Source organism: Tachyglossus aculeatus, chromosome X1 (genome assembly GCF_015852505.1).
Source record: "Tachyglossus aculeatus isolate mTacAcu1 chromosome X1, mTacAcu1.pri, whole genome shotgun sequence".
Classification (NCBI taxonomy): domain Eukaryota; kingdom Metazoa; phylum Chordata; class Mammalia; order Monotremata; family Tachyglossidae; genus Tachyglossus; species Tachyglossus aculeatus.
The window spans coordinates 51,501,132-51,789,489 of NC_052101.1; the positions used below are offsets into that span (position 1 = coordinate 51,501,132).

The 288,358-nt window shown below is 44.7% G+C and overlaps 1 protein-coding gene, 1 non-coding gene and 1 pseudogene across 2 annotated transcripts; 2 read left to right on the forward strand and 1 right to left on the reverse strand.

Moving 5' to 3' along the window:
• Positions 1–5,769: 5,769 nt before the first annotated feature.
• Positions 5,770–136,436, reverse strand: TRPC7 (transient receptor potential cation channel subfamily C member 7). Its single transcript, XM_038771694.1, has 11 exons — positions 135,684–136,436; positions 101,538–101,720; positions 60,500–60,664; positions 54,100–54,316; positions 43,775–44,008; positions 37,641–37,905; positions 27,061–27,256; positions 17,253–17,474; positions 16,892–16,972; positions 6,393–6,468; positions 5,770–5,939 (listed from the first exon to the last, which is right to left on the reverse strand). The coding sequence occupies exons 1-11, from the start codon at positions 136,434–136,436 to the stop codon at positions 5,770–5,772; spliced, it is 2,562 nt and encodes an 853-aa protein (XP_038627622.1).
• A 29,230-nt stretch (positions 136,437–165,666) lies between these two features.
• On the forward strand, positions 165,667–165,811 carry LOC119920535 (annotated as a pseudogene).
• Positions 165,812–199,653: 33,842 nt separating this feature from the next.
• Positions 199,654–199,791, forward strand: LOC119920377. The gene has a single exon (XR_005448127.1). It is a non-coding gene; the product is annotated as a small nucleolar RNA SNORA7 (small nucleolar RNA).
• The last annotated feature ends 88,567 nt before the right edge of the window (positions 199,792–288,358 follow it).

Below are 288,358 nucleotides of genomic sequence, written 5' to 3' on the forward strand. Positions count from 1 at the left end.
CCAGCACTTAGCCCAGTCCTTGACACATAGTAAATGCTTAGAAAATACTATGATCATCATTATTATTATTATTGTTAACAACTATCCTCATCCTCCACTCACCTTGAATTTTCAAAGACCCATGTTAGAGTTCTGAGTGTCAAGGGCAGTGATAAATACATTTGGAGTTTTTATTGACAGTATGGAGGGCCATAAATATTGTCTGCCTCCATCCCTGCCAAGAGCTTATCATCAATTCTATTTCTGAATTTCTCTTTACTCATCTTGACTGGGTTCTCATCCCACATATCTTCTGTCTTCTAATTAAAGCCGCCTTTGGCTCAGGGAAGGGGAATGTCCTAAGAACATGCATTTAAAATAAGATGGGCTCTGGAAGTTTTAAGTTTGGTGACATCTCATTCAGAAAATAGGGTGTATACTAATTCAGATTTAGGTTAATATTTATGTCAATCAATCAATAGTATTTATTGAGTGCTAACTTTGGGGAAGCAATGTACTATGCCCTTGGGAGAGTACAATACAACAGAGTTGATCGGTATGATCCCTGCTCACAAGGATCTTATAGTCTAAAGGGGGAGAGCAATCTCTCTGTTACTACCTTCTACCTTCTTGCTTATTTTAATATTCCTTCTGATCTGTAGCCATGGGAATACTACCTACCTGTTATTCTGTGTTCTTCCTCCTCCTTCCACTACTTGTAAACCATTACTGCCTATCTGTCTCCCCTGCTAGACTATTCATTCCTTGAAAGAAGGGAATCTGTGTGGCACTCCAGTTGTATCACTAAAATCTGTCAGTCCCACCTTCACAACATAGCTAAAATCCACCCTATACTCTCCATCCAAAGTGCTATCACGTTAATGCAGTCACACATCCTATCCTCCTTGCTGACCTCCCAGGATCCTGTCTCTCTCCACTCCAGTCCATTCTTCACTCTACTGTAGAAAAATGATCTACAAAAACGTTCAGGACATGACACCCAACTCCTCAAAAAACTCCAGTGGTTGCACATCAACCTCCGCATCAAACAAAAATTCCTCACTATTGGCTTTAAAAAACTCCACCACCTTGCCCCTCCTACCTCACCTCACTTCTCTCCTTCCACAACCCAGCCCACACACTTCATTCCTCTAGTGCTAACCTTCTCACTGTGGCTCCATCTGGCTTGTCTGGCTTGCCAACCCCTAGCCCATGTCCTGCCTCTGGCCTGGTACATCCTCCCTCCTCAAATCCAACAGACAATTTTACTTTCCCCACTTTCAAAGCACATCTCATCCAAGAGTCCTTCACAGACTAAACCCCACTTTTCCTCATCTTCCACCCCCTCTGCATTGCCCTAACTGGCTTCCTTTGTTCTCCCCACTCCCAGGCCCATAGAATTAATGTACAGATCTGTAATCTTATTTATTTGTATTGATGTCCGTCTCCCCCTCTCTAGACTGTAAGCCCATTGTAGGCAGGGAATGTGCCTGTTTATTGCTGTGTTGTACTCTGCCAAGCACTTAGCACAGTGTTCTACACACAGTAAGTGCTCAGTAAATACGATTGAATGAATGAATTCTCCCCAGGGTTTCTCACAGTTTTTTAGTTACAGTAGGTGTTCAGTGAATACCATGGATGAATAGGTTGGTTGGGCTGACAGTTTTCAATGAAGCTAAAGTTATATAAATATTTCTATATAATGTAATGCGTAATATATATTTATATTATAATGATAAGGAGGAGGATGGTGATTATGTTGATGATGATGAAGTTGGGGTTCAGAAGGAAACATATCAGCATAGCTCAGTGGAAAGAGCACAGGCTTGGGAGTCAGAGGTCATGGGTTCAAATCCAGGCTCGCCGCTTGTCAGCTGTGTGACTTTGGGCAAGTCACTTAACTTTTCTGTGCCTCAGTTACCTCATCTGTAATGGGGATTAATATTGTGAGCCCCACATGGGACAATCTGATCACCTTGTATCCTCCCCAGAGCTTAGAACAGTGCTTTGCACATAGTAAGTGCTTAACAAATACCAAAATTATTTATTATTATTATATGTGTCGTAATACTCAACTATGCATATATGAGGCATGATATCCTTTAGCTCCCCCTAGTGGCTATTCCTTTTACTCTTTGAGAGTTATTTTTTATGGTATATTTGTTAAGCGCTTACTATCATCAATTATATTTACTGAATGCTTACGATATGCAGAGTACTGTACTAAGCACTGTATGTGTCAAGCAGTGTTCTGAGGACTGGGATAGATACAAATGAATCAGGTCGAACACCGTCCCTATCCCACCTGAGGCTCACAGTCAAAGTAGGGGGCAGAAGACGTATTGAATCCTCATTTTACAGATGAAGAAACTGAGGCAAAGAGACGTTAAGTGACTTGCCCAAGGTCACACAGCAATCAAGTGGTAGAGCCGGTATTAGAACCCAGGTCCTCTGAACCCCAGGCCCATGCTCCTTCAACTTGGCCACACTGCTCTCAAATGAACGTCATCTCCACAACTTTCCACATAGATAAAATCCCAGTGTCAGAAGCCCCATTTTGAAACCCAAAGGCTCATAGAGACAGTAGCATGGGCAGTCCGAGGGAAATAAATGGATGAGACTCTGGGATCAGTTTGACTTTGCCTTGTAAGAGGAGAGAGAATATTTTAGATACATATCTAAACCTCCAATGGCTACCGATCAATCTGCGCATCAGGCAGAAACTCCTCACCCTGGGCTTCAAGGCTGTCCATCACCTCGCCCCCTCCTACCTCACCTCCCTTCTCTCCTTCTACTGCCCAGCCCGCACCCTCCGCTCATCCACCACTAATCTCCTCACTGTACCTCGCTCTCGCCTGTCCCGCCATCGACCCCCGGCCCACGTCATCCCCCGGGCCTGGAATGCCCTCCCTCTGCCCATCCGCCAAGCTAGCTCTCTTCCTCCCTTCAAGGCCCTGCTGAGAGCTCACCTCCTCCAGGAGGCCTTCCCAGACTGAGCCCCTTCTTTCCTCTCCCCCTCGTCCCCCTCTCCATCCCCCCGTCTTACCTCCTTCCCTTCCCCACAGCACCTGTATATATGTATATATGGTTGTACATATTTATTACTCTATTTATTTATTTATTTATTTATTTATTTTACTTGTACATTTCTATCCTACTTATTTTATTTTGTTGGTATGTTTGGTTCTGTTCTCTGTCTCCCCCTTTTAGACTGTGAGCCCACTGTTGGGTAGGGACTGTCTCTATGTGATGCCAATTTGTACTTCCCAAGCGCTTAGTACAGTGCTCTGCACATAGTAAGCGCTCAATAAATACGATTGATTGATTGATTGATTGATATCTTTATGCCCATTATTTCACTTAACTGTAACCTATTCTAATGCCCATCTCCCCTACTAGATTGCAAGCTCCTTGAGGGCAGGGATCATGTCCACTCTATCATACTCTCCCAAGCACTTAGTTCCATACAGAGTACTGAACTAAATGTTTGGGAGAGTATGATAGATACACTATATATGATTGATGGAAGGATTGAGTGAAAGACTGGTTCCCTCTCGCTGGACCAAGCTATCCGTTCTGGGATGAGCCACTTTCTCCAGAAGCTAAAAAAGAAAACAGTCCAGGGGGGATTTCACTGCTCTTGGCTTTCAGCTTTTGGGGGCCTAGAAAAGGTACATCTAGTGGGGGCCAGGAGGAATGGTGAGGAAGGGTGGGAGAGGGAACGACTCCAAAGATGGGAGCAGGAGTTCCCAAAAGACCTCCCCTTTTCCAAAGAGTCCTCTGCTATAGAAGCAGAAGGAGTTCCCCTGGCATCCCCATGTCTTTGATGGGCTTCCCGCTCTGCTGTGAACCTCCTCACCCCTGGTACATGCCTAAGGTCTTAACTCATAAGCCCCTGTGATCATGTTCATGCGACTCTGTCAGCAACATCCCATTCTCTGCAGCAGAGGGCTCACCAGCTCAGCCCAAAAGAGCCTTAGATTGTCCCCGGCATTCAACTATTCCCAAAGAGACCTCAGAAGCCAGGGAAGACCAACCTCTGTCCACCCCCATGGAATGCCCAAGGTGATTTTTTGGTCATAAACTTCCCTAGTGATGGTGTGGATCTGGAATGTGCAGATCCACGATTGGAACCCAGATTTTCTGATGCCCAGAACCAGCTCTTTCCCCCTGCTCCTCCTGTTTATGGGTGTGAATGGAGGTATGGGTGGGAGAGGGGAAGGGGAGGAGTAATCAGATGAGGGATGGATGGGATGAACAGGAAATTTCAGGTGAAACTGGAGACATCTGGGACGCAGCTTCTAGAAAAGTTGGAGCACCCCCATAGAGATAATTGTCACTCTCAAAAGACTTAGGTACAGTTCAGTCTTGAGGGAGGGGGGTAAGCCAAATGATCTCTCTGGGATTCTCTCAGGTCTGAATCTTGGGCATCATTCAATTATAAGCTCCTTGAGGACAGGGCTTGTGTGCACTGCACACAGTAAGTGCCCGGGCCAGAGCTGGCAGTAGATAGTGCAACACTGCATACATAGAGGCACAACAGGCAACAGAGGCAACAGCAGGTGCCCAGTACAGTGCTCTAACCATGGTAGGTGCACAGTTCAGTGGTCTGCCCACGTTGGGTGTCCAGTTCAATCTCTGCACACAGAAGGTGCCACGCATGACGTTCTGCATCCAGTTAGTATGCAGTACAGAGGCCTGGACACACTAGGCTCCCAGTACAATGCTCTGCACACCCCAGGTGTCCAATACAATGCTCTGCATCCTGAAAATGCTCATTACAGTGCTCTGCACGTAGAAGGGACCTTGTACAGTGCTCCTCAATAAACTCTATTGATTGATTCCATCCAGCCATCTGTCCTGCTCTACGCAATGAATCCAGAGATGATGAGACAGACAGGTACAGACTGATCTTGGCGCAGGTGTGTCCAGGCCCCACAAGCACCAGAAGCTCTGCCCGGAGGACCAGGCCAGAGTTCACTCAAGATGAGACAGAATATTCTGAGGTAAATCTTTTTTTGTTTCATTTTCAGTTAAAAATAGTACAGTATACAAGATGATCTTATTAAAGGTAAAAATACATGATCTTGATCCTTTATTTCTAAACAGATCTACCTACAGTACAATTTTGTATTTTGATTCTTTGTTTTTACAAATATAACTATTTTGCTATTAGGCTCTCTGTGTTCTCATCTGGCACTTAAGAATAGATCACAGGTCAGCTCCCGGTTCTGCTTGGTTCTTCCTTTTCCGTGGATAGCAAGAGGGGGCAGTCAGGCCACAGATCTGCTCAATTTGAACTCTCAGTGCCCGTGTCCGGTTCAGAAGCTGGAAGATGAGCTTTATAAAGCTCAGGCGGCCAACTTCTGCTCCCGGAGTAGGCAGGGGTCGGGGCCTAGGCCTAACTCGGGGGTATCTCGGGGAGGCTGTGCAATGGAGTCTTCGGCTTGAAGACAGCGTGGTCTCGAGACGTGACGAACGCAGCTCGGAAGCTGCCCCGGCCCCTCGGTTCCTACTCACCTGCTTTCCGGGAATGGGTCTGGGTGCAGAGGATGGGTCTCCCTTCCGGGGACAGGCTGCCCATCCACGTTCAGGTGTCGTGCCCCTGCTGGGATGTGAGGCGATCCTTTTTATATCCAAAAGGGATCGATCAGTGGTGCTACTGCACCTGGTTCGGCAGAGGAGCAGCTGGGGCCGGGCCCATCCTCGGCTGCTCCCACAGCCCCCTGCCGCCCCCTGCCGCCCCCTGTCCCCGGACACTGGTGGAAGCAGCCAGGGCCGTCGGCCGGGTCAGTCGTCCTTGGTCTTATTCATTGCAAAGTGCTCTCTGTTCAAATTTTTCCCAAATTTGTCGCTGAGCTGCTGGATCAGGCCGGCCAACTCCCCAGTCGCCTGGGACTTTTCCTCCAGAAGCTCGTAGCGGAGACTGGAGATATCCTGCTTGATCTCCTTCAGCTCCCCTACAAGAAAAAACATGGATGTTGGGAGACCAGAGCCACACCACTGGCATACTGGGTCAAATTGGGCAAGTCACTTTAGACCTCCGAGATTCAGCTTCCTCATATGGAAAATGGAAATAAGATCTCTACTCTCCCTCCCTCTTGGAGTGTGAGACCTGTGTGGAATGGGGACTGTGCCTGATCAGATTGTCTTCTATTTGCCCCGGGGCTGAACACAGTGCTTGGCACAGAGTAGGCCCTGAACAAATAATTTAGCTAACTCACTGGGTGGGCGGTTTTGTTCATGTGGGCTGGAAGCAGAAAGGAGGAAGAGCTGTGCTGTCTAATGAAGACAGTTGAGCTGATACAAGTCATTTCTTCTCTTCCAATTTGAATCCCATTAGCCTGAAAACCTGACCCTTCTGTTGGAAGAGAAAACCTGTCCTGGCCAAATTCAGCAGAAAGGCTACTTGCCTTCATTGACTTCGTCATTCTCTCTATCCACCTGGGCCTTCAGGACGTATCTTTTGATAAGCCGCTTCATGATTTTCTGAAAGGGGGATGAAAAAGGAGACATGATGCCGCTTTTAGGGGGTCATGTGATTGGAGGGGTGGTCAGCGCTGTGGTTTGACCTCATTTCTCTTACGGGCTTTGGAGCCAAACTCCCAGGGAAAAAGGGGGCCCTCCTGCCCTGTTTCCACCCCCGCCCCCACTCCTGAGCTTGGGTGGGCAAGGAAGTGGCTGAGGAGCCAGAAGAAGAGGATCACTGGGAACGCTCAAGGGCAAAGCCAAGGTGGGAGCTCAGGAAGGTGGCGGGTAAGGAGGGAGAAAGCCATGTGGAGCACACTCCCCCAAATCCCAGCAAGCAATAAGGGGGATGGTGCAATCCAATTAACTGACATGGAAAAATGGCTCTTAAAAGGGATTCCCCTTGGAGGGAACACGCAAACTAAGCCAAGGAAGGATGTCAAAATAGGGGAGCATAGTGTGGCCCAGGGGAAAGCACATGGCATTGGGAGTCGGGAGACCTGGATTTTAGTTCCAGCTCTGCCACTGTCCTGCTGTGTGACCTGGGGCAAGCCACCAGATTTCTCTCGGCCTTAGTTTCCTCATTTATAACATGGAGGCAAAGATCCCTGCTCAACCTGCCTCTTAGACTGTGAGCCCCAGATAGGGATAGAGACTGTTCACAATCTGATTTTCCTGTACTTACCCCCTTACTTAGGACAGTTCTTGGCTCCTAATAAGCACTTGACAAATACCATAATTATTGACTATAACATAGAAAGTATTAATGGGTAGCAGGAAAGGGAATGAAGATGCTAGGGGATATGGTGCCTAGGAAAATGATATTACTTGGCCCTGATTCTAAAGCCTACTTCCCTACAATCCCCAAATCCAAACAAGGAACATGGGTTCAACCACAGTGTGTGTGATGGCCTGGGCAAATCCTGGTTTCTTTGCTGCCAAGGAGACATTACTAAACAGTAAAAAAATTCCCCGATGAAGGGGCCAGGAAGTAAAATAGGGGTAGGGACAGCCTTTTGAAGATGGTCACTGTTGCTATGTTGCCACTGAGGGAACACTCAAAACCGTCAGGTATATGAGACTGGGGTTGACAATTCAGGATCATCCTGTGAGGTGTGAGGATTTGGACTGGGACCATTGGCTCTGGCATCTTCAAACCCCAAACCTCCTGTCCATAAATGTAATGGGAGGAACCGCTCTACACGGTCAACCTGGAGATGCGAATTCCGTTTCAGGCTGGACACTTGGCCGCATATCTGTGTCTCAGTCCTGCCTCAATCACTCTGTGCCCCGCTCCCTCAGGAGGGTTGGTTGGGGGAGTTCTTTGCAGACTGGAGAAGAGAATCACTAAAACATTGATGGTGATCATTTTTACTGGTCCTCCTCTCCCTTGTCATCAATTTATATTTTAACAGAATTTGCGCTCCCACGTCCTGGACTCTGGCCAGAGCAGCAGAGGCAATCCTAGAAGCAGACATTTTAAAGTGGCCTGGCTAATAGTTCCAGGAAGTGACCAGCCCCCCTCCCCCAAGAAGTGCCGGGTGGTCAGTGGAACTGATTTTTTTCAGGCTGTGATATGAATTGATCCATACCTTGGCCTAGTAGGTGATGGCCTAATTTTAGGGCCGTTCTAAAGCATTAACTCCAAGATCGTTTCAGTGAGGAGAATGCTTCAAGTAAACATTAATTTCTCAGGGCAAATAGCCTGGAAAACATGAATGAAATGATGACCCGAGTGCCCCACCTATTTTTTCTGGAAAATTGGATTCCTATTCTGGGGTGTAGGAGGAGTAAATTTGATATTTACATTCCCACCCTGAGGTTCTGACAAAATTAATTCTCATCAGAGGTACAAATATGAACCCTAAGGATCCCTTTAAATGCAAAATGGATTCTCCATACATCCTGTGCTGAAACAATGCCAGAGCAAACATGTTCACACTCAGCACAAACTCTGCATGAAACTAAGCTGAAGCAAGGGTGTTTTTGGTAGGGAAAAATAGCTTTTTTCCCCAATGGGATGAGAAGCGGATGAGATAAACAATGCAGACAGATGACCAGGAAGTTGATCTCTCTGCCCAGCACAGGGGTGATGAAGGGTATGCAGGTACTGGATAGGGAGAGGAGTCAGCGTCAGGGTCTGGGTCCCAGATGGGGTGATGGCCAGGATCAGGATCAGTGTCACGGTTGGCAGTTCTCACACACACAGGAGAAGGGAGAGTGGATGTGGCAGCTGAGGCTCAGGCAGAGCTGGGGACATTTTGGTGGAGAGCTGATGGTGGTCCCAACTCCATCCCTTAGCCAGGCTGTGTGCTTAAGGGGACACCCCAAAGACAAAAGAACTAGCAGAGATTGCTGATGGAGATGAAACACTTTGTTTCCTGAATCTTCCTAAGGAAGAAGCAGGAGGATCAGAACTGGACACATACAGGAGACTGAACACATACTGTATGGTGAAGATGGCCAAGGTAGCAGAATCCAGTGGGAAGCAATGTTGCCACCTGAGAAAACACAAATGGAGGAACATTTTGGGGCACGTGGAAAATCATTGGGATCTAAGCCAAATTATTTTTGGCAGTGGGTCTTAGCAGATATAAATGTTGAAGGAATGTATATGCTAAGTGGTGAAACCTAGCCACTTTGAAAATCTAGGATGAGAATTGGCAAGGATGGAAAGGGGGCTGTTCCTGTTGGGGCTCTGAGAAGGGAAGGGTCCAGGTAAAGTCTGTGGATGCTTGACCTGCAATGCTTTGGCTAAGACTCACCTGGTTTCCATGTTCTATTTACATTGGTCTTTTTATTACTGATGAAGGACTTGGTTTTATGAATGGAAGCAGGCTAGGGTGGCCAGCTATCCGGCTTCATACCAAGGGGCCAGTCTGGTTTTCATCCGGGCTGTCCCCGATCTGGCACAAATTTGGCATCAGGTGCCTCTATGTCCTGCATTTTGATTTTAAAAGCCCGACCTGCATCCCTTGGCTCCTATTTCTGAGTCTTGCAGCTCAGAAGTGTTGGCTGTGTTCACTTGGACCTGGGAAAGAATGCATCCACTCTGAAGTAAGAAAGGGGGCAGTGGTCCCTCCCAGAGAAAGGCTCTAGTTTCAGGGGGACACCTCGGATGGACTTCGGCAAAAAAGATTCAAGGATGTCATTATGTTTAACTGAGTGTTCAGTACAGTGCATATGATGTCACCTGCATCTTCTTGCCTGAAATCCAAAAGGACAGTCAGTGGCACTTTTAACACCAATCTACACCCAGTTGGTGGATTTAGAAAGAGTTCAAACTAAGCAAAGGATGCTGTCGCCTCACAATGAACTGCCTGCCCCTGGCTCTTTCCCAAGAAGGAAGAGGATCTCATTGGGTGGGGAAATGGAGCATTTCAGAGGTGAAGATAGCTTTGGGGCTCGATGCCTTATTGGGGAAGTAATGCCCAGGCTCTTTGTTCAAGGATAAATCAAGCCAAGAAACACCTCAACTATCTGGTGGCTGACCAGAAGTCAGTAAATGATGCTCCAGTTCTGACTGGAAGAGCCTTGAAATCCCAACCCTAGGGGCCATCAACCAATCAGTGCTATTAATCGAACACTTCCTGTGTGCACAGAACTATACTAAGCACTTGGGAGAGTATAATATTACTGTGTCGGTAGACACGTCATCTGCCCAATGTTGACCTCAACATTTTTATCCTTGGGAGGCAGTGCCATTTAGCAATAAAAGCACCCAGGACTAAGGAGACTGAATTCCGGGCCTAGCTTCAGCCCCGATGAAGTCGTGTGGCCTCTAGCAAGTCATTTATCCTCTCTGTGCCTCAGTGGCCTCGATCAATGATTTGGGTACCTACCTGTTGCAACTGGGGACATTGAGAGGAAAGTGAGATGAGGTGCTAACATATATCAGGGGACTGTGAAGTCTTTAGGAAGTGGCGTATGAACACAAGGGAGTATTTCCTTTCAATAATTATCCATTGCCTAGAGAGATGTTGTTCTGAAACTTTTATATTTACAATTGGATGGTGTACTCTTTCTAATCTAAAGCCTCCACACTTGGATCTTTTTATCTTCTGGCCTCAGTTTAGCTGATCGAATCAATAACTAACTCCTGGGGACAGACCATCTTCTCTAATAAAGAGGACTAAAGCGTATTACACTGATTAAAGGGGAAAAATGGTGATACAGCTATTGGAAGGAGTAAACAGAGGATGAAGAACCCAACAAGAAAGGTGATTAGCTGGTTGGCTTGGATCAGGCACTGGGACTCCAGACACAAATGACCCAGACGGTAGGATCGTGGGTAACCCAAGTGACCCTCCAGTCTCTGGCAGCAATCAATCAATCAATCAATCAATCAATCGTATTTATTGAGCGCTTACTGTGTGCAGAGCACTTTACTAAGCGCTTGGGAAGTGCAAGTTGGCAACATATAGAGACGGTCCCTACCCAACAGTGGGCTCACAGTCTAAAACTGTCTAAAAGACAGAGAACAAACCTAAACCAAAACAGATCACTGCCAGATTCTTATCACACCTCCCAAATGTAGTATCCTCCCATATCCTCTTTTCACCCCTGTATGGGGGGCAGGGACACCTTGGGACTATGGAGGTGGCTGGGGAATCCACTGGACTATAAGCTCTTTGAGGGCAGGATCTGTTGCAGTCTTTTAGACTGTGAGCCCACTGTTGGGTAGGGACTGTCTCTATATGTTGCCAACTTGTACTTCCCAAGCGCTTAGTACAGTGCTCTGCACACAGTAAGCGCTCAATAAATACGATTGATTGATTGATTGATTGATTGCAGCCACCCAAATGCTTAGGGCCATTCTCTGCCCACAGAAAATGCCTTATATAGTGTTCTGAACAGCACAGGTGCCCAATACAGTCCCCTCAAAAGGTAGACTCTCAATAAGTATTACTGATTAATGGACATTGAACACAAAGTTTGACTAGCAAGAGAGGATCAGGTGGACATGTGGCTGTTGAAAAGTAAAAGTACTTGGGAGATTTTTGAAAAAGAAAGGGAGAAAACAACATCCAAAGTTTTCAGTATGTTGAAGATTTGTACTTCCTAAGCACTTAGTACAGTGCTCTGCACACAGTAAGTGCTCAATAAATACGAATGAATGAATGAACTTGGAAATGAGATGCAGCTTGGCCTAGTGGATTGAACACAGGCCTGGGAGTCAGAAGGTCCTGGGTTATAATCCTGGCTCTGCCACTTGTCTGCTATGTGACCTTGGGCAAGTTAGTTGACTTCTCTGGGCCTCAGTTCCCTCATTTGTAAAATGGGGATTAAGTCTGTGAGCCCCATATGGGATACGGACTGTGCCCAACCTGATAACAAATACCATCATTATTATTAGCTTAGATACCCCAGCTCTTAATACAGGGTCTGGCACATAGTATGTGCTTAACAAATACCATATAAAAAAATGGGAGAGGAGATTGGGAGGCTGTTAACTCAGAGATGGATCTGAAATAAAACCTCCAGAAAGGATGAGAGAGGGAGCTACATGCTAGAGAGTCTGTGGTGTAAGGACAAAAATGAAGCCAGAGCACTGTGCATGCCCTCTAGAAAATACATGAGATTTTTCTGCACATCTTTCAGAGATCACACAACCCTTCATCTCCCTGTGCCAAGCCCCAGGGCTCCTTCCTTCCTGCTGCTGCAGTTAAGGTTGAACACCTAGCACAGTTCAGCTGACACTAAAGATGTTGATCTCTACTTCAAAGGTCCTAGGGTGAGAAAACCTAAAAGTCTCAGAATAGAAGCTGGAGAGTCCAGATCCCATGGCCCAATTTTGCTCATCTTTAACCCTTTAAATACTCTCTCCTGCCACTGTACCGAAGGGAAAAATCATATGCGGGGGAGGTGATGGGAACTAGCTAGAAGCCTTCACTGACCCAAATATTCCACCCATAATTTCTGGGGATCTTTGCATTCTATTTAAAACAATTTCTACCCAATGTCCCAAGGTGAGCAGAAAAGTAGTACTCTTTTTCTTTCTGATTTTCACTCAACTATTCCCTGGATCTTACATGATTAGAGAAAAGCCTAAGCTTTTGGAGGGATGGGTTTCTTAATCACAAAATTAAACCCTGAGAACTGCTCAGCTGGTTTGTGAAATAGGAGGGTTATTCGGTTATCACACCACAGACACAATGCAAGCCAAATCCATCATTGCTTTCCCTGAGAAGATCTCGTTTGGATAAAAGTCCTACAGTTTCAAATCTCTCTGGGTGCCTCCAGTCAAAGTTTCCAGCCTTTTGTAAATTCACAGCCTGTAAGGACAAGCTAAAGTTGGCGGAGTCTATAAGGCCTCCTCATTTAAGGTGAGGGGGGGCCGGGGGGGGGGTGTCAGGGGAGCCAACAGCCTAGAATGATCTTTATCAAGGGTTCTTCCTGAGCTCAGACTCTGCTTTCATGTGAGCAGTCACTGCCACCCCTCCCCCAAATGCCTGCTCCCAGGGGCTTTCGATTTGTCAGTTAAAAGGCTTTGAACATCAGTCATTTTTACCCATGCTGTTGGTAAAAAATAAGCTGCAGCAGTTGGCAACCCCACTTCCAGTTGATCCATAAGCATAACCAATATGGGGAATTATAATCATGGACTGTGGGGCAGAAGAGATGGGGAAAGTGGAAGAGCATGGCAAAGTGGATAGAGCACAGGCCTAGAAGTCAGAAGGGCATGGGTTCTAATCCTTGCTCCGCCACTTGTCCACTTGTCTGCTGTGTGACCTTGGGCAAGTCACTTCACTTCTCTGGGTCTCAGTTACTTCATCTGTAAAATGGGGATTTTAGCCTGTGAGCCCCACGTTGGACTGTGTCCAACCCAATTTGCTTGTATCCACCCCAGAGCATGCCTGGCACATAGTAAGCACTTAACAAATACCATTATTATTATTATTATTATTATTATTATTATTAATAAGAATGATTGCCTACTGGTGAATTTTTTTATGGCATTTGTTAAGCACTTACTATGTGCAAAGCACTGTTCTAAGCGCTGGAGGGGATCAGGTTGTCCCACGTGGAGCTCACAGTCTTAATCCCTATTTTACAGATGAGGTAACTGAGGCTCCAAGAAGTTAAGTGACTTGCCCAAGGTCATACAGCAGACATGTGGTGGAGCCAGGATTCAAACCCATGAACTCTGACTCCAAAACCCATGCTCTTTCCACTGAGCCACGCTGTGGATTGCCTACACTCAGTAATTTTCCGGGGACTTGTATTTAAACTTGAGGAAAAACTTGTGGGGAAAAAGTACAGTCCAGAGGACCTGAATTCTCATCCCCTCCCTGCCACTTGCCTACTGGATGACTTTAGGTAAGTCACTTAACTACTCTGGGCTTCAGTTTTCTCAACTGTAAAATGGGGTTTTAATACCTTTTTATTGATTTTTTTGATTGATTGATTCATTCATTCAATCATATTTATTGAGCACTTACTGTGTGCACAGCACTGTACTAAGCACTTGGGAAGTACAAGTTCAAGTACAAGTGATGTTATCTGTTAAGCAAAAGAAGCAGCGTGGCCTAGTGGACAGGGCCTGGGCCTGGGAATCAGAAAGACCTGCGTTCTAACCCCAGCTCCACCACTGGTCTGTTATGTGACCTTAGGCAAGTCACTTCACTTCTCTGTGCCTCCCTTAGGTCATCTGTAAAATGGGGATTAAGACTGTGAGCCCTTTGTGGGACAGTGACTGTGTCCAACCTGATTAACTTGAATTTACCCCAATGCTTAGTACAGGGCCTGACACATAGTAAACCCCTAACAAAAACCATAAAAAGCAAATGCTTACTATATGCTAGGGCCTGTACTAAATGCTGGGGTATCTGCAAGTTAATCAGGTTGGACACAGTTCCTGTCCTACAAAGGGCTCACAGTCTTAATCCCCATATTACAGATGAGGTAACTGAGGTCCAGAGAGGTTAAGCGATTTGCCTAAAGTCACACAGCAGACAAATGATGGAGCCGGTATTAGAACCCATGTCCTTCTGACTCCCAGGCCAATCTTCTCTCCATGCTGCTTCTCTAATACCTATACTCCCTCCTACCTTCGACTATCAGCCCCAGGTGGGGCAGGGATTGTGTCCAACTTGATTAACTCAAATCTGCCGCAGTTCTTAGAACCTTGCTTGACACATAGTAAACGTGTTGTGGGCAGGGAATGTGTCTGTTTATTGTTATATTGTACTCTCCCAAGTGCTTAGAACAGTGCTTTGAACACAGTAAGTGCTCAATAAATACTATTGAATGAATGAATAAATGCTTAACAAATGCCATAATGATAAACAGACACAGTAAATTGGGAGTTCATCTCCAAGACAAAGTTGTCCTCTTTTTTCCATTAGCAAAAAAAGTGTGTCCTTGAGCCTTATCCTGGCAGGAAACACTGATTTTTTTTACCTGGTCAGGTACCCAAAATGCTTAAATTGGGCAGTGAACCCAGCTCTCTCTGTTTTCAAGATTTAGGTTAGAATTTCTCCTAGTGGCAGGATATCTGCCTCTCGGATATACTGCTCAACAATCAGTTTCTTTTGTTCTGCCTTCAATCCTGGACATTTTAGTCATTTCCCTTTGCCCTTCCTTCTTTTTACCATGATGCTGAGCAACACTTTCTCTTTGTACTTTAAAGGATGGGAGAACAAGGATGGATAAAGTCAGAGGTCACGCTCCATTTCTCTGTATGCATTTGACTGTATCATAGAATCTGTCCATCCATGATCTTCTGACTCAAGGAATTATAACTAACTTGATATTTTCTCTAGATTTGCATTTCTCCTAAATTAGAAAGAAGCGCTTCATCATGCCTCCCGAGCTATTTGCAAAGCCACATGAGGATCTGAAGAAATGTCTGTCTGATTGTAGTTCACGGAGAAGGAAAATAGCTTCGACTCTGTTCCCACAACTGGCTAGGCCGTGTGGGCTGGAGACATTGTAATGATGTGGTCAGCGGTTGGTCTACTGGAACAGTATTCTGTTCTGACAAATGATGTGTTGCTGCTGGTTAATGTCCATGGTGCCAAGGCACCAAAAAGTGGTAGGGGGGTGCAGCAATGCTGGGGTCCTGATAAGACTCCAGGAGGCCACATGAGATGGAAGAGGGCGGCACTGTGGCCCAGTAACAAGAACAGGGCTTGGGAATCAGGACACCTGCATTCTGGTCCCGGTTCTATCTCTGGCCTGTTGTTTGATATTGGGTAAGTTGTTTAAGCAATTTGGGCCTCAGTTTCCTCCTCTGTAAAATGGGGGTAAAATATCCATTCTCGCCCTTAGACTGTGAACCCCATGTTGGGCAGGAACTGTGTCTGATCTGATTATCCTATATCTACCAGGGTATAGCACTGTATTTGGTATCTAGTAAGTGTTTAATAAGTGCTATTATTATTATTATTATTAATTAATGTCAAGCAAAGGTATCATGGAATCAGTCCAGCCATGATCTTCTGACTCAAGGAATTTTGTTAATAATAATAATAATAATTATAATAATGATAACATTTATTAAGCGCTTACTATGTGCCAAGCACTGTTCTAAGCACTGGGGAGGTTACAAGGTGATCAGGTGGTCCCATGGGGGGTTCACAGTCTTAATCCCCATTTTACAGATGAGGTTACTGAGGCCCAGAGAAGTTAAGTGACTTGCCCAAAGTCACACAGTTGTCAAGTGGCGGAGCCGGGATTTGAACCCATGACCTCTGACTCCAAAGTCCGGGCTCTTTCCACTGAGCCACGCTGCTTTAAGTTAACTAACTTGCTATTTACTCTAGATTTCCATCTAAAGCACTGTACTAAGCCCTTGGGAGAGTACAATACAATAGAGTTGGAAGACACATTCCCTGCCCACAACAAGTTTACGGTCTTTATGGGGAGACAGTAATATAAATGAATATGTTACAGGCATGGACATAAGTGCTGTGGGACTGAAGGTGGGGTGAATGTCAAGTGTTCAAAGGGGACAGATCCAAGTGCTATTATTATTACTATTATTATTATTGTATTCATTATGAGATGGACAAGACAGCATGAGGGTCAACTCCATGGGGAGATGAGGATTGTTTTCTCCACTGGTTTTCAACTAGAGGTAAGGGAGCCATGATTCTCCCTAAGGATTTTTGGACTAGTCACCCAGTTTCACCCAGATCTTTATTCACACCTGAGAGCTTCCAAGAAGGGCGAATGAAAGAACCAAAATTGGGATTTGCTGACCAGAGAGTTATAGGAAGTCTGCCCTTCCCCAAGATCTAGCTCCACCTCCATCCCCTCCCATGCTTGAATCTGAAAATCAGCACTCAAGTGAGAATATTTCCATCCATTCCATTCCCGCCTAAACCGTCCATCTGCAGTTCTATCAGCTGAGAGCTACATCTACTCTTACTGGGGAGCTGGGCTTTTGAAACCCTACATCTCTGGTGGTGTCTGCTTTGCAGCCCGATGGCTAAGTTACCTGGTATCTTGTGGGCTTGCTGAAAGTGTTTTTCACGGTAAAGTTTTCAGAATTTCGGGCACTGGCCTGATAACGAGACTTCTGCAATGACAGACACATTAGGATTTAGATGCAACCAGTCACCAGCCACACTTTGCCTGCCTCTGCCCAGTCAGAGCAAAGTGAAATTCATGCCCAAATAGCAGGTTGGCAGGCCTGCCCATCTGGAGTTTCAGTGATTTTGCAGCAATTCCCGACCTGGGTCGGGGAGGGGTGGGGGTCTCTTTTCTGGCCAGCCTCCCACCTCCACCCTCTGGGCATTGCTTGGGCACAATTTACCCCACAAAGCAAGGGGCATACATAAAGGCTCCATCACACTTACCCTAAGTTTGGAGTTCAGCATGCCCATTTCCAGGTCATTTTCACAGCTTTTGGCCTTAGATTTGCAGAGTTGTATGAGGCACATTTTGATTCTCATTGTGAGATAATAAAATGACTTGGGACTTGGCACTAGATTGAAGGGAGCTGGCAGCGTCCTTCCTTCATCAAAATAGGATAACCAGAGCTTGGCTCGTGCAAACTTCCATTCCACATCTGCATCCTCCTGGTGGGGGGGAGGAGGGAGAAACACACCGTCAGCTTTTGAAAGCAGCAAACCAACATGCTCACCCCACCCATGGATGGCAACAGTTGCAAGTGTGGAGTGGAAAAAACTCTAGCTGTAGAGGAGGGAACTAATTGTTCAGCTTGGGAAAGGGCTGAATTCTTTAAGATCAGAAGCTCCTCAAAGACAGAGGATGTGTCTTCTATATCAGATGTCTTCTTCCAAGTGCCTAGAATAATGCTGTGCATATAGATTGCTCCCAGGACAGTGCTCTGCAAACAGATTGCTCCCAGTCCAGTGCTCTGCACATAGAAGGAGCCACTCAGGTATACTACACAGGGTAGGAGCCCATTCTGGTGTTCTGTACACAATAGGCAACCAGTACAATGTTCTACACGCAGTAGGCATCCAGTACAGCACTCCATCCACAGTCAGCTCTCAGTAGGTGTAATTGAACACATTTTTGAAGCTTTTTTTTTTCTCACAGGCATTGAATCGAACCTTCTGGCTTGGAGAGAACAAATGATTTCATAAGTGAAATGAGGGGAGCGTATCCAATCCAAAGTTTGGGCTTGTGACAGATACCAACAGAACTGTACCAATAGCTATCTCTGCAGAAAAGTAATGTGGTCTATGGGTTCCTCACAAAGAACATTTTAAAAGGAGGTCCATCTCTCTGAATGGAATCTTTTGGAAGCAATGTGGCCTAGTGGCCTGGGTGTCGGAGAACCTGGGTTCTAATCCTGCCTATACCACTTGCCTGCTGTATGACCGTGGGCAAACTACTTAAATTATCTGGGCCTCAGTTTCTTTGTCTGTTTAAATGGGGACTAAGTACCTGTTGATGATGTTGATGGTATTTGTTAAGCGCTTGTTATGTGCCAAGCACTGTTCTAAGCACTGGGGTAGATACAAGGTAATCAGATTGTCCCATGTGGGGCTCACAGTCTTAATCCCCACTTTACAGATGAGGTAACTGAGGCACAGAGAAGCTAAGTGACTTGCCCAAAGTCACACGGAGCTGGGATTAGAACCCACGACCTCTGACTCCCAAGCCCAGGCTCTTTCCACTAAGCCATACTGCATCTCACCTATTCTCCCTCCCACTTAGACTGTGAGTCCCATGTGGGACAAGGACTGTGTCTTATCTGATTATCTTGTATTTACTCCAGTGCTTAGCACGGTGATTGCTATATAGTAAGCACTGAACAAATATAACAATTATTATTGTCATTATTATTATTGTTGATAATTCTCATGGGACACATCACGCTCTTGCATGGAGAGGACCCAAACACCACCCAGATGGAATTATACTTACATGAGTGACACTGCTGCTGGCCTTTGATACCCAAATTTTCCATTAACTCTGTTTTAATAATTATGGTATTTGTTTGGTATTTACAATGTACCAAACACTGTAATGACCACTGGGGTGGATACAAAATAATCAGTTCCCACATGGGGCTCACCATCTGAGTAGGAGGGTGAACATTTTGCAGATAAGGGAACTGAGGCACAGAGAAGTTAAGTGAATTGCCCAAGGTCACACAGCAGACAAGTGGCAGAGCAGGGATTAGAACCCAGATCCTCTGACTCCCACACGCATGTTCTTTCCACTAGGTCATGCTGCTTTACCTTTCTGAATAAAAGACAGCTATGTACCCTATATATGAATTCTTAAGCAGCATGGCTCAGTGGAAAAGAGCATGGGCTTTGGAGTCAGAGGCCATGGGTTCAAATCCCAGCTCCACCAATTGTCAGCTGTGTGACTTTGGGCCAGTCACTTAACTTCTCTGTGCCTCAGTTACCTCATCTGTAAAATGGAGATTAAGACTGTGAGCCCCTCATGGGACAACCTGATCACCTTGTAACCTCCCCAGCACTTAGAACAGTGTTTTGCACATAGTAAGTGCTTAATAAATGCCATTATCATTATTATTATTATTAAGCAATTAATCATCGGACCTAATCTTGCCAACAGAGTGCACTAGTCTGTAAGATCCTTGTGGACAAGGATTGTGTTTACTTACTTTATTTTATGACTGTACTTCTCCAAACACATTGTGCAGCTCTCTGCTCACATTAAGTACTCAATAAATGCCACTGCATTTGTTCTAAGATCTTGGGACGGTTTAACAGCAATAAGGTACAAATTCCTGTGTCCAAGTTAATTCCAATATAGTGGGGGCGACAGACAAAAAAGATATACAGATAGCGGGGGTGGAGATGTACATTTAAAATTTAACAGTAAGTAGTTCAAATAGAGTGGGATGAAATGGCAGAATAATTAATTGAATATACAAATGAAAATCCATATGAAAATATACCTATTTGCAGAATGCAGGTACCTGGAAAAAATGAAATGTGAAAGTGCTAAATATGTGTGTTGGGTTAATGAGTTCTTTGGGGAAGAGTTCCTGAAAGAGTTCCTTCTAGACTGTGAGCCCGTTATTGGGTAGGGACCATCTCTATATTTGCCAACTTGTACTTCCCAAGAGCTTAGTACAGTGCTCTGCACACGGTAAGTGCTCAATAAATACAATTGAATGAATGAAAGAATGAAAGGAGTGTGTTTTAGGCTGCCTTTAAAGATGGGAGCTGTGTTTAGGCACATTTGGTGGCAAGGGAACAGTGAGACTGAGGGAATGGAGAAGGGAGAGTACAAAAGGTGTATTTCTGAATTGTACTTCCCAAGCATTTAGTTCAGTGCTCTGCATACAGTAAGAGCTCAATAAATACGATCGAATGAATGAATGAATGAGAGTCGAGAGTGCAGTACAGTAATGCCAACCAAGTCTCTGTACCTCAATCTCGTCTGTCTCACCAGTGATCTCTTGCCCACATCCCTGGTTAGAACTCCCTCACTCTTCATATTCGACAGACCACTGCTCTCTCCATCTTCAAACCCTACTAAAAGCACGACTCCTCCAAGAGGCCTTGCTTGAATAAGCCCTCATTTTTCCATCCTATATGTCATCCAATCAATCAATCAATCAATCGGGTTATTGAGTGCTTACTGTTTGCAGAGCACTGTACTAGGTACTTCAGAGAGCACACTACAACAAGGTTGGTAGACACATTCCCTGCCTACAACAAGCTCACACTCTAGAGAGGGAGGCAGACATTAACATAAATAAATGAATTACGGATATGTACATAAGTGCTGTGGGGCTGTGGGAAGGGTGAATAAAGGGAGCAAGTCAGGGTGCCTCAGACAGGAATGGGAAAAGAAGAAATAAGGGCTTAGGGAAGGCCTCTTGGAGGAGATGTGCCTTCAATAAGTCTCTGAAGGAAGGGAGAGTAATTGCTGTGTGACTTTGAGCAAGTCACTTAACTTCTCTGGGCCTCAGTTATCTCAACTGTAAAATGGGGATTAAGACTGTGAGCCCCACGAGGGACAACCTGATTATCTTGTATCTACCTCAGTGCTTAGAACAGTGCTTGGCACATAGTAAGCACTTAATACCATCATTATTATCTGTCAGAAATGAAGAAGGAGGACATTCCAGACCAGAAGCAGGTCATGGGCAAGAGGTTGGTGGCGAAGCAGATGAGACTGAAATACAGACAGTAGGTTGGCAATAAAATAACAAAGTGTGTGGGCTGGGTTGTAGTAGGAGAGCAGTGATGTGAGGTAAGAGGGGGCAAGGTGACCTAGTGCTTTAAAGCTGATGGTGAGGGGTTTCTGTTTGATGCGGAGGTAGATGGGCTACCAATGGAGGTTCTTGAGGAGTGGGGAAACATGGACAGAATGTTTTTGTAGAAGAATGATCCGGGCAGTAGAGTGAAGTTTGGACTGGAGTGTGGAGACACAGGAGGCAGGGATGTCAGTAGGGAGGCTGATACAGTAATCTAGGAGGGATAGGATAAGTGCTGGCTTTAAGGTGGTAGCAGTTGAATGGAGAGGAAAGGGCAGATTTTAGCAATGTTATGAAGGATGAACCGACAGGATTTGGTGATAGATTGAATATGTCGGTTGAATAAGAGAGAGGGGTCAAGGATAATACCAAGATTATGGGCCTGTGAAACAGGAAGGATGGTAGTTTTGTCTACAGACAGGGGAAGACAGGGTTGGATGGGAAGATCAATGGGAAGAATCCCAGACTGAGCCCTCACTTTTCCCTATCCTCCTCCTCCTCCCCTCCCCGTCGCCCCACCTCCCTCTCTCTGTCCTACCCTCTTCCCCTCCCCAAAGCACTTGTATATATTTGTACATATTCATTACTCTATTCATTTTATTTGTACGTATTTATTACTCTATTTTATCAATGATGTGTATATAGCTATAATTCTATTTATTCCAATGGTATTGACACCTGTCTACTTATTTTGTTTTGTTGTCTGTCTCCCCCTTCTAGACTGTGAGCCTGCTGTTGGGTAGGGACCGTCTCTATATATTGCAAATTTGTACTTCCCAAGTGCTTAATACAGTGCTCTGCACACAGTAAGCGCTCAATAAATATGAATGAATGCATGAATGAATGAATGAAGATGAGGAGTTCTGTTTTGGACATGTTATGTTTGAGGTGAAGGCAGGGCATCCAAGTAGAGATGTCTTGAGGGCAGGAGGAAATGCAAGATTGCTGAGAGGGAAAAAGATCATGGCTGGAGATGTAGATTTGGGAATCATCCACACTGAAGTGGTAGTTGAAGAAATTAGAGCCAGTGAGTTCTCCAAGGGAGTGGGTGTAGTTAGAGAATAGAAGAGGACCCAGAACTGAGCCCTGAGGGACTCCCATGGTTAGAAGATGGGAGACAGAGGAGGAGCCCACGAAAGAGACTGACAATGAGTGACCAGAGAAATAGGAAGAGAACAAGGAGACGAGTGTCAGAGAAGCCGAGGCTGGATAATGTTTCCAGGAGAAGGGGGTGGTCAACAGTGTTGAAGGCAGCTGAGAGGTCAAAGGAAAAAGACCATTGGATCTGGCAAGAAGGAGATCATTTGTGACCTATGAGAGGGTGGTTTCTGTGGAGTGAAGGGGACAGAAACCAGATTGGAGGGGGTCAAGGAGGGAATTGGAGGAGTGGAACTTGAGACAGTGGGTGCAGACAACTTGCTTAAGGAGTTTGGAGAAGAATGGTAAGAGGGAGGTGGGGTGACAATTGGAGGGAGCCGTGGGGTCAAGGGAGGGTTTTTTAAGATTGGGGAGAGAAGGACATGTTTGAAAGCAGTGGGGAAGAATAATAATGATGGCATTTGTTAAGCGCTTACTATGTGCCAAGCACTGTTCTAAGTGCTGGGGGAGATACAAGGTAATTATGCTGTCCCAGGTGGGGCTCACAGTCTTAATCCCCATTTTACAGATGAGGTAACTGAGGCACAGAGAAGTTAAGTGACTTGCCCAAGGTCATGCAGCTGACAAGTGGTGGAGCCGGAATTAGAACCCATGACCTCTGTCTCCCAAGACTGGGCTCTTTCCACTGAGCCATGCTGCTTATGAAGAAGGTACCGGAGAGCAAGTAGTTGAAGATAGTGGTCCGGGAGGGAAGAAAGGAGGGGGCAAATGTTTTCATAAGTTGTGAATGAATGGGGTTAGATGCACAGGTGGAGGGGGGTTATTTTGAGAGAAGACAGGAGATCTCCTCTTGAGATACTACTGGGAAAGATGGGAGAGTTGAAGGAGGGGCAGGAGGAGGGAGGAACTGACGAAGAGCAAGGAAGATTTTAGGGAGATCATGGGAAGCAGCGTGGTTCAGTGGAAAGAGCATGGGCTTGGGAGTCAGAGGTCATGGGTTCCAATCCTGGCTCTGCCAATTGTCAGCTGTGTGACTTTGGGCAAGTTACGTAACTTCTCTGTGCCTCAGTTACCTCATCTGTAAAATGGGGACTGTGAGCCTCACGTGGGACAACCTGATCACCTTATATCCTCCCCAGCACTTAGAACAGTGCTTTGCACATAGTAAGCGCTTAACAAATGCTATTATTATTATAATTGTGGGGGAAGAGTTGAGTTCAGTAGAGAAGGTGGTGTTGAGGGTATCATTTTGGTCATCAAGGGAAGGTAGTTTGGCTTTGGAAGCTAAATGGAGCACGGTGACTTGAGAAAATTGGATGGGGTCAAAAGATCAGAGGTCCCTGTGTTGGAACAGCACAGATCTGTGGGGAGGAGGCATGTGAGAGAGAAGGAAGATGAGGAGGTTGTGGTCAGATACAGGGATTTCAGTGTTGGTGAGGGTAGAGATTGTACCATGACTAGAGATGATGAGAATGAGTGTGTGATCAAGTTGGTGAGTAGGCGAGCTGAGGTCGAGCAGGAGGTTGGTGGAATTGAGGAGTGATAGAAAGCGGACAGCGGAAGGGTCATTTGGAACATGTATGTGCCAAGGATCAACGTAGGGATGGAGAAAGAGAGAAGACATTGCCTGTGCACTCAGGTGCACTTAAGCACCCTTAAAGCACTTTGTTAATCACTCCATCCCCAGCCCCACATATCCTTATACTCTGCCATTTCCCCTGTCTGTAATTTATTTTATTCTCTACCAACTCTGTTGTATTGTACTCTCCCAAGTGCTTGGTTCAGTGCTCTGCACGTGGAAAGTGCTTAAAAATATCATTGATTAACTAATCAGTTAGAAAGTGAGCTTGGGAAGAATAAAGGATCTGAACTGGGGAGCAGTAGGACATAGAGAGCCACCACGTAGGATGGGGAATGTTGGTGCAGAGGCTTGTAGCCAATGATGAGGAGATTCTGCTTGGTGCGAAGGGAGATAGTTAACCACTGGAGGTTTTGGAGGAATGGAGAGATGTGTGCCAAATGACACGTCAGGAAGGAGATCTGTGTGTAGGATAGATTGGAAGAGGAGAGGGCGGAGGCAGGAAGATCAGGGAGCAAGCTGATAAAATAAGCCAACATCACATACACAGCCCATGCCTCAATTAGATTGATTCCCTGGTTATTAGGTTTTCAAAGTGAGATCCTGCAAAGTAAGCATTTGATGGTCATTTCAAGTATGATGCCATGTCTGCTGTCTTTCAGAGCCTGCCACTAAGCACAGGGAAAGCCAGGTGAGAGCATGGATGACTCAATGAAATCATCTCCAGTACTGCAAAAACAACTCATGTGCATGCCCTGCTGGCAATAGGATGCAATTCCTCTAGTGATCTGAGTGTCTCTTGGTTTTATGAGCAGCCAAAGGGCAGTGTTCCTTCCTAAAAAAAACCCTTAACTGCTTATGGTTTACAGAAGGGGTAAGCACTCTACTCTGTGGCATCCAGTGGCATCCTGGACTCATTAGAAATTTGTGACTGCCGAGATACATGCTAAAGATTTAACTGGCTGTTTGGCATATGATCCATTGGTCAGAAACACTAAGGCATTTATGAGGCTAGTTTCAGTTCCTGTATATCTCTACCTCAAGGGACTACTGATTCTATGCTTGGCACGGTAAGTGCAATTATTGATTTTGTGTTGTTTTGGTGACAACCACAAAATCAATAATCTTTTCACTGGTTATCTTCCAGGTCTTTATTCTGGGTTGGGTCCTTCTAGACTGTGAGCCCACTGTTGGGTAGGGACTGTCTCTATATGTTGCCAACTTGTACTTCCCAAGCGCTTAGTACAGTGCTCTGCACACAGTAAGCGCTCAATAAATATGATTGATTGATTGATTGGGTAGAATCAAAGAACCCCCAGTGGCCTGATTATCACAATAGATTCTGTGCAGGAATATTTCTGCTTTCTGTTTATAACAACGCCAAAAATACCTCATTCATTCATTTGTTCAATCGTATTTATTGAGTGCTTACTGTGTGCAGAGCACTGTACTAAGCACTTGGGAAGTACAAGTTGGCAACATATAGAGACGGTCCCTACCCAACAGTGGGCTCACAGTCTAGGAAGGGGAGACAAAGAACAAAACAAAACATATTAACAAAATAAAATAAATAGAATAAATATGTACTAATGAAATAAATAAATAGAGTAATAAATACGTACAAACATATATACATATATACAGGTGCTATGGGGAGGGGAAGGAGGTAAGGCGGGGGGGGATGGAAAGGGGGAGGAGGGGGAGAGGAAAGAGGGGGCTCAGTCTGGGAAGGCCTCCTGGAGGAGGTGAGCTCTCAGAAGGGCCTTGAAGGGAGGAAGAGAGCTAGCTTGGCCAATGTGCGGAGGGAGGGCATTCCAGGCCAGGGGGACGATATGACCTCACCATGTCAGTAGTACTGTAGTCATCATATAGGGATAGCTTTTTCTTGTTGGTCAGTAAATCATATTTATTGAGCACTTACTGTGTTCAGAGCACTGTACTAAGTGCTTGGGAGAGTACAACAATAAAACAAACACATTCCCTGCCCACAGTGATCTTACAGTCTAGAGGGGGAGAAAAACCTCACGAAGAACATAATTCAAGACCTACCTTGGAAGCCTTCCAATTGAACAGCAAGTTCAAAGTTCAGAGCAGGAAACTAGGCCTGATCAGATGTGGGGGTGAGCACAATAACCGTGTCCTGTATGTAGAATGGACCATGTCAACTGGTCTTCCACAGTGCTTTGTACCTTTCAGGGTACCTCCTTCAAAGTTGTAATTAGAGGAAGGTAGATCACGGGGTTCAGATCTCAGGACATCTTTCTCATCTGATAATTTGGGGCAAAATTTCTTTGGCCCAGGGTTTTAAAAAGCCACACTGTACAAAACTTCCACATCTCATGCCCCAGCACTTCCCTGGAATGGGATCTGATGTTACCACTCTAGGCCTCCTGACTAAGGATTAGTTGGGAGCCTGATACTGCACGGCAACTGATAAACTCAAGATAATGGGAACCAAGGCATTACTTAGGTGGCTACAAACACACTTATATGTGTGTGTGTGTTGTATATAGCAATACAAATAAATATAGAATATACATTTATCATATGTAGTATACATATATGTGAATATATATATGAATAATATAATTTTTGTTGTAGCTGTAACATTTAAAAGAAAAAAATTAGATTTAAAGGATTGACAGAGGTAATTTACCATAAAACATCACAACGTACAACATTCAGACAAGAAGGGAATGAATCAGCAATTATATTTTCCCATATTCAATGGTTCTTCCTGCTCCAATTATTGTTCTATGTCTGCCTTCCTATTAGAGTGTAAGTTTCTCTTGGGCAGCAAATGTACTCTTGATATACTCTCTAAATCAATCAATTAATTAGTGTTATTTACTGAGCACTTAATGGTACAGAGCAGTGTACTAAGAACTTGGGAGAGTACAATACAACAGAGTTAGTAGAAACATTCTCTGCCCACAAGGACTCTTAATATAGTGTGTCATACTCAGTAGGTGCTCAATAAATATAAATGATGTATTGATTTCCTTGACTTTAGTTAGAGCTGCAGAAAGCTCCCTCTAACCTTCCCCCTAAGGACAGGTGACATTCCACGTTCCTTGTTAGCAGGCAGGTTTGGCAAAGGAGTATTTAAAGTGCTGCCCATTTGTCAGGAGAAGAATTCTCATTGTTCTGTGTGGACTTGTAATGAAGCTAAACTGCTTAGACTTATCACATTGCCTGTCACACTTCAGGTGACATGAACAGAAATTAAACCCTGGGAGAGATTGAAAAATCAATTAGCAGACCTTACCTCAATTTCCTGATAGGAGTTGTTGATCATGGCTATTAACATATTGAGAAGCACAACCACCATGGTAACATTATAAACACCGTAGAGGACGTAGCCGATATTCTCAATGAACTTGTGATCATACTTCAGCACCACTGATATCACTTCAGACAAGCCAAATATTGACCAGAATAAGGTTTTAAAGCTCTCTTCTACCCTATAAATTAAACAAACAATCCTTTTATTACGGACATGGTCCAGAGTTAATCATAAAAAATGGGAGTTTTGCCAGGGCAAATAAATTGCATCTCTGCTCCTTCCCTTTGATTGTATCATTCATCCCAGGGGACTCTTGGTGCCTATGTCCTGATCCGATAAAGTACGTGACACCTTAAGAAAGTGATAAAACAGCTCTGGGTCATTTTAAGAGACAGCATCTGTTGTAATAATTTGTTATCTCTTTTCCTGGCTGCCATGCTATTTAATCTTGCCTTTTATTAAAACCACAATTCAAAATGAATATCTGGTCATATCATTGAGCTCATAACCCTTCTGAGTATATTTCCAGCAAGAAACATGATTCCTTTTGTTCAAGAATACCCTGCTGGCCTCTTTAGTATTAATTCAATATAGGTACTGTGACATCAAGAGGGGAAAGGAGAACCAACTCCAGGCACAGCAAAGAGCACCTATAGACAACATAGGACTAAGTCTCGGGATTCAGGCTAATCTGTCTTTCAATCAATCAATCATACTGACTGAGCATTTACCATTTGCCTAACACTGTACTAAGTACTTATCAACAGATGAATCCATTTATGTCCAACGGCCTTGCTTTTCTCCTGATGTGGACATGGCAATTGATCCCAGTTTTCAGCATTGTGTGAGGCTTTGTTTGACTGTATCCTTACAATGCTAACTCTGTTCTCCTGTCTTTCAGTTTCCCAATTTTGACTCACCATGCAGCAGCTGTTTGGGTAGCCTTCTGTTGTTATGTCTCACCAGGAGGAGTTATGTTGAAAAGAGCTTCAATCATAGAAGACTATCAATAAGCCAGTCAGAATTAAGGAGTGATATTGCAAAAGAGCATTCAAGAAGAGAATTATGACAGGGACTGGCTGTACTATGTTCTTATGGTGAAGAGGAATTAAATCTGCATGAGGAAACTGAAAAGCTTGTGAGAGTGTTCAAATTTCTAGGTTTAGAAGGTGGAGAAGGCAAGCTAAAATCAATAAGCCCCCTGTCAATCTTCCTTCCTCTACCCTCTGCTGAGCAACCCTACCTGAAGCCCTCTGTACTCTGCAGTGACTCACATTTTCAGTCTCAGGGTACAAACAGTCATTTAAAGTGACAGAAAGTGGAGGAGATAAGGACTAAGGTAAAGCCCTATGAGTGAAAGGGAAAGCAATTAATCCAATTAAACAGGATCTACATGGAGCTTGGATATGTCAGGTCTTTATAAAACCTGAGCAGAAATATGTTTGGTACCCAAAGCTGGATTTAGAGTAAGAGAAGAGAAATCATGTGGAAAACTGTGCTGAGAGGCTTGACTCCATTTCCCTTCCTCTATATATGTGGAATGTGGTGTGAGCCAGATTTTTCTGCCATCTGAGGGAAAGAGTGCATTTGTGTGCTATAAAGCGGAAGGAGTTTTACTATTTTCCTGCTAGAGATTTAATGCATATCTATAAAACTACATTAAAGTCTTCTCTCCAGAGCCACAATCAAATGGAGCCTCTCAATGAAGGAAAGGGCCTCTTTGCAGGCTCTGGGCTCCTTAACTTTTAGGGGTCTCTCTGGACTTCGTCTCCTCTTGTGAATCAGCATATATTTCCTATTAAATAATAAGTACTTTAAATCAACCTAGTCCTAGAACCTTGAGGGGCTTAATGGGAAAATAGCAAATTATTGATAATAATAATAATAATAATAATAATAATAATAATAATAATAATAATAAATAATATTATTTGTTAAGCACTTACTATGTCCAAAGCACAGTACTAAGCACTGGGGAGGTACAAAATAATCGGCTCCCACATGGGGTTCACAGTCTAAGTAGAAGGGAGAAAGGGTATTGACTCTCCATTTTGCAGATGAAGAAACTGAGGCACAGAAAAGTTAAGTGACTTGCCCAAGGTCATACAGCAAATAAATGGCAGAGCCAGGATTAGAACCCAGGTCATCTGACTCCCAGGCCCGTGTTCTTTCCACTAGGCCATATTACTTCTCATCTTTGATGAGGAATCTTTTAATTTTTCCTGATATCCTAAATTCCCCTTGCAATGAGGTTGTTTGACTTGTCAGCTTTCTGATGCTGACCCAAGAAAGAAGCTTGGCAAGATGCAATGTAGGGTTTTTATAGTCCCTTAGATTGTCAGCTTCCTGAAGGCAGGGGCATGTGTCTTCCTTCTGTTGTACTCCCCCAATCATTTAATGCAGAGCTGTAAATTTGGTGGCTCAGTAAATGCTATTATTTGATTAACTGCTTTTCATCACTTCACCCGAATTTATGGAGCCATAGGCTCTGCAGGTGCTCACTAAATAGAGAATGATAATGACGGAGATGAAGATGACAGATGTAGAGTAGAATGGGATCACCACCCCACCAGTTTCTCATCTTCCCTACCAAATGTTCCTTTCTCCTTAACTTTCTCATCATTGTAGACAACACTACCATCCTCCCCGTCTCTCAAGCCCACAACCTTGCCCTAATCCTTGGTCCCACCCTCTCTTCCAACTCCTATATTTGGCCTGTCTCCAAATCCTTTCCGTTTTTTCCTTCACAAAATCCACTCCCTCCTCTTCATCCAAACTGCCACCTCCCTGGTCCCTCTGGTCCAAACACTTATCACATCCCAAATTGACTCTTTATCTAGAAATGCTCTGGGCATGTTACTCCCCTCCTCAAAAATCTCCAGTGGCTACCAATCAATCTGCGCATCAGGCAGAAACTCCTCACCCTCGGCTTCAAGGCTCTCCATCACCTCGCCCCCTCCTACCTCACCTCCCTTCTTTCCTTCTACAGCCCAGCCCGCACCCTCCGCTCCCCTGCCTCTAATCTCCTCACTGTGCCTCGTTCTCGCCTGTCCCGCCATCAACCCCCGGCCCACGTCATTCCCCTGGCCTGGAATGCCCTCCCTCTGCACATCCGCCAAGCTAGCTCTCTTCCTCCCTTCAAGGCCCTACTGAGAGCTCACCTCCTCCAGGAGGCCTTCCCAGACTGAGCCCCCTCCTTCCTCTCCCCCTCGCCCCACCTTTCCATCTCCCCGTCTTACCTCCTTCCCTTCCCCACAGCACCTGCATATATGTATATATGTTTGTACATATTTATTACTCTATTTATTTTTTTATTTTACTTGTACATATCTATTTTATTTATTTTATTTTGTTAATATGTTTGGTTTTGTTCTCTGTCTCCCCCTTCTAGACTGTGAGCCCACTGTTGGGTAGGGACTGTCTCTATGTGTTGCCAACTTGTACTTCCCAAGTGCTTAGTACAGTGCTCTGCACACAGTAAGCGCTCAATAAATACAATTGATTGACTGATTGATTGACTACTGCATCCAGCCTCCTAATTGACCTTCCTGCCTTCAGTCTCTCCTCAGTCCAGTCCATATTTCACACTGTTGTCCAGATCACTGTCCTAAGATGTCATTCTGCATGCATCTCCCCAGTTCTTGAAAAATTTCACTGGTTTTCCTTCGATCTATGCATTAAAAAGAGATTCCTCACCATCGGCTTTAAGGCATGAAATTAGTTCTCACCACATTACCTATCCTCGCTCCTCTCCCAATACATCCCAGCCCACACTCTTTGGTCCTCTCCAGCCAATCTTCTCACTGTGATTCATTCTCATCTCTCTCACCAAAGACCTCTTGTTCGTTCCCTTCCTCCTGCTTGGAACTTCATCCCTGATCACATCTGACAGACCACCCCATCTTCAGGGCCCTTTTGAAATCATATCTCCTCCAGGAGGTCTTCCCTGATGACTCACTCACCTTCCCAAACCTATTTCCCTGCTGTCACTTCAGCACTTCTGCATCACTCAAGCACTTGGGTACTCATAGTACACAGTATATACTTATATACATATCTTTATAGTCTACTGCTTCCCCTTATGATTATTATGGTATTTGTTAAGCACTTGTTATGTGTCATGCACTGCTCTAAGTGCTGGGGTAGATAGAAGTTAATCAGTCCCTCTTCCACATGGGACTCACAGTTTAATTTACCTTAGTGCCTGTCTCCCCAACTGCATGGTAAGCTCCTTGGGGGCAGGGATCATATCTAACACCTCTATTGTACTCTCCCTACATCTCTATTATACTCCATGCATCAGCGCTCAGTAAATACTATTGATTGATTTCTCTCATTATATTGCTTCCTTCTCCCTTTTATCTCTGCCACCCCTAAACAGAGACAACCGTACTGTTCACATGCTACTTCCAGCCTCTCATGGGCTCTATCTTGCACCTACAAAATAGTTTGCGATTATCTAGTGAGTTGCAGCAAAGGCCTGAGGAGAGGAGACCATGTCTCATTGTTGCCCAGGGAAAGATAGTAGGACCAAGGTGAGGGGTCAGGAGGTCTGGGTTCTAATCCTGACTCTGATCGACTGGCTGTGTGGTCTTGGACCAGATGCTCAACTTCTCTGTGCCTCAATCTCTTCAGTAGAAAATGAGGAGTAGCAGTAGTAGTTATAGTAATATTTATTGAAGACCTATTTGGTGTGGGGAACTGCATTAGGCTCTTGGGAAGCACAGAATAATGAAATGGCACATCCTGCCCACAAGGAGCTTATACTCTATTGTGCGGTGATAGCAAATTAAAGGGACAGTGATTGAGGCCTAGATGAAAGACCTGACCTGCATCCACTGTAGTAGAAATAGTAATCACATTTACTAAGTGCTTACTGAATGTAGAACACTGTACTAAGCTCTGGGCGCACACAAATGGAACTTAAACACTGTCACTGTCCCTTGGGGGACTCACAATTTAAGAATATCAAGAGTAATAGCAGCAATAACTGGAGCAGTGTAATAATAGCATCTAAGCGCTTAGTATTTAGCTGCTCCACAGGGGCCCTTCTCTACTTGGGACAGGGAACTAGGAATGCGAAAGATAAGGAATAATTATTAGCCACTACAGCACCACACAATAAAGCATGGTCCAGTGACTGCCATTTTAAAAAGAGAGTTGCCTCAGCACATCACATCTAAGTTTTGCAGGTCCCACTGCAGAAAGCCCCTTGAGTGAGACCCTACTGGGGCAGGCTATATCCAGCAGAGCAGAGCCATTCTCAACCAGCAAGGATCTGCAAGGAGCTTAGGATGCTTTCCAGAGGATGGAACTGCAAGCAAACATCCTAGTGTAATGTGATGCAGGTAAACTTTTGTATCTAGGCATCTGTTAGTTTGGATGAGAATCTTAGGAGTGCAGTACTGCACTCTGCACACAGAAGTCAGCCATCCAGTGTTCCTGTAAGCTCCTGCTTACATACAGTAAGTGCCCAGCCGAGCAGTCTGTGCAAAGTCAGGGCTCAATAAATACAATGAAACGAGTGAGTGAAAATTTCCAAGGAGGACATTTCACGCTGTATTTTAGCTGCCAGCAAATAGGAATAAAATTATTTGACTCCTGTGTAACTCCTGAGTGTCAAAGGCAGTGTTTGTGATCTATCCTTTGAGCAATAATAAAGCCAGTCACAGCCTAGGGACTCAATTGCCTTCTACCTTGCTATGGAAAATAGGAAAATCTAATTGTGACAAATTCTGCACAGACCTCCATTAAAACACATCCCCAGGTGACACAAAATGTTAAGAGACGGATTTGCTCTGATTAGAAAATGTGAAATAAGCTTTATGAGGCAGACTCAGTTGGGGAGCACAGTGTCATTCTAGTTGCGTGGAGCAGACGGGCTTTTTCTCCCGGAGGAGAACAAAGTTGGGATGATGATGATGATGACGATGATGGTAATGATGATAATAATAACACTAATAATAGTAATATTAATATAAGTGTTGTATTTGTTAAGTGCTTACTATGTGCCAAGTACTGTGCTAAGCACTGGGGTAGATACAAGACAATGAGGCCCCACATGGGGCTCACAGTCTTAATAGGAGGGAGAACAGGTTCTGAATCCCCATTTTGCAGATGAGGGAACTGAGGCACAGAGAAGTTAAGTGACTTGCCCAAGGTCATGTAGCAAGTAAGTGGCAGATCTGGAATTAGAACCTAGGTCTTTTGACTCCCAGGCCTGTGCTCTTTTGGCTAGGCTGAGCCACTTCCCCACCCTGGCCAGGGCTGTTTGGGCAAAAACAATATTGATTTTCCCAAACCCTAGAACCCAGGGAGTTCTGCTTGGCAGCAAAGCATCCTGCTCCATTTCTGCCCACCATGAAAGGCACTTGTTGCATGAGGTCACAATCGTTCTGGATCACCTTGAGGTTCGGAGTCCACCCCATGGACCTCTGACCTTGTTCTTCCCAGGTTACTTCAGGCCTGACTGTCTGATTCGTCTTTGATGACCTCCTCTTACTGTTTCAAACCAGGAGAGGTATCAGGCCCCAACCTGATTTAGCAGAGGAAGCTAATAAAGGAGTAGAGAGGGGTGGAGGACACTTTCAAATCCCCTTAATGGAACAGCCGTTTTATAAAAGACTGTGCCAGAGACGTGCTAATTGGTAGTCTTGCCAACATTATTGTGGGCATTGGGGGTGGGTTGACATTTCCCACCTTGAAAGCTTCGGCCGTCTCTCCCTTTCTCCCTTCACTGCCCTCCCCTCAGTCCTCGGTACTGAGTGGCAGAGAGACAGAGGAATGCAAAGATCTAGGGACAGAAGAGCTGCCAATCTAGTCAGCAGCACTGAGCCCCAATATGAGGCCCAAAAGCCACGCAAGTGGCTTTGGTCTCAAAGTGTGGTAAGTGCAGCAGGTTGATCGAAAGCCATGCTGACACCTTGGTTCCTGCATCACTGCAGGGGCAAGACAAGGGGTTCCGGTGGTCTTGCAGCTTTGAGCCAAACTTGGTTTTATCCATGGGGCAATTTCCTAGCCCCCATTCCCTCAGGCCCCTGGCTTGTTGACTGACTATGATTCCTGTCTGTAAATAAAGTCTGTCCGCCTCCACCATTATACCATAAGCACCGTGAGGCCAGGGAATGTGTGTATCTTGCTTCCATTTGTCTCTCCCACGTGCTCATTACAGTGCTTCACCCTCAGTAGGGGCTCAATAAAAAAGGTATTCTCGGAGTTGCGATTTCCAGGACCATGTTGTGCTGGTGCAAACCCAGCCACAAACCGGCCCATCAGGGTGACTGCAAGGGCCACATGGAGGCAGCAGAGAAGAGTTCGAGTGTAGGTTACGTAAGGGACAGACACATCCCTCCAGTAGGGCTGAAGTCAGGTCTCTGCCTATCCTTACTGGAGCCCCAAACACACTGGAGAATATCATCTTCTTTATATCCATCGATTTTTTTAATTAGAGAAAAAGATTATTCTGGAGTGATGAGCAAACTCTAAAATCATGTCCACAAGGAAAATGACATTATTGGCCAAGATTCCTTCAATCCCCCTTGCATTCCTGGCCTATTGACCCTTTCCCTATTCGGTGAAATACCATTCATTCCTATCTATCACAGTTCAGAAGCTCCTAACAAAGATGGTAAGAACGAACATGCCTCTGTCCCTTCCTGTTTATGAACATGTCTTGAAACTCTGCTGCTTATCCCTCCCTGTAATTTATTTTCATGTCTGTCTCCTCAGCTATATCGTAATATCCTTGAGAGCAGGGATCAAGTCTCCTGACTTCAGGAATGCTCTCAGCTGCTTACTACAATGTTCTGCACAGAGTAAGTGCTCAATATAAATATTATTGATTGATTGTCAGCAAATATGGACTCTTTGGGAAAGGGCTCCCTATTCAAATGGCTCAGAAATTGGCATAAGGGGACAGAGATGGAATTTTTTGTTTGGTTTGATGGCACATTGCCTGTAGCCCTGCAGCTCCTCGGGGATGCAGAAGGGGATGATTGCGCTGATCTTGTTCCTGGGAGAGGGACCATGCACCTGTACAGGAGCAAAAGGCAGAAGGGAAGGAAATTTGCATGACAAATAGGACAGGGAAGAATCCCTGGGTGAGCCCCTCTCAGGACCCTCTCTTCTTTGTTTCCAGACTGGGGAACTCTGATTCTGTTTTTAATTGCTAAAATTCACTGATTTATCAAAGAGCAATAAAACTCCCAACTCCTGAGGCCTGAATAGAGGCCTGCTACCAACCAAATGCTGCTACCTTGGCAGCATATATTTAATGGTGCACTGATAGACAGAGAAGTAGAAAATATAATTAAGTGATTTGCAGAATTTGGGAGAATGTGACATCAGGTTTCTCACTGAATTGAAGATTGATAAAGATATACTAGTGTCCAATCTTGTATAAAGCAATGAGAACTGAACCCAGCAGAGAAGAAATATCCAGCTCCTTGACCTGTTTATCCAGGGTCAAATGCAAAAAAGAATAGCAACAAGAGGGTCCTGGAATGCAATCAGCTGGGCAGCATCGAGGCAATTCTCGTGGAAACACAGCTCCACTGGGTGGGTTGTGTGAGGAGAATGGCCTCTCCAGGCAGCTGCCAAGTGGCTGATTTAATGGCTCCATATACAAGCCAAAAGGTTCAGTGAAGAGACCCAGTGAAGCATGGCCTCAGGCAATGTAATGGAGCAGTGGACCATTGAGGCAGATGGCCTCCAGGAGAGGAATTGCTCTCCTCAAACAAAAGCTTGGGAAGATCAGAATGAGAAGAGGCTGCGATACCCATGTGGGACAGAGACTGATTATCTGCTCCAGTGCTTAGCACAGTGCCTGGCTCATAGTAAGCCCTGAACAAGTACCACTAAAAAAAAAGGCAGGCTAGGAAACAGACTGGCAATTCAGTCAGTCACTAAATCCTGTTGGATGTGTACTTGTCATATCTGGTTTCAACAACTGCATCCTTGCTGACCTCCCTGCCTCCAACATCTCCAGTTCATACTTCACTCTGCTACCCAGATCATTTTTCTAAAACATCATTTAGAATGTGAATGTCTCTCCATACCTCGAAAACTTCAATGGTTGCCTGTCTATGTCCACATCAAAGAGAAACTCCTTACCAGTGGTTTCAAGACACTCAATCAGCTCTCCCTTTCCTACCTAACCATACTCACCTCCTACTACAACCAAGTATGCACACTTGGCTCTTCTAATACCAACGTACTCACTGTACCTCTACCTCATTTCTCTCACTGAGTACTGTGTGCTCTCCCCTCCCCACTCCTTTTGGGCCTGAGGAGAGAGATGCTGCCAACAAGGTAGCTGCTGCTTCTGGTCCACACCCCTATGCAGCCTCCACACCCTGGGGCCAAAGCCCATTCTGGGGTTGGGGGTAGGGCAATGCCACATGTAAAGGAGGCATCCTGCTCCAAGAGGAACCTGGGAAGGGACAGCAGAGAGGGGATGAGCAATCCCCTCCACATCATGACTCTGGTTAATCTGTTGCTACTCCTCTGGACATCTTGGGCTGGAGAGTTGGGCTCTGTCAGTCTCACTGGGGTCACAGTTAAGTGGAGAGTTTATTCCAGATGTCTCCCAACATAACTCTCAGCTTACTTAAATGCAGGATGGGTTCTGGCATGGGCCCTTCCAGGGCCCCAAGCTGCCCAGATGGACTGTGGCACATTTAGGGTGGGCAAAGGGATGCAAGTGGAATCTTACTCCCTCTCCATCCTGTTCTAGCAAAGGTGCCATCCTGGGTACACTTACCCAGAGCTGGGCTAGCCCTAGGCTGCCATAGTCTGCTCATCACTGCTGACAAGAGTCCCACCTGGCATGTTTGACCAAGCTGGCACCATGATGGTCTCAAGCCCAAACAAGGGGACCTGATTCTGATCCCCGAGCTGGGGTTAAGAAGGCTAAAATCAGCTTCAAGCACTGGGATCAACAGTCAGAATTCTCAATTTTCCATCCAAGGTAAATCCAAGCCCAGGACCTTTTCTTGCTGTATAGGCATCCAAAGTTCTTCCCACAAGACCTTGCCAGCAGATAAGTTCTGAAAGAAAATGTCAGTGTGTCTACCAAGAAGAGGAAGTAATTCCTTTTTGGCAGCATGGCCTAGGGAAAGGGGCATGAGATTGGGAATGAGGAGCCCCAGGTTCTGGGTCTAACTCTGCATAGGCCTGTTCTGTGACCTTGTACAAGTCATGTCACCTCTCTAGGCCTTAGTTTTTTCATCTGTAAAGTGGAGATAAGACACCTGCTCTTCCTTCCTCTTAGACTGTGAGCCCAGTGTAAGGCAGAGATTGTGGGCGATCTGATAATTCTGTCTTTATCAATCAATAGAATTTATTGAGTGCTTCCTATGTGCAGGGCACTGTGCTGAGTGCTTGGGAAAGAACAACACAACAGAGTTGGTGTTTGGAGCTCAGGAAGTGCAGAATTGATAGTCCACTACTCAGAAGGGCCCAGGAGGCCAGAATCAGAGCAGAGTCCACACCAAACCCAACAGCATAATGCCATCTTGTGCGGTCCAGGGGAGTCCCCTTTGCGGCTCCCGGCAGGTACTCACGTTGTGAATGCCGGGTTGTATTTTGCACCAAGGTAGTAGGAATACAGGTTGAACATCCCAATCATGAAGGCAACAAACACCATGATAAAAATGACCATGAACTTGAAGATATCCTTCACCGTTCTTCCCAAAGAAATTTGCAGAGGTCCAAAGCTCTCGTTGGCTGGAAGAATGTAAGCAATGCGGGAGAAGCTGAGTACCACAGCTATGGCATATAGTCCTTCTGATATGATTTGAGGGTCAGAGGGTAACCACTTGTTCCTGGCTAGAAGAAAATTATATACATTGCCCGTTAGTGACAACGTCCTCGCCCCTGAGTTGGAAATTCATATTGACAAGATCAAGAAAGATTAGATCTGGCAGCACATGGACAGTTTCCTATGGCAAGAGCCTGGGGCCCTCAACACTTTCCCTTTAATATACCATAAAGCAAAGGCAGGGTAAGAAACACTCAGGAGAACAGGCAGGGGAGAAGAGCGGTGATAAACCCATGGAGGGACCCTCCTCCTCCCACCTAAGGAGAGAAAGCCCTTAACCTTAAACCCTTAAGAAAGCCTGCAGGGTCGTGTCATTCCACCAGAGGGCGCCTCTTCCCCCTCCAAGTCCAAGTCTGGAGTCTAATCATTCTCCAGGCGGAATCCACACTTCACGTCTTTTAATTTCCCCCCAAATTGATAAGTTGGAGGGAGGACTCAGAAATAGCAATCAGAGCAACCGGGAGATTCTAAAAATTCGACATTTTTCAAGGCGAGGAAAATGTGGATTCTTTGGCTTTGCCCTGTGGCTTTTTATTAAAGGAACCTAGGCTGTGGGAGTCTGGAGGTGTAAGGGAGTGAGTGGGTGGGGAGGGGAGAAAGAAGAGTTGGAAGCATCTTTAGGATGTTCAATCACTTCCACTTTAATGCCTGACCATCCTAAACGTGACCCATAGAGGAAGCCACTTTGGTTTTGAATTTCTGGGAGAGACATGATTTGTGCCCAGCTGGCTGAGAAGGCCGGGATGTTAGAAACTGGACATCCAAGGGTCCTTTCTGATTCCTGTCCCTGCCCCTGCATGCACCTCTGAACTTTCTGATTTCGGACACTCCAGGCCCAATTCTAGCCCTACCCACCTTTCTAGCTAACTCCTGACCTATCGTGATGTCTCCCCAAGTCTGCCAATGAACAGACTTGCCCTGACTCTAGCAGGGTGCTGGTTCCTCTGGGGGCTTATCTGCACCTCATCTTCCAACTTCCCTAAGAGCAAACCCCTAGGAGCCTGAGCAGCCCCTCTTCTGAGTAAAAGCCCTGGGTCCATCCAGCCCAGGTTTCTGCCTTCTAAAACATCAACGAGGGATGCCTGGAGGAAGCGTCTGACGGCTCACCTGTAGCCCAATTTACAGTTCCAGTCCAGAAATCTGGTTTGATTGAATCAATTTTGTGGGTGAGTTTCATTTTGTTTCAAAGACATCAAGTTTATAGTCTATTATCATATTAATCAAGGTTTCCAGCAAAAAGAGTAGCATCAAATTCCCTGCAATGTTCTGAATTATTTAGGCAAACATGCTGTTTCTTAGTGTAGAACTGATCTATTCACTTCTGTGCTACAGAAAAGAGTTTCTATGTTCACTTGGGAATAAAAAGTTCAGGAAACAGGTTAATACATTTTGTTTCCCTAGTAATGAATCTCGGTTATGTGGCTCTTTATCATGTCAAAGTCAATAGATATACGTGACCTTGCATCCGGCTAAGGGACCGATCACCCAATCGCATCTAGGACTCATAAATTTGATTTTTTTTCTTTGTTTTCGTATCCAGGCCCAAGAGTACAGCAAGACACACCTTAGCTTTAGATGCTATATACGTCTTTAATTGAAGGAAACAAGGAAACATTTTAAAGTGGTGTGGCCTATTGGATACGGCCCAGGCCTGGGAGTCAGAAGGACCTGGGTTCTAATCCTGGCTCCGCCACTTGCCTGCTGTGTGACCTTGGGCAAGTCACTTCACTTCTCTGGGTCCCAGTTACCTCATCTGTAAAATGGGGATAAAAACTGTGAGCCCCATCTGGGTCATGGACTGTGTCCAACCTGATTATCTTGTATTTACCTCAGCACTTAGTAAGTGCCTGGCACATAGTAAGCACTTAGCAAATACCATTAAAAAAATATTCCTTTCCGTTTTAGAGTTTCTGAGTCCTGGGCACATTAATGGTCAGCTAGGATGATTAAAGAAAGACTCCCAATCCAGAAGTTCAAAAAGAAAAGTCAAATGAAGGGAGTATTCTGTGCCCAATAAATTTATAAGCGTGGAAATTCTACATTGGAAAACCATTCAGGTCCATATGAAATACGGTAACTAAAACTTTGTACTGGCTTAGAAAAATCAGGCTTGTGCCCTCTGGGTTAGCCAACACCTTAAAATTTGCTTCTTGTCATAAAAGCCACTTTTAATGATCTGTCAGGCAATAAACCATTCCCGGGTCACCAGCTTCTTCGATGAAGCAGTCTCTAATAGGATTGTTAGGTAACGCTTCTAAGTCTGATAACAGAAACTGGGAATAGCTGAAAAACCACAGGGTGTCTTCCCATCCTCTCTAATCCTGGAAGGAGCAGCCCCTTAATGTGTTATCTGCCTCCCTTCTTTCTTTAAGTTAACCTTTCCTGGGACAAAAATCTCTCCCCGGGCACCACAGCCAAATTGGGCTGGGCTTGGGGTGGGGGCATCCCATCCCCTCCAAAGTTCACTCGATCATCACAGTTGGGCTCTGGTTGAGAGCAGAGGTGGGGCCCATTAGAGGGCAGACTTGACCAAACGTTAGAGTGGGAATCAAGCGCTTGCTCTAAACATTCCCCAGATGGACCTCGAACAAAGGAAACGAAGCCATAAGATGGCCTGCCTTCAGTGGGGGAGAAAATGTGATAATAGAGCCTTAAAAATACATGGCATCAATAAGCCATTTCAGAAGGCCAGCATTGCACTCCCAAGAGAGGCTATTCAGGGAGTTCAACTGTCAATCAATCATAAGGTCAGTTTGGCTGCCGCTGTGTGGGCTTCCCCTGAAGAACTCTGGATACTTCATGCTGCTGCCCGGATTATCTTTGTCCAGAAACGCTCTGGACATATTACTCCCCTCCTCAAAAACCTCCAATGGCTACCGATCAATCTGCGCATCAAGCAGAAACTCCTCACCCTGGGCTTCAAGGCTCTCCATCACCTCGCCCCCTCCTACCTCACCTCCCTTCTCTCCTTCTACTGCCCAGCCCGCACCCTCCGCTCCTCCACCACTAATCTCCTCACTGTACCTCGCTCTCGCCTGTCCCGCCATCGACCCCCAGCCCACGTCATCCCCCGGGCCTGGAATGCCCTCCCTCTGCCCATCCGCCAAGCTAGCTCTCTTCCTCCCTTCAAGGCCCTGCTGAGAGCTCACCTCCTCCAGGAGGCCTTCCCAGACTGAGCCCCTTCTTTCCTCTCCCCCTCGTCCCCCTCTCCATCCCCCCGTCTTACCTCCTTCCCTTCCCCACAGCACCTGTATATATGTATATATGGTTGTACATATTTATTACTCTATTTATTTATTTATTTATTTATTTTACTTGTACATTTCTATCCTACTTATTTTATTTTGTTGGTATGTTTGGTTCTGTTCTCTGTCTCCCCCTTTTAGACTGTGAGCCCACTGTTGGGTAGGGACTGTCTCTATGTGATGCCAATTTGTACTTCCCAAGCGCTTAGTACAGTGCTCTGCACATAGTAAGCGCTCAATAAATACGATTGATTGATTGATTGATTGATTGATTGATAATCCCTGTCCCTCCCCCAAACGCCCCCAAGGCCCTGACTGAGCCAAGTGGATTCCACAGCTGAAACTGCTGTGAGACATCCCTGAGGTGAGTACTGTAGACTGGGGCCCAGGTCTGGGCTTTCTGGGATCAGCCCTGAGGAACAAGAAGGGACATAAAATAGCCCTACCAGACTCACCAGATGGAACAAATCCCACTTTCCCCAGCTCAAAATCTGCCCAGTGGACAGGGAAACTGGCTGGGCAGGAATGGGGTGCAGGGCCTGGGCCTGGATGGAGAGGAGCGGGGAGTCTGATCCTCAAATATCCCCCTCCCCACCTGGAGACTTCCCAGCAGGGAAACCTTCCACTGGGAGAGGTGTGGGGATCCAGGGGCCCACCCTCTCCCAGGATCAGCTGTTCTCCACGGGAGGCTCTATCCTCACCCTGAAGCAGCGGGTGAGGCTAAACTGGCCCCACGGATCTTGGCTCAAGCCAAGTGTTCTCTCTCAGGTCAGGCAGGAAGACACTGGTTCTTCCACTTCTCCAGTTACTGGCCGAAAGTAAGATAACAGACTTCCCCTCCTATTAGAGTGTAGGCTTCTCCATGGCAGGGATACTGTCTTATACTTCTGTTGTACTTTCCCACTCTGTTGCTGTACCCTGTGCTGATCTAACCTCGGGCTGCATTGTTCTGAGGTTTGCACTGCTGCTGCAAGAAAGGCTGAAGTTGGTGGCTGTCTGCCTTGTTATTTTAAGAGGATAAACTATTTGATCAACTCCCAGCACAGCATCTGCTATTCTCTCGGTAGTGCACTCCAGCCCAGCGTCTGGCACCCCATGGGGGCCCAGTAGGTTGGTCTGCACACAGTGGGTGCCCCATCCAGTGCCTCCCACAGAAGGCCAACCTAGGACGGCACCATGCCCATAGCTGGGGGCCTAGTACAGTGCTCTGCAATCCATGGAGCACCCAGAATGGTGCCCTGCACACTGTGGGGAGTCAGTAAAGTGCTCTGTTCAATGGGTGCCCCCAGTATAGTGTTCTGTATACCATGGGAGCCCAAAACAGTGCTCTTAAACCCAGGGCACACCCAGTACAATGCCCTGCCCATAGCAGGGGCCTGGTGCAGTGTCCTGTAACACGGGAGACTCCCAGCCCAGGGCACAGTACACAGTGGGCACCCAATCCAGTACCCTGCACACCAAAGGGGCCCAGACAAGTGGTATGCACACCGTGGGTTCCTCCAATACAGTGCCCGGCCTACTGTGGCCACTGAGTCCAATGCTTTGCACATAGTGCATGCTTAATAAGAAGCAGCAGAGCAGCAGAGAAGCAGCGTGGCTGAGTGGAAAGAGCACAGGCTTTGGAGTCAGAGATCGTGGGTTCAAATCCCGACTCTGCCAATTTCCAGCTGTGTGACTTTGGGCAAGTCACTTAACTTCTCTGTGCCTCAGTTACCTCATCTGTAAAATGGGGATTAAAACTGTGAGCCCCTGGTGGGACAACCTGATCACCTTGTAATCTTCCCAGCGCTTAGAACAGTGTTTTGCACATAGTAAGTGCTTAACAAATACCATCATTATTATTAATATATGCTGTTGACTGACTAATTAGAAGCCCCATAAATTTTTTCTAGCCATCTGATACTCTTAGAAGTTTCTGCTCCAGTAGTATCCTCCAAAAATAACAATGTGGATACTAGGATTATAACGCAGCAGAATCCAGCTACAAAGACTTTCCTCATACTCACCAGCCTTTTCTAAGACAGTTTCTGCAGAGAAATTGCAAACTCAAGAACTGGCAGTTAAAATTGAATTTAGCCCATTGAGAGAGAATTATTCCAGCAGACTAATTTACAACCATTCACAACAGAAGGAAATTAGTTTCCTCTTCGGTTGTTGGTTTACAATTGGCTTGCCCAACTCTGTTGCTGTATCCTGGCCTTATCTAATCTCTGGAGGCATTGTTCTGAGGTTTGCACTGCTGCTGAAGTTGGTAGCAGTCACCCTTGTTATTTTAAAAGGGTAAACTCTTTGATCAGCTCCCAGCACAGCACCTGCTGCTGTCTGCAGTGCTGCTCCTGAGCAAGGCAGCACAGTCTAGTGGAATGAGCACTGGTCTGGGAAACTCGGGTTGTGGCCCACCTCTGCCCCTGGCTTTCTGTGTGACTTAGGCAAGTCATTTGACCCCTCTGGATCTCAGTGTCCTCATCCGTAAAATGGGGATGTTAATAATACCTGCCTCGCGGGGATGTTGCCTACGCTGAATGGGATCACAGACGGGGAAGTGCTTTGGGAAAGTGCTGTACAACTGCGACTTTGGGTTGTTACACTAATGTCCCAGAACGGAGACCCAGGTGAAACAGCGGTGCCTTACCGTAGGTGAAATAAGCCACTTCTGGGGGCAGTGAGGCATTATTGAGGTTGTCTCCATGGACGTGTTGATCAACATACAGCTGGGCTTCACTCGCTTTGAGAAAAGCCATAAAGCGAGCGGTGAACGAAGCCACGAAGATCGAGAGCATCCCAAAATCGAGAAGGTTCCACAGGTGCATGACGTATTCCCGAGGTCCTTCCTCCCAGATCTCCTTGCACTCGGACCAGATCATACCTGTGGGGAAAGTCCCTCTGAATAGCATCAAAAGGCTCAAATAGTAAACTCCTTTAGGGCTGTGCTGTGCCTCTTACGATTTTATGTTCCTAATTGCCTGATGGAGTGTTCTGTACAGTAGGCTTCCAAAAGAATGCTTTGCACACAGCAGGTGTCCAGTACATATAGTAAACACCCAGTATAGTTCTCAGTAAGACTGTGAGCCCGTTGTTGGGTAGGGACCGTCTCTATATGTTGCCAATTTGTACTTCCCAAGCACTTAGCACAGTGCTCTGCACACAGTAAGTGCTCAATAAATATGGTTGAATGAATGAATAGGTGCTCAATAAATGCCATTACTTAATATTGAAGACTAACCTTTTCCTGCTATAATGTGGAATGGAAAAGGAAATTCTGATGGCGAAAGACTAAGTCCACTTGCAAGTTCTCTCCCGGAAACTGTTGGCTCCTCGTGAACAGGGGGCATATCTGCTAACTCTATTGTATTGTACTTTCTCAAGCGCTTAGTACAGTGTTCTGTTCACTGTAAGGGCTAAATAAATACCAATAATTGATTAAAATGTTGTACCCATTCATTTTTCCACTAAGTATTCCCACTTCCCAGACCCCTTCCCTTACAGCCTTGATGTCACTCTTTTCTCTGCTGGTTAGTGCATCGCTGACATGTGAGGACACTGCTTTACACTGTTTAGGGTGTGAGTTTCTCCTGAAGGCAACTACATGAGGCAGCAGTCCACATTCTGCTAAATAATCTGTATTTTCATTGCTTTTCCCTACATTTCCAATTCCACTCATGTTCTTCAGGACACCCAGGTGGGCAGGGCACCGTTCCTCAACACGCCAAACTGCCCCTTACAAACACCCAAATGTGGCACAAGTCACTCTTTTGGGTCCAAAGATAGGGAAGAACCTAACCCAGAAGGTCTTTCAACTCACAGTTGCTTGGGGAAGCAGCATGGCCTAGTGGAAAAAGCATGGACCTGGGACACGGGTTCTAATCCCGGCTCCACCACTCATCTGCTGTGTGACCTTAGGCAAGTCACTTCACTTCTCTGTGCCTCAGTTTCCTCAACTGCAAAATGGAGACTCAATATCTGTTCTTCCTCCTCCTTCGACTGTGAGCCCCACATAGGGCAGACTGCCTGACCTGATTAACCTGTATCTGCCCCAGCGCTCAGAACAGTGCTTGACACAGTAAGTGCTTAAGAAACACCATAAAACAGTCTATTCTGGAGCTGTATAACAGAAGGACACTGTTTTTTGTAACTGGAAATCTGGATTTTAAGCCAGTTCTGCTAGTGGTCAAGGTTTCTGCCTGGACTACTCCATCAGCTTCCTTGCTGACTTTCCTGCCTCCTATCTCTCCCCATTCCAGTCCATATTTCACTGAGCTGCCCGGATCATTTTTCTACAAAAACATTCAGTCAATGTTTCCCTACTCCACAAGAACCTCCAGTTCTTGAGCCACCTCTGCATCAAGCAGAAATTTTACCATTGGCTTTAAAGCACTCATTCAACCTCGCCCCTTCATATTTTACCCCTGATTTCCTACTACAACCCAGTCCCCTCAATTCACTACTCTAACATCGACCTACTCATTTTGTACCTCCAACTCATCTATCTTGCTGCCAACTTTTTGCCCACATCCTACTTCTGGCATGAAACTCCCTCTCCCTCCATATCTGACAGGCTATCTCTCTCCCCACCTTTAAAACCTTATTAAAATCACATCTTCTCTAAGAGGTCTTCGCTGACTAAACCCTCATTTCCCCTATTCTCTCTCCCTTCTGTGTCACCCTCACACTTGGATTTGTACCCTTCCGTCACCCCATGCTCAATCATCATTTATTTTATTATCCATCTTTTAGACTGTGAGCCCACTGTTGGGTAGGGACTGTATCTATATGTTGCCAATTTGTACTTCCCAAGCACTTAGTACAGTGCTCTGCACATAGTAAGCGCTCAATAAATACGATTGATGATGATGATGATGATCCATCTCTCCCTCTAGATGGGGAGCTTCTTGTGGGCAGTGAACATGAATATACCAGCTCTGCACACAGGAAGCACTCAATAAATATGACTGATTGGCGGATTGACCGAAGAACTCCTTAGGGTGTTCTGCAAGGTAGATGGACTCAATGGGAATCCTGAAAAATTGCTGGCTAATGTCAGGTACTCCTCTCAGGGCTGCACTTGGAGAGTTTTAGTACTCTTCCAGTCTCGGCTATGGGAGAGAGAGTCAAGCGTGAGTGGTTCTGTGCAAGCCAAAGATCCAGAATCATTTCCTCTGTGCTGTTTCTTAGTCCTGTAGTCTCAGGACTGAGGCCCATCCCTTGTTCTCAATGGGAGACACCATCTACCAAAAGTACCATTTGTGAAATGGCTATCATTCTAAAGGTATTAATTAAGGGTAACTTCTTAGTGCCTCTGTTTTCCCCATCTGTAAAATGGGGATTAAATACCTGTTCCCCCTTAGATGGTGAGACCCAGGTTGGGCAGGGACTTTGTCTGACCTGATAGTTTTGTATCTACTCTAGGGTTTGGCACATAGTAGCACTTAATAAATATCACTGTTTTTCATTATTATTATTGTTGTCATGTTGACAACAACTGTTCTAAGCACTGGGATAGATACAAGTGAATCAGATTGGAGACAGTCCCTGTTCCACACAGGGCTCCAACATAAGAGTTATCTTAAGATAAGAGAAGTTATCTTATCTCCATTTCACAGATGAGGACAATGAGGCCCAGAGAGATTAAGTGGCATGCCTAAAGTCATGCAGCATGCCAGTGGCAGAGCTGGGGCTAGAACCCAGGTCTCCTGACTCTGAGGCTCAAAACTTTCTCCGCGGGGCAAGATGCCTCAGGTTGATTTAAAAAGTGATATTCAGTGATAGTGATACAGTGTTAAAGTAATACAATCAAACAGTGATATTCAGCTCCAGAAGACTGAGGATTTTGCTTGTGTGGTAAGAATGTTGGAGGAAGAAGTGATCGACATCACTCAATCAATGGCTTTTATTGAGCCTTTCCTCTTTGCAGAGTACTGTACTAAGTGCTTGGAAAAATACAACAGAGTTGGTAGATGTGATCCTTGTCCATAAGGAGCTTACAGTCTATTACAGTCTTACAGTCTTGCATATGGGCGAGGATCACAGCTACAGAATAGAAAGGAAGTGTAAAGGAACACTTGCCCAATTTCCTTCTTCCCTCCCTACCTGCTTTTGCCCACAGGCTCACAATGAAAAGCTGATACCATACTAAATGCCTCTTCTCAAAATCTGCCCCCTCTACCTGTACCACTGACCCCACCTTTTGTACCTTATCAAAACACTTGCCCCCTCCCTGACTGCCATCTTCAACAGTTCGCTCTCCAATAGCTTCTTCCCCACTGCTTTCAAACACTCTCATGTCTTCCCTATTCTAAAAACCCCTCCCTTGACCCCACTACTCCCTCCAGGTATTGCCCTCTCCCTCCAACCATACCTTTCCAAACTCCTTGAGCAAGTTTTCTACATCCACTTCTTTCACTTCCTCTCCTCCAATACCCCCTTGACCCCTTCCAGTCTGGATTCTGCCCCCTTCACTCCACAGAAATTGCCCTCACAAAGGTCAACAATTATCTTCTTGCCAAATCCAATGCCCTCTATTCCATCCTAATCCTCCTTGACCTCTCAGCTGCCTTTGACTCTGTCGACCAACCCCTTCTCCTGGAAACATTATCCAACCTTGGCTTCACTGACACTGTCCTCTCTTGGTTCTCCTCCTATCTCTCTGGCTGCTCATTCTCAGTCTCTTTCACAGGCTCCTCCTCTGCTTCCCACCCTGTAACTATGGGAATCCCTTAAGGCTCAGTTCTGGCTTCCCTTTTATTCTCCATCTACACCCACTCCCGTGGAGAATGCATGCACTCCCATGGCTTCAACTACCACCTCTTTGTGGATGATTTCCAAATCTACATCCCCAGCTCTGATCTTTCTCCTTCTCTGCAGTCTTGGATTTCCTCTTGACTTCAGAACATCTCTACCTGGATATCCCTCCAACACATCAAACCTATCTGCAACAGAACTGCTTATATTCCAACCCAAACCCTGTCCTCACCCTGTCTCTCCCTTCCCTGTAGACAACACCACCATTCTGCCTGTCTCACCCGTTTATTACCTAGGTGTTTTACTTGACTCATCTTTTTCATATAACCCTCCTATTCAATCTTGCACCAAATCCTGTCAGTTCAACCTTCTCAGCAGCACTAAAATCCACCCTTTCCTTGCCATTCATTCATTCATTCATTCAATCATATTTATTGAGCGCTTACTGTGTGCAGAGCACTATACTAAGTGCTTGGGAAGTACAAGTCTATCCAAACTCCTACTGTGCTGACCCAAATGCTTATCCTAACCCTCCTTGACTACCGCACCTGCCTCCTTGCCAACCTCCCTGCTTCCTGTCTCTCCCCACTCCAGTCCACACTTCAATCTGCTGCTCAGATCATTTTTCTTAAAAAAAGTTCAGTCTATATCTCCCCTTTCCTCCAGTGATTGCCCATCCACCTCCACATCAAACAGAAACGCCTCGCCCTCTGCTTTAAAGCACTCAATCAGCTTGGCTCCTCTTACTTCACTTATCACCTATTACACCTCAGCTGGCACATTTCACTCCTCTAGAGCCAGCTTGCTGTGTCCTGATCTTACCTACTGCTTGCAGATCCCTTTCCCACATCCTACCTCTGGCCTGGAATGTCCTCCAAATTCATATGCGACAATCACTTTCCCCACCTTCAAAGCCTTATTGGAGGCACAGCTCTTCCGAGAGATCTTCCCCAATTAGGCCCTCATTTCCTCTTCTCCCACTCCCTTTTGCATCACCCTTGCACTTGGATTTGTACCTTTTATTCACCCCTTCCTCAGCTCCACAGAATTTATTAACATACCCGAAATTTATTCATTTATATTAATGCTATCTCCCCCTCTAGACTGTAAGCTTGTTGTGGGCAGGGAACTTGTCTACTAACTCTGTTATGTTGTACACTCCAAAGCACTTAGCATAGTACTCTGCACATAATAAACACTCAATAAATATGATTAATTGGTTGATATATGCCAGATCACCACTCTCCCCACCTTCAAAGCATTACTGAGTGCTCATCTCCTGCAAGAGGCCTTCCCCAATTAAGCCCTCTTTTCCCTGGATCCTTCTCCCTTCTGCATCATCTATGCACTTGGATATGTATGCTTTTGAGCACTTGATAGTCATCCTACCCCTAGCCCTGTGGCACTTATATATGTATATGTAATTTAAATTTATTTATGTTAATGTCTGTCTCCCCTATAGACTGTAAGCTCTCTGTGGACAGGGAACTTGCCTATCAACTCTGTTGTATTTTGCTCTCCCAAGCATTTAAAACACTGCTCTTCACACAGTAAGTGTTCCATATATACCACTGATAGACAAATCCGCCAGACAATTACTCACCCCACCTTCAAAGCCTTAATGAAGACACATCTCCTCCAAGAGGCCTTCCCGGACTAAGCCCCACTTTTCCTCATCTCCCACTCCCTTCTGCGTCGACCTCTGCATCGACCTGACTTGCTCCCTTTGCTCTCCCCTCAGTCCCTCTCCCACAGCACTTATGTACATATCTGTAATTTTATTTATATATATTGATGTCTGTTTATTTGTATTGACGTCTGTCTCCCCTGCTGTAAACTGAGAGCTCATTGTGGGTAGGGATTGTCACTCTTTATTGCTGTATTGTACTTTCCCAAGTGCTTACTAGAGAAGCAGCATGGCTCAGTGGAAAGAGCCCGGGCTTGGGAGTCAGAGGTCATGGGTTCTAATCCCGGCTCTGCCCCTTGTCAGCTGTGTGACATTGGGCAAGTCACTTAACTTCTCTGGGCCTCAGTTACCTCATCTGTAAAATGGGGATAAAGACTGTGAGCCCCACATGGGATAACCTGATTCCCTTGTGTCTACCCCAGCCCTTAGAACACTGCTCAGCACCATAGTAAGCACTTAATAAATGCCATTATTATTATTACTACTATTATTAATAAATACGATTGAATGAATGAATGAATGAATGAATGAAAACCATTCAGTCCATGTTTCTCCACTCCTCAAGAACCTCCATTAGTTGTCCATCCACTTCTGCATTCAATCATATTTATTGAGCACTTACTGTGTGCAGAGCACTGTACTAAGTGCTTGGGAAGTACAAATAGGAACAGAAACTCCTTATCATTCACTGGCTTTGAAGCACTCCATCACCTTGCGCCCTCCTACCTTCCCTCTCCGATTGTCTACTACAACCCAGCCTGACCACTCTGGTCCTCTAATGCCAATCTACTCACAGAACCCCGATCTCATCTATCTCACCATCAACACTTCACTCACATCCTGCCTTTGGCCTGAAACTCCCTCCCCCTTCATATCCAATAAACGATCACTCTCTCCACCTTCAAAGCCTTATTTAAAGTCACATATTCTCCAAGAGGTTTTCCCCAACTAAGCTCTCATTTCTTCTTTTCCCTTCTGGATCTCCTTTCCACTTGGATTTGCATCCTTTATGCATTTATGTACATATGTGCATATTATGTACATGTTCATAATTTATTCATATATATTAATGTCTGTCTCCCTCTAGACTGTAAGCTCCTTGTGAGCAGGGAACATGGCTACCAACTCTGTTATACTGTATCTTCCCAAGCATTTAGTACAGTGCTCTGACGTAGTAAGCTCTCAATAAATACAATTGATTGCTTGATTGATTTATTGATTGGAATTGGATAGGAAGGCATCACAGAAGATCCTATCTGGAATTCAACTGCATTTGGGCTATTTTGTGTGTAATGTAACCAGTGGCTCCTCTACTTGTCTGCTGTGTGACCTTGGGCAAGCCACTTAACTTCTCTGGGCCTCAGTTACCCCATCTGTAAAATGGGGATTAAGACTGTGAGCCCCACATGGGACAACCTGCTTACGTTGTATCTACTCCAGTGCTTAGAACAGTGCTTGGAACATAGGAAGTGCTTAACAAATACCATAATAATAATAATAATGGCTGGAGATTCTCCCTGAAACTCTCAAGGATGCAGATGTTGAGAACATGGTTTCATCTCTGTACCTCTCATTAACGTTCTGTAATTAATTAATTAATGTACTGAAAGGGAAAAAATATTGAAAGTCACATTTAAACCCAAAATAGTGATTCTAGTTTGAATGAAGAATAATGAGTTTTACTAATTCAACTTAAATGAAATATAAATTTCTCAATACTGAAAGGAGAAGTCATTTCAACCAAGTTTTTGAAAAATGGCCTGGAATTAATTCCCTGAAATTCCCTGGCCTTAATTGATACTATAATTTATATTGTGAAATAGCTAAAATAGGGAGCATTGTATTCTGATGGAAAGACTATGTCGCTTGGAATCAGGAGACTGGGATTCTAGTCCTAGCTCTACCAGTGGCCTGCTGTGTGACTTTGGGCTAGAAATTTAGCCTCTCTGGGCCTCAGTTTCCTCCTCTGTAAAATGGGAATAAGATGTCTACTCTATCTCTTAAATTATGAGTCCTGTGTGGTACAGGGACTGTGTCCAGTCTGATTATCTTGTAACTAGCCTAATGATTTGGCACATAGTAAACACTTAATAGAAGTAGTAAATAGTATGTATTAAATGCTTACTATGGACCAATCAATGTACTAAACTCTGGAAAAGAATGTCAAGATGAGCTCAGTGATATCTTTGAACAAGGGAGTCAGAAAGTCAAGGCAAAAAGAAAAAGCTGTAGCAAAGAAATAGATCACTGATCTAGTTGCATTTTATGGGAAACTCAGTTAATTTTTAATGGTATTTGTTAAGCGTTTTCTATGTGCCAGGCAATGTTCTAAGTACTGAACCTAGCCATCACCTCCAATATAACATAACCATTGAGGATGTGTATTTATGTGCCTCATAGAGCTTTGTAAATTAACTATGCTTAGTGGTCATTGCAAGAGCAATAGTAGAAGCAGTAGAAGTAGTAGTAGTAGAAGAATTAAACACCTACTGGGCACAGTACACCATAGTGAGCACTTGGAAAGTACAAAGCAAGCAAGTGACATGTTTCTTATGTTTCTGGAAACATAAAAATATTTCCAGAGTAATCCAAGTATATAATTGAGGGTCATTCATTCATTAAATCAATCAATCAGTGATTTTTATTGAGCGCTTACTGTGTGCAGAGCACTTCACTAAGCATTTGGGAGAGTACAATATAATAAAGCTGATAGACTCCCTGCCCCCAAGGAGCCTACAATCCAGAGTGGGAGACAGACATTAAAATAAATTACGGATAGAGAAGCAGCTTGGCCTAGAGGATAGAGCACGGGTCTGGGAGTCAATCACAGCTCCACCGCTTGTCTGCTGGGTGACCTTGGGCAAGTCACTTTACTTGTCTGTGCCTCAGTTTCCTGGACTGTAAAATGGGGATTAAGCCTATGTGGGACAGGGACTGTGTCCAACCTGATTAGCTTGTATCTTCCTCAGTGCTTAGTACAGTGCCTGGCACATAGTAAGTGCTTAGAAAATACCATTAAAAATGGGAGTAAATAAGGACAGGTACCTCAGTGCTTTGGGGCTGAGGGTAGGGTGAGTATCAAGTGCTTAAGGATCTAAGTACATAGGCAACATAGATGGGTCAGCAGATAATGAAAATGAGGGCTTAACTGGGGAAGGCCTCTTGGAGGAGATGTGTTTTTAGGAGGGCTACCCTTAGCCCTCTTTTCCAAAATGGCCTGTGCCTGATGGGCTACAAATATTTTTAATTGGGGCAGCAAAATGCCTCTACAAATGCTAACATGTTCAACAGGCTTTGGTTATTCCTGGACTCTGGATGACCTGGGTGGTGGGCCCTTGAGGTCCCACCTGAGGCCTCCACTCTGAGGCCCCAACCTGAACCCTCCACCCTTAGGCCTCTACCCTTAGGCCTCCACCCTGAGGCCCCACCTTAAGGCTTCCACCCTGAGTCCTCCCTTTGCTACCAGATCTAGTGGACTCTGAGCTTTGCCTTTTATGTTATTTTTGTATTTGTCTTCATTTATGCTATTTTGTGTCTGCCATCAGGTTCCCCCCCCCCCCCACCCCACCCCGGCCTTATTCTTCGACTGGAAGCCCCTGGAGGGCCAGGGACTGGGTCTAATTCTCACCAGGTATTTTTTTCCCAGCACTTAGTTCAGTGCTCTGCACACAGTAGGTGCTTAATACAAACATTTACTACTACTACTACCACCACTAATACAACTATTACTACTACTACTACTACTACTACTACTACTACTACTACTATTAGGTAGCATGGGAAGCAGCATGGCATAGTGGATAGAGCATGGGCCTGGGATTCAGTAGGTCATGGGTTCTAAACCTGGCTCTGCCACTTGCCTGCTGTGTGACCTTGGACAAGTCACTTTATTTCTCTAGGCCTCAGTTATCTCATCTGGATAATGGGGACTGAGACTGTGAATCCCATGTGGGACAGGGACTGTGTCCAATCTGATTACCGTGTCTCTACTCCAGTGCTTAGAATAGTGCTGTGTACATAGTAAGCGCTTAACAAATACCTTAATTATTATTATTATTAGGTCTGCCTTGAATCCTGGTGCAGCATTGCTACTCAGAGATTTATTTGGTTTCATTGGCATTATTACCCAGGGTTCGGTTTTTCCAGATTCCTAATTCATCAGAAATCAAGAATGGCTCCCCCTTGCCCAATGTCCTGAACTGTAATGAGGGATGGGAAGGCGGGGCAAGAAATAAAATACTTTTTTAAATAATGGAATTGGGCTTTCTGCCCAACAGCAGGGATGGGTTAGGTATCATATGCTAGCCCGTTCCCCTGGAGAGGCTGGGACAAGCAGGACGGTGCCCATTTCAGCCCAGCTTACTCTAGTCTAACAGCAGGGTGGCTTCTCAGGGCAAGATGCTCCACTGAGGGGGAGCAGCAGGATGGACGAGAGACGCAGACCAGAAGGGGGAACTTTGCACATCCCTGCTCAGACTGCCTGGCCTCAGAGGAGGAAGGCTGGAGGAGAAGATCAAGAGCCTCATGCTTACCTAAAACCCACTTCATGATGAGCATCTCGGTCCATGAGAACTGGGTGGTTTTTACGCGAAAGATCTGCTTGGGGTAGTCGGTGATAGTCTCGTTGGGCAGGTTTTTGACGCCTTCAAATCGGTCTGATGCGTTCAGCACCAGGAGGCCCAGGAAGATGGTAAAAGAAACTGCGTGGGCCACAAACTTCATGAACGGGCTTCTGAGAGTCCGGCCTAGCTGGAAACAAAGCAGGAACGAGATGGAAGTTCAGCACAGGGCAGTAGTGCAGGGGCGACAGCAGGTGGCAGGCGGAAGGTGATGTTCTTTAATCAATCAGACAATCAGTCATATTTATTTTGTTTACTGTGTGCAGAGCACTGAACTAAGTGCTTGGTAGAGTACAATGCAGCAGTTGGTAGACACGTTCTCTGCCCACAATGAGCTTACAGTCTACGGTCTTAAAGAATGTGATGAGAGGAAAACCCGATCTAGACTATTTTCACAGATCACAGACCTGACTAAACCCCCCATTTTCCCTACCCTCTTTCCTTTTTGCATTGCCTATGCACTAGGATCTGTACTCTTTAAGCACTTTATATCCACCCCACTCCCAGCGCCACCCTCTCCAGTCTGTAAGCACCTTGTGGTCAAGGAATGTGTCTACCAGCTCTGTTGCATTATACCTTCCCAAGCTTACTGGACACAGTAAATGCTTAATAAATACCATCAATGGAATGATTGATTGAAAACAGCCTCCTCAAGAAAGTTGTCTTGCAGGGAGCCTGTTGGGTCAAAGACCACAACTTCAGTGGCTCTCACCATTCCCAGCATGTGAGGGGCAGGATGATCTAGTGAAAAGAGCATACACAGAGAGTTAGATGACCTGGGTTCTAATCCTGGTTCTGTCAGTTAATAATTGTGGCATTTGCTAAGTGTTTACCATATTTCAGGCACCATACTAAGCGCTGGGGTGGAGACAAGCAAATCAGGTTGGCCACAGTCCCTGTCCCACATGATGATGATGACGATATTTGCTAAGTGCTTACTAAGTGCCAAGCACTGTTCTAAGCACTGGGGTAGATACAAAGTATTCAGGTATTCAGGTTGTCCCACGTGGGGCTCACAGTCTCAATCCCCATTTTACAGATGAGGAAACTGAGGCACAGAGAAAAGCGACTTGTCCAAAGTCACACAGCTGACAAGTAGTGGAGCCAGAATTAGAACCCACAACCTCTGATTCCCAAGCCTGTGCTCTTTCCACTAAGCCATGCTGCTTCCCCATTTTATAGATGAGGTAACTGAGACATATAGTAGTGAAGTGACTTTCCTAAGGTCAAACAACAGATGAGTGGAGGAACCAGGATTAGAACCCATGACCGTCTCACTCCCAGGCCTGTGCTCAATCCACTATGCTATGTTGCTGCTTTCTGTGTGACCTTGGGCAAGTCACTTAACTTTTCTCTCCGTTAGTCTTCTCATCTGTAAAATAGGTATTTAATGCCTGTTCTCCCTCCTAGTTGAATTGGGACTGTGTCTGACCTGATTAACTTGTATCTACCCCAGTGCTTAGAACAGTGTGTGATACATGGCAGACGATTAACAAATACAATAATAACAATGTTGATAAAAGAACATTATAAAAGAATAATGTATGAAATTGGATTCTGAATGATCTTACGTTCAGTCATGCATACACAGCACTCAATGGGAGGCTGTGGAGACCATGGGAACTTGAGGAGGCTGCAGCTGGAAGGTCTTGATGGTGCTGGCATCCTCGGTTGCCCCTCTGGCTGCATGCCTTTCCCACCCTATCCCCACCCTTGAGACGGGCACCTGGGCTGCGGACTCTGCTTCCCACACTCTGGCATGGCTGGAGGGAGGGCTTCATCCGCACATGCCTTCTGGATCTCCTTGGAAACAGGGAAAAGTGTGCTTTCTTCTGCTGTACTCTCCAAAGTGCTTGGTTTACTGCTCTACACACAGCAGACAGCCAGCACGAAGGTAGACTTTCACTCAAATGGGAGATTATTCACTCAGGAAAGGAACAATACTAAAGGTTTATTTAAATTCAATCTCTCCAACTGAAAATATATCCAGCATAACATTTATAAAACAGATGGCTTGATAATGTTCTTTTAATAGGCTTCGGTGTGATAATTATGTACTTTAATTACTGCAGCTATTAGTGTAACATGATTGATTATAATCAGAGTGCTGGGAAACCAGCACTCTATGGGGTAGGGTGGTGTGGAAGGTTAGATTAATGAAGGGGCTAACAGGATTGCAGTATAGGGGTCCCGGGCTTATAGGACACCCTGGGTGGCACCCCAGAAATCGTGACCCCACTAGACCTTACCAACCCAGCAGTTGGTCGAGGCATTATGATGAAGGTGGCCTAAAACAGACCTTCCCAGAATGGCCACCATGCTTGCTTGGTGTCATAGAGGGATGGTGATGCTGGCATCGGTCTGCCATCCCCACTGCCTAACCTTTCTCTCTGTGCCCTCTGAAATGGCAGCCATTTCAAATTTCTCAACTCAGTGATTGGACAGTTGATGGAAGAGAGAGGGGGCCCCAGGCTCAGAGCTCAAACAAGGCCCCTAAAGCACCCCATTATCCAACCAGCCTAGCATAGTCTCTGTCTCCCCCGAGAGTATCATGGGGGGCACAAAACCCTGAGGAAAAGGCTTTCAAGTCAGAACTGTGGCACGGGTGGTGGGCATACACCCGAAGTCGGTGGCGCTTCAGAGAAGTGGCAGTGTCAAAATTAGCTCTTGCGAGCTGGCCCAGGTCTGAGTCCTTTTTCCATTTCCCAAGACTTCCCAGTGAATAGCTCAGCAAGGAAGTTAGGGGCACACCTGCTTGAAGTACACTTCGCTCTGTTCTTCAAAGCAGGAAACTTCTAAATGTCAGCGCACCCCCAGGGACACAGCCAGATTTGGGGCACACTTAACAGCAGTGCCTTGCGAGCATGGCTCTTCTCACCTCACACTCCTTTCCGCTGTCAGCATGGGAGTCTCTGATGCTGTTTGCTCCTTTACCTTAATGAGCTTTGTGACTAATTCGTAAGGATAATTGAACAGCAAAGGTCAACTTGAAATGCATGAACTCTACTTCTCCTGTTTCTTGTGCAATCAACATTATTGCTTGTACAATCCTAGATAGCTATAATATTGGCTTCTATTCCAAACCACAGGTCGGATTTGGGGCCAGGTTCATGTTAGCTAAGGACAAATTGTCACAGATTTTAGATAATGAAAAAAAAGCTAACAACCCTTAACTAGTGAATCAAATAATTAACGTACCACCTAACAAATCAAATGATATAACAGTTGAGGTTAAAATACACTGTCTTAATGTTAAAAGGATTCCTGCCTTTGAGGGCATTTTGATTCCATTCATGGAGCAATGTAATGAGGCCTTGCAGATAAGTTCCCAAAATGTGCAGCCCCGTCTTGTCCTAGACACCAGGCCTGTACCAGATTTAATGCCCCAAGCCCTAGCTAAACACTGTCCCCATCCCAACAGCTAAGGGCCTACAGCTTATCTGTACATATAGTTGATACTGATTGGCTCATATCTGTGTTCATGCCTAGGCAAATGCCAAACCATATAGGTACACACCATGCACTCAGTTTTGCCAGAACACACATTTTCCCAATATTCTGTTGGTAGAGCATGTTGGCATAATTAGGGAAAGTTGGTCTGAAAACACATGCCAATTTGGATACGGTGCAAGGCATTTTGGGAAGAAGAGGTTGTGTGCCTAGGCATGATGTTTGATAGAGCGAGGGTTCAACCCAGCTTGCAGCATCACCCTAACACTTCCTGTCAGAGGATTTTTAAGTGGCAGGAAGGAATGGTGAAATTATGAACATCCTGCCCTCCCTCAGCGGGGTGTTCCTGTGGCTGGTGCCAACACCCCTATGATGTGACAGACACCTATTTGCCTCTGAGAGCTAAGCTCTTCTATGCCATGGGACAAATTACTGGGGTGATTGAACCACGAGAATCAAAATGAGGAAACCTGTTGGGGCTTTAATGGCCAACAGCAGGTTGATTCTGGTGAGAGATTGTTTGGTTTCCCTCCCAGGCTCAAGAGCTCCTGTGGTGAATGGTGGAAGTATTTGGACACACAAATGTAAGACTCCAATACTGGACTCCCCCATCCCTGAACTGCATTTGTTTAAGTTCTCCCAGAAGACTGATGGGCTGCCACTGTTGCTGACGATCTCTAAAGCTCAGATGTCTGGGCAGGAGCATGCTGCTTGGGTTTCTTATTGTTCTGAGAATTCACAGTCATTATTGCTGCTCATGCCTCACCTTTTCCCATGACATTTTTCACAATAGAAACAAAGAATTTTCATTGCCAAAGGAAGAGAGAAAGAAATCCATCCCTGAATCTCCATCCCTTCCTCCAAGGCTCTTGAGCCAGAACGTGACACTAGCTAGCAGTCAGTAGGCACCCGATATTTACCACTAGTTGATTGACTGAATGATTTGCTGCTGTTGACTAGCTGTGTAGTGCTCTGTGTGGCCAAGAGACTTGGTTAAAATTTGGATGGACTCTTTGGACTCCTTCTGGACTCCCTCTGAACCCCCATGTCCTGTTTCTGGTCAAGCCATGACACTGGTTGATGATGAAGCTGAGAAGCCCAGTCTTGAGCCTACAATGAAACTCTCGGGTCAATACCTGGTTGTCCCACAGGCCATAGCTGCTGACCACAAGATAAGGCAGTCGACTGGCCTCTGTTTGAACTCTGGGATTCAGGTCCCCATAGTTCCATTTCATAAAAAGATGAAACTCATTCATAGCTGAGGTTTGGACATAGAAGCCTCCAACAGCACACTTCAGTCCAGCACCTGCTCCACCATCACTGGTTATCTCTGCTCACATCACACAGGGAGAACTGGGCAAAAAAACATGGGCAGATTCTCCTTGTTCTTTACACTTTGCCCAGGTGAATTCTTCTTTTTCTTCTAGTTTCATCCCAGGCATTTTAATCTAGAATGCGATCTCCTGCCCAGGAAACTAGATCCCTATGCAATGGAAAGATGAATGGACTAACCACACTTCTTCTTGCATGAATTTTCCCTGCCACATTTTCGTTTTAAAGGCCCCATTCTTCAAACACTAAAAATTGATGTGTAGTTCTGGTATCAGATCTTTCTGTGGACTCTCATTCCTATTAGACTGTGAGCCTATGTTTGACAAAAACTGTGTTTGACCCATCTTGTGCATAGTGCATAATGAGTGTTTAACAAACATTTGAGCTCTTTATTATTATTAATAATAATAACAACAATAATGATGATGATGTTAATAAAAACTGCTATTTTGTTCCTGGCACATAGGAAAAGGCCACTATTTACCCTGAAAATCATGTTCTCTTTATTATTGACTGGTCACTCAGTGAACTTACTTGAAATTACTGTTTATGTATTGTCAGACAGATTTGTTCAATATAGATGTTTTTGTAAATTTATTTTACAGTTGATCAAATTTTCCATGGGCTGATCTTGACCAATTGTTTTGAAAATGTTGCAGTGAATCCCAAGTGCCCTGATTAGCCAACCATTGAAAATATATCTAGACTCTGCAGTTTTTCAGTCTTGAAAAGACTTGGAAAATAAGATCTAAAAAACAATTCATGGTTCAGCCTCCAACTTCAACATCCCCTGCCTCGAGGAGAAATTTGAAGGATGATGAGGAAGCTCTATTTCGCGACATATATCTGGGAGGTCCACATTTTTTAGAGAGTTAAATATCAGATTGCAAGTGCAATTCAGATGGACCAGGGGGTGTCTACAGCTGTGGAGCATACATCTTCAAAGGCTGGTCTCAGCCAAGATCCTCCCCACTTTGAAATATCTTTCCTGTTTAGGACAAGTTCACACAAGTAAATTGAATCTATACCACGTCAGCCAGCTCTGACCCTCATGTGCGCGGTCTGCAATTGGCCACGTTTCTCATGCTTCCTCCACACCCACTTTCAAGCACCCTGGGAGTGACAGGATCAAGGCTCACCAGTCATTTTGGATGAGAAACAATCATCACCGAACTCTCAAATGGATCTGGGGCAGGGGGACAGAGAAGGATGGTGAATGTGCAATCCAGTTCATTAAAGGTTCCCTGTCTTCTGCTTCTGCTCTAGTTTATGCTTCTATTTTCCTCCTGGCTGTCTCTCCTTTTAATTCTGTACCATGCTCACCTCCCTTCTTTTAACTTTTCTTTTGCCCCAATTTCTTGAAAAATCAGATGTCAGAATTTTCCATCCTGTAATGTTTTTAATTGGTGGAAGGCACCTTAAGGCTCTTGGGGTGGTAGCATGTCAATTTTGAGTTATTAAGAGGGACCTTCATTTCCTGTAAAGATGAGAGAAGTCATGACAACTGGCATGCACCTCAACCTTTCCATACCTTGCTGCAGGGGGCAATCCAGTATGCGATGGCAAGGAAGGGAAGGCCTATCGAAACTCCAAAAACAGCCAAGAATTTCACAGCGATGGACTGTTGCCGTAAGCCTGACAGATTTTCATACCACAGGGTCAGCAATTGCTGTTGGCAGTTGGGGTGAGCCACAAACTATAAAAAATGAAGCAAATGGAAAAATTACATTGTGGTATTTGTTAACTGCTTAAGATGTGCTACACAGTAGAGTAGATACAAGATAATCAGGTCAGACACAGTCCCTGTCCGACATGGGGTCTGCAGTCTAAAGGGGAGGAAGAACAGTTATTGAATCCTTCTTCTATAGATGAGGAAACTGAGGCACAGAGAAGTTAAGTGATTTGCCCAAGTTTATACAACAGGCCAGTGGTGGAGCCGGTATTAGAACCCAGGTCCTCTGTTTGCAGGCCTGTGCTCTTTCCACTAGGCCACACTGCTTCTCATATTGAGTGAGAAGCTTTAACAATGTGACATCAGTGAATCAACTTTTTTTAATGGCATTTGTTAAGCACTTACTATGTGGCAGGGACTGTACTAAGCGCTTGGGTAGATACAAGTTAATCAGGTCAGACACAGTCCCTATCCCACATGAGGCTCACAGTCTAAGCAGCGTGGCTCAGTGGAAAGAGCCTGGGCTTGGGAGTCAGAGGTCATGGGTTCTAATCCCAGCTCCGCCATATGTCTGCTGTGTGGCTTTGGGCAAGTCACTTCACTTCTCTGTGCCTCAGTTACCTCATCTGTAAAATGGGGATGAAGACTGTGAGCCCCATGTGGGACAACCTGATCACCTTGTATTTCCCCAGTGCTTAGAACAGTGCTTTGCACATAGTACGCACTTAACAAATGCCATTATTTGTTTATTTATTTATTTAATACCCATTTGACAGATGAGGTAGCAGGCACAGATAAGTGAAGTGACTTGCCCAAGGTCCCACAGCAGACAAGTGGCAGAGTCAGGATTAGAACTCAGGTCCTTCTGATTCCCAGGCCCGTGTTCTATCCACTAGGCCACACCCCTGGTGTGACTGTAAATCAATCAGCACATTCTCTGGGTGTTGCCTTTCTGGAATGCGTTCCTATGCTTTGACTTCCAAAACAGTAGGGATCCAAGTTGCCAGAAAACCCAGATTGAGTAAATTGTTACCTTGGGTGTCATGTAGGGTATTATCAAGGGGCTGTCCTCTGGAGAATGAAATAGGACTCACATTTATCTGTTAAGGCTGGACCTCGGAAGACTGCCTGTTTTCATTTCAATAACCTAGAAAATGAATTCAGCTCAACGTTCTCCCTCTCACTTATCTGAGTTCACTTTCCCCAGAACAGTTCTATCACTCCTGGTCAAGTCATCCCAACAGCCACCTTTAATAGTAGCAGTAGAAGTAGTTGTACTAGTAGTAGTAGTAGTAGTAGCAGCAGTAGTAGTAGTAGCAGTAGTAATCAATCACTCAGTTGTATTTATTGTGTACTTACTGTATGCAAAACACTGTACTAAACACTTGGGAGAATATACTATAACAGTACAAAAGAGTTGGTAGACACATTCCCTGCCCACGGCAAGCTCACAGTCTAGAGGGGACTAGTAGTCTACAGTCTAGTAGTAGTATCAATCAATCAGTAGTATTTATTGAGCACTTACTCTGTGAAGAATGTTGGAAGAGTACAAATAGAGGTAATAGATGTGATCCGTGTTTTCAAGGAGCTTACAATCTGGCAGGGAAGACAGACACTAAAATAAATTACAGGTAGGGGAAGCAATTGGAAGAGTACAAATAGAGGTAATAGATGTGATCCCTGTTTTCAAGGAGCTTACAATCTGGCAGGGAAGACAGACACTAAAATAAATTACAGGTAGGGGAAGAAACAGAGTTAAAAGATTTATACATAAGTGTTGTGGTGGGGAAGGGGTTAGGTGAGTGCTTAAAGGCTAAGGGGGTGAGGACTCCAGTGGAGAGTTGCCACCCACCCCCAGCGTGTTTCGCGTATGCTGGACTGGGGAAAAAAACTGCTCCCATGTGGCTTCATATGCCTCCATCCCTGCCAAGAAAAGCACCATGGCACTGTATTCTGGCTCGTGGCCCCCTCAACCGTCCCTACCCTTTATAGCTCTTTGCCTAAAAGTCCAGGAGAATAGTTAAGAAACAAGAATGAGTATCCACTCTTGTGCATACAGCACCATGGTAACAGAAATCTGACAGATGCACCTGGATCTCTGAATAGCTAAAAGTCAGAAAGGCATGAGATTGCCACTTGAATTGTCAGCCTTTTGGAACAAGTCTGCTCTATGCAATTGCTGAGCAAATAATAGGACATTACCCTTCCAGGGCCAGCCCAGTAATGGACCAATAAGGATGCCCCAATCCTGAAGAGGCAGTTTTCAGAAAACTCTCTGTGGTACTTCTGGGCTTTTAAAACTAGCTTCCAAGGACAGTGAAAAAGAAGCCAAGCTCAAGTATGACCGTGAAGTTCTCCCTTGGAGAACTCATTCAATCCCATGGCTTCAACTGCCACCTCTATGGGGATGATTCCCCAGTCTACATCACTAGCCCTGATCTCTCTCCTTCTCTGCAGTCTCCCATTTCCTCCTGCCTTCAGGACATCTCTACTTGGATGTCCTATCATCACCTCAAACTTAACATGCCCAAAACAGAACTCCTTATACTGTGAGCCCGTTGTTGGGTAGGGACCATCTCTATATGTTGCCAACTTTTACTTCCCAAGCACTTAGTACAGTGCTCTGTACACAGTAAGTGCTCAATAAATACGATTGAATGAATGAATGAATAATAATAATAATGATAATAATGATGGTAGTTGTTAAGCGCTTACTATGTGCCAAGCATTATTCTTCTTCCCACCCAAACCATGTCCTCCCTCTGACTTACCCATCATTGTAGACAGCACCAATAAATAATTCAATCATATTTATTGAACACTTGCTATGTGCAGAGCACTGTACTAAGCTCTTGGGAGAGTACAATACAACAGAATTAACACCACCAACCTTCTTGTCTGTCTCACAAGCCCGGAATCTTGATTTAATCCTTAACTCCTCTCTCTCACTCAACCTACATATTCAATCTATCACTAAATCCTGTCGGTTCAACCTTCACAACATCACTAAAATATGCTCTTTCCTCTCCCTCCAAACTGCTACCATGTTAATCCAAGCACTTATCCTATCTCATCTTAATAATAATAATAACAGCATTTGTTAAGCACTTACTATGTGCCTAGGACTGTTCTAAGCGCTGGGGAGGATACAAGATAATTGGGTTGTCCCACGTGGGGCTCACAGTATTAATCCCCATTTTAAAGATGAGGTAACTGAGGCACAGAGAAGTTATCTTGATTACTGTATCAGCCTCTTTGCTGACCTCCCTGCCTCCTGTCTCTCCCCACTCCAGTCCATACTTCATTCTTCTGCCTGGATCATTTTTCTGGATCAAATCCACATTTCCCCACTTTTCAAGAACCTCCAGTGATTGTCCATCCACCTCCGCATCAAACAGAAACTCCTTACCATCGGCTTTAAAACACTCCATCACCTTGCCCCCCCCACCCCATCTCACTTTGCTACTCTCCTACTACAACCCAGCCCAAACACTTAGCTCTTCTAATGCCAAACTACTTACTGTACCTCAATCTTATCTACCTCGCCGCCAACCTCTCACTCACATCCTGCCTCTGGCCTGGAATGCCCTCCCTCTTCATATTCGACAGACGATTACTCTCCCTCCTTCAAAGCCTTACTGAAGGAACATCTCCTTCACGAGGCCTTCCCTGACTAAAGCCCTCATTTCCTCTTTTCCCACTCCCTTCTGTGCCACCCTAACTTGTTCCTTTTATTCACCTCCCCACCCAACCCCACAGCACTTATGTAAATATTCATATTAATATCTGTCTCCCCCTCTGTTATATTGTTGTGCTGTACTCTTCCAAGTTCTTAGTAGAGTGCTCTGCCCACTGTAAGTGCTCAATAAATAAGATTGATTGATTTATTGATGAAAGGAGAGTGTCTATGCCCGAACCCTCCCGGCTTTGCCAAAGAGCTATACCCAGACCAGCCAACTGTTCTGTCCTTTTCTATTGCCATCAGTAAAATGGATACAGTATCATAATCATCATCATCTTCATCAAATAGCATTTGCCAATAGGCTTACTATGTTAATTTTGTTAAAGGCTAATTCATGGGGTCACCAGCCCAAGGTTACAGAGGGAATGGGCTGGGTCATTCTGAGGCATCAAGTTCTGAGCCCCTCCTCTGGGGGAACTGCATTGAGAATGCTCTAGCCTGAAATTAGAACACTACGTGTTGACAGCGAGAGAGAGCAGATGGAGATTGCTGGAAATTTGCAAATTCATATATTTTTTTTGACATACCTGGCACAACGTAGAAAAATCCAGGTCTGTCCCCACTAAATGGGCCATATGGTCAGCCTGTTTCTAAAGTCTGCAGTCGCACAAAGCTAAGTGCTGCACCTGCAAGAGTGGGGTGGGGGTGGGGGGCATTACCAGACCTCCACAGGCTTTAGCATAACTGGAGCTGCCCAGTGCCTAGACCAAAGTGCAATGGAAACCCCATCCCAACAATTAGGACTTTTAGAAGGAGGGATGGGAAGCAGTGTGGCCTAGGGGAAAGAGCCCAGGCTAGGGAGTCAGGCTGGGTTCTCATCCTGGCTCCACTGCTTGTCTGCTGTGTGACCTTGTGCAAGTCAGTTAACTTCTCTGTGCCTCAGTTCCCTCATCAGCAAAATGGGGGTTCAATCAATCTATCGATGGTATTTATTGAGCACTTATTGCAGGCAGAGCATTGTACTAAGCATTTGGGAGAGTACAATATAACAGTTGGTAGAACTTATAGTCTAGCGAGCAGTCAATACTTGTTCTCCCTCCTACTTAATCTGTGAGTCCCATGTGGGACTTGATTATCTTGAATTTACCACAGTGCTTGGAGCATAGTAACAAATGCCACTATTAATATTATGAAACCAAGTACCACTGGAGCAATAAGGACCCTGAGCAAGTATACTGTTTTCAGCTCCTTCTGGTTACTGTTGTTTTGTAATTTTGCTACATTGTTATTTTGAATAGTTGAATTTTTAATTTATGGTTGTTTTGCATTTCGGTATTATTTGTCTATATGTCTGTCTTGGATTGTGAGCTCCATGTGGAACAGGGACTATAGCTGAACTTTTTATTTGGTATAATAATAATAATGATGGTATTTGCCAAGTGCTTACTATGTGTCAAGCACTGTTCTAAGCACTAAGGTAGTTACAAGGTAATCAGATTGTCCCATGTGGGGCTCACAGTCTCCATTTTACAAATGAGGTACCTGAGGCACAGAGAAGTTAAGTGACTTGCCCAAAGTCACACAGCTGACAAGTGGCAGAGCCGGGATTAGAACCCATGACCTCTGACTCCCAAGCCCTTGGTCTTTCCATTAAGCGACACTGCTTCTCCAAGGTTTAGTATTATGTTTAGCATATCCTGACTAGCTAACTAGTTAGCTAAATAGCTAGCTAACTAACTAGGCCTGATCAAGATCAAATTAACTAGACTTGATCTCTGCACACAGTAAGTGCTCAATAAATATGACTGATTGATTGATAGAGTCACCTCATGCCTATCCGAGCTACCTTCTGGCTAGTTGAAATTTTGAGCCTCAGAGATGCAAGCAATCAACTCCGGATTATCTCTGTACAGGAATGCTCTAGGCATATCACTCCCCTCCGCAAAAATCTCCAGTGGTTGCCTGTCAACCTTCGAATCAAGCAAAAACTCCTCACTCTCACCTTCAAGGCTCTCCGTCACTTTGCCCCCTCCTGCCTCACCTGCCTTCTCTCCTTCTACAGCCCAGCCCATACACTCCGCTCCTCTGCCACTAACCTCCTCACTGTGCCTCATTCTCGCCTGTCCCGTCGTTGACCCCTGGCCCACATCCTTCCCCTGGCCTGGAATGCCCTCCCTCCACACATCCACCAAACTAGCTCTCTTCCTCCCTTCAAAGCCCTACTGAGAGCTCACCTCCTCCAGGAGGCCTTCCCTGACTGGGCTCTCCCTTTTTTCCTCTCCTCCTCCTCCTCCCCTCCCCATCGCCCCTCCCTCCCTCTGCCCTATCCCCTTCCCATCCCCACAGCACTTATATATATTTGTACATATTTATTACTCTATTTATTTTATTTGTACATATTTACTATATTTTATTGATGATGTGTATATAGTTATAATTCTATTTATTCTGATAGCATTGACACCTATCTACCTGTTTTATTTTTTTTGTCTGTCTCCCCCCTTCTAGACTATGAGCCCATTGTTGGTTAGGGACTGTCACTATATGTTGCCAATTTGTACTTCCCAAGCGCTTAGTACTGTGCTCTGCACACAGTAAGCACTCAATAAATACGATTGAATGAACGTACGAATGACTTTACAAAAAACCAGGTAAGCACTTAAATTCAGTAAGCCACTAAATAAATACTATTACTTCAATATGAAAAGATTCAGAGTCAAAATTGGGAACAATGCCAGGCCTAGTAGATCGGCTTTAGAGGGAAAATCAATTTGCATTGTGGTCATGAGTGGAAAGGAAATCTGATACTGTTTTACACCAAACGGGTATATTTCAGATCATTTCAAAAGACAAACACATAGGAGCATAGGAAAGGAAATTAATATTTCCTACATATTAACATGAAGATGATATGCATGTTCCTTTCTATGCTCCCTGAAAAAACCCACTGGGAAAGTTTAGATTTGTTCTAACCAGCTTCAGAAAATCATTGCAATAGCCCCCAGATACAGCAGAATGGAATTCAAGGCTTCATCCTAGATCAGGCAAACCTGAGCCGATTTTATGCCTCAGCACCTACATGAAAGAGATTCACTCCCGTCTTGTTTACATATCCACCTTGCAAGTGGGAAACCTGTTCCCTTTGCTTTGCTCCTTCTCAGCATCAGGCTGGAGTTTTCTAATTAGCCTCCCCAAAAGCTCTGCCACATCTTTATCCAAATAAACAGAGGCTTGGCTTTCAAGGCACTGACAGAAGACTCAGTGAATTGAATGCCCAAAGCCAGAGGAATAGATCTGAGTTGCAGCAACCCAAGCAACCACAATAAGTGCTCAATAAATACGATTGACCAACTGACTGACAGACCTTTTGGGAGTTTTTGGTCTCTCTCTCAAACAATTGTATCTATTGAGTACTAACTGTATGCAGGAGCACTGTACACTGTACAGTGTACACAACAATATAATAGACACATTCCCTGTTTTACAGTCTAGAAGGGGAGACACATTAATATAAATGAATAAATTAAGGATACGTACATAAGTGCTGTGGAGCTGGTGGTGGTGGTGGTGGTGATTGAAGGGAGCAAGTCAGGGTGATGCAGAAGGGAGTGGGAAAAGAGGAATTGAGGGCTTAATCAGGGAAGGCCTCTTAGAGGAGATGTACCTTCAGTAAGGCTTTGATGAGGGGAGAGTAATTTTCTGTTGGATATAAAGAGGAAGGGCATTCTACGCCAGAGGTGGGACGAGGGTGAGCGGCCAGTGGTGAGACAGATGAGCCTGAAGTACAGTGAATAGGTTGGCATTAGATGAACAAGGTGTGTGGGCTGGGTTGTAGTAGGAGAGTAGTGAGGTGAGGTAGGAGGGGGCAAGGTGATTGCTTTAAAGCAGATGGTAAGGAGTTTCTGTTTGATGCAGAGGTGGATGGGCAATCACTGGAGGTTCTTGAGGACTGGGGAAACATGGACTGATCGTTTTTGTAAAAAAATGATCCGGGCCCCAGAGTGAAGTATGGACTGGAATGAGACCCTCACTGGAAAACTGGCTTCCACAGGTGAGCAGGCTCTTTCTGATAATGGTTTACAGTGGATGGGTCAGTTTGGGGAATGATGGCACATTCCTAGCAACAGCAGTAGTAGCAAAAGTATTTATCAAGCGCTTAATGTGTACAGAGCACGATGCTAAGCCTTGGGAAAAAATGCACAAGTGAGAATTTCGACATGGTCCCTGGCCTTCAAGGGACTCACAAACTTTATTGGCAGGGAATGGGTCTGGCGATGGCCATGTAAGGGAAAAATAAAGAAAATACGAACACAAAAGCAACATAAAAGATAGAGAACAGGGATGAATACAAAAGTAAAATAAAAGTCACAAGACACTGTGGCAAGAAGAGTAGGGTTTCAGACTTCTTGCGGCTCTGTCTAGGATTCACAGCCTCAGCCACGTCCTTCCTGACTTAAACAGCAGCTAACTATCAGAGAGATGGGTAATGGAAATGCCAAGCATCATCATCATGATCATCATCAATTTGTCTATCTGTAGAGGGTGATGGGGACAATGGCTTCCATGATTTCCTGAGCTGGTATCCCAGACTTGCTCATCCCGGTCTCTGACAAAACCTGAGATTCCCAACCAGGGCTGAAAATACCTAAACTAGTGACTTCCTGGCCTATTAGTCCTTGGAAGTCTGCTCTCTTGCATACGCAACTGCCTTAAAATCCCTGTCCCTTTTAGCCCTCAGGCTCACAATGAAAAGCTGATACCATACTAAATGCCTCTTCTTAAAATCTACCCACCTTCCTGCACCTCTGACTCCATCCCTTTGCATCTTATCAAAACACTTGGCCCCTCCCTTCTTCTCTCCCTTACTGCCTTCTTCAACTGTGCACTTTCCAATAGCTTGGCTTCACTGGCACTATCCTCTCCTGGCTCTCCTCCTATCCCCTCTGGCAACCCATTCTCAGTCTCCTTCATAGGCTCCTTCTCTGCCTTTTATCCCCTAACTGTGGAAGCCCCTCAAGGCTCAGTTCTGGGTCTCCTTCTATTCTCCATCTACACCCACTCCCTTGGAGAACTTATTCACTCCCATGGCTTCAACTACCATCTCTATTCAGAAGATTCCTAAAGCTATATCCCCAGACTTTATTTCTCTCCTTGTCTGTAGTCTCATATTTCCTCCTACCTTCAGGACAGATCTACTTGGATGTCCCACCAACAACTCAATCAATCAATCATATTTACTGAGTGTTTACTGTGTGTAGAGCACTGTTCAATACATTTGAGAGAGTATAATATTAACAGAGTAGGTAGACACATTCCTTGATTGTCAGGGATTCCCTGATTCCCTGACAATCCACATTCCCGGATTGTCTTTGTCCAGAAATGCTCTGGGCATGTTACTCCCCTCCTCAAAAATCTCCAGTGGCTACCAATCAATCTGCACATCAGGCAGAAACTCCTCACCCTGGGCTTCAAGGCTCTCCATCACCTCGCCCCCTCCTACCTCACCTCCCTTCTCTCCTTCTATAGCCCACCCCACACCCTCCGCTCCTCTGCCACTAATCTCCTCACCGTACCTCGTTCTCACCTGTCCCGCCATCGACCCCCGGCCCACGTCATCCCCCGGGCCTGGAATGCCCTCCCTCTGCCCATCCGCCAAGCTAGCTCTCTTCCTCCCTTCAAGGCCCTACTGAGAGCTCACCTCCTCCAGGAGGCCTTTCCAGACTGAGCCCCTTCCTTCCTCTCCCCCTCTTCTCCTTCTCCATCCCCCCCATCTTACCTCCTTCCCTTCCCTTCCCTTCCCCGGCCCATGTCATCCCCCGGGCCTGGAATGCCCTCCCTCTGCCCATCCACCAAGCTAGCTCTCTTCCTCCCTTCAAGGCCCTACTGATAGCTCACCTCCTCCAGGAGGCCTTCCCAGACTGAGCCCTTTCCTGCCTCTCCCCCTCTCCATCCCCTCATCTTACCTCCTTCCCTTCCCCACAGCACCTGTATATATGTATATATGTTTGCACATATTTATTACTCTATTTATTCATTTATTTATTTATTTTACTTGTACATATCTATCCTATTTATTTTATTTTGTTAGTATGTTTGGTTTTGTTCTCCATCTCCCCCTTTTAGACTGTGAGCCCACTGTTGGGTAGGGACTGTCTCTATATGTTGCCAACTTGTACTTCCCAAGCGCTTAGTACAGTGCTCTGCACACAGTAAGCACTCAATAAATACGATTGATTGATTGATTCCCTCCCCAAAGTGAGCTTACAGTCTAGAGGGGGAGACAGACATTAATATAAATGAATAAATTAGACACATGTACATAAGTCCTGTGGGGCTGAGGGAGGAGGTGAAAAAGGGAGCAAATCCAAGTGCAAGAGTAATGCAAAAGGGAGTGGGAGAGGAGGAAATGAGGGTTCACTTGGGGAAGGCCTCTTGGAGGATTTGTACCTTCAGTAAGGCTTTGAATGTGGGGAGAGTGTCTGTCCGTCAGATATTAAGAGGGAGGGTGTTCCATGCCAGCAGCAGAACATGGGCAAGAGGTCGGCAGCAAGACAGACATGATGGAGGTGTGTTAGCATTAGAGGGGTGAAATGTGTGGGCAGGGGTGTAGTCGGAGAGCAGTGAAGTAAGGCAGGAGGGGGCAAGGTGATTGAGTGCTTTAAAGCCGATGGTAAAGAGTTCCTGCTTGATGCTGAGGTGGATGGGCAACCACTGGAGGTTCTTGAGGAGTGGGGAAACATTGACTGAACGTTTTTATAGAAAAATGATCTGGAAAACAGAGTAAAATATGGAAAGACAGGAGGCAGGGAGGTCAGCAAGGAGGCTGATATAGTATCAAGGCAGGATAGGATAAGTGCTTCGATTAATGTATTAGCAGTTTGGATGGAGAGGAATTGCCTAAAATAAAACTCCCCAGCTTCCTACCCACACTCTCCGTGACTTTACCATCACTGTTAAACAATACCATGATCCTCCTTCTCTCACAAGCCCATAACCTTAATATTATCCTCAACTCATTTCTCTTATTCAAACCACATTTTCAATCTGTCACTAAATTCTATCGATTCTACCTTCACAACATTGCCAACATCTATCCTTTTCTCTCCATCCAAACTGCTTTTATGTTGATCCTATCCTGCCTTGATGACTGCAACAGCTTCCTTCCTGACCTCCCTGTTTCCTGTCTCACTCCACTCCAGTCTATTCTTCACTCTGCTGCCCTGTCCCGATCATTCTTTTTTAAGTTCAGTCAACGTTTCTCCACTCCTCAAAAACCTCCAGGGCTGCCTGTCTGTGACGGGTCACAGCTTGGACTAGCTAACAAGTTTAACTCACTAGCACTGGAGAGGTTGGCAGGGAGCAATAGGAAGCACAAGCACTTCCCCTACCTCCCAGCACTACTGACCCCAGAGAGACTAGGTGAACAATAAGGCTGAACAATTAGACCCAAAAGATCCTTTTTCACCTCAAATACAGCTAACGGAAGGAAAGAGGATCGGGAAGTAGCAAGGCTTATCTGGGGATGGGTCTCCATGAATTTTTGGTAGTAGATTGGAACTCTGTCACACCGATGTGGCAAGTTACCGCTATCCAGATTCAGGGACACTCATTCTGTCAGATCTTGCGTGGCTCTGATCGGACCTCCTCGTTGAGACTGTGAGCCCGTTGTTCGGTAGGGACTGTCTCTATTCTCTATCTGTTGCTGAATTGTACTTTCCAAGTGCTTAGTTCAGTGCTCTGCACACAGTAAGCACTCAATAAATACGATTGAATGAATGAATGAATGAGGAGCGAGTATTCTAGGAACTTGACCTGGGAACTTGAAAGGAAGCCCGTTTGGGATTACTTGTTTGAGAAGTAGCCCTATGGCATAACTTGTTTGAGAGGTAGCCCCTTAGGGGTGGTTTGAGAGATTGCCCATTTGGGGGTACTTGAAAGGAAGCCCATTAGGGGTGGTTTGTGAGTTGTATCCTTTCCAGTTTTGGCAGCTGCTCCAAGTGAGGTATCATGCTGACAAGTGTACTGATTGCTCCTGAGGGTTACCTATCATGTTTCTTCTTTGTGCAATCATCTTAAAAAACGTACTTTCATCACCCATAACCCTTGAGTCTGTGAATTTATTTTCAACCTTCCGATCTACGAGCTCATGAGTTACCTGGCAGCTGATTCCAGCTGGTGACACCATCTATCTCTGCATCAAACAGAAATTCCTTACCATTAGCTTTAAAGCACACAATCATCTTGCCACCTCCTATCTTACTTTGCAGATTTCCTACTACAACCCAGGCCATGTGCTTTGCTCATCTAATGCCGACCTACTCATTGTATTTTGATCTCATCTATCTTGATGCCGAGTCCTAACCCAAGTCACGCCTCTAGCCTGGGACTCCCTTCCTGTTCATATCCACCATGCTCCCCACCCTCTTGTCTTGTCTTATGCTGTCGAGTCATCTCTGACCCATAGCAACGCCATGGACACATATCTCCCAGAATGCCCCATCTCCATCCGCAATTGTTCTGGTAGTGTATCCATAGAGTTTTCTTGGTAAAAATATGGAAGTGGTTTACCACTGCTTCCTTCCTTGCAGTAAACTTGAGTCTTGAGTCTCTGCCCTTGACTCTCTCCCATGCTGCTGCTGCCCAGCACTGGTGAGTTTTGATTTGTAGCAGACTGCCTTCCACTCGCTAGCCACTGCCCTAGCTAGGAATGGAATGGGTATGCCTCTGATTGACTCTCCCTGCCGCGGTAGAGCCTGGTAGAGTACTGGAAACTCTCCAGGGGTCCTCAATGCCTTATTAAAATCAAATCATCATCAAGAGGCCATTCCTGACTAAGCTCTCATTTCCCCTACTTTCTTACCCTTCTGTTTCGCTCTTGCACTTGGATTTGCATCTTTTAAACACTTGATCCATTCATCCCCAGCCCCATAGCACTTTTGTGCATATCCACTATGGCGTAGTGGATAGAGCATGGGTCTGGGAGTCAGAAGGTCATGGGTTCTAATTCTGGCTCTGCCAAATGTCTGCTGTGTGCCCTTGGGCAAGTCACTTTACTTCTCTGGGCCTCAGTTACCTCATCTGTAAAATGGTGATTGAAATTGTGAGCCATATAGAACAGGGACTGTGTCCAACCCGATTTGCTTATATCCACCCCAGCGCTTAGTAGAGTGCCTGGAACATAGTAAGCACTTAACAAATACCACAGTTATTATTATATAGAATTTATTTTAATGTTCATCACCCCCTTCGGACTGTAAACTCATTGTGGGCAGGGAGCATGGCTACCAACTCTTTTATATTGTATTTTCCAAGCTTTTAACATTATACTGGCTGTTTCTTGAATGCCGCCTATATACAGAGCATTGTACTGTGCTCTTATTATGTGCAGAAGACTGTATCAGACACCCATTATGTGCAGAACATTGTCTGCCTTTTGTGTGTAGATCATTGTAAAAACCATCATCCTCATCATAATTGTAGCAAGTATTAAGTGCTTACTATGCTCCAAACACTACTAGATATAGGATAATCTAATCAAACACAACTCCTTTCTCACATGGGTCTCATGGTTTAAGGTGAGTGAGAACTGGTAATTAAATCCCATTTTTTAGATGAGGAAACTGAGGCACCAAGAAGTTAAGTGACTTGTCCAAAGTCACAAAGATGGCAGCTAGTAGAACCGTGATTAGAACCCCGTTCCCTCGATTCCTAGTCCTGCACTCTATCCATTAGACGACACTGCTTCTAGCCTTTGTAGAATATTGTTCTAGGCACTTATTGGATCGAGAGCACAGTATTGAGCACCACCTGTGTACAGAGCCCTGTACTGAGAGCTTTCTATGGGCAGAGGATTATACTGATTGCCTAATGAGGACAAAGTTATTTGCTAGGAATTGACAGTAAAACTAAGGACTATAACAAAGGCCTACTTAGCATGCAAGACACCAAAGGTAACTTAATTCAAAAGAACAGATGCAAATGAGGATATATTTTTATGATGACAGGATTTATCACAAAGATAGCTTTTGTCAACAATTCTTCTGACACACAAGAAAAGAATGCCTCACAGGATACTCCAAAACGGAAACAAAAGTCATCTTCATTATGACAGAATCCTAATGAAAGCCACAAGTAGTTCACCTGGCCAAGTTCCTTGCTTTTCTTCTCTCACATCTAACAATAATAACAACAACAATAATAATGGTATTTATTAAGCACCTACTATATTTCATTCATTCATTCAATCATATTTATTGAGCGCTTACTGTGTGCAGAGCACTGTACTAAGCGCTTGGGAAGTACAAGTTGGCAACATATAGAGACGGTCCCTACCCAACAGCAGGCTCACAGTCTAGAAAGGGGAGACAGACAACAAAACAAAACATGTGGACAGGTGTCAAGTCGTCAGGACAAACAGAATTAAAGCTAAATGCACATCATTAACAAAATAAATAGAAGAGTAAATATGTACAAGTAAAATAGAGTAATAAATCTGTACAAACATATATACAGGTGCTGTGGGGAGGAGAAGGAGGTAGAGCGGGGGGATGGGGAGGAGGAGAGGAAAAAGGGGGCTCAGTCTGGGAAGGCCTCCTGGAGGAGGTGAGCTCTCAGTAGGGCCTTGAAGGGAGGAAGAGAGCTAGCTTGGCGGATGTGTGGAGGGAGGGCATTCCAGGCCAGGGGGATGACGTGGGCCAAGGGTTGACAGCGGGACAGGTGAGAACGAGGTACGGTGAGGAGGTTAGTGGCAGAGGAGCAGAGGGTGCAGGCTGGGCTGTAGAAGGAGAGAAGGGAGGTGAGGTAGAAGGGGGCGAGGTGATGGAGAGCCTTGAAGCCGCAGGGCATTTACGGGTGGGGGTGGGGGTCGCCCCTTAACCTATACCCATCTGTAATTTTATTTATTTGTATTGATGTCTGTCTCCCACACCCTAGATGTAAGCTCGCTGTGGGCAGGGAATGGGACTGTTTATTGCTGTTTTGTATTTTCCCAAGAGCTTAATACAGTGCTCTGCACACAGTAAGCCCTCAATATGACTGAATGAATACCCCAGTGCTTAGTACAGTATCTTGCATATAGTAGGCGCTTAATACCAAGCTTTTCAGGCATCAGGCCAAACTGGGGCAAGGGTGGGTTCTGTTCTGCTGGGAGGGAGCATGTACCCCAGTTCTGCTAAGACTTAAGCCCCATGCCCAACCAGGGCAGACAAGTCTGTCTGGCTGGGAGGGCTGATTGAGCCAGGAAACCACTTGGCTGGCAACTCAATTTTCTACCCCCTTGCTACTGGTGGCCTTCCTGATCTTTGGAGACTGCCAAGGTGGCGGCGGGGTGGCAAAGGTCAAAACTGACTGTCGAAAGGACAAACAGCTAGTCGATGAGGTTTGAGCTGAGAGAGCCCAAGGCAGGCTGGGAGATGAGCCTAGAGGCTGAGATGGCTCCAAAAAAGATACTCCTCTCTGGCTCATGTGTCCCGGAATCTGTGACATTAGCATGAGGAGGGAAATTTTGATGCAAGATATTTGCTCCATGCTGCCAGAGGGATAAAAGTGTGATCTTCACATTCAGCACTAACATTAAGATCGATTACAGATGCACTCTATAAGCAAACGCAGCAAAAGGTACACCACAATGTCGCTTAATCATTCTTCCTCTAACCTTCTCAACTGCTATTTAGTGGTAGCTATTGGCCCTCTACCAAGAAGAGAGCTAGCACTTGGGATTTTTAGCTGCTGATTGGACTACTGAAATCAATCAGTGGGCACGCAGCTGCAATCAGAAAAAGAATCAGAGCCAGCACACTCTTGACACTTGCAATGCTGGGAGGCTGCAGCCATTCTTAGCTTGATCACTGACTTGCTGTGTACACTAAACAAATAACTGCTTTTCCAGGTCTCTCTTCACCCATCTGTAAAATTCCTCAGAAGTGCATTCGTGTGTTTTCAGATGAAAAGTGTAATGGAGTAAGGTTAACATAATAGTTTCAAAAAGCGCAATCACCTACAGCAGTTTCCTTTTACCAGAAGATTCCTCAATATTAATGATCAGGAAGACTCCCACGATGACTTGGTTTGAAGGTATTCTTATAGAACAGAACCAAACCATCTTCTGATTTGCTCTAGGGTCAACCACTGCAACTCAGAAGGGTTAACCCCATGTGGGACAGAGACCACCCAGTCTGACTACCATGACTCTATGCCAGCACTTAGTACAGTGCCTGGCATGTAAGTACTTAATACTGTTATTTAAAAAAAACCAAAAAAGTAAGGTCTTACTAGAAACCATCATTACTGATTTCCCGGGAGGGATGACAGTGCTTCACATCTATTCAGTAGGCATCGGGATGACATTTTTCTGACACACAAAGGAAGGCATCCAATCTAGGCCTTTCGTGCTGAGTCCCTTAGGTCCACTAACAGGTGTTGAGTCAATATTTCAAACTCTCTTTAGTATTTCAGAAACTAAGAGCAAATGCAGGCTTTGAACCTGAACTGGATTCTGATCCAGTTTCTCAGTAATCTCTAGAGACTTGGAATGGAGGTTTATTACCCTGGAATGCAAGAGTATTTTTGTTTATAAATGGGAGGGGGAGGTTAACCCAAAAGACCTTATCGATTTCCCTCAAGGTCAGAAGGCAGCCAGGGTCCTCTCCCTATACCTAAATGCAAAGCTCTAAAACGGCCTTAAGTTTAGGCTTCGAGCCAGGTTCTGAGGCCACACATGTCACCATCGATCCAATTCTGACTACATTCGGCGACTGGTTTCAGGAAGTTAGTAGGCACTGGGCTCAGGGGATATTAAGAGAGTTGAGTTCTAGACCATGGGCTGTTTAAACCTGGAGTTCTGGGGACCAACCTGCAGGGCAAAGGGCCAGAAGAGTTGGGGTATGTGTGATGTGGTGGGGGGGGCGGGGGGCGGTGATAAGGGATGGGGGGGCAGGGTGTGAGGGAGGAGGGGGATGAAGGAAAGAAAGAACGGGGTGGGGGATTATGCCGAGGGAGAGGGGGGACAGGGTGTGTGGGGGGTAGGGAGGGGAGTGAAGGAGGGATGGGAATGGGGTGGTGGGGAATGTGGGAGCAGAGAGAAGGAGTGTGATGCAGGTGAGGCTCGGAGTTATCTGGGGAGTTGGCAAGAGGTCCCTATCTCAGTCGGAGGCTGGGCGTGGGGGATCTGAGGAGGCCGAAAGGAGCCGCCACCCGACCCTGAGTTGCGGGCGGAAACCGCAATTTGGCGCAGGAGTTGCAAACCCCAGATGCGACAAACGGCAGGAGACAAAGCGGCGAGGCAGGGGTCGGAAGGACCTGGTTCTAATCCCGGCTCTGCCACCCGCCTGCTGTGTGACCTTGGGCGAGTCACTTCGCTGTGGCTCCGTTTCCTCATCTGTAAAATGGAGGCAAAATACTTCTCCTCTCTCAGATTGAGCCCACGTGGGGCAGGGATTGTGCCCAATCTTGGGGCTACCCCACCTCTTTAGGCGCCTAACAAATTGCCCCCACTATCAAGGATCGCCCCCCCCCCCCCCCCCGCCCTTCTCCCTGCAGGGGCACCTCGGGTCTCTCTCCGCCACCCCTTCGTTCACCTCTGACCTTCTATGCACCCGGGTCTCTCCACAGGCCCCCATCCTCTCTCCCTGCCACCCCCCCTCCCAAGCCAGTGGGACATGGTGCCGGGGCAGGCCCTGGGGTAGATGTAGAATAAATTAGGTCAGACACATATCATGTGTGAGTGCAAATTACCTATCTGTGATTGCACTTTAGCTTTGGGAAGAACAGGACAGAAAAGTGAAGGGACTTATCTAAAGCTACACAGTGAATCAGAGTCAGCTCTGGGACTAGACCCTAGGTCTTGTGGCCTTCAGCCCCTGTTCTCCGATCTACTAGGGCTGAGACCAGAACCCTGATGTCCTCATTTTCAGTTTCAGTCCTTGATCCACTAGAGTCAGAAAAATGTGTTCCCCTTAGGCCACAATGGATTTCCTTGACTAACTTCCTTTTCCCTTGAAATAGGAGGCTCACCTCTCATTATCGCTACCATCTTCATTGTTGCTACTGCTGCTTTTTCTTTTACAGAAAGCGACAGTTTTTCCCCCACAGAGTTTCTTTGTAAAACACACTTTCTGATAGAATGTTTTCAAAAGCCCAATTGAAATAGTTGCTAGCTACAAGCTCAGATTAATTGCTGTTTACTTTAATCTCTGTTCTCTGTTTTACTAGGCCCTAAGGAAGCAATGTGGTGTAATGGAAAAACATTGGGCCCAGGAGTCAGAGGACCTGTGTTCTAATCCCAGCTCTGACTCTTGCTTGCTGTTTGACATTGAACAAGTCAGACTGTGAGCCCTATGTGGGAGAGGGAGTTTGTCCAACCTGATTATCTTATATCTACACTAGCACTTAGCACAGTGCTTGGTACATAGTAAGTCCTTAACAAATACCACACATTATTAAAGGTAAATTTTTCAACATATAGTTTAATATTTATGAAGAAATTTCAAATTTCTGCTCTACCTTTGAAACACAAATGATTCAACCCCTGACCAAAAGGAACTGGCATCAGTAAATATGGTACAAAAAATTAGTCCCCAGCAAGGTGAAACGTTCAGAATTATATGGTCACAGCATTAGAGAATTATCAAAATAGACAAGATTGGGTAAGAGGTGGTTAAAGAATGAGGCTCAGCATAGCAACCAGCTTTAGAAATTTTAGAAATGAATTCTGAGAGAATGAAAACTCTTTCTCTTGAAAGTTCTGTGGTGGTGAGCACAGGATATAAAGATAGAATCATGGAATTGGAATGAAAGATAGAAGAATGGGCGAGTCAGATCTCCCGCAGCCTCCATTCAACCTCCCTTCATTCTCCCTTCTAGGAAAATAAATCCACTGACCTCCCACAGATATACTCCTCTTGCCTCCAAGCCTCTCGATCAATCAATCATATTTATTGAGTGATTACTGGGTGCAGAGCACCATACTAAGAACTTGGGAGAGTACAGTATAGCAGAGTTGGTAGACATGTTCCTTGCCCACAATGAGCTCACAGTCTAGAGGAGGAGATAAACATTAATATAAATGAATAACTTATGCATACGGACATAAGTGCTGAGGGCTGAGGGAGGAGTGAATAGAGGATGAAAATCCAAGTGCAAGGGTAATGCAGAAGGAGCAGCTGCATGACTTAATGGAAAGAGCACAGGCTTGGAAGTCAGAGGTTGTGGGTTTCTAATCCCAGCTCTGCCACTTATCAGCTGTGTGACTTTGGGCAAGTCACTTAACTTCTCTGTGCCTCATTTAGCTCATCTTTAAAATGGGGATTAAGACTGTGAGCCCCACGTGGGACAACCTGATTACCTTGTATCTCCTCCAGGACTTAGAACAGTGCTTGGCATATAGTAAGCACTTAACAAATACCATCAACATCATTATTATTATTATTTTTAGAAGGGAGTGTGAGAAGAGAAAATGAGGGCAGGGTCCAAGCTACACCCAAAGCCAGAGCCACAAGACTCCTTTCTGATCTCCCAACCTTCTGTCTCTCCCCGCTTCAGTCTATACTTCACTCTGCTGCCCGGATTATCTTTCTACAGAAATGCTCTGGGAATGTCACCCCCCTCCTCAAAAATCTCCAGTGGTTCCCTATCAACCTTCACATGAAGCAAAAACTCCTCACTATTAGCTTCAAAGCTCTCCATCACCTTGCCCCCTCCTACCTCACCTCCCTTCTCTCCTAGCTCTCTTCCCCCCTTCAAAGCCCTACTGAGAGTTCACCTCCTCCAGGAGGACTTCCCAGACTGAGCCCCCCTTTTCCTCTGCTCCTCCTCCCCTCCCCATCACCCCTACTCCCTCCTTCTGCTCTACCCCCTTCCCTGCCACATAGCACTTGTGTATATTTGTACATATTTATTATTCTATTTATTTTATTAATGATGTCTATATATCTATAATTCTATTTTAATGCTATTGATGCCTGTCTACTTGTTTTGTTTTGTTGGTGTCTCCCCCTTCTAGACTGTGAGCCCATTGTTGGGTAGGGATTGCCTCTATCTGTTGCCAAATTGTACTTTCCAAGCACTTAGTACAGTGCTCTGCACACAGTAAGCGCTCAATAAATGCTACTGCATGAATGAATGAATGAATGCTACAGCAGCCACCAGTCTTCTTGAGGTTTTGTAGAAGCCTCATGCTGCAGGTGCTGTTCTCTTTCCAGCAGGAGGGGAGGAAGGCACGAGGTACTGGACAGGAAGAAAGCCAAAGGGGGTTTCGCCAGCTTCATTTCTACTGAGTCCAAACTTTCCAAGGTCGCCAATGACCAAACCACCCAATAAAAATCAAATGGACTCAGTTCTATTCTTCCTTTACCCTTGGGTCACCTCTAATACCGTAGAGCACTCCCTCCTTCTGGAATTGCTATTTAACCTTTCTCCCCAAAACAATTCTCTCCTGTACTCCTCTTACTTTTTTGATAGCTTGGTCTCAGTCTCTTTTGCCAAATCATTTTCCACTTCTCACCACCTAATGGCAGGTTCCTCACAGGCTGTGTTCTGTTTCCCTTTCTCTTCTCCTTTTCCACTCAGTCTCACTGGCTTTGGGATGGTTTTTTGTTGGTTTCCTGCATTTAATAATAATAATAATAATAATAATAACAACAACAACAATAATAATAATGGTATCTATTAAGCGCTTACTATGTGCCAAGCACTGTTCTAAGCACTGAAGGCTAGGCTTCCTCCACTGTCCAGGGCCTCTTCCCCATGGGAATGCACCCAGCTACTGGGGGCCAGGTCGGCGATATCCTGGCCCAGGAGGTCAGCCACTCAGTGGTTTGGTGAGCTCTCTGGAGGTATTCCTCCCTGCTTACGGGCTTGAAGAGTTTATAATTCTGCCTTTCCTTCAGGCTCCATCCCCACTCGATTGGACCTCACATCTGCAGCTGGACCATTGCTCACTTTGTTCTCCCACCTGTCAGGCTGCCCAGATACTTTTTGGAGGAAGCCATCTGGTCCTGGCCATGAGACCTTTTCTCTTTCTGCTGCTTTGATGGTGAACCATTCCCTTTTGGTCTCTCTAGCTGGCCGATTCCCTCTAGTCCAATTCCCTTTGTAGCTCATTTGCCAGTGGGGCTCCAGGCCCTGTAATGCTGTTTTGCACTAAGTACTTTCACAGTTTTTTTTTGGAAGGGAATCTTGGCTGTGGGACACGGATGGCCTTCCAGGGCAGAGGGAATCCATCATTCTGTGCGGGGAGACAAATGAGCTGAGTACTACTTGACAAGAGCCTCCCAAACCTGTGTTAGTTCTTTCCCAATTTCAGGCACACACACACACACACACACACACACACACACACACACACACACACACACACACACACATCTATATATTTACAAATCTTCATTTCCAAAGATAATTCTATAGACAGTGAGATCCTACCTGTGCAAGATAGATAAGACTCCTCTGTGACCAACCTTCTCTCCCACATTGTTTCTATGTAAAGATAGATCCTTTTGCTGCCTTGTCCCTTCCGGGGTTTGTCTCTCTCCTAGCCCGTCTGCTGGTATTCGGGTCTTTACCACACCTCTGCTCAAGGAGAACAAGCCCCTGTCCCAAAGGGAGGCCCATCTGTGTCCCCCAGCCAGGAAACCCTTCCAAAAAAATGAGCAAAAGCCCTTAGTGCAAAGCAGCGTTGCAGGCCCCAGAGTGAATAGGACTGGAGGGGATTTCTCAGCCAGAGGGACAAGGGGAGATGGTTTCCCATTAAAGCAGCAGTGAGAGAGAAGACTCCATGCCTGAGCTAGGCTGGCCTGTCTACTGCACGCCACAGTCCTGTCCGCTAATGCACTGTTTCAGGTTGGGCTTCCCTGTGTCCTCATAGCATTTGTTCTACCCTCCTAGCATAAAGGAGCTCCCTTTGAATCCCATATAATAGCTGCTGGAGCGTTCTGCTGCTGGCCATTCTCCTTGCTGGTTCCAGCCCGGTGGGGCTGTGTTGCTTGGAGTTTTGTCTCAGTGCTGGTGAGCTGACTGAATTTCAGTATCTATTGTTGGCAGTCAGCATTTGACTGGCATGTGAAGGACACGAATAACTAATCTGCAGGGGCACTGACATCCCTGAGAGGGCAGATCCAGAGGTGTTAACTCCCAATTTCCTTCTCGTGGTACAGAAGCTATGATCGCTACACTGTAAGCTCCTTGTGGGCAGGGAATGTGTTTGTTTTTTATATTGTATTCTGCAAAGCACTTAGTACAGTGCTTTGCATATGGTAAGCACTCAATAAATACAATTGAATGAATGAATAGCTTGATTGGGCCGAATTCATGTCCAAACCATTATAGTTTTAAGGGGTCCTGTATTGGATATTGGATACTCTAAACCTTACAATGCTCCCCACTGTTCCCATGCCCTTACTCTATGCACAACTGCCACGGAACCAGGAAGCATCCCATCCTCCCTATCCCTCTCCCACTCCCCTTACTCTGTGGAGTGAAGGAGACTTATTGTGCCCACCAAAACTCAAGTAGTCACTCTGGAGAAGCAGTGTGCCCAATGGAAAAACCACACACACACACACACACACACACACACACACACACACACACACACACACACACACACACACCCTGGATTCTATTGAGCCACTGACACATTCACAACAAATTCACAGCTACTCAGCGGTTGATTATAGTTTATGGACTGTGCATGTCATAGGCTTCAGGGTGATTGAGCTGTATGGCACAGAATGTGGCCCAGATTGTGAGTCATGCATTGGTCCCATCTCATTCCTCACCCTGTCCCAGTCACCTGATTTCAGCATTAGACACTTTGGTCCTTGATTCCATACCCAGATCCTTTTGTCTTGTCTTATGCTGATGAGTCATCTCCAACCCATAGCAACGCTGTGGACACATCTGTCCCAGAACCCCTCAACTCCATCTGTAATCATTCTGGTAGTGTATCCACAGAATTTTCTTGGTAAAAATACAGAATTGGTCTACCATTGCTTCCTTCCACACAATAAACTTGAGTCTACCTTTGAGTCTCTCCCATGCCATTGCTGCCCAGCACAGGTGAGTTTTGACTTGTAGCAGATTGCCTTCCACTTGCTAGCCACTACCCAAGCCAGGAATGGAATGGATATGCCTCTGCTTGATTCTTCCTCCCATAGTAGAGACTGGTTGAGTACTGGAAACTCTCCAGGTGTGACTCTGAGAGGGCTAGATCCTTACCTCCCCCAAAATCCAAAGCAGTACTGCCAGCTTCTCTCAGATATGAATGGGTGCAGCTAAAACTGGGGATGGATTTCTTCAGCAGCTGGACCAGAGTCATTTTTCAATCATGGCTCTGATTCAATCATTTGAGGAAATCTAGACCACATCTTATGAAAATGCACACCTGTGGGCATAAAAAATTGGGCTTTGGAGAGCCAGAAAACTGGTAAGAGGCGGGGGTGTCTGGGATTGGAGCTGAGCATTGTGGGGAAGGCACAGGCGGAAATGATAACATCGTAGACAGGGAACTTGTCTCCCAACTCTGTTATATTGTACTCTCCACAATGAGTTTACAGTCTAAGAATATGTCTTCTTGTTGCCTAGAGAGTGATAGACATCTTAACCTCACCATTCTGCCCATTCTGTCTTTTATGGTTAAGCCCACTTGACCTGGAGGTCCCATACTTGAGCCAGTTGAATGTCCTTCTTTGCCCACCCCCCAAAACACAACACAATACTCCACTCAGATGGCAATAATAATAATGGCATTTGGTAAGCACTTACTATGTGCAAAGTACTGTTCTCAGCGCTGGGGAGGATACAAGGTGATCAGGTTGTCCCACCTAGGGATCACAGTTTCAATCCTCATTTTACAGATGAGGGAACTGAGGGACAGAGAAGTTAAGTGACTTGCCCAAAGTCACACAGCTGACAAGCGGTGGAGCTGGGATTTATTAATAATAATTGTGGTTTTTGTTAAGCACTTACTATGTGCCAGGCACTGTGCTAAGCACTGAGATGGAGCCAAGGAAATCGGGTTGAACACAATCCCTGTCCCATGTGGGGCTCACAGTCTTAATCCCCATTTTACAGATGAGGGAACTGAGGCCCAGAAAAGTGAAACGACTTGCCCAAGGCCACACAGCAGACAAGTCAGGATTAGAACTCATGGCCTTCTGACTTCCAGGCCCGTGCTCTATCCACTCCACCGTGCTGCTTCTCAAAAAATAAAAGCACTGTTGAGGTTACAAGGTGATCAGGTTGTCCCATGGGGAGGCCTCACAGTTTTAATCCCCATTTTACAGATGAGGTAACTGAGGCACAGAGAAGTTAAGTGACTTGCCCAAAGTCACAAAGCTGAAAATTGGCAGAGCTGGGATTTGAACCCATGACCTCTGACTCCAAAGCCTGTGCTCTTTCCACTGAGCCACGCTGCTTCTTGATAGAAACTCTGCCCTCTGCCACCCTGGATCTCCTCCTCTGTCACTGACATTTTATTTCATTGACAGCAAGACACACAAATTAGGTTTAGAAAATATAAGGAGGGAAGCTGCAGGACTCCAGATGGCTTGGCAAATTCTATTTAACACACAACTGGCCCTGGAATGTTCTCCCACTTTATAATTTGGTTAGCAAAGGTTGCCCACAGAATCCTGACGCCTGCATTCAATGGCAATTTTCAACTTTAAGGCTCATCTGCTTTGGTAATACAGAACTCTTTCCCTCTAGTATTCTGGGATGGCTGAAATGAATTGAGGCCCTAATTTAGTTAGGAGACACAGTTTCATGCTGCTTCTGTGGCATCTTTATTTAAACCACTTGGATGAATGGCCTTGGTGAAAAATAACTCACCTAGAAGAGACCCCTCCAATACTGACAATGCAATTTCAATGGAAGCTTTCTAAAATAGCAAATCTGGGGAAAATAATATTCTGGACTTTTTCTGTAGCAAATCATATTAAGGGAAGTGGATATCGAATAATGAGCAGGAACGTAACACAAGCAGTTTGGAACACGGACTGCTAAATACTTGAGGCTTTCCTTGACTGATAGTAGCACTCAGTTGAATATTTGAATTACACTCTTGGGATCTACTTTAAGATGATCCATTATAACATGGCTTCTGGCATAAAATGTGCCTTTTCAAGCAGTAAACACAAGCTGTTCTGCAATTTGGGACATGGATTGTTAAATAGGGCTTTTTTTGACTTCTAGTAGCACTCAGTTGAATATCTGAATTACCCACTTGAGATCTGCTATAAGATGGGCTATTATAATATGGATACTAGTGTAAACTTTATACAAAGACAAACAAAAATACCCAAGGAATCTGCTGTTCAGATTTCAAGAAGTCACATGGCCTAGTGGAAAGAGCACAGGCATGGGAATCAGAGCACCTGGGTTCTGATGATGGCTCTGTCACTTACCTGTTTGTGATCTTGGACAAGTGACAAGTCATTTAACTTCTCCATAACTCAGTTTCAGCATCTGATATATAATACTCTCCCAAGTGCTTGGTACAGTGCTCTGCACATAGTAGGCACTCAATAAATATGACTGATTGATTGATACGCCCCCCTCCTCCCTCCCCTCTCTCCACATTGTATATCTGTCAAGCTGATCAATCAGTCAATGGTAGTTTTTCACTAAGCACTGTACAGAACACTTGGGGGAGTTCAGTGCAGTTGGTAGACACGATCCCTTGCCCTTAAGTAACTTACAGTCTAGGGGGTTTCCCTCTTAGGTCAAAACCCTTAGGAAGCTTGATGAAAAGTAGGTTATAAATATGAATGGCAGGCTCTGAAACTTAGAAAACAGCATGGCCTACTGGAAGGAGCATGGGCCTAGGAGTCAGAGGACCTAGTTCTAATCCCAGCTCGGCCACATGTCTGCTGTGTGTCATTGGGCAAGTCACCTAACTTCTCTGTGCCTCAGTTTCCACTTCTGTAAAATGAGGATTTGAAACCTGTTCTTCTTCCTATTAGACTGTGATGTTTATGTAGGACAGGGACTGTGTCTAACCTGATTATCTTGTATGTAATCCAGGATTTAGTTCAGTGTTTGGCACATAGTAAAGGCTTAACAAATACCAAAGACCAAGAAGACCAGAGAGACACCATTTTGGGGTCTTTGAATTTCTCGGGTCTTGAAAGAGACCCAGGATGAGCAAGTTTGAGCCCAGTTCCAACAGCAGTGGGAGCCATAGGAACCCCCAATAGGAGCCTAGGGCAAACAGGATCGAGCCAGGCTTCACAGTGTGCAAACACGCTAATGAACTCCAGTAGCCAATTTGGAAAAAAAGATTTTTCCCCCAATTTCTCCCTTCGCTGGCCACATTTCAGATACAGCCTCCTTTAATGAGGTGTAAAATGCCAGCCTCCTGACAGATTGAGCAAGAGAAAAGTTGTGTCTTCATTTATCCAATGGAGCTTTTTTGGATAAAGTTTATGGACTATCCATTTCCAACCTTAGACACAAAAAACCACAGAAAATGAATGCCAATGGGAGTTGAAAAATAACCTGGGGAAAATGTGTGAACTTTTCCAATTAAAACTTCGGATGGAAAAGAAAATGATGACCTATAGTAGTAATAGTATTTATTTAGCACTTACTTCGTGCAGAGCACTGTTCTAAGAGTCAGGAGAGAATACCCAGGAGGGAATTAGACATGGTCCCTGTCTCTCGGGAGGCTTACAATAGTAATATATAGTACTACAGCCAGTTCTTTACAGTAGGAATTACGTTCTTGCAAACCTTGTATTAAGAGAATCAATCAATCAATCAATCATATTTATTGAGCACTTACTGTGTGCAGAGCACTGTACTAAGTGCTTGGGAAGTACAAATTGGCAACACATAGAGACAGTCCCTACCCAACAGTGGGCTCACAGTCTAGAAGAGAAACTCATGCTAAACCACTCATCTATTCTGATGTATGCAAAAAAGTCAGAGATTGAGGTACAGTGAGTAGGTTGGCATTAGAAGAGCGAAGTGTGCAAGCTGGGTTGTAGTTGGAGAGTAGCGAGGTGAGGTAGGTGGGGGCATGGTTTTTGAGTGCTTTAAAGCCAATGGTAAGGAGTTTCCATTTGATTCGGAGGTGGAGGTGGAGGTTCTTGAGGAGTGGGAAACCGTGGTTTGAATGTTTTTGTAGAAAAATGGTCCGGGCAGTAGAGTGAAGTATGGACTGAAGTGGGGACAGACAGGAGGCAGGGAGGTCACCAAAAAGGCTGATACAGTAATCCATGAGGGATAAGATTAATGATAAAGATAACATGGCAGCAGTTTGGACAGAATGAAAAGGATGGATATCTAATCAATCATCATTCTCCTCATCTTCAAAGCCTTCTAACATCATGTGTCCTCTCTGTGCCTCGGTTACCTCATCTGTAAAATGGGGATGAAGACTGTGAGCACCACATGGGACAATCTGATCACCTTGTATTCTCCCCAGTGCTTAGAACAGTGCTTTGCACATAGTAAGCGTTTAACAAATGCCATCATCATCATCATCATCTATCTTACCACTGACCTCTCGCACGTCCTGCCTCTGAGCTGGAATGCCCTGCCTCTTCACATCCAAAAGACAACTGTTCTCCCCACCTTTGAAGCCTTATTGAAGGCACATCTCTTCCAAGAGTTCTTTCCTGACTAAAGCCCTCATTTCTCCTCTTCCCATTCCCTTCTGCATTGCCCTGACTTGCTCCCTTTATTCACCACACCTGCCCCCAGACCCACAGCTCTTATGTTTATAATCATAATTAATTTATTTATAATAATGTCAGTCTCCCCCTCTAGACTGTAGGCTCATTGTGGGTAGGGAGTGTGTCTGTTAAATCATTGTTTGTTCTCTCCCAAGTGCTTAATACAGTGCCCTGCATGCAGTAAGTGCTCAATAAATATGATTGACTGATTGAATGATGTGAAAGGGGTAGGAATTGCAGGAAGGAGGGATGATGTGAGTGAAGGGTCAATATTGAGTCGGACCAGAATGTTGTTCAGTGAGTAGTTTGGCATTAGAGGATGAAGTGTAGATTGGATTCTAGGAGGAAATCAGTGAGGTATTGTAGGAAGGAAAGAGCTGATTGAGTGTATTAAAGCAATGTTTAGGAGTGTTTGAGTTGGATGAGCCATCACTCATTTCTGAGGGTTGGGGAGATGTATGCACAATGATTTTTTTAGAAAAATGAACCAGGCAGCAAGGTGAAGTGTGGGCTGGATGAAAGAGTGATTTGGGGCAAGGAGGCCATTGAAAAGGCTGAATCAGTAGTCGAGATGGGATACATAAGTGCTTGGCCCACTGAGACAGCAGTTTGATTGAAGAGGAAGGGAAAAATTCTAGAGACATTGTGAAAGTAGAACCAACAGGATTTCATGAATATGTGGGTTGTAAGTGAGATGAATAGAGGATAATACCAAGACTTCAGGCTTGTGAGTCAACAATCATCATCACAATCAATCATCTCCCCCTTCTAGACTGTGAGCCCACTGTTGGGTAGGGACCGTCTCTATATGTTGACAACTTGTACTTCCCAAGTGCTTAGTACAGTGCTCTGCACACAGTAAGTGCTCAATAAATACGACTGATTGATTGATTGATTGATTGATTGTGAGACAAGGAGGATGGTGGTATTGTCTACAGTGATGGGAAAGTTGTTGTGGCAAGAGGGTTTGGATGGACAGATGAGGAGTTCTACATTGGATATGTTGAGTTAGAGGTGTTGGTGGGTCATCCAAGAAGAGATAGTCTAAAGGCAAGATGAAACATTTAACTGCCTAGAAAGAAAGCGATCAGGGCTGGGGATTAAGATTTGGGAGTCATCTGTGTAAAGATGATAGTTGGAACTCCTCCCTCCAAAATATCTGGCAAATATCTTTCCATCATCAAAGCCCTACTAAGCTCTCATCTCCTTCAGGAAGCCTTCTTTGACTAAATTCAGATCCCCCACCTTTATTTTCCCTCCCTACCACTTCACTTTTTCCCACCCACTAAGTTTTTAGGTACTCCCTCCACCTCACTCAACAGCATTTATGTTCACATATTTATACTCGCTTGCTTCCCTTACCTGTAAGTCATTTTAATACCTGTCCCCTGAGTTAGAGTTTAAGCTCACTGAGAGCAGAGATCATGTCTACCCCATGTATTTTCATCTCCCAAGCACTTAGTACAGTGCTGTGTACACAGTAAGTGCTCAATAAATATCACTGGTCAAGTGATCTTCCTGTTTATGTGTCACAGGAGCACAGTGTCTGATTTTCACCCTCACTCATTAGGTAGATGAGGAAACTGATGAGATGGGAGGTGACGATGTGTCAGCAGCAGAGTGGGGGCAGTACTGAACTTGTTGCTGTTTCTGATTCGTTCAGCGCATAATGCCCTCCCTCCGCACATCCACCAAGCTAGCTCTCTTCCTCCCTTCAAGGCCCTACTGAGAGCTCACCTCCTCCAGGAGGCCTTCCCAGACTGAGCCCCCTCCTTCCTCTGCCCCTAGTCCCCCTCTCCATCCCCCCATCTTACCTCCTTCCCCTCCCCACAGCACCTATATATATGTGTATATGTTTGTACATATTTATTACTCTATTTATTTATTTATTTATTTATTTTACTTGTACATATCTATTCTATTTATTTTATTTTGTTAATATGTTTGGTTTTGTTCTCTGTCTCCCCCTCCTAGACTGTGAGCCCACTGTTGGGTAGGGACTGTCTCTATATGTTGCTAACTTGTACTTCCCAAGCGCTTAGTACAGTGCTCTGCAAACAGTAAGCGCTCAATAAATACAATTGATTGATTGATTGGAGGTGACAGACAGGGACAGGTGGATCCTTAGAATTCAAGGCCAAGATCATGCTTGTCCCTTTCAACTCTACTGCTCACAGCTTTGGGCTGTATTTCTCAAAATCATTTTTAAAAATACAGTCAATCAATCAATCAATTAATCAATGGTATTTATTAAGTGCTTCCTATGTGTAGAGCACTGTACTAACAGCTTGGGAAAGTACAATGCAACAGAGTTAGCAGACACATTCCTTGCCCACAACAAGCTTACAGTCTCGAGGGGGAGAAAGGCATTAATAAAAATAATTTGTCATATAAATTTAAAGGCATGTACATAGTACTATGTATATAATTCATATATACACAAACACATATAGTTCATAATTGTTGATCATGATTGAGAAGCAGTGTGGCTCAGTGGAAAGAGTCTGGGCTTGGGAGTCAGAGGTGATGGGTTCTAATCCCGGCTCTGCAACTTAGCTGTGTGACTTTGGACAAGTCACTTCACTTCTCTGTGCCTCAGTTATCTCGTCTGTAAAATGGGGATGAAGACTGTGAGCTCCACATGTGACAACCTGATAACCTTGTATCCCCCCAGTGTGTAGAACAGTGCTTGGCACGTAGTAAGTGCTTAACAAATGCCATTATTATTATTATCATCATCATAGATATAACTGTAAGCTCACTGTGGGCAGGGAATGCAACTCTTCCAAGTACTTAGTACTTGCACTTTGAAATCAGTCAATCAATCAGTCATATTTATTGAGCACTTACTGTGTGCACAGTACTGTACTAAGCACCTGGGAGAGCACAACATGAGTCGACAGACACATTCCCTTCATGTTCCCTTCAAATATACCTGTAGCCTGAACTGTGTCTTTGAGTATCATAAACAGAATGACATGCATGTTTTGGGCACTCCATTGGTTATAAGGATGTATATTTGCTTCTACATTGTAGGGCATATGGGGTGTTTTATCTATCAAGAAGATTAAACTAGCAGCAAGAAAATCAAAATGCCATTTAGTCATCAATTCCAGTGAGTAATCAAATCCAAGATTCTCTAGACCTTTCTATACTGACCAATATCCTTATTCATCTCTCCCACTGCCACTGGATTAATGCTATGCAATTCAGAAAGCCGCAGCCTGGAATTGAAAGCCAAGCTGTAACAATGCTTACTACAAGTCACGTCTTCTGCAAGAGGCATTCCCCAATCAAGCTCTCTTTTCCCCGACTCTGCAGCATGGCGTAGTGGATAGAGTATGAGCCTGGGAGTCAGAAGGTCATGGGTTCAAATCCTAGCTCTTCCACATGTCTGCTGTGTGACCTTGGGCAAGTCACTTCACTTCTCTGGGCCTCAGTTCCCTTATCTGTAAAATGGGGATTAAGATGGTGAGCCCCATGTGGGACAGGGACTGTGTCCAACCTGATTAACTTGTATCTACCCCAGCACTTGGAACAGTGCTTGGCACATAGTAAGTGCTTAGCAAGCAGCATAATTATTATCTATATACTCGGATCTGTTCCCCTTGAACACTTGGCATTCACCCCACCCTCAGCCCCACGGCACATTGGGTAGGGACTGTCTCTATATGTTGCCAACTTGTACTTCCCAAGCGCTTAGTACAGTGCTCTGCACACAGTAAGTGCTCAATAAATACGATTGAATGAATGAATGAATTTTACAGGTGAGGTAACTGAGACACAGAGAAGTGAAGTGTCTTGCCCAAGGCCATACAGCAGAAAAGTGGCGGAGCTGGGATTAGAACCCATGACCTTCTGACTCCCAGAACTGTGCTCTATCCACTACTCCATGCTGCTTCCTGAATTAATAATTTATAATATATAATTTATATGTAAGCCCCCTTTTTCCTCTCCTCCTCTCCATCCCCCCTGCCCTAACTCCTTCCCCTCACCACAGCACTTGTATATATTTATACAGATTTATTACTCTATTTATTTTACTTGTACATATTTACTATTTTATTAATTTTGTTAATGATGTGCATGTAGCTATAATTCTATTTGTTCTGACAATTTTGACACCTGTCTACGTGTTTTGTTTTGATGTCTGTCTCCCCCTTCTAGACTGTGAGCCCGTTGTTGGGTAGGGACTGTCTCTATATGTTGCCGACTGGTACTTCCCAAGCACATAGTACAGTGCTCTGCACACAGTAAGTGCTCAATAAATACAATTGAATGAATGAGTGAATGAACATATTTACATATCTGTAATTTATGTATTTATATTAATGTCTGTCTCCCTTTCTAGACTGTAAACTTGTTAGGGGCAGGGATCAGGTTCACCAACTCTGTTGTCCTCCCCCAAGCACTTAATACAGTGCTCTGTGTAGTGAGCACTCAATAAACATCATTGGTAGATTGGCTGATTGATTTCTAACTCTGAAAGAGTTTCTCAACTCTTTCATTTCAAGAAACAGGAATGGAAATGAACTGGCCCTCCTGAGTGAATCAAAGAGAAGCCAATGAAATATCACCCACATGCTGACTCCACTACCACTGTCTGTCTGCCATCCTCCCAAGGAACAGGCTTGACTTAATGGAAATGATATTTAGGTGTTTCTCACTTTGATGTCACTGTCTGGTTTTCTTGCTGAACCCCACCAGGTTGTGATTTGCTGGGCTCCAGCACAAGTGATGACTGTGGAGTTTTGGGACATTTGAAATGTGTTTACAAACGTGATGCCTGGTTTTTTGCTGATGGAATTGGTCAGTGGGAGAAAGAAAAGACCTGAGACATGTTCTTAAGCCAAAATTTGAAGCACTCTAAAAGCTGTCGCCATTTACTGAATTACTGGCTTGCTATAATAACAATACTAATAATAGTACCAACAGTACTATTATTACTAATAATAGTAGTGGAATTTGTTAAGCACTTACTATGTGCCAAGCACTTTACTAGGAAGTGGGATAGATGGAAGATAATCAGGTTGGACACATGGGGCTCCAGTCTAAGTAGTGGGGAGAACAGGTATTGAACACCCATTTTACAGCTGAAGAAACTGGGACGCAGAGAATTCAATGGACTTGTGGTTACACATGAGGCAAGTGGTAGAGCCAGGGTTAGGACCCAGGTCCTCTAACTCTCAGACTCATGCTCTTTCCACTAGATCCTGCTGCTTCTCAAATGACAAACCCATTTAGAAAGTAGCTCTCAATGTTTTATAGGAAATAACACATAAATCACTGGAATTGGCTCTTGACTAACAATCTCGAAAAGAGAAATCACTTAGGTAGGCCACTGGAGGCTTGTATGGGTCATGGTCAAGGACAGTCAGACATCTTCTGGGAAGTAGAGCTAGCTGAAATCATTCACTCCCAATTCTCTGCCAAGGGATTGTCCATGGCAGGTTTTAAACCCTCACCAGCTGGGAGTCTGCCTTTCGCCTGATTTCCCTTCATGCTGTACGAGCCTCCATCAGAGTTCTGAAGTACTCCTCACCCAAGTAGCCAAACCCAAGACTTGAACCCAGTGGCATCTGGAGTGGGCAAGGCTAATGAATTTGGGGAGATTGACAGAGGGGCATGCCAACCAGAAATAATAATAGTAATAATAATAATAATGGTATTTGTTAAGCACTTACTATGTTGGAACTGTACTAATTGCTGAAGTATATACAAGATAATTGGGTTGGACACAGTCCCTGTCTCACAAAGGGCTCCCAGTCTCAATCCCCATTTTCCAGATGAGGTAACTGAGGCCCAGAGACGTTAAGGGACTTGCCCAAGGTCACACAACAGACAATTGGCAGAGCTGAGATTAGAACCTAGGTCCTTCTGACTTCTCAGCCTGTACTCTATCTACTAGGCAACACTGCTTCAGTTTGGTCTACATGGGAATTTAAATCAAACTGAAGGGGAAGGTAGAATGGAGTGTCCATCTTTCTATGGGCTGTGAGATCCAGGCCTGTGACTGAACCAACATCCAGCTCCTTTAGCAGGTCCTCCAATTCCACCTTAATGTGGAGTGCTGTACAAGTTGTGGCCCCATATCTTTTTGTCAAGTTTCAAGGCAGGATCACAGACAATGAGATCATAGAATACTGTTAGACCACCAGTATCAGAGCCACGCTCATTGCATCACACCTCAGCTTTGTGAGTAGAAGGGCTGACAACAGGATACTCAAGCTCTCTTCCCCCCCACCTCCCATATCTCTTGCCCCTAATAATCTGGCTACAAAATTTTTGTGAACATTGAAATTATCAGGCGTAATCTCTGTCTAAAACTTCCCCTTCTCCTCTCCAGTCTTTCCCACCTCCTGCCCCTTCTTCAACTCTCCTATTTTTCCCAGCAGGAACTCAAGAGGAGATCTCCCACCTCTTCTCAAAATCTACCCCCACCACCTGTGCTTTTGCCCCTAACCCTTCTCATCTTATCAAAACACCTACCCCTCCTTTCTTCCCTCCCTGACTACCATCTTCAACTTTTCACGCTTCAATGGCTCCTTCCCCAGTGCTTTCAAACATGCTCAAATCTCGCCTATGCTAAAAACAAAAAACCCCTTCCTTGACCCCACGGCTCCCTCTAGTTATTGTTCCATCTACTTCCTACCATTCTTCTCCAAACTCCTTGAGCAAGTTGTCTACAATCACTGTCTCAAGTTCCTCTCCTCCAATTCTCTCCTTGACCCTCTCCAATCTGGCTTTCATCCTGTTCAGTCCACAGAAACCTTCCTCTCAAATGTCACCAATAATCTCCTTGCCAGTTCCAATGGCCTCTACTCAATCCTAATCCTCCTTGACCTCTCAGCTGCCTTCGACACTGTTGACCATCCCCTTCTCCTGGAAACATTATCCAACCTCGGCTTCTCTGACACTGTCCTCTCCTGGTTCTCTTCCTATCTCTCTGGCCTCTCATTCTTAGTCTCTACTTGGATGTCCTGCCTTCACCTCCAATATAGCAAGTCCAAAACAGAGCTCCTCATCTTCCCACCCAAATCTTATCTCCCCCTGTCTTTCCCATCACTGTAGACAAAACTACCATCCTTCGTGCCTCACAAGCCCATAACCTTGGCATTATGTTTGATTCCTTTCTCCCATTCAACCCACATATTCAATCTATCATTAAATCCTGAAGGTTCGGTCTTCACAATATCACAAAAATCTGCCCTTTCCTCTCCATTCAAACTACCAAATTAAATCAAGCACTTATCCCATTCTGCTTGGATTACTTTATCAGCCTCCTTGTTGACCTCTGTGCCTCCTGTCTCTCTCCACTCCAGTCCATACTTCACTGTGCTGCCCATATCATTTTTCTACAAAAATGCTCAGTCCATGTATCCCCACTCCTCAAGAGGTTGCCCATCCACCTCTGCATCAAGCAAAGCTTCCTTACCAACAGCTCTAAAGCACTCAATCACCCTGCCCCCACCTAACTCATCTCACTACTCTCCTATTACAAACCAGCCCGCATACTTCTCTCTTACAATGCCAACCTACTCACTGTAACTTGATCTCATATATCTAGCCACAGACCTCTCACCCACATCCTGCCTCTGACCTGGAATGCCCTCCTTCTTCATATCTGACAAACAGTTGCTCTCCCCACCTTCAAAGCCTTATTGAGGGCACATCTCCTCCAAGAGGCCTTTCCTAAGTCCTCATTTCCTCTTTTCCCACTCCCTTCTGCATTGTCCTGCCTTGCTCCCTTTATTCACCGCTCCTGCTCCCAGCCTCACAGCACTTATTTCATATCAGTAATTTATTCCTTTATATTAATGTCTGTATCCCCCTCTAAGCTGTAAGCTTGTTGTGGGCAGGGGATGTGTCTGTTATATTGTTACATTATACTCAGGTGCTTCGTACAGTGCTCTGGACACAGTAAGTACTAAATAAATACAATTGATTGATTGATTGATTGATTAAACTGCCACTCACTCCATGGTGAGCTGAAGTGGGGAAACTATAAACCAGATGTGCCGAAGAAATATTTTGAAGATGTGATGAGGCATAATCTCAGAAACAGTGGGACACAGCAGTGGATACTTGAGTCATTGCTGAAGGAAACACTTCAGTGTGGCAGATAGCAATCAGAAATAGGGTAATTATCTTGGAGCAGAGCTTTTGAAATATCATATCACTGTGAGAGAATAATAAAAATGGTGCCAGGTATTACAGTACTCTAGAATGAAACTTCATTGTGGGCAGGGAATATGTCTACCAACTCTGTTATATAGTAGCCTCCCAAGTGCTTAGTACAGTGCACTCCACACAGTAAGTGCTCAATACATCTGATTGATTAATTGAAGTTGACAGATATAGCAGTGCAGCAAGGGAAAATCTTTGCATGCCAATGGTGAGGAGTGGACTGTCATGAACAACTGGTTTTGACCACTGCACTTGCACAACCAGTAGCAACATCTTCAAATTTAAAGTATGCGACACATACATGCACGCACACACACACACACACACACACACTCACTCACACAAACACACACTCACAAGGTTACGTTTCTATTTAATAGGAACTCTTTTACCAGGGTGTTACAGGCTTCATAGATGCAATCTCATGAAACCCCCAAAGAAAGCTAGCTGACACAAACACACACACACACATACGCACATGCCATATTCCAGTTTGCCCTGTGTCACATTCATTGCCTTAAGTAGGTCTTTGGGCTCTAAGAGGGGATGCTTGCTCCTGCTGGCTGACTAGAATGGGGAGGGCCACTGGGTGGATAATAACAGTAGTAGTAATAATAATAATAATCACAATAATAATAATCACAATATTTGTTAAGGACTTACTATGTGCCAAGCACTGAACTAAGTGCTGGGCATAAGTACAAAATAATCAGATCCTCCAGTCTGAGGCACACAGAAGTTACGTGCGTTGCCCAGTGTCACACAGCGGGTAAGTGGCAGAGCCAGGATTAGAACTCAGGTCCTCTGACTTCCAGACCTGTGCCCTTTCCACTAGACCACACTCCTCTCCAGGGGTCACTGAGGACTAGCATTACCCTTCTCTTGCAGGCATTTCATTGGTGCCCATGAGGTTATTATAGGGGTTCAAAAAATCTCTTTTTTTATGTCTTCATGGTGTGATGTTTCTGGAATAGTCTGATTGACCTGCCACTGGGCCTCTTGGTTGCTTTTTCTGAGTAACTCTCTTGTCCAAGGGCCTCAGGTTTCTCACCTCATGGCTCTCTCTCACCGAGCTGCCCTTTCCTCCCCAGACGCCCCCCTGCCCTTACTCTCCCTCCCTGCTTTACTCTAGAAATGCTGCCCAACATCTTAGGCATGTAATTCTTTCATATCCACATCTTTTTCCCTCTCCAAAGGTTCCCCTTCTTCGACTAGCACAGTCATGCACCTCTTTCACTCTTCCCAGTACTCAGAAAGCCTCCCCTCCTCTATGGAGCCTTTCCAGATCTTTTCCTCCTCCCCTCACCATAATCATGCCTGTCATATGGATGGAATTTACAAATTTTGTCTAACTGAATACTTATGTGTTTGGGTTTGCCCCCAACTCTCTATTAGTGTGCAAACTCCTCAAAATGCTAAAGCTTTTTCTTTCCCCTCCCCCATGCAACAAAGGACAATGTTCAGCACAAGGTTGAAGCTCTGTAAATCATGTTGAGAGAATGGCAGCACACGTTGGGGGGGGGGGGGGGGGCAGGGAAAAGAAAGAATGAACCATCACAGATCACATCCATAGGACACATGATAAGTTCTTCATCCTGCCTTCCTGTGTTTTCCCCTGGCTTCTTCTTCCCCAGTTAGTACTGAGGCTCTGAGCCACATCGTCCCCCTTTCTCCCCTTCCCTGCCCAACCCTATCCTGGGCAAGAAGAGGAACAGATGATCCCAGGGAGAAAGAGACAGTTTGGTGACTGAAGCAGGAGGTTTATAATCAGTGGATAATGGCCTCCCTGAAATTTAAGGGTAATCTTGGCTTGGGGAAGATCAAAGTTAACCATTTTGCGTTTGACATGCTGGAACTTTGCCCTAAATTTTACTTCCTGTCTTGGTCCCGATGTCCCATTTGTTCCAGTTCCCCCCCATGCCCCCAGACTTCAACAGTGAACGGAAATGAGGCTAAAATAGTGGATGGACAAATAAATCATTCATTCCCAATAAGCACAGATTGCAAACAAAAACACAGTCAAGTGAATCATTTTCTTTAAAACTTACAAGGGACCTCAGGCATACAAGTATTAATAAACTATAGCACAATGTGAGGCATGATGGAAAAAATAAACCAGTATCAAACTCTCATTATGACTGCAAACAAGTGTGAGCACTCACAATAAAAATGCGACTTGGAAAAGCTCATTTCATCTTAAGTTTAATTAATTCCATCAGTAATAAATTCCCTTTGGAAATTTATATCTGATCTTTCTTGCTTCAAGGAAAGTGAGATGATATTTGAAAGTATTTTATGTCCATTTTGGGAAGAAGAATTTTTAATTTACAGGAATTTCTCGGGGCAGAAGATTACTACTCCTTCCCTAAGGGCCTGTTAAGACTCCCTCCACCACCCCCACCCCTAACCCCTTTCCCATCCTCCAATTCCCCTTTAAAAATTCAATGTCTCATTATAACTATTTCAAATCCCATTCTCATCTGCCTGTAGGCCACTAGATAGTACATAAAAATACAGTAAAAAAGAGAAGATAAACTAAAGTTAAGGAATACAGCATAAAGAACAGCTGAAAACTCATAAGTGGAAAACAAATTTCAAAAAAACTGCCTATTCACCCTGATCCTTTCTAATAAGAAAAAGCCAAAGGAAAACAAAACATGGAAAAATAAGGCTTTGCTTTTTCCTGTTCCAAAACAGTTTGTCTATAGATTACCAAGCATCTCCCAAACCTAGGTTTACTGTATGCATTTCTGAGTAGGGGTCTGAGGTGCAGAAAGGTGAGGCTTTACTCACAAAGTTATCTGGCCAGTGTGTGATGGATCAGGACCCTGAAGCCAGGAATCTCAATTTTAAACCCTCTTTGTCAGAGGATGTCAGAGGTATAAATAGAAGAAAGAGGAAAGAAGAAGGGACAGGAGCAGAGATAGAAACCCTGATGTCATTTAACAATCTGAGAAAGTGTTCAAAATGTTAGGCTGCAATTATTGAACACCTAGATTTCTCTGGTCACACCTTACCTACAAAGCCATCAATACTCCCAATGGAGCCAATAATATACCAGCCACACAGGCAGCACCTGAAACAGGAAGACAGGGGCTGCCAGTACTCAAAGGGAAAGAATGAGCATTTCATCTTTACAAGAAAATGTATTAGCAAAAGATGTTTTTGTTTTTTTCCCCCATAAGTATGCAACCAAAGGAAGGGGAGATTTAGGTGGTTTGTATAATAGAGGAGATGGCTCTTTTTTTTCCTGGAATCCCTTGACAGTATAAATGGGGAATTGTATGGTCACTGTCAAAGATCTCTGTTTGTTGGACTGCATGATGATGGTTTGGATGGTGGTGATGATAATGATGGGGTTGATGATCAATGGTGGTGGTGGTACACTTGATGATGGTAATAATGATGGTGTTTCTAATAATTTTGATGATGATGGTAATGATGATGATGATGATGATAATGAAGGCTGTGTCTGCACTTGGCTGAAGCATCCTCAGAGAAGTCTCAGTTCTCTGGGATCTGCCGGACATCGTCCACAAATACAGAGATGAGAGTGAGAAAGGGGCTCTCCCAGGGCATTGTGCGTGCCCTGCTACTGCTTGCACTAAAAATGGTTTGTGAATCCAGGTTTGGAAACAGTATTCCCTTCAGGAAGAGCCACCTCTAATTTGTGGGCTCAACACATGGACTAATGCAGCATTGTCACTCAAATGCTTGCTTTCCTTAATGGTCATTATTATTCAAGGCTCAGATTTTACTCATTTCTAATTTGCCACAAACAGCGAGCTATCACTTGCCTCTTTGTGATTGGCTTTTGCAACCATCCCCAGTTATCTTGTAGGATTGAGAGACAGAGCATGGAATAAAAGACTTTTTGAAGAAAGGAAACCCTTGCTGGAATTTCTGCTCCACAACAGGGAAGGAGATAACAGATGATTATGCTCCTCTTCCCCAGTGCTCCACTGGGCTTTGTGTTGTTGCCAGTTGGACTGTGGGATGGGGAGGGTGATTATTCCACCCAGGGAATACTGATGGCAATGAAGAGGATGATAATGAGGATGCTGCTGGTTGCTGTGGTGGTTGTATAGATGAAAATGTGGGTGGTTTGGGGGATGGTGATGAGGTGAATGTTATCCGTGACAAAAGTGATGCTGATGCAGGGGCCGATGGAAGTGATAATGATGAGGGTGATGATGATGATGGAAGTCATGTTGATAAAGGTGATAATAATAATGATAGCCACTTTTATCCTACCTTTTTTAAATGGTATTTGCTAAGTGCTTACTGTATGCTAGGTACTGTACTAAACACTGGGATAGATACAAGCTAAATAAGTTGGACACACTTGGGGCTCACAGTCTAGCAGCATGGCTCAGTGGAAGCAGCACAGGCTTTGGAGTCAGAGGTCATGGGTTCAAATCCCAACTCTGCCAATTGCCAGCTGTGTGACTTTCGGCAAGTCACTTCACTTCTCTGAGCCTCAGTTACCTCATCTGTAATTTGGGGATTAAGACTGTGAGTCCCCCATGGGACAACCTAATCACCTTGTAACTTCCCCAGCGCTTAGAACAGTGTTTTGCACATAGTAAGTGATTAATAAATGCTATCATTATTATTATTATTAATCCCCATTTTTCAGATGAAGGAACTGAGGCACAGAGAAGTTAAGTGATTTGCCCAAGGTTACACAGCAGACATATGGCAGAGACAGGATTAGAACCCTGATCCTTCAACTTCCAGACTCGTGTTCTTTCCATTAGGCCACGTTGCATCTGTCGGATTCAGTGAGGGCAGGGATCCCTACGTCTGCTTCTGTTGTTCCTTTTCAAGTGTTTGGTAGGCCTCGGTTTCTCCATCTATAAATGGGGAGACTGAGACCTGACTCTCCCCACCTCTCAGGGAGGTCACGAGAACAAAATAAAAAATGAAAGTGTTTGTGGGGAAAATAAACCTCTTTGGAAAAAGAAGTACTCTACTAATTCAATTTTTGTATTTGTTTTTTGGTAGTCCTACTCCAACGACCCCCTGAAATCCTGGCCTTTAAGACTGAAATGGGAACGGAGAGCACAGTGGCTTATCAATAGTTTCAAGGCTTGAAAATTCATCCACTTCCCTCAGATAGGCTTGGAACTGCCCACGTATCATATACGATTATTTCTTTGCCAAGAATCATTGATCTGGGTGGTGTCAGGGGCCAGAATGAGTTGGAAAAACAACCCTCCCTATGAACCATGGGATGCCAGGATTATAACAACCCTCTCGTGGCCATCAAGTATGTGTGGAAATTTATCCCTTGGCTGACAGCTTACCTGGATGCTGACACGAGCAATGAGGAGAGGATGGGAAACCATACCTTTTTGACCTCGTACTTGATGGCCAACTTGATGCGACTCAGGCTCGGGCGGTGGTGATCGGCCCAGACTTGTATGTTCACATCGCCGTTCAAAATGGCTTCCACTTCTTCCGTGTCTCTACACAGGTCCAGGACGCCCACCACAAAGTCCTTGCATTGCATAGAGAGCTTCCGGTAGTCATTCTAGAAAAGGATAGAGATGTCAACAGCGTGCCACGCTGGTCCTCTGAGACCCACTCAGACCAGGGGAAAGACAGGCAATTTCCACTGCAGCATCTCTTGTTGACTGACTTGCCCACTGTGATCTCACCGTGACCAATAAAGGAGATTTTTTTTAAATGGTACATGTTAAACGCTTACTATGTGCCAGGCACTGTTCTAAACACTGGAGTAGATACAAAATACAAAAGTCCCTGTCCCATATGGGGCTCACAGTCTTAATCCCCATTTTACAAATGAGGTAAATGAGGCACAAAGAAATGAAGTGACTCTCCCAAAGTCACGAAGCAGACAAGTTCCACCAGGATTAGAACCCAGGTCCTTCTGACTCCCAGGCCTGTGCTCCACCAGGCCACGTAGTTGTACGCTGGGGACATTGGCCATTTCTCCTGGTGAAGAAAATAGAGGCAACTCATGGTCTAGTGAAAAGATCATGAGTTTGGGAGTCAGATTAGAACCTGAGTTGCCTGTCGTGTGACCTCGGGCAAATTATTTAGCTCCACTGTGCCTGAGTTTTCTCTTCTGTAAAATGGGGATTCAATACTTGTTTTCCCTCCTGCTTAGATTGTGAGACCCATATGGGACAGGGACTATGTCTAACCTCATTAATTTGCACATACTCCAGCATTTAGAACAGTGCTTGACACAGAATAGATGCTTAATAAACACCATTATAATAATACTGGGAGGAGGGCTGTGAGAGGGAATTTCTTTCCTTTCTCAGGGTGAGTAGGGCAAGCATGAGGGCATCAATTCTTCGTGATCAACAGGGGGCCATGCCCAGCCCTACGCAGAGTAGTATTTTTTTATGGTATCTGTTAAGCCCTTACTATGTGCCGGGCACTGTATTAATCATTAGAGAGGATACAAGTTTATCAGGTTGGACACAGTCCCTGTCCCACATGGGGCTCTCAGTCTTATTCCCCATTTTACAGATGAGGTAATTGAGGCACAGAGAAGTTCAGTGACTTGCCCAAGGCCACACAGTAGACAAGCAGCAGAATTGGGATGAGAACTCAGGTCCTTCTGACTCTCAGGCCCGTGCTCTATCCACTAGGCTATGCTGCTTCTCAATTTGATAAGTGATAAGAAAGCTCTCTCAAGCACCAGAGAGTTACCTGATTAACTTTTATCTACCCCAGTGCTTAGAACAGTGCTTGATACACAGTAAGAGCTTAATAAATACCACAATTAATTTTTAAAAAATCTTCCTATTGCCTAATGTGAGTATTACCTTCACGGTGGGATTGGCTTGTGTGAAAACTGGCAAGATCAGTGATCAGAAAGATCATATTTTAAATTGTATTGTATTATGTTATATTACTTATGTTAAATGTACAGTCACTTAATCAGATGGAGGAACTGCCCATTGACTTGATTATGCTAATTCCCAGAGAGAATTTTTGACTTTCCTTTTATAAGGGTATAATGGCATTTATTAAGCACTAACTATGTAGTCAGTGCTGTGCTAAGTCCCAGGATATATATAGGATCATCAGATCAGAGACTGCCCTTATCCCATATGGAACAAGGTTGTAGACTGTAGACTCTGGGTGGAAGATTCCCTGTGGGCAGGGAACGTGTCTACAAAATCTTTTATATTGCACTCTCCCCAGTGCCAACTACTGTGCTCTGAACACAGTAAACATTCAGTATATACCACTGTTTGATTAATGGACTTATTACAGTGCTTGGCACAAAGTGTTTAACAAATACCATTATTATTATCCTGAAGAGCTGATACCTTACCACCACTGACAGATGGGGAAACTGAGTCTCAGAGAGTCTCCCCTTCTAGTTTTTAAGCTCGCTATGGGCAGAGAACATGTCTGTTAATTCTGTTGTACTCTCCCAAACAGTACAGTGTTCTGCACATAGTGATCTCTCAACAAATACCATTGATTGACTGATTAAGTGACTTGTCTAAGGTCTCAAAGCAGGCATTTGTAAGAGCTGGAATTGGAACCCAAGTCTCCTGATGCCAAGTCCCAAGCTCTTTCCACTAGATCGGGCTGCCTGCCTTTCTTCATTCTCCCCAATGAAGTTCAGGTAAGAATCATAAATAGGTTCTACCATCTCAGGACACAAAAAAAGTATTCTTTCCTGGTCTGGGGGGACAGGGAAATATTGATTCTTGGAGGCTCCTGCCTGCACTGAGGCTGAAAAAAATTTTTAGAAAATTCCAGAGAAGTTCAATGTTGGTTTCGCTTTTAATCCCAGCCCATCAAGCCCTGGCCCCAAGAATCTCAAATAGTGGGAAACTGGAGCTTTCCTTCCTGGATTCCAACACATATTTTGGCAAAGACACTGTGTTTTGCTTGCTGCAGAGGTCTGTCCCTTTGACTAAACTAATGAACCTTGTCACAGTTCTGCAAGGAGCATTTTGGTGTCATTCTGCATTAGACAGAGGAGCAAATACTTAAATGTTTGTTTACCAAGGAAAAGCACTCAGCATTGAGACACAATGACCCACCTTAATCCGCAGTCTCACCTTCCCTAAGAAGCCCTGCTTTTAGGACTGGGAAGAAGAAGTCATGGCAGTTTAAATCCCAGCTCTGACGCTTGTTGTGTGACCTTGGGCAAGTCACTTAATTTTCCTGTGCCTCAGTTTTTTCACTTATAAATGGGTATTCATTGCCTGTTCTCCCTCCTCCTTAAGACTGAGCCTCAGGAACTATGTCTGAAGTGATTATCTTTAATCCACTTCAACCTTCAGTATAGTGCTTGGCACATAATGAGCACAAGTACCACAATTATTATTAAAAATAATAGATTATTGCCACAGGTGATGATGGAGCAATAGGGTGCCAGCCATGTTGTAATAGTAATAGTAGGAGGAGGAGGAGAATGAGGAGAAGGCAAAAAAGCAGAAGGAAGGGGAGGAGTAGAAGAAAAAGGAGGAATAGTAGTATTTATTGAGTGCCCATTTGGTTCAGGGCATCGTAGTAGGAGCTTGGGTAGCACAGAACGGCCCCCTTGGTCCTCCTGCACAGAAGCAGTGTGGCATAGTGGTTAGAGCTGAAGCCTGGGAGTCAGAACGTCATGGGTTCTAATCTCAGCTCTGCCACTTTGCTGCATGAGCTTGGGAAAGTCACTTCACTTCTCTGTGTCTCAGTTACCTCATCTGCAAAATGGGGATTGAGACTGCAAGCCCCATGTGGGACACTGACTGGGTCCAACCCAATTTGCTTGTATCTGCCCTGGTGCTTAGTACAGTGCCTGGCACATAGTAAGCACTTAACACATTCCACAAGAAGTTTCCACTCTTCTGGGGAAGTGGGCTGAGACACTTTCCAGTGGGATCTGAGGGGTGGCAGAGGGGTTGACAATTTTCTGTTAGACTGTAAACTCCTTGAGGGCAGGGATCAACTGGTTCACTGCTGTTGTAGTATCCCAAGGGCTTAGAATAATGCTCTGCATACAGTTGGTGCTCAGTAAACACCACTGATTGACTGGTTGATTGAGCATCCCGGAGAGAGAGTTGGGCATTGTAGGGAAAAGAGAGGTCCTCAAGCAGGGTGGGGGCTTGGGAGTGCTCTTTGTTGAACATTGTGCCTTTTCTCTATGAATCACAGTTACTCAAGCACTTATGGGAAATACATCTATGATGATTTTCTGGTCTATTCCGAGCTCACTGGGGGTAGACAGTGGCTAGCCTGATACTGCAGGAATCTCCAGACCTGATCTCTCCCCTTCTCTGCAGTCTCACATTTCCTTCTGCCTTCAGGGTATCTCTATTTGGACGTCCTGGTGACACCTTAAACTTAATATGTCCAAAAAAACCTCATCTTCCCTCCCAAACCCTATCTTCCTCCTGACTTTACCATTACTATTGACAGCACCACCATTCTCCCTGTGTCACAAACCCGTAACCTTGGTGTTATCTGGGATTCATGTCTCTTGTTCAACCCACATATTCACTCTGCTACTGATCCCGTCAGTTGAACCTTCACAACACTGCCACAATCTGCTCTTTCGTCTCCATCCAGACTGCCACCACATTGATTCAAGCACTCATCTTATCCCACCTTGATTCCTGCATCAGCCTCCTTCCCTCCCCGGCTCCCGACTCCCAACTCCACATTCCATTCCATATTTCATTCTGCTGTTCCAATCATTTTTCTACAAATCCATTCAGTCCACCTATCCCCATTCCTCAAGAACCTCCAGTTGTTGCCCAACCACCTCCACATCAAACAGAAACTCCTTACTATCAACTTAAAGCACTCAATCACCTTGTCCCCTCCCACATTACTTCGCTTCTTTCCTATTACAACCCAGCCTGCACACTTCACTTCTCTAATTCCAATTTACTCACTGTACCTTGATCTCATCTATTTTACTGCTGACCTAACGCCCATGTCGTGCTTCTGCACTGGAGCACCCTCCAACTTCATATCTGATGGATAATCACTCTCCCTACCTTCAAATTCTTATTAAAAACACATCTCTTCCCCCACTAAGCTCTCATTTCCTCTTCTCCCACTCCCTGCTGCATCTCCCTTGCACTTGGATTTGCATCTTTTATTCACCCCTCCCTCAGCCCTACATCACTAATGAACATATCCATATGAGCACTGTACAAATTATTCTAATGTCTGTCCCCTTCTGGACTGTAAGCACATTGTGGACAGGAAACATGTCTACCAACTCTGTTATATTTTACTCTCCCAAGTGCTTAGTACAGTGTTCTGCACATAATAAACACTCAATAATATGATTGATTGCTGGGAAGTTGGCTAAGGCACATGTTCAAACTGATCCATAAACAAGTATGTTTGCATCCCACATTCAGGTTCACATTCCATTAAGGGAGATATTTCTTCAGTGCTATGAATGGTAGAGGGTTTTTCCCCCTCAAATAACTCCTGGACAAAATCAGCCATCATTCCCCCATCCCACCCTCTCAATCTCAATCTCAACCTCCTCCATGTTCCTGTACTGGGCACATTACTATGTTGTGCTGAGCACAGTACTGAGTGACTATTGAGTGCTGAGCACTGTTCCTGGTACCTACTGTGTGCAGGGAACTGTATTTGGCCCCTTCTGAAGGTAGAACACTCTTCTAGGTGCCTGATGTGTGCTGAGCACTCTACTGGGCATAGGAAGAGTACAATAAAAACCACAGACTCAGTCCCTGCTCACAAGGAGCTAGTAATCTAATAACTGGAATCACCAAGAGCTAGCAACAGGGACCATGCCCAGAGCCCCCAAGATTTCTGCTCTTCTTCCTTGACCTAAAATATAATCCAAAATCTTTAAACTGATGCTTTAAATATTTAAGAATTACTAATCTCTCTCTAAAATTTTCCTGTAGCTCCATAAAGGCAATAGTATTTTATTAGGTAGTGTTTCCAGCCATAGTTCATTAAGTTATTTTGTTTTGTTGTCTGTCTCCCCCTTCTAGACTGTAAACCCATTGTTGGGTAGGGACCGTCTTTATATGTTGCTGACTTGTACCTCCCAAGCGCTTAGTACAGTGTTCTGCACACAGTAAGCACTCAGTAAAGACGATGGAATGAATGAATGAAGTCCTTAAGCCCATCTGCTTTTGGGGTGTGTACACCCCTAACCTGCCTGGAACCACTCAACAATATAAAGAAAATCTCTTGAATGGGTACAGCACTTTATTTTTTTCCAAAAAGTGTTCTCAGATGACACCTTTTCTCTTCACATCATCCCTGTGAGATAGGAACAGGTTGGAATTATTTCCCCTATTTTGCAGATGAGGAAATTTAGGCCCAGGAAGGTTAAGTGATTTGTCCAAGGTCACCCAGCAGGCCAGGAATAGAGTTGGTACTCAAACCCAGATCCTCTGCTTCCACACCCCAGATTTTTCCACTAATCCATGCTGACTCAGGACCCACATTCCCTTATTGTAAACTGGGCAAGCTCAGAAACTTCATCCACATGAATACATCACATAGCCACATTTTATTAAAAAATAGTACTAATAATGCTATTTATTTTGCATTTACTATGTGCTAAGCACTGTTCTAAATTCTGGGGTAGATACAAGATCACCAGGTAGGAGGGAGAACCGGTACTGAATCCTCATTTTGCAGATGAGGGGACTGAAGCACAGAGAAGTGAAGTCACTTAGCCAAGGTAACACAGTAGACAAGTGGAAGAGCTGGGATTAGAACCCTACTCCTCTGACTCCCAGGGCCGTGTTCTTTCCACTAGGCCACACTGTTTCCCTACTGTCTGATACTAAAGTTTGGTGGCAAATATTCCAAGCAGCAAGCATCGCTACCTGATTTCATTTGTTTACAGCTGTAAAAAATGATCAGGCTCAGAGACTTTTCTAGTCTGTCAAAGTGCAATTGAAATCATACACTTTCTGCTCTGTGCTGAACAAGGACACTCATGGGATTTATTTCGATTCTGAACCATTCTTGTTATCTAAGTTAAATGAAATATCTCATTAGCTTTGGGTTTGAAGATCCTGCTGTCCAATCCCTGAAAAGTTCCAATCTTAAAATGACAGCAACAACAAAAAGCTTAACTAAAACCACTAGGAAGCAAGTAAAATGAGTTGCTCTCCATTTAGCGATAATAGCCCATTTAAACTCGAGAGGCCCTTGTGTCCTTTGCTCATTCATTCATATATTTATTCATCCATTCATTCAATTGTATTTATTGAGTGCTTACTGTGTGCAGAGCACTGTGCTAAGCACTTGGGAAGTACAAATTGGCAACATATAGAGATGATCCCTACCCAACAACAGGCTCACAGTCGAGAAGGGGGAGACAGACAACAAAACAAAACAAGTAGACAGGTATCAATACCATCAGAATAAATAGAATTATAGCTATATGTACATCAGTAATAAAATAGAGTAATAAATATGTACAAATGTACACATGTGCTGTGGGGAGGGGAAGAGGGTAGGGCAGAGGGAGGGAGGGGGGTGACGGACAGGGGAGGAGGAGGGGAGAAAAAAGGGGGGGCCCAGTCTGGGAAGGCCTCCTGGAGGAGGTGAGCTCTCAGTAGGGCTTTGAAGGGAGAAAGAGAGCTAATTTGGCAAATGTGTGGAGGGAGGGCATTCCAGGCCAGGGGTAGGACATGGGCCAGGGTCGACAGTGGGACAGGTGAGAATGAGGCATAGTGAGGAGGTCAGCGGCAGAGGAACAGAGTGTGCAGGCTGGGCTGTAGAAGGAGAGAAGGGAGGTGAGGTAGGAGGGGACGAGGTGTTGGAGAGCTTTGAAGCCGAGAGTGAGGAGTTTTTGCTTGATTCAAAGGTTGATGGGCAACCACTGGAGATTTTTGAGGAGGTGAGTGACATGCCCAGAGCATTTCTGTAGAAAGATAATCCGGGCAGCAGAGTGAAGTATAGATGGAAGCAGGGAGAGACAGGAGGATGGGAGATCAGAGAGGAGGCTGATGCAGTAATCCAGTCAGGATAGGATAAGAGATTGAACAGCAAGGTTTGGATGGAGAGGAAATGGCAGATCTTGGCAATGTTGTGGAGGTGAGACCAGCAGGTTTTGGTGACAGAATGGATGTGTGGGGTGAAGGAGAGAGCGGAGTCAAGGATGACACCAAGGTTGCGGGCTTGTGAGACGGGAAGGATGGTAGTGCCATCCACAGTGATAGGAAAGTCAGGGAGAGGACAGGGTTTGGGAGGGAAGATAAGGAGCTCAGTCTTGGACGTCTTGAGTTTTAGATGGCGGGCAGACATCCAGATGGAGATGTCCTGAAGGCAGGAGGAGATACGAGCCTGCTCCTGACCTTGCACAGCACATTGCCTAGGACCAGAAGGAGAAAAGAGAATGGACAGGCATTCTGGAGACCAGGAGGGCTGAACAGGTTGCAGGATAATTTTAACAGAAGCAGCTGCTCTCTCTTGGGTTAGAGATGCAGAACATTCCTTTTCTTTCCCACCAAGGAAAGACGTTTCATGCTTATGTAGCATTTACTAAGCCCTTAGAAAAGTATGAGAAGCACTGTGGCCTAGTGGAAAGAACATGGGCCTGGGAGTCAGAGGATCTGGGTTCTAATACCAACTCTGCCAATTGCTTGCTGTGTGACCTTGGGCAAATCATTTAACGTCTCTGGGCCCCAGGTACCTCATCTATAGAATGGAGATTAAATCTTCCTTCCTCCAACTTAGACTGTGAGCCTTATGTGGGACAGGGACTGGGTCCAACCTGATAAACTTAAATACTTAGCAAATACCATTAAAAAAAGTAGGTGGCACCCAGTGGGAATTCAGTAAATGCCAATGAATCCACTTCCTCTCTCCCAGCCAAACTGACTCTTCCTGCACTTCAAACACTTTCCTGGTGTTTGGTCCTTGGTATTCATGGAGAACAACAATGAGACAGTACCCAGAGAAAGAACTTCTCATTGAAGACAGTAAAGTCACTTGGCACAGTTTCATGATGGGATCTTAACTTCATGGTGATTTTAACCCCAATATAACTCCACCTGTTAACCTGAGAATAGCATATGTCCCCTGCTTCTCAGCTCCAAACTGCAACCCCCCTGAAAGCCTAGTACACATGCTTGTCTACAGCTGATTGATGAGGAACTGTAGTGTGCTGATTTAGCACACCCCAATGAATTTTTATTAATTGGAACCGAAACAACTTAAATAATTAATGATTGTAAAGTGCTTGGCAAGAACCATAGCCTGCTCCTCGTTATGATTGCAGAAGATAATTGAAAAGATTCATTTCGTATTTCTGCACTTATGCATGCAATTAATTGCTCCATTAACCTTCACCATATCAATCGGCTTTTGCTCATAGCATCATAAAGGGTGAATACCTTACCCCGTTTGATGTAGATTCAGCAGTATGGATACAGCAGAAAAGTCCAGTGAGAGAGCAGAGTGCTAGAGTCAGAAGTTTAGTGAGATAGCTCCCAGGGTTACGGTGAGGAAATAGAAGAGAGTGGGGTTCAATAATAGGTTGACAACATTCTGACTACTCATGCAAAGTCAGAGGGGGAAGCCAATGGAAGCATGGATTGTAGTACAGGCCAGCCTTGCCTGAGAAAGGGTTCTGAAGAGATAGAAAATGTAGGAATGTCTGATAATAATAATAATTTTGGTATTTGTTAAGTGCTTACTGTGTGCAAAGCACTGTTCTAAGCACTGGAGAGAATACAAGGTGATCAGGTTGTTCCACATGGGGCTCACAATCTTAATCCCCATTTTACAAATGAGGTAATTGAGGCACAGAGAAGTTGAGTGACTTGTCCAAAGTCACACAGCTGACATGCGGCGGAGCCGGGATTTGAACCCATGACCTCTGACTGCAAGCCCGTGTTCTTTCCACTGAGTCACGCTACTTGGACTTCACATAGCTGGAGACTTTTGCCATTATGGGTCAAGAAGTTGGATGACCTAAAGAGGGAGTTTTCAACATGTGAAGGGTGTGTGATGCTTTTCAAAGTCAGGAATCATGAAACACACTTGAAACCTGCCGGGGGATTCAAGGATAAATGGAGAGCAGTACTGTGGGATTGTTTAAGAGAAGACTGTACTGTATTATGGTCAGTTTTTGGTGAGACCTTGAAAGGTGTGTAAATTCAAAACCCTGGGGAAGCAACATGGCCTAGTGGAAAAAGCCCAGGCCTGTGAGTCATGAGACTTGGCTCCTTATCCGAGGTCTGCCACTTACCTACTGAGTCACCTTGGGGAGGTCACTTAACTCCCCTGTGCTTCATTTTTTTTATCTGTAAAGTGGGGATAAAATATTTGTTCTCCCTACCCCAAAATATTGGTGGTATTCATGAAGCACTTACTATGCCCCAAGCCCTGTACTAATTGCTGAGGTAGATACAAATAATCAGGTCATAGAGAGTCCCTGTGTAACTTCTCTGTGCCTCAGTTACCTCATCTGTAAAATGGGGATTAAGACTGTGAGTCCTGTGTGGGACATGGACAGTGTTCAACCTAATTACCTTGTATTTACCCCAGTGCTTAGAAGAGTGTCTGGCACATGGCAAGCACTTAACAATTACCATTTAAAAATAGTGGGAGGGAGAGCAAGTATTGAGTCTCCATTTTACATATGCGAAAACTGTGGCACAGAGACATTAAGTGACTTGCGGAAGGTGACACAGCAGACAAAAGGCAGGGCCAAGAGTAGAACCCAGATCCTTTGACTTCTAACTGTGTGCTCTTTCCACTAGGACATGCTGCTCTCCACCAGTTGTGAGACAGAGACTATGTCTAATCTGATTGATTTGTATTTACCACAGCACTTAGTACAATCCTTGGCCCACAGTAAGCACTTTACAAATACCACAGTTGTTTTCCCAAGTTCCCATTGAAGGTTAGCGAGGGGACTGCAGAGAAGGAAAGGAGAAACTACATTCTCAAAAAGCAAAGAGACTGACCCATTACCTGGTCCTGAATGGAGTCAAGACCCCAGAATTATCTGGCCAGAGAGGTCAGAGACAAGTTCTATTCTTCTTTCCTCCTGGGGTGGGTGGAGTAAGGAGGTATTTAATCTAGATCCACGTGGATAAGAAGCCCCTACCCCCTAATTAGGATAAGGGGCAGGAAGCCTAGGAAAGAGGTGGTTGATAATCTATTTGGAGGTTTTCTAGTGTAAATCCTAGTTTCTGGTTTAAATTTTCTATTTTAATTTATCTTCTTGCTTTCTTTTCAATTATATCTCTGATTAAAATAAGATTTTTAGCAGAATTTGACAGAGTTTACTTTTGGACTTTGGTCACATTGTACATCTCCTTTATTTCTTTTGAAAGCCTGGAAAGGTGAAGGACTCCTAATGCTTCTCATTCTAGGTATTTTAGCAAGGTGATCCTTGCCTTGGAAAATATGTGGGTCTATTACTGTGCAAAATGAGATGGCAGAGTAGTGGTAGTAGTAGTAGCAGGAGTACTATTTATTGAGCACCCAGTGGGTGCAATGCACGGTACAAACGTTTCTGAAGATATTCTAGTGTAAAATAGTTTTATGAACTATTTTTATTGGATTATTTTAACAGAAACAAAATAGAGAAAAACTTAAATGAATATCTTCTCTGTCTATTCCCACTTTGCACTGCCTTTGGCATTCAATAAATATGAGCAATAGTAACAGTAATAATAGTGACAGTGATGGTAATCAGGGATCTGCATAAGAGCCAAGATCAGCACAACTATTCTTATCCATCATCTTCAGACCTGGGAATATGAGGGAAAAAAACAGAAACACCTGGGGTGTTGAGTCAAAATGGTTCCCCTTCACTTATGAGGGCAGAGGAAATTATAGGAGCTAAAGCTACCACCTGAAAGGCTGTCTTCCTGGGAAAATCAGCTCCAGAGTAATTAAAAGCACAGATATTCAGTTCGCACACCCTCACATGCTCTCTCATTCAAACACACACTGCAGATGAATAGCACACATGTCCAGTTCACCCAGCTTGATCTTGACTCTCTTCGATCCTGAACAATGGATAGATACCCCCCTTCTCCAAAATCTTCAGTGGTTGCTTATCAACTTCCAAATCAAGCAAAAACTCCTCACTATTGGCTTCAAAGCTCTCCATCACCTTGTCCCCTCCTGCCTCACCCCCCTTCTCTCCTTCTACAGCCCAGGCCTTACACTCCGCTCCTCTGGTGCTAATCTTCTCACTGTGCCTCGTTCTCGCCTGTCCCACCATCGATCCCTGCCCCACATCCTATCTCTTGCCTGGAATGTCCTCCCTTCTCAAATCCGCCAAACAATCGCACTTCCCCCCTTCAAAGTCCTTCTGAAGGCTCACCTCCAACAGGAGGTCTTCCCAGAATAAACCCCCCTTTTCCTCTGCTCTCCCTCCCCTCCCCATTGCCCTGACTCGCTCCCCTTGCTCTACTCCCCTCGCCACCCCACAGCACTTGTGTATATATGTACATATTTATAATTCTATTTATATTGATGTTATTGATGCCTGATTACTTGTTTTGATGTCTGTCTCCCCCCTTCTAGATTGTGAGCCTTTTAGATTGTGAGAAGCAGCGTGGCTCAGTGGAAAGAGCCCAGGGTTTGGAGTCAGAGGTCATGGGTCCAAATCTCGGCTCCACCAATTGTCAGCTGTGTGACTTTGGGCAAGTCACTTAACTTCTCTGGGCCTCAGTTCCCTCATCTGTAAAATGGGGATTAAGATTGTGAGCCCCACATACGACAACCTAATCACCCTGTATCCCCCCAGCGCTTAGAACAGTGCTTTGCACATAGTTAGCGCTTAACAAATACCATTATTATTATTATTATTATTATGGGCAGGAATTGTCTCTGTTGTTCAATTGTATTTTCCAAGTGCTTAGTACAGTGCTCTGAATACAGTAAGCGCTCAATAAATATGATTGAATGAATGACAGAGGGGTCCCCTGTGGCAGAGGTGTTCCAAACATAGGTAGATTTCCCTGAATCCTGGGTTGTATCAACTTTGCCTCCTACCCGTCTATGGCCTGAATGTAGGCTGCTTCTAAATAAGGCAAACTGGTCATTGGATGCCAAACTCCTTGAAGAAAAGTATGTGTATCCTACTTTCAAAGTACTCTCCCTAGTTGAGTGAGTACTCAAGTATCATTTACTGATTGATTGATTGGTATAAGGAATACTTCACTATTTCTAAAACTTGATAAATCCCAGTGAACCAAATGATTAGATTTTTCAATAATAATAATAATGATGGTATTTGTTAAGTGCTTACTATATGCAAAGCACTGTTCTAAGAGCTGCGGGCGGGATACAAGGTGATCAGGTTGTCCCCCTTGGGGCTCACTGTCTTAATCCCCATTTTACAGATGAGGGAACTGAGGCCCAGAGAAGTTAAGTGACTTGCCCAAAGTCACACAGCTGACAAGTGGCGGAGTCAGGATTAGAACCCATGACCTCTGACTCCCAAGCCCGGGCACTTTCCACTAAGCCATGCTGCTTTCAAAGGGAAAGTATTTCTGCTTGCCCCAGCAGATCACACTGAAGGTGCTGCCTATTTTTTTCATCCACTTAGGTCCCAGAATGGCTCATCTTCAAGTTCTCTGTTTTTCCTTTGATTTTTCCAATCAGGGCTGCCAGGAAATGTAAGTGATTAATGTGCACAGGGAATCCCATCTGTCCCTTACTTTTCCCCCACCCCAACCTCTGACCTGGTGCATTCACGAGCTGGACAACACATCACTGGGCTCTCCTGCTTGCTCCTCAGTGTCGAAAGTTCCAGGAGGCTTTGAGGACTCCTGATGGTTGGTGGCCGGTTTGGTCCAGCCTCTACTGGGCAGGAAGCAACTGGGCGACAGCAGAGGTCTCACCTTCAAATAGGGCTGCTCACTGCCCCTTAGTTCCCTGTGAACGGGCAACGGGAAATCCACAGATGGGGCATATATGGCGTAGGCTCTCTGACTTCACACCCAGAGGAATGTAGTACAGTGCTCTGCACAGTAAGCACTCAGTAGAGATCATCGATGTGATTGAACAGAGTTCTAGAATTTTCAGACTCGGGCAATGATGACAAACCACCTTTTTCAGATCTCACGGTCCCAGCCAGCTAACACTTCATCTCCCTCCTCCCATTGTGTCCATTCATTCATTCATTCATTCATTCATTCATTCATTCATCCATCCATCCATTCATTCGTATTTATTGAGCGCTTACTGTGTGCAGAGCACTGTACTAAGCACTTGGGAAGTACAAATCAGCAGCATATAGAGATGGTCCCTACCCAACAATGGGCTCCTTCACTTGCTCTCTATCTGCCCTCTATGGTCAGGTTTTTGGTTCCTTCACTTTTCTCTCAGCCATAAAAGGGCAGGAAGCTGAACATAAAAACAAAGACAAACAAAATTTTTCTCTTCTGCCCCTGGCCTCTGCTGCCCAGCTGGAAGGTTGTGTTTCCTGGAATGATGTTTGGCGCATGGCGTGCTTAAGTCCCTCAGTACCAAAGAGTCCTGTCATGCAGAATGATCTTCCTGGAATTGATGACAGGGAGGGAGATGCCAGAGAGGGAGGTGTTGTACGTTTGGGGGCAGTCAAGAAAATCAAGACAAACTGGCTTTTATAGATCTGTTTGTTGTGCTTTATCCCTGTTTAGTCCTGCCTGAGTTGAGAAACAGTGCCATTTTAGCTGGCAGCCACTCTCGCCAGTGTTTAATCACAGGAGTCTGCTTTCAACTCCCTTTAAATCCTTATGTGGGAAGTGAAACCAAATCAGCTGCCTCTGAGGGAAAGACTTTCTTGGGGAGGATTCTGCTACTGTGGCACAGACTAGTAGTAATAGTATTTATTAAATGCTCACTGTATGCAGAGCACTACGCTAAGCACTGACCACTGCAATTCAAGACTCTCCTGCCATTAGCCTTATTGGGCCTCACTGGAGTTGACATTTTCTCCCAAACCCACGAGGCCAGAGCCTGCTATTCAAGTCAAATCAACCCCGCAACAGCCTCCAGCACTTCTGTGTTACTAGACCCTTCCTTCAGCATTTACAAATCTACGTGAATTTGAGTATGAAATTTACTTATGATCTCACTGCTTGTAAATATGTTCAAGTCTGCCTTCCCAGTTGGAATGTGAAATACTTGTGGGCAGGGATTTTGTCTTGTGTTTCTGCTGTACTTTCCCAGTGCTTAGTACAATGCATTGCACTCAGTAAATGCTCAATAAATACCACTCAAAAATGGCATTTATTGAGTGCTTACAGTGTGCAGAGCACTGTACTGAGTTTTTGGAGAGTACAGTATAACCAAGTTGGTAGACACGTTCCCTGCCCACAGTGAACTTACAGTCTATTGCTACCAGTACGACTATTACTATTCTGTTATTTATTAAGTGATTCCTTTGTGCTGAAGTATTGTACTAAATTCTGGGATAGCTACATATAATCAGACTACACAGTTCCTGTCCTCCTTGGGGCTCACAATCTAAGAGGCAGCTAGAACAGGTGACTTCCTCCCCACACCATTTTATAGTCGAGGAACTTGAGTCTCAGAGAGGTTAAGTGACTTGTCCAAGGTCACTCAGCAGGCCAGTGGCAAAACTGGGATTAGAACCTGGGTCTCCTGGCTCCCAGTCCTGTGCTCTTTCTCCTAGCCCATGCCCCTCCCTTACCACATCAGCTATCGAGGAGAAGGAAGAATAGACAAAACTGATGCTTATCTTGAGCAGAAAATGCCCACCTCAAACTCTTGTGATTATTTCTCGACCATGGTTCCCAACTTGGTAAATTATACTCCAGGGATAACTCACTACAGACTATAGAATCTCATTGTTTATTATTTCCTTCCATGGAGCCAACCAAGCTGGGGCCCAGTGAAGGTGTCCACAGGTCAGATTGTGGTCCCTTTCCCTTGAACACTTGGCAAATCTTAAAGTTACAAAGCCATGGAGGGTGGCAGTTCAATTGTTATAGAACTTTATGATAAGGCAAATTTGCACTGTAGTATCCAACCTGTGTCCAATGCCACATGCCTGGATACATGTCTTTTATTATCAGACACATCACAGAGTATCTAGACAGGCTAGTGTTGACAGATGAGTATTCCCAAATGTTTAACAGTGCTCTAGCCCCTTTGGGTACCAAAACCCCTAATGTTATTCTATGGCCGTTTTTTTCCCCATGGTTCATAGAGTTAGAATGCCTAAATGGTCAACACTATTTGTTTCCTTCATGGGCAGACAGAAAGACGAAATTGTGGGCAAGGAATTTTTAATATAGGCTTCCAAGCACATAGCAGTATAGCCTGACGATGGTAACTTCACAGAAGCACACAATCTATATATTGAGCAAACATCAAGCAGAATATATTCATCAGGATTTGAGGCTTAAAAGTTAATATGCACTCCCATCCTCCTGTGTAATGAATCAACTCATTAAGGATTCAGAACCCTGAATGTGCAGTGAAACTCATTTTGAAAAGCAATTACAGTATAGCATATGTAGAGAGCCATTTTTTAAATTTTGTTGGTGCCGATGGAATATTGCACAATATTAAAATGGTAAAGATAAATAGGGCAATGGCAAAGAATCCAGATAGCCCCGAAGCAGGTTGTTTTTGTGATTTTTAAAAAGGCATCTAGACCTCGATAAAATGCTAATGTACATGTAATTTCTCCCTGCCCAGGAAAACAGCGTTCAGTGTTACAGCCAGAAAATAGCCAGGCAAATTTCCCTGTGGGACAGATACTCTGCATGAATAATTGAGGTGTTATGGGAGAGGGATTAACCTCACCATAACTCAGTCCTGGAACAATTTGCTAATCCAGGAGTACATCTTAAAACTTCCAATCCTCAGTGGGGAGGGAGGCCTTTCAACTTAGTATAGAGCTCTGTACAGAGTGAACACTCAGTTAATACCATTGATTGATTGAAGAGTTGCTTGGATCAGCAGCTGGTTTGGGAAATGGGACTAATCATTAAATTTGGATTGTAAACTCCTTGAGGGCAGGGACCATCGCTTTTGTTAGGTAGATTAGCCTAGCATATGGCTCTGCATACAATAGGCTTTCAGTACAGTGCTCTGAACACAGTACAACATTCTACACCCAGTTAGACACCCAGCTCAGTGTTCTGAACACAGTTGGCTCAATGCTCCGAATACAGCAGGGCCAGGTAGAGTGTCCGGCAGATAATAACGACTAAATAAATGTCATTGGTTGATAGAATGATCAAAAGGACTGTTCTTCTGAAAGACCAGGATGGTGAAGAGGACTGTTATCTGGATCATGGCAAGTCTAAATCCTCTCCCGTTGTTTCAAACATTTGCATTAATAGCAAGCTGGTTGCCTGTCCAGTTGCATCAAAGATAACAATAGTGCTTAGTATCTTAATGCATGGATTTTCAATGCCTTTGCCAATCATTAATTAGCAGGTCTACTCAGGAACCCTGTAATGCCGGTTGTTATTCTTTTTAGATCCCCATTGGAAATGAGGGAGCTGAGGTCTAGAGATAATAATGATGATAAGAATAATTTTACAAATTTAAATCCTGCCTTTCTGCTGATGAATTCAAAGTGCTTCACACACATCAACCTCCTTCATTCTTGCCTCTCAGGAAATTAGAGAACAGGTATCATTATCACAGTTTTTTTAATGTCTCTGTCATTTTTCAGTAGTGCTGTGGGTCAATAAGGCTACAGCTACAGACAAGCATTTCCTCAGTAATTCCCTCCCCACCTCCAACAGATAGTTTTATTTGAACACGTCTTAACAGCCCCATTGATTTTTTTGCTGAACGTTTTCTATTTCTCCCAGCCAAATTTCCAGCATGGAAGCATCTGTTTCAGTGGTTGCCTCCAAAAAAACCTGCTTGCTTTGGGCCTGGAAGGGCAACTGTGTGCTTTGCCAATCTTTCAACCCTTTACTTCTTATGGGAAGGCGCTGCATCATGGAAACAGAATTTTGGGGTGTTAAGATGCCACAACACTTGCAAAAGGTTTTCCTTGCAAAGGTGGGCTGGCACTAAGGCCCATCCCATTAAATCCTTTGCTGGTAACGTTTGCACCTTTCTGCCTGCCATTGTAGACCCAGGCAGTGGAGCAGAGCTCTTATCTCTCATCATGATCAATTAATTCTTTGATGCCTGACATCCAGGTGATGCCTTTGCTTGGTGGATGGAGCACTTAAGATCCGTGTTTGAGGCCACCTTTCACTCCCTGCTGACAGGACCCTTTCTCCCTCCCTACACTATGACAAGGACAGGGAAGGCCTTTAAGATAATGCTACTGGTTTCCAAGGAAGCTGTCTCTACTTTGTCTTCTTTAAATCTCTTTTTGATCTTCTAATATGTTTTCCACCCACTTCACTCCACTGAGGCTGTATTCTCCAAGGTCTCCAGTGGCCTCCTCCAAATCTAATGCACTCTACCCTAATCAATCAATCAATAGTATTTACTGAGCACTTACTCTGTGCAGAGGACTGTACTAAACACGTGGGAGAATACAATAGAGTTAGTAGACATGGATTCTGCCTAGAAAGAGCTCACAATCTAGAGGGGAAGACAGTCACTAAAATAAATTACAGGTAGTGGGGAGCAACAGAATATAAAGATATGAACATACGTGCTACTGGGTGAAGGGTCAGGGGAAAGTATCCAAGTGCACTATACAAGGGTGGAAACCCTCCCCATAGCTCCTGGGCTAGTAAATTATTGTTTTAGGGCTGCCTGATGGAGAGGTTAGTCCTTTTCTCATAACACCAAAAGCAGAAAGAAAGTAGGGAGGATAGTAAAACTGGATAGACTGATAGGAGCAATCAATAAGAGCATGGAAGTGCTGAAATGAGTGTTGGGAAAATATTCAGTGTGGAAATTAGAAGTTATTCGAGGTTGTCCTACTGAAAGAGAGATGATTCCAGAAGGGCTTTGAAGATGAGAAGCTTGTTGCAGCCAGGGAATGTGTCTGCATATTGTTGTATTGAACTCTTAGTTCAATACACTTAGTACAAGTGTACAAGTGCTTAGTTCAAGCACTTAGTACACTGCTCAGCACATAGTAAGTGTTCAATATATATGATTGAATGAATGAATTGGAAGTACAATGGTCTGATGGACATGAAGGGGGAGGGAGCTCCAGACAAGGAGTATGAGCCAGAGATTAGCAGTGAGAAAATATGTACCTGTGTCTTGTCTTGTCTTATGCTGTTAAGTTGCCTCCGACATCTGACCCATAGCCACTCCATGGACACAGCTCTCCCAGAATGCCCCACCTACACCTGCAACCATTCTGGTAGTGTATCCATAGAGTTTTCTTGGTGAAAATATTCATTCATTCATTCAATCATATTTATTGAGTGCTTACTGTGTGCAGAGCACTGTACTAAATGCTTGGGAAGTACAAGTTGGCAACATATAGAGACAGTCCCTACCCAACAGCGGGCTCACAGTCTAGAAGGGGGAGACAGACAACAAAACTCAACATATTAACAAAATAAAATAAATCAAATAAGTATGTACAAATAAACTAAATAGAGTAATAAATATGTACAAACATATATACATATATACAGGTGCTGTGGGGAGGGGAAGGAGAAAAGCCAGGAGGGATGGAGAGGGGGAGTAAGGGGAGAGGAATGAGGGGGCTCAGTCTTGGAAGGCCTCCTGGAGGAGGTGAGCTCTCAGTAGGGCTTTGAAGGGAGGAAGAGAGCTAGCATGGCGGATATGCAGAGGAGGGCATTCCAGGCCGGGGGAGGACGTGGGCCAGGGGTAGACGGCGGGACAGGCAAGAATGATTATTAAAATTATTATTTTAGTAATAATGGTAGCATGTTTTAGGCGCTTACTATGTGCAAGGCACTATTCTAAGTGCTGGGGAGGTTACAAGGTGATCGGGTTGTCCCACGGGGGGCTCACAGTCTTAATTCCCATTTTACAGATAAGGGAACTGAGGCCCAGAGAGGTGCAGTGACTTGCCCAAAGTCACACAGCTGACGATTGGCGGAGCCGGGATTTGAACCCATGACCTCTGACTCCAAAGCCCATGGCCTTTCCACTGAGCCACGCGGCTTCTCTCTCCACCCCTCCTCCTCCATTAATATGGAATTAATTTACCATTGCCTTCCTCCAAACAATAAACTTAAGTCTCCGCTCTCACCTCTCTCCCATGCCGCTGCTGCCCAGCACAGGTGAGTTTTGACTTGTAGCAGATTGCCTTCCACTTGCTAGCCACTGCCCAAGCTAAGAATGGAATGGATATGCTTCTGCTTGACTCTCCCTCCCATAGCCATGTCTCTCTCCCATGTTGCCAACTTGTACTTCCTAAGGGCTTAGTACAGTGCTCTGCACAGGGTAAGCACTCAATATATACGATTGAATGAATGAATAGCTGAGGCTGGTAGTGTACTGGAAACTCTTCAGGTGCGATATTGAGAGAGGATGTACCTGTGTACATATCCATAATTTATTTTAGTGTCTGTCTCCCCCTCTAGACTGTAAACTCCTGGTGAGCAGGGAACATGTCTACCAATTCTGTTAAATTGTACTCTCCCAAATGCTTAGTACACTAAGCATCTTAATCAGTGGCACCGTAAGTGCCATTGATTAACTAATTGACTGAAGCAGTAGAAAGTTTAACATTAGTGATAGAGGCATAGTGAATAGAATAGCTGGAGAGGAGCAAGGAAGGTGAGCTGGGCATTAGTTTGAGAAGGTAGGGGATAAGTAAGAGTGAGAGAGCTGACTGAGTGCCTTAAAGACAATGATCAGGAGCTTCTTTTTGTTGTAGGAAAGAATAAGCAACATTGGAGTTTTTTTTAAAGAGAAGGGAGATGTATGTCCTAGAAAAATGAGCCAGGAAGTAAAATGAAGTATGAAGAGACTGAAAACAGGGAGCTCAAAGAGGAGGCTGATGGAAGCCAGGATATGACAGGGCATGGACCAGAGATGTCACTTGGAGGGAGAGGAAATGGCAGATTCTGAAAATATTGGAAATGTTGTGGAGGAAGAACCAGCAGGATTTAGCCACAGATTGACTATGAGAGTTGAAACAGAGAGGAGTTGAAGATAATGCCAAGATTCCCAGCTTGAGAGATTGGGCGAATGTTGGTGCTGTCTACAGTTGTGGGAAAGTTGGGTCACAGAAAGGTTTCAGGAAGAAAGATGAGTTCAGTTATCGAAGTATTGAGTTTAAAGAGATGGCAGGCTATCTATGTAGAAATGCCCTACAGGCAAAGGGAAATAAAAGATTTCAGAGGTGGTGAGAGGTTGAGACTGGCAAGTAAATATGGAGGTCATCTGTACAATTGAAGTAATGGGATTATCCCATATTAACCCTAGTGCATAAATCATAGTAAATTCTCAACAATTATCACTATTATTATTATTATTATTAGTAGTAGTAGTAGTAGTAGTAGTAATAGTAGTAGTAGTAGTAGTAGTAGTAGTATTCAGGTGAAAAAGGCTAAGAAGGATCAGCCAGAGAGATGAGGAGGACCTGGAGAGGACAGTAATAAAATCAAGAAAAGTTAGATAATGTTTACAGGAGAAAGGGATCGTTCACAAAGTTGAAGGCAAGCAGAGTGATCAAATAGATTAAGGTGAAGTAGAGTTTGTAAGATTTAGCAAGAAGGAGGTCATTGATGACATTCGGAAGAGCGACCTCAGTGAATCAAAGGAGAAGAAACTGGATTGAGGAGGGTCCAGAAGGTAGTTGGGTGCATTCAATCCATTCATGGAGTTTGTACAGAAGGGGAAAGAGGGAGACAGGGCAATAGATGGATGGCGTCATGGAGTCAGAGGTTTTTAGGAAAGAGGAAAGGTTGGCATGTTTGAAGGCAGAGGGGTAGGAGTCAATAGATAACGTTGTTAAAGATGGTGACCAAGGAAGGTACAAACTGTGTACTCTTTCCCAGTACTTAGTACAGTACTCTGGACACAGGAAGTGCTTAATAAATGCTATTACTAATAAAAGCATGTTTTTAAATTATGGGAAGGGATGAGTGAAGGAGGTAGATTTTTAAATCAGGCAGGGGATCTTCTCCTGTGAGCTGTTGGAAAAGAATACAAGGGTGGATGTGGTGATGGGAGAGAGCTGGGGTGATGAGAGGGAGCTTTGGGGGAGCTCCTGCCAGATGGTTTAGACTTTGTCAACTAAAGTTATTGGAAAGAACAACAGGGATGAGAGGGTGGGGAGTGTCAGAAATGCACTGAACATCTGCAGTAGATGGTGCAGACATTAGATATATAGGATTCTTTAAGGGCAAAGTAATATCACTGAGCAGAAAAGAGGGCAGAGTTGTAGGGGTAAGGATGAATTTCAAAGGGCTGAAGTGGGTCTGGTGCCTGAATTTCCACCAAGAGTTCTCTGCAGCATGAGCACAGTGGAAGAGAAAGTGTATTATGGAGGTGATCCAGGGCTGGTGGCCTGTGGTACAGGATTGACGGAGGGACTTGAGTTTGGCTGAAAGAACCTAGAGAGTGGAATTGATGGCTTGGTTTTGTGCATCGAGAGATGGGAAATTGACTAGGGAGTCCGAATGGAGCATGCTGATCTAGGATTAAAGGAAGGGGTCTAGTGATCACAGGCCTTGGTGTGTAGGAGAGAACGGTGTTTGAGGGAATGGGAAGAAGGCAGATTGGAGAGAGGGATTTCAGAGTTGGTGACATTAGAAATGATACAACGTCTAGTGTTGTTGAGATCTGGTCTGTGTCCAAGTGGCACGATGAAGGGATGGAGCAGGGGATCTGCAGAATGGAGGAGTGAGAGGAAGCCGGTGACTGAGGAGGTTATCAGGGATTTCCACAGGGAGGTTGAAATCCCTGAGGATCAGTATAGTGGAGGAGGAGGAGAGCTCATTGTGGGCAGGGAATGTGTCTACTAACTCTGTTGTACTGTACTCTCCCAAATACCTAGTACAGTGCTCTACACACAGTGAACACTCAATAAATATTATTGATTGATTGAGGAAGGTAAGAAAGGGTTCAAAATCCCTCTGAAAAGTGGAGGTGGGGTCGGGAGTGGGGGGTGGGGTGGTAAACAATGGTAACTAGTAATCGTAGTGTGTGGGAGAGGAAGATGATGTGGACTTCCTCAAAGGAAGAGAAGGTGAAGGATGGAAGGGAAAGGGGTGAGCAATCACTTCCCCCTTTCCCCATAAGTCGAGGGTAGTTGGAGAACTGAGGTCCCTTCCAGAGACTTTGTCATCGGCAGTAATCCCTCAGGGGGATGTACCTGGATAATTCAGACCAGAAATCCAGTGGAAATTATCTGGAAAATTCTCCCCCCCTACCCCGCTTTCTCCATGGCTGAGGAGACAATTTGAGACATATCCCCCTTGGAAGACATCACCACAGTGGTATAATGGCTTGCCAGCAGAAACTGTGCGGCAGCAATTCCACCCTGCGCTAGGGCTTCATTCTGGGCTGCTTGTTAACATCCATTTTGCTGCCATTTTAGTCAAGAGAGCTAGAGAAATCAGGCTGATTACTTTATCTACTCAAGGACTCTGATCTTTTTTCTGTAATAATGAGAACTGCTTGCTCTTCAACCTGGGCTCGGAATCTGCTGCTTTCAATCTATAGCAATCTGATCTTCTGGTTCTTCATCTTAGGAGCTCATTTTTCATGATGTTACCAATATATTACCTTTTCCAACTTTGCATGATACTGGCCTCCAGGGTTTTTCTTTGCCTTTCCACACTGCTATTACTTTACTGATGTTTGCAATGCTCTAATTTAGGGGAAAGTCAAGAAGGAACTCAAAGGCCCATTTGACCTAGGCGCCTGGGGTATTCATTCATTCAATCATATTTATTGAGCGCTTACTGTGTGCAGAGCACCGTACTAAGTGCTTGGGAAGTACAAGTCGACAACATATAGAGACGGTCCCTACCCAACAACAGGCTCACATCCAACATGGAAAGCGAGAAATGCACTTCTTGCTAAGGCATTCCCGAGTGAATCCCCTTTGCCCTGGTCATCCCATCAACTACTTTAGCCCTTATGATTTATTTTGGGATTTTTCCCTTGAGAACCCTAGAGGCATTACCTAGCAGCCTAATAACTAAATTAGGCTCCTATTACATTAGGCTAAGAATGTTAAAAGAAATAGAAAGATACTTAGCCTGATATTGTATGTATTTCAATTTCTGATTAATCTTATGTGAATATAAGACAGTTCTTAATTTACCTCTAAGTGTAATTCTCTCAGTTTTCTTAAATACGCTAAGCAAAATCCACCTGAAGGTGGTTATGACATATAGGCCAATCTGAATGTCAGAAACGCACAAACAACCACATTTAAGAAGCCTTCCCCATTTAAGCCCTCTTTTCCCCAGCTTTCGTTCACTTAGGCATCACCTGTGCACTTCAGTCTGTGACCTTTGGACCCTTGATATTTGCCCCATCCCCAACCCCTTAGCACTTATGTACATATAGTTATCGTTTCATATCTTTATATATTATAAATTATTTATTCACATTAATGTCTGTCTCCCTGTCCAGACTGTAAACTCGTTATGTACTCCCCCAAGGGCTTAGTGCTCGGCACATAGTAAGCATTCAATAAATATGATTGATTGATTTGACTATGCGCTGTTCCAATGGCTGCAAGATCACCCCAGAGTTATTCTAAATTCTGAAAAAGGATGTATAAGGCTGCTCTGACGCTAAAACATACACTCCAATCATATGAACTTTTTCTCTGCCAAAGGGCTTATTCATTCCACTTACCATGGCTTGTCTTTCATTGACTTCAGTTTTCTGCAGCATGGCCTAGTGGAAAGAGCATGGGCCTGGGAATCAGAAGACCTGGGTTCTAATCCTCGCTCTGCCACTTGTGTGCCGTGTGACCTTGGGTAAATCACTTAACTTGTCTGGGCCTCAGTTACCTCGTTTGAAAATAGGGATTAAGACTGTAAGCCCTATGTCGGACAGGGACTGTGTCCAACCTGGTCATCTTGTATCTACCCCAGCACTTAATACAGTGCCTGGCATATAGCGATTAACAAATTCAATCAATCAATTAATCAATCGTATTTATTGAGCACTTACTATGTGCAGAGCACTGTACTAAGAGCTTGGGAAGTACAAATTGGTAACACATAGAGACAGTCCCTACCCAACAGTGGGCTCACAGTCTAAAAGGGGGAGACAGAGAACAGAACCAAACATACCAACAAAATAAAATAAATAGGATAGGAATGTACAAGTAAAATAAATAAATAAATAAATAAATAGAGTAATAAATATGTACAACCATATATACATATATACAGGTGCTGTGGAGAAGGGAAGGAGGTAAGATGGGGGGATGGAGAGGGGGACGAGGGGGAGAGGAAGGAAGGGGCTCAGTCTGGGAAGGCCTCCTGGAGGAGGTGAGCTCTCAGCAGGGCCTTGAAGGGAGGAAGAGAGCTAGCTTGGCAGAGGGGCAGAGGGAGGGCATTCCAGGCCCGGGGGATGACGTGGGCCGGGGGTCGACGGCGGGACAGGCGAGAACGAGGTACAGTGAGGAGATTAGCGGTGGAGGAGCGGAGGTTGCGGGCTGGGCAGTAGAAGGAGAGAAGGAAGGTGAGGTAGGAGGGGGCGAGGTGATGGAGAGCCTTGAAGCCCAGGGTGAGGAGTTTCTGCCTGATGCGCAGAAATTCCACCCCTAAACCACAATCCCTGTAGCACTTAAGTAGTTAGCTATTAGTACCCTCTCTGTAATTGAAATGTCTGCCTGTAATCTCCTTGGGAGTAGGGGAACATGACTCCTTACTCTTTTGCACTCTCCAAAGCACTTAGGACAGTGTTCTGCACACAGTAGTTGTGCCATAAATGCTTTTGATTGATTGCTGTTGATTGATTCTCCCCTTAGTGGGAGAGGAACGAGGATAGGTAGGAGGGAAATAAATGATTGAGTGCTTTAAAGTCAATGGTAAGGAGTTTCTGTTCGATGTGGACTTGGAAGGGCCACAACTGGGAGTTTTTGTGGAGTGGAGACACGTGCACAGAATGACTTCTTAGAACAACGATCTGGGCAGTAAAGTGAAGTATGGACTAAAGAGGGGGGAGGCTGGTGGCAGGGAGGTCAGCAAGGAGGCTGATCCCATCATTGAGACAAGGGCTTGGACCAGTGTGGTAGCAGTTTGGAAGGAAAGCAAGGGCACATTCTAGAGATGTTGTGAAGGTAGAATTAACCAAATTTAGTGACTGACTGAATATGTGAGTTGAATGAAAGAGATGAGTCGTGGAAAATGACATGGCTGCGGGCAGAGAGGTTAGTATTGTTGTCAATAGTGATGGAAAAATTGAGGGAAGGAGAAGATTTCGGTGGGAAGGTGAGGAGTTATGTTTTGGGCATATTACGTTTAGGTGTCAGCAGGGCATTTTTCTAAACATTGCTTTGCACATGTCTCCCCACAGCCTCAGAATCCTCCAATAGTTACCCATTCCTGTCCACATCAAGCAGAAACTGCTATTAGCTTTAAAACACTCAATCATCTCTCTCCCCACTAACCAGAAGCAGCATGGCCTAGTGGAAAGAACATGGACCTGGAAGTCAGAGTACCTGGGTTCTCAATTCAGCTCCACCACTTACCTGCTGTGTGACCTTGGACAAGTCACTTCCCTTCTCTGTGCCTCAGTTCCCTCATCTGCAAAATGGGGATTCAATACCTGTTCTCCCACCTGCTTAGACTGTGAGCCCCATGTGGGACCTGATTGACTTATAACTACTTTTTATGGTATATGTGAAGTGCTTACTGTGTGCCAGGCATTGTACTAAGAGCTGGGGTAGATACAAGCTAACCAGTTTGAACACAGTCCATGTCCCACATGGGGCTCACAGTCTTAATCCCCATTTTATAGAGGAGGTAAACTGAGGTAAAGAGAAGTTCAGTGACTAGCCTAAGGTCACACAGCAGACAAGTGGTGGAGCTGGGATTAGAACCCAGGTCCTTCTGACTCCCAAGTCTTTGCCATATCCACTACGGCATGCTGCTTCCCAAGCAGCAGATGCTTGGCATCTAGTAAGTGCTGAATATATACCATCATTATTACTGCCAATTAGTAAATCCCTGAGCATCTCCAATAAAGGGTGAACACTGGTTTGCTCTCATACAGCTAAAATTGTGTGTGCAGTAATAATAATGATAATTAATAATTATGGTATTTGTTCAGTGCTTACTATGTGCTAAGCACTGTTCTAAGCGCTGGAGTAGATACAGGATAATAAGATTGTCCCACGTGGGGCTCACACTTTTAATCCCCATTTTACAGATGAGGTAACTGTGGCACAGAGAGGTTAAGTGACTTGCCCAAGGTCACACAGCAGACAAGTGGTGGAGGCGGAATTAGAACCCACATCCTCTGCCTCCCAAGCCCATGCTCTTTCTACTGATTCACACTGCTTCCCAGGCATCAAGAAGCACAATGTTCCTCTCAAAGGCAGCACCATTCAATCAATCAATCAATCCTCTAGATTGTAAACTCGTGGGCAGGGAATATGTCTGTTTATTGCTGTATTGTACTCTCCCAAGGGCTTAGTAATGTGCTCTGTACAAAGTAAATGCTCAATAAATACTTTTGAATGAATGAATGAATGAATCAATGGTATTTATTAAGGGCTTACCGTGTGCAGCACGCTGTACTAAGCACTTGGGAGGGTACAGTACAATTAGAGTTGGTTGATATGATCCCTGCCCATGAGAAGTTACTATCTAAAAGACAGCACCAATGGACAGCACCACTGTCCTGTTATCCTTCTCAGACTGTAAGCCCCATGTGGGACAGGGACAGTGCCCAACTTGATAAACTTGTATCCATCCCAGTGCTTAGAAAAGTACTTGACACATAGTAAGCAGTATGACTACAAGTACATTAATAATAATTTGTTTCCTTCATTAGAGTTTCCTAGGAGCATCTCCAAATGACCATTCGGTTCCATTGGGGTTGTCACTCCTCAGCTCCTAACCTTCACAAAATATCTTCTGGTTTTCTTCCCATCTTTCATACTTTCTGCTGGTTGTTCCAAGTAGGAAAAAAGTGTCTTCCCATTTTCAATGGACAGTGCTAGATCTTGCTCACTGAAATGTTTGTTAAAAAATAATCTTCCATTTTGCTTCTGAACTGGGCATGACTCTGCCAAATTCTTCCTCCCTGATTTCCATTCTTCTCATTTCACATCTCTCCTCCTTCCTGAGCTCCCTACATTTGGGCTAAAACGAGGAACTAAACCCCATGGGGGGCAGGGGGAAGGAAGCATTGGCAGGAGCAGGGACCTGAATCCTAGGGTCACCACCCTGGCTGTCGGGGCCAGTTGCCCTGCTTGCTGTGTTGGATCTGGCCTCACTCCACCTGACCCCTTCATATAGTGGAGCTACCTGTCATCCCAGTCCCGAGGGACCAGGCTCAGACAGAGATCCAGGAGGAGGATGTGGGGAGGGGCTCATCCCACCAAATACGTAAGAAGCTGAGCGAGGACACCGTCATCCTCAGCATCCGGCTCCTGTTTTCAGAGGGCGGCCAGGAAGGCCGCAATTAATTTTCTGTGCTCTGCCAGCTGGAGACATGAACAAGAGCATTGTAGTCAAATCCCTTCCTCAGAATGTGATTTATGCTGATTCTGTCTAGTCTGCTGCTCCAGTGCTACTGAATCTGAGAAGAACCGGAAAACCGGACCCTGCCCGCTTGACTTTCTCAGACAACGCTGGCAGCTGAGCCGTCAGAGTGCTAGGGCCAGGGCCCAGTCTTCGGCTCATTCTTCCAGGGGACTGCCCCACTAGGGGTTTTCAGAGATCCATAGTAAAAATGGGGAGAGGAGAGATGTGATGGGCGCCAAGTCCATGGGAGCAATGGATGTGACTACCCCCATGGCAAATGCAGCTCTCTGAGCTGGTTTCCCAGGTCTCTGGGGCTTGTGTCTTGTATGCCCATCCTTAAAACTGCTGACCTTATGTGTATTGGATGGTTTTTTAGGTCATATAATAATAATAACAATAATAATAATGGTATTTGTTAAGCGCTTACTATGTGCCAAGCACTATTCTAAGCACTGTGGTAGATACAAGATAATTAGCTTGTCCCACGTAGGGCTCATGGTCTTAATCCCCATTTTACAGATGAGGTAACTGAGGCACAGAGAAATTAGGTGGCTTGCCCAAGGTCACACAGCAGACAAGTGGCAGAGCCAGGATTAGAATCCATGTCCTCTGACTTCCATGCCCGCTTCTTCTCTATTTCATTTCATCCTACTCTTTTTGAACTAATACAAGTCCTTCCTAATTCTTCCTCCTGCTCCTCTGTTTGTTCTGTACTCAATTCCCTGGTTAATTTCCTCAATCTCACTTTACCAGTTCAAGCCCAGTCTTTCAGGGTACAGAGCTTTTCAACCGGGAGAGTGAAGTTTCCTTAAATCCATGAATTGCCAAGGATAAAGATCTGTTAAGAAACCCTTTGTTTTGCCCACAGACATGCATCCAATCAGAAGAGGAAGTCACAGTGACAATTACACAGAGTGCCTGGAGAATTTTGAACATCACTCTTTCACAAGCTTAGTTCAGGCCTTTCGGCATCTGAGAAGAGAGATAAGTGATACTTGGTTTTTCAACGATAGAAGAATGGATTCCTGAAAGTCATTTTTTTTGTAATTTACTGCCCTTGTTGTGAATGATAAGATTTGGGGCTTCAGCCTGGCAATAAATCAAAAATGCGCCAGCCAGCACAGAGCAGGTCATAGAAATGAGATTTTCTGGGTGAGTGCCCGTCTTAGCCAGGAAGAGTGGTCAGTCTCCAAGCCTGGCATTTAAAAGATGAAGTGAATGTGGCTGACATTTACAGTATGAACTTGGTATCTCCTTAAATCATTAATGATATGTAGGAGGATAGTTATGTTTCTTATTTTCTTTTCACACTCTTCAGAATGGAGAGCATATTTCAGAACACATACACATATGCTTCATTTCTTTCGTGACGATTTCACTTCTCCCCTGCTAAGCTAATCTTTATCCTGTGCAGATTTATGCCATCAAGAATGAACATTTACAGACAGCTAGATAAGGAACAGAGTCATAAAGGAACACTTGAAATAATTTATACTGCCTTCTCGTCAACATGCTGAAAGTCCCAATTTTAAACATGGGTAATTGTAAGAGCTTTAATTACCAATAAACAGATTTAAGCTTGCTTCATTGTTAAAAAAGATTACTTAGCATGCCCACAAGAGTCTCAACTCTTCAGCTTCCTTGGACAGCTTTTGCTTCCTTATCTGAACTGTGGGTTTCCAGTGAATTCCAAATTTTAGGAGTTGTGAGGCCTAAAATGCACCCAGACAAATATTTGTAATGACTAAAGGAAAATCTGCACATGCATGTATTCTGCTACAAGGTCTAGTTTTATAGGACATGGTGGAAGCAAACAACTATCCCACCAAAGCTCTAAGATCTGTGTGCTGTGGGAGGCAGCAGGACCTAGTGGAAAGAGCATGAGATTGAGAATCAGGAGATCTGGGTCTGGGACCCAGTTCTGCCACTGATCTGGTCTGTGATCTGGGGCAAATCACTTAACTTCCATGGGCTTCTGTTTCCTCATCTGTGAAATGGGGATAAAATCCCTGCTGTCACCTAACTCTTAGACTGTGAGCTCCATGTGGGATAAAAATTGCCCTCCCTAGGCACATCTGCCAAGCTAGCTCTCTTCGTCCCTTCAAAGCCCTACTGAGAGCTCACCTTCTCCAGGAGGCCTTCCCAGACTGAGCCCCCTTTTTCCTCTCCTCCTCCCCATCCCCCCTGCCCTACCTCCTTCCCCTCCCCACAGCACCTGTATATATGGTTGTACAGATTAATTACTCTATTGATTTTACTTGTATATATTTACTATTCTATTTATTTTGTTAATGATGTGCAGCTAGCTTTACTTCTATTTATTCTGATGACTTGACACCTGTCCATATGTTTTGTTTTGTTGTCTGTCTCCCCCTTCTAGACTGTGAGCCCGTTGTTGGGTAGGAACCGTCTCTATATGTTGCCAACTTGTACTTCCCAAGTGCTTAGTGCAGTGCTCTGCATACAGTAAGCACTCAATAAATATGACTGAATGAATGAATTGAGACACAGCTTGGCTTAGTGAATAGAACATGGGCCTGGGAATCAGAAGGACCGAGGTTCTAATACCAGCTTTGCCACTTGTCTGTTATGTGACCTTAGGCAAATCACTTCACTTCTCTGTGCTTCTGTTACCTCATCTGTAAAATGGGGATTAAGACTGTGAGCCCTATATGGGACAGGGACTGTGTCCAACCTGATTACCTTGTATCTACTGCAATGCTTAGTACAGTGCCTGGCACATAGTAAGCACTTATCAAATACCACAATTATTATTATTATTATTACTATGTGGGATCTGATTATATTGTATCTGCCCAGCACTTAGCACAGTGCTATAGCCAACCATAAGTACTTAATAAATGCCATAATTGTCCTTCTTCTTCTTTTCCTCCTCCTTTTTTCTCTTCCTTCTTCTCTTTCTCCTCTTCCTCCACCTCCTCCTCCTCTTCCTTTTCTCCTTCCTTCTTCTCCTCCTTCATAATTATTATAGTAAAGGAAAAGTGGCTAGCCGTATGCTTTAAAAGTATGTAGTTGATGATTGTGTCATAGTTCTTTAGTTCAGAAATTTAGTTTAGCTGCACCTCTCCAAAATCAAGATTTCACCTGCAGTCTCCCACCTCATACTATCTTTCCTCCATGACCACCCAAGAAGGAGGACAGCAGCAACTGAGGTAGATGATAAAAGAAACTCCAACTAGTCCACAACTTTTGAGCTTTGGGGCAGTGAGATTGCTTGTTGTCTAGTTCCAGCCAGAGGCTTGAACTCTGGGAGTTAATGGTATGGCAGCTGAAGTGGCAGTTGCAATGCCTCTGCCACTGCTGCTGCTCCCCTTCTTTCTGGGATCCTAGAGTTTCCATTGTGCCACAAAACCCAAGAAGAAGAACGATAATGATAAGGGTATTTGTTATGCTCTGTACTAAGTGCCAGAGTAGATGCAAAATAATCAGGTCCCATGTGGGCCTCACGGGATAAGTAGGAGGGAGAATTTAGAGGTGATAGAGGTGTCTGCTGCCACTACCGTTACTAACCAAATGCCATAAGGTACTTTGAAGTAACCCCAGGATAATTATTGAAAAGCACTGGGGCAGATATAGGATAATCAGATCTGACACAGTCCTTGTACAGTGTGGGCCTTGCAATCTATGAGTTAGAGAGACCAGGAATAATAATAATAGTATTTGTTAAATTCTTACTTTGTATCAAGTGCTGGGGAAGATACAAGATAATCAGATCCCACTTGGAGCTCACAGTCTGAGCAGGTGGGATTACAGGTATTGAATACTACTAATAATTGTGGTATTTGTTAAGGGCTTACTATGTGCCAGGCACTGTTCTAAGCGCTGGGGTAGAGACAAGATAATCAGGTTGGACACAGTCCCTGCCCCACATAGGGCTCACACTCTTAATCCCATTTTACAGACGAGGGAACTGAGGCACAGAGAAGTGAATTGACTTGCCCAAGGTCACACAGCAGACAAGTGGTGGAGCCGGGATTAGAACCCATGACCTTCTGACTCCTAGGTCTGTGCTCTATCCACTAGGCCATGCTGCTTCTCGATTGAATCCCCATTTTGCAGATGAGGGAACTGAGGCATTGAGAATTTAAGTGACTTGCTCACAGTCATGCAGCAGACAAGTGGCAGAGCTGGAATTAGAAGTCAGAACCTCTGAATCCTAGGCCTGTGTTCTTCCCACTAGGGCACACTGCTTCTAATCTTATCCCAATCTTACAGGTGAGGAAACTGAGGTTCAGCAAGGATAAGAGATTTGCCCAAAGTCTCACACTGGCAGTGGCTGAGCAGGGATGAGAACTAGAACACCTTTGTTCTAAAGCTTCTGCTTTTGCTCAATCTGAAGTGAAGGCAAATGGTGTTTCAAAATCTCTCTTTCATTGCCCCCTTTGAGTGGATTTGGCAATTCCAAATTTTTGATCACACATCCCCAGCTGGGAGATTGGGGATGTCATTTCCCAATGTTTGGGGGAGAGCATAATTCTCAGGGGAGCTAAGGAGGGGAACAGATGCGAGGCAAGTCCTGTGAACGCTGTGCAGACATGGACACTGTGGACACAGACACTGAGTGTGCAAAAGCTCACTCTGATAAGCCGAAGACCTGAGATATCCACCATCATGGCGATCCCCTCTGTCTCCCTGGCCATCGAGAGTCGGCCTTGAGGAAAATCCCCAGCTGATCCTCCAGCAGCCCTTGGACACTGGGAGCTGACAGCTATATCAAGGAGGAAAGAGGACCCAGAGAGGGAATTATCTGTGGAGCCCTGGGTGGTGTAGGCTGCCGCTCAAACCAATGATGTGATGGGACAATCAGGGAGTGAGCCTGAACAGAACAACCACGTCCCCCCTTCTTCTGCCCCTCTTCCCCCCCACTGCCACTCATCCCAACATGGAGCATGACTCAAACAGCTTGTGCCAGAAGGATGATCTGCTAGATTTGGGGAGCAATCCATGCATATCTGACCCAGACACTGCCACGCCTCTCTTCCTGGGAACTGTTAGGGTGGCTGATACTGAGGTTGGAGGTGGTCATGTGGCCGATATATATTTAGAAACTTTGGGGTATTCAAATGGTGTGAATGGGGGAATGAGAGGAACAGGGGAATGGGGTGGGGTCTACTGGCAAAAACACAGGAATGACTAAAACACAAGGAGGATGGGACTGGGGCATTTACAGGCGCAATGGAGAAGGGTATTGGGACTGCATCAAGAATAGATAATGTCATCATCTCCAGGAGGAGTATTAAAAATATACAGACACACCTCAGGAAGGTCTCAGACTGCCCAGAGTGACATCAGAGGCTGGGAGCCCACCTTCAGAGCAGAGCAGGGAGGATGTTGGAGAGGGGAAAAGGAGGATGGGGCTCTGTGGTCTGGGCTCTGTGGACAGGAGTCTATTAGCCTGTACACCAGTGTGAAGTCAGCCAGTGAGCTGCAGTGTTCGGGCACTCTTGATGTGTTATATCATCCATGGATTGGTAATTTTACTGGGGCAATGGTTGGGTTTTTTCCCTGTAAGGGGGATTCTCTTGCAGGAACCCCAGCCTGCTGTTGATGGGAAGTGGTGTCAGCAAAAAGAACTGCCAAGAGGAAGACAGGGCTAGAGCCTGATGGTGGGGGTGGGGAGGGGAGGGGATTTAGGACCCATACCATTTTCTGAGGGCTGGGCATGAACAGTGTCAGAGTCCAGGTGCCCAAGCACCAGAGAGCTAACAACACTTGACACGCTCCCTGAAAAGGGGAAAAGAAGCATGAGAAACCATTTTCACACCCAGTAAGAGAGCAAAAAGGATTAAAGGACAGCTCTCTCTACCTGCCCTTTCCCAGCTCCAAGGCTGTCAGCTAGAATAGTTCACCTTCTCTTCCCTCTCTCTAGAGCCAGTCCTGATTTAGAAAATGTGAGGGGTGGGGAGGGGGGATTTGGGCAATTGGAGGAGGGTAGAGGGTTTGGGGCTGGGTACCTTGAACTCGGTTTCGATGTTGGCCAACCTGGCCAATTCATTGCTCAGCTCCAGGGCAGTGAGGACAGGATCTTCGCTGGATAGGGACAGGTATGCAGCACTGGCTAAGCCCTTGTAGGCATTCATCCTGGACCGGGAGTGGCTGAATGAGTCCTTTCTCTGCTTCTCAGTGCACTCCCCGCACTTGCAGAAGTAGTCGTGGGGCCTTTCTATCCGTGCTCCCTTCAGGAGGAGAATGTGCACGATCTCATACTCTTGGCAGTGGGCGGCCAGAATGATGGGAGTGATGTCGTGCGAGAAGCGGGTGCCGTCTTCGTCGTAGGCATAGAAGTCGTCATCCCGGAGCTCCTGCTCCAGGGGGCTGAGGGTGAGCCGCTGACCTTGGGAGAACGCCGGGTGGTTCAGGATGGCTTCGACGATCCTCACGTAGCCCTTGCTGATGGCCAGCAGGAGGGCATCACCCACCCGGGCCAGGTTCTCTTTCTTCAGCAACAGCTCAGTCACCTCCAGGTGTTCGTTGCCCACAGCCAGCTGCAGGGCGTTCTGCCCCATGTAATCGACGCAGTTGAAGTTGAGCGTCTTGGACTCCTCCAGCATCTTCCGGACCACGGGGATGTTGCCATACTCGGCCGAGTCCAGGAAGCGCTCCTCCTCTGCTGTGAGGCTGGTGCCTTTCTCATTGAACATGTAGGCGGGGCCACGGATGGCCTGCCGCCGCCCCTTCTCCCGCAGGGTGGTGTGTCTGCGCTGCATGCCTGTGCTGTGCATGCTGGGTCCCAACCTGCAGCTAAACGATACAAGGGCCAATGGTTACTTTTGCAGAGGGGCTGGGGTCCCCCAGGCTCACGGCAGGGCACTGGAAATGGTTCCTGGTCCATGGGCATCTCGGGCTCAATATGCTTCTAGAGATTGGGGACTCCTTCCCCAAAGATGGAAGCAACCTAGGTAGGAGGATAATAATAATAATAATAATAATGGCATTTATTAAGTGCTTACTATGTGCAAAGCACTGTTCGAAGTGCTGGGGAGGTTACAAGGTGATCAGGTTGTCCCACATGGGGTTTGTGAAGAGGATGGTTTTTTACCCTCTTCACAAGCGAACAGCATCGTGGGATGGGCCCCTTCCACTGGCATCTTTTGGTGGATTCTCCTTCCCAACCAGAACCTTAATCTTCCTGGCTCCCACTCCTTCTGCTCTACAGTCCTTTTGCTAACCCTCTAGACTCTACACTTCCCCCGCCTCTTAAAATAATAATAATGATGGCATTTATTAAGCACTTACTATGTGCAAAGCACTGTTCTAAGTGGTGGGGAGGTTACAAGGTGATCAGGTTGTCCCACGAGGGGCTCACAGTCTTCATCCCCATTTTACAGATGAGGTAGCTGAGGCCAAGAGAAAAGTGACTTGCCCAAAGTCACATAATAATAATAATAATGACGGCATTTATTAAGCGCTTACTATGTGCAAAGCACTGTTCTAAGCGCTGGGGAGGTTACAAGGTGATCAGGTTGTCCCACGGGGGGCTCACAGTCTTCATCCCCATTTTACAGATGAGGTCACTGAGGCCCAGAGAAGTGAAGTGACTTGCCCAAAGTCACCCAGCTGACAATTGGCGGAGCCGGGATTTGAACCCATGACCTCTGACTCCAAAGCCTGTGCTCTTTCCACTGAGCCACGCTCTAGACTGTGAACTCATTGTGGGCAGGGAATGTCACTGTTTATTGTTGTATTTTACTTTCCCGAGTGCTTAGTACAGTGCTTTGCACACAGTAAGCACTTAATATGATTGAATGAATGAATAACCCTACCATGCACCCCACCATTCTCCCCCTCTAGACTGTAAGCTCATTGTGGGCAGGGAATGTGTCTGTTATATTGTTGTGTTGTACTCTCCCACTCAGTACAGTGCTCCGTGCACAGTAAGTGCTTAATAAATATGATTGATTGATGCACCTGAAAGTGCTCCAGGCCTGGGATCTCCCATGAGAGACTTCCTCCCCCACCCTCTAAGGCCTGGCACCAATCCCTACTATATTCATTTCTGCCGTTTGTTTGCAGATGATACTGGTGGAGGGACCTCCATCTAGAACTGGGCACCCAACTACATATCACATTTGTGTCTCTACAAGATGCTACAGTGAATGAATTACATGCATTCCTTCAGTCCTGGGAACTCAGAAGGAGACAGCACTCACCAGGTGGAAAGGGAATCTGCAGATCTCCTGACCTCATCTCCTGCCATTGGCTAGGTTCCTAAACTTTCTCTCCTGAGCTGTTGCATCCCCACATTCTCAGACTCCATCACCCATAGTGACTCATCAAAACAGACTAAAGCGGTGAGGCAATACAGACTGGCCTAGTGGATAGTACAGGGGCCTGGGAGTCAGAAGGACCTGGGTTCTAATGGTGACTCTGCCACTTGTCTGCTGTGTGACCTCGGGCAAACCACTTCACTTCTCTGTGCCTCAGTTCCCTCATCTGTAAAATGGGGATTAAGACCATGAGCCCCATGTGGGACAGGGACTATGTCCTACCTGATTTGCCTGTATCCACCCTGCACTTAGTACAGTGCCTGGCACAAAGTAAGTGCTTAATAAATACCACAACTGTTATTGTTATTAAAGATAAAGTAGAGATTTTCTGACACATGTATTGAGTTTCCTGGAATCCAGCTTTTTTGGGGGATCGGGGCAAGGGGGAGTTGGGTGGTATTTTTTAAGCACTTACTATGTGCCAGGCACTGTATTGAGCACTGGCATAGATACAAGTAAATCAGGTTGGACACAGTTCATGTACTTCCCAAGCACTTAATACAGTGCTCTGCACACAGTAAGCACTCAATAAATACGATTGAATGAATGAATGAATGTCCTATGTGGGGCTCACAGTCTTAATGCCCATTTTTACAGGTGAGGCAACTGAGGGTACAGAGAAGTGAAGTGACTTGCCCATGGTTACACAGAATACAAATGGCATGTCAGGATTAGAACCCAGGTCCTTCTAATTTCCAGGCCCATGCTCTATCCACTCTATCCACTAGGCCATGCTGTTTCTCACGTCGTTTACCTTCATCAGTGTATTTGAAAGCCACCTTTTCTGTTATTAACTATTTAAAAGCCTGTCAAAGGTTCATTTCAGCTTATTCATACACTCAATCTAATTTATTAAGTGCTTACTGTGTGCAGAGCACTGTACTAAGCACTTGGGAAAGTACAATACAACAATAGAGAGTGACAGTTCCTGCCCACAACAAGCTCACAGTCTAGGGGTGAGACAGACATCAATACAAATAAACAGACATCAATATAAATAAATAAAATTACAGATATATACATAAGGGCCATGGGGAGGGGAGGTGCAGGGAGAGGAAAGAGACCTTTGGACTAGATATTCTCATTCATTCATTCATTCAATCATATTTATTGAGTGCTTACTGTGTGCAGAGCACTGTACTAAGCACTTGGGAAGTACAAGTTGGCAACATATAGAGACAATCCCTACCCAACAATGGGCTCACAGTCTAGAAGGGGGAGACAGACAACAAAACAAAACATGTGGACAGGTGTCAAGTCATCAGAATAAATAGAAATAAAGTAAAACCAGGTTTCTTTTCCTCTGTCAGTGGCAATCAGGATCCTCTGGCTTCAATGGAGAAATGAAGCCAGCTTGGAAGGGGATGCCCTGTAGTACCAGAAATAGAATTTATTGAGCACCTACCTAGTTCAATGCACTGTTCTGAACACCTAGAAGAATACAATAGAGGCACAGTACATGATCTCTGCCCAGAAGGAGCTTTCACTTTAATGGGATAGCAGACATAAGTTTTCTTCTTGCTCCTTTTCCTCTTCTACCAGTTGTGAAATCTACTGCCATGGGGAGCTCCACAGAAAAGAAGAAATGTTAATTATGCTGTTCTGCTGCTACTATTTCAGGGGAGAAGAGAGGTAGGAATCTTGCCTCCAGTTTTTTGCTCTGCACTGTTATTGCCAGATAAATCCCATTAAATGTACGAAACAAATTACTACCACTTTACAGACTTGCCTCTCTCCAGCCTTTAACTCACCATTTTCTTTCTCCCAGAAGTTGTTTCAAACCCCTGACACACTCTGATTTATACCGTAAGGCTAGGGAACAGGGGCCTCGCACTTTGATCCTAACTGGTTGCTGATTCCCCCTGAAATATGGGAAAATTCCTTTTTCTGATCAATGAGTTGGTTGAAATGGGATTGAACAGTAAATTACTTCCAGAAGAGTTTGTGAGTTAAGAAAAAACAGAATGACCACAAAAGTCTTTGAGACAAAATGCCCAGTTCCAGAGGGAGTTTTAATGATTAGTGTTTGTGGGCCCAAGGAGGACAGTATGTGGAAGGTGAAATAAATCATCATCATCATCAATCATATTTATTGAGCGCTTACTGTGTGCAGAGCACTGTACTAAGTGCTTGGGAAGTACAAATTGGCAACATATAGAGACAGTCCCTACCCAACAGTGGGCTCACAGTCTAAAAGGGGGAGACAGAGAACAAAACCAAACAAACTAACAAAATAAAATAAATAGAATAGATATGTACAAGTAAAATAAATAAATGAATAGAGTAATAAATATGTACAAACATATATACATATATACAGGTGCTGTGGGGAAGGGAAGGAGGTAAGATGTGGGGGATGGAGAGGGGGACGAGGGGGAGAGGAAGGAAGGGGCTCAGTCTGGGAAGGCCTCCTGGAGGAGGTGAGCTCTCAGTAGGGCCTTGAAGGGAGGAAGAGAGCTAGCTTGGCGGATGGGCAGGGGGAGGGCATTCCAGGCCCGGGGGATGACGTGGGCCGGGGGTTGATGGCAGGACAGAAAAGAACGATGTACGGTGAGGAGATTAGTGGCGGAGGAGCGGAGGGTGCGGGCTGGGCTGTAGAAGGAGAGAAGGGAGGTGAGGTAGGAGGGGGCGAGGTGATGGAGAGCCTCGAAGCCCAGGGTGAGGAGTTTCTGCCTGATGCGCAGATTGATTGGTAGCCACTGGAGATTATTGAGGAGGGGAGTAATATGCCCAGAGCGTTTCTGGACAAAGATAATCCGGGCAGCAGCATGAAGTATGGATTGAAGTGGAGAGAGACACGAGGATGGGAGATCAGAGAGAAGGCTGATGCAGTAGTCCAGACGGAATAGGATGAGAGCTTGAATGAGCAGGGTAACGGTATGGATGGAGAGGAAAGGGCGGATCTTGGCAATGTTGCGGAGCTGAGACCGGCAGGTTTTGGTGACGGCTTGGATGTGAGGGGTGAATGAGAGAGTGGAGTCGAGGATGACACCAAGGTTGCGGGCTTGTGAGACGGGAAGGATGGTAGTGCCGTCAACAGAGATGGGAAGGTCAGGGAGAGGGCAAGGTTTGGGAGGGAAGACAAGGAGTTCAGAAAGTGAAATAAATGTGTTCTTTCTCTGTGACTTTCCTTCCCTGTGAATAAATCCCTTTAAAAAATGTTTTTCCTATTTATTTAGGGTCAAGATCATCCTTTAAGAATTATAATTATGGAATTTGTTAAGCCTTCACTATGTGTCAAGCACTGTTTGAGGCACTGGGGTTGAATCAAGTTAATCAGGTTGGATGCAATCCCCGTCTAAGTAGGAGGTAGAACAGTTATTGACTCTCCATTTTAGAGCTGAGGCACAGAAAAGTGAAGTGACTTGCACAAGGTTACAGCAGGCAGGTGGCAGAGCTGGGATCAGAACACAAGTCCTTTGATTTTCAGATTTTTTTTTGTTTTTTATGGTGTTTATCAAGCACTTACTATGTGCCAGGCACTGTACTGAGCACTGGGGTAGGCACAAGCCAATCAGGTTGGACACAATCCCTGTCCCACATGGGGCTCACAGTCTATATCTCCATTTTACAGATGAGGTAATTGAGGCACAGAGAAGTTCAGTGACTTGCCCAAGGTTACCCAGCAGACAAATAGAGGAGCAGGTTTAGAACCCAGGTCCTTCTGTCTCTCAGGCCCACGCTCTATCCACTAGACCACTCTGCTTCTCTGTCCATCTGTCCCGTTTATCTAGGGAAATCCTTTTTTTCATATGACCCTTCCCATACATTGAATATTTTGTTGGGGAATGGAAGGGTTAATGTTGAGGTGCCTCTAGTGGGGAGGTATGCTGTTCCTAAAATGGCCAACTCCCCAAGAAAATGACAACAGAGCAGATTGTGTGCAAGCCCTAAGGATGCCTCAAGACAATGCAGGGAACTGGTTCCAGTTGGAAATGGAAATAAAGCCTTACTGGAATGTAGCTGAAACTGACAACTTAAAAGCTGATGTGCAGCCTTACTATGACAACTGGACAAGCAGAGTCACAAAGAGTCACAGTCTTCTAGACTGTGAGCCCGCTGTTGGGTAGGGACCGTCTCTATATGTTGCCAACTTGTACTTCCCAAGCGCTTAGTACAGTGCTCTGCACACAGTAAGCGCTCAATAAATACCATTGAATGAATGGATGAAAGATGGTGATATTCATGTCGCATTGTCATTGCAACCATGTGTAACATAAATTCTGGCTAATCCTGCACAGTAGCCTGTGTGGGTGGAGAAAGAAGTGATTAACATGGCTTCACCCTCTAGGTGGCATTCACGTGAGCCGTGCATGATAATATGTAAGCTCCGCTGTGGGATGGCATCCCACAGATGGGCCCAGCCAATAAACTCTGCTCACACAAAGGATGTCTCACTGTCAGATACGTGACCCCCAGAAAAGCCTTATTGAAGGCACATCTCCTCCTAGAGGACTTCCCTGAATAAGCCCTCAATTCCTCTTTTAATAATAATAATGATAATAATGGCATTTATTAAGTGCTTACTATGTGCAAAACACTGTTCTAAGCGCTGGGGAGGCTACAAGGTGATCAGGTTGTCCCACGGGGGGCTCCCCATTTTACAGATGAGGGAACTGAGGCCCAGAGAAGTTAAGTGACTTGCCCAAAGTCACACAGCTGACAATTGGCGGAGTCAGGATTTGAACCCATGACCTCTGACTCCAAAGCCCATGCTCCAAAGCCCATTCCCACTTCCTTCTGCGTCACCGTGATTTACTTCCTTTATTCATCCCTCCCTCCGTCCCACAGCACTTATGTACATATCTGTAATTTGTTTATTTATATTAATGTCTGTGTCCCCCTCTAGACTGTGAGCTCATTGTGGGCAGGCAATGTGCCTACCAACACAGTTGTATTGTATTCTTCCAAGCACTCTGCACGTGGTAAGTGCTCCATAAATATGATTGATTGAATGATTGATTGGATAGCCAGGGGAGGAGTAGTTAAGAAAGTGAACTGACAACTAGGATCTGCTCCACATTTCGACTAAAACCGCAGGCTAACAGGTTTCTACACGTGGGAGATTGAAATGGGCTCATTCAACAGGGACTCTTGACATGAAAGCAGAAAACTAACTACCAAATGAAATCGAGACTAAAGATGATTCATCCCAGAAGAGAAATGTGAGAGTTCCTTAGTCATGGTGCTTTGTTGCTGGGGACTGGGCCAGGCCCACACATTCCATCCCAGATGTAGTTACCCTTTCAGGGAGTCACATGATCTGCCCTAGGCAAGGCTCCTGACAGGTCTAGTTCGGTTTTCTTCCTTGCTACTTCTATTAGCTGCCCTGATTCCGCCGATTTAATAATAATAATAATAATAATAATAATAATAATGGCATTTATTAAGTGCTTACTATGTGCAAAGCACTGTACTAAGCGCTGGGGAGGTTACAAGGTGATCAGGTTGTCCCACAGGGGGCTCACAGTCTTCATCCTCATTTTACAGATGAGGGAACTGAGACCCAGAGAAGTTAAGTGACTTGCCCAAAGTCACACAGCTGACAATTGGCGGAGCAGGATTTGAACCCATGACCTCTGACTCCAAAGCCCGGGCTCTTTCCACTGAGCCATGCTGCTTCTCTAGTAGTGAAGTGAAGTTTGTGGGCTGTGTTGTAGCAGGAAAACAGCAAAGTAAGGTAGGAGGGGGCAAGGTAATTGAGTGCTTTAAAACTGGTGAGCCCACTATTGGGTAGGGACCGTCTCCATATGTTGCCAACTTGTACTTCCCAAGCACTTAGTACAGTGCTCTGCACACAGTAAGCACTCAATAAATACGATTGATTGATTGGTTGGTGGTAAGGAGTTTCTATTTGATGCAGAGTGGATGGGCAACCACTGGAGGTTCTTGAGGAGTATGAAAACATAGACTGAATTTTTTTTAGAAAAATGACCTGGGCAGTTGAGTGAAGTATGGACTGGAGTGGGGAGAGAAGAGGCAGGGAGGTCAGCAAGGAGGCTGATACAGTAATCAAGGTATGATAGGGTAAGTGTTTGGATTAACATGGTAGCAGTTTGGATGAAGAAGAAAGGGTGGATTTTAGCCATGTTGGTGAAATGACATGCTACCTCTGACTGGATCTGTAAAATGAGCATAAGCTATCTGGTCTCCCTAACTCTTGGACTGTGAGTCCCGGGCAAGACAGAGTGAATCTGAGCTGCTTGTCTACCCAGTGTTGAGCACTGAGCTTGGCATATTGTAAGCACTTAATAAGTACTATATGAAATAACAAATTAAAACAGAGACAAATTCCAACCCAACAGGTACAATGGATCATGGCGGGCCACCCAAGCCCCTGAGCAAAACCAAAGCTGGTGTCCCCTCACTAAAACCAGCATTAAAATGAGGGGCAGTGTCCTCTACCTGGTTCATTGACATAGTGTCTGCAAACACCCAAATTAGGAAATGTGACACATCCACTTTTTCCTTCAAATACAAGTGCATTGCATTACGTCAACAACCCCATCTTTTCTCACAGGATACACTAGGTCAACATCTGTTCAATGTTCATGGGCAGGTTTTGTGGCCAAATTCAGCTGGGAAGGGCCGATTTGGCTAGTATTGCATTTTCATATTTACACTTGCTTCATCCTCCATTGACCTCACAGTTAAGTATCATTCTTTACTGCCAGGTGTGATGGATGGAGACTTAGAGAAGCAGCATGGCTTAGTGGAAAGAGCATGCACTTGGGAGTCAAAGGACGTGGGTTCTTAATCCCGGCGGCGTCACTTGTCTGCTGTGTGACTTTGGGCAAGCCATTTAACTTCTCTGAGTCTCAGTTACCTCATCTGTAAAATGGAGATTAAGACTGTGAGCCCCACATGGGACAATCTGATTACCTTGTATCTACCTCAGTGCTTAGAACAGTGCTTGGCACATAGTAAGCACTTAGCAAATACCATAATTATTATTATTATTTGCCTGTTATGTTCCTGCTACAGAATCAGAGGTTTAGCCTCCATTGCACTGGGAGGTAGAGAGTGAGGCCCTCCCTTGGGCAATCAATTAATCACATTTATTGAGTACTTATTTGGTGCAGAGTACTGTACTAAGTGTTTGGGAGAGAACAACATAGAGGTGGTAAATACATTTCCTGTCCACAAGGAGCTTACAGTCTAGAAGGAAACAGAGTCAAAAGAACTCATTCTGCTTCCAGGGGCAGTGCAGTACTGAGGATGGGACATGGGCTCAGTGGAGAGACTGTAAACTCAACTGTGAGCCCATTGTTGAGTAGGGACCATCTCTATATGTTGCCGACTTGTACTTCCCAAGTACATAGTACAGTGCTCTGCACACAGTAAGTGCTCAATAAATACAATTGAATGAATGAATGGAGTGTAGGGAATGTGTCTGCCTATTGTTATATTGTACTCTCCCAAGTGCTTAGTACAGCGATCTGCATAAAGAAAGTGCTCAATAACTATGACTGAATGAATGAATGATCCTGGCTCTGGCCAGAGATTGTGGACCGGCTAGGAGGTAGCAGTCATAGTCGAAGTACTAGTACTAATAGTACTGTTAATAAGTACCCTTAATAAATAAGAGTATTTATTAAGTGTTTACTCTGTGCACAGCACTGTACTCAGTGCTGGTCCTGGGCACTGGGGTTGGTATTTTGTTGAGGCAGCACTGGAGCGATGGCCTTGTCTCTGGTTTCCATAGTAAAATCTTTTTCACCAGGCATTCCCACCAGGAAACACATTTCTGATAGTGAAATCTGAGCATCATGAGCTTAATGCTCATGCAGGATAGGGCAGGCCCGGTCTCCACTGAAGATTGGCAGAGAGCAGGGCTGGGCCACAGGGGAAATACGTCTTTAGAAATGGCTACAAAGGCAGCAGGGGAGATCAGAGAATATCTTTCTGGCCCCGAGGAAGGTACGATTTCTCCGGAGCCACCCACGAGATCCTGAAGATTCTGATGAATCAGGGTTCCCCTGTCTAAGCAGTTATCTGCTTATTCACGAAGCATCCTCAAAAGCTGACCACGAAGTAGCACCTCACTGAAGAGCACTGTCAGATGGGAGATTGACTCCAGCTTCCAAATCAATCAATCAATAGTATTTATTGAGCACTAACTGTGTGCAAAACACTGAACTAAAAGCTTGGGAGAGTACAATAGATTGAGAAGACATGATCCCTGCACCCAAGAAGCTAACAATCCAGAGAGAGACAGACACTCAAATTAGTTGCAAGCAGTGGGAAGTAACTAAATTTAAGGATATACATATATATATATATATATATATTCTTATGAAATATATATATATATATATATATATATATATATATATATATATATATGCAAAGTGCCATGGGAGGAAGAGGTGGGGTGAGTACTTAGGTGCTTAGGGGATAAGGATTCAAGTGCAAAGATGATGTGATATAGAGGGAAATAGAGTGGAGAGTTTAGTCAGGGAAGGTTTCCTTGAAGGGATGTGGTTTTAGTAGGGTTTTGAAGATGGGGAGAATAGGGATCTGAAAGTGTCTGCCTCCCTGGAAGCACCCTTAGCACCAAGAAAGTCTAGCTCTCTCCTTTGGATCATGATCACAACCCTTCTCCCTTCCATGCCTCAGGGCCACTGTTGAGGAAGACCCTTCAGGGTGAAGTCACCCAGCAATGGGAAGCAGTGTGGCCTAGTGGATAGAGCATGGGCCTCGGAGTCAGAGGACCTTGGTTTTCCTCCTGCCTCTGCCAGTTGTGTGCTGGGTGACCTTAGGAAAGTCACTTCACTTCTCTGTGCCTCAGTTACCTCACCTATAAAATGGAGTGTGACATGTCTAGCCTGATAACCATGTATGTTCCCCAGCACTTAGTACAGTGCCTGGCACATAGTAAGCACTTAACGAATACCATTTAAAAATATTGAGAACATTGATTCACCTATTTCTCTTTCTATTCTTTTCTTCTTTCTACTTCCAAATTATTTCAGGTCTGTCTCTCCTCTTTGATTATTAACTTCCTGAGGCCAGGGATTTTACTCTAAGGAGAGTAGATGAAATGAAAACAATGAAATGAAAACAATGAAAACAAATAATTGATTCATTATTTTATTTATCCTCCCACATCCCATTGAAAGCAGTGGTGGATACTGCAGCCCAGAGATAATAATAATAATAATAATGGTATTTGTTAAGTGCTTACTATGTGCCAAGCACTGTTCTAAGTGCTAGGGTAGATACAAAGTAATCAGGTTATCCCACGTGGGGCTCATAGTCTTAATTCCCATTTTACAGAAGAGGGAATTGAGGCACAGAGAAGTTAAGTAACTTGCCCGAGGTCACACAGCAGACAAATGGTGGAGCCGGGATTAGAACCCATGACCTCTGACTCCCAAGCCCATGCTCTTTCCACTAAGCCACGCTGCTTCTCACCCAAGCAAAAATGGTGAGTCAGTGGCAGAGTGGGGATTATAGAAGTCAGTCTGACCGATCCCAAGTTCAGTTCTCTTTCTGTTAGTACCTACAGCCCTTACAGTGACACCATCCACACACTTGATATATGATGTCAAAGGCATCAGACTTTGGAATGGGTTCTTTGTTCTGCTGTATTCACTCTAGACTGTAAGCTTGCTGTGGACATGTTTGTATTGTATTCTCACAAGCATTTAGTACAGTACTCTGCCCCCAGTGAATGCTCAATAAATACCACTGATTGATCACATAAAGAAAAGTGGCCTGTTCTGGGATTAAAAGCACAAGTTATAAGAATCTTATTTCAGTTTCATTAAAATTAAAATAGGTAAATTCCACAGGAAAAATACCCCTTGATGTTAATTTAAGAAGAATGGTGCCTGAAAATGCTGAAATTTCTGAGCAAGAGTTCTGAAAGTTAATTAATGAAAACTACAGGCAGTGAAGGAATCTGGGCTCTCCCTTTGTTCACACATAAAAACACACACACACGCACACACACACACATAGGCACTAAATGCATACATATGCACTTCTGATATTCTTAAATAAGAATCAGATCCTGTATTTCTCAAGGCCTTTCCTAGAAGGATGGAGAATAATGAATACTCCTTCAGGGTAACTCAGGAAAGAGAGTAACGCACAACAAATTTCAAACTTGGTAAGAAGGTACTGTGAATGGGGTAGAGGTAGGAGCACCAGAGGCTTGTGCCATTGTTGGGCAATCTTAGGAATGGGTAGTTCTGATGGGGGCACCTCATGCACCATGGAAAGGTTGCAGATATTGTTTGAATGTACGCGGTTCTGTTGCCATATCTGGTATGGGCCTTAGACCCTGCAGCCCACTGGCTGGGTCCAGGAACCAAACCAAATAAGGTGATAGACTCCGCCCAGCTCTGCACCAAATCTGGAACAAATCTGCACCAATCCAGTCCCCACTGTTTTCAAATCTACCAATCACTGTGATCAGCAACAGCAGTATATAAGCCCATTGTATCGGGCACTCAGGGCCTTTTCCCTTAAGGAAATGAGCCCGCCGGGTGCGTTACCCCCTATTCGGTCTTTGGCCTTACCAATAAAAACTTTATTAAAACTTTCAGCAGTCACATGCTGTCTGATTAATTCTTTAGTCGCCTGGCGACTTGGTGACCATCAGGAACAACCGCCGCCATCATTTTGGTGGCCCATACGGGGAGATCCAGTAGATGTGACTGCTGCCTTCCTGGCTGACCACAGCACAGCATGAAGCCATCGGAGTGGTGAGTTCTTTTTTTTGAATTGTTCTTGTCTGTTCTCGCGGAGGCACCCTCTAGTTCCTGGGTACACTGGGGGGAAGGAAGGACCGACCGGGTCGGTCCGGGAAGAGGACCTCTCGTCCGGAGGCGGTCCGGTAAGAGGACCTCTCATCAGGAGGCGGTCCGGGGAAGGAACCTCTCATCAGGGGACGCCTTGAGTTGGAGGGACCACAGCTTGGGCAAGTGGGACGCCACGTGGCGCTCGGGCATAACCCGAGACAGGCACAGAGCCGGAATTGTTCTTGTCTGCTCTTGTGGAAGCACCCTCTAGTTTCCGGGTACACTAGGGGGAAGGAAGGCCGAACGGGTCGGTCTGGGAAAGGACCTCTCAGCAGGAGACAGTTCGGGCATTTCAGCACTAGTGGGACGCCGCTCGGTGCATGGGCAGAACCCGAGACAGGCACAGAATCGGGATTGTTCTTGTATGCTCTCGCGGAGGCACCCTCTAGTTCCTGGGTACACTAGGGGGGAAGGAAGGCAGACTGGGTCGGTCTGGGAAAGGACCTCTCATCAGGAGACGGTCCGGGTATTCCAGCGCCAGTGGGATGCCACGCGGCGCTCGGACATAGCCCGAGGCAGGCACAGAACCGGCATTGTTCTTGTCTGCTCTCGTGGGGGCACCCTCTAGTCCCTAGGCTCACTAGGGGGGAAGAAAGGCTGATTTTCTTGTGCACCATGAAATGGCCCCAGTATAAATTAGAGGATCAGGAGGTCTGGCCCGAATATGGGTCCGTAAGTTATAATACTATTTTCCAGCTGGACTTATATTGCAGGCAGTTAGAGAAATGGTCGGAAATCCCTTATGTCCAAGCTTTTATGGCTTTGTCCCAAAGCCCTGAAGGAAAAAACTGCCTCATGTGTTTTTTCTGGGCCCCTCCAGGGGGTCCAGCCCTAAGGTCTGATTCCTCAGATATACTGGATGATCCTCTCCTTTGCAGGGGGCCCCGGGAGGATGGCTTTCCCCCTCCCTCTGGCTGGGAATCTCAGGTACCTTGGGCCCCCCCTCTGCACCCTGAGGGAATGGGAAACACCAACCCTTTGTTATGTCCTCCTCCATACCAGTCCACCTCCTCCTGGGCCCTAAACCCTTCCAGCACCCGGGGAGGCACAGGCTACGCCCCTCCGGAAGGAGGGGAAAGGATACTCCCCTTGAGGAAGGTTGCAGGGGAGAGGGGAAAGATAGTGTGGGTACAGGCTCCCTTCTCTTTGAGTGAATTGGAAATGGCAAAACGGAAATTGGGACAGTATTCTGCAGACCCCGCACGCATTCGGGACGAATTCCGTAGCCTGACTTTGCAGTATGACCTGTCATGGGAAGATCTTAATCTGTTGCTTTCCTCCTGCCTGACCGTAGAGGAAAAGAGAATAGTTTGGGATTATGCTGAAAGGGCGAGGGATGAAGCTGCTGTGAACAGTCATGGGAGGCACCCACTGGGAGTGATAGTAGTCCCTCGGTCCAAACCAGATTGGAATTATCAGGGAGACAGTACTGATAGACAGCTCCGGGATCACATGATTACATGCCTACTGGCAGGTATGGAGAAAGGAATTAGGAAGCAAATTAACTATGATCGGGTCCGAGCTGTGACCCAGTACTCTACCGAGAACCCCGCTATGTTTAGACTCAGACTGGCGGAGGTGATTCGAACGTACACCCAGCTTGATCCTGACTCGGTAGAGGGAAGTGTCATTCTGAATATGCATTTTATTAATCAGTCAGCTGACGATATCCACCGAAAATTACAGAAGGAGCAGTTGAGGCCACAAACCCCCACGGATCAGTTGATAGAGGCTGCCTTTAGAGTTTTTAACAACCATGACCAGGAAGCCCAGGATGAGAGGGACCGCAGGGCCAAAATGAAGGGCAGAGAGCAGGCCCAGCTACTTGTGGGGGCCCTGATGAAGGGTCAGTCTCACCCTGGAAGGTCGCCCGACGTGGCCACGATGTTTGTCCGCGACCCACGGTTCGGGAAGCCCTGTTTTGTGTGCCACCGGTCTGGCCATTGGGCTCGGAAGTGCCTCCAGGCACGGGGGCCTGGTCACAGCCGCCAGCCACCTGGACCGTGCCCCCTCTGCCGGAGATGCGGGCACTGGAAGCGGGACTGCCCACTACTGGAGGCGAGCGCCGATCCGGAGGCTGGTCAGTTCTTGGCTGTTGGCATGTCTAAGAGTCAGGACTCACGGGGCCCAGGGAACGGCCAGGCCCCCACAGGAACCATCTTCATGGCCGAACCCAGGGTGAGCGTGGAAGTGTCCGGTAAGATTATAAATTTTCTTATCGATATGGGGGCCACCTATTCTGTCCTTCCCAGCTTTCACGGTCCTACCCATCCATCTGATGTAAGGGTGGTGGGGATCGATGGCATCTCAAAATCTTGTCGCCAAACTGACCCCTTACCATGTCTATACCAGCAGGAATTGTTTGAACATAGATTCCTTATTATTCCCTCCACCCCCGCACCCTTACTGGGGAGGGATATCATGACCAAGTTGGGATCATTCTTTTCATTGGTCCATCCAGTTGGCATCCTCACTGCCACAGCCAATAAAGTGGACTTACCTGAATACCTTGTAGAAAAAGTTGACCCCCTCGTTTGGGTTAAAGGTCTCCCGGGCCAAGCCATTAATGCAATCCCAGTCGAGGTGCGCCTAAAGGATCCCTCCGATTTTCCACACCAATGCCAGTACGCACTCCTGACAGAGGCACAGGCAGGGATCCAACCAATTATGGAGCGATTTCTTGAACACGGGTTACTTGTGCCATGCCATTCCCCTTGCAACACCCCAGTCCTCCAGGTAAAGAAACCAGATGGGACCTATCGCTTTATCCAGGACCTGCGGAGGGTGAATGCAGCTATGATCCCTGTACACCCAATAGTCGTGAACCCATACACTCTCCTTGCACAGGTACCAGGGGATACTAACTGGTTCTCGGTAATAGATTTGAAGGATGCCTTCTTTTGTATCCCCTTGAGTAAAGGGTCCCAGTATATTTTCGCTTTTGAGTGGACTGGACCAAGGGAAAAGTTGGGACATCAGTACACCTGGACAGTCCTTCCGCAAGGATTCCGGGATAGCCCTCACCTTTTTGGGGAATGCTTGGGCCGAGATCTCCGTGACCTTGAATTACGTGAGAGCACCCTCATTCAATACGTGGATGATCTCCTCATTTGCAGCCCGACTGAGGAAGGCGCAAAGGAGGACATTGTCCGGACACTTAACCACCTGGCCTGTTCTGGGTACTGAGTCTCCCCTTCGAAATTACAGGCCTGCAAACAAGAGGTTCGATATCTGGGTCATGTATTAAGCCCTTTAGGGAAGACGCTAAGCCCAGAGAGAAAAGACGCTATCCTGCAAATCCCAGCCCCCCAGACCAAGTGCCAGTTACGTGCCTATTTAGGAATGACTGGTTTCTGCCGCATCTGGATTCCAAACTATGAGATCCTGGCCAAGCCTCTGTATGATGCCCTTGCTGGGCCAGAGGACGAGCCGCTAGAGTGGGGTGGCGAACAGATGGACACATTTCGAACTCTCAAACGGAAACTTTCCTCAGCCCCAGCCTTAGCCTTGCCTGACCTAACCAAACCCTTTGCCTTATATGTAGATGAGCGGCGACACCACTGTGCCGCGGTTCTAGGTCAATCTTTGGGACCAGACTTTCGGGCGGTAGCGTATTTTTCCAAGCAGCTGGATAGTGTCGCCTCTGGTTGGCCAGCATGTCTCCGTGCAGTTGCGGCCACTGCCGTGGCGGTACAGGAGAGCAGAAAGCTGACTTTGGGCCAACCCCTTACCGTCTATACCCCACATCGGGTCCTAGCAGTGCTAGGAAATAGGGGCAAGCGTTGGCTCGTGGGAGGCCACTTGCTGCAATATCAAGCCCTCCTTCTTGACACCCCTGAGGTTACCTGTAACTCCTTGAACCCAGCAACCCTTCTCCCTCCTCCAGAAGATGGGGAAGGGGACTGGCCAGCCCCAGTTCATGACTGTCTAAACGAAATTGACGAGAGTTACTCTAGCAGACCAGACCTTAGGGACTTACCCCTTGAAAACGCGGAGGCTAACTGGTTCACAGATGGGTCCAGTTACATGGACCAGGGAGTCTGATATGCAGGGTACACGGTAGTGAGCCTCCATGAGGTCATCGAGGCACAGTCCCTCTCTCCAGGGACCTCTGCACAGAAAGCAGAACTAGTAGCCCTATCTCAAGCTATGGAATTGGGAAAGGGGATGCGTCTTAATATATTTACTGACTCCAAATATGGCTTCCATATCATACATGCTCATGGGACTATTTGGAAAGAGCGAGGTCTCCTCACTGCCCGAGGCTCCCCTATCAAACATGCAGAGGAAATCCTCCAGCTACTCGCAGCTGTTTGGGAACCCCGGGAGGTGGCTGTAATTCACTGTCGGGGACACCAAAAGGGGAATACAGAACCAGTCCCTTTGAGCTGCTGTATGGTCGCTCCTTTCTCACTATTGATCTTGGGGTGGACCCAGAAGATGGTGGGGAAGGCAGATCCTGTTCCAGATTTTTCTGATTCTCCCCAGGAGGACACTCCCTCACAATACACCTGTGACCGAATCGGCGACCTCAGCCTCTGGCTCCGCAGGGAAGAGCACCAACCCACGGGACAGAAGTCAACTGACGAACCTGAGGGGGACACTGCCCCCATCTTACAGACTCTACGAGAAATCACCCCGACCGTGACACCACCTCCATCTTGCTGTCGAGCTCACAGCCGGTTTGCGGTACACCCATATGACCCTGAACACATCTAGTTATGAGTTCATCGCCCACTGTCAGCATGAAGCCGCTCCAGAAGATGGACCTTCGACCCTCAGCAACCCCTTAGGAATAAGGGTCGTATGTCTTTGAGGGGGGAATGATGGGGGCCCCTCATGCACCATGGAAAGGTTGCAGATATTGTTTGAATGTACGCGGTTCTGTTGCCATATCTGGTATGGGCCTTAGACCCTGCAGCCCACTGGCTGGGTCCAGGAACCAAACCAAATAAGGTGATAGACTCCACCCAGCTCTGCACCAAATCGGGAACAAATCTGCACCAATCCAGTCCCCACTGTTTTCAAATCTACCAATCACTGTGATCAGCAACAGCAGTATATAAGCCCATTGTATCGGGCACTCGGGGCCTTTTCTCTTAAGGAAATGAGCCCGCCAGGTGCGTTACCCCCTATTCGGTCTTCGGCCTTACCAATAAAAACTTTATTAAAACTTTCAGCAGTCACATGCTGTCTGACTAATTCTTTAGTCGCCTGGCGACTTGGTGGCCATCCAGAACAACTGCCGCCATCAGTTAAGGCCACTGGGAAACAAGAAAACTTTGGTTTCAGCGATGGGTGGTGCAGTAAGATGGGCCTGGGTCCGAGCAGAGCAAAAAGAAATAGTCCTAGGAATTCTGGAGGGTTATCCTGTTTGTTTTTTTTTAATGGTATTTGTTAAGTACTTACTATGTGCCAGACACTGTATTAAACACTGGTGTAGATACAAAGTAAGGAGGTTGGACACAGCCTATGTTCCTCATAGGGCTCACAGTCCTAATCCCCATTTTACAGATGAGGAAACTGAGGCACAGAAAGATTAAGTGACTTGCTCAAGGTCACACGGGGGATAGGTGGCAGGGCCAGGATGAGAACTCAGGTCCTCTGACTTCTCTGCTCTGTGGGGAGTAAGAGAGGAAGCAGGGAATGGAAGTGGACTAATAGTTTTTGCTAACTCCCTTCTCCTTCCCCACACTGCCCTTTCCAAAATTGGAAAACAGGAAGAAGGGGGAGATACTTCTTGACAACCCCTCCCTCCACTGTTCCTAGAACCACCCTGGAGGGCAACAATACCTGTAAGGATGCCCGTGATACACAACTAATCAATGTTCAGCAGCAGTAATGACCCTAGAGCCCTGCCACGACTGTCATGGGAGCAGAATCCAAGTTCTCTGCCAGTTATGACTCACGTTGGATTTTTTCCCCCCTTAAATCTGTTTGACTGGTTTCCGTCTCCCGTGTGGCAAATGAGTAGAGATTCTGATTTCTCTGATGTAACCTATGCATAGCCTGCTGTGGATGAGGCAAGGGATCGCCTCATTAATGGCAAAAGTACTGGATCCAAGCGGAAGCACACACTCAGATGGCAAAGCAAATAGACCCAGTTTGACGACTCCTGCTGCAGAGAGCGGTTTTCTTTCAACACTGTCCTTTTTGACCTTGAAACTAAGCCCAACCCACTGCCACTGCCCCTGCAGCTCTCCCAACCAACAAAGTTCCAGTGAGTAGAATTCCAGATTCGATCCTCTATGATGGATCTAACCATATCGGGCTTTGATTCTATTTGAAATAGAAAAAAAACACTCTTCTCTACCAACCTGGTGGAACATTCATAGCACCACACAGTCTCCCAAAACAAAGGTCCAACATGGAGAATGGAAATCCAGTAAGCAGTCTGTCCTTTTACCTTTCAGTAGGAGGAGGAAATAATCATTTAGTCTCCCCCTGGCATCATGAAAGCACCATCACATAGGGATCAACACTCCAGCCAAATGATTTTGATTTGTTGGCCTCAAATAAAGTCATGGGTGTCTTTGGAGAAGTGCTTTAAATCTTATACCCTTTACCTACAAAATGCTCACTTAAAGGTTTGGGACCTCGGCCCAGTTGGAAATAGACTCATAGTGGTTGTAAAGAAGCGAGAAGATAAAAATCAACCGAAGGAGCTAAGCTTATCGGTGAAGTGCATACACTTGTCAAGCCAGATAGATGAGCCCCACTCTAGCCAAAGCGATCAATTTTAGGAATGAATCACAAGTATCAGGATGCAAAATTATTTCCTTAAAAATATGTGTTATTTGATTGCACTTTTTAAATGTTTTTTCTTTAAAAGAGACTTTGCATTTCAATGGCTTTTTATTTGCATATATTATTGAGATCCCCGGTAAGCCAACTCATCAAACATCTCAATTAAAACACTGTGCTTTTCATTATCTGGGAATGCATACATTGGCATCAGATGCTTTTGAAAAGCGTTCCAAGAGGAGAAACACTGTATGGTGAGGGAAAGGTTGATTATTTTACTTCCTCTTTGATTCTTTGCTGCTATTTTTATCATGCCTGCCTTCCCAGATAGGTCATGCAGTCTGAAGTAAACCAGACTTCAGTGATCCAGGGAAAAGATAAATTCTGTTACATAAAACCAACTCTCAGAGGAAACTCTAAAAACAATTCTTTTGACAGATATTCTCATTTAGGAGTGGAAAAGGCATCACCATTTAGACAAAATGTGAATAGAGAGGAATCCTATTCCCTTTATTTAAGAACTATAACCAAAAATGCATTCTTGGAGATCAAACCTGAAATGCCAAATAAGAATTAATTTCCCTGAGCAATTCATTGACTAATGAATCTTAGTCAGTCTTAAGGATCTGGAGTTGAATATGGCCCAAGAAAAAAGACCAAGGTATGAATTCTCTCCAACTTCTAGAGTCCATATTTTGCATAAAAGAAACACTGTAAAGTTTCTTTTTTCTTTTCTAATTTCCTGCACCTTACAAATGCCTGTATTTGTGTTTTGATGGTGGAGGTCAAGTGCTAAACCAAAGAAAATAGCAATGCAAATTTGAATTCAATATCTTCACTGGGAAAGCTATACAGTTCATACAATCTTATGGATACTAATAATAGAATGACTTTTCTATAGTCAGTCCTAATTTCTCCGTGTACCATTTCCCCTACACATAGGCTAACCCTGATTCACAGGGAATTTCCCAGGAAATCTTGAATTACAATCTCCAGCTTGGCACAAGGATCCCCTCATCCTCTCTCCCTCCATCCATCCTTCCCCGTCCCCATCCCTGTCCCCTCATCTCCATGCAGGTTGATGCTGCCAAATACATGGTCACTTTAGCTTATGGTGTACCAGATCTGCTGGTTGAAAAAATTATTCTCTGTAGTAACTGAGTACATCTGGTTATGAATTTCCTCTCCCAGGTCTCTAGGGCACAATCTTTTCATCACTACTGCCATGCTCTACTGGTTCCCTCATAGCCAAGAGAGTTAACAAAGCATCTTCACCCATGCAGAACCCACTAGTCTTCGGACCGTTTTAATTTTTAAAAGCCATCATTCTAATTTTTCTTTTATTGAGCAACAGGCATGCTTTTAAGTGAAAGATAGACAATGTGGAGCCTCATCGAGGCATGTATTCACTCCAAGACAGTTGAAGTGGGACAATATCTTACCTTCCACTGGCCAAACTTTTATAATCTAATGGAATCCTCTATGAATAAACTAGAATTCCTCTGTGACATTTACTGCCCAAAGGTTTTTACTTCCTATCGATTAATCTATAATTTCTCTCAAAATCTGACAATATCAGTTATTCTTTCCAGTGCAACTTAAGTTCACACAGAAATATCAGATGATCCCGGCTGCTTACGTGTGATTTCTTAGGTGGAAAAGAAAAGGGGGTGCTTAACTGTTTCCTGCAACGTGCACCCGCAGTCCAGTTAAAACTATCCTTTTGTTTCTTCTTTTCTTGTTAGAAACGATTCCCCCACTAAACCGGCTACGTTTATCGTGAAACCATTGTCACAGTCTTGTTAAGCTGCCGGTCAAAGCCAAAAGGACCTAATTCAGCCTTGCATGGATTCATTTACTGGACTTCCCTTTTCATCTCTGATATTTCTATCCTTCTAGTGTAAGCATTTATTACCCAATTAGGAGAAACGTCCAAGCACTTAAAGCTATTAATGTAGGACTAACATCCTAGAACAGATCTTTTAATTCGCTTTTGAAAAAAAAAATCAAAGCGTTAGCTCTTTACCTGCGTGGAGTCCTAGCTGCTTCTATTCAGAAGGGATCTCTGGCACCTGTCCCTCAGGCATCTCTCCCCCAACGTATTCTGCGATCGTTCCCAACGATTGCCGGGCAAGCCACTCGCTCAGTTGCTGTGCTCAGCAAGCTGTTTCCTCGAAGTGACGATTTATGACTTCGCCGTGGTATCTGAGACAGGACAGAGCCTAAATTGCCGATGCAATTGATAAGAGCCCTCAGGAGTACGATTCCCGTCCTATCCCCGGCAAGCGTCCTGTCCTGAAAGCCCGTTCATTCATAAATGTGATTAGTGAGGCCGGCTGTCGGGGCCAGAGAACTGACCAGCAGGGGGCAGAGAGAGCCCGGCTTTCCCAGGCCGCAGCTCCTCCTGGATCCACACACGATCAGTCATTTTAGTTTCCTTCAAGTGCCTCCTAGACTGTTTATTCTGGAATTGTCGATGCGGTCGGGGGGAGGTCACAACCCTCCCCCCTACCCCCCTCCCACCCCCTTAGGAGAGACACCTTTGCACAGGCAAAGTTCATACACCTAGGCAATCACTGAAGAGCAAAACTATCGATAAACTCAACGAACAGCCCTCGAATCCTTCCCCACTCCCCACGATGCAAAGTGTTAGGGGATCTGTCCGTCCCCCCCAAATCCATCCCAAGTTCCCGTCTCCGTGCGTCCGGGATCCTAAAATGACAGGGATCCAAACGCAGTACACGTGCCTTTCGGGAATGGGAGGAGAAAGCCAAGAGCATGGGCTTGGGAGGCAGAGGTCATGGGTTCTAATCCCGACTCCGCCAACTGTCAGCTGTGTGACTTTGGGCAAGTCACTTCACTGCTCTGGGCCTCAGTTTGTAAAATGGGGATTTAGACTGTAAGCCCCACGTGGGACAACCTAGTCACCTTGCATCTCTTCCAGCTCTTAGAACAGTGCTTTGCACATAGTAAGCGCTTAACAGATGCCATCATCATCATTATTATTATTATTCGGATCTCTCCCACCTGTAGTTGGGGACCGTCGGGGGTCCCTCCCGCTCCCCCCTCCTTCCAAACTTGGGCAGACTTTTCACTCACTCCCCAGCAAAAAGCAGTAACTCTCCCAGTCCCAGGGGCGCTTCCTCCCCAGGACCTAAAAGCCCCTGAGATTGCGGGGAGAGGGTAAAGGAGAGGGGGCAACAGAAAGCGAAAGAACGGCAAGTCTTACATGCGGGGTTAGGATCTCTAGCTGGTCGGCGTCCGGGGCGATGCGCTGTCCGTGGTGCTTGACGGGCCAGGGACACCCGGCTCGGCTGGACGGTCCCCCGCTTCCTGGGCTGGGGGAAATTTACTAGCCCGCGTGAGCGAGCCGCCCACCGCTGGGGAAGGAAAGGTGTGCGAGACTGGCATGTGGTGTGGAGATGACTCGGGTTGTGAGGCTTTTTTTTTTTCGTCTGCCGCTTTGAGAACGAGGTAGCGAATCCCTGCCTTCCCCCTAGAAAGCCCCGCAGACTTTCCTCTCGGAGGCCCCTACCCCCTCCCGGCATGAGAGCCTCGCGGTTATGTAATGTAGCTGGTCTCCCACCCAGGAAACAGAAAACTCACCAAGGCCAGATAAACTGAAGCAAAATCTTGGCTTCCAGCTTTTTCATTTGGGGAAGCAAGAGGGGTGCGGGAAGAGGGGCAGAACAACTGGGCCACTGAAAGTCACTCCCTAAAAGTCCTTTCCTCCCTCCGTGATTCCCTTTATTCCCCCCCCCAACCCTCTCTCTATCCATTTCTTCTCGACACACTTCCCCCCAACAAGACTTCTTCCAAATTCATCTAGTTTGGATTTGGTTCTTAGATATTTGTGATCATACCCCATCATCTTACCCATAGGAAATTGCTCAGAATAAGGTCAAAGATGGAGATGAGAGTGTGGGGTTAACGTTTATGTTAGTTCCTCCTTTCAACCTTCTGTTTTCGATCGAGAAAATTCCCTCTCTCTGAGATACTCTAATCTCTGCCATTTTTCAGGTATTAATTCGGGATTTCCTTGAAGATCAAGGACCCTCTTACTCGTGAAAGTGATCCTTTCAAAACAACCAGAAAGTCAATTCCCTATTCTCTCAGCCTGTCAATAAGTACAGACTGCTTTGATAACAGTATCCATGCATTTCAGGAGTTTTGTCAATTTACACCTTGCCTGCCGCCTTCTGATTGAACCTCTTTCTTGACTCTCCAATCTCTTGCCCCCATGCTCATAATAATAATAACAATGATAATTGTGATATTTGTTAAGCGTTGACTATGTATTAAACGTTGGGGTAGATACAAGCAAATCGGGTTGGACACAGTCCCTGTCCCACGTGGGGCTCACAGTCTCAAACCCCATTTTACAGATGAGGTAACTGAGGTTCAGAGAAGTGAAGCGACTTGCCCAAGACCACACAACAGACAAATGGTGGAGCAGGGATTAGAACTCATGACCTTCTGGCTCCCAGGCCCGTGTTCTATCCACTGCGCCATGCTGCTTCTCTGACTGCTCATGCTGACTGTCCCTCTCCAGATCCACCAGACATCAGCTCTCTTCTTCCTCAAAGTCTTCCTAAAATCCCACCTCCTTCTGGAAGTCTTCCCTGATTAATTTCCAGCACCAAGTCTTGTTCACCCAACACTAATAATGATAATAATTATGGGATTTGTAAAGTTCTTTCTATGTGCCACGCACGGTACTGAACGCTGGGGTGGACTGGATTGGACACAGTCCCTGTCCCAAGTGGGACTCCCCTTCTCATTCCCCATTTTACAGATGAGGTAACTGAGGCACAGAGAGGCCAAGTGACTTGCTCAAGGTCACACAGCAGACAAGTGGGTTCCTGATTAGAACCCATGACCTTGTGGGTCCTAGGCCTGTGCTTTATCCACTATGCCATGCTGTTTCTCATGCTGCTTCACCATGCTACCCTTAGCACTTACATATTTCACTTCTATCCTCAGAACACATGTGCCTAAGTATAGTTTTTATTTGTACATTCGATTATTCAGCTACATTCATCCTGATACACTTGTACTACCTATAAAATAATAATTGAGATATCTGTTAAACCAAGATACATGCCAAGTACTGTACTAAGCACTAAAGTAAATACAATACAATCAGATCAGAAAGAGTCTTCGTACAGATGGGGCTCTCAACCTAAGAGGGAAGCCAACCCAGTATTTAGTACCAATTTCACAGACGACAGAACTGAAGCACAGAGATATTAAGTGATTTGTCCAAAGTCGCACAGCGGCCAAGTGGCAGAGCCAGGATTAAAACCCAAGTCTCATGACTCCCAATATAGGCCATGCTGCTTCTCTGTTATTATTATCCTTATATGTTTGTTCCACCTTTTGTTATACTTTTGGTCTTGCTTCTTCTCTCATTATTTGTTAATCATTTGTGTCTGGCTCTCCACCCCATTAGGTTGCATACTCTTTGAGGTCAGGGGACAATTGTCTAGCTTCTGTTATGCTTCTCCAAGTGCTGATTACAATGCTTCATACTCAGTAAATACTATCATTATCAACAATGGTATTGATTGAGCACATACTGCATTTAGAGCACTGTACAAAGCACGTGGGAGAGTACAACGCAGCATAGTAGATACAGTCCCTGGCCACAGTGAGCTTCATGATGATGATGATGATGGTGCTAATGGTATGCAAGATGTCATACCCTCAATCGTTCTGACTTGTCAACATGCACCTAGTCCTTTTTTCCCTCTAGTTCCAAGGGGCTCTCCAGCGATGTAGCCTTTTCAACAACCTTTAAATATTTGCAATGAGCTGTTTTTTCTTAGAAAAGAATACTTCTTAGATATTGGGCAATTTCACTATCTTCAGGTAGTCACCCTAGTCTCATGACTTAATCGTATTTATTGAGGGCTTATGGTCTGCAGAGCACTGTACTAAGCACTTGGGGGAGAATGACAGATTTAATAGACATGTCCCTTGTCCACAAGGAGCTTATCACACATATCACACCAAATGGAAACAAAAATGAATTAAAAGCAACTTTCAGCAGCATAATGACCGTGGTGTTGCTCCAATACGAACTCTGAGTGATCGGACATGAAGTCAATCAATTAGCCCATCACTGATGCTATAGGAAGTGCTTGGGAGAGTTCAACAGAAGCATGTTACACACTTCCTGCATTCAATGAGCTTACAGTCTAATGGAGAGTTACCCACAGGAGTAGAGGGCAAACATTCAGTTCTAACAATGAGTATTTCCCCATTCATTTATTCCTATTGTTAATATAGCAACATCTCCCCCTGTTATGGTCCACCAGATTTAACTCCCCTGGAACTTTTCAGAAAGGATGCAAGAGAAGAGCGGCCAATAAAAGAGAAACAAGTCGTGGGAGTGGGAGTTGGTGGCCTTACCAGGGTCAGGTACTTGCTTGCTGTGTGGCTTTGGGCAAGTCACTTAACTTCTCTGTGCCTGTTACCTTATCTGTAAAATGAGGATTGAGACTGAATCTCATGTGGGAAAAGGGCTTTAACCAACCTGATTAACTTGTATGTGCCTGGCACATTCTAAGTGCTGAACAGATACCATAAAAAATATTATGGAACCAAATGCTGCCCTGTTGAGAAGAGATGAAAGGCATCCCTGGAACAGTAGTGAGAGATTGGTGTGGATTGATATCCATACACTATGGATGAAGCTGGCCACTCTTCCAATGATTTAATCCTGATGCTTTCATCATCAGTGGAGCTGAGAATCTCCAGTGAATACAAGGAATATTTTTTTAAAAAATTAGAATTCGAAGCATCCAATTTATTGGCTGCTCCATTTTTACATATAGGTCAGCTTTCAAATGGAAATGGTTCAAAGGAAGCAACATAGCCTATTGGAAAGAGCATGGGATGAGGGCATCAAACCCATGTACTAGCTTCAGCTTAGCCACTGATCTACTGTGTGACCAAGCCACTCAACCTCTCTCAGCCTCGGTTTCTTCATCTGTAAAGTGAGGATAAGTTGCCTTCTCTCCCTAGATTTGTGAGTTCCATGGAGAGAGGAAATGGTGTCTGTATCTACCCCAGCACATATTAGGCACTTAATCAATACATTAATTAAGTTACTAGCCACCTGAGTTCAAGTGGAGAGAGCTATCGCCACACACCCTAGCTGAATTAGAGAAGCATTCAGCAACTTGGTGACTGAGAAATGAGGAGCCTACGAAGTGTTCTGAGATGAAATTTTGAAAGATTCTTGAGGAGGGATGCTTCCTCCTGAATCCTAGAAAGCATACACCTTGTCCCTTCCTCTTTTGTCCCACTTTCCGTCCAGCACACTTATTTGTTGGGAGAGCCACGGGTTTGGAAACTACTCTGGTTTCTGGACAGATGCCAGGAATAGAGCAAAATTTCTCTTTGGCTGTTTGCAATCTACATGCAGATCAATTCTGCAGGGGAAGTCCAGGCCCCTAATGTCTACAGGTAATCAATTAACCAATCATTCCATCCATCACTAGTAATATGGTTTAACAGTCGTGCATCTTTTGGGGCTAAATGCCTCCACTTTGAGGGTCCCCCAAATTATTTCAGCTCACTGTGAGCAGGTGTATGTTCCTAGCAGCTGTTTTTTCTGGTAAGTAACTACTCTTATGCCATTTGCAATGAGAGTTAGCTCTCCTCCATCTATTTTGGGGAGTAACTGAACATTTTAATCACTCCAGTTATTCTTCCCGCTTATGGACCATGGAAAATGATATGCATGTGTTCCATTGCTTATACTCATGTATCATTTATGGGTTAGAGCGCTGGCACTTTTAATTGTTGTGCTTCTCTAATGGAACATATTTGTGCCAGCTCTGCCTCTCCCATTGGACTGGTGGCTTCTTGAGGATAGGAACATGTCCTGATTTCTCCCCTGTGACTCCCGGAACACCCAGAATAATGTTCTGTCATCTTTATAAAATGGCTTGTGTGAGTGAATGCATGAACAAATGAACGAGTGGAAATGATATCAGTTATAGAGTGATGGTGTGAATGCCTAGTACTTAATTATCTTAGAGTGAATGAAATTCAAGCTATAATACCATTTGCCTTTCTATCACTGCTACAATTTTAAATTTCTGTACTACTTGCCCTTTAGTTGATAGGTTATTACTATTGCTATTATTATTATTATTATTATCATTGTTATTATATTTGTTATTCTGGGTCAAATTAAGTGTCATCCCACATCAGCTCATTCCTATCCAACCCCTCCCCATCCCTAGTGCCCTTCCCTACCCTCAACCTCCCCAGGAGCCTCGGCAAAGTGCAGCCTATGGAACACCAGCTCCATCATAGAAAAACTTCCCTTAATCCTTGTCTATTCCTTGGCCCAGTCACCATCACTTAAACATGGCTCTTCCCAGATGACACTGCCTCCCTTGCCACTCTCTCCAGAGGGGGCCATATCTTCTCCCATTCCTCAAGATTCAGTGGGAAAGGGGGAGAAGTCAGCTTCCTTACTGCTCCCCAATGTTGCTTTTTGCGCCATTCCACCTCCCCCATCCCTCTCTTTCCCTTCCTTGGAAGCCTACCTCATCCACCTTTGCCACCCACTGCAGTTACTAGTCATGAACATTCTCCTCCCCTAGGCACCTCCTTCAACTTTCTGAACCATTTTAGTCTCTTTCTCACATTCCTTCACTCTTTCTCCATCCCTACATTGATTCATAGGGACTTCAATATCCACGTGTCCCAAGGACCCTTCTGCTCCCTGCTTTCTCTCACTCCTAAACTCCAATGACCTCCTGCTCCATCCCACCACAGCCATTCACCAACTTGGATAAGTGCTCGACCTCATCATCTCTAGTCGCTGTAAAATCTCTAGCCTCACCAACTCTGAAATTCCCATATTCCCACAGCCTCCTCCCCTGCCTTCTCTCCCACACACCCATTCCCCACAGATTTGTCCTGTTACCCCACAGAGAACTCTGATCTTTTGACCCTCTCTAATTTTCTGAAGTCATCATCCCCCATTTGGTCTCCATACTCAAATTACCTTCTGTTAATGCACAAATTATCACTCTCAACACAGCCATCTCTACTGAGCTCATTTCCCTCGCTCTTCTGTCCCTCTTTTGATCAGGTACCACCAGTTCACAGTCCTGGATAACTTCTACTGTACACTTCCTCCACTCCTTTGCCAAAGCTACAGAGTGCTGCTGGTGGAAATTCAGACACGAGGCTGAACTTGTCCATCTAAATTTCATCCTCGGCTGCTTTAATTCTGCACTCTCTTGTGCCTGGAAACAATACTTTTCCATCCTTATTGACTCTCATACCAATTGCCAAGGCCAACTGTTTCAGACATTTGTTAGTCAGTCAGTCAGTCAGTCGTATTTATTGAGCACTTACTGTGTGCAGAGCACTGAACTAAGCACTTGGGAGAGTACAATATAGCAATGGAATATATATATATATATTCCCTGCCCACAACGAGATTACCATCTAGAGGGGGGAGAAAGACAATGATATAATAAATACATTACAGAAATGTACATAAGTGCTGTGGGGCTGGGAGGGGGGATGAATATAGGGAGCAAGTCAGGGTGACACAGAAGGGAGTGGGAGAAAAGAAAATGAGGCCTTCTCCTGGAAGGCCCCCAGGAGAAAATGTGCCTTCAATAAGGCTTTGAAGAGGGGGGCGGGGGTCATTGTCTGTCAGATATGAGGAGAGAGGGCATTCCAGGCCAGAGGCAGGACATGGGATAGAGGTTGGCAGTGAGATAGACAAGATCGAGGTACAGTGAAAAGGTTAGCATTAGAGGAGCCAAGTGTGCAGTCTGGGTTGTGATAGGAGACTAGTGAGGTGAGGTATGTAGGGGCAAGGTGATTGAGGGCTTCAAACCCAACAGTAAGGAGTTTCTGTTTGATGCGGAGGTGGATGGGGAACCAGTGGTGGTTCTTGATGACAAGGGAAACATGGCCTGAGCATTTTTGAACAAAAATGATCTGGGCAGCAGAGTGAAGTATAGACTGGAGTGGGGAGAGATGGGAGGCTGGGAGGTCAGCAAGGAGACGGATAGAGTAATCAAGGTGGGAAAGGATAAATGATCAGATTAACACGGTAGTAGTTTGGATGATCCCTCTCAGGGTCGCACCTGGAGAGTTTCCAGTACTCTGCCAGTCTCGACTAAGGGAGGGAAATGGGAGAGTCAAGCAGAGGTATAGCCATTCCATTCCTAGCTTGGGCAGTGTCTAGCGAGTAGAGGGCAATCTGCTACAAGTCAAAACTCACCTGTGCTGAACAGCAGTGGCCTGAGGGAGAGTTGAGGGTGGAGACTCAAATTTATGGCGTGGAAGGAGGCAATGGTAAACCTCTTCCATATTTTTACAAAGAAAACTCAATGGATACACTACCAGAATGATTGCAGATGGATTTGGGGCGTTCTGGAAGAAATGTGTCCAAGGTGGCTCTATGGGTCAGAGACAACTCGACAGCATAAGACAAGGCAAGTTTGGATAAAGAGGAAAGGGTGGATTTAAGTGATGTTTAACTCCCATTTCCAACCCCTTCTCTTCCTATCTCCCCAAGCTTTTTCACAATGATCGGGCCACGTGCTTTACTGATAAAGTTGAAAACGACAGGCATGTTCTTCCTAAAATCTCCCCAGCTCCTCCTCAGTTCCTCTCTCCTCTTGCCCACTCTTCAGTTCTCCCATATTTCCCAGAAGTATCTCAAGATATCTTTTTCCTCTGCTCAAAACCTACCCCCACCACCTGTGACTCTGACCCCATCCCTTCACACCTTATCAAAACACTTTCCCATTCCTTTTTCCCTCCCTGACCACCTTCTTCCACCTTCCAACAGTTTCTTCCCCACTGCTTTCAAACAAGCTCGTACATCCCCTATCCTAAAAAAACCCTTCCTTGACCACGTGACTCCCTCCAATGATTGTCCCATTTCCATCATACCATTCCTCTCTAGATTCCCTGAGCAAGTTGTCTACACTGGTTGCCTCCACTTCCTTTCCTGCAATTCTCCACTTGACCCCTTCAATCTGGCTTCCTCTCTCTTCACGCCAAGGAAACTGTCCTCTCTATGGTTATCAATGACCTCCTTCTTGCCAGGGCTGGTGGCTTTTACTTTTACTCCATCCTAACCCTCCTAGATCTCTCAGCTACCTTCAAAACTGTGGGCCACCACTTTCTCTGGGAAACAGCAGTCCAATCTTGGCTTCACCTTTTCCCACCCTCTAAGTCTGGGAGTCCCTCGAGACTCAATCTGGGTCCCCTCTTATTCTCCATCTACACCCACTCCCTATAAGAACTCATTCACTTGCACGGCTTCAACTACCATCTCTACTTAAATGATTCCTAAATCTGCTTCTCCAGTCCTGACCTTTCTCCTTTCCTGCAGTTTTGCAATTCCTCGTGCTTTCAGGACATATCTCCTTGGATGTCCCACTGACACTTGAAACTAAACATGACCAAAACAGAACTCCTCCTCTTCCAATCCAAACCCTCTCCTCCCGTCTTCCCATCATCGAAGAAAATACCACTGTCCTCCTTATCTCACAAGCCCATAACCTTGGCATTATCCTCAAATCTCATTCATCCCACAAATTCAATCTTTCACCAAATCCTGTCAGTTCTATCTTAACAACATTGCTAAAATCCACACTTTCCTCTCCATCCAAACTGTTACTATGCTGATCCAAGCACTTAACATATCCCACACTGATTACTGCACCTGCCTCCTCACTGACCTCCTTGCCTCCTGCCTCACTCTAGTCCATACTTCTTTTTGCTGTCTGGATCATTTTAATAAAATTTTAGTCCATGTCCCCCACTCTTTAAAAACCTCCAGTGGTTGCCTATCCACCTCTGCATCAAGCAGACACTCCTTACCATTGGCTTTAAAGCACTCGATCAGCTTACCCGCTCCTACCTTATCTCACTGATATTTTCCCACTATGCAGTCTGTACAATTCATTACTTTAATGCCAACTTACTCACTGTACCTCAATCTCATCTGTTTTGTCACCAACTCCCTGCCCATGTCCTCCCTCTGGTCTGGAATTCTTCCCCCTTCAATATATCACTCTTCCCACCTTCAAGGGCTTATTAAAATCACATACTGTCCAAAAGGTCTTCCCTAATTAAGTCTTTTGCATCATCTACATGCTTGGATCTGTACCCTTTAAGCACTTGATATTCACTCCATCCTCAGCCCCACAGCACTTATGTACCTATCTACCTACCTATGTACCTAGAGAAGCAGCATCACATAGTGGATATAGCCCGGGCCTGGGAGTCGGAAGGTTATTGATTCTAATCCTAGCTCTGCCACTCATCTGCTGTGTGACCTCGAGCAAGTCACTTCACTTCTCTGTGCCTCAGTTATCTCATCTGTAAAATGAGGATTGAGATTGTGAGCCCACATGGGACAGGGACTGTACCTGGCACATAGTAAGTGCTTAGCTAATACCACAATTATTATTATTATCTATTAGTTACTTTAATGTCTGTTTCCTCCTCTAGACTGTGAACTCCTTGTGGGAAGAAAACATGTCTAACTATTCTGTTGTATTGCACTTTCCCAAGCTCTGCAGTACAGTGCTCTGCACACAGTATGCCCTCAATAAATACCATTGATTGATCGACTGATTGTCAAGCACTCTTCTAAGTGCTGGGGTAGAAATCATTTAATCAGATGGGTTATATGCCCTGTCCCACATGGAGATAAGTAAGAGTGAGAACAAATATTGAATCTCCATTTTATAGATAAGAAAACTGAGATGGAGAGCAGTCTTGCCCAAGGCCACACAAGCAGAGGGAAAACAGGTATTGAATCCCATTTTACAGATGAAACAGGCACAGAAAAGTGAAGTGACTGGCACAAGGCCACACAGCAGACAGCTGGCAGAGCTGGAATTAGAACCCAGGTCTCTGATTCCCAGGCCCGTCTTCTTTCCATGAGGATAACATGCTTCCCTTCTTAAGATTGCAAATTAAGAAGGAACACAGAAGTGTGAACTTCAAGAGATTTGAGAGTTAGAAAAAGGAAACGAATCATGGCTCTCCATTTTGAAACTCACTATGAACAAAAAGGAGGGGAGAAAACACACTATGGAGGCAATCCAGGGCTGGGGTTCTTTGGTGCAAAAGCAATGGTGGGCAGAGAGTTAAGGGAGTTTGGCAGCAAGGGTAGAATTGGGGGCATGTTATAGCGCATCAAGATATGGGAGGTTTGGTAGGGAGTTCAAATGAGACGTGATGCCCCATGGAAAGTGGAGGAGGATCAAAAGGTCCCAGTGAGGGGAGAAGAGAGTTTTGCCAGGAAGGGGCATGTAGGAGAGAAATCATATTAAGAGGTTGCAGTCAAAGGGTGGGATTTTAGAGTTAGTGAAGTTTAGAGATGATTGACTAATAATGAGATCCAGGGTATAATCAATGTTGTGAGAGGATGAGATGAGGCGGAACAGATAAGTGGAGTTGAGTAGTGGGAGGATATGGGCTTCTTGGAGGTTATCAGGAATATCCACGTGGATGGTGAAATTCAGGAAAATCATTGTAGGGGAGGAGAAGGAGAGAAGGAAGGTGAGGCTGGTATCAAAATCTCCCAAGAAGGGGAAGTAGAGTCTGGAGGGTGATAGAAGATGGCAATCAGTGATTGAAGTGAGTTCTAGAGGTGGATGATCTGAGCTTCAAAGGATGAAAAGCTGAGGGATGTAGGGGTTAGGATGGCACCAATGCAGCATTGGTTGGTAAGGAGCAAGCTTGAGATATTTCTGGATTAAAGACAATGATTCTGAAAAGAAACCCACATCACTCAGTCGTTTTGCATCATAAAGATGAAGTTTAGCATCTGATGGGGCCAGCTTTGGGAGTTGCAATGTTGGTTCATTGAATTGCTTGACGGAATCAAATGAAAGGTCCAAAGTTACCAAAATTCGCATTTAGCTCGTAGAACACAAGATGGTGTTAAAAAATATAAAAACAATACATAAAGAATTTTCCAACAGTAAGGAGCAAGCTGTCCCTTCCTCCAAGTACATCTACATCAGAGTTTTATGCCTTTCCCATTTCTTGTTTTCCAGTTTCATGACTTGTGTTTTGCTCTTTCTCTTTTGTCACCCTACTCTCCCCTCCTATCTCTCTATTCTCTAGCTCCTCTCTGATCTTGTTTCATCTTCAGCCATTTCTTTATTTCTCTGTTTTTCTTTCCTCTGAAAGTGATTATGTCTGTCTCCCATTGTTCCCTTTCTTATCTGTTCCAGAAGTCCTCCACCCCCCAGACCCCTAAAGGGGTATTCCTGGCTGGGAAAGAAAGACTCATTTTTCTCTCCCAAGTGAGTTACTTTCATGGGAGCAGCGGATGGCATTCCATCGCCCTTGGGCAAGGACAAACTGAGAAGCTAGTGCAGAGCAGAGAAGGGGTGGAGAATGAGAAGGGTTTGTCTTTCTGCTGCATTACATTTGGGAACTTGAGGGTGCTGCTTGAGGATTTTCCCATGTTTTTTTTCCTTGAGTGGTGATTTCATTGGAGAAATCCACAGAAAATGAAATTTAAATAGTATTTTAAGCCATGGAAAACCATGTCCCTCCCCCATCAGTGCTCTCCTTCCGGCCTTCACAGATTATTGTACTAAGAATTTGAGAGAGTACAGTAGAGTTAGAAGAAATGACCACTGCTCTCAAAGAGCTTACAATCTAGTTTGGGAGGCAGATACAAAATAATCGCAGAAAGGAGGAAAGGCAGAATGGAAAAATAGACATGTTGATGAGTAAGTGCTTAAATACTTAAGGAAAGCAAGCCTACAGGTCAGAAGGGCTCCTGCAGTAGGGAGTACAAGAGTTCAGCAATGATAGATGGGAGGATATGACTTGGGGAAAGGAAAAACTAATGACAAAGCTCTTTCAGAGTAGGTGGGATTACAGAAGTGTTTAGAAGGTGGGGTAAGCTGGGGTCTGGAGGATTTGAAAGGAGGATGGAGGAGGAAGGGCAGGGAAAAGGGTTTGGAGACAGAGGAGTTGATACTCCTCCCTGCCTCTGCCTCCACTCTACTTGCCATTAACAACTGGGACACCCAAGGGAAGGATTGTGAGGTTGGGGCCCAGTAGCCCCTTTGACATTAATAAATAATTGTTATACCTGTTAAGTACTTCCTAGGTGCCCAGCATTGGGGTAGTTATAAGATAATCAGGCTGGGCAGAGTTCCTGTCCCACATGGGGTTCACAGGCCCAGCTCTGTGCCCCAAGGAGCCAGGGTGGATAAGGGAACAGAGATGCGGAGGTCCCAGCTCTCACCCCTCCTGCAGTGTGGGGCAATGGGGCTGAGGACAGTGAAGGATACTGATTTTGATTTTTCAGAAACATTCTCTCTGTCTTTCAGCCTCTGTGACCCATGACAATTTCACTATTACCTGGGAACAAGGGAATTTTAATAAAGCTTCAGTGTCCCCACCTACTATCTTCCAATCAATCAGCTCCTGTTGGCAGGAATCAATCAGAGGACATGGCTCATGTTTACAGGAACTAATCAGGGGAAGAGACTCATAAACATGCCACAGATTAATCCCTTCACAACTGAGTGAAGGCAGATTAGATAAGGGTGACCAGAGAAGGCCAAATTCCAATTGGAAGTAATAAGCAGTTGATGCCCATATCCTGTATGCAAACTGAGCACTCATTGGGTTCAGAACACAGAACTAGGTGTTTAAGGAGCTTGCAGAAAAAGCATAAGATAACAACTTTTCCTGGGCATGTTATCCCTGCCTTTGAGAAGCTTCTAAGCAACTGGGGGAAGGCAAGAGGCATAAATCAATGCAATTAAGATGCAATTGAGAAGTAGTATGGCTCAGTGGAAAGAGCCTGGGCTTGGGAGTCAGAGGTCATGGGTTCTAATCCCAGCTCTGTCACTTGTCAGCTGTGTGACTTTGGGCAAATCACAACTTCGGTTCCCTCATCTGTAAAATGGGGATTAAGACTGTGAGCCCCACATGGGACAACCCGATTACCTTGTATCTCCCCCAGTGTTTAGAACAGTGCTCAGCACATAGTAAGTGCTTAACAAATGTCATCATTGTTATTATTATTAATACTAAGACAAAAACAGTTTTGTTCCCCTGATTTATTGGTGTGTACATATATTACTTAAGTGCTTAATATGTGCCAAGCACTGTACTAAGTGCTGGGGTGGATACAACTTTATCAGTTTATCAGGTTGAGCACTGCCTATGTCCCACAGGGGGCTCGCAAGTCTTAATCCCCATTTTAGAGATGAGAGAACTGAGATACAGAGAAGTTAAGTGACTTGTCCAAGGTCATCCAGCAGACAAGTGGTGGAGTCAGGATTAGAACCCAGATTCTCTGACTCTCAGGCCCGGGCTCTTCCCATTAGTCCACACTGCTTCTCAGAGCACCCATCCCGAGACAGCTTCTGACGGTGGCTTTAGGAAGCCGATGTTCAATTAAGCAAGCCCTTTCCAGTCAGCCCCTGTGGGTGAGGACTGGGCTCACCGATTGCCTTTTTTTTTTGTATCTGTAAAGCGCTTACTATGTGTAAAGTACTGTTCTAAGCACTGGGGGGATACAAGGTGATCAGGTTGTCCCACGTGGGGCTCACAATCTTAATCCCCATTTTCCAGATGAGGTAACTGAGGCACAGAGAAGTTAAGTGACTTGCCCAAAGTCACACAGCAGACAAGTGGCGGAGCCAGGATTAGAACCCATGACCTCTGACTCCCAAGCCCGTGCTCTTTCCACTGAGGCCCACTCACACATGGTTCATTTCCTGAGGACCATCCTGGTTGAGTGCCCTGGTTGAGGAGGTGTGAGAGAGGGGAGCAAGAAAAAGGGGTTGACGCAAACCATCCTTAGTCTTACCGTAAACAAGGCTTACCTTACTACCTTATCCATAAATAAGGAGAATTGAGAGTCGTCTACAATCTTACACCATTGTTCATAGAATGCAATCTAGTCTTTAATCTTTTGTAACTTCTAACTTTTTGAGTTCAAGTTAACAGGGTGAGTATGTTTGTGCTCAGTCAACTATTCGTACCCATAATGATAGCCTGTGCATAATGTGATGACAAGAACATTTACCGTATTGCAAATATTTCTTTAATAATTTCTAATGAAATCATGGAATGATTTTTTAAATCATTCTCTATTACCAGCAGTGCCCTGTATCCAAATGTCCCTTCATTCCATGCTCCATTTCTTGAAATGCTGCTCAGGATATGTCTCTCCACACCTCAAAAATGGTCCAATAGCTGCCCAAACCCCTCTGTATTTGAACAAAAACTCTTGACTATTGGCTTCAAGGCTCTTCACCAGCTCTCTCCCTTTTACTTATCAGCTTTCTTCACCCTCTATTTTCCAGTTCTCCCTCTTCTAATTCTAACCTAACTAAACCTTGCTCTGGCTAACCTTATCTGTTGATAATTCATCCTCATCTGCTTTAATTCTGCCCTCTAATTAGCCCAGCAACAATACTTACCCATCTTTATTGATTCCCATTCTTATTGCCTGCCACAGGTGTTTGAGACTTTTAAGTCCCTCTCAAATGCCCTAGCCCTCCACCTCCCCTATCTCTTGCCCCCAATGCACTTCTGATCCCATCCCTTCACACCCTATCAAAACACCTGCCACAGGCCAGTAAGTGCTCAACATGTATTTTTGGCTAACTATAATACACATATAGCCTCTTGGTAATAGTTGTAGGAGCAGTATTTATTAAGTGCTCGTTGTGCACAAAGCATTGTGCTAAACACTGCAAAAAATACAGGGAAGAGAACCAGACATGGTCCTTGGCCCCCAATAGGCACACAGTCTAAGAATAAGTGGGGAGAAGGAGTCGGTGACAGACATAAACTAGGAGAGATAAAAACACAGAAATTATGGGACAAAAATGATGATAAATGCAAGAACAGCAGGGTATCGTAGATAGAAGAACAGAGCTCTAAGTTCCTTTTTTGGTATTTGTTCAGTGTCTCAGTGGAAAGAGCACGGGCTTGGGAGTCGGAGGTCATGAGTTTTAATTCCATTTCCGCCACTTATAAGCTGTGTGACTTTGGGAAAGTCACTTAGCTTCTCTGTGCCTCAGTTGCCTCATCTTTAAAATGGGGATTAAAACTGTGAGCACCATGTGGGACAACCCCGTCGTTGGGTAGGGACCATCTCTATATGTTGCCGACTTGTACTTCCCAAGAGCTTAGTATGGTGCTCTGCACACAGTAAGCACTCAATAAATACGATTGAATGAATAAATGAACCTGTATCTACCCCAGCACTTAGAACAGTGCTTGGCACATAGTAAGTGCTGTGACCTCGTTGTTGGGTAGGGACCATCTCTATATGTTGCCGACTTGTACTTCCCAAGCGCTTAGTACAGTGTTCTGCACACAGTAAGTGCTCAATAAATATGATTGGATGAATGAATGAACAAATACCATCATTATTCTTCTTCTTATTATTATTATGAACCAGGCACTGTACTAAGTGCTGGGCTAGAGATGAGGTTAGACACAGTCCATGTCCCACATGGGGCTCCCAGTCTTAATCCCCATTTTACAGATGAGGCAACTGAGGAACAGAGAAATTAATTAACTTGCCCAAGGTCACAGCAGATAAATCACAGAGCTGGGATTAGAAACAAGGTCCTTCTAACTCCTAGACCCATGCTCTATCTACTAGACCACACTGCTTTTCTAGGTCACACTGCTTCTTTATCAGCCATGTTTCCTGATTTATGGGTAATGGGGGATTTTGGAGAGTTCCTTTGATAGGGAGATGGAAGGGAAAGACTCCTCCAAATCCATGGGGCAGGTATTTCCACAGAGTGAAATGGTGCATGAATACACATGTAAGCAGCATAGCATACTGGATAGAGCATAGACCTGGAAATAAGAAGGTCATGGGTTCTAATTCCAACTCTGCCACCTGTTTGCTGTGTGACCTTGGGCAAGTCACTTCACCTCTCTGTGCCTCAGTTCCCTCTTCTGTAAAATGGGGATTGACCCTGTGAGCCCCACGTGAGCCCCAGGGACTGTGTCCAACCCAATTTGCTTGTATTCACCCCAGTGCTTAGTATAGTGCCTGGCATATAGTAAGAGCTTAACAAATACCATAATTAATATCATTATTATTATTTTGGCAGAGCCCAGTGGATATGGGGGCAGGACCCTGAGGGTATGCCCACAGTTCAATTACACAGATGCCCCCTGAAGAATATCATGCTCAGAGAGAAGGTCAGAGAGAACATAGTTGACTGTTTGCCTGGCCACAGACTCTCCATCTTTCTCTCAGATACAGTCTGAGGCAGAAGGAAGGATTTAAGGGAAAACCAGCTATTTCTACCCCTTGCAGGCCCAGGAAAGAGTTTACTCAAAAGTCAAAGGCTCCATTTTGTCCAAACTCTCAAAACTCAAAGGCTCCACTTTCCTCATGGCTCTATTCATCTGGCAAGGAGGGTCTTTAACAAGCTCATTTTCTCCCTTCTGTAAAATAATTGCCCCTTTCCAGATAATCTCAGTTAATCAGCCCTGGTATTGGCGGGGTCATAAAAAGAGAAAATGGCCATAATAAGGACCTAATCCTGAAATTGGTTCAGATTTTAATTTCTTGTCTTGGAACCACACATTTCCTCCTAGAATGAGCCAGGAAAGCAAGCTCAGACAGTAGCTCGGTCTCTTGGCTTAGTAAGAACCTGTCAGTTGGACACAGATGAGCTGTAAACCCGTTATAGGCAGGGATTGTCTCTCTTTATTGCTGTATTGTCTTTTCCAAGTGATTAGTACAGTGCTCTGCAAACAGTAAGGGCTCAATAAATACGATTGAATGAATGAATGAATAACTGAAACGGTTACTGAAAAATATGCCTACAGAAAGAGCCTTTTTCCCTATAAACTAAAAATAAAATACATTGAGGTTTGTCTGTTTTCTCTTCGGCTCCTGTCCTAAGTTGCAGATCTTGTTTTCGGTGGAGCAACTTGACAACTTCCAGGAGACAAGGGCTGGACCACACTGTTTCCCTTCCTGGAACTTTCTCTCCAGCTCTCCCCATCTTCAGAGCTGCCTGAAATCCCCTCATTTCCTCCCACCTGAAGTCATCACATCACTCCAACAATCACGCTAAGAATTTTAAATAATAATAATAAAAATAATATTTGCTAAGTGCTTACTACGTGCCAGGCTCTGTACTAAGTACTGATATAGATTCAAAATGACTGGTTCAGACACAGACCCTGTTCCATATGGTGATCACAGTCCAAGCGGGAAGAGGAACAGGTATTTAATCCCCATTTTATAGATGAGAGAGACTTAAAGAAGTGAAGTGACTTGCCCAAGGTCACACAGCAGCAAGATCTGGGATGAGAACCCAGGTCCTCTGCCTCCCAGGCCCTTCTCTTTCCACTAGGCCACACTATTTTATGTCTATAGTGACATAGTCCCACACTCTGTTTTCTGTAGTAGCTGTTTATATTTAGGGGCCATGCTCAACATAAAATGACATAAAAAGTGGATAGAGCACAGGCCTGAGAGTCAGAAGGCCATGGGTTCTAATCCCAGCTCTTCCACTTTGCTGTGTGACCTTGGGCAAGTCACTTCACTTCTGTGGGCCTCAGTTACCTCATCTGTAAAATGGGGATTAAGGCTGTGAGCCCCATGTAGGACAACCTGACTACCTTGTATCTACCCCAGCACTTAGAACAGTGCCTGGCACATATTAAGCACTTACCAAATTTATTATTATTATTATTATTATTATTATTATTATTATTATTATTATTATTATTATTATTATTATTATTATCGTGGCAGGAACCTGGTCAGTCTCCCAGTTCAGAAACTGTTCAAGAACCTGGATGGTCTCCTACCACTGAAGGTCTGTTCACGATAACACACCTATACTGGGTGGGATATATAAAAAGAATGAGACACAGCAGGATGCCTATATAGCTATGTTATGGAGAACTGAAATTGGGAAACTGAAAGCAAGGAGGATAGAGGTATATTAGAAGATATTAGCGATATTAGAAGCAGTAAGGCCTAATGGATTGAGCATGGGCCTGGGAGTCAAAAGGACCAGGGTTCTAATCTTGGCTCTGCCACTTGTCTGCTGTGTGGCTTTGGGCAAGACAATTAACTTTGCTGTGCCTCAGTTACTTCATCTGTAAAACGGGGACTAAGACTGTGAGTCCCATGTGGGACAGGGACTGTGTCCAGACCGATAAGCTTGTATCTAATCCAGCACTATGCCCCGCACATAGTAAGGGCTTAACAACTACCATTAAAAAAAGGAAACATTTTAAAGACATGGTAAAAAAAAAAAAAGCCTCAGGCAATGTAGCGTCCTTACTGAAAACTGGGAGCCAACTCCTGAGGATAGACCAGCATGGCACACTGCCATCAAGAAAGGAATTTCTATTCAAGCCAAAGTTTAGTAAGGAAAGAGTGACAAACGAGGCAAAAGAGAAAACAGTGCCAGGCACTGCAAATATTAAACATGGCAGTATAACAAGGGACAGTCTTTTTGTGTGCACAGTGTAGCTGGGACTGTGAATCTCACATTGACCCTCTCATCTACACACACAGACACACACACAAACTCTCACACTTTCATAGGTGAACTTCACTGTAGGGGGTGTCTTCAAAAGTGGAGGAAAGCTATATGTATTTAGCTTATTGCAACTGGTCCCACTTTTATGTTTACATTCTGCATCTGCCTGCCTCTCCCACTAGTTTGTAAGCTCTTTGAGGACAGGGGTTATGTGTTTTACTTTCATTCTACTCTCCCAAGTCCCTAGTACAGTCCTCTGCACATGAGAAGTGCCCAGTTCAACACTCCACACACAGTAGTCATAAAATAAAGGCTTTTGAATGGATGATTCCCAAGTGTCTGATGCAATACTCCACACCTCTTGAGCACTCAGTTAATGCATGCTAACTAGATGATTGATTGATGGGTTGAGTGGCAGGAATGAAGATTATTCATTAAATTTGCTTTCTAATATCCCTGGGGTTTCAAACCTGCAGAAATATTACAGAGCAAAATCAGTTTGATTCTTATCCCAATGCAAATGACTAAAGAATAGTTTGAGGCTCACCAAATTCACAATACAGCAACATTTGCCTAGAGCTGATTCCCCTCCTCCTTCTGGGCTTTGAAGAGACAATCATCACATAAACTAACTACATCCCTTAGCTCACCAGGCAACTAATGTCAATTTTCCCCTCTGAGAACCATTACCGATCCAATATCAACTCCTCATTCCCAAAACACAGGGTAAATGATGTACTTTGCTTTCCATTCTTCTGTTTGCATTTTCCTTCTGCTCGTGTTTTGTTTTGTTTTTTTTTATTTTCCCCCTCCAACATAGAATTACTCCATAATCAAACCAGATCTGCTTAGCATACTCAGTCCTGTTGAGGACAATTTCTTGTTTCAGTCTGTTCCATAGCCCGGGTCAGCATTTGCTCCATTATTTCTCTGCCTCCGGGGTCTATGTATCCTTGCCAGCATGAATTCATTATGTCCAGTGTGCTATTTTGTGTTTTCATTGGTTTTTTCAAGAAAGTGGAAAAGACTCACAATGCTTACAAAGTCACTCTGAGTCATATTCAGTGATGGCCCTTGAAATGGGTGAGGGCACTGTGGTGTCTGCTACTACTGAGGTTTCAGAGATATAGAGAAGTGATGTGGCCTGGGGGAAATAGCATGGATCCAGGAGTCAGAAGAACTGGGTACTTATTGTAGCTCTGCCATTTGCCTGTTGTGTGACCTTGAATGAGTTTTTTAACCTTTCTGTACCTCAATTTCCTCTTCTGCATAATGAGGATGAAATCCCTACTGTCCCTGCCCCTTAAACTATGGGTCCCATGTGGGACAGAGACTGTGTCCAACCTGATTAGATTGTACCTACTTTGATATTTAGTGTAGTGCTTTGCACATAGTAAGCACTTACAAAATAACCCCCAAGGAAATTATTGATTCAAGTATTTCATCCTGACATAATTGTACTATTGCATAGTTTAACTTTAGACTTCCTCCTGTTTCCACTATTGGTAAATAATTTATGTCCCTCTTTCAGCCCCACTAGATTATGGGCTTCTTGAGGGCAGAGAATGTATGTATTGGTGCTCTCACACTCTCAGTAAGTGCTCAGAAAATACCACTGATGGATTCACTAATTGATCTATGCAGGGCTATGGCAGTATGGTCACAGAACTGAATAATAATTATGGCAGCTTTCAAGAGCCTTCTCTGTGCCAAACATTGTGCTAAACACTAGGGTAGACACAAAATATTCAGTTCCAACCCAGTCCCTGTCCCACCTGGGGATCCCAGTCTACATGGAACAGAGAGCAGATAGTGTATCCATATTTTCCAGGTGAGGGAATGGAAGCCCTGAGAAGACTTGCCTAAGGTCACTCAGCAGGCTAATAGGAGGGCAGGCTTGGAACCCAGCTCTGCTTTTTCCTATCTTTCCATCATGCACTCTTTCTACCAGGCCACTCTGTCTCCCCCATAATAATAATAAAAATAATGATGATAATAATAGTAATAATAATGGTTTTTGTTAAGCACTTATTATATGTCAAGTACTGTCCTAAGTGCTAGGGTAGATGCAGGTTAATTAGGGTGAGCACAGTCCCTGTCTCACATGGGACTCACAGTCTAAGTAGGAGGGAGAACAGGTATTGAATCCTCATTTTACAGTTGAGGAAACTGAGGGCACAGGAAAAGATCTGCTCAAGGACACACAGCAGGCAAGTGTCAGAGCCAGGATTAGAAGACAGGTCCTATATAGATAGATAGATAGATAGATAGATAGATAGATAGATAGATCTATATCTATAAGTATAAATCTATATATCTATATAGATTTATATCTATAAATATAGATGTGTACAAATGGGCTGAGGCTAAGATAAAATATATACGTTTAAAGATGACTGTTGGGTTGATGGGAAGAGAGTGTCGAGAATTAATTAGAGAAGACTTTCTGGAGGCAATAGGATTCAGAGTTTGAATATAGGGAGAGTTAGATATGATCTATAGGCTTACAGGATCTACTCTGAAAACTTTCTTTGGTACAGGAAAAGAGCTATGAAATCAGCTTGACTGGGAAATGCTCTCTTTGTCCAGGTTAAGGCCTGGGAGCCGCATCAAACCTGACTGATTACTGGTAATTTCTAGTTATCATCTTACATCACCTTGGATTAGGGAAATTCAACTCATGTGGACCTGAAAACCCTGCCCATTTTTCCATTACTGTTCTACCTCTGTTGATTGGTTCAACTCTTCTGCAGCTTCCCATTTGCTCAGTTCAGCATTCTGTCGCTAAAAGGCGCTCAGTAAAAGCTATTGAAGATGATGATCCATTACATAGATTCTTCAAAAATGACCTTTTGGAGGCTGCTATGTGGCAAGCAGAACACAACTGTGAAATGTTTTGGAATCTCTGCAAATCCTCTGGAATTTAATTCACAAACAAATGTCAGTGATGTTGTAAAGCATTTGGTTGTGGAGAACAGAGAAAATGAAACAAGTTGCAGAGCATATGAGTAATTGTGGCACATTTTCAGTGCTTGCTTTGTGCCAAGAGCTGTGCTAGATACAACATATGCAGATCAGACAATCCCTCTCCCACACAGAATTCACAATCGAAGAGGTAGGGCGAGCAGATATCTTATCCCATTTTACAGATGAGGTGACTGAGGCCCAGAGAGTTTAAGGGTCGTGCTCAGGGTCATGGCACAAGCCACAGTTAGAGCTGAGACTAGAACCCAGGTCTCCTGACTCCCAGTCCCAAGCACTATCCACTAGACATGTAGCCTCCCAGGGATACTTTTTAGATTATGAGGTTCCTGGGGGACAGGGACTATGTCTAATTCCAACCTGTGTATTCTTTCAGTACTCTGCACACCGTAAATGCTTAATAAATACTGTCACTAACTACATACTCCAGAGTACTTGAACTAGGGGACAATTGAGTTGAATGTCTGGAGAGTTTTGATCAATAAACCTGCTAATGAAATCAGAGAAGTGGATTTTATTGCCTGAACTACTCGTATTGTCTACACTGATCAATGCTTTAACATTGCTACAGGAAACCCAGTATAGTCTGTAGCTCCCTGCTGGATGGTGGACTGATGAAGACATTCATGATAAACTAACCTAGACTGTACCCATCAGGAAAAACAACTCTGTTTAACTTCAAATATCCCTGTTCTGTGACTAGACTATCAATAGCTATTCCATTCACCTATTTTTTTCTGCTCTCTCTTCCTTGCTGTCTGACACTTCTTTAAGTAGTGTCTTATGCACTCTAGTTGTGAATGTCTACTCTCTCCTTCTCTCTCTCTCTCTCTCTCTCTCTCTCTCTCTCTCTCTCTCTTCCTAATCTCTCCTCTGCTGACTTCCTGAGCCAAGCCTCAACACTCACTGCCACACTCCTGCTCAGATAAACAGCACATTTTCTAAGCAGAGTCTGGGAAAAAAAAAGTTATCATCAATACAGAGAACATGGCTGCCAGCTGCATAATGCTAATCCTGCTCCCTCTCAAGTACGTAAACCCAGCTCCATTTCCATAGCTTTCCTGTTCCCTGTCCCCATACCCCAAAACTGCTCCCTTATCTCCCCAGTATCCTTCTATTCTATTTCTAGTCTTTTAATTGATTCATTTTTCTACCACTCCATTGCTGCTGGGTTCCTTCGGGAATTTTCTTCTGTGGCTGCCATTCCCCTCTTTCTGGAGGTCTAGTCATGGGGAGGGGCCAGCCGTGGTGAGATTAGTGAATCAATCTGTTACCCGAATAGAATTAGAATAGGGGAAGGAGAAATAGGAACAGAGGGAGAGGGTACAGGATGCAGGGCAGGGGGGCAGATTTGGGCCCAGGTGGGGGTAGGGAGGGGTAAGGGAGGAGATGGTGTTATTCCCCTGGAAATTTGAGCATGAGTCACTTAGAGAAGTTATTTTCACCAAGGTGACCTAGAAAGGAAAAACTATTTCTTCAAGGCAAAGGCCAATTGACTATGCTGAGATGGAGCGTGGCCTAGTGGACAGAGTCCGGGCCTGGGAGGCAGAAGGACCTGGGTTCTAATCCTGGCTCTGTCACTTGTCTGCTGTGCCATTTTGGCCAAGACGCTTAACTTCTCTGTGCCTCGCTTACCTCATCTGAAAAATGAGGATTAAGACTGTTAGCCCCCCATGGGACATGGATGGTGTCCAAATTGAGTAGCCTGTATTTACCCCAGTGCTTAGTACTGTGCCTGGCACATAGAAAGAGCTAAACAAATCCATTAAAAAATACTCATTGAAAGAGAGAGAAGGCCTGATTCAGAGATTTGCACAAACTTGTCTTTCCTGTAAAATAGTCCAGCTTTGAGGTACATCTTTCCATGCAGAGAGATTTGGCAAGTTGAAGGTGCACAGGAGTGGGAATCAGAGGACCTGGGTTCTAATCCCAGCTCTTCCACTCACCTGCTCTTTGACCTTGGGCAAGTCACTTCACTTGTCCGTACCAGATTCCTCATCTGTAAAATCGAGATTGAATACCTGTTCTCCTTCCCCGGAGGCTGTGATCCCCACATGGGATTGAATCTTCTATTCATTCATTCACCCAGTCGTATTTATTGAGTGCTTACTGTGTGCAAAGCACCATACTAAGTGCTTGGGAGAGTACCGTATGACAATAAATAGACACATTTCCCAGTGCTTAGAACAGTGCTTTGCACATAGTAAGCGCTTAACAAATGCCATCATTATTATTTCCTGCTCACAACAAGCTCGTATCTACCAAATAGCCTGGAACAAGGTGAGTTCTTAACTATTATTATTATTATTATATTATCATTACCACATTATTATTATCATTATGAACATGCAATCTGCAGTGGCCTAGTAAAAAAGAGCATGGGCCTGCTGATGACCTTGTGCAAGTCACTGAACTTCTTTCTGCCTCAGTTTTCTCATCTGTACACTTGAGATTAAATACTAGTTTTCTCTCCTGCTTTAGACTGTAAACCCCTTGTGGGACAGGGACTGTGACCTGATTATCTTGTGTCTACCCCATTGCTCGATACAGTGTTTGGCACATAGTAAGTGCTTAACAAATATCAATTATTATTATAATCATTCTAATAGTAATAATAATGATAATTATTATTACAGTGGAGATGCACTGACTTTTTTGTGCCTGCTCTCATCTTTGTCTTTGGCTGGGAAAAGTTAATTTATTCATCTTATTCAGAGGATATAAGCTCAAAGATAAACACCAAAGCATGACCTGGGTAATGAATAAAATACCCTGAGGTATTTTATGTGGATCATGCAAGCCTTCACAAGAATATTTAATAGTTTAACAGTTGACTCCATTTTCCTGCTAATTCTGGGGAACATGTGGTATCTTTGGGCAGAGGGAAGTTGAGGCTTGCCCTCTCCATTCTCCCCATTCCGCCCATTCCTTTCCCTCCCACTCCCCTCTCCTGACCATGTCAAGGATTTGTACAGCACAGACCATCCCAAGTGGACACCACATGCTATTTCAAGCTTACTCCCAGCCCTCAATCCTGTGCCTGTTGTAAAAATGAAAGATTGGCGGCGGGGGGGGGGCCTCAACCTGGTAGCCCATACAGGAAGCCACTGGTCCCAGGGTCCTTGGTCTGCTCTGTGGCTGATTCCCTAGAGGGCTGGAAACTTTCTCGGACCATGGAGTCCTGAATTTTCAAGCACATCAGGCAGAATTCCAGGAGATGGTTATGCACACCTCCTTATACTCCGTCACTTCTCCTGTCTGTGATTTATCGTAATGTCTGTCCCTCCCACTAGGCTGTAAGATCCTTCAGGACAGGGATTGTGTATAACAACTCTACCAAAACCTTAGAACAGTGCTCTGCACCCATTAAATGCTCAAAAATTTCATTGATTGATTGCTTAACTGACCTAACAGCTGTGAAATGTGACCCTGGAAAGTAGAAACCACCAATTATTGGCAGTACATGGTCAATAAGGATTCTATACCCAGGAGTCCTCCACTCTACCCTCTCCCCTGGTCCCCTTGCTCCCCTACCAGATATGGGCAATTTGATCATTTAGCAACCTGAATGGTGGTGGGTACGACATAGACTGGGGAGGGTGAGTGGGAGGGGTAGCCAATCAGGGAAGAAGGCACCTGCCATAGCCCACAAACTCTTCCCTCCATAATGTCATTAATGAAGGACTTGAGACGGTTATGCTCCATGAGTCTTCTCTCTAGAAGTATCTGTTGAAATAATTGGCAAAACCATGTTTGCTCAGAAAAATGCATATCTGTCTTAACCCCTCCAACCTGAATCTAATGAACCACATGATTAGGTGTTTAATGTCTGTTCCATCTTAAAAGCAAACAATTTAAAAATGCCGTACCTCATGGTGGTTATACACTGGTCTTAGCTATAAAAATTTCATGCCTATTTTTTTCTCATTGATCGAAAGTTGATTATAAGCCTGCGGTCAAATGAAATATAAAGTATTTTAAGAAGTCTTGAACAATTATTGCCAGAGTTTGCAAACCCCAACTATCTGGAGTTTATTTCGAAATCAGTGTGTTGGGGTTGGAGGGTGGGAATGAAGGTGGGCAAGGATTTAAGGTACTTCTCTGTGCCTCAGTTACCTAATCTGTAAAATGGGGATTAAGAATGTGAACCCCACGTGGGACAACCTGATTATCTTGTATCTCCCCCAGAGCTTAGAACAGTGCTTGGTACATAATAAGCACTTAACAAATGCCACCATTATTATTATTATTATTACTATTTAAGGGGGTGCGAAGGGCATTAAAGGGATGTGGTTTCAAAGGGAGGGGTGGGGTTCAGAGGTGGAAGACTTGATGGGGGAAGAGAAAAGCCATTCCTTTAGGGTCAAGAGCTTTGACCTCCATCAGGGGTGCCCCGTTTTATTCAAAGGTTGATGAAGTGAAAATGGAAACAATCCAATATGGATGTTTGTATCCAAGATATTTCATTTGCCAATCAAATCCATATCAGGATGAAAGGCAAGCATTCTGATTGACAACAGCAACAACAACAACAGTTTTTTTTATTATTATTAGTGTTAGTATTATTATCTGTGTTAAGCACTTACTATGTTTCAAGCACTGTATTAACCTCTGGGGTAGATATATGAGGTAATCATGTAGGACACAGTCCCTATTCCATATGGGGCACAAAGTCAAAATAGAAGGAGGAAGAGGCATTGAATTCCCATTTTACAGATGAGTGCACCATTCACTGAGGTAGATATGTACAATCAGATCAGACACAGTCCCTGTCCCACACAGTCCCTGTGCCGTATGGGACTCATAGTGTAAAGTGTGAGCATTTAGTCCCCATTTTACAGATGAAGAAATTAAGGCACTATGAAGTGAAGTGACTTTTCCAAGGTCACACAGCAGGCAAGTGGCAGAGCTGGGATTAGAAACCAGGTTTCCTAACTTCTGGACACATGCTCTTTCCGTTATGACACACTGCTTCTGTTCAACTTTCCTTCCGTGTTCAAATACCAAGGAGGGGAGTGGGGATGAGGTAGTCAGGGTCCTCAGGAGGAACAGGACAGTCCAGATTCTCTCTCAACAGTGCCTCAGTACCCTTCATCCTGTTTCTAATCCTCCTTGCCACATGGGGCTTGCTGTCTAATTAGGAGGGAGCCTCCTTGCTGACCTTCCAACCTCCTGTCTCTCCCTACTCCAGTGCATACTTCACTCCGCTGCCTGGATCCTTTTTCTACAAAAATACTGAGGCCATGTCTCCCCACTCCTCAAGAACCTCCAGTAGTTATCTATCTACCTCCACATCAAACAGAAACTCATCACCATGGCTTTAAAGCACTCAATCACCTTGCCCCATCGTACCTCACCTCACTACTCTCCTACCACAACACAGCCCGCACACTTCGCTCCTCTACTGTTAACTTTTTAACTGTACCACGATCTCATCTATCTCGCTGCTAACCTCTCACTTACATCCTGCCTCTGGCCTGGAATGTCCTCCCTCCTCGTATCCAACAGACAATTACTCTCCCCTCTCTTCAAAGCCTCACTGAAGGCACATCTCCTCCAAGAGGGCTTCCCTGACTGAGCCCTCTTTCCCTTTCCTTCAAATCCCTTCTGCGTCACCCTGACTTGCTCCGTTTATTCACCTTCCCTCCCAGCCTCATAGCACTTATGTACATATCTGTAATTTATTTATTTATATTAATGTCTGTCTTCCCATCTAGACTGTAAGCTCATTGTGGGCAGGGAATGTGTCCATTTATTGCTAAATTTTATTCTCCCAAGTTCTTATTACAGTACTATGCACACTGTAAGTGCTCAATAAATATGATTGACTGACTGACAGGTTCAATCCCTCTGCACATGTTCTTGGTCTGAAGTTTCAGTACTATGACTTGCCCATTGTTCTTGACAGAGACTCCATCACAATGCATTAAGCATACACAGCATGCATTGCACAGTACTAAGTCCTGCACTTTCAAGCTGTTTCCAAAGATGGGACAACATGGAGAAAAGATGGGCAGCTTAAGAGTGGAGCTTCTCAAATGTGTAGGTTTTGTAATATAAGGGGAACGTTTTCATGTAGGTTGAGGGCAATATGGTCAAAATACAGGCTGGGAGGAGACAACAATGCAGGGGTATATGATAGACAACAATGCAGGGGCATATGATACTGGACTGCCAAGTTGCTAGTGACTTTTGGAAGGGCCAGAACTGTGTCACCCAAAGATGCATGTATTAATGTATTAAAGAAGGATGCTTTTAAAACCTGGAAGCACGGCTTGCTATCAATCAATCAAGGGTATTGAGCACTAACTGTGTGCAGAGCACTCAAATTCTTGAGAAAGTACAATACAATAAAGATGGTAGACAAGATCCCCACCCTAAAGGAGCTTATAGTCTGCTTGCTTTTTTAAACATTCTCTAGGCATCATGAGGAGAGCAAGGCGACCTCCTTTGAGAATAATGACTGAGTTTCTGTCCTGATACTTCCAGAATTAATATCTTTGAAAAATGAAGGACAGCTAGAAATAGGCATGATACAACAAGATTTTGGGTCGGCATAGAGCAGTTTGGGTGGAGAGGAAACTGCAGATCTGGGAAAAGTTGTGGAGGGACAATTTGCAAGATTTAGCTGTTGATTGAGCGTTTTCCCAAAAGGGACCAACTCCTGAAATTTCCATTGCGTGGCTAACTATACCTCGGGCAATGGTAAAGGTTCCAAGGAATGAGCTAATTCCCTGCTTCCCTTTCTCTTAAACAATGAAGGATTCTGTTGGACTGCCAATAGGAATGAAACTGTATTGTAGAGATCACATTTTGCTTAGTGATCATGCTAGCATATAGGTCGCATTTCAGTTGGTGAAGTAACTGGAGGTTTTTGAATCATGCTAAAATGAGATTAGCCATGGGATATTTATGATGGTGGCTGGAACTTTCCGATCATTGAGCTGAACTCCTGCCAAGCAAGTATGGGTTGCATGCTTCTTAATGAAAATCGATTTTACTCTTTTTATCAAGTTGGAAATAAATGAGCGATGAGTGCTGAAGCCTTTGTTATTTTGTAGAAAAAGCTCAGCTATCCAAGAAAATGAGGAAAATGTTTCAATTTTGCTAAATACATGGAAGGCTCAGCCTGGAGTTTTTTGCTTCCTGGTTTCTGAAAGGAAAGAAGTTATATGGCTTGATATCAGATGAAAGAACATGGAAACAGCACTACAAAACTGGGTGTTTCCCCACAAATGAATGTGCCACAGAGCATGCATTTTGCCTCAGTGTCTTGTCAAGGATATAAATTTGGTGATAGGGTGTATGTATGAGGGCATGGGGGTGGAACCAGGAGAACCAAGATGTTATGCGCACTCTACCCAATCTAAATTAAAATAAAATGTTGAATATTATTCCTAAGTATTCACCTAATTAGGTTAGAGTGATTTCTACTTGAGTTGGAATCCTCAATACATGGACATTTTACCCTAATTGTTCATTTTGAAAAGTGTGGATGAAATGAAAGTTTTAAGGATACCATACCAATGATATTCCATTCTGTGACCATAGACTGGCCTGTTCTCCCTACCGGCTATCTTACAATGCCTGGCTCTGGGCTCAGGGAACTGGATGAGAGGATGTAGATAGCTTAGTGCAAACCATCACTGCTACTGAAAATACAATCCAAGAGCTAGCCCTACTGTCTGTAGGACAGACCTTTCCTTCATAACTACTGGAATTGGAGCAACAGCTGGCCAGAATGGCATGGGACCATGTAAGGTTTTCATGAAATCATTTTCAGGGGTGCACTGTGCCAGGGTGCAAGATAATATCTCTCAGTGACAGTCTTCTGGATACAATCTCACTGTCAGTGTCTCAACCTGAAGGACAATAGTCTCTACTCCATCCTAATCCTCCTTGACCTCTCAGCTGCCCGTGACACTGTGGACCACCCCCTTTTCCTAGAAACGTTACCCAATCTTGGCTTCACTAACACCGTCCTCTCCTGATCTTCTCTTATCACTCTGGGCATTCATTCTCAGTCACCTTCATGGGCTCCTCCTCTGCATCCCACCCCTTAACTGTGGGAGTCCCTCAAGGTTCAGTTCTGGGTCCTCTTCTATTCTCCATCTATACCCCCTCCGTTGAAGAACTGATTTGCTCCTATGGCTTCAACTACCACCTCTATGCACATGATACCCAAATCTACATCTCTAGCCCTGATCTCTCTCCCTCTCTGCAGTTTTGCAATTCCTCTTGACTTATAGACGTCACCACCTGGATGTCCTCCCATCCCCTCAAGCCTGTAACCTTGGCATTATCCTTGACTCCTCTCTCATACAGCCCACGTATTCAATCCATCAATAAATCCTGTCAGTCCCACCTTCACAGCATCGCTAAAATCTGCCCATTTCTCTCCATCCAAATTGCTACCATGTTAATACAATCAGTCATCCTATCCCACTGGGATTACAGCATCAGACTCTTTGCTGACCTCCCAGCCTCCTGCCTCATCTCTCTCCAGTTCATACTTCACTTTGCTGCCTGTATCGTTTTTCTCCAAAAACATTAAGGACATGTTTTCCCACTCCCACTTGGAGTTTCTCAAGAAACTCCAGTTGTTGCCCATCCACCTCCATATCAAACGAAAACTCCTCACTATTAGCTTTAAATCACTCAATCACCTACCTCACCTCACTACTCTTCGACTACAATCCAGCCTCCACACTTTGCTCCTCTAATGCTAAACTTCTCTAAACTTCTACGCTGATGACACCCAGATCTACATCTCTGCCCCTGCTCTCTCCCCCTCTCTCCAGGCTCGCATCTCCTCCTGCCTTCAGGACATCTCCATTTGGATGTCTGCCCGCCACCTAAAGCTCAACATGTCGAAGACTGAACTCCTTGTCTTCCCTCCCAAACCTTGCCCTCTCCCTGACTTTCCCGTCTCTGTTGACGGCACTACCATCCTTCCCGTCTCACAAGCCTGCAACCTCGGTGTCATCCTCGACTCCGCTCTCTCATTCACCCCTCACATCCAAGCCATGACCAAAACCTGCCGGTCTCAGCTCCACAACATTGCCAAGATCCGCCCTTTCCTCTCCATCCCAACCGCTACCCTGCTCATTCAAGCTCTCACCCTATCCCATCTGGACTACTGCATCAGCCTTCTCTCTGATCTCCCATCCTCGTGTCTCTCTCCACTTCAATCCATACTTCATGCTGCTGCCCGGATTATCTTTGTCCAGAAACGCTCTGGGCATATCACTCCCCTCCTCAAAAATCTCCAGTGGCTACCAATCAATCTGCGCATCAGGCAGAAACTCCTCACCCCGGGCTTCAAGGCTCTCCATCACCTCGCCCCCTCCTACCTCACCTCCCTTCTCTCCTTCTACAGCCCAGTCCGCACCCTCCGTTCCTCCACCGCTGATCTCCTCACCGTACCTCGCTCTCACCTGTCCCGCCATCGACCCCCGGCCCATGTCATCCCCCGGGCCTGGAATGCCCTCCCTCTGCCCATCCGCCAAGCTAGCTCTCTTCCTCCCTTCAAGGCCCTGATGAGAGCTCACCTCCTCCAGGAGGCCTTCCCGGACTGAGCCCCTTCCTTCCTCTCCCCCTCGTCCCCCTCTCCATCCCCCCCATCTTACCTCCTTCCCTTCCCCACAGCACCTGTATATATGTATATATGTTTGTACATATTTATTACTCTATTTATTTATTTATTTATTTTATTTGTACATATCTATTCTATTTATTTTATTTTGTTAGTATGTTTGGTTTTGTTCTCTGTCTCCCCCTTTTAGACTGTGAGCCCACTGTTGGGTAGGGACTGTCTCTATATGTTGCCAACTTGTACTTCCCAAGCGCTTAGTACAGTGCTCTGCACATAGTAAGCGCTCAATAAATACGATTGATGATGATGATGATGATTCTCACTGTACCTTGATCTCATCTCTCTTTCTGCTGACCCCTCACCCACGTCCTGCCTCTGGCCTGGAAAGCCCTCCATCTTCAAATCCGACAATTACCCTCCCACACTTCAAGGCCTTATTGAAGGCACACCTTCTCTAGGAGGCCTTCCCTGACTAAGCACTCCTTTCCTCTTCTCCCACTCCTTTCTGCATTGTCCTGATTTGCTCCCTTTGTTCTTTCCCCATCCCAACTCTACAGCACTTATGTACCTGTCTACAATTTATTTATTTATATTAATGTCTGTCTCCCCCACTCTAGGCTGTAAGCTCATTTTGGACATGGAATGTGTCTGTTTATTGTTGTATTGTACTCTTCCAAGCATTTAGTACAGTGCTCTGCACACAGTAAGCACTCAATAAATACAATTAAATGAATACATGAATGACAATGCTAATTCAATTTAGTGAAGCATGTACTAAATCAGTTGGACATCAGGATCCAGAAATGATATGTAAGGAAGTTTCATTTCCAGGGTGATATAGATAACTGTGCCACTTGAGGTCATTCAGTTGTCTAAGAGCCAAGTGCTTTCTAGGTGCTTTGCCCTCTGGATTGCATTTTGAGTTTTGGGTTCTGTATCCAATAGCAGAGAGCTCAATGTTGATGTCCATTGGGTCCTGGAATTTCAGGTGTCCAGTGACAGGAGACCTTGGTCTACCTACTTAGGTGACTGAGAACATGCCCTCTCTCCTGAGGATTGGGGAATAGAGTAACCCAGGCTGGTAGAATGTTTGGAAGCATGTTTAGAAAATGTGACAAATATTCACATATTAATGTAACCAGAAAGCTGCACATGGTTCCTGGCTTGCTAGTTCTGGGAAAGTAAAAAAAAAAATAAAATCAAGCAATCAATGGTATTTATTGAACACTTATTTTGTGCAGAGCACTGTACTAAGTGCTTGGAGAGTGCAATATAATATCAACACCAAGGGCCAGCAGGAAGAAGAAGACGGAAGTTTGAGGTAGGGAATCCAAGGCAGTAGCAGCAGGAGGGGCAGCTGGGAAGAGAACCAGGGGAAACTGGAGGAGGAGGGGAAGAAAGGTCAGTGAGGGATCCCCAAGTTTCTCTCAGCCTTTTCCTGCTCCCCTCCCACTCAACCTACTGCTTCTCCCAGAAGCTTTCCCTGACAAGCATGCTCTCCTGCACTGAATGTAGCCAGAATCTCCTGATTCAAATGCAGTTTGGAATGACCTCTGCAAGCACTCCTGCCTTTGAGCCCTCACTCTTCCTGTGTCTACCAATTCTGTTATATTGTACTTTCCCAAGCACTCAGTACAGTGTTGCACACACAGTAAGTGCTCGATAAATATGATTGATTGATTGATTGATTGACTGATTGACAGAACTCCCTCCTCACCAAAGTCCACCATACCATAGCCTTCCCCATCTGCTTTTTCTAAGAAGCCTTTGCTGATATTTTAAATGGTATTTGTAAAGTGCCAACTGTTTGCCAGGCACTGTTCTAAGCTCTGGTGTAGATACAAGCTAATCAGGTTGGGGACAGTCCCTGTCCCACATGGGGCTCTCAGTCTTAATCCCCATTCTACAGATGAGGGAAATGAGGCACAGAGAAGTGAAGGGACTTGCTTAAGGTCAAACAGCAGACAAGTGATGGAGCCGGGATTGGAACTGAGTTCCTTCTGACTCCTAAGCCCATGCTCTAGGCAACACTAGGCAACACTGCTTCTTTGCCTGCTTATACCCATTCTCAAGTGCATTCAACTATACATTCTGTTATTTATTCTGCTATTTCATCCCAAAATATTTGCACTACTATCCATTCAATCCTTGCCCTTCTCACAATTAGCAAATCAGTTTTTTCCAGTTGGTCCTCCCTCATTTGATTGTAAGCTCCCGGGGAACAGGGGATATGTGTTTTCTCTCTTTTGTCCTTTCTAAATGCTTAGTACATGCTTTGTGCTCAGGAGGTCTCAATAAATACCACTGACTGATTGATTGATTAATTGATTGATTAATTGACTATAAAACCAGATTGTTGTGTTTCCTTTCAGATATGACTCATGGACAAAGCGAAGTTTAGGTAACCCAAAACCAATAACCCCACAAATCTATACTGAGAAGTGGTGGAGTCTTGGTCTTGAATTATCGAGTTTGATTTCCTTTATTGATTGGCTTATCCGTAGTTGCTATACTTTCCCCTTTGCCTATTCAGGGTAAGACCCAACCACAGATAGCATTTTATTCTGTCTTTCCCCCCATTTGGAGACTGGGTGAGAAGGAGGCTCAAAAATCATTAAAACAAATCTATGTTCAGTCTCTCCACCAGGATGTGCAGAAACCAGAGGTATCAGCCATCTGAACAGTTAGATTACAGTTTCTAGTATCATGAGTGTAACTATTGCAAAGCATCATGTTCTACATGCCTTAAAACAGTGCTTGGCACATAGTAAGCAATTAACAAATATCATCATTATTATCATTATTATCCCTATAAAGTGGGTAGCTCAAAAATGCAAGCACAGGTGACTAGAGCATTTTCCAAATGTTAACTACACGTTGAAAGGGACAGAAATAAGGCAAATATTTGGCTGGGAATGTGGTCACATGACATCCATTGCAGACAGGAAAAGGCAGTCTTCAAATTCTTCTCTCCAGATTTACCAAATTGCTTCCATCTACAATATTTCTTCATGTCTGAGGAGACTAGTGGAAAATCATGGAAAATCCTTGACTGTTCCAGAAGAAACTCCGTGCACCTGCATATGTCATCAGAATGGTATATGTTTTCCTTTAAAGCAAGGGTTTGCAAGAATGTCAACCCATGTTAAAGGAGAACTGAGTGTCTGTTGCACTGTGTTTATTGTCTAGCAAGGCTTTCGTAATCTGGGTTTCTACTCTACTTGTTTTAGAGTGGATGATGTTTAGGACTCTGGTGATACCCCCCCACCCCCTGCCATTGATTCCCCCACTGAGGCCACTGATACCTCCTGTGTATTTGGGGTTCTACAAGAGCAAGAAATGTTTGGAATGTCTAAGCTCTTCCTACCCCCACCTAATTCTCACTCTTGCAGAAACAGAAGGAAAGGTCATAGAGTGTAGTTAAAGAATAGACAGGGCCCTTAATGGCAACCGTCTCAATTCCCACACCCGGTTAGCACCAACCCTACCCCACCTCAGCTTTTAGCCCATCCCAGCTCCTACTTTGACTCTGAGTGACCTTAAACTATCCAAAAACTAGAGTTGAGATCAATCTATTTACACTTCAGTGGCTTTACCTTGAGTTTGGGCTCCCTTAACTGTCCTTGCATGACTTAGCATACCGTCTTCTTGCTTCCTGTAAACTAAGCTGTCAAAGTCTATTTTTCATTTATAAAGATAGAGAAATATTTTCAAGGGACAGAAGTAAATGACATTTCAAATTGAACAATTTTTCTTGCCGTTATTTTAAGTGTGCAATCTTCCACAAGCTGCACTTTAATGCCAAATAATGTTGTGGTCTTGCTCTCCTAGAGGTGTGATGACTGCCCTGTGCTGTTTTCTTATTGCTCTATTTTCCTGCTTTGAAATTATATCCTAGAGACCCCTTCATAGCTAAAAGGCAGGTCTGAAAATCACTATGTGAATAATAATAATAATAATAATAATGATAATAATGATGGTATTTGTTAAATGCTTACTTTGTGCCAAGCACTGTTCTAAGCACTGACATGAACACCAGGCTGATAATCAATCAGTAATCTTTCATCAAATAGCTAATGGGTGCAAAATCTTGTGCATGAGGATTACAAAGAAATTGTAGATGATATAGTCCCTACCCTCAAGGACTTTACAATTGAAGTAGAAGTGGGGAAGAGAAGCAGAAGCAACACAGCTTAGTGGCAGGAGCATGGACTTGTGAGTAAGAGGTCATGGGTTTTAATCCTGGCTCCACCACTTGTCTGCTGTGTGATCTTGGGCAGGTCACTTAACTTCTCTGAGCCTCAGTTACCTCATCTGTAAAATGGGGATTAAGAGTGTGAGCCTCTTGTAGGACAGGGACTGTGTCCAAACTGATTACCTTATACCTACCACAGTGCTTAGAACAATGCTTGGCACACAGTAACTGCTTAACAAATAGCATTATTACCATTATTATTAAGGTAGAAGGAGGAGTCTTAATAGTAGTTGTAGTAGTAGTACACGAGGGGAATTAGACACTGTCCCCAACTCTCAGGGGGTTCACAATCTAATAATAATAATGATGGCATTTGTTAAGTGCTTACTAAACCATTCTAAGTGCTGGGGGATACAAGGTGATCACGCTGTCCCACGTGGGACTCACAGTCTTAGTCCCCATTTTATAGAGGAGGTAACTGAGGTTCAGAGAAGTCAAGTGATTTGCCCAAGGTCACACAGCAGACATGTGGGGGAGCCGGGATTAGAACCCATGACCTCTGACCCCCAAGCCCGTGCTCTTTCCACTGAGCCATGCTGCTTCTGCTTCCCTTCCCCACTTCTACTTCGATTGTAAAGTCCTTAAGGGTAGGGACTATGTCATCTACAATTCCTTTGTAATCCTCATGCGCAAGATTTTGCACCCATTAGCTATTTGATGTAAGATTACTGATTGATTATCAGCCTGGTGTTCATGCTGTTCTAAAAAACAAAGAGGGGAGAGGAGACAGGCACATAAGGAGAGATTAAACAAAACACTGTCAACAAGAGAAAAAGCAAAGCTCAGTAGGGTGCTGTGACTAGAGAAGCAGAATTTTAGAGTCCACAATCATAGCCATGGCCGCAGAGAGCTCTCCAGCAGCCACTGCCACAGTCTTCCCGAGATTCCATGGGGTTGGTACCAGGCTGCAGCTGCTTTTCTCTGTCTGCAGGTAGAGATGGTGCACGGGTGGGATCCTGGAGAGGCAGCATGGTGGTCCTCTGAGGGGCACCCCCATGGGGGGTGGCAGGTACCCAGAAGAGTCACATGGCTGTCCAGTGGGGAGATCCAGGGCATGTTCAGTGGCAGCTGAAATCCACCTAATCACCCATGGTGCCCAGGGCGTGCTGAGAGCAGAGTCCCAAAAGCTGCAGTAGAGTGGAGGGGGACACCAGGAGGATGCTGATGGAGAGAAGAGAAATCATATTGAAAAATTCAATTTTCTACAACAATAAATGTTGTTGGAGGTTGTGGGACAACCTCGATTACCTTGTATCTCCCCCAGTGCTTAGAATAGTGCTTGGCACATAGTAAGTGCTTAACAAATACCAACATTATTATTATTTTTTTCATTATTATTATTATTAGAAGAGGGCCTAGGAGTCAGAGGCCTTGTGTTCTAATCCTGGCTCCATAGTTTATCTGCTGTATAATTTTGGGCAAGTAACATAACTTCTCTATGCCTCAGATCCCTTATATGCAAAATGGGGACTCAATAACTGTTCTCCCTCCTGCTTTGTGAGCCCCATGTGGGACCGGATTATCCTGTACCCACCTCAGCTGGCAGTACAGTGTTCGGCTAATAATAAGTGCTTAAAAAATACCACAAATATTATAATTATTCTTATGATGATGATGGCATTTATTAAGCGCTTACTATGTGCAAAGCACTGTTCTAAGCGCTGGGGAGGTTACAAGGTGATCAGGTTGTCCCAAGGGGGGCTCACAGTCTTAATCCCCATTTTACAGATGGGGTAACTGAGGCACAGAGAAGTTAAGTGACTTGCCCAAGTCACACAGCTGGCAATTGGCGGAGCTGGGATTTGAACCTCTGACCTCTGACTCCAAAGCCCGTGCTCTTTCCACTAAGCCATGCTTCTTATCATCATTATTTTAGAGATGCTGTGAAGATAGAATGTAGATTTGGTGACAGACTGAATATGTGGGTTGAATGAGAGATATGAGTCAAGGATAATGCCAGGGTTACTGGCTTGTCTACAGTGATGGGAAGCAGAATGATAGGGTTTGGGCAGGAAAATGAAAAATTCTGTTTTGGACATGCAGCCATATGGGAGGGAGGGAAAGGTGGAACACTGAGGCTTTTTGCTTTAGGTACTGCTACCATGGAATAAGTTTATCACCATTGTTCGGCAGTCGAGGCTCTTTGAAAAATGATCTCAACCCATGCAGCCAGAGGAGAGAGATTTCCTTAATCTGATCTGGAATGGACCTAAGGATCACCTAGGCAAAATCACCATTCCCATAAGAATCCTGGATAAATGGGTCTCTCCAGGCCTTAGAGATCAGCATGGCTGAAGCGCAGTGAAGTGGCGAAGCAGCGTGGCTCAGTGGAAAGAGCATGGGCTTGGGAGTCAGGGGTCATGGGTTCTAATCTCAGCGCCCCCACATGTCAGCTGTGTGACCTTGGGCAAGTCACTTAACTTTTCTGAGCCTCAGTTACCTCAACTGGAAAATGGGGATTAAGACTGTGAGCCCCACGTGGGATGACGTGATCACCTTGTATCCTCCCAGTGCTTAGAACAGTGCTTTGCACATACTAAATGCTTAACAAATGCCATTATTATTATTATTATTATTTATTATTATCTCTCGAGGTATGGGGAGGCTAAGTAGTTAATTCCAATAGACAGCAGACTCTCACCTCAACTCTCATGGCTTAAGTAGTGAAATCAACAATCAATCAATCATATTTATTGAGCACTTACTGTGTACAGAGCACTGTATTTGCAGAGCACTGTAGAGAGAGGCAGCGTGGTTTAGTGGAAAGAGCACTGGCTGGGGAGTCAGAGGATGTGGGTTCTAATCCCGGCTCCGCCACTTGTCTGCTGTGTGACCTTGGGCAAGCCAGTTAATTTCTCCCTGCCTCAGTTACCTCATCTGTCAAATAGGGATTAAGACTGTGAGCTCCATGTGGGACAACCTGATTACCTTGTATCTACCCCAGCACTTAGCACATAATAAGTGCTTAACAAATACCATAATAATAATGATAACAATATAACAGAGTTGGAAGGCACATTATGAGCTTACATTCCCACTAACCTCACTTGATCTCCAACATTTCGCTACTGCCTAGACTCTGGAAATACTTGATTCTTGTGTGTGGGTAAATATTTATCTGGTTTGCATTCTCCTGGGCCTTTTAAGGTCTGTAATGTAATCTCCTCAAATGTTCTGCTAATATATACGGGTGTACATTTGTTTCATACTCCCCCATTAGAATGTAAAACCCTTGAGGCTAGGGACTGTGTGCTACAACTCCCCCCAGCAGCTAGCAGCGGTCCCAGCCTGCGAAGCAGTTGCTTGATGTAGTAGTTGGCTTCACTGACCATGTTGGGGAGCAGAAACGGCAGTTCAAGCCAGGAACTGGATTCACCAACTGTGCATAGAGCATTAGACAGATGCTGTTATTTTTCCTAATATCTCCCCATGTGCCTTTCCAAAAAAGGTTGCTTCTTGAGTCATTCCATTTTTCAGCAGAGGGACCAGGATTGATTTTATTCCCTCACTCTCCCCACCTATGAACAAGGCCAGCCTCCAGAACCTGGCCACTGAGGGCCTTCCAGTTTGCTCGGTCTCACCATTTTCATTCCCCTACAGCTCTTTGAATCTGGCTGAATAGAACATTTATCTCTCCAAGTGATTATGGATCATATCACCTCCCTCCTTTGACTGCTCAGTCCTCCCCCTCTTTCTGCCATTATAGTTATTATACCAATTTCTCCACTATGTTCCTTTACTAATGACTGTTTGAAAGTCAGTAAAACTGCTCTTTGTGACAATCCAACTGACAGGGCTTGGTTCTGACCCTGAGGTTCTGAGTTAGGATGGCAGTTGGTGCAATTTAGAATGCCGAATCTCACAGGCAAAGTAAAGTGGGGAGTTCAATGATCCGGGTAAATCAGACCAAAAAATTGGTAAAAGAAAAAAAAAAGTTACCCTCAATGATTCACGAATCATTCAACTCTCAGTTTTATCTGTGCAGGAAACATCGTGGCCTAGTGGAGAGAACACAGGCCATGGAGTCAGAGGTCCTGGGTTCTAATCCTGGCTCTGTCACTTGCCTGCCATGTGACCTTGGGCAAGTCACTTCACTTCTCTGTGCCACAGTTACCTCATCAGTTAAATGGATTAAATCCTCCCTCCAACTTAGATTGTGAGCCCCATGTGGGACAGGGACTGTGTCCAACCTGATTATCTTGTATCTACCCCAAAGCTTAGTACACTGTGTAGCACATAGTAAGTGCTAAACAAATACCAATAAAAAAGGTGAAGGTGGGGACTCTAAGTACCAGGTTTTTTCAGGCAAGTTTTCAATGCAATTGTATTTATGGAGTGGCTACTGTGTACAAAGTATTTTATTAGGCTCATAAAAGACTGTGCACAGTAGCCACTCCAGAACACTGTACCAGATGCCTTTAACTGCATGTGGTGCACTGTGTTATGCCTAAGGGGACGTAAAAGCCGAGGTCCCTACCCCTGAGGAACTTCCGAGTAAAGCGTCCTTTGAAATTTAACTGCTGCCCAAGACACTGTCGGCTATTTCTTTAGGAAGCATCAAGCTTTCTATCCACATAGACACTGGCTGGCTCTTTCAGACCATACCTTGTTTGAAAAGAGCATCTCCTCAGCCCAAACATTTGCTCCCCAAACCAAGGTTCATTTCACAGACAGACATTTTCTAACGGAAGAGTTTGCCGGGATCCTCACGGCTGAAACAATATCCCTCTACAAGAGGGTAATTATATTCTGAAGCATTGTTATGCAGATTTGGTTAGCATAATTCCATTATGGGTGTAATTGTATCCCCTCTCCTTCCTCTGTGATTTTTTTTGCTGTAATCACAGCTCTATGACTTCTTTCTTATACCAAAAACTACTCTGTTGTTAGATGCCAATATGAATAAAAAACAAGCAGTGTATAAAAATAGGGTTTTTCAGTGTCAGCAAGCCAGGCTCGTGAGATTTAGTATCTCTGCAAAGGGTTTAACTCCTTTCCTGGCTTAATAACTGGCATTTCAGCTGGAACAATTAGATCCCAGAGGTGCTAGCTGCAGGGGTCCGCCTCCCATCCAAGAACAATTGCTGGATATGTTGGGGACCATTTGATGGGAGCGTGCTATTCAGGCCCAGACAGAGGAAGTGGGGTTACCAAAGAGTGCTGAATCCAGTTCCCTTTCAGGATGTTACCCAGATTCCCAGCTAGTCTCAATGGGGCATCCTCAATCAGTCAATCGATTGTATTTATTGGGTGCTTCTGTGTGTGCGTTGGTGTGTGTGGGGGGGATGCCTCATGAATTCATCCAGACAACCCATTGGTGACTTCAGCTCATCTCAGACCTTTCAGGCATTTAAAAAGTGGTGAAAGTAAAGCTTAAGGCAAGTGAGGACAAATTAATGAAAGAGGAAATGAAATCCAAAGACATTCCTTAGAGCCAATGGAAGGGTATGGCCAGATCCCCTGGGCACCTGGAAATTCCCTTTAGGTGGTAAGAGTTCTTGAGGAAAAAAAGGTTAAAGTGCTTTGAGATCTAAGATTGTTTCTAAATTGCGTTGTTGTGCAACCATTTCCAGATGCTACATGGGGCACAGTTGGCATGATCACCCACTCTCCTCCCCTGATGGACTCCTGAAAACCCAGAAATAGTCTACAGTGAGGAGAAACTGAGACCTTAGTCATCACAAAGTGCCCACCTGGTATGCATTACAGACTTCCTAGGTGCCAAGCTCCCCTCTTAGGGTTGCACCTGGAGAGTTTTCAGTACTCTACCAGTCTCGACTATGGGAGGGAGAGTCAAGCAGAGGCATATCCATTCCATTCTTAGCTTGGGCAGTGGCAAGCGAGTGGAAGGCAATCTGCTACAAGTCAAAACTCACCTGTGCTGGGCAGCAGCAGCATGGGAGAGAGTCGAGGGTGGGGAGTCAAGCTTACTGAGTGGAAGGAGGCAATGGTAAATGATTTCCGTACTTTTACCAAGAAAACAATGGATATAATACCAGAATGATTTCAGGTGGAGGTGGAGTGTTCTGGGAGAGATGTGTCCATAGCATCGCTATGGGTCAGAGATGACAGCATAAGACAAGGTGTCAAGCACTATGCTGGTTGGGCTGGATGCAGTTCCTGACCTCTTAGACTGTAAGCTCATTGTGGGCAGGGAATGTGTCTGTTTATTGTTATATTGTACTCTCCCAAGAGCTTAGTACAGTACTGTGCACACAGTAAGAGCACAATAAATACGATTGACTGACTGACACAGAACCCCCAGTCTTAAGAGTGGAGAGAAAAGGTATTTTATCACTACTTTGCAGATGCCCCAGAGAGGTGAAGTGACTTATCCAACGTCACACCATAGGCCAGTGTCAGAGAATGAGCCTGTGCACTTAGTAGGTGCTCAGGAAACATCACTAATGATTGATCCCCTAGCACACAGGGGACCCTAGAACAATGAGGAGTGGCAGTTATCTGGTGGTTTTCAATACCAGCACTGACTGCCAGTGACAGGCCATTAATCTTTGTTCTCGGTAAACACAGATGTGGCAGCTACACAGATCGATCCCAGGAAAAGGAAAAGGAAAATGCTGCCAAACCCAATGAGGAAGCATGGCTATTCGAGGAGGATGACCCTGGTGGGTCATGTCGCATGTTGTGCCTCGAGGATCTTCCCCCTTTCCCACTTGAAGTTTCATTTCACTGTAGCCTGAATCTTTAATAGGAGGGGGATGGATGGGCTGCCCTGGAAGGCAAAGTATAGGGGCAGAGAAGCCTAGTGGAGAGATCATGGGATTGGGAATCAGGAGATCCTCATTTGGGATTGGGAATCAGGTCATCCTCATTCCAGTTTCAGCTCTGCCATTGTGGTCGATTGTGTCACAACTTCTCTGGGCCTCAGATTCTTCATCTGTAAAATGGGAATGAGATGCCTTAGAACGTGAGCCCTGAGTGGGGACTGGGATAATATAAGATCTGTGATTATCATCATCCTTATCACAACAATAATAATGAAGTCAGCTATTTGATAGACTAATCTTGCCACCTTACATTTAGATTTTTACCAACAACACTGAAAAATTTTATTTTTCACAAGAGAGGCTGTTGGTTAGCTGTCCTTGGATGGGTGAGTTGTGTTGTCTTTGCCTTCTCCATCACGCTCAGATCTGGTCTCCTGATTTGGGACACATTTGGTCCCCACTCTGGCTCCCTGAGAATTGTTGCAGACAACTTGAAAGGCACACAACACCTCCAAGACTCCCCACCCCTAGGCCCTGATGAGCAGCAGACTCACCTGGATGATCATTATGGTATTTATTAAGAGTACCCTGTATGCCAAACACTGTGCTAAATGCTGGTATTGAGATAAGATCATCATCCCTGTTGTTGGGGGTGAGGCAGGGCTAGGGGTGTTTAGATCTGTGAGGGTTAATAGATTGTGAGTTATAGGGGAAGGGTAAAAGAGAACCAAGGAAGGAATACTTGGAGATTTATCTTGGAGAATAGTAGGAGGCTATCTTTAGCAAACAAGATGAATTGGAATCCAGAAACAGTAAGGACAGAAAAACGAACAAACTGAGAGAAGAAAGAGTAGGATAAGGGGAGTACCCAGACCACAAAGGGGGCCTATAAAGTAGTGGTTGTACAACCACTAGTTTATAGAGTAGTAGTAGTAGTAGCGTCGCTCAGTGGAAAGAGTGCGGGCTTGAGAGTCAGAGGTCATGGGTTCGAATCCCAGCTCCGCCACTTGTCAGCTGTGTGACCTTGAGCAAGCCACTTAACTTCTCTGTGCCTGAATTCCCTCATCTGTAAAATGGGGATTAAGAGTGTGAGCCCCAAGTGGGACTACCTGATCACCTTGTATCTCTCCTAGGGCTTAGAACAGTGCTTTGCACACAGTAAGTGCTTAACAAATACCACCATTATTAGTAGTAGTAGTAGTAGTAGAAGTAGCAGCAGCAGCAGTAGTTGTAGTAATAGTATTTATCAGGTGCTTACTGTATGCACAGCACTGTACTTAGCTCTGGTAAAGAATACACCACTTCAAAGCCCTAGTGAAGGCTTAACGCCTCCAGGAGGCCTTCCCAGACTAAACCCCTCTTTTCCTCAGCTCCCACTCCCCCACTTTGCCCTGACTCGCTCCCTTTGTTCTACCCCCTCCCTGCCCCACAGCATTTGTGTAAATATGTACATATCTATAATTCTATTTATTTATATTAATGCCTGTTTTACTTATCCTGATGTATATGTATATATATATGTATGTATATATATATATACACAGAATTTAATTTATTTACATTGATGCTATTGATGCCTGTTTATTTGTTTCAATGTCTGTCTTCCCCCTTCTAGACTGTGAGCCCATTGTGGGAAGGGATTGTCCCCGTTTCTGAATTGTACATTCCAAGCACTTGGTACAGTGCTCTGCACACAGAGAAGCAGCATGGCTTAGGGGAAAGAGCATGGGCTTGGGAGTCAGAGGTCATGGGTTCTAATCCCGGCTCCACCATTTATCGGCTGTATGACTTTGGGCATGTCACTTAACTTCTCTGTGCCTCAGTTAACTCATCTGTAAAATGGGAATTAAGACTGTGAGCCCCAAGTGGGACAACCTCATCACCTTGTAACCCCCAGCACTTAGAAAAGTGCTTTGCACATAGTAAGTGCTTAACAAATACTATTGTTATTATTATTAATAAATACAATTGAATGAATACACAGATAGGAATCAAACACAGTCCTTGACCCTAAAGGAACTTAAAAATTTAAAAAGTCTGTAAGTTCCTTGTGGACAGGAATCATGTCTACCTACTCTATTGTATTTTCTCTCCCAAGTGCTTAGTACAGTGCTCTGCACCCAGTAAGTGCTCATCAAATACCACTGATTAAAGGATTAATTGATAAAATCAAAAACGGGGATTAGTCACAGACATTTAAAGAGAGATATACTAAATCACTAATACAACATAAGGACAAATATATATATAAAAAAAGATGACCCTTGATCATAAAAATGATTCTGGATGATCCCAAAGTAACCTTTGAGAAGAATGCACATAATCCATGATGGGGGCAAGTAGACTCAAGTGATTTCATGAAATCCTGCCAGCCTTCTTTATGTGTGATCAGCAACTCCAAAGCACTCAGTGACTAGGAAGCCTGCCATGGTGGTGGAACCAGGGAGGGCTTCACATTGGATTGGTGTATTTTGTTCTGTGACATGTTAATCAGGCAAAATCCTTCAAATTGATCAAATAAATGAGTGTTTAATAGTGGCTTCTCATTTTTTTATGATATTTGTTAAGTGCTTACTATGTGCCAGGCACTGTTTTAAGCACTGGGGTAGATACGAGCTAATCAGGTTGAACACAGTCCCTGTCCCACATGGGACTAACAGTCTTAATCCCCATTTTACAGATGAGGTAACTAAGGCACAGAGAAGTGAAGTGCCTTCCTCAAAGTCACTCAGCAGACAAGTGGAGTAGCTGGGATTAGAACTCAGGACTTTCTTACTCCCAGACCCATGCTCTATCCACCTGGCCACACTGATTGCCTTCATAGTTTGTTACAAAATTGTCCAATCTTGAGACCGGGGGGCAGCAGCAAGGGAAGAGGGAAATGGGACATTCCTTTACCCCACTCCTCCCTGACTTCTCCGACTCCCACAAGAGCATTTGTGAGCCAGGCCCCACCTCCTCTGGAGGAGGATCCTAGGTGACCTCTGCCCCTTGCCCCCCATGCAGGGAGCAACTCTCGAGGAAGACCCTTGGCAGCCTCTCTCCACTGCCCCAACAATGGGGATCAGCTCCAGAGGAAAGGACCCAGGCTGACTGAGAGACCACCCTCCAGGTCAGGCACATGAATTGGGGGTGGCCCCACAGTGAATTGAAGGTGGGATGGTGGAGAAAGGCCAGATGGGGAAGAGAATTAAAAATACTTAAATAATGCTCTTTTTCCATTTTCAATTAAGAATTAATTTATAGGAAGCCACCCCCCTTTTTGATTTGCCCTTTCATATCTCTCCCTTAAATGCCACCCTGTCACACACCCAGGACAAGATGCAGGCTGGGCTCCAACCCATCATGAAGGAGAACCGAGTGGCTTCTTCCTCCTGCTCCCACTATGTGGGCACAAAGGTCCGACTACGAGATCTTTCTCCCAGATCCCTTTCTCTGGAGTTGACCCCCAAGGAGGGGGCTGGGGGGGAGAGGTTTGGGGGATGAAGTCTCTGGTGTGCTGGGGACATGTGAAGATTGTGGGGATGGGGAGTGGTGACTGGGCCAGTGTCAGATTGCATCATATAACTGGTATCTATCAATCGCAGGGTACGTGTCTCCACTTTGGGTTGCAATTCAACCTCTTCTACTAGGGATTGGCAGATCTGATAAGATGCCCAGACACATTTGTAATCCAACCAGATAGCTCTTATGCAAATTGCACCCCCAATGTGTACTCCCAAAAGGAGTGAGAGATATTGGAGGGGGTAAAAAGGGCCTGTTTCTTCGCTCTGCTGGATGGAGTCCATTGGTTGGCATACTTGCGTAGGGTTGCCATGTACACTGGATTCAATAAACCATACTGCTGGGTTCTCCCTGAAGTTTTGGTTCATTCTTTCTTGCTGGGTTGCCATGGTGGGCTGTGGCTTTTGTGGATTCTTTTTCAGAGGCCTGCATCTACATTTTCAACAGAGGGAGGTTGCGGGAATCACAGTCTAAGAGGGATGGAGAGCAAGGTTCTCATTCCTTTTCTACAAAGAAATTGAATTTTAGATCAGTTAAATGACTTGCCCAAGGTCACACAGTGGGCCAGAGTCAGAGATAGGATGGGAGCCACGCTCTCCTTACATCCAGTCTCATGCTCCTGGGTAAGGGTCTCGACCATGTGACTCCATAACTAGAATTTAAAATAAAATGACAATGTTTTGATTCCAGAAAACTTGCACGATAGCCACACTAACATTGGCTTTAAAATGTGGTTCAACAAAGGATATAGGGGGATACTGAAAATTATTCTCAGGACAGTCAATACCTAAGAAGATCACTTATTTATTAGCTGTTTTGATTTAGAAATGTTTTATCAATCAATCAATCCAGCCATCAGTGGTATTTACTGAGTATCTGCTGAGTGCAAAGCTCCACAATGACAATTTGGGAGAGTTCAGTAACGAAAAGAAACATGTTCCCTGTCCTCAGGAAGTTTACTGGACCTTCATGTATTTTCTGTCCCTGTTCATTTATTTCATAATTAAGACCAAAATTATCATTCATTTCCCCAATAATTGTGGAATTTGGTAAGTGCTTACAGAGAAGCAGCATGGCTCAGTGGAAAGAGCATGGGCTTGGGAGTCAGAGGTCATGGGTTCCAATCCTGCTTCCACCACTTGTCAGCTGGGTGACTTTGGGCAAGTCACTTCACTTCTCTAGGCCTCAGTTTCCTCATCTTTAAAATGGGGATTAATAATAATGATGCCATTTATTAAGTGCTTACTATGTGCAGAGCACTGTTCTAAGCGCTGATTAAGATTAAGACTGTGAGCCCCACATGGGACAACCTCATTACCCCAGCACTTAGAATTGGCACACAGTAAATGCTTAACAAATACCGTTATTATTATTGTTATTATTATTATCATTATTGTGTGCCAAGCACTGTCCTAATCACTGGGGTAAATATGAGATCATAAGATCCCACATGGTGCTCATAGTCTAAGTAGGAGGGAGAAAAGGTATTAAATTCCCATTTTACAGATTAGGGAACTGAAGCAGCTCAGAGAATTTAAGTGACTTGCATAAGCTCACACATAGCAGGTAAGTCCTCTGACTCCTAGGCCTAGGCTCTTTCCCCTAGGCCACACTGCTTCTCAATAGTATTCACTGGGAATGTACTGTGGGCAGGACACTTTACTGGACAACTCCTGTTTTCTACTAGGTTAAAACTGGAAGCCATCTGATTTTTTGGAGGATAGACTTTCAATTCCCAAACAAAATAAAAATGTAAAGTGCAGAAAGAACAGATAGACCATTTATAGTATCTCCTGGCTGAAAGCTGTGCGCAGATCTAGAGATGTAAACTGGTTGTTAACAGCTCATAATCCAACTTTTCTCTCTTATTAAACTTTCTAATTGGATTTTGCGTAAAAACCATCATAAATGCAATTGAAATGGATTTTCAGCCTGTTTTACCATGAAAACACCCAAAGAAATTGAATGGGTTTCAAATAGGGAAATAACTAGCACAGTGCAAGAAAACAAAACTGTTAACCATTCTGGTGTTCGCTAGGATCGAATCTATCACTTTGATCTCCAGACAAAAGCGTGGGAGGGAATGGGTGGTGTCGAGACCACTTGCGTCTGGTTCCCAGTTCCCTGACACAAATCTCATCCAGTGGTGGAGGGATCGAGCTTACGCACTATAGGTTCCAGATGATACCATTTGCTCCAGGGGTCTCAGAATTGAGTTTGGATTGGATTTTAAATGGCAGTATGGCTTTGCACTGTCCCAGATTGCATGTGAATGCTTTCTTGACCCCAATTTGAAAAGTTCAATGGTAGATAGAGAAGTCATTGTTGATGATGAATATTTTCAAGGATCCCTGCTCTCCCTCTTCCCCTTCCACTTTGGCTTCTCCTCCCCCTTTGCTGTCTATATTTATACGTTGAAGAAGTCTAACTTTGCAGCATTATTTCAAAGTGAGAGTGTGCTGAAAATAATACTGGAATGGTGAGTAGTCTTTCGTTTGAAGATGATGATGCTGATGGTGAAACTATTACTACTACTACAACTACTACTGCTAGTAATAATAATAATAAATTTAGCATTTGTTAAGTGTTTACTATGAGGCATTGCTCTACTAGGCACTGGAGTAATCAAAAGATAAAAAGTTTGGACACAGTCCCTGTCCCACATGGAGTTCACAGTCTAAGGTGGAGGGAGAACAAGAATTTAATCCCCATTTTACAGATGAGGAAACTGAGGCACAGAGAAGTTAAATGACTTGCCCAACTGCATGCAGCATGAGAAACCAGTTCCCCTGACTCCTCCCAGGCCCGGGATTTTTCCATTAGGCTAATGCTGTTTCTCAGTGTGAATGTCTTTGAGGTACAATTCCTGGCACACTTTGACCATGAAAATTCAACTGATTCCCCTTTCTAGCTCCTTCCCTCTATGAAAGCATTGCTCAGATGCCAGTGGTTAAGAAAGAAAAAAATGTATCCTACCACCATGAAGACCTGCACTCAAATTGTTTTTGTAGCAGTGGTGATGGTTTGCACTGAGCCATCCACACTCTCTTGCCCAGTCTCCCTGTGCCCTGAGGCATGTTTTATTTTATTTTATTTTTTTACCTTTGTGGTATTTGTTAGGCACTTACAATCTGTCAAATACCGTTCTAACCGCTGGACTAGGTACAAATTATTTAGGCCACACAGTCCCTTTCCCCTCAGGCTCACAGTCTTAGTAGGAGGGAGAACAGGTATTCCTGTTTTACAGTTGAGGAAACTGAGGCACAGAAGAGTTAAGTGACTTGCCCAAGGTCACACCACAAGCTATTGGCACAGCCAGGATTAGGACCCAAGTCTTTCTGACTCCCAGGCCTGTGCTGTCTCCATTAGGCCACGCTCCTCCATCAGTATCAATAGCGTGAAAGGACACTAAAAGAAGAGCTCTATAAGGGGTTGGCTGTACTTTCAACTCAACGAGCAAAATGTAGCATCAAATATCCCTGAATAACTCATATTAGAGTTCCTATATGCCAGTGATAATGCTCTAGAAATATATAAGAACACGTGAAATTGACTGAATCATGTTTCAGAAACAGCAAAATGCTATGGATTAGCCTGAAGAATACTGCGATTACATGAAGATGGAGTCACCTGACATAAAACAAAAACTTTTCAATCAGTCATACTTATTGAACACCTCCTGTGTGTAAAACACCGCACTAAGCACCTGGGAGAGTATAGTATGACAGAGTTTGTAGACATGGAGATTGAAAGCTCCTTGTGGGGAGGGGACATGCCCACTAAATTTGTCATATTGCCCTCTCCCAAGTGCTTAGTACAGTGCTCTGCACACAGTAAGTGCTCAATCAATGTGATTGATTGATTGGTTGACACGCGTGCCCACAAAGAGCTCACAATCTAGAGGGACTCTAGACTTCAAGACTGAGAACCTGCATGAAAGAACTAGCTACCATGGTAGTAGATTCCACAAAGCCACTCATGCTTTCTTGTCCCTGCCAATCAAGTAACAAGTGAAGAGACAGAGAGGGGTGCAGAACGTTATCAATCAATCTTATTTATTGAGCACTTATGGCAACCAGAGCACTGCAGTAAGCACTTGGGAGAGTACAATTTGACAGAATTGGTAGAAATGTTTCCTGCTCACAAGGAGCTTACAGTCTAGCAGGGGCGACGGTCATTAATATCAATAAATAAATCGTGGATATGTATGTAAGTGCTGTGGGGCTTAGGGCAGAGTGAATAAAGGGAGAAAATCTAAGTGCAAGGGCAAAGCACGAATTAGGAAGTAATTTCAATAATGCAATATTATTAATATGCATAATGCAATAATTTTACATTCAAAATTCACTTCTAGCCAGAGTGACTGCAGTGTAAAGCCCATGCTGGGGCATAGCACTATAGACCAGCAAGCTTGTTCTTGGCAAACACTACGTACAATCCAGGCTCTCCATTGGCAATACAGAGTCAAATGTTATCCCTAATTCTCCAACTTGTACAGTACATGGACCTATGATGAAAAGCTTGATCAACAGCTAGAAGATGGAACCAAAAGGCCAGGATTATCAGCATTAAATGGTTGTATTGCCTGGCCCCATGACCTTGTCTCTATCCTTGACTCCTCCCTGTCTTTCAACACCCATATTCAGTATGTTGCCAAATTGCATCAGTTTATTCATTGTTATTATTATTGTTAATAATAATAATGCTATTGTCAAGTGATTATTATGTGCCAAGCTGAGTGCTACAGATACTAGATAACTAAAGTAGACACAGTCCCTGTCTTATACAGGGCTCAGTTTACGGTAAAAGGAAAACAGGTTTTAAATTTCCATTTTCAGGTGAGGAAACTCAAGCATAGAGAAGTTTTGTTTTTTGTTTTTCAACTTGCCTAGTCACAAAGCAGGTAGATGATGCAGTCATGATTAGAACCAAGGTCTATAACTCTCAGTCCTGTGCTCTTTCCACAAGACCATGATTCTTCACAACATTTCCAGAATTCACCCTTGCTCTCAGCCACCAAGCTGGTCCATGTCCTTGACATATCCCAATTCAATGACTGCATCATCCTCTTCCCTCTATAACCCATACTTTATTGTGCTGCCAAGGTAATTTTTCAGTCAATCATTTATTCATTTATTAATTGAGAGCTTTGTGCAGAGCTCAGTACTAAACACTTGGGAGGGTATAATATCCATCCCCTCAAGACGCTTATAATCTTGTGGGGAAGACAGAAATTAAAATGAACAAAAGGTAATGGAAGCAACTGAGTATCAGCATATGTACATACATTTTGTGGTAGAGGTGGATGAGGTGTAACTACCTAAGTGTGTTGGGGATGGGGCTAAGTACATGGGTAAAGCTTAGTCGGGAAAGGCTTCCTGGAGGAGACATAATTTCAGTAGGGGCTTGAAGATGAAAAAGGTGGTGGTCTGATGGATATGTAGGGGGAAGGAGTTCCAGACGGGAGGGAGGGCACGAGCAAAATCAATCAATCAATCAATCAATCAATCAATCAATCGTATTTATTGAGCACTTACTGTGTGCAGGGCACTGTACTAAGCACTTGGGAAGTACAAGTTGGCAACATATAGAGACAGTCCCTACCCAACAGCAGGCTCACAGTCTAGAAGGGGGAGAAAGAGAACAAAACCAAACATACTAACAAAATAAAATAAATAGAATAGATATGTACAAGTAAAGTAAATAAATAAACAAATAAATAGAGTAATAAATATATACAAACATATATACATATATACAGGTGCTGTGGGGAAGGGAAAGAGGTGAGATGGGGGGATGGAGAGGGGGACGAGGGGGAGAGGAAGGAAGGGGTTCAGTCTGGAAAGGCCTCCTGGAGGAGGTGAGCTCTCAGTAGGGCCCTGAAGGGAGGAAGAGAGCTAGCTTGGTGGATGGGCAGAGGGAGGGCATTCCAGGCCCGGGGCAGGACGTGGGCCGGGGGTCGATGGTGGGACAGGCAAGAATAAGGCACAGTGAGGACATTAGCAGCAGAGGAGTGGAGGGTGCGAGCTGGGCTGTAGAAGGAGAGAAGGGAGGTGAGGTAGGAGGGGGCGAGGTGATGGAGAGCCTTGAAGCCGAGGGTGAGGAGTTTCTGCCTGATGCGCAGATTGATTGGTAGCCACTGGAGATTTTTGAGGAGGGGAGTAACATGCCCAGAGCGTTTCTGGACAAAGACAATCCGGGCAGCAGCATGAAGTATGGATTGAAGTGGGGAGAGACACGAGGATGGGAGATCAGAGAGAAGGCTGATGCAGTAGTCCAGACGGGATAGGATGAGAGCTTGAACGAGCAGGGTAGCGGTTTGGATGGAGAGCAAAGGGCGGATCTTGGCAATGTTGCAGAGCTGAGACCGGCAGGTTTTGGTGACGGCTTGGATGTGAGGGGTGAATGAGAGAGTGGAATCGAGGATGACACCAAGGTTGCGGTCTTGTGAGAAGGGAAGGATGGTAGTGCCGTCAACAGAGATGGGTAAGTCAGGGAGAGGGCAGGGTTTGGAAGGGAAGACAAGGAGTTCAGTCTTGGACATGTTGAGTTTTAGGTGGCGGGCAGACATCCAGATGGAGATGTCCTAAAGGCAGGAGGAGATGCGAGCCTGGAGAGAGGGGGAGAGAGCAGGGGTAGAGATGTAGATCTGGGTGTCATCAGCGTAGAGATGATAGTTGAAGCTGTGGGAGTGAATGAGGTCACCAAGGGAGTGCGTGTAGATCGAGAACAGAAGGGGACCAAGCACTGAACCTTGGGGAACCCCCACAGTAAGAGGATGGGAGGGGGAGGAGGAGCCTGCAAAAGAGACTGAGAATGAACGACCGGAGAGATAAGAGGAGAACCAGGAGAGGACGGAGTCTGTGAAGCCAAGGTCAGATAGCGTGTTGAGGAGAAGGGGTTGGTCCACAGTGTCGAAGGCAGCTGAGAGGTCGAGGAGGATTAGGACAGAGTATGAGCCGTTGGATTTGGCAAGCAGGAGGTCATTGGTGACCTTTGAGAGGGCAGTTTCTGTGGAATGTAGGGGACGGAAGCTAGACTGGAGGGGGTCGAGGAGAGACTCTTGATTGATTAATTAATTAATGATGACTTGGCTCTCTTATCAAGCCTGCCCACAACTGATCAGATCTCACCATCAGAAATATAATTTTTGAACCCTCAAGGCCAACTTTGGGAGATACTTATGCCAGCACTAGTTTATTTTGTTTCAGTAGGCAGCTTTCTCCTCAACAAGACTGTTAATCAGTCAATCCATAGATAATGTTTTCAAGCCAGTTTCAAATTGTCTTTACTTTGGAATAAATCAATTAAACTGAGCAACAAATATGTTTCCTAGTAAATATTGGGACAATCAGCATAGACTAACAAACTACTGAGGAGCAGATTAATTTGGCTAAGACAGAGATTGATTTTCTTTGCCTTTGCAAACAAGTTGTTTCTCCTATGACAATGAGAAGGTCTGTTTCCAGGCGTGAATTAAGCCTGAGGTAAATGCAAGGTATTGTTTCCATAGAAAATCAAAGCCTCCATATTGTCAAGGGGTGAAAACAGGTTTCTGCTGCTTCAGGGGGTCCAGGAAAGAAAATCACAGCAGCCAACTGAATGGACTAAAAGCCATATTCAGTTGGTACAGCTGAAACAATGACATGAAAGCTGAATTTTCATGCTAATCCCAGTAACATATTTTCAACTTTTGACTCACAGGATATTCAAGCTGAGGAACATAGTGTTGGATGGGAACTCAAAATTAAGTGAAACATGGGGAAATTAGCCCCAGATAATTTCACCCAAGAGACAAAGGAAGGTCAACTGCATTGGGTTAGTTCCAGTGGTGGGAAATAATGATTTCTAATAAGCTTGACATTCTCAATAACCCTGTTTTCAAAAGTTCAAAAAGTCTGCACAAGAGCATTATTGTAAAAGTATAATTGTGATAGAATGAGAAGCCTAGTGGATGGAGTACAGGCTTGGGAGTCAGAAGGACCTGGGTTCTGGTCTCGACTCCAGCACTTGTCTGCTGTGTGACCTTGGACAAATCACTTTACTTCTCTGTGCCTTAGTTACATCATCTGTGAAATAATTTATTAATCAATTGTATTTATTGAGAGCTTATTGTGTGCAGGGCACTGTACTAAGAATTTGGGAGAGTACAACACAACAGTATAGCAGACACATTCTCTGCCCATATAGAGCTTACAGTCTAGAGGAGGAGACAGACATTAATACAAATAAATTATGGATATGTACACACGCACTGTGGGGACAGGTGTGGGGGTAGTGAATAAGAGCAGCAAGTCAGGATGATGCAGAAGGGAAGGGGAAAAGAGGAAATGAGGGCTTAGTCAGGAAAGGCTTCTTGAAGGAGATGCACCTTCTTTCTATAGGGCTTTGAAGGTGGGGAGAACAATTGTCTGTCAGATATGAAGAGGGAGGACAGTCCAAGTTAGAAGCAGGACGTGGATGAGAGGTCGGCAGTGAGACAGATGAAATCAAGGTATAGTGAGTAGGTTAGCATTAGAGGAGTCGCGTGTGAGGGTTGGTTGTAGTAGGAAACTAGGGAGGTGAGGTGATGTGGAGCTGGACGGGCAATCACTGGAAGTTCTTGAGAAGTGGCGAAATGTGGACTGAAAGTTTTTGTAGAAAAATGATCCAGGCAGCAGAGTGAAGTATGGTCTGGAGTGGGGAGAGGCAGGAGGCAGGGAAGTGAGCAAGGAGGCTGATGAAGGAATCAAGGTGGGATAGGATAAATGCTTGGATTAATGTGGTAGCAGTTTGGATGGAAAGGAAAGGACAGATTTTAGCAGTGTGATGGTTGAATGGATAGGATTTAATGATAGACTGAGTATCTAGACTGTAAACTCATTGTGGTCAGGGAATGCATCTGTGATATTGTTACATTGTACTCTCCCAAGTGGTTCTTACAGTGCTCTGCACACAGTAAGCTCTCAATAAATGATTGGTATGTAGACTGAACAAGAGAGTGGTCCAGCATAATGACAAGGTTACGGGCTTGTGAGACAGGAAATATGATGGTGCTGTCTACAGTGATGGGAAATTCAGGGGAATGATAGTATTTGAATGGGTAGATGTTTTGGACATGTTAAGTTTGAGGTTAAAGCAGGACATCCAAGTAGAGACGTCTTGAAGGCAGAAGTAAATGCAAGACTGCAGAAAGGGAGAAAGAGAAAAGTTCTGGAGACATAGATTTAGGAATTATTTGCATAGAGGTGGTACTTTAATCCATTCATTCATTCAATCATATTTACTGAGAACTAACTGTGCACAAAGCACTGTACTAAGTGCTTGGGGGAGTACAATATAACAACAACTAGACACATTCCTGCCCACAATGATCTCACAGTCTGGAGGGGGAGACAGACATTCATATAAATAAATTACAGTTCTTTACACGGGTATATACATATGTGCTGTGGTTATGGGAGGAAGGATGAATGGAGAAAGTAAGAGCGGTGCAGAAGGGAGTGAGGAGAGGAGAGGAGGGCTTTAGTCAGGCAACATTTCTTGGAGGAGATGTGCCTTCAATAAGGTTTTGAAGTGGGGGAGAGCAATTATCTGTCTGATATGAGGAGGGAGGGCATACCACAAAAGAAGTAGGATGTGGACGAGAGTTCAGTGGCAAGATAGACGAGATCGAGCTACAGTGAGAAGGCTAGCATTGGAGGAATGAAGTGTGTGGGATGGCTTGTAGTAGGAGAGTAGTGAGGTGAGGTAGTGATGGCTTGAATATATGGGTGGAACAAGAGAGAGGAGTCAAGGATAATGCCAATGTTACAGGCTTGTAAGACAGGAAGGATGGAGGTGCTGTCAACAGTGATGGGAAAGTGAGTGGAAGGACAGGGTTTGGGTGGGAAGATAAGAAGTTCAGTTTTAGCTGAATTAAGTTCGAGGTGACGGAAGGACATCCAAGTAGAGATTTTCTGAAGGCAGGAGGAAATGTGAGACTGCAGAGGGAGAGAGACCCATGGGAGTGAATGAGTTCTTCAAGGGACTGGGTGTAGATGGAGAATAGAAAGGGACCCAGAACTGAACCCTGAGGGACACCCACAGTTAGGTGGTGGGGGGCAGAGGAAGAGCCTGTGAAAGAGACTGAGAATGAATGGCCAGAGAGAAGGAGGAGAACCAGGAGGGGACAGTATCAGTGAAGCCGAGACTGAATAACATTTCCAGGAGAAGGGGGTGGTCAACAGTGTCGAAGGCAGCTGAGAGGTTGAGGAGGTTTAGGACGGAGTATAGGCCATTGGATTTGGCAAGAAGGAAATCATTTGTGACCTTTGTGAGGGCAGTTTCTGTGGAGTGAAGGGGATGGAAGCCAGATTGGAGGGGGTCAAGGAGAGAATTGGAGGAGAGGAAAAGGAGAAAGTAGGTGTAGACAACTCACTTAAGGAGTTGGGAGAGAAATGGTAGGAGGGAGATGGGGCAATAATTGGATTGAACCGTGGGTCAAGTGAAGGTCTTTTTAGGATTAGGGAGAAATGAGCAGGTTTGAAAGCAGTGGGGAAAAAGCCACTGGAGAGCGAATAGTTAAAGATGGTTGTCAGGGAGGAAGGAAGGGAGGGAGCAAACGTTTCGATAAGGTGCGAAGGGATGGGGTCGGATGCGCAGGTGGAGGGGCTTGATTTTGAGAGAAAGCAGGATATCTCCTCTTTAGATACTGCTAGGAACGAAGGGAGAGTTTAAGAAGGGGCAGGAGGAAAGAGGGACTGAAGAGCAGGGGAGATTTTAGGGAGATCACACCTGATAATTTCAATTTTTTACAATAAAGTAGGTGGTCAGGTCATTAGGGGCAAAGGATGGGGGAGACAGATGGATGGGGGTTTGAGGAGGGAGTTAAAAGTCTGAAACAACTGGCAAGGGTAATGGGCATGGCTTTCAATAAGGATGGAGAAATAATTTTGCCAGAAAGAGGAGAGGGCAGAGTTAAAGCACCCAAGGATGAACTTGAGTTGGTCGAAGTTGGCCTGATATCTGGATTTCTGCAAGCAGTGCTCTACAGCTCATGCGCAGGAGCTAAGGAAGTAGACGTGGAAGTCATTTGGGACTGTGGTTCAGTGGTACGAGTTTGACGAAGGGGTAGGGGAGAGAGTGAGTTGAGTTCAGTAGAGAGGGTGGTGTTGAGAGCATCAATTTGGTCATCAAGGGAAGGTAGTTTGGGTATGGGGGCTAAATGGGGCACGACGACTTGAGAAAATTAGATGGGGTCAAAGGATTGGAGGTCTCTGTGCGAAATAGGGGTTAAGACTGTGAGCTCCATGTGGGTCATGGACTGGTAATCCTTGTATCTACCCCAGCACTTTGAACAGTGCCCGGCCCGGCACCAGTAAGCACTTAACAAATGCCATAAAAAAATGAAAAGCCCTTAAAACACACACAACAAATAGCTGTACCTACTTATCCAGTCTTGTCGTTGATTGTTTTTTTTAATGGTGTTTGTTAACTACTTACTATGTGCCAGGCACTGTACTAAGCGCTGGGGTAGATACAAGCAAATCAGGTTTGACGCAGCCCATGTCCCACACAGGGCTCACAGTCTTAATCCCCATTTTACAGATGAGGGAACTGAAGCACAGAGGAGTGCACTGACTTGCTCAGTGTCACTCAGGAGACAAGTGGCGGAGCCAGAATTGTCTAATAGTTGCAGTGTTCAGTCACTGGAATAACATGTGCATATGTATCTGCCACGTATTTGAGAAGAGAGGATAAACGGCTCAGATATTTTCCCTCTGAGGTCCCTAAATTTATTATGACAAAATAAATTCACAAAACCCTCTCCATCTTAAACTTTGCAAAGATCCAGGATGGTTAAACTAGATTAAAAAAAAAAAACCAAAACCTTTTTGGCTTGAACTTATGGGGAAAAAATTCCCCACCCATACGTGAATCAGTAAATCCATCAAGTACCTTCTGACTACACAGCACTGTACTAAGCACATCAGAAAGTGGATCAGCTACAAGACACACATTCCCTGCCCTCAAAGAGCATATAGTCTAGAGCAGAACACAGATCAATCTTATCTACTAGGAGTGGAAGCAAGAAGGAGGGCAAGGAAATAGCAGGTAGCTGTACAAATATCTCAGGATGAAATTAGCTGCATAAATAATTTAAAGTACAAATATATAATTATAATGATGGCATTTGTTAAGCGCTTACTGTGTGCAAAGGACTGTTCTAAGTGCTGGGGGGGATACAAGGTGATCAAGGTAATTAATGGTGGTATTTGTTAAGCGCTTACTATGTGCCAAGCCCTGTTCTAAGTGCTGGGGGGGTTACAAGATGATCAAGGTTGTCCCACATGGGGCTCACAGTCTTAATCCCCATTTTACAGATGAGGTAACTGAGGCTCAGAGAAGTTAAGTGATTTGCCCAAGGTCACACAGCAGACATGTGTCAGAGCCAGGATTCAAACCCATGACCTCTGACTCCAGAGCCCATGCTCTTTCCACTGAGCCATGCTGTTTCTCAACATATCTACATATGTACCTAAGTGCTGCAGTTGGGAATAATATATATAAGTGCTAAGGTTACTTTTGAATCCACTTAGGACATCCTGACTTGGATTTTTGTAGAACTCAAACTTTCATTATTTCCATACATTCATGCGAAGTCTGTAAATTGGTCAGAAGCCTCTAATCAGAGGGTCTCCTGCCATTCTTGATAAAAGAGTCCATCATCACTGTATTGCTACCTTCTGGAAACCCTAATTTCCTGTGTAATTTGAACCAAATTCACCACAATTGGCCATAATGTCACCTGCCCCTTTGTCTAACTCTATTGTTTCACTTCTTGTTCTACAAATATTTTTCATTAAATAATTAAAGAAACTCTCAGTGATTCAATGATTAGATCCAAAAATCTCCCATTACACCTCAAGTCTTGCCATCCTATTCTAGTGCAGTAGATTAGAGAGAGAAAGAAGGCTTTTCTGATAAAAGGGACAGGTTCTGTCTAATTCCCACCTGTATATTCCTTCCCAGTGCTTAATACTGAATATTCCACACACAGTAAGTGCTTGATAAAATGCAATCTCTATTACTACTAGTACTGGTACAAAATCCTGAAAAATGGAACAGCTCTCAGACCTGAGAAACTTCAGCAGAAATCTACTAGTTAAAGAAAGACCTAATCCTCAGACAACCTCATTGGCTTTTTCCCAATAGATGGATCTCTGTGGAAATGACTTCAAAGATGCTACCATAATTACTATCTTCAGGAAGAAAGTGAGGAAGCTGGCTATGGAAATTACCGGGGCATCTTACTGTTTTGGGGTTTTGTGGGGGATTTTTTTCATTGTTGGCATGAATCTACCCCTCCATTCTTTTGGACAGGTGACTAACAGAAGCAGAATACAGGGCTCGATGAACAATTGTTCTGAGTCAGCAAGAGGATTTCCTGGGCATCCAGAAAACTGTGTGGACTGGTGGAAAGAGCATGGGTCTAGGGGTCAGAGGACTGGGTTCTAATCCTGCTTTCTCAACTGCCTGCTATGAGACCTTGGGCAAGCTGCTTAACTTTCTTGTGCCTCCTTTTTCTCGCTGGTAAAATGGGGTTCAATTCCTGTTCTCCCTCCTACTTGGACTTTGAGCCCCATTTGGGACTGGGACTGTGTCCAACCTGACTAGCTTGTGTCCACCCCCGTGCTTATAACAGTGCTTGGCACATAGTAAGCACTTAACAAATACCTATTATTATCATTACATATATTCTATTTAACATTCAATTATTCATTCTGCTACTTCATCTTGGCATATTTATCCTACCCATAATAACAATAATAATAATAATAATAACTGTGGTACTTGTCCCTTACTATGTGCTAGGTGCTGTACTAAGTGCTGAGGTGAGTACAAGATAATTGGGATGGACACAGTCCCTGTCCCACATTAGGCTCACAGTCTTAAATCACATTTTACAGATGATGAAACGGAGGCACAGAGCAGTTAAGTGACTTGCCCAAGATTACACAGCAGACAAGTGGCGAAGCTGGGATTAGAACCCAGGTCCTCTGACTTCCAGGCCCGTGCTCTTTCCATTAGGCCACGCTGCTTCCCTATTGTTACTCTCCCTACTACTCCCTCTATTTGTAAAGATTTTGTATGTCTGTCTCCACCATTGGATTGTAAGCTATTTGTGAGTGGGGAATGTGTTTTACGGTACTGCTATACTTTTGCAGACACTTAGTGCAGTGCATTGCACTTAGTATGTGCTAGAGAAGCAGCGTGGCTCAGTGGAAAGAGTGCAGGCTTTGGAGTCAGAGGTCATGGGTTCAAATCCCGGCTCTGCCAATTGTCAGCTGTGTGACTTTGAGCAAGTCACTTAACTTCTCTGTGCCTCAGTTACCTCATTGTAAAATGGGGATTAAGACTGTGAGCCCCCCATGGGACAACCTGATCACCTTGTAACCTCCTCAGTGCTTAGAACAGTGCTTTGCACAAAGTAAGTGCTTAATAAATGCCATCATTATTATTATTAATACATTCTATTTTTACTGCTACAGCTCCTTTTATGTTATTATTTCAACACAATGGGCTGGGATCCAGCATGTCATTGTTCATTACCCTGCCAAAGCTTAAGAATGACTCTCAGGTGAGGGTGATGAAATTCCTTCCATAGTTAGATCCTTTTCCAAGTTGAATTAAAGTGGCTCCTAGTGTGTAATCTCCCTTGCAGCCTTTTCAGTTATTAACTGCCATTACAGTACAGCACTTTTTGCTCCAGGCCCTTCGTCTGACACTCTACAAGTAGTCAAGTTTCAATTAGCCAAATATAATATGAGAGTCCACAAGTCACTCAGCCCAACAGTGATTCCCTTCCTGGTGATGAATGTGGAGTTCACAGGGCGACTTGGCTTCCCTTCAGAGAATCAGCACTAGGTAGTGGCTGCTTGGGGCTCATATGTGCTACCATTCCGTCATTTCTATCCATTCAGCCCAACCATAGGTTTTATCTTGCTCTTTGGGCCAGCGAGTGGAAATAAGGCACAGTTTCAGCTAGTCACCTGAAATGAACCTGAGAAGTTCCACCATGATGCTGGCACTCAGCTCCCCAGTAAATATTCTGAGTGAGTTCTTCGTCTGCTTTTACTCCTTTAGTCTGTGTCTTCAAGTACACCGTGACAAGAGGTGGTAACCTCCTGTTTGAGCTGCCACCAGACACTAAAATAGAGCAGCATGACTTCTGAACAGAACTAGGTGGTAGACATACCAATCCTGATTTCATTAGGATAAAGAGAATTAGCAAGGTCTCAGGGACATTTTAGAGCACCCAAGATGGAAGAGAGCAAGAACTGCAAGATAAGATATTAAAGACTTTGAAAGCAAAATACTGCAGAAAGAGTTATGACTTTGGGAATTCTGCAGTGGCATTAGCATCAGTTTATGGAGGGATTTGGCGCGGAGCAAGTACAAGCTTTCTGATATGAGTCTTCTGATTGGCCTAGGGGCTGGGCTGATTGACAGCTGCTGTCCCAGAGTTGGGGAACCATTTGCTGCTTTCTGAAACCTACAGCCAGCCTTCTGGACCTTGAGGAGTGCCATGAGGCTTCTGGGGATGACATTAACCATGTGGCATTGAGCAGGGATTGTGAAAGCACAAAGACACTGTCAATCATGTCAGCGTTCTGACTTTCTGGCTCCTGGAGCAGGTCTTAGGGCAGGAATAGCAGATCTGGGGCTCAGAAACCTCCTCTATTTGATAATGATGGTATTTGTTAAGCGCTTACTTTGTGCAAAGCACTGTTCTAAGCACTGGGAGGATACAAGGTGATCAGGTTGTCCCACATGGGGCTCACAGTCTCAATCCTCATGTTACAGATGAGATAACTGAGGCACAGAGAAGTTAAGTGACTTGCCCAAAGTCACACAGTTGACAGTTGGCAGAGCCGGGATTTGAACCCATGACCTCTGACTCCAAAGCCTGGTATCTTTCCACTGAGCCATGCTGCTTCTCTATTTGCTTGGACTTCTTTCTGCAAGCAAGATGGTAACTCGAGAGATGCAAATTTAGATAAATCTTATAGTTTTTTGTTTGAAAAATATCTCAAAAATCCTGGAAAGTGGGAGAAGAGGCAAGAGATACATCGGTCTTCTGTGTGGTTTTACTCTATTCTTCCCATGCTCAGTAAATATAAACCTGTGATGATGATGATGATGATGGTAATATTTGTTTAACAATTACAATATGTCAAGCACTGTTCTAAGAGCTGGAGTAGAGACAGTTAATCACGTTGGACACAGTTTCTGCCCCACATTCTAAGTAGGAGGGAGGGCAGGTATTGACCCCTCCTTTTACAGATGAGGAAACTGAGTCACAGAGAAGTTAAATGACTTGCCCAAGGTCACACAGAAAAGCAGTGGTGGAGCTGAGATTATAACTCAGGTCCTCTGACTCTCAAGGCCGTGCTCTTTCCACTAGGCCAAGCGGCTTCTCAGCTTGGTGTCTTCCCCTTGCAGTTCCAGTGGGAAGGGATAGGCTCCAAACCCTGTCTAGCACAGTGTCTTTGTGCAAGGAAAGGTTCTTGTGGTGGCAGGTTCTAATGGTGGCCAAACCTGCTGGGATGTTTCTCCAACAATATGAACTCCTTCCTTCTGGCCATCTTGCAGCTTCCTTGCTTAATTAGAGGTCTGTGCACAAATACCCAAAGCATTTGCAGAGAGAGCTGCTCTTCAGAAAGCCCTCGTTAAATGTTTGTTCTCATTTGGAAGCTCACCTTTCCCCCTCAGTTCAAATGGATCCAGGACAGGGCACAGCAGGGATGTCCCATAGGAAAAGCTTGCTCTCCAAAGAAATGCCAAGCCGCCATGACATCATCTTTACCTTAGACTCAGCCCAAAGGATGTCCATTCGTTAGTGGTAACCCTTTGGTTGTGCTGTCTATGCTCACAACTGAAAAGGACCAATATATAATTCAAGATTAATAATGCACAGTCAGAGAGAAGGCCAACCACATAAACAATACACAGTCATGGAAAGGCCAATGTTAGAATAATGCGAAAATTATTTATGGGACTATTCTTTTCAGGACCATGAATGTATTGATCCAATCAATCAGTCAGTCAATCAATCAATCAATCATATTTATTGAGCATTTACTGTGTGCAGAGAACTGTACCAAATGCTTGAGAGAATACAGTAAAGTGGGTAATCATGAACTAATGGCAGCGTGGCCTGGTGGGAAGAGCACGGGCCCGGGAGTCAAAGAACCTGGATTCTAATCCTAGCTCTACCAGTTGACTGCTGTGTGACCTTGGGCAAGTCCCTTAACTTTTCAGTGCTTCAGTTGACTCATCTGTAAAATGGGGATTGAATACCTGTTCTCACTCCTACTTGGACTGTGAGCCCAATGTGGGACAGAGACTGTGTCCCACCTGATTGATTTGAATCTAGCCCAGCTCTTAGATTGGGGCTTGACACATAGTAAGTGATTAATGAATACCATTTAAAACAAAAGAATTGAGTACATAAAATTCAATCTTTTAATGGGTTGAAGTAACTCCATTAAAATTCTGGTTGGATTAGTGAGCATGAAATCACAAGTGATTTGGTCTTTGGATTGCAAATACATGTCACATAATAGACTTCAAGCCCTGGTTTTCAAATATATGAAATGTGTGGATAGTGACTAGTAGGCAAGTTGTACACACACCAAAGATTTTCATCTGCAGGATAGAATTTAGGCCTCCAACCAGATTCTGCTTACCTAATCAGACCACTACCCAGTGATGCCAAGATGAACAAACTGGAAACAAAATAAAAAAGGCCAAGGTAGTTTGGATGATTGATAGGGTTTGGTGAAAGCAACCTCAAACTTTCTACTAAATTTAAGAGCTGTTTAGCTACAATAGTGTCCAGTCTCCTGTATGGAAGGGATATCCAGCTTCCCCCTTGTCCTCCTCTCCATCCCCCCATCTTACCTCCTTCCCTTCCCCACAGCACCTGTACATATGTATATATGTTTGTACATATTTATTACTCTATTTATTTATTTATTTATTTTACTTTTACATATCTATTCTATTTATTTTATTTTGTTAATATGTTTGGTTTTGTTCTCTGTCTCCCCCTTCTAGACTGTGAGCCCACTGTTGGGTAGGGACTGTCTCTATATGTTGCCAACTTGTACTTCCCAAGCGCTTAGTACAGTGCTCTGCACACAGTAAGCACTCAATAAATACGATTGATTGATTGATTGATTCCCCAGAGAAGGGCTATTCGGCTTCTTGAGCAGTTTCGCCTGTATCACCTACTGGTGATATGTAACATCAGATGACTAGTGTGGATCACTAGTTTGGGAAGCAGCATGGTATAGTGGTTAGAGCACAGGCCTGGGTGTCAGAAGGGTTCTAATTCTAAGTGATTCTGCCACTTGTCTGCTGCGTAACTTTGGACAAGTCACTTCACTTCTCTGTATCTCAGTTGTCTCATCTGTAAAATGGGGATTGAGACTGTGAGCCCCATGTGGGACAGGGATTGTGTCCAACCCGATTAGCCTCTATCTACCCCAGCACTTAGTACAGTGCCTAGAACATAGTAAGTGCTTAAAAAATACCGTAATTATTATTATTATTATCACCAGGAATGAAGCCCTGGAATGCAGTCAGCTCACCAGCATTGAAACAGTGCTTATGACAACATAGCTTCACTGGGTGGTATGTATGTAAAGTATGAACAAACAGGACCCCTAAACAGCTGATGTGTGTTTAACTGAAATAGGGCACATGCCAGCTGGAAGGACAAAATGATCAATTTAAAGGCACAGTGAAGGTGCCTCCAACAGCTGTAACAGAACAGTGAGAAGCAGTATGGCCTAGTGGATCAAGCGTGGGCCTGGAAGTCAGATGGATCTGGGTTGTACTCCCAACTCTGCCACTTGTTTGCTGTGTGACCTTGGGCAAGTCATTGAACTTCTCTGTGCCTCAGTTACCTCATTTGTGAAATGGGGATTAAGAGTGTGAGCCCCATCTGGGACAGGGACTCTGTCCAACCCAGTTATCTTGTATCAACCCCAGCGTTTAGTACAGTGCCTGGTACACAGTAAGCACTTTACCAATAGCATAAAAAGCAAAACAAAACAAAACAGTGGCTACTGTGAGACTAAGACTGCAGATAGCCCAGTGGACAGAAACCAGAAAAGAAACTGGTCTCTCTGTCCAGGGTACTGGGATATTTGTAATGAGGATGTATCATAAACAGCAATAGGTTCTACAGCACCATGATACACAGTTTTCTTTCCCACATACATTGTAAAATGAATTATCCAGTGCACATCAGCCACAATGGTATATAAATATAATTTCTCACCATCAGGAACATCACCTGTGAAAGCAAAGAACAGTGACAATTAGTTCTTCGATGATGCAGGGGTTGGATTGTCACATGACCCTGTGTTAAGGAAAGCTCACATTGTAGATTGCACACCTTACTTGATGCTACACACGTGCACACAGCCATTTATTCTAACATCACGTTCAAACCAAACAGATGTGTGCTGTTGGAAGAATGCTTCCTAATTCAATAAGAGTATTCTCTCCAATACACAAAGTGAAAACATGGGAGAACTGAGTGTATGAATTTGTGTAGATTCATTTATAAAAATAAAACCAACCTAGTACCAAATTAGAGAAGCAGCGTGGGTCAGTGGAAAGAGCATGGGCTTTGGAATCAGAGGTCATGGGTTCAAATCCTGGCTCTACCAACTGTCAGCTATGTGACTTTGGGCAAGTCACTTAACTTCTCTGTGCCTCAGTTACCTCATATGTAAAATAGGGATTAAGACTGCGAGCACCCCGTGGGACAACCTGATCACTTCCCCAGCACTCAGAACAGTGCTTTGCACATAGTAAGCACTTAATAAATGCCATTATCATTATTATTATCATTATAGCTTTGGACTGAAACAGCAGTTTCTGAGAGGGGCATTCAGTAGGGTTGCTCACCATGTTCGACATTTTGACTGATTTGTCCACAAATGTGTAGGAAGCTTACAAACTTTTTTTTTCTAGTAAAACTGACATCGGTGACTTGAGTAGTGTAAGGCTGTCAGTCTATGTGTTAGTTTTAAGGTGGAACGGGTTTTTCTGTCTGGTGGCTCTAGATTCTGGGGCTTTGGAGTTCCTCAGTAAGTTACGTCACTCACCCGCCCAGCCACTAAAATGGCTCCAGGTTATTCCACAGTTTTGGAATAACTCAACCTGGATTCTGAATGTCTCAGAAAGGACTGATCATTTCTGGTCATTTTTTAAGGGTGAGATTTTGTCGGGTGGGGAAAGAATTTTGGAGTCCTTGTCCTAAAAAATATTACTTCAAATCTTTGTTCTAAAAATGGCCTGGGAAAGCACCTTAGCATTCCAAACATGAGAAAATTGAGCTTTGCCCCTTTAAAATTTGTAGGTGTTAACATGCCAAAGGGAAATTGAGTGATTTGATCATTTTTTAGCTACCCAAGGTAGTGAGTTTCTCTTAACCATTTTTTTTCATGTCAGGAAGGGTGAGGTTGTACCTAGATTTCATCTGAAGCAAATACTGAGACCCAAATGACCCTTACAATTCATCTAAGGACAGTACAGTCACCTTTGTTCTTCCAACGAAAGCCCTAAGAAGGAGATGCCTCTGTCATCAATCACTTCTTACTGGATATGTCCCATTGGGTGATGATCCCACAGTGGTGGGTTTCTTTAATGTGTCCCTTCCCTGCCTTTTATCTCCTAGAAAAGCAGCTGAAAGTTCACTGGAATATTCACTGATGGTCCATCCAGCTTTTAGAGATCTTTTTTGAGTGCTTAATAACCGCTCTCCTTCTGGGTGCTCATTGCATTAAACAAGTCCAGCTGTTGAAGGAATAGTTAATCATATTTTTACAACCAGCAAGCTTGAGAAACATGATTGGCAATGAAATGTACTTCTGTGAATAAAAAGCCATTGTTGCCTTGTGGTCTTGGCTAAAGTGCAGTTCTCCTGGAAACACTAGCAATAACCAGGGAGAAACTGAGTGGCTGATGATTATTCCAACAGTGATAAGACTCGGGAACTCACTGCTTACAAACCATGCAGCACTGCAGCCCCCATTATATAACCTGTCCGTGTAATAAGCAACAATGAACATATGGGAGGAAAAGAATCCTTTCGGTTTTTTGCTTTGATAAGGTGTTCTCCCAAGAGAAAGTGGTGGAGCAGATAGAACATTTGGGGAGAAGCTACTTTGATAACACAGAGCAAATGTTATGCGAAGCAGCATGGCTCAGAGGAAAGAGCATGGGCTTTGGAGTCAGAGGTCACGGGTTTGAATCTCAGCTCCGCCACGTGTCTGCTGTGTGACCTTGGGCAAGCCTCTTAACTTCTCTGAGCCTCAGTTCCCTCATCTGTAAAATGGGGATGAAGATTGTGAGCCCCACGTAGGACAACCTGTTCACCTTGTATCTTCCTCAGTGCTTAGAACAGTGCTTTGCACATAGTAAGCGCTTAACAAATGCCATCATTAATTAATTAAATAATCATTGCATGAAAATTAATTTTCTGCCAAAGGGCCTTTTTCGTACCTGAAAAAGAAGCAGCATGGCTTGGTGGAAAGAGCACGGGCTTGAGAGTCAGAGGACATGGGTTCTAATCCAGGCTCTGCCACTCATCTGGTATGTGACCTTGGGCAAGCCATTTAACTTCTCCATGCCTCAGTTGTCTCATCTGTAAAATGGAGATTATGACTGTGAGCCCCATGTGGGACAACCTGATTACCTTGTATCTACTCCAGAGCTTAGAACAGTGCTTGGCATGTAGTAAGTGCTTAACAAATGCCATCATCGCCATTATTATTATTACCTGGGGAGTAACCTCAACTGTCATTTAATTAATGGTACTTATTGAGCACCTACTTGTATGCAGAGCACTGTACTAAGCTGTTGGGAGAGCACAATACAACAGAGTTGGTAAACCTGTTCCCTGCCCACAAGGAGCTTACAGTCTAGAAGAGAGAATTACATCTGGAGAATGGATTCCCACATCTGGAAGACCATTGGAAGTCTTCTTTAGAGCAGAGGTTACAGGTACTCTGCAAGTCAAAGAAGACCTAGGATCAAAGCAATGCTCAGCACAGATGTGAGGGGAATGGATCATAGCAGGAGGTCCAATAGTGACTCTGTCGTGAGAAGAATTGGGGAACCCATGGATAGGATGGATAGAGCCCTGAAGTGAAGCAGTGTGGTCTACTGGAAAGAGCACGGGCCTGAGAGTCAGACGATCTTGCTTCTAACGCCGGCTCTTCCACGTGTATGCTGAGTGACCTTGGTCAAGTCACTTCACTTCTCTTTGCCTTAGTTTCATTCATTAATTCATTTATTCATTTGTATTTATTGAGCACTTACTGTGTGCAGAGCACTGTACTAAGCACTTGGGAGAATACAACAATTAACAGTCACATTTCCTGGCCACCAGGAGCTTACAGTCTAGAGGACTTAGTTTCCTCAACTATAAAGAAGGGATGCAATACCAGTTCTCCTCCCTAGTAAGACAGTGAGCACTTTGCAGATCAGGGACTGTGTTCAACCTGATTAACTTGTATCTACCCTAGCTCTTAGAACAGTGCTTGCCACATAGTAAGTACTTAACAAATACCATTAAAAAAGTAAAAGAGATTCTTTAAAAACACAAGGAAACCAAAACACAAATGCTATAGCATAATAGAAGGGGACCATTGGAAGAGAGCTACAAGTTGGCAACCCAGCTTGATGTGTGGCAATCAGAAATGGGTTAGAGGTACTGAAGAAGGTTTTGACACCCCAAAGTAGAAACCAAAATAGGACCAAGCACCGTGGGTAACAAATGCAACAGTGCTGCAGGGGGCAATCTTCACCTGCACATCACATAGAAGGGCTGGTCAGTTATGCATATATAACCATTAGTAGTTTAATGATAATTATGGCATTCATTAAGTGATTACCAGGTCTTGAACACTGGGGCAGACCCAAGATCCAGACACAGTCCCTTTCAGCCTAGGGTTCACATCTAAGAGATAGAGAATTTAATCCCCATTTTGCAGATGAGAAAACTGAGACCCAGAGAAGTGAATTGACTCTCTCAGTTAAAGAGCTCCCTAGCTAATAAGAGAAGCAGCGTGACTCAGTGGAAAGAGCACAAGAGAAAAAGATGGGCCTACATTTTAATGTCAAGAAAACAGAGATCATGACAACTAGAAGTTTTAACACATTTGGAGTGGATGGAAAGAAGATTAAAATAATTGACAATTATTGGACTGATAATCAATAATAAAGGAACTAGTAGTCAAGAAATATGCTGAAGATGAATGTTAGGAAGATTTGCTATGAAGAGCCTGGAAAAGACATAAAATGTACTGGTGTAAAAATTGCCACAAAAATACTAATTGCTAATTCAGTGGTGTTTTTTTTTTTTACTCTATTTATTTATTTATTTATTTTATTTGTACATATCTATTCTATTTATTTTATTTTGTTAGTATGTTTGGTTTTGTTCTCTGTCTCCCCCTTTTATACTGTGAGCCCACTGTTGGGTAGGGACTGTCTCTATATGTTGCCAATTTGTACTTCCCAAGCGCTTAGTACAGTGCTCTGCACATAGTAAGTGCTCAATAAATACGATTGATGATGATGATGATGAAGTGTGGGAGCCAGAAGTCATGTGTTCTAATCCCAGCTTCGCCACACGTCAGCTGTTTGACTTTGGGCAAGTCACTTAACTTCTCTGGGCCTCAGTTACCTCATCTGTAAAATTGGGATTAAGACTGTGAACCCCTCATGGGACAATCTGATCACTTTGTATCCCCCCAGCGCTTAGAACAGTGCTTGGCACATAATAAGCACTTAACAAATGCCATGATTATTATTATCTCATAATCATATTTTTATCAGAATTAGATGAAAAGCGAAAGATGATACCGGTCCTTGGGCTTCACAGAACAGGTGCTATTTGGAATATACAAAGCCTGAGGAGTTTTGTCATCTTTCATTTTTCAATTAATTCTTTAAAAAATATGATTTCACAATATTAGCAGTTGCTAAGATGACTTCTCTAATTCATTCCTATGTTTTATCTGACCAATAGGCGTTTATCATAAACTTGATAAGTCCCCAATCTTCAATTCATGCCCCCAAAAGAACAAAGGTAGCATGTGATCACTGTGGGTGAGAATGCCTGTATTCCAGCCGTCTGCATGTGACATACCCATTTTAGAAACAAGACTTTCCAACTGATACTTGTGCACAGAGTTGTGAAAAATGCCCCCTGGGGTCTAGAGAACTACTAGGGGAGAGTGCTTCTGAGGGTCTTAACATCATAGAATGTCCCCAGCTCAAGCTAGGTGTTTCAGGGTCTAGTTATTATTTCAATATCAGTTATCCCATTAGAGCTCCTGTTTCAAATGAAATTAGCCAAGCCCAAATCCAGTGAATAGAAAACGAAATCTATCTATCTTTCAGATCATTAAGACCTGAATCCTTGTCCTGTCACTTGTCTTTCCGATCAGTAGCTGATTATCTGGTATCTACTCCAGTGTTTTAGTACAGTGCCTGGCACATAATAAGCACTTAAGTATCATTTAAAAATAAAAAAGTAGCAGTCACTTGGCAGGTTAATAATCACCTTGTCTATCTGGTTTTTAGTAAACATCTCCCAGGAGCTGGCATGGTATTAATTCACCTAATATTCTGCCCTTCTGACAATAATAATAATAATGATGATGGCATTTCTTAAGCACTTACTATGTGCAAAGCACTGTTCTAAGCACTGGGGAGGTTACAAGGTGAACAGCTTGTCCCCCGGGGGGCTCACAGTCTTAATCCCCATTTTACAGATGAGGTAACTGAGGCATAGAGATGTTAAGTGACTTGGCCAAAGTCACACAGCTGACAATTGGCAGAGCTGGGATTTGAACCCATGACCTCTGACTCCAAAGCCCGGGCTCTTTCCACTGAGCCACGCTGCTTCTCTGATACAGTGGCTTTGTCCATAAGCCAGCCATCACTGGAGCAGCCCAGGTAATACACACAAAGCTGTTGCTTTTCCCAGGTAGAAGAGGCGTGCTGGTCACCCACTGGCTCTGCTCTCCCTCTTGGAGGTAAAAGAGAGATGAATGTCTAATGATGACCAAGATTTCTGGCATTTGCAGTACCAGTTCATTATGAAAAGGAAAAGCTTCAAAGCTAATCTGTCCCTCTAGTCTAAAAGAGCTAAACCTGAAGCAAAATTTTCTTTCATGGAATCACTGGGCCAGCAACCATTAAGCCACTCCTAGAGCAAAGAGAGAAAGCAAATCATTAAGCAAAGTGAAAGAGGGTGACCTCTGAACTGAAGAGAGGTCTCTAGAAATATAGAGACCCTTTAACGTAAGGAGATCTTGAAATGTTCCTTGGCTGCAAAGGGGAGCTCTCTGTCCAGAGGAAAGAGTTGGATCACTTGAATTTAAGAAAGGTAGGAGATTACAGTGTAAATTACTTTTGGCCAGGGAACTTGCCACTCTCTTCTGCTGCATTTATTGGGTGTCTCTTCCAGTGTGGTCTACTGGAAAGAGTGTGGGCCTGGAAGTCAGAGGAACTGGCTTCTAAGTCTGGCTCTGCCGCATGTCACTTGAGTTATTCCAAAACTGTGGGTAAGAGGGTTTGAAATTCAATCAAGTCCCTCAAGAGCCATTTTAGTGATTAACATTTTAGTGACATCTTGCTTGAAGATGTACTTGCACTTTGGAGGGTACACTAGTTAGTAGGCAAAACCCCTTGTCTTCAATTATTGACTTGAATTATTTCACTAAAACAATGTACAGTTAGGAGAAAGAAGATATGTACATTATTAGCTGCTTAGGTAAGAGGGAAAGTAGAATTATAGAAATGCTATTGGAGTTGCGAGTTCACAAGGGCTCAGGGGATGCAGAGTATTGAAATGGCTGTTGAGGAGATAAAACCTAGGAGATTAGAAATGAATCAGAGAAGACCCCCTGGAGGTGATGTGATTACAAGAGGGTTTTAAAGGTGTGGAAAAATGTTAACTAATGGATTTGAAGGGGAAGAGAGTTCCAGGAAGGGGAAAGGATGTGGGCAAGAGGCTTGGAGAGATCAATCAGTGGCATTTATTGATTGCATTCTGGGTGAAGAGCACTGTACTAAACGTTTGGGAGAGTACAATACAACAGAGTAGGTAGATGTGTTCCCTACACACAATGAGCTTACAGTCCAGAGGGAGAGAATGAGAAGCAGGTGCTGACTGAGAAGGATTAACTGGAGAGGTAAGACGAGGATCAGGAGAGAACTGGGTCAGAAAAACCAAGGGAAAGTAGTGAGAAAGAGTGACCCACTGTGTCAAAGGCCTTAGTAAGTAGTAATAGTAGTAATAGTATTTATTAACCACTTACTATTTGCGGAGCCCTGTACTAAGTGCTGGGAATTAGGTTTTAGACATGGTCCTTCGCCCTAGGGGGGTGCCTGTAATTGAAGAGTTTAAGTGGAGGAAAGAGACTGGAGACAGACACATCAAGTGTGATGAATCATTAGAACACCACACAAACAAATACACAAAATAGGCTCAAAGTTCCAGCGGAGCTGGGAGGATCCGAGGGCATGTAGGCTCAGTTGTTATACTTGGGCCAGGTTGCAAGAAGCATGCTGGGAGCAGGGCCCCTCAGTGGCAGGAGGGAAATCAAGGAGGATTAGGAGAGAGTAGAGTCAGTCCATGGTTACCTTGGAAAGGGTGGTCTCAGTTGAGTGAAGGGGGCAGTAGATGGACTGTGGAGAGTGCATGCAACTCATTCGAGGATTTTGGACAGGAATGAGGAAGGAGATTCATTCACTCATTCACTGTCATATTTATTGAGCGCTTACTGTTTGCAAAACACTGTACTAAGCACTTGGGAGAATACCATATAACCCCAAACAGACACATTCCTGCCCACAATGAGCTCACAGTCTAGAGGGGGAGGCATACATTAATATAAATAAATAAATAAATAAATGAATAAACAAACAAACAAATAAATAAATAAATAAATATGAGATGAGGTGATAGCAGTGAGGTTCAGAGAAGGTACTGTTGGGTAGGGGAGATGTAAGCATGTTTGAAGACCAGAGGGGAAGAAGCCATTGAAGATGGATGTCAGGTAGGTGAGAAGAGTGAGTGCAAGTGAGTGAGTGCTAGTGTGTTTAGAAGGTGAGAAAAGATGGGAGTATAGCAAAGCTAAAGGGAGTACATTTTGAAAGCAGGCTGGAGATTTCTTGAGAGACAGTTGAGAAGGATGAGAGAAGAGCAGTGTTTCCTAGTGGAAACAACATGGACCTGTGAGTGAGAAGACCTGAGTTCTAATTCTGACTCTGCCACTTCTTTGCCATATGACCTGGGGCAAATCACTTACCTTCTCTGTGCCTTAGTTCCCTCATCTATAAAATGGGAATTAATTACCCACTAACCCTCCCCCTTAAACAGTGAGCCCCATGTTGGGAAGGGACTGTATCTGATCCAATTGCATTGTATCAATTGTATCCACTGGATCATTTTTCTAAAAAAAAATTAAGTCCATATCGCTCCACTCTTTAAAAACCTCCGTTGGTTGCCCAACTGCCTTTGCATAAAATACCAACAATTTTAAGGTATTCAATCAGCTCTCCCCCTCCTACTTTACCTTGCTGATTTCGTACTACAGCTCAGCCTACACAGCTTTCCTCCTCTAATGCCAACATACACACTGTACCTAGATCTCGTCTATCTTGCTGCCCACCCATTTCCCACATCCCTTCTCTGGCCTGGAACTCCTTGATTCTTCATTTATGCCAGACCATCACTCTCTCCCCTTCAAAGATTTATAAAAATCACAACTCCACCAAGACACCTTCCCCAATTAAACCCTCTTTTCCCCTACTCCTTCTCTCAACTGCATCACCTATCCACTCTATTGTTTTATACTTTCCCAAGTGCTTAGTACAGCGGTTTGTACACAGTAAGTGCTCAATAAATGCCATGGATTGATTGAGTGAATCTACCCCCTTACTTAGTACAGTATCTGGAACATAGTGCTTAATAAATACTATTTTTCTAAAAAAAGAAAGGGGAGAAAGGTATCAAAATAATTCAGGAAAGCAGAGGTGGGCCTGGGGCGGTGGTGGTGATGGTAGAGCCTTACAACTGGTAATAGTAGTGGATGATAGAGGTGGTGGACATGGGATCCAGAGGGAAAGAAGATGAGGGTAAGAGGGAGGCATGATGAAAGAGAAGTGCTGCAGGCAAAGATCAGGACAAATCTTTCCTTTTTGCCCATGAGTTGAGGGGAGTGGGAGAAGGTGAGACCTGCTCAGGAGGAGACACAGAATCATACCCCCTCCTTCCTCTCCCTCTCCTCCCCCTCCCCACCCCCTGCCTTACCTCCTTCCCCTCCCCACAGCACTTGTATATATGTATATATGTTTGTACGTATTTATTACTCTATTTTATTTGTACATATTTATTCTATTTATTTTGTTAATATGTTTTCTTTTGTTCTCTGTCTTCCCCTTCTAGACTGTGAGCCCACTGTTGGGTAGGGACCGTCTCTATATGCTGCCAACTTGTACTTCCCAAGCGCTTAGTACAGTGCTCTGCACACAGTAAGCGCTCAATAAATACGATTGAATGAATGAATGAATGAATGAACCAGAGCTTGGTAACGATGAGGAGGAGCAGTGACTGAGTGGGTTAGAATGAAGTCACTGGTAAAGGGGTGTCTTTGCCAATGTTGGAGTCAGGATTCCTCAGGCTACATTGGGAAGGGACACTGGGAAGGGGATAGTGCAAGGTGGGGGAAATGGGTTGGATGGGAATGAGATGATGGGGTGCAATGCTGGGGGTGGGTGCTTTGGGGTGCGGGGGCAGAAGGGACAGGGATATCCACAAGATTGTAAGGTCTTTAAGAGGAGGGATTGTGCCAACCACTCTAGTGTATTCTCCCAAATGCTAAGTACACTGATATGCACACATTACGTGCTCCATAAATAGCACACACTGAGCGTTTGATTGGATGTAGTGAGCAGACGGTGGAGTGAGGGAAGACATGCTGAAGTCCTGGATCTTCAAGGCCTGCAACTTCCAGTCCCCAGTACTGAGACACTGCAGCGTCCCAGAGTTCTAAAGTTGTCTAGGTTGACTCCATGAGGCTTCAGGGACAGCAACCACAAGGCAGTGGTTTGTGAGCAGGTTGTGAGGTCCAACTAGGGTCACACAATCTAAGGAGCAGTAGAGGAGGGGTCTGAGGAAGATGAGGCACCCAGGGAAAATCGATGATTAAAATGAACCGGGAAAGGGGAAAAAGAAATTGGATAGTTTTCCCAGCAACAACCTAAGAGAAGCAGTGTGGCCTACTGGGTAGAGCACAAGCCTGGGAGTCAGAAGGACTGGGTTCTAATCCCAGCTCTGACACTCGTCTGCCTTGTGACCTTGGGTAAATCACTTCACTTTTCTGTGCCTCAGTTACATCATCTATAAAATGGGGATTAAGACTCTGAGCCCCATGTGGGACAGGGACTGTGTCCAACCTGATTATTTTAATAATAATAATAATTGTGGTACTCACTAAGCACTCACTATGTTCCAGGCATTGTACTAAGCACGGGGTGGATACAAGCACATCATGTTGGACACAGTCCCTGTCCCAGTGTTCGGCCCCATTTTACAGATGAGGGAACCGAGTCCCAGAGAAGTGAAGTGAGTTGCCCAAGGTCACACAGCAGACTAGTGGTGAAGCTGGAATTAGAACCCATGACCTTCTGACTCACAAGCCCATGCTGTATCCACTACACCATGCTGCTTTTCAATTATGGTATTTGTTAAGCACTTAATGTGTGCCAGGCACTGTTCTAAGCACTAGGGGTAGATACAAGATAGTCGGGTTGGAAACAGTCCCTGTCCCATATAGTCTCAATCCTCATTTTACAGATGAGGGAACTGAGGCACAGAGAAATGAAGTTACTTGCCCAAGATCACACAGCAGGCAAGCAGTGGAGACAGGATTAGAACCCCTGATTTTCTGCCTCCCAGTCTCATGCTCTATCCAGTAGGCCAGTGCTTAGAATAGTGCTTGGCACATAGTAAGTACTTAAACGCCATTAAAAACCCAAAAAACAACCTAATAGAATGGGTCGGGCCCTTGGTACATGGTCCTGTGTGAAGAAGCACCACCATCTGCCTGTTGTCCTAGGTGTTGAACAGCAGTTCTGTCCACTCTGTGCTTCTCTGGGAGGAAGGGCATAACCCAGCCAGGGCCAGGAGGCTGGCAAAGGAAGCCCCACCCCAAGAACCTCAAGGCGGGCAGGGTTGGGAGGAGGGGAATGTGCATTCTGGGATTCTCAGTAGCAAAGGACACACGCTTCCCTTTCTGGGCTTCTTTCATTTTAGTGGTTTAAAAAGCAGCAGGAAAACGAATTAGGGAATAAAAATACCCAAGTGAAAGCCAAACGCTCCAGCAAGAGTGTCACAGGGTCAGGATGTAGCCCAGGAAATGGAAAGCTCATTTTGCCATCTTAAGCCTTTAGAGATGATAGCACAGAGAACGTGGCAAATGAATGCTGGAAGCAGCTTTGATCACGGGATGGCTCGCTGGAAGGCCGACGGGGGCGAAGGGAAGTTGCAATCCCCCAGAAAGCCAGAGAGCTGTTGTTCGGATTGGACATCTCAGTCCACAAAGCAGGTTGAAATGTTGGAGGAGGAAGAGGGAACAAATTATTGAGGCCTAGTGGAAAACTCCAGGGCCTGGGAATCAGAGAACCTGGGTTCTGATTCTGGCTCTGCCACTTGCCTGATGTGTGACTCTGGGTGCGTCACTTAACTTCTCTGTTCCTCAGTTTCCCTATCTATAAAATGGGGATTCTATGCCTCTTTCCCTTCCTATTTAGACTGTGAGACCTGTTTAAGATAGGGAATGTGTCCAACCTAATTATCTAGTATGTGATTTATCCTAACTATTCTTTACTGATTTTGTTTACTTTCAACAGCCTGTTTTTACACTGATTAGAATTTAAAAGATTTTATTAAGAAAAATCAACTTCTGGTTCTTGTCTGATGCTGGGGAAAATGATTTCTGGGCACAGGCACAATGAAGAAGATTTGACAGATAGTAATTACTTAATACAACCAAGAGGAAGACTGGAACTGGATGTGTAGGTAAGGTTGGGCAGTGGCTCATGTTACAGGTGAAGTAAAAGTGGGCAAATTATTATGGTCTAAAACAAACAATCTTTATTTGAGCAATCTCATACATGTCTAAAAGAGAGTGGTTGAGTCAATTCTTAGACCCTTCTGGAGTTTCTGATCTGGTTCATGAAGTAAAGACCTTTGACTGAACTAGCGATCACAAGATTGGGCTCCAGCCCTATCCTAAGAGAGGTGAAACTGAGGACTGACCAAACACCAAACAGTTATTCTGGACTAGATTCTGCAAGGGGTAGTCTGGACATTCTAGGATGTCTAGAGAATCCTGAACCATTAGTAGTAGTATTTGTACTTATTGAGCTTATTATTACTTACTGAGCACCCACTTGGGGCAGTGCATTACACTGCACCAAGCTCTTGGGAAAAGTACAAAATAAAGAATTGTCCTGGATTCCAGGAATGCAGGCCAGGGTGCGGCCTCGCAGGCCAAGCACCTTGGCCCTTTTTTTTTTAAATAGTATTTGTTAAGAGCCAGGCATTTTGTGCCAGGCACTGCGTTAAGCACTGGGGTAGATGTGAGCTAATCAAGTTGTGGGGCTCACAGTCTTAATCCACATTTTGCAGATGAGGTAACTGATGCACAGAGAAGTGAAATGACCTGATCAAGGTCACAAAGAAGACAAGTGGCAGAGTCGGAATTAGAACCCTTCTGACACCCAGGTCTGTGTCTTTCCACTAGGCCACGCTGTTCTGGGGTGCATGTTATCAAAGAATGGTGGGCAATAAAAGGGAAATATTCAGTTTTGCTGGCACAGAAATCTTCCCATGTTTATTCAGGAGCCCTGGAGCTAGCATCTCCCAAAGAATGAACAAGACCATAGTCTATGGTCTTTATTATTATTATTATGGTATTTGTTAAGTGCTTACTATGTGCCAAGCACTTTCTAAGCACTGGCGTTGAAACAAGGTAATTAGGTTATCCCACATGGGGTTCACAATCTTAATTCCCATTTTACAGATGAGGTAACTGAGGCACAGAGATGTTCAGTGGCTTGCCCCAGGTCACACAGCTGACAAGTGGTGAAGCTGGGATTAGAACCCATGTCCTCTGACTCCGAAGCCCATGCTCTTTCCACTAAGCCGCACTGCTTTGTCATGGCACAAAGCTGAATCCAGTTTGGATAGGGCCAGCTTTAAACTGCCTTTGTACTCTCTACTACTTTTCTTGGGCCTAAGGAGTCATGGTGAAGACTTCGAAGGCAGTCATGTCCCAAACCCCAGGGCTCAGAAGCATAAACCAGGGCAAGTTTAAAACTGCAATATTACATAGTTGTCCAGTTTGCCACATTTAATTCTCTTGGCGAGACTTTCCTTAGTTTTCTAGGTTATTTGTTTGCTAAAAGATACCTCCATGACCTAAGAAAGGTTGAGTATTTGATATTTACTTGAAATTCACTCCACCCTCTCCTGACAGCACTTTTGTACATATCTGTAATTTAGTGTCACCCCACCTAGACTGTAAGCGCCTTGTGAGCAGGGAATGTGTCTACCAGCTCTGTTTCACTGTAATCAATCAATCAATCAATCAATGGTACTTATTGAGCACTTACTGTGTGAAATGTGCTGTACTAAGTGTTTGGGAGAGTACAACACAACAGAATTAGTGATCCCATTCCCTCCCCATAACAACCTTACAGTCTAGAAGAGACTCTGAACTCATACTCTCCCAAGGACTTAGTTCAGTATTCAGCATACAGTAAGCACTCAATAAATACCACTGATTAGTTGATTGATTTTTTCCCAGCAGTTAGTTCAGTGCTTGACACAAAGTAAGCATTTTACAAATACTATTGAAAAAAGTGGGACCGTGATGAAAGAAGAGAGAAGAGAAGAGGAAAGTCTGCCAAGCACTCCTGGGATCTCAGAAAACCTGACCACCTGCACCATGGAGGCATCCTCGACCTCTCAGATGCCTTTGATACTGTCGACTGCCCCTTTCTCCTAGAAATATTGTCCAACCTTGGATTCACTGACACTTATCTTCTCCTGGCTCTCCTCTTATCTCTCTGGCCACTCATTCTCAGTCTCCTTCAAAGGCTCCTCCTCTGTCTCCTACCCCCTAACTGAGGGTGTCCCTCAAGGTTCAGTTCTGGGTCCCCTTCTATTCTTCATCTACACCCATTCCCTTGGAGAACTCATCTGCTCCCATGACTTCAACTACCACCTCTGCGAGGATGATACTGGAAACTACATCTCCAGCCCTGATCTCTCTCCCTCTCTGCAATCGCACATTTCCTCCTGCTTTCATGACAGCTGTACTTAAATTTCCTCCCATCACTTCAAGCGTAACATGTCCAAAATAGAACACCTTATCTTCCCACCCAAACCCTATCCTCCCCTTGACTTTCCCATCTCTGTAGATGGCACCACCATCCTTCTTCTCTTATAAAACTGTACCCTTGGCTCATCCTTATCCTTGACTCATCTCTCTCATTTAACCCACATATTCAATCCATCACTAAATCCTGTTGGCTCTACCTTCACAACATTGATAAAATGCATCGCTTCCCCTCCATCCGAACTGCTACCAAGTTAATACAATCACTTATCCTCTCCCTCCTTGATTACTGTATTAGCCTTCTCGCTGACCTCCCAGGCTCCCGTCTCTCCCCACTCCAGTTCATACTTCACTCTGCTTCCCATATAATTTTTCTACAAAAATGTTCAGGACATAACTCACTACTCCTCAAGAAACTCCAGTGGTTGCCCATCCATCTCTCCGTCAAACAAAAACTCCTCACCATTAGCTTTAAAGAAGCAGCGTGGCTCAGTGGAAAGAGCTCGGGCTTTGCAGTCAGAGGTCATGGGTTCAAATCCCGGCTCTGCCAATTGTCAGCTGTGTGACTTTGGGTAAGTCACTTAACTTCTCTGGGCCTCAGTTCCCTCATCTGTAAAATGGGGATGAAGACTGTGAGCCCCCCGTGGGACAACCTGATCACCTTGTAACCTTCCCAGTGCTTAGAACAGTGCTTTGCACATAGTTAGTGCTTAATAAATGCCATCATCATTATTATTATTATTGTTATCCCAGAGCTTAGAACAATGCTCGGCACATAGTAAGCACTTAACAAATGCCATTATTATTATTATTATTATTATTATTATTATTATTATTATTCTATAAAGCACTCAATCACCTTGCTCCCTCCTACCTCACCTCATTACTCTACTACTACAACTCAGCCCACACACTTTGTTTCTCTAATGCTAACCTTCTCACTGTACCTCGATCTCATGTATATCAACACCGACCCCTTGCCCAGGTCCTCCCTCCAGCCTGGAATGCCCTACCTCCTCAGATCTAACACACAATTACTTTCCCTCCCCTTCAAAGCCTTACTGAAGGCACATCTCCTCCAAGAGGCCTTCCCTGACTAAGCCTCCCTTTCCTTTTCTCCCATCCCCTTCTGCATCACCCTAACTTACTCCCTTTATTCATCCCCCTTCCCAGCCCCACAGCACTTATGTACATATCTGCAATTTAATTATTTATATTGCTTTCTGCCTCCCCCTCTAGAGTGTAAACTCATTGTGGGCAAGGACTGTGTCTGCTTATTGTTATATTGTACTCTCCCAAGCACTAAGTACAATGCTCTGCACACAGTAAATGCTCAGTAAATACGACTGAATGAATGAATGAATCAGGCACGTTGATGTGAATGGTTTGAGGCACATGAGTGGTGGGGATGAGGGGCTGGGGAAAGCTACCCTGGGTGGAGCAGGACCACACATTGATTGAGGAGACATGGCCTTAACCTTAGCCTTGGAGCATGTTCCTTGGCCCAGGACTAGAGCTGGGTGTCCACCAGCTCTGGAGGTCTAGCGTTGAAGGGGAATTTGTTGCCTCCATCTTGACTCAAAGCGCATTCTTGCCTGGCCCACACTCCCAATCAGATTTATTTTAATGGGACCTGGTGGCAGTCAGGATCCCCATAAGCATCTCTGGGCAATGCTGGGAGAGATGGTGGCACCACTAGGGCTAGGGCAGCAGGGGTGGGCTGTTCCAAGCGATGGTGTACACACCCTGGCCCTACAATTATGGCATGAGGTGGAGGACAGGAAGGAGGAACTTATTCCCTTCCCTACACAGCCAGGACCGAAGCATGAGGGGTGCACCTGGTTATGACTCTAGTCAGTTATCTGTCAGCCAAAGGGGGAAGTGGGGGAGTGGCCAGCACACATCAACCTCTTGGCCCAAACCCCCCACCTCCTTCCTGCTGCCCCCTTCATCCTCCTCCATCTCTAGCTCCTCCTCCTCTTCACCTTCCTCCTCTTTCTTCTGTTCTTCTGCCTTCTTCCTTCATCTCCTCCTCTTGCTTCGAATCCTCATTGTCCTCCTTCTCTTCCTCCTTCTCTTTCCTCTCAGACCTGCAATTCTGGTAGCCCTTTGCAGTCCCCTCTGGAGGTGCCCTGAGCCCTGAACAGATTACTTTAAGCCATCCTCCCTGAGTACCGGAGCAGGATGCGTTCGAGACTGGTGTTGACCGAAGGTGGCCTGCTGGAGAAACCGAAATGTTCCTCCAAAGTATGTCAATAGAAAATTCCAATCCCTGAGGGCAGAGAGCCCTCTTTTATGCTCATTGCACAGCCGAATGTCATTTGGGGAAGAGTCTTCAGGGAGCAAGGACAGAAACCATATTTTTCCAGGCTCAAAATAAATACAGTTTAAAGGGTCAAGGAGTAGCCTTTTTTCGAGTGAATGCTTTAAAAGAATTGTGAGGCAAGTTATAACATTGTGCTGCTGCTTCTGCAACAAACATGACACTCTGTGTGTGTGTGTGTATGTGTGTGTGAGCACTGTATATCTATGTTATATGCATGCATCAATGCTTATGCAATTATATCTACACAACTATGTCTATGCAATATGTGTGCATAGATATATTTGGGTTGTGTTGATAGTTGATAGTTCTCAGATGACGAGCGCCTTAAATTTGGATGAAGTGAATCTTTTCTCCATTTTCGGAGTGCATTTTGAGTTAAATTAAATTTATTTGACCAAGGCAGAATAGATAGAATGTTACATGGGAGGTAGAACCAATCCAACTATCTGTTCCAAAGAGCTGAGCAATGTGATTCTTTAAAACTCATTTCACACAGGTTCAGTGAAATGGCTCTCACCTTCCCTCCCTTTCTCCCTCCCTCCATTCCTTCCTCTTTCTGAAGCCATGTTGCAGCCTTATTCTTAATTATGTTAAAATCTGGGGGAAACATTAAACTAAATCCAAGAGGGAAGGAAAACAAGTCCAGCCTGGCTAAAACAAGCATTTATTTTCATTTATACCTATGGATTTGATAAATTGAGGTTTTTTTCCTTGCTTGACTCTCATTTTCAACAAATAATCAATTCCCAGGCCAAGACTACCTAATTCAAATCCAGCTCCTGCTTCAAACACCACCAAGCTGGACATTTCATAGGTGAAACTGGAAGACTTTATTTTTTTCTTAGCTAGGAGTCTTATGACAGAATAAATGGTTCCATAACAATTTTAATACTGTTAATAGTAGCAATAAATCTGGCATTTATACTAGCTGTCAGCCCAAAGCACTTTACAAGCATAAGGTGAAATATAAACTTACTTCAAAGATCACTTTATCCCCTTAAAAATAATTTCCTCTGCTATGAAACTTCCTGATTGTTTAATAGTCCACCAATGCATTTGTCAACAATTTTACGCATAAAGTAGGCAATTTCCGGAGTGTGAGCAATGTCAGAGAAATGCCATTCTGGGTCAAACCAATGGTGTGTCCACCTGGGTACTCCGTTCTTCAGTGGCAGTAGAGAATGTTTGGTAGAACAGTATGCAATGGTTAGTTATCCTCCAATGCATCCATGCTCATGGTGATGGATGTGCCATCTATGATGCACCTTCTCTATAGTCTTGCATTTCCTTAATCAATCAATCAATCACTTGTATTTATTGAGTTCTTACTGTGTGCAGGACACTGTACGAAGTGCTTGGGAAGGTACAATATAACAGATTTGGTAAACGTGTCCCCTGCCCAAAATGAGCTTACAGTCAAGAGGGGGAGACACATGTTAATATAAATAAATAAATTATGAATATGTACATAAGTGTTGCATTCCTGAGGGAGCGGTGAATAAAGGCAGTGAGTCAGAGTGACAAAGAAGGTAGTGGGGAAGAGGAAATGAGGGCTTAGTCTGGGAAGGCCTCTTGGAGGAGATGTGCTTTTAATAAGGTTTTGAAGATGGGGAAAGTGGTCGTCTGTTAGATATGAAAGAAGGAAGGATCCAAGTCAGAGGTGAGAGGTTGGCAGCAAGATGGACAAGAATGAGATACAGTGAGTAGGTTTGCATTAGAGGAGCAAAGTGTGAGGTCTGGGTTATAGTAGGAAAATAGCGAGGTGAGGTAGGAGAGGGCAGTGTCATTGAGATCTTTAAATCCGATGGTAAGGAGGGTCTGTTTGATGCAGAGGTGGATGGGTAGCCACTGGACAGTCTTGCAGAGTGGGGAAACATAGACTGTTTTTGTAGAAAAAAAGAGAAGCAGTTTGGCCCTGTGGATAGAGTACAGGTCTGGGAGTTAAAATGAACTGAGTTCTAATCCCAGCTCTGCCACTTGTCTGCTGTGTGACCTTGGGCAAGTCATTTCACTTCTCCTTGCTTGAGTTACCTCGTCTGTAAAATAGGGATTAAGACTGGAAGCCCCATGCGGGACAGGGACTGTGTCCAACCTGACCATTTTATATCTACCCCAGTACTTAGTACAGTGTCTGGCACGCTGTAATTAACATATTCCATAAAAAAATGATTCGGTCAGCAGAATGAAGTATGGACTGGAAGGGGGAGAGACAGGTGGCAGGGAGGTCAGCAAGGAAGCTGTTGTAGTACTCAAGGCAGGATAGGAAAGTGCTTGGATTAACATGGAAGCAGTTTAGATGAAGAGGAAAGGGTGGATATTAGTGATATGAAGGTTGAACTAACAGGATTTGGTGACAGATTGAATACGTGGGTTGAATGAGAGAGTTAAGTAGAGGATTATGGCAAGGTTACAGGTTTGTGAGACAGGAAGGTTAGTGGTTCTCGGTCTACAGTGATGGAAAGCTAGTGGGAGGACAGAATTTGGGTGGGAAGATAAGGACATGTCTCTTCTGGACATGTTAAATTTGCAGTTTCAGCAGGATAACCAATTAGAGATGTCCTGAAGGCAGGAGGAAATGTGAGGCTGCAGAGAAGGAGAGGGATCAGTGCTGGAAATGAAGATTTAGGAATCATCCTGATAGAAATGGTACCTGAAGCCAAGGGAGCATTTGAGTTCCCCAAGGGAGTGGGTTTAGGTGGAAAATAGAAGGGGAACCAGAACTGAACCTCGAAGGACCCCCAGAGTTAGGGGATGGGAGGCAGAGGAGGAGACCACGAAAGAGACTGAGAACAAGAGGCCAGAGAGATATAAGGAGACCCAAGAGAGGACAGTGTCAGTGAAGCTAAGTTTGGATAATGTTTCTAGGAGAACAGGTTGGCTGACAGTGTTGAAAGCAGCTGAGAGGTCGAGGAGGATTAGGATGGAGTAGAGGCCATTGGATTTGGCAAGGAGATCACTGGTGATCTTTGGGAGAGCAGTTTCTGTGAAGGAGGTGGAAGCAGATTGGAGGGGATTTCCTCCTACCTCCATAACTTCTCTACTTGGATGTCCTGCCAACACCTCAAACTTGACATATCCAAAATGGAAAACATGCCCTCCCCGTGACTTTCCCATCACTTTAGACAGCAGTACCATCCTCTCTGTCTCACAGGCCCATAATCATGGCATTATCCTCAACTCATCTCTCTCATTTCACCCACATATTTAATTTGTCACCAAGTTCTGTTGATGACACAACATTGTTAAAATCTGACCTTTCCTCTCCATCCAGATTGCTACAACAGTAATCCAAGCACTTATCACATCCCACCTTGATTACTACATCGGCCTCCTTGGTGACCTCCCTGCCACCTGTCTCTCCCCACTCCAGTCCACACTTGCATTCATTCAATCGTATCTATTGAGCACTTACTGTGTCAAGAGCACTGTACTAAGCACTTGGAAAGTACAATTCAGCAACAGAGACAAATCCCTGCCCACAAAGGGCTCACAGTCTAGAACGGGGGAGACAGACATCAACACAAGTAAACAGACATCAATAGCATTAATATTAATAAATGCAATTATAGATATACACACATCATTAACATAAATAAATATAATTATAAATATAATAATAATAATAATGATGGCATTTGTTAAGCACTTTCTATGTGCTGAACACTGTTTAAAGCACTGGGGGAGATACAATAATAATAATAATGATAGCATTTGTTAAGCACTTACTATGTGCAAAGCACCGTACTAAGCACTGGGGAGGATACAAAGGTCATCAGGTTGTCCCACGGGGGGCTTACAGTTTTAATGCCCATTTTACAGATGAGGTAACCAAGGCCCAGAGAAATGAAGTGATTTGCCCAAAGTCACACAGCTGACAAGTGGCAGAGACGGGATTAGAACCCACAACTTCTGACTCCCAAGCCCAGGCTCTTTCCACTGAGCCACACCGCTTCTCTATGTACATATATACATAAGTGCTGTGGGGTGGGGAAGGTAGTAGAGCAAGAGGAGCGAGTTGGGGTGATGGGGAGGTGAGGGGGAGCAGAGGAAAAGGGGGGCTTAGTCTGGGAAGGCCTCCTGGAGGAGGTGAGCCTATACAGTACGGCTTGGAAGTTGGGGTGGGGGGGGAGTGTGACTGTGTCAAGGTATTGCTGATTAAATATCCCCACAGTTACAACGTATTGCCATTATAAACACCAACCTTGCCTCTCTTTTTGCTTCTTTTTCATCAGGTGCCACATTTTTGACATCTTTATTTTTTTCCCCCAGGCTAGGAGGGGGGCTGTTGTCCAGAAACCTGTAGAGACTCCTATTGGTGTCTTCAAATTCCAGCTCCCTTTCACTTGGGAATAGCTTTACTCCAATGGGTTCAAAGACCTTCTGCTCCATCATAGCCTGGCAGAGGCGGGCACCCTTGAGGCGGGAGTGGTCACTCCGGCTGAGGGCCATCTTATGAATCAGGTGACTGAGCACCACATCCATGGCATCGGCCCTGGTGAAGCAGTACCGGTGGGTCCGCAGTACCCACCTGGGTCTGAAGAGCATGGATGACCCCGCTCCACAGCTGAGTGGCTTGAAAGGGCCCGGACACTCCTGGAGTCATGCTGGTCCTTTTCCTCTTCTTGCCCCTGGGGCCGGGACCGGGGCCGGGGCCTGGATCGGGATCAGAGCCGGGCCTGAATCCTCTGGGCCGCTGGGCCAGGACCTCGCTCTGGCTCCCAAGCTGCCGGAACCGCCAGAACACTTCACTCTGCAGCCTGGATCATTTATCTACAAAACCGTTTAGCCCATGTTTCCCCACTCCACCAGAACCTCCAATGGCTGCCCATACATCTCTGCATCTAACAGAAACTCCTTACCATCGGCTTTAAAGCACTCAATCACCTCACTCCCTTCTATCTTACCTCACTGATTTCCTACTACAACTCAGCACACTCACTTCACTCCTATTTGCTCCTCAATCTAGTGTTTCTCACTGCTAACCTCTCACATCCTGCCTCTGTCCTGCAACTTCCTCCCCCTTCATATCAAACAGATCATCACTCTCCCCCACCTTCAAAGCCTTATTGAAGTCACATTTCTTCCCAGATACCTTTCCCAACTAAGCCCTCATTTCCCCTATTCCCTTGTCCCTTCGGCATCACCCTTGCACTTGGATCTGTGCCTTCTAAGGACTTGATATTCACCCTACCCTCAGACCCATAGCACTTATGTACATATCCTTAATTCAATTTATTATTATTAATAATAATAATAATAATGGCATTTTTAAGCACTTACTATGTGCAAAGCACTGTTCTTATTTAATGTCTGCTACTAAAATTGATTGAACACTTAGAATGCAAAGCGCTGTGCCAAGGATTGGGTTGCGTACACAATTTACATTTACAGATGAGGAAACTGAGGCTCAGAGAATTTAAGTGACTTGCCTACAGAGCCGTCCAGTAGCAGAACCACACTTAGAACCCAGGTCCTCTGACTCCCAGGACCCTGTTCTTTCCAGTAGGACACACTGTTTCCCACGCATCAGGTGATTTATATTATCATTCTCTTACTTATCCATTTCTCCTTTCTAACTCCTACAACTGGCCGGTGTAGCACCATTTCTTTATCCTCCTCCGTTTATTTATTAATGGCTTGAATCTGTCAGTCTCCATATGCACTTATGTACATATCCTTAATTCAATTTATTAATAATAATGGCATTTGTTAAGCACTTACTATGTGCAAAGCACTGTTCTAATTTAATGTCTGCTACTAAAATTGATTGAACACTTAGAATGCAAAGCGCTGTGCCAAGGATCGGGTTGGGTACAATGAAATCAATTCAGACATAATCCCCGTCCCTGTCTTCCAAGGGGCTCAAAATCTAAGTGAGACTTAGTGACTAGGGAAGTCCAGACACATAGCAAACTAGGAATGGATTTCAAACTGCAATGGAAACAAATTAAACTCAAAAATCCAAACTAGCAATAGTAAAATGCATGCATTAAACTGCAGTAGAGACCAAAGGTCCTCAGAAAGAAACTTTCCCAGTCTTTCCAAAGTACTAAAAGTTGTGTGTGACATCTGCCACCTTGTATCTAACCCAGCGCTTGGAACAGTGCTTAGCACATAGTAAGCACTTAACAAATACCATCATCATTATTATTATTATTACAGTCTGATAATAATAATAATAATGATAGCATTTATTAAGCACTTACTATGTGCAAAGCACTGTTCTAAGCGCTGGCTGGGGAGGTTACAAGGTGATCAGGTTGTCCCACGGGGGGCTCACAGTCTTAATCCCCATTTTACAGATGAGGTAGCTGAGGCCCAGAGAAGTTAAGTGACTTGCCCAAGGTCACACAGCTGACAGTTGGCGGAGCCGGGACTTGAACCCACGACCTCTGACTCCAAAGCCCGGGCTCTTTCCACTGAGCCACGCTGCTTCTCTTTGATGCTTGGAGGCTTCACCCTTGGGTTATGGGGAGGCTGAGGAGAGGGAGGCTGCTCGGCTCATCAAACAGCCCCCACAATTTACATTTACAGATGAGGAAACTGAGGCTCAGAGAATTTAAGTGACTTGCCTACAGAGCCGTCCAGTAGCAGAACCACACTTAGAACCCAGGTCCTCTGACTCCCAGGACCCTGTTCTTTCCAGTAGGACACACTGTTTCCCACAGCATCAGGTGATTTATATTATCATTCTCTTACTTATCCATTTCTCCTTTTTAACTCCTACAACTGGCCGGTGTAGCACCATTTCTTTATCCTCCTCCGTTTATTTATTAATGGCTTGAATCTGTCAATCTCCCAGGTAAAGTGTAAAATTCTCGAGGGGAGGGACTGTGTCTCTATTCAGTCATACTCTTCCAGTCCTGCTCTATCCACAATAGGTGCTTAACAAATGCCACCCATTGGTCTCACAGAGGCTCTGGGCTGTGTGGAGGCTCCTTATATAGAAGCCCTTGGGATTCCTATTTTGGGGGGCATGCACTGGGGAATAGAGAATCAGTCACACACCAGTGCTCCTGTAGACTGTAAGCTCCTCATGGGCAGGGATCATTTTTACCAACTCCATCGTATTGTACTCACCCAAGTGTTCTGGACCCAGTAAGCGCTTAAAAAATACCAATCAATAAATTCCACTGATTGAGCTAATCACTCACACTCACCCACACTGATCAAATGTCCCTGCCAGTTGCCTCCTCGTTGAAGCCCAAGGACAGCAATCTAAGTACACATTTGCCTTAACCTCTCTCTCTCTCACCTTGAAGGACTGACATGGCACGAGAAAATATTCCAGTTTCCAAGCCGATACTTCAGATTCATAGAATGATCTTTTTATTTTCCCAAATCTCTCTCCCATCAATTATCTCATCGTATCCTCACTACACACTCCTGAAAAATAGGGAGAGGCAGGAAATGAACCCTGGGAGAAGTCAGTCAAACAGGCCCTGAGTGGCTCTTTTGGGCTCTGAAATAGCTCTACCTGAAGCTTGACAAATCTGGAGGGGAAAATGGAAATGGGGGGAGGGGCTGGGCCCTCTTGGTCCAAAGCGCAGCATCAAAATAGATTCCTTGAAGGGTTTAGCTATAATCAATCAATCAATCAATCAATCAATCAATCTTATTTATTGAGCGCTCACTGTGTGCAGAGCACTGTACTAAGCGCTTAGGAAGTACAAGTTGGCAACATATAGAGACAGTCCCTACCCAACAGTGGGCTCACAGTCTAGAAGGGGGAGACAGAGAACAAAACCAAACATATTAACAAAATAAAATAAATAGAATAGATATGTACAAGTAAAATAAATAAATAGAGTAATAAATATGTACAAACATATATACATATATACAGGTGCAGTGGGGAAGGGAAGGAGGTAAGACGGGGGGATGGAGAGGGGAACTAGGAGGAGAGGAAGGAGGGGGCTCAGTCTGGGAAGACCTCCTGGAGGAGGTGAGCTCTCAGTAGGGCCTTGAAGGGAGGAAGAGAGCTATCTTGGAGGATGTTGGGAGGGAGGGCATTCCAGGCCAGGGTGATGACGTGGGCTGGGGGTCGACGGCGGGACAGGGGAGAACGAGGCACGGTGAAGAGATTAGCGGTAGAGGAGCGGAGGGCGTGGGCTGGGCTGTAGAAGGAGAGAAGGGAGGTGAGGTAGGAGGGGGCGAGGTGATGGACAGCCTTGAAGCCGAGGGTGAGGAGTTTCTGCCTGATGCGCAGATTGATTGGTAGCCACTGGAGATTTGTGAGGAGGGGAGTAACATGCCCAGAGCGTTTCTGGACAAAGACAATCTGGGCAGCAGCATGAAGCATGGATTGAAGTGGGGAGAGACACGAGGATGGGAGATCAGAGAGAAGGCTGATGCAGTAGTCCAGACGGGATAGGATGAGAGCAAGCAGGGTAGTGGTTTGGATGGAGAGGAAAGGGCAGATCTTGGCAATGTTCAAACCCACCCCTGAATTCCACTCTTTCAAAGCTGAGAAAATATTGACCAAATGGTAGAGAGGATATAGATGAGAGGAGAAACAACAGCATTACCTCATTTTTTGGGAAACCACTAATGAGAAATAACATGGCTCCACAATTTGTCTTCTGTGTGGCCTTGGGCAAGTCACTTAACTTCTCTGTGCCTTAGTGTCCTCATCTGTTAAATGGGGACCTGTTCTCTCTCCTTCTTAGACTGTGAGCCCCATGTGAGACAGAGACCGTGTCTAATTTGCCTTTGAGTTAACCCAAAGGCAAGGGGAGATTACTGAAATTAGAGACAGGACAGAAAAGGAGATGACGTAATTCAGATATTATGTCATATATTCAACTTGGAGGTGGAAGAGACAAGGTTAAACCCAGTTGATATTATTCAAGTCCTACAGTAGCACAATTAACAGGAGGCCACTTAAATTTCATTAATAGAGGTAAGACTCAGGTGTTGCCAGAATAAATGTTCAGCACTGTTTTACAAGGAATTTGATTAGACTGGCTTTTCTAAGGACTCTCATCAGATAAATTAGATCAATTGGTAATGGAATTAAACAGGTTGGAAATGGAGGGGAATCCTAGACAGTGTTTTCGAAAACCCAAACCCTAAATTGTACATGAACCAAACAAGCACAAGAAGACACAAAATTCCATTATGGGTCAGACCATTGCTCCATCGAGCCAAGGATTCAGCCTCTGACAGTGACAGCTATGGATGCTGGGAAGAACTCGAATGTTCTCCTCTCTGGACATCTATTCTTATGGTTGGGGATGTAACATATAACATCTTTGGCCTTTCTCTCAAAGAACCCAATGTTGGCCAGAATCATCGCTGAATCATCTAAATTCTCACTCTACTCTCTGTAACCTTTCCCCTAGAAGCCCACTGTGGATGGGTCTTTCACCCATGATTTAATCCAAATTATCAACAGGCTCCAGAAAACTTTCTGCCTCCACAACTTTGATGAGGTAATGAATTTCACTCACCACCTACTGGTGAAGAACTATTTCCTCTACTTTGTTTTGAACCTCCCACCTTCAAGCTTCACTCTGTGTCCCCATGCCCTGACATTTTGAGATTTGGTGAGCTACAGTCTGTGTTCTTGTCCTCAAGCGTCACAATTTTGTCAGCATCAATCTTGTTCACTCTCCTGAAGAGTCCTAATGTTTTCAGCCTATCCTCAAACAGAAGTTGCCATGATTCCAAATTCACTGATGATTTTAATAATGGCATTTAGAACTGCAATTTGGAGTAACTCCTTGCTAATTGCAAGCATTGTCAAAGTACTAGGGTTGAACAGAGGACCCGGCTTAAATGAGGCTCAAAGTATAGGAGATAGGGAAAGCAGGTATCTTATCCCCACTTAAAAGAAGAGGAAACTGAGGTAATCAATCAATTAATGTATTTAGTGACCACTTGTATTTATTATAGAGCATAGTACTAAGTGCTTGAGGGGGACAATTGGATAAGTAGACATGAGGCTAAAAGGTTAATTTAAGACCTTGCCTAAGGTCACACAGCAGTCCAGGAACAGGGCAGAAATGAAAATTGGATCTTCTGAATCCTCCTCCAATGCTCTTTCAATTAGGCCACCCCATCTCATTATTTTAAAGATAATAAGTAGGGATTTAGGTGTTAAATTCCAGAAAATAAGATCCATTTTCATTAAATAGAACTAATCTGAGATATTCAACTTTGCTACAGTTGGAAGGAAAACCACTTAAAGTTTCAGGAACCCAGCATATTAGAACATGAATATTTTACACATACCTTCATCTACCCAACTCCCTCCCAATGAAAAAAGAATCCATATATTTGTAGAATAAAATATAGATGGCTATGCTCTAGAGCAGAAAATTTCATTATTTTCAGTGGTCCACCTCCCTTTACAATATCTTTGGCTGTCCTTAACTGACTTAGGTGTTATCTCCATAAGAGTAGAAATAGTAATGGTATTTATTGAGGGCCCATTGTGCGCTGTACTAAATACTTGGGAAAGTACGAAAAAGAAGAGCTTCATTCCCTGCCCATGTGGAGTTTACACAATAAAATGGGCAGAATCAATAATTGAGGACACAATCAAAAATGCATATATATGAACACAAATACTCAGGGTGAGTATAAATAGATTTGTCTGCAGGGATGAACCATTTGGGGTGTTGAGAATTAATTGGTAGTCATCATGGGAGCACTGAATTGCTATCAATCAATATTTATTATCCAGAGCACTGCTTGAGAGAGTGAAGTAGAGACAGTAAATATGATCCCTGCCCTCAATGAGATTACAATTGATCAGGAAGACAGGCAATAAAATACTTCATGGATAGGAAGAAGAAGGAAAAGTAGATACATAAAGGATAAGTGCTAACGTAGCTTGCAAGTCGATACATACAGAGGGGCATAGGTGGTGTTAGTGCAAAAGGGCCTAATTGGCCCAGAACGTAGTTGGGGGGAATATAATATGAGAAGATAAAATAATTGGGGGAAGGCTCCCGGAGGAGATGGGACTTTAGAAGGTCTTTGATGATGAAGAGAGCTGTAGTCTGGTGGATTTGAAAAGAGAAGGAGTGACAGTCAGGAGGAAACGTTTGGAGGTGGGAGAGAGGACAAGTCACTGGGAGAAAGTTAGCTTGAGAGGAGCAAAGATTGTGAGCTGGAGTGCAGTGGGAGAAGAAAGTGGTTAAGTAGAAGCAGCATGGCTTAATGGCTAGAGCATGGGCCTGGGAGTCAGAAGATCATGGGTTCTAGTCCTGGCTCTGCCACTTGTCTGCTGTGTAACCTTGGGCAAGTCACTTCACTTCTCTGTGCCTCAGTTCCCTCATCTGTAAAATGGGGATTAAGACTGTGAGCCCTATGTGGGACAGGTATCTACCCCATTGTTTAGAACAGTGCCTGGCACATAGTAAGCACTTAACAAATGGCACAATTATTATTATTATTATCATACAAGGGAGGGAGTTTATTGAGTGCCTTAAAACCATTCATTCATTCAATCATATTTATTGAGCGCTTACTGTGTGCAGAGCACTGTACTAAGCACTTGGGAAGTACAAGTTGGCAACATATAGAGACGGTCCCTACCCAACAGCGGGCTCACAGTCTAGAAGGGGGAGACAGACAACAAAACAAAACATATTAACAAAATAAAATAAATAGAATAAATATGTACAAGTAAATACATAAATAAATAGAGTAATAAACATGTACAAACATATATATATACAGATGCTGTGGGGAGGGGAAGGAGGTAAGGTTGGGGGGATGGGGAGGGAGAGGAGGGGGAGAGGAAGGAGAGGGCTCAAGAGTTTCACTGGATGCGAAGAAGAATGTGCAACCATTGGAGGTTTGAGATATGAAAATTGTATCTATCCCATAGGGAGTTCAAGTAATTTTTACTTTGAAGAGAAGAGTGCCAGGGGTTCCCGTGTGGGCCAGCCAGTGGAGTTCTCTGCAGGGGAATCACCTCATCGTCAGGGTGAGTCATAGCTGCTGCTTTCACCTCTTTCCTCGGAAAAGTTATTTGAGCAGCTTCTATTTCCCCTAAGGCCTCTTTTCCTTCCCACTCTCAAGCCTGGTAGGAGAGTCAAATTCATTAAAAACGAAGGTTGCCAACCAAAATCACCTTTGTGGTTTATTTATGGTTGAGACATTTCTAGCTAGCATCTCCATTTCATATTTTATATTTGAAACTCATTTTATATTTGAAGCTCAGCTTCAACTCTCAACTGGAGACTAGCACACAGTTCTTGAATCAGTGATACAGCCAGTTGAGCAATATTAGAAGGAAAATTTTTGAAGGGAATGGAGGATCTTTGGAACTCCAAATTCTGACACTCCAGAGCAGGAGGGAGAACACGGAAAATGTTGCAGTAATCTTGCTGCTGAGTTTGGTAGGAGAAAAGAGAAATGTGTGTCTGTTTATTGTTATATTGTAGTCTCCCAAGTGTTTAGTACAGTGCTCTGCACACAGTAAGTGCTCAATAAATACGAATGAATGAGAATATCCGAACTCGGTTTAAATGGGTTTTTGCTTTAAGTAAAAAGTTGTGGGCACTTTTCTCTAGGCATTGACACCCACCCTTACAGTCCTGCCTTAGATTAACTAAAAATGCAGACTAGAACTGCCAACAAGATATTTACATTTCAAGGGAGTCAGTGTGGCCTGGTGGAAAGAACATGGGGTTGGGGGTCAGAAATGCTAGGTTCTAATCTTATCTCTGACCTTGGCCCTCTGTGGAATCAAGGTCTTAGGAAAGTAACTTATCCTTGCTGTGCTTCAGTTTCCTCATCTGTCAAGTGGGAGTAAGAGATCTGTTCTCCCTCTTAGACTGTGAGTCATGTGTGGGACAGGGACTGTGACTGGTTTGATTACCTTGCAACCACCATAGGGCTTAGCATAGTGCTTGTCACATAGCTAAGTGCTAAATAAATACCATCACCTTCAAATTCAAGATATCATAATAATAATAATAATAATAATGATAATAATAGACTATGGGAGGGAGCTAACTAGAGCTCATTGCAGAAAGACCAGGCTGAGGACTGGAGGGTGAACCAGCAACTCCCAGTCTCTACTCTTGAGCTCACCTGAGCCGGCTCTCTCCAGATGCCTTTCTGGACACCTCTGAAAGCTACCATTGCCCTTACCAACCTCTTCTCTTCCCCACCACCTCCCTATCCCTGGACTGGTCCTTAGATTAAAGGAGTCTCAGGACTGGAAGAAATCATGTGAGTTCAATCCCCTGCTTCCTGGCAGATTTCTCTGAAGTCAACCCAGGTAGATGGGAGAGCATATGGGACAATGATTTTAAGGTGATGCGCACAAGTTTCAAAGGGTTAACAGGCCAGGAAACCATTTTGAGTATTTTCAGTTCTAATTGGAAACTCTCCGATCTTATCACAGATCTTGGATGAGCAAGGCTGGGGATCCCAGTCCAAGAATTCTGAGGATCATCACCCCCATCGTTACCAGGAAATGGGGACACCAATGGGTGGCAGCATCTTTTATTTTTAAAGATTTCATGGGTGGAGCTGACCAAGGCTGGTAATTTGCCTCAGTGTCATCCACACTGCACCCACAGCTAATCTTCCTCTGCCCAATCCAAGCTCCACCCCTGCCCCCTTTTCCCCCAAAGGTATTTGTTTTTTTATGGTACTTGTTAAGCACTTACTATGTGCCAGGTACTGTACTAAGCGCTAGGATATGCACAAGCTAATCAGGTTAGATAAAGTTCATGTCTCACATGGGGCTCACAGTCTTAATCCCCATTTTACACATGAGGGAACTGAGGCATAGAGAAGTGAAATGACTTGCCCAAGGTCACACAGCAGGTATGTGGTGGGGCCAGCATTAAGCCCAAAGACTCTGATTTCCAGGCCCATGCAGTTTCCACTAGGTCCTGCTGCTTCTCTTTTTGCAATTTTGGGCCATAAATAGGATGTGGCTCTGTACTTCAGAATCTACCTTCTTTTAGAAGGAGGTCAGCTCTCAAGGAATCAGGGAGGGGAATCAGGGAGTAGTAGGCTCAATCCCTCATAGTGCATGAAGCTCTCAGCTGCATAGTTAGATTCTGATCCTGAATGGATACACTTATAGTACAGAGAGGGTACTGGTCAGCAGCGTGGATTGGTGCACTGCACATAGTGGGCACTCAAAAATACCATTGCTATTCCTAACAGAGCTGTACTCGCCTAAATACAACTACATTGGCTGGGACATGTGAGGAGAATGAGTGACAGCAAGATACTCAAACAGCTGCTATATGGACAGCTGAAAGCAAGGAGGTCACAGAAGCAATTTAAAAGCACAGTAAAACAAGACCTCAGACAAGGCTACATCCCAACTGTAAACTGGCAATCTACTCTGTGGATAGACCAGTGAGGTGGAGAGACAAGGAGGTAAAGAGAAAACAGCTCCAGGTATTGCAAACATTAAGCATGGCAACACAAAAAAGGACAGCCTTTTTGTCTACACAGTGTGACTAGTAATGTGGGTAGACCTTTTTAGCCACATATGCACTCATAGCTGAACTTCACTTTCAGTGGTGTCTTCTTCAAATAAGGAAGACAATCATTATATACAACTATCTCTCTATCACCTCATTTATTCATTCAATCATATTAATTGAGTGCTTACTGTGTGCAGAGCACTTTACTGCTTGGAAAGTACAATTCAGCAACAGATATAGACAACCCCCACCCAACAACAGGCTCACAGTCTAGTGGGGGAGACAGACAACAAAACAAAACAAGTAGACAGGCATCAATAGCATCAAAATAGATAACAGAATTATAGATTTATACACATCATTAATAAAATAAATAAAATAATAAATATGTAGAAGTATACTCAAGTGTTGTGGAGCAGGGAAGGGGGTAGAGCAGGAGAAGGGACTAAGAGTGATGGGGAGGGGGAGGAGGAGCAGAAGAAAAAGGGGGCTCAGTCTGGGAAGGCCTCCTGGAGAAGGTAAGCTCGCTGTAGGGCTTTGAAGGGGGGAAGAGAGCTAGTTTGGATGTTAGGAGGGAGGGCATTCCAGGCCAGAGGTAGGATGTGGGCCAGGGGTCGACAGCAGGACAGGTGAGAACGAGGCACAGTGAAGAGGTTAACAGCAGAAGTGTGTGGGCTGGGCTGTAGAAGGTGAGAAGGGAGGTGAGGTAGGAGGGGGTAAGGTGATGGAGAGCTTTGAAGCCAATAGTGAGGAGTTTGTGCTTCATGAGAAGGTTGATAGGTAACCATTGGAGATTTTTGAGGAGGGGGGTGATATGGTGAGCATTTCTGTACAAAGATAATTCAAGCAGCAGAGTGAAGCATAGACTGAAGTAGGGAGAGACAGAAGGATGGGAGAACAGAAAGGAGGCTGATGCAGTAATCCAGTCGGGATATGATGAGAGATTGTACCTACAAGGTAGCAGTTTGGATGGAGAGGAAAGGGCAGATCTTGGTGGTGTTGTGAAGGTGAGACCACCAGGTTTTGGTGATGGGTTGGATATGTGGGGTGAATGAGAGAGCGGAGGCAACGATGACACCAAGGTTGAGGGCTTTTAATAATAATAATGATTATGGCATTTATTAAGTGCTTACTATGTGCAAAGCACTGTTCTAAGCACTGGGGAGGTTACAGGGTCATCAGGTTGTCCCACGGGGGGCTCACCGTCTTAATCCCAATTTTACAGATGAGGGAACTGAGGCCTAGAGAAATTAAGTGACTTGCCCAAAGTCACACAGCTAACATTTGGCAGAGCCAGGATTTGAACCCATGACCTCTGACTCCAAAGCCCGTGCTCTTTTCTACTGAGCCACGCTGCTTCTCTGAGATGGAACGAAGGATGGTAGTGCCGTCCACAGTGACGGGACAGTCAGGGAGAGGACAGGGTTTGGGAGGGAAGATAAAGAGCTCAGTCTTGGACATGTTGAGTTTTAGGTGGTGGGTGGACATCCAGGTGGAGATGTCCTGAAGGCAAGAAGAGATATGAGCCTGGAGGGAAGGAGAGAGAACAGGGAAGGAGATGTAGATTTGGGTGTCATCTGTGTAGAGATGACAGTTGAAACCGTGGGAACAACTGAGTTGATCAAGGGAGTGAGTGTAGATGGAGAACAGAAGGGGACCAAGAACTGACCCTTGAGGAACTCCTACAGTTAGGAGACAGGAGGGGGAGGAGGAGTCCGCAAAGGAGACTGAGAATGAATGGCCAGAGAGATAAGAGGAGAACCAGGAGAGGACAGAGTCTGTGAAGCCAAGGTTGGATAGCGTGTTGAGGAGAAGGGGGTAGTCCACAGTGTCGAAGGCAGCTGAGAAGTCTAGGAGGATTAGGATAGATTAGGAGCCATTGGATTTGGCAAGAAGGAGGTCATTGGTGACCTTTGAGAGGGCAGTTTTGGTGGAGTGGAGGGAATGAAAGCCAGATTGGAGGGGGTTCAGGAGAGAGTTGGAGTTGAGAAATTCGAGGCAGCGAGTGTAGACGACTCGCTCTAGGAGTTTGGAAAGAAAGGGTAGGAGGGAGATAGGGTGATAACTGGAGGGAGCAGTGGGATCAAGAGAGAGTTTTTATTAGGATGAGGGAGACATGGGCATGTTTGAAGGCAGGGGGTAGAAGCCATTGAAGGGTGAGCAGTTGAAGATGGAAGTTAACGAGGGGAGGAGGGAAGGGGTGAGAATTTTTCTGTCTATCTATCCAGTAGTACAGTAGATATTTATGTATACATATACATATGTATGCCTATATGTACATATCAACTACTACTACTTGGATAGAGAGATAGGTGTATATGTATATATGTATCTAATGTATCTGTATCTATTTCTATATTTCTATACATATCGTATATATATAGATTAGGAAGCAGCATGGCTCAGTGGAAAGAGCACGGGCTTTGCAGTCAGAGGTCAGGTTTTCAAATCCCGGCTATGCCACTTGTCAGCTGTGTGACTTTGGGCAAGTCACTTAACTTCTCTGGGCCTCAGTTACCTCATCTGTAAAATGGAGATTAAGACTGAGCTCCCCATGGGACAACGTGATCACCTTGTAACTTCCCCAGCACTTAGAACAGTGCTTTGCACATAGTAAGCGCATTATAAATGCCATTATTATTATTATTATATAGATACACTGTAGTAGTATATATATATATATATATATATGCATATAGTATGGGTATATATAGTTATATGTACAGCAGTATCAACCAAACAATGGTATTTATCAAGTACTTACAATGTGCAGAACACTATACTAAAGCACTTGGGAAAGTACAATACAACAGAGTTGGTAGATGGGATCGCTGCCCCCCAAGGAGCTTATAGTCTTCATGGGGAGATACTAAAATAAATTATGGATGCGGGAAATAGGAGAGTAAAAGAACATTTGCATAAGTGCAGTAAGGCTGGGTTGAGTTACTACTACTACTATGACAAAAGCGAGAGCAGGCCCTTCCACAGAGTAAGAGAAGGTTTTCTGGAGAACAGTCTCTGTCCAGAGGAAAGCTATTCCATACATGGGTACTGTGTCTCTGAGGACACGTGTTTCTCCATAATCACTGAAGAATGCAGACGTTTTCACCTAAGATCTTTGTTATTCCCAGAGGGAGGTTTGAAGAGTGTATTTATTATGCACCTACTGTGTGCCGAACACTATTTTAAGAACGTTTTTCAAAGCATTTTCCAGAAAGTTTTTCTCAGCTACACCACTCTGCGTCTTCTTTAAAAAGAGTGGTTCTGGTCAGCTGATAAATTAAACACCTTTCAAAACAATTACCTTTCGGATGGAAACTCTGGAGATGAAATGTTTTTGGGGACCTGCTGTCTGGGCTTATTGGGTCAAAATCTTGTCAATTCAATTTAGCCTCAATGCTTACGACAGTGCCTGAGGGAAAAGGGATGAGGGTCAGAGGGAGATATCAGTTTTACCTTGAGACATGCCGACTCCTGTCACATGAAGTTAGACCAGCAGCATGAGATTTCAGTCCAAGAAAATCCTGCCAGGTGATGAGTGGAGAAGGGCATGTCAGATTCTCCAGTATCTGTGCCTGGGGATGTCATTCTCATTCAGGCTGAATTCCGATTTCACCAGATAAAATCACAGCTGAGGGGAAGCTGATCGTGGATCTGTTAGTGCTGAACCATCGAAATATTCACATCATCCAGATTGAGCAGAAATGAGCGATGCATTTTCAGGCACTATCAGTTGGTGCCATTCTTCTAATCCCATCGATTACAGGGGACCCGAGAGAGAGAGAGAGAGAGAGAGAGAGAAACCCCAGTCTGAAGTCTGAGATGGAGAGTTTCTGCAGGTTAGTCTCACTCCCGATCCTTCCACAAGGTAACCTCAGCCTCATCGAGGACAGTGTGTAGAAGCACAAGGTTGGCTAGCACAGATTCAGTCACTACTATCCCTTACACCAGAGCACGGTTCTGCAAATTTAGACTGTGAGCCCATGTGAGACAGGGACTGGGACTGACCTAATTATCTGGTATCTACCCCAGCACTTAGAACAGTGCTTGATACATAGTAAGAGCTTAACAAGTACCATAATAATCATTTCCATGTAGAATAGCCAAAGAAAATGAAACCTATGAGCAGTTGGCTTGCTGAGTCAATTGTAGAATTTAATCAGAAGGCATCTGGAGGAAGACATGAGAGAAAAATGGAGGGACAGGAGGCAGAGAGAAAGAGAGAAAGCTGGAGAGCCCGTTTCTACACTGTGAGCCCATTGTTGGGTAAGGACCGTTTCTATATGTTGTCAACTTGTACTTCCCAAGCGCTTAGTACAGTGCTCTGCACACAGTAAGTGCTCAATAAATACGATTGAATGAATGAATGGGGAGGGAATAAGCAGCTCCAGCTAGCCCTACCTCCAAAGGGAATGACCCATTGCTCCCTGGGGTGAGGCCCCCTCAAGCCGACAGCCACCATCTTGATTCCCCTTCATTCCCTTTCAGACTGAAAAGGGTGTGACTGGCAAGTTACTTCCTGCCCAGAATGCTATGAGGGAGAAGGTAATTGTACTATGCTTGCGGTGTCTGAGGAGTGGGCATCTGCAATTGATAGCTACATCTAGCATCGTGAAGAGCCATATCTAGCTGGATTTTCCGCCCCTGAACCATAGAGAAAGTGTGTGTTCTCAGCAATCTCTAGTCAATAGTTAATGTCTAGTAGTCATTTAGTGCCTATTGTGTGTACAGAACTATACTGAGCACCTACTCTGTGTGAAATGCTATGTTGGGTGTCTACTGTGTAGAGAGTATTCTACCAGTAACCTACCTCGTGCATAGACACTGGCATAGGCACTGAACATTGCATTTAGCATATACTGTGTGTCGAGTGCTGTACTGGGCATCAACTATGAGCAGAGCACTGTACTGGGAACACACTGTATTCAGAGTATGGGCCATAGAGCACTGCATTAGGTGTATACTTTGTGCAGAGTACTGTACTGACTGTCTAGTGTGTACAGTGTGTTCTCCTGCATCTTACCTGTAATCAGACAACTGCACTGGGCATGAACTGTGTGTAGAGCAATGGTCAATGTACCTACTCTGTACAGAGCTCTGTACTATGTCATTACTGTTTACAGAACTCCATACTAATTAATAAGGATAATAATTGTGATATTTGTTAAGCACTTACTATGTGCCAAGTATTGTATTAATTGCTGGGGTAGATACAAAATAATCAGGTCAGACACAGTCCCTGTCTCACCTGGGCTCACAGTAAAAACAGGAAGGAGAACAAGCATTAAATTCCCATTTTACAGATGAGGAAGCTGAGGCACAGAGAAGTTTTGTGAGTCAGAGGTCATGGGTTCAAATGTCAGTTCTGCCAATTGTCAGCTGTGTGACTTTGGGCAAGTCACTTAACTTCTCTGTGCCTCACTTCCCTCATCTGTAAAATGAGGATTTAGACTGTGAGCCCCCTGTGGGACAACCTGATCACCTTGTAACCTCCCCAGCGCTTAGAACAGTGCTTTGCACATAGTAAGACCTTAATAAATGACATCATTATTATTAGTATTATTTAGTGACTTGCACAAGGTCACACAGCAGACAGGTGGCAGAGAAAGGATTAAAACCCAGGTCCTCTAACTCCTAGGCCAGGGCTCTTTCTACTAGACCATCCTGCTTCTGTAAGAAGAATACTATATTAGGTACCTGTTGGGTCAGAATACTGCGCTAAGCACTTAACCTCTCTAACTGTGGTATTTGTTAAGTGCTTACTATGTGCCAACGACTGTGCTAAACCCTGGGATAGGAAGAAAATAATCAGGTCCCACATGGGGCCCACAGACTCAGTAGGAGGGAAGAACAGACATTGAATTCCTATTTTGCAGATGAGGTAACTGAGGCCCAGAGAAGTAAAGTGACTTTCCCAAGGTCAGCAAGGTAGAACCAAGATTAGAACCTATCTCTGACTCTCAGGCCTGTGCTCTTTCCACTAAGCCATGCTACTTCTCTGATTGTTCTGCCTGACTTCTTTTCTCCTTGTTTAAAGCATTAGATTCTCATGGATTGATGCTGGTATGGCTAGGGGTGAGTTCCCTTGATGCCTAGTGAGGAAACAATGCTAACAGTGATGACTTAAATTGGGTGCAGGAATAAGGCAGAGGCCCCCAAGTGACTGGATATCTACAGTACCCGAACAGTATGACAAGTTTTGACGCTTGTTCCACCTTTCCAGGCGAAAGCCATTTTTGTTGGAAATTCTGATGTCGCTTGAGCAGCATGGTGCTCTTTGCCTCGAATGCCATCAGAGCCCTCTGATAAAACGGGGGCACTGGGGTCTTCATAACGTCTCTCAGGTTTGTCTTGCTAGTGACTGCTGGCTCAGAGACTTAGACTTGCTCTCTAAGCACTGTGGGGCTGTCACCACCAATCAGACTTTCAGACTTTCAGAGTCGGGATCTCCAGCTAGCCCAGAACTGCTGGACTCCCACGGGGTTCAAAAACAGATGGGACTTTAAAGGTGACGGCTAGTTCACATGCAGCACAAACAACCACACCTTGGCTGCGCCTGACCCCAATTCAGCCTGTCGTTTCCAGATAATACCCACGTCTGGTGCAGATTTTTTCATCCACATGATGTTCCTGGACCTGTGTGTAATCCCCAATATCCCCACCTCCCTCTTCGTTCCCTTTTACAAGACCCAAGCCTGGGAGAGAGCAAAAGGAGCCTGCCTTCTATAATAATAATAATAATGATGGCATTTATTAAGTATTTACTATATGCAAAGCACTGTTCTAAGCACTGGGGGGTACAGGGTAATCAGGTTGTCCCACGGGGGGCTCACAGGCTTCATCCCCATTTTACAGATGAGGGAACTGAGGCCCGGAGAAGTGAAGTGACTTGCCCAAAGTCACACAGCTGACAATTGGTGGAGCCAGGATTTGAACCCATGACCTCTGACTCCAAAGCCCAGGCTCTTTCCACTGAGCCACACTGCTTCTCTGAGCAGATGAGCATAGTGAGAACCCCCAGGCTTCAGTACTTCAGAAGACTCCCACAGAGAATAAGGAATGAGTCTCAGTTCTGAAGTCGCATGCCTGGTAATCTGCGTGGGAGGAATTGATTCTAATAACAATAATAATGATAATAATAATCTCATTTGTTAAGCACTTATTCTGTATCCAACAGTGTTCTAAGTCCTGGGGTAGGTACACGTATTAAAACCCAGGTCCTCTAACTCCTAGGCCAGGGCTCTTTCTACTAGACCATCCTGATTCTGTAAAAAGAATACTATATTGAGTACCTGTTGGGTCAGAATACTGTATGGTTCCCTCAGTTCCCTCATCTGTAAAAATTACAATAATAATAATAATAGTAATATTATTACAAGTTAATTGGGTCACTAGTAAAGTAGATGGGGCATAGTCCTGATCGACATAGGGCTCCCCATCTACTGAGGGAAATGAAGTACTGAATTCCCATTTTACAGATGAAGTAACTATGGCCCAAAGAAGTTGAATAATGATAATAATAATGGCATTCATTAAGTGCTTACTATGTGCAAAGCACTGTTCTAAGCACTGGGGAGGTTACAAAGTGATCAGGTTGTCCCACAGGGGGCTCACAGTCTTAATCCCCATTTTGCAGATGAAGTAACTGAGACAGAGTACTGGACTGGACTCAGTGGATATTTATTGAGTGCCTAGTACTGTACTAGACACCTGCTGTGTTGAGAAAGCATTAGAAGGCATTTACTGTGAGCAGAGCTCTATAGTGGCTGCCTACTGTGTACTGGGCTCAATAATGGACTTCCACCATTTGTAAAACACTATACTGAGCACCCTCTATGTGCAGAGCACTCTACCACACATTTGCAGCATACAGAGCGCTTTAGAGGGCATCTACTGTGGACAGAGCTCTAGAGTGGATACCTTCTATGTACAGGGCACAATAAGGAGCTTCTACCACATGCAGAGCACTGTCCTGAGCACCTACAGCATGGCATAGTGGATAGAGTGTGGCTCAGTGGAAAGAGCCTGGGCTTTGGAGTCAGAGTTCATGGGTTCAAATCCCGGCTCTGCCAATTGTCAGCTGTGTGACTTTGGGCAAGTCACTTAACTTCTCTGTGCCTCAGTTACCTCATCTGTAAAATGGGGATTAAGACTGTGAGCCCCCCGTGGGACAATCGGATCACCTTGTTACCTCACCAGCGCTTAGAACAGTGCTTTGCACATAGTAAGTGCTTAATAAATGCCACCATTATTATTATAGAGCATGGGCCTGGGAAGCAGAAGGTCATGGGTTCTAATCCTGGCTCCACCATTTGTCTGTTATGTGACCTTGGGCAAGTCACCTAACTTCTCTGTGCCTCATTTCCCTCATCTGTAAAATGGGGATTTAGACTGAGAGTACCACATGGGACAAGAGACTGTATCCAACCCGATTTGCTTGCATCCATCCCAGTGCCTAGTACAGTGTCTGGCACATAGTAAGTACCTAGTGGATACCATAATTATTATTATTATTATTATTACAAGGTACTAGGTGCAAGGTACTGTACTAAGTCCTAGGTAGTCAACTATAGGTTCTGTACTGTGTGCTTGGAAACATTAAAAGAGAAAGAAAAGCCTCATCAAGGAAATTGTAGTTATTATTAGTAGGAGTAATAAGAGTAACAATAATAATAATAGTATTTGTTTAGTGCTTACTTTGGGCCAAGCACTGTACTAAGCATTGGGGCAGATAGAATCCGATTGTGTCAAAGGGACACAGTCCCTTTCTAACAAGGGGAATCACAGTTTAAATGGGAGGGACAAAAGATGAGCGAATGAGAAAAGTTAAGTGATTTGCCCAGCGTCACACAGCACATAAGCGGCAGATCTGGGATTAGAACCCCAGTCCTCTTTTCACTAGGCCGCACTGCATCTGTTTCAGACAAAGGGGATGGAGTAAGCAAGATGGAGGAGAGGCAAAATCTGATATGCTTTAGGCCAGTCAGCATGAGTGATGTGCCAACATCAAGGCCTTTAATGCTGTCCCTCATGGGCCCAGAAAATGGACTTTGCAGGCCCCCCATGTGATATCTGATGCTACTATATCACTCTGTACATGTAGACTGCAAACTGCTTGTGGACAGGGAGTGTGTCTACCAACTCTATTGTATTGTACTCACTCAAGTACACAGTAAGTGAGCATCTGGTTGGCCCTGTGGAGTTTGGGCTCAAAGTGGAGCTTTCTACTGAAAATCTCACTGGCTTGGTGGCTGAGAGAGATACTAGGAATCCTTTCCAGATCTTTCAGAAACCTTTACACATCTTTACACATTCCCAGTTGCAATGGCGTACTGAATGAAAGCTCCACACTCTGGGCCCGAGTGCTGTGAATACCTCGGTTCACCGGAAAATTACTTATTCCTGTCACGGGGAGGGTACAACCTGCTTCACAACTTTCACAACTCTTCCTCAACATATGAGCCATTGAGGAAAACCACAGAATCTCAAAGAGATTCAGGAAAGAAGATGAAAGATCAGATTGTGGTAATTATTGAGATGTTCTCCATTGCTGGTGAGGTCCTTGACAGCGTTCCCCAGGATCAGCTGCTAAAGAATACTGTCTACTGGGTGCTCCCAGAGACATGATGTGGCTTTAGAGCACAGTGTAGCACAGTGGACATAATCTTTGCTGGCCACTAGATGCATAAGAAATTCAGGGGACAGCATCAGAACATCTTCACACTTTCCATAGACGTTTTGATACACTCAGTGAATCTGGGCTCTGAAAACTTCTAAACAAATTTGACTGCCTTGAAAAGTTGATCAAGATCCCGAGATGGCTTCATGATGGCATGGCCACCCGGGTCAGAGCCAGTGGTACTCTATCTGAGACATTCCCTATCACCAATGGACTTAAGCAGGGATGTGTAAGTGCCCCACTCATGTGCAACTTATTGCATGCAGCCCTGTTAGGGATGCAACAAGAGACCTGGATACAGGTATTAACATATATATGCCCCTCTTGGAAACACTTCCATCTCAACAGACTTAGACCATCACCCAGAGTCCTGGAAACAGTCATTCAAGAATTACTTTATGGAGATGACAGCGCTCAACCAGGATGATATGCACAAGGAAGTAGTGTGGCTTAGTGGAAAGAGCACGGGCTTGGGAGTCAGAGATCGTGGGTTCTAATCCCGGTTCTGCCACTTGTCTGCTGTGCGACCTTGGGCAAGTCAACTTCTCTGTGCCTCAGTTACCTCATCTGTAAAATGGGGATTGAGACTGTGAGCCCCACGTGGGGAAACCTGATTACCTTGTATTTACCCCAGCGCTTAGAACAGTGCTTGGAACACAGTTAGTGCTTAACAAATACAATAACTATAGGCCTTCCCAGACTGAGCCTCCACTTTTCCTCTTGTCCTCCTCCACCCCTCATCGCCCACCCTCCCTCCCTCTGTCCTACCCCCTTCCCCTCCCCACAGCACTTGTTTATATTTGTACATATGTATTACTCTATTTATTTCATTAATGATGTGTATATAGCTATAATTCTATTCATTTTGATGGCACTGACACTTGTCTACTTGTTTTGTTTTGTTGTCTGCCTCCCCCTTCTAGACTGTGAGCTTGTTGTTGGGTAGGGACCATCTCTATATGTTTCCGATTTGTACTTCCCAAGCACTTAGTACAGTGCTCTGCACACAGTAAGTGCTCAATAAATACAATGGAATGAATGAATGAATGAATTGATTGTAAATCACTTTACCAAATCATCTAGGCCCAATGGGATGAGGATAGGTTTCTAGAGATCTGAAGTGATGGATCAGCTTGAACTAGAGAAGCCAAACCTGCTACCAAATAATACATACTGGCAATGCAGAGGCAAGACTTGTGACAGGATTCTACTAGATAGGCAGTACACTGATCAATGATGCAATCATAAGCAAGAAAACAGAAAACAGAAGCAAGAAAACAAGTACATTCTCGGGGAGATTATAGAACAAAGTGTGGCGGCAGTGTGGTGTCAAGCTGAAGACTGAAGGTCTACAGAATCATAGTGTTACAATAATAATAATAATAATAATTGCATTTATTAAGTGCTTACTACATGCAAAGCACTGTTCTAAGCACTGGGGAGGTTACAAGGTGATCAGGTTGTCCCACAGGGGGCTCACAGTCATAATCTCCATTTTACAGATGAGGTAACTGAGGAACAGAGAAGTGAAGTGACTTGCCCAAAGTCACACAGCTGACAGTTGGCAGAGCCAGGATTTGAACCCATGACCTCTGACTCCAAAGCCCGTGCTCTTTTCACTGAGCCATGCTGCTTCCAACTTTCTCTAGGGCTGTGAAACCTGGACCTCACACAAGCTCCACATCTGGTTCCCTGAGCAGTTCCACCAGTGTCACTTAGGGGCCCGCCTCAATATCGGATGGCAAGGTAAGATCACAAACAAGAAAGTTAAGGAACGTAATCAGTTTTATATATTTTACATTATCAAGTCAGTCAATCAATCAGTGGTATTTGTTGAGCTCTTACTCTGTACAGAGCATTGTACTAGGCACTTGGGAAAGTATGGTACAATAGAGTTGGTAGACATGGTCATTTGTTCATTCATTCAATCATATTTATTGAGTGCTTACTATGTGCAGAGCACTATACTCAGAGCTTGGAAAGTACAATTCAGCAATAGGGACGATTCCTGCCCACACCAGGCTTACAGTCTAGAAGGGGGGAGACAGACATCAAAACTAGTAAACAGGCATCAATATGAATAAATAGAGTTATATATATATACATCAAAACAATCAATAGGCATCAATATAAATAAATAGAATTATAGATATGTACACAAGTGCTGAGGGGCGGGGGGGTAGAGCAAGGGGAGCGAGTCAGGGCAATGTGGAGGGGAGGGGGAGCTGAAGAAAAAGGGGGCTTAATCTGGGAAGGCCTCTTGGAGGAGGTGAGCCTTCAGTAGGGCTTTGAAGGGGGGAGTGTGATTGGCAGATTTGAGGAGGGAGGACGTCCCAGGCCAGAGGTAGGATGTGGGCCAGGGGTCAATGGTGGGACAGGCGAGAACGAGGGACAGTGAGAAGGTTAGTACCAGAGGAGCGGAGTGTGTGGGCTGGGATGTAGGAGAGAAGGGAGGTGAGGTAAGAAGGGGCAAGGTGATGGAGAGTTTTGAAACCAATAGTGAGGAGCTTTTGTGGCTCAGTGAAAAGAGCAAGGGCTTGGGAGGCAGAGGTCATGGGTTTGAATCCCCACTCCACCAAATGTCAGCTGTGTGATTTTGGACAAGTCACAACTTCTCTGTGCCTCAGTTACCTGTAAAACAGGGATTAAGACTGTGAGCCCCATGTGGGACAACCTGATCACCTTATATTCTCCCCAGTGCTTAGAACAGTGCTTTGTACATAGTAAGCGCTTAACAAATGCCATTATTATTATTATTATTATTATTATTATTATTATTATTATTATTAAGGGTTACACAGACAAATGCATAGACCACAAAGAGGGGAGGATGGATAGAGGTAATGAGGACTTAGGGAAGGCCCCTTGGAGGAGAAGTGATTTTAGGAGAGTTTTGAAGTTTGGGAGAATGGTGGACTGTCAGATATGAAAGGGGAAGGAGTTTCAGGCCAGAGGGTTCACATGGGCTAGGGGTCATAGGTGAGACGGACCAGGTGGAGGTATAGAGAATGGATTGGTTCTAGAGGAGCAAAGTATTTCGATTTAGGAGATTAGTGAGATAAATTAGGAAGGAGAGATCTGATTGAGTGCTTTAAAAGCAAGAGTACAGAGTTTCTGTTTGTTGCAGAGATGGATGGGCAACCAATCGAGATTCTTGAGAAGAGAGGAGACATGAACTGAACATTGTTTTGGGAAAACTATTTCGGCAAAAAAGTGAAGTATGGGCTGGAGAGAAGCAAGAGAGGGAGGTCAGCAAGGAGCCTGAGGCAGCTAGTCCCTAATGGCATTCCCTTGGTCTCCCTGGGAATAGCACAAGGGACAGCTAGTGGGACGGAAGGACACACTCATGCCTGCACAAGCTCAAGCTGAAAAAGTTTTGGCTCGAGTGGCACTCCACACTACTACTTGCCTTCAGCCTTTTGCCTTCAGCCCGCAACCTTGGTGTCATCCTCGACTCCGCTCTCTCATTCACCCCTCACATCTGAGCCGTGACCAAAACCTGCCGGTCTCAGCTCCACAACATTGCCAAGATCCGCCCTTTCCTCTCCATCCCAACCGCTACCCTGCTCATTCAAGCTCTCATCCTATCCCGTCTGGACTACTGCATCAGCCTTCTCTCTGATCTCCCATCCTCGTGTCTCTCTCCACTTCAATCCATACTTCATGCTGTTGCCCGGATTATCTTTGTCCAGAAATGCTCTGGGCATATTACTCCCCTCCTCAAAAATCTCCAGTGGCTACCAATCAATCTGCGCATCAGGCAGAAACTCCTCACACTGGGCTTCAAGTCTCTCCATCACCTCTCCCCCTCCTACCTCACCTCCCTTCTCTCCTTCTACAGCCCACCCCACACCCTCCGCTCCTCTGCCGCTAATCTCCTCACCGTACCTCGCTCTTGCCTGTCCCGCCATCGACCCCCGGCCCACGTCATCCCCCGGGCCTGGAATGCCCTCCCTCTGCCCATCCGCCAAATAGCTCTCTTCCTCCCTTCAAGACCCTACTGAGAGCTCACCTCCTCCAGGAGGCCTTCCCAGACTGAGCCCCTTCCTTCCTCTTCCTCTCGTCCCTCTCTCCATCCCCTCATCTTACCTCATTCCCTTCCCCACAGCACCTGTATATATGTATATATGTTTGTACATATTTATTACTCTATTTATTTATTTATTTATTTTATTTGTACATATCTATTCTATTTATTTTATTTTGTTAGTATGTTTGGTTTGTTCTCTGTCTCCCCCTTTTAGACTGTGAGCCCACTGTTGGGTAGGGACTGTCTCTATATGTTGCCAATTTTTACTTCCCAAGCACTTAGTACAGTGCTTTGCACATAGTAAGCACTCAATAAATACGATTGATGATGATGATGATGATTAGCCTCCATTCTCTGCAGGATTGATTGTTGGCCTCTCATTGGTCTGTTCACTCAAACACACATAAATGGATAAAATCTCACCATGTATAATTGTCAGCCTCTAAAATGAAGTGCCATTCTCCCTCTTTCTCTTTCTCTCTCTCCATCTATACATATGTCTGCCTCTGTGTGTGTGTGCGTATGTGTGTGCCTTCATATATATTTAAAGGAAAAAATCATTCCCTGTATCCCTATATCCCTACAGATCATGCACTGTGACTTTTGGTGTCTGAATGGCAAGGGATCAAGAAAGGTAGGATACTATCTTTCATGTGCAAGAGATTCTTACTGAAACACTCACACCCACTGATACAATCTCACCATCAGCAGTAGTATCTTTGGACCAAAAGACAACTATACATGTGAGTGTGCAAACACACACACACACACACACACACACACACACACACACACACACACACACCCTCAGGACTGGATTAACTTTCTGTGGGCTCAGCGATATTAGACTTTGTGGGGAACATAATAAAACATAATAAAATTATGTTTCCTAATTTGAAACAAAGCAATCACAATTGTGGCACTAAGGTTGTTGTAGATATGCTAAACTTGTCTTGTTCTGTGGCTACCATTCAGGCTCAAGCCACATAGAAAATAGTTTAAATTCAAAATAGCCTATTTCCTATATTAGAACAGCTTTATGCATCTCAGATCACAGAAAGTGCAGGTATATATTTTCGTGTACATAATTATGGATTTTATTTTTCTGGGTCTCCTGAGGCTGAGACCCTGGGCTGCAGCCCCTAGAGTTCCCGTATTAGTCTGGCCTAGTTTGTGATCCCCTCAGTAGATAGGCTTTGGCAAAGTACAGTTCACATTTTCCAGGTCATCCTTTCAAATGAACATTCTTAAAACAAAAGAGTCTTCCTCTTCACAAAACTTGCACCTGCCCACATCAGGAGCCTATTTACACTGAATCTCTAGGAAGGAAGGAGAAAAGAGCTGCTTTCCTTAGCTTTGTTGTCAATCACTGGGACTCTGGCTTTGCACATAGTAAGCACTTAATAAATGCTATCATTATTATCCAGAATCTTTCACATCACATTCCCAGAAGCTCTTCACCACAGGCAATTCTTGCCAATCCCAGAGACTACATTAATTCACTTATTGCTTAGCAACTGCCCCATTATTTTCAGGAAATCACAAAGTCAATGAATTTGTTTCAGTGACAAGACAACTTGATTCTCACAGCTCTCCAGCCTACCAAGTAGCAATATGATGTAACAAAATAAATGATGATGATGATGGTATTTAAGCCCTTACTATGTGCCAAGCACTGTTCTAAGCACTGGATTTGATAAACCAATCAATTGCATTTATTGAGCACTTACTATGTGTAGAGCACTGTACTAAGCGATTGGGAGAGTACAATCTAGCAGACTTGGTAGACATATTCCCTGCCCACACCAAGCTTTCAGTTTAGAGAGCATACCACCTAGTTGATCCCGCCCAACTCATTTCATCTTCTAGTAACTAATGGAAGAATATGCATACACCAGGATTTTATTCCAACTGAATTTAGAGGCTAATTAAAAATATTAATTCTGGAAAAACTGGGCCTGTGTGTTCTCCTCTTCAATTGTTGGATGAGCTTTCATGCAGACATGTTTTTGCAAGGCTTGGTGGTTTGAGGGGTGTGCGACTCTTTGAAAGCAGATTGCACAACACTGCCCTTTGAGTGCCTTTTGCAGTTCTGCAAGTTTTATCGCTCTATAACAGTCTGTACACTATCATCCTATGCCTCCCCATCTTCAAAACACCCTCAAAGCCCACCCCTCAAAGAACTGCACCCCAGCTAATCTGATCCTCACTAGGTTGTATGATCCCAACAGTCATCAATAGCTCATCTTTATGATATAGATCGTGATATTTGTTAAGCGCTTAGTAGGTTCCAAGCACTGTATTAAATACTTGAGTAGATAAAAGATAATGTCAGGTTGGACAGTGTTTCTGTCTCACAAATCTGTGCTGTTCCCCCACAGAGACCTCCGATCTGCTGAGCCCAATCAATTTTCTCAACACATTGTGCCCCATTTAGCCTCCAGACCTAAATTACCTTCCCAAATGACCAAACTGACACTCTAAACAACACCCTCTCTACTGAACTCACCTCACTCACTCCACTTTCCTTTCATCAATCTCTTACCACTAGTTCAGAGTCCTGGATCACTTCCACAGTCAGCTTCCTTCACTCTTGTGCATGATCCACAGACTGCTGCTAGAAGAAATTGAGATATCAGGCTGACCTCGTTCACTTCAAGTTTATCCTTCTGTGTCAACTCTGCCCCCTCCTCTGTCCAGAAGAATTATTTCTTCATTCTTTTTGACACCTATGCCCATTGCCCTCACCAGTTGGTCCAAATGTTTAACTCTCTCCTCAAATGACTTGTCCCCTCACCTCTCCTATCCCTTGTCCCCAGTGACCTGGCCACCTACTTTATTGAGAAAATTGACACTATCAGGAGTGATCTCCCTAAAATCTCCCCTGCCCCTCCCCAATCCCTCCTCCCTCCTGCCCCTTCTTCGACTTTCCCATCTTTCCCAGCAGTATCTCTAGAGGAGATGTCCTACCTACTCTCAAAATCCACTCCCTTTACCTATGCATCCGACCCCATTTCTTCACATCTTTTCAAAATACTTGCCTCCTCCCTTTCTCCCTCCTGAACTACCATCTTCAACTGCTCGTTCCCCAATAGCTTCTTCCTCACTTCTTTCAAACATGTCCATGTCTCCGCTATCCTAAGAAAACCCTCCCTTGACCCCTCAGCTTCCTCTGGCTATTGCCCCATCTCCCTCCTACCATTCCTCTCCAAACTCCTTGAACAAGTTGCCTGCACCTGTGGTCTGAAGTTCCTCTCCAATTCTCTCCTTGACCCCCCCCCCATCTGGCTTCTGTCCCCTTCACTCCACAGAAATCGCCCTCTGAAAGGTCACCAATGACCTCCTTCTTGCCAGATCCAATGGCCTCTACTCCATCCTAACCTTCCTCCACCTCTCAGATGCCTTCGTCACTGTCGACCACCCCCTTCTCCTGGAAATACTATGAATCCTCAGTTTCCCTGTCACTGTCCTCGCCTGCCTTTCCTCCTCTCTCCCTGCCCATTCATTCTCAGTCTCTTGTCGGCTCCTCCTCTGCCTCTCACCCACTAACTGTGGGTGTTCCTCAGAGTTCAGTTCTGGGTCCTCATCTATTCTCATTTATTTATTCAATCGTATTTATTGAGCACTTACTGTGTGCAGAGCACTGTACTAAGCACTTGGGGAAGTACAATACAACAATAAACAGAAACATTCCCTGCCCACAACAAGTCTACAGTCTAGAGGGGAGAGACAGACATCAATACAAATAAATAAATTACAGATATGTACATAGGTACTGTGGGACTGGAGGGCGGGGGAGAACAATGGGAACAAGTCAGAAGGGAGTGGGTGAGAGGAAGGGGGGCCTAGTCTGGGAAGGCCTCTTGGAGGAGATGTGCCTTCAATAAGGCTTTTAATGGGAAGAGAGTAATTGTCTGTCAGATTTGAATAAGGGCTTTCCAGGCCAGAGGCAGGACATTGGCGAGTGGCAAGACAGGTGAGACCAAAGCATAGGGAGAAGGTTTAGCACTAGAGGACCCAAGTGTGCAGGCTGGGTTGTAGAAGGAGAGTAGCGAGGCAAAGTAGGAGGGGGCAAAGTGGTGGAGTGCTTTAAAGCCAGCAGTGAGGAGTTTTTGTTTGATGTGGAGGTGGATGGACAACCACTGGAGTTTTTTGAGAAGTGGGGTGACATTTCCTGAACGTTTTTGTAGAAACGTTCTCCATGTACACCCACTTACTACACCCATGACCACTCCCTTGGAGACCTCACTCACTCCCATGGGTTCAATTGCCACCTCTATGTGGATGATTCCCAAATCTACATCTCCACCCTTGGTCTCTCTCCCTCTGCAGTCTTACATTTCCTGCTGTCTTCAAGACATCTCTATTTGGATGTCCTCCCATCCCCACAAACTTAATATGTCAAAAACAGAACTCCTTATCTTCTCACCCAAACCCTGTTCTTCCCCTCACTTTCCTATTGCTGTAGACGGCACCACCATCCTTCCTGTCTCACAAGCCCGTAACCTTGGTGTTATCCTTGACACCTCTCTCATTCATTCAATCGTATTTATTGAGCACTTACTGTGTGCAGAGCACTGTACTAAGCGCTTGGGAAGTACAAGTTGGCAACACATAGAGACGGTCCCTACCCAACAGTGGGCTCACAGTCTAGAAGCTCTCATTCAACCACATATTCAGTGTATCATTAAATCCTGTCTTTTCAGCTGCCACAACATGGCTAAAATCCATTGTTTCCTCTCCATCTAAACTACAACCAAGTTAATTCAAGCACTTATCCTATCCCACCTTGATTACTCTATCAGCCTCATTGCTGACCTCCCAGCCTCCTGTCTCTCCCCACTCCAGCCAACACTTCACTCTGTTACCTGAATCGTTTTTCTATGTAAATGTTTATTCCATATTTCCCCATTCCTCAAGAAAGTCCAGTGGTTGCCCATTCACCTCCGCATCAAACAGAAACTCCTTGCCATCGGCTTTAAAGCACTCAGTCGCTTTGCCCTCACCTACTTCACCTCTCTACTCTCCTACTACAACCCAAACCACACCACTTTGCTCTTTAAATGCCAGCCTACTCACTATACCTCAGTCTCATCTATCTCGCTGCTAACCTCTCGCCCACATCATCATCAATCGTATTTATTGAGCGCTTACTATGTGCAGAGCAGTGTACTAAGCTCTTGGGAAGTACAAATTGGCAACATATAGAGACAGTCCCTACTCAACAGTGGGCTCACAGTCTAAAAGACTGTATATGTATCCTGCCTCTGGCCTAGAAGGCCCTCCCTCTTCATAACCAACAGATATTTACTCTCCCCCACCTCAATGCCTTATTGAAGGTACATCTCCTCCAAGAGGCCTTCCCTGCCTATGCCTTCTTTCCCTTTTATTCCACTCCCTTCTGTGTCACCCTGATTTTCTCCCTTGATTCCTCCCCACTCCCAGCCCCATAGCACTAATGTACAAATCCATAATTTATTTCATAATTTTGGTACTTGTTAAGTGCTTACTATATGCCAGGCACTGTCTCCCCTCTAGACTGTAAGCTCGTTGTGGGCAGGGAATGTTTAAGCACTCAATAAATACGATTGATTGATTGTCTCTCATGAGGCTCAAAATCTAAGGAGGAGGGAGGACAGGTATTTAATCCCCATTTTGCATTTGAGGGAACAGAGGCCCAGAGTAGTTAAATGACTTGTCCAAGGTCACACAGCATGCAAGTGACAGAGCTGGGATTAGAACCCCGGTTCTCCAACTCTCAGGCCTGCATTTTCCTTTCCCTAATACACATCGCTTCCCTAAAATGTAGCTGTTCATCGTCCGTTCATTTATTCTTCTATCTAGACTCTAGTTGCTATGCGTTGAATCTATAATTTCCTCTTGCTTCCACTGAAGGCATGCAATTTCTCTCTATCTACTTCCCCCAGGCTATGGTAAAGATCCTGCAGGTGTCATGTGTCTATGCAGTTTTGTGCAGAGGGATGGAAAAGGTGGAGATGTCCTCTCCGCATAATCATAGGGGCCCTGTCCCCTTTGAGATCAGAGCCAGAAAATGTGCAGCCCCTCAGCTCCCCACACCTCATATTCTCTGGCAGACCCAGGCAGGGGGTAGGGGGCAATAGGCTTCCTAGCTCCTCTGCACAGACCTACAGACATTTTCCTACATGTGCATTTGGTATCTGCAGAAAGTCTGGTCTTTTCCCTAGCACTGCAAGGTGATTCCTGTTATCAAAGTAATTCACAGTTGCTCTGCTTCAACCAACATGAGGGCAGGGGAAGAGCCCAGGATGAGAGAGTGAGGAATGACAGAGAAAGAGAGGGGGTGGGGGGAGAGGAGAAGCCTATGTTATGCCTTGCACAGCCTGCCAGGGTAGAGCTGAGTCAATGCTCTCATCGTTTTGAAGGATGTGTCCCTTTACCTGGGTACTGTTTGAGTCTCTTGCTGGATTTTACCTTTCTGCTGAGGCCAATGCATACCAGCCCCCATGCTGGTGTGCCTGGAGGATGGATCGCCAAAGGACCGGAGTTGACATGGAAGAGAAGACGATTACTAGACTGCAAGCTCCTTGCAGAGAGGGATCATGTCTACCAACTCTAGTGTACAGAGTCAAGGATAACACCAAGGTTATGGGCTTGTGAGACAGGAAGGATGGTGGTGTCGTCTACAGCAATAGGAAAGTGAGGGGAAGAACAGGGTTTGGGTGAGAAGATAAGGAGTTCTGTTTTTGACATATTAAATTGCAGTGCACATTGCTCTGCAAATGTTAGCAATCAAAAAATTCCACTGACTGATGGATTGATTAATTACATTGACATGGTTCACCGTGCCCCTCAGAAAGGGATAATCACCCTAGTGTCATACACATCTTGTATTGCATTTCCCCTAGTGCTCAGTGCAGTGCTCGGCACAGAGTAAGCCCCTAATAAACACGATTGAATGAATGAGAAGTTAAAGCCATTAATTGAGCCAGATTTTAAAAAAATGATCTAGTTGAAGGAAATGATTACAGTAATTAATGCTTCATTCAGGGTGAAACAAATACCTTTTCCAGCTGATCTGAATGAATCTATCCAAGTGAAAGAGAAATGACCTGCTCAGGCTCAAGAATTCTTGGACAAATGAAAACCTCACTCAATGCTGCAAGGCTTGTTATACAAAACCTTGAATTGACACTATGGTACTGACTGCTGTGTCCATGGAAAGCTTAAGTTGTATCCATCCGTGTTGCATTATGTAAGCCCGGACCACTGCGGGGACATCAAAGGGGGGAAAGGGGGAGCGAGTGGCCAGGCTGTGCCCTCCTGGTGCCCCCCTGGTGCCCCCCGGCCGAGGCCAAGGTGGCACTGCTGCCATTCATTCATCCAATCGTATTGATTGAGCGCTTACAGTGTGCAATCAATCAATCAATCAATCAATCGTATTTATTGAGCGCTTACTGTGTGCAGAGCACTGTACTAAATGCTTGGGAAGTACAAGTTGGCAACCTATGGAGACGCTCCCTCCCCAACAACGGGCTCACAGTCTAGAAGGGGGACACGGACCACAAAATATGGAGACAGGTGACACCCCCTCCCCATCCCCCCACCTTACCTCCTTCCCCTCCCCACAGCACCTGTATATATGTTTGTATGTATTTATTACTCTATTTATTTTATTTGTACATATTTATTTTATTTTGTTAATATGTTTTGTTCTCTCCTTCTTCCAGACTGTGAGCCCGCTGTTGGGTAGGGACCGTCTCGATGTGTTGCCAGCTTGTACCTCCCAAGTGCTTAATACAGTGCTCTGCACCCAGTAAGTGCTCAATAAACACGATTGAATGAATGAATGAAAACATGGAGACAGACTGAGCCCACTGTTGGGTAGGGACCGTCTCTATATGTTGCCAACTTGTACCTCCCAAGCATTTAGTACAGTGCTCTGCACACAGTAAGCGCTCAATAAATACGATTGAATGAATGAATGAAAACATGGAGACAGACTGAGACCACTATTGGGTAGGGACCGTCTCTATATGTTGCCAACTTGTACTTCCCAAGTGCTTAGTACAGTGCTCTGCACACAGTAAGCGCTCAATAAACACGATTGAATGAATGAATGAAAACATGGAGACAGACTGAGCCCACTGTTGGGTAGGGACCGTCTCTATATGTTGTCAACTTGTACCTCCCCAGTGCTTAGTACAGTGCTCTGCACACAGTAAACGCTCAATAAATATGATTGAATGAATGAATGGCTGGCCAGGGGGGCGGGAGCTCTGAGCCCCCTTTTTCCTCTCCTCCTCCCCATCCCCCCCGCCCTACCTCCTTCCCCTCCCCACAGCACTTGTATATATATTTGTACAAATTTATGACTCTATTTTACTTGTACATATTTACTATTTTGTTAACGTTGTGCATATAGCTTTGATTCTATTTGTTCTATTCCATTTGTTCTATTGTTTAATTCTCTTTGTTGTTCCCTTCAAAGCCCTACTTCCCTTCAAAGCCCTACTGAGAGCTCACCTCCTCCAGGAGGCCTTCCCAGATGGAGCCCCCTCCTTCCTCTCCCCCTCCTCCCCCCTCCATCCCCCCACGCCTTACCTCCTTCCCCTCCCCACAGCACCTGTATATATGTATATATGTTTGTACATATTTATTACTCTATTTTATTTGTACATGTTTATTCTATTTATTTTATTTTGTTAATATGTTTTGTTTTGTTCTCTGTCTCCCTCTTCTACACTGTGAGCCCACTGTTGGGTAGGGACCGTCTCTATATGTTGCCAACTTGTACCTCCCAAGCACTTTGTACAGTGCTCTGCACACAGTAAGCACTCAATAAATGCGATTGAATGAATGAATTATGGAAATCACATGCTGTACTCTGCTCCTTCAAGCCAACAATTCATGAGCTCGAGACTCCATTCCTGTTAGAGGGATGTTGAGGTTGAGTAAACAAAAGGGCAGGCAGAATCCACCTGCAAGACTAGTAAATGGACTAGCCAAAGGAAAACCAGATTCTGGTTGCTGTAGTCGGGATGGGATGGGGGTTCAAAGCACCTAGGTACTACCGTGAATGTGCATAGCATTACTTTTCCTAAGTCCTTTCACTTCAGTGAGCTCATTTAGTCCTCACATCAGCTCCCAAGAGGTAGACATTAGTATTCCCATTTTACAAAAGGGAAATCTGGGGCCCAGAGAGGTTAAGTGACTTATCCAAGGTCACACCGAGATTGACTCTTTTCAATGGCCCCCACCTTATCGTGAGGAATGGGGTGAAAGTGCCAGAAGTTGGGGAGCACCTGCTGGGGATAAGCCATCAGTGCTGAAGGTTTTTGACCTATGAATCATCTTGGTCATTCCATAGGGTGGAAAGACCTAGCAGGAATCCTGAAAAATAGCTGGGAGGTGGAGACATCAACAGCCACCGAGGCAACCTCCTTCTGGATCATGATGCTACAGCAGGGCATCGACACTTGGCCCAGCACATAGCAAATCTTTCTCTGCCCTTTTCCATGTGCTGCACTCTTGCCTGCCAACTTTCTTGTTGCACTCTAAACCCCTGGGGAAACTGAACATGCCAGGATAAGAGAGGGCAAGAGGCCCTGGGCAAGCCACCTGCACTATACTCAATACCTTCAGATGGGTTCTCGGTCCCTGGTATTTCCCCGGTCCAGGGCTTGTGGGTTGTTCTCTGCCAGAGACTCCAACAATCTCCCCAAATCCCAAACTGCCACATAGGCTCTTCCCAATAACCCCTGAGGAACCTTGTTTCTTCTCTGGAAAGAAACAGACATTTAGCATTTCCTAGAATTGAAGGCTTTAAATGAAAGTCAAAGGTTACAACATTTGTCATTCTTTCTGCGAGTGGCCTTTCTTAAACTTTCTTTAATCCCTAGAAGAAAAGCAGAAATAGTCTCTGGGCCAGGATGACAGAAGATGATAAAAAAACTCTCCGCATATATTGAGAAGAAAAAGAATGAGTCTCCTCCAGCCATATAGTCAATGGGTGGTAATGAGCAATTCTTCATAGCAAGAGTAAATCCATCCATCAGAGTGAATCCATTGCTGAGAGAGGAGGAAAAGAAAGGGAATGGCAGAAGAGACTGAAGGAGCCAGATGGGGCTTTTTTTTGTTCCAGTGGCTCAGTGCGATTTGGCACAAATTCCTGCCACAAATAAACAAAAGGCAGCATAGAAATAAATAATCTATAACATATAATACCTTGGATTAGTCCAAAGTGCTTTTACATGACATCTCATTTTGTCCTCACAACACTTCTGTGATGTTGGGAGAGTCAATAATTATTATCCCCATTTTACAGATGAGTAAACTAAGGCTAAGAGAGGTTAAGTGACTTACCTGAATCAAGCTTGCCAAGTGGTGGCTGAATTGGGTCTACAAATATTCATCCTTGGCCTGTACCCAACTCAGTCACTGCTCCTCCTCCTCACCACCACTGAGACCTAGTTCACTCCAGATGACACTCTTTCCCCTGATACTCTCTCCTAAGTGGTCCTCACCTTCTCTCACTCCCCCTGACTAATGGGGAAAATGGGGAGGATTTAGCCTGGTCCTTGCCTCCCAAAAGGGATTTCCCTTCATTTCCACCCTTTATCTTTCACTTTCTTTCCCTGTCATCCCCTCTCTGCCAACCACAACAATTATAGTTGTTATTTATTACCCCCTGGCTCTACATCCATTTTTCTGAGTCATTTCTCTCCTCCCTTCTCTCCTTCCCCTTACCTGCACTGATCCTTAGAAACTTCAATATCCATGTGGATGTTGGTGATGACCCCCAGCTCTCTACTTCCTCTCTCTCCTCAACTCCACAGATCTCCTGCTCCACTCCACCTCACCCACTCATCAGCTTTGGACACATGCTGTGTACCATCATTTCTAGTCCTTTTAGCATCTCTAATTTCGCCAACTCAGAAATCCCCCTTTTTGACTACAAATGCCTAAAATGCCATCTCCCCCACACTACCCTTTCCCACCAAATTGTTTTCTCTCCTAACAGAGAGATCAAATCTCTAGCCCTCCACTTAACTCAGCCCAGGATGTCTGTCTTGGACTCTCTATCCACACTTCCCTCTCTTGATGCACAAAACACACCCTCAACACCACTCTCTCCACTAAACACAATTTTCCTCCACTCCCCTATTCTTCTGTCGGTCTCACCACCAGGCCCCAGCCCTGGTTCCCCTCTGTAGTATGCTTCCTCTCCTCCTGTTCTGGACATGCTGTGCAGCATCGTTAACAGATGATCAATTCAGCCATTTCAAATTCATCCTTGCTTGTTATAACTCTTCCTTCTCCTCTACTCTGCAACACTGCTTCCCCTTCATTATCAATTCCTATGCCCACTGCCCCTACCAATTATTCCAGACTTTTAATTCCCATCTGAAACCCCTTAGTGCCCTTACCTTCCTTCCCTCTCTTTCACCCCAAATGACCTTGCCAACTGCTTGGTGAACAAAATTGAAAACATCAGAAGGAAGGTGTCCCCCCCCAACAATAAACTCCCCTTCACCTGCTCATAATAATACTACTAGTAATATAATAATAATAATTACGGTATTTGTTAAACTCCTACTATGAGTGAGGCACTGTACGTTTGGGGCAGTCCCTGTCCCATGTGGGGCTCACAGTCTCAAATCCCCATTTTATAGATGAGGTAAGTGAAGTACAGAGAAGTGAAGTGACTTGCCCAAGGTCACAGAGCTGACAAGTGGTTTCCCTTCCCCTAGAAACACTATCTAAATCTGGCTCTTCTGACACAGTTGTTTCCTAGTTCTGCTCCAGCCTCTCTGGCCAATCCAAATCATTATCTTTTGCAAGCTCCTCCTCTGCCTCCCACTCGCCAACTGTGGGGGTCCCTCAAGGCTCTATTCTGGGTTCCCGTCTATTCTAATTTAACATTCAGTCTTTTAGGAAGCTCCTCTGCTCTGACAGCTTCAGCTATCACTGTGTACAGATAATTCCCAACCCTATCTCCCTAGCCTTGAACTCTCTCCATCTCTGCAATCTTGCATTTCTTCCGGCCTCCAGGGCAAATCCACATGGATGTCCCACTGACACCTCAAGCTCATTATGTCCCAAACTGAACTGTTCATCTTTGGCTTGAGATGAGTGAAGCATGAGAGCTGGGCTGTCGTGGGAGAATGAGTGTGTGGGGTTAAAGAGGAAGAGTTAAGTGAGTGCCTTAATGTCATTGGTCAGGAGTTTCCATTTGATGCAGAGAGAAATGGATAATCAATCAACCAATCAATCAATCATATTTATTGAGTGCTTACTGTGAGCAGAGCAGTGTACTAAGCGTTTGGGAAGTACAAGTTGGCAACATATACAGTCCCTACCCAACAGTGGGCTCACAGTCTAGAAGGGGGAGACAGAGAACAAAACCAAACATATTAACAAAATAAAATAAATAGAATAGATATGTACAAGTAAAATAAATAAAAAAATAAATAGAGTAATAAATATGTACAAACATATATACATATATACAGGTGCTGTGGGGAGGGGAAGGAGGTAAGACGGGGGATGGAGAGGGGGAGGAGGGAGAGAGGAAGGAGGGGGCTCAGTCTGTGAAGGCCTCCTGGAGGAGGTGAGCTCTCAGTAGGGCCTTGAAGGGAGGAAGAGAGCTAGCTTAGCGGATGGGCAGAGGGAGGGCATTCCAGGCCAGGGGGATGACGTGGGCTGGGGGTCGATGGCGGGACAGGCGAGAGCGAGGCACGGTGAAGAGATTAGCGGCAGAGGAGCGGAGGGTGCGGGCTGGGCTGTAGAAGGAGAGAAGGGAGGCGAGGTAGGAGGGGGCGAGGTGATGGAGAGCCTTGAAGCCGAGGGTGAGGAGTTTCTGCCTGATGTGCAGATTGATTGGTAGCCACTGGAGATTTTAGAGGAGTGGGGTGGCATGCACAAAAACGTATTTCAAGATCCTCAATTAGCTGTCTCTGTCTCATCTATCCACTTTTCTCTCTCACTATACCTCAACTTGCACTGTTAGTATATTTCACTGTACTCAATGTACCTTGTTCTGAACAATCCTGCTGCTGAATTCTTGCTTATACCCTCCATCCTCCTTTGATTTCCCTGCTCCTTCTCCTTTCCTCATCTCCAAACCCTTCTGAAATCGCATATCTAGAAGGCCTTCCCCAATTCATCTCAAATCTCCATCATTTCATTTTAGCACCACCTAAACACTTAAATACTCACAACCTCCTGTAGTACTTATGTACCTATCTTAACATTATCCCTCCTATCTACAATTCATTTTAGTGTCTTTCTTCCATGCTAAAACTAATTCTAATAATTATGGTATTTCTTAAGCACTTACTAAATGCCAAGCACTATACTATTACTACTACTAATAATAATTGTGGTATTTCTTAAGCACTTACTATGTGCCAGGAACTGTACTAAGCACTGGGGTGGTTATGAGTGAATTGGGTTGGACACAGTCCCTGTCCCATGTGGGGCTCACAGTCTCACTCCCCATTTTACAGATGAGGTAACTGAGGCACAGAGAAGTAAGTGATTTGCCCAAGGTCACACAGCATACAAATGGTGGAGCTTGGATTAGAACCCATGACCTTCTGACTTCCAGGACTGTGCTCTATCCACTACACCATGCTGCTTCTCCATGTGCTGCGGTAGACGCCAGATAATCAGGTCAGACACAGTCCCTGTCCCACATGGTGCTCAGTCTAAGTAGGAGGTAGTAGGATCTAATCCCCATTTTTCCAATGAGGAAACTGAGGCACAGAGAAGTTAAGTGATTTGCCCAAGGTCACACAGCAGACAAGTGGCAGAACTGGGATTAGAACCCAGGTTCTCTGACTCTAAGCCTGTTCCCTTTCCACTAGGCCATGCTGCTTCCCACAAGGCTACATTGTAAACTCCTTGAGCATAGGGATCTTGTTCGCTGACTGCTGACTGCTTAATACAGAGCTTCAAACACAGTAGGTACTCAATAAATACAATAGATTTGACTGACTTAACGAGGATACTCTGGAGCTCACACCCATGCTCTATCCATTTGACAACACTTCCACCTCCTCTGTCAAACAGCATTTATTAAATCCAACCCCGTGTTATTAGGCTGGTCATTTGTCCCAGTTCAACCTGGACAGACCCAATTGGGTGGTGGTGGGGGAGAGAAAGGAGATAGAAAAGGGTGTTTTGGCATCTTGTGAATCCTATTAGGCATCCTGGTTTAGCTGGATGTTTTCCAGTCTCCAACAAGCTCAGGTGCTTGGAGCCCAAGTCAGTGTCCCAGGGAGCTGAACAATCATCTCAAAACCCATGCCAGGACTCTGAGCATATTCAGAATCCAAGCCTGAGACTAGATATGTTCCAAACCTAGAAGTTTATTTGAGCAATGAACCCCATCACATGCACTTCTCTGGCTCCTAATCCCAGAAGCAGTAGGAAAAATACAGTTGCTGATATCTTTGTGGAACCATTTGGAGAGGAAGGTGGGAGCAGCACCAAACTAAACTCTCAGGAGAGTACATTAGAGGAAGAAGATGCTATCTCTGCCGCCAAGGAACTCACTAACAGGAGAGATAGACCCAAAATAATTTACCGACAGGAGGAAGAAGGGAATGAAAAGATAGACAGGCAAATGCAAGAGGTGCTTAAGTATTACAATATGCAAATACATCCAACTGTGTTGCCGGTGGTTTCGAGTTCACAAGAGCCAATGAGATAGTTGGGAGGCTTCAATCTGGAAAGAGAAAGAAGTGAACTGGAGAAAAACTCCTGGAAGAGTAGGATTTCAGGAGGGCTTATTCCTGCTCACTGAGCCCTGGGTGAATGTGTTTTATACCAGCTCTAAGACCTCTTAGCGTGCGCGCGCGCGCACGCACACACACACACACACACACACACACACACACACACACAGAGCCCACATGCACCATCTGGTCTGCACTTAACCACAAAAATGCCCCAGATAACAATTGAAATGATTTAAAAACCTTGAGAATCCCAGGCCCAAAGTCATCTAAGCCAACTGAGATTTGCATTTACTCCTTGAGCAGCACCCTTAACTGGACAGCCAACCAATGAGATGGGTAGCATCAAGGAGAGTGAGGCTTGAGGGGAAGAGCAGAACCAGGGGGGTTTCCCCATCTTCTCTTAAGCACACCCCTGATTTCTCCAGACAAATCCCAGGAGTATGAGTTTGGCAGGAAAATGAGGAAAGGAAAAAAAAATGCTGCTGGTGAGAGGGTGTTGAGCTTGCTTTCATTGATCTGAAGGGACTTGAAAAATCTCTCAGGAGTTTTCCCACACCTTTTCCATCTGAGCATTTCAAATCTCAGTAAAGCAGAACACAAACCTCTTCATATACCCACCCAGGAACAACGCATACCATATCAACAAGCACAAGGACACCTCTTGTGCCCAGTGCTTGATGTTCCATCTGTTGCACTTGACTTGAGCTTTATGCAAAAATGAGAGATAAATTCCATGGTGACCAAAATATTGGAACGAATGGACCATCCAACAGAAAAACATTGTCTTGCATTGTGCTGAGAGGTGGAGAGGAAAAGAGTCTTTAGCTCTGAGCTCTGCAGTCAGCCTGATGAATGGAGAATTATTAAGAGATTTCCTCCCACTCAGGACTTCTTGGCATGCTGTGGTTTGCCCAAAAGGTCCCAGTGTGGAAGAGAACAGCAGGAAAGGAGGAGGAAGTGGTCTAGTCTCCCAGCATTGTTTACAAACACCTTGGAGAGAATTAATTTAGGCGAGGTTGTTGGATTATCTGCCCCAACTACCTCCCTTCTGAACTCTCCCTCCAAACAAGCCTGACCAATCATGAGACTATGTAACAGAGACAAGAAAAAAAGCAAAGGAGCAAGTGGAGAGAGTCAGGCCACCACTAACTTCCTATGTGTCCTGAGGATACTCTCTTACTTTCTCTGTGCTAATCTTTCTTTGGGCCCAAACAACATGGATTGATATTTCTTCTCCAAAGATTACATCCTCTCAGCAATCACTTCAACACTTTTGTACTGACAGCCACTCAGCACTGAAGCACATGTTTATTTAAGTAGAAAAGCCATACCCCAGGGTATAACTATCCCATGATATACTCACTCCAGGCACCCAACCTTTACTGCTTGATGGCTTCAGACATGCAAAGACCTGGCCAGACTTGATGGTCTGGCCGAGCACTAGGGGTAAGTAAATCCCACCCCATCTCTGCCCCATCCGGGTTGAGATCAAGCAATCAACAGTGCTCTGCACAAAAGCACTCAATATATATGATTGACTGACTGACTGACAATCAACAGTGAGTGGTTCCTGGAGAAGCTCTTGTGTGCAGTGTCTGTTATTGATATCGAGGCCACAAACCAGCGCAGACCATCAGCCACCACCTGGGACAGAGACCAAGGACACCGAGATCTCTCCGCCGACTGGCCTCAGCCTATTCAGGTCATCAGCCATTGGAACTACCACGCACCCTCTGCCTGCCCGCCATTTTCTTCATCTTCCCTCTTTCCCTGCAGTCAGATCAGGATGTGGCTGCCTAAACCCCAGGTGACAAAGGCCCAGGTTTATATATTTTTACATTTCAATGGCGCCAGCGAGGTCCTCATTGAACTGTGATGATCCAGTGCATTATTGTGAGTGCTGAAACAGTTGAAAAAGGCATGGTTTCTACACCAACTACTAGAACTTGGGGGTCGAGAGGTATTGCATCAGTGATCAAGAAAGAGGATTAATTTACAAATGAAATTGAATCATTCCCTAATGGAGAGAGAATTTCAAAGGTGAGCCTATGTGTTATAGGAGTTACAATGCTGGCTATAGGGGGCTTTAAGAAGAAAAAAGGTTCTTCTACCTAAAATGGACAAATTCTCCCCGATATTGAAAAACTATGATCACAGTCAAAATAAAAACAGTCTATACCTGCAATCTCCTGCAAATACTTGTAATCATATTTTATGTAGCTATTTAAAATTGATGCTATACTTTGAAATATTTCAACAGAGATCAAACAATAGCCCACGAAGGAATTTCCTATTACTTTATAGGCGATTCTGGAATTTATCTTCATTTATAGAATCTAAGGCTATGGGAGTACATTACCCCCAAAAGGCAACTATTCCCTCAACAGCAGCTACTTGGGTATTCTTTCTATTGTCCATTCCCCAAACATGTCCCACCAAGCTAAGCTATGTTGTCGTGAACACTGCTTCAGTGTTAATGACCTGACTATCCTCCCAAGACCTCATTAGTTGTGATGCTGTTCCTCCACTTGCTATTAAATATGGTTCATAGATTGCACTGATGTAGCTTCTCTAGAAGCTGAATAAGTCTTCTATGGTAGGTTCACGTCTCTTAGCCAGTACAGAAAGTTGGACACCACAGCAAACTATTTTAGACTTTCAATTTGGAATGCTGCCCTATTCTACCTCTCTGTGAAGAGCTGGCTGGCCTTTTGATTTCTAATCTCTCCTTGTGTCTTGGTGAAGCATTACAACCATGTGGCTAGTTTGCATTTTGTGTTGACTCAAAACCTTTGGCTGTGCATAGGGCTTCCTGGATGAGCGCTGGAACATAACTTTGATTTTCTTTGGACTTATCGCTAGACTACAGCATTGTGCTGCATCTGCAAAGAATTGTAAAGTAATTCTAAATAATAACAATTGTAATATTTGTTAGCTTTTACTAATTCTGGATAGATACAGTCGAATCAGGTCAGACACAGTCCCTATCCCACATGGAGTGCACAGCCTAAAAGTTGTTTTGGGGGAGAGCAGTTATTTGATCCCCAGTTTACAAAAGAGAAAACTGAGGCACAGCAAAGGTAAGTGACTTATCCAAGGTCATACAGCAAGAAAGTGGCAGAGCTAACATTAGAACCCTAGTCTCCAGACTCCTAGGCCTATGTTCTTTCCACCAGGCTGCCATGCTTCTTCTTGTGCAGGTGTTTCATACAAATTCATCAGTCCCCTCCATATATGGTGCTCACAGCCTGTGGAACAGACAGTTTCTGAGAGAATCAGAACTGTATTAACCCCTAGGGACATGCTAATAAAATTGAGTGCCAGAACCTGTTGGGGGAAAGAATGCAAGTCTTGCAGGAGCTGTCGGGGGTGCAACACGGCCTAGTGGAAAGAACAAGGGCCTGGGAATCAGAGGATCTGGGTTCTAATCCCAGCTCTGCCACTTGCTTGCTGTATGGCCTTGGGCAAATGACCTGACCTCTCTGCATCTCAGTTTCCTCTTCTGTAAAATGAGGATTCAATATCAGCTCTTCTTCCTACTAAGACTGTGTGCCCCATGGACTGCAGGTTGACTCGCTTACCTTGTATCTACCACAGTGCTTGACACATAGTAAGCGTGTTGCAAATGCCATGATTATAGCTATTGTAAAGTCACTGGGCGAGAGCAGTGAGAATCTGGAAACTGATGCTGTAGCTGGGAAATACTCAATGAAGCTGCATGAAGTGTATGGGTGGCCCGATTCAATCATCAAGGTGCCCGGTGTGGAGGTCAGTCCTGGCTTTCAGGTCTGCAACCAAGTTGCCCATCCCACAGGGCATTTTGTCCCACAAATTCCTGGGGCTACCAGTGCACCATGTCACAGACCTGCGTCAATTTTCTGCAATTAGGTTGTGGACAGCTATCTGACAGTATACATTTTACTCGCCATGTGCAAACACACACGCACACATATAGGCACACACTCCAACAATAAACAAGATCAAATTAAATTTCTCTCTCTCAAACAGCTGAATAATAGCATTAGGGGAACCGGTTCAGAAGAGAAAGCTCTCAGATTGCCTGATGCAATACTAATTGGCTTCCATGATTACATTAAAGTGGAGAGCTGCAGCTGCATTTGCAAATCATCTATGTGAATAGTAGTGAAAAAGTGCATTCCAGTCACTCCATATCCTTTTTATTGTTAGTTGTATCCCACCAGTAGAAAAGGAGCTGTGGCCTCTAACTTCTCTCCTGACAAGATTCTAGAATGACTCATCCATTTTGCCTGGGTCTGTTATCGTTATGTTCAATTTTTTTTTAGTTTTCCTTGAGGTTGGTGTTCTCTCATGCATCATCAAGTACATCTCGTCCTGCTTTCCTCAAAAGAGATCAGAGGCTCTAAATTCTCACATTAAATTAAGTCCTCTGCAAACCTGGTCTGATACTTCTCTTTTACTCCGTTTCAGCATGATCACAGTTGTGTGTTTCTCCTCACTTTCCCCACCTTCAAAACATTATTCAAAGCACATCTCCAAGAAGCCTTCCCTGAGTAAGCACTCATTTCCTCTTATCCCACTCCCTTCTGCATCATCCTTGCACTATGATTTGTACCCTTTATTCACCCCTCCCTCAGCTCCATAGCACTTACATTTATATCTGTAATATAATTTATTTATATAATGTCTCTCTTCCCCCTCTAGACATTAAACTCTTTGTGGGCAGAGATGTCTTGAAAGCAGGAGAAAATGTGAGGCTGTAGAGAGGGATGTACATGTAGATCAGGGCTGGAGATGTAGATGTGGGAATCATCCACATAGAGGTGATAATTGAAGCCATGTGAGTGAGTGAGTTCTCCAGGGGAGTGGGTGTAGATGGAGAATAGAAAGGACGCAGAACTGAACCTTGAGGGGCACTCACAGTTAAGGGATGGTTTGAAGGCTTTATCACCAGCTGTGGGGTGGTGGGGCAGGGGGAGGAGGCATCATGCTAGCAGACTGTACCGTGGAGGTTGAGGGGAAGCCTGGCTCTGGGAATCTTGGTGCGGAAGGAGCAGTGGTTCCTGGGAGGGACCTGCCCATGGGGAGCATCACTCCACTGCTCTCTAGATGGCTCTGACAGTCTGATCTCTCCCCATCCCCTGACCATCCTCCCCAAGTCTCCCCCAAGTCACTTTGCTGGCTGGCCCGGGTGGAGAGCAGAGGTATGGATAGGAACTAGATTGAAACCTCAGATTCACACTTTGGATATCTGTAACCCATGTAATATCCTCACTGTGTGAGGAGAGTGGATGATATTCAACTTTTTTATTGCTTTGTATGAAAATCAGTCCAGTACCCCCCAAAAGCCTAGCCCCAATCAAGCAATCAATCAATTAATCAATAGTATTTAATGAGCACCGCCTGTGGGCAGAACACTGAACCAAGTACATGGGAGAGTACTATAGCGGTAAAAGACATGATCCCTGCCCTCAAGGCATTTATAATCTAGCAGGTGGGTGACATGCCATGAAGCAGAGCTATTGAAGTAGAGTTACCTAGCTTGCCTAGTGGAAAGAGTACAGGCCTGGGATT

Coding starts and splice junctions, on each gene's coding strand:
- TRPC7 (XM_038771694.1), bottom strand. CDS start 136,436: ATGCAGCGCAGACACACCACCCTGCGGGAGAAGGGGCGGCGGCAGGCC. Junction 17,475..27,060: donor ACTCCTATCAGGAAATTGAG/GTAAGGTCTGCT, acceptor CCCCCCCACCAG/GAGGATGCAGATGTGGAATG. Junction 16,973..17,252: donor TGCTGAACTCCAAACTTAGG/GTAAGTGTGATG, acceptor CTGTCATTGCAG/AAGTCTCGTTATCAGGCCAG.